Below are 288358 nucleotides of genomic sequence, written 5' to 3'. Positions count from 1 at the left end.
TTGAGGCGGAAAGGGGGTTTGTGTTTTTTCCAACACGATGGCGCCCCACCTCATTACAGTAACATTGTGCGTGCGGCGCTTTCCACGAAGGTAGGTAGGCAGGGCTGGCCCAACACCTTGGCCACCACGAAGCCCAGACTTAACCCCACTGGACTTTTTCTTTTGGGGTCACATAAAAAATGTTGTGCACAGTGAAAAGATCAGAGACATCAATCATTTACGGGAAAGAATCGTCGCACCGTCGCGGCGTTTGGGACAGATACACCTGAAATGTGGTGAATACCTGGCGAGAAGTGGAATACCGTCTCGACGTGTGCAGGGCAACAAATGGATCCCACGTTGACGTCTACAAACATTAAACAAAACTCGAAGGTATTCTCATTCATGATATGTACACATTGATGTAATTGTTAATTAATTTCTGCATTTAATTTATACTTAAATCTAGGGAGTTCTTTTTCAAACACCCTGTATATAGAGGTTCAGTGCTACACGTCGCACTTTTTTTATGTGTGGTCTATTGTAAACGTAGATGCTACAAAAGTTACAAAATTTTCGTCTTCACTGTAACCAAGCAAAATCTGTTCTTATTGAAACTTGTACCCAGTCACTTGTGACAAATTACGCTAGTTTTTGTTGTACTGCACTTCGCTACAAACCTGCGGGGACGGCGAGACCGCTAAATGAATTAATAAATATTACCTCGAAGGAAACACATAATTGCCTAACCAAGTGAAAAAAATACTTCCTGCCATAAGCAAAATTCGAACCAGAGCCTCATACTTTGTAGTGGTGAACGTATGCCAGGGACCACACAGTCGTGAGCACTTGACCTGGGCCGGCCAGTGTGGCCGAGCGGTTCTAGGCGCTACAGTCTGGAACCGCGCGACCGCTACGGTCGCAGGTTCGAATCCTGCCTCGGGCATGGAAGTCTGTGATGTCCTTAGGTTAGTTAGGTTTAAGTAGTTCTGAGTTCTAGGGGACTGACGATCTCCGCAGTTAAGTCCCATAGTGCTCGGAGCCATTTGAACCATTTTTGAACTTGATCTGGAGCGCTGAGCAGCACTGCGGCGGTCAGTGCTGCCACCAGCACTGCCCGTGTAGTGACGTCACGCTTCCCGCGGGATGAGCTTCTATGCGCGACTCTGCCGAGCCCGTAGCACAGCGGCGCTTTCGTGCGGCGCTACTCAGCCAGTGGCGTGACGTCACGGGCTCCATTGGCCCGGGGCTGTCGTACTCCATTGCGGCCATGTGGTTGACTCTATACTTCGTTCATCACAAGAATAAAACTGATGTCCATAAACCCAATCGCGATGATTGGTCAGCAGCCGAAGCCCTCGTACATTGGTGTTGTTCCGTCCTTGGAAGTTGGTCCAACTTACGCATTCGATAGCTCTGAGCACTATGGGACTTAACATCTGAGGTCATCAGTCCTCTAGAAATTAGAACTACTTAAACCTAACTAACCTAAGGACATTACACACATCCATGCCCGAGGCAGGATTCGAACCTGCGGACCGTAGCGGTCGCGCGGTTCCAGACTGAAGCGCCTAGAACCGCTCGGCCACAACGGCCGGCTTTACGCATTAGATATCTTAGTTCTCAGTCACTGTAAAAGAACCTTTGAAACATAATGATGTATTAACAGCCGTCAATGTTTTTCTTAATCGTAATTTAGCTATGTAACTTTTACTTAAAAATCATGTGTAGTCACAGTCTCTGTAAGCGCTCCTTGTGCTCTGATTGTCTCTCTGTTGATACATATCGTGAAAAAGGATGACACTGCTTCCTGCTTCGTTGTGAAACACGCAGGCGGGACACCTTTAATGATGAGAAACAATTTGTTGTCAATGTTATTCAGAAGACTGCAGAGAAAATCAGCTCTGATGTTTCTCGAGAAAAGCTATATAATAAAAACAAAAAAAAGTGCTGCAGTTATACGCCTGGCGTAAACGGTAGCATCGTAGAATGCTGATCGTGTGTGTTGGCTGCAGCGGTTCGAAACTCGTTCAGCACTACAATTTTTTTGTTCGGTTTGAATACCTAAATCATTTAAATACAAAATTCATCAAATACGTGTTACATAGCTCTTACCTAACCACCATTTATCAACAAAAATGCACGTAATCTATTTTCGAATAGCATATGGTAAGAAAACTTCTGGTTTTCATTGCAAATATACATTCTTAATTATCGATATTTTATAAAGATTCTTAAAGCTTGTTGAAGTTAAGGAAACATTATACCATTAAACTTTTTGGCGAAAAATGACAATTCAGATACTCTTGATCTGAATATGCTCATTGTTTTGTAGGCTAGATGTTGTCTCGCACGAGCCAGAGTGATAAGCATCGTACAAAATTAAAAACAATAATTTTACCGCACTGTAGAAATATTGCATTTTTACACTTGTCACCGTTAACACTGCAATCTGAACACAATACATGGTATCTGGAGCCCAGTTAAGGAATTTGTCGCGATAAATAACACGCTACCAAACGTACTGAACTAATGCAGGAAGCTGTGTGATACGTCACCGCCGAACGATGTCGAAATGCAAAACACCACGTCGTAAAAGAGGATGAGGAAAAGTGGATTTTCTGGTGGCTTGGGATTCTGTTGCTGATGGGCTCGTTATCAACGTAGCAGTACTGAAATGTACCGTATTCCTCGCAGTCCGATATGGAAGGAGTTCAGACATTACCAGATAATTGACTGCAATACCTTCAGTGGTTCCAATATTTAACAACAATGGAAATAAGCAGTGCGCTTGTACGTCACACGTAACCCATGCAGATAAATCACCCTTGTCAAAGACTCTCATCATTCTTGTCTTTAATTAGAATACTATGTTAGCTAACATCGAGAGCACGTTATGCTTGCCATCCGGTTACCTAAGAAGCGTATCACCTGAGTTTTGCCATATATTATTTTCTTCTGTTTAAAAATTAAATGGCATTTAAAGCTGTATTGTTTCTCTGGTCGTCTCTTTCTACGTCTTGACTGCAACTGCTCACATCACTGCAAGTTACTTGGATCACTTGCCTAGCCACTGCTGTCCAGCGTACATGCACCGGTAAAGCTGTTGCCCTGTATTATCTCTGAGTCGATGTACGCGTAACGCACAGGACAATATGTATCCTCATTACCCTGCTTGACTGTACTCGAGACAGCTTGATTTCCGCTCCACGTGAAACGAAATCCAATGAGGTTCCAGCAAACGCGAAAAAATACATAGTATAATGTTTACATGTGGACGATTCCTATGATGAACGGAGTATAGTTGTTGCGGCCATGTCCTCTAGCCAAGGCAGCAGGACACAGACCTAGGTTCACCCCAGAGTACGGCCTGCTACCACACAGTGTAAGGTGTCAGGCAAATCCAACACCTTCCATGAAAACCCTGACATGATAAGCAAATCCAGTAGTATGTCACATAGCTCCGAATAAATCGTAACATTAAATTAACCAAAGTAATACGAGTAACGAGTGAGCAAATGGAATACCACAGACTAACACAAGAATGCCTAAATGCATGTCATACCTTCCCACCGTGAGACAGACGCAGTTCCGAGGGGAGAAACGAGAACAGAAGCCGAGAGCAGAACCGTGTTAAGCGAGAAGGCCCTACGATAAGGGACGGACACCCACGTCGCCAGCTAACCGCTACGACCACACCACCCGCAAATTTTTAGCGTGAGACTTTTTCGCGTCTCTGTTACGTTAGGAGCACTCCCCAGCCCATGTTAAAAGCTAGAGCCCTCCAGAAGAACAGTATAGATCTTACGATAACGCTAAAAGGACCACACCAGCTGCAAGTTTTAGCGTGAGACTGTTTCGCGTCTCTGTTACGTTGCAAACTTTAAAAACATTGCCCCACCACGAAAAGTACAACGTTTCTCATTGGATAGACAGAATTTTTGTAGGCGGAGCTTAAGGTTAACATTGAGACCCTGAATGGTCTGATGAAAACACAGCCAGATAGTTTTTTTTTAAACCAACTACGGTAAATTGTAGTAAGGAGAAGTTAGGGAGAGTTGCTTCCGAAAGGGCGAGCTGGACGGAGCTGCGCCGGCCGCCGCCCTCTGACGAACACCGACAAGGTAATGAATGCATGCGATGCCATATTTTTGAGCGCATAAGGCTTCACTCATAACTGCAGAAGTCTCATCTGTTACATCCCCTTTACGTAATACTAGTGTCGATTGTCAATTAAAGCTCATTGTGTTCACATTTGCCACTTGAAGTAAAAATCTGAAACTCGATGATTTTTCTGTTATATAGTTATTGAGAAGCCACATCAGCCACTGTAATTTACGACAAGTTAGATAAGAAATTAAAGATAATTGAGGGTCACTGTAGACCATTTTGATAGTTTTCTCTCTTGTGAAACTTAATTTAAACCTAGATTATAGATGTGATATGGCATAGCTCATCCTTCGATCCATTGTAGAACTCGGAAATCCATTCAGGGAATATTCGTTCACATATTTGTTGAACGCAATTGGTTTTTACCATCCTGTATTAAAACATTTCCTTTTATCAATAGGGCAATTTATAAACAATGTTTTGTGAGTAGAATAAAATTTCCAATGGTATACTTAACTGCTTTTTCGACGTTATTTTACCAGCTAACTAAAAATAGGAAAGCCTTGAACCCCTTCCACTAAATTTAGTTAGTATTAAGATTCTTTTACAGGGAGTGCAGTGGAGCTGACGCTGAAATCCTTAAGTATTTTGTTATATCATCGCTAGTGTCACTGAACTCTTCTGAATTCTACATGTCATGTGTGGTCTGGCGTCTCCTTACCAGTAACAGGTCCCAGGTTCAAACTAATCAATTCCCTAAAAAACACGCGCAGAGCGTCGTTGAGCGAAAGTGGTAGGGAGACACGATATAGAACAAACAGACACCACGCAGAATGTTTAGAACAGGCAGAGGGAAGCGGCGAGTCCGGTGTAGGCATAGGCAAGCTCCTCAAAGTAAACGTGGGTTGTTTGGGGGAGAAGACCAGACAGCGAGATCATCGGTCTCATCGGAGTAGGGAAGGACGGGGAAGGAAGTCGGCCGTGCCCTTTGAAAGTAACCATCCCGGCATTTACCTGTAGCGATTTAGGGAAATCACGGAAAACCGAAATCAGGATGGCCGGACGTGGGATTGAACCGTTGTCGTCCCGAATGCGACTCCAGTGTGCTAGCCACTGCGCCACCTCGCTCGGTAGAGTAAACATGGCGCCATGAGTACGGAGCGGGCGGTTCTCCACGGCTAGCAAGGTCTGACCGCGATCTAGAATTACTCCTGCCCACACATTCAAGCCCAACAAACAGACGTCTAGTGTGAGCTCCACGCACGCGCTTAACCCTTAAGCAGTCGAGCCTCTTTCTGTTCCTTTATTGCTCGCTTGGTGTATTTGTGTACACCAGCCTAATGATTCACAGTTTAGCGTCTAAAATTATGTTGTTGCGGCTCTTGGTAGTTATTGTAGAGTAGTTATTCTAGGCATAGAGTGAGTTAAGTCTGTAAAAAAAGGTTCAGTAAAAATAGTTCAGTAAATAAAAGCAATAAAAAGCAATAAATGTAAATAGAAACTTTTATTTTCAACTCGGAACAAAAGAGTGCATTTAAAGAGTTTATTAAAGTTATTGCCTTTTTGGGATTTAAAATAGGTATTGTATTGAAGTGTGTTGTCCTCTTTGCAAGTTATTTTATCACACGAAATATATGAAATAGCTATTACTCTGTTTCACGAAGGTAGGACCGTCTTATGACTTTTTGTCGTGTTTCTTCAATGGGCATCTCATTTCCTTTGTATCCGAAGCTATTCAGCGGTTCCTTTATGCTTCCAGGTAAAGGCATAATTTTGTCTCTTGAGGTTAGCTGGTTCTTCATTAATCTCAAACGCAAGGTTTTCAAAAACTCTCTCCTAGTTATGAATGTATATGGAAAATTGTGTACGATCTTGGCATTGGTTCCTGCTGTGTTCAGTACGTGAAAACAAAGCATAGGGGCTATCTTCTGGTTCTTATGGAAACTGAATAATTGCTGGCTTCCTTGTCACTGTATCCACACCAGTTTTGGCTGGATTATAAAAGGTGATTATGTCCGGTTTGTGTGTTACGGGATCCAAAGCTACATACTGTGCATTGTGGATAGCATAGCAGATTTCCCCCTATTTGTTACATGGGATTCAAGATTAATATCCATTTGAAATGCAAAAGTTGAAGCAGGCAGTTCTTTTGTTATCGACAATAGATTCTTGAGATGTTTCCTTTTTTTTCTTCTTCAGTCTCCCTGCACTTCAGCAAAGAATCAGTTAGCCGTGTGCTGGAGTATCAATTATCACAAGTGAGACTTCTGTTCCCTTCTTTCACATCTTATAAGAATCGATGTACAATTTCTGTGGTATCCTGCCCACTCGAGTAATATAGGGTGCCTGGGGTGCTGCTTTCTCGGATAGCTAAAGAACAATTCAAGGAAATCATATTAATGGTTTTTAATACAACAAAGTAGATTGACAATACTTAATTTGGCGTCTTTACAAAGATTGGTCGCAAGCCATTGGCGATATGCAAATAATCAATGTCCTTCAATGTATACAGTTTCCATGCAAATAAAGGATACTGTTCACAAGTCACGGCTCGTCTTCCAGGGCGGCTCTTCGAGTGTGGCTTTTATACTGTGGCCGAGGCTGGGTGGTGCATCACTTTTATTCTCTTCGTGTAGAGGCCGCTCCTGTCGTGGTGACGTCCTAGTGAGCGTGCTATTGGCTGGCGTCACATCACAGCCATCCCTGCTCTTGCATTCTTTATCTTCGTGCCGGAGTTTGTCGTTACGCCGAAACATTCGCCCCCCCACCCCCCAAAGAGTCGGACCGTCGTCGTGTAGAGAGCGCGACAACGGGGGGGGGGGGGGGGGGGGCAAGCAGAGGTTTGATAACATGATAACAGCACTGGACCGGAAGCTGTGAATGCAGGGGACGGCAAGCTTTCAGTCGTACCCCGCCATCTGGCCTGCGCTCTGGCGGAAACGCCTCCCGCAAACGACCAGAAGGGTACGCGTCCACCTCCTGATGCCATGAACCAGATGAAGAAGGCGGCGACTGCTGCGATGTGAGCGGGTCGAGCAGAGGAGGCGAACGCTCCATGGGGTCGTCCCGCGATGTCGGTTGTTGCGGCACTGTCCCCTGGATCCGTGAATCTAGGGGAAAAGACACAGAGGGATCACCGTGCACATGGCAGTGGCGAAGTTGATTCTGATGGCGGCGCTGCAAGCCATTTGGACCTGAAATAAGATACATGCAAGTGCCAAGTCGACGGACGATCTCGCCTCGCGCCTTCCGTCTGCTGCCTCTAGAAACCCTGTAAAAGACAATATAAAGCTACGCGAAGCGATACTTACGGCCTGCCTTCGGCGCTGGATTCTGAAGAGGGTGGAGCAGGTGGAGCAGCGTCCGATGGCGGCGGCCGTGAAGCAGTTCCGCCGGCGATGATCCATCTCGTGGGTGCGAATGATAGGAGGCGAGAAACAGTTGCAATGCTTGATCCCTGGTGTGCGCGGAGCGACGTTTGCCCATCTGCTGCTTGAAGGTTCTGACAAAACGTTCCGCTTTGCCGTTTGACTGTCGATGGAACGGTGCACTTGTTAGATGCTGTATGCCATTGCGGTCACAGAATGATTGAAATTCGTGTGACGTGAACTGGGGTCCGTTGTCTAACACTGTTACGTCAGGTAAACATTCTAGGCAAAAAATCGAGGACAACACCTGAATTGTGCTACGTGCCGTTGTCGACTTCATTGGCACAGCGAAAGGAAGCTTACTATACAAGTCAATCACAATCAACCAACAAGAGTTCCGGAAAGGTCCCGTCAAGTCTACGTGCTGACTGATTTTCCGCTCATGCATGACACTGTGACGTCATCTGTTCTTTTTTGGGTGTCATGCCGGGATGGTTCCTTTGAAAGGGCACGGCCGACTTCCTTCCCAGTCCTTCCCTAATCCGATGAGACCGATGATCTCGCTGTCTGGTCTCCTTCCCAAACAACCCAACCCACTTTTTAGGGTGTCCATACCCTGCCAAGTACAGTGTCGACGCGCTAACAGTTTCGTATGAACAATCCCCCAGTGTCCTTGGTGAACTAACTGCAACACTTCTCTTTGCAAAGCTTTAGGAATCAACACACGTGACTGTCCAGTGTTATTTTGAACAAGAATCACACCTTTCTGTAAAGCGAGGCTATGCCGACGTGCAAAGTATCGGCGCACTACAGAGTTCTTGATGCTGTGCAGGGAAAGAGACCAAGATTTGCGTATGTACAGGGTGTTTCAAAAATGACCGGTATATTTGAAACGGTAATAAAAACTAAACGAGCAGCGATAGAAATACACCGTTTGTTGCAATATGCTTGGGACAACAGTACATTTTCAGGCAGACAAACTTTCGAAATTACAGTAGTTACAATTGTCAACAACAGATGGCGCTGCGGTCTGGGAACCTCTACAGTACGATATTTTCCACATATCCATCATGCGTAGCAATAATATGGCGTAGTCTCTGAATGAAATTACCCGAAACCTTTGACAACGTGTCTGGCGGAATGGCTTCACATGCAGATGAGATGTACTGCTTCAGCTGTTCCATTGTTTCTGGATTCTGGCGGTACACCTGGTCTTTCAAGTGTCCCCACAGAAAGAAGTCACAGGGGTTCATGTCTGGCGAATAGGGAGGCCAATCCACGCCGCCTCCTGTATGTTTCGGATAGCCCAAAGCAATCACACGATCATCGAAATATTCATTCAGGAAATTAAAGACGTCGGCCGTGCGATGAGGCCGGGCACCATCTTGCATAAACCACGAGGTGTTCGCAGTGTCGTCTAAGGCAATTTGTACCGCCACAAATTCACGAAGAATGTCCAGATAGCGTGATGCAGTAATCGTTTCGGATCTGAAAAATGGGCCAATGATTCCTTTGGAAGAAATGGCGGCCCAGACCAGTACTTTTTGAGGATGCAGGGACGATGGGACTGCAACATCGGGCTTTTCGGTTCCCCATATGCGCCAGTTCTGTTTATTGACGAAGCCGTCCAGGTAAAAATAAGCTTCGTCAGTAAACCAAATGCTGCCCACATGCATATCGCCGTCATCAATCCTGTGCACTATATCGTTAGCGAATGTCTCTCGTGCAGCAATGGTAGTGGTGCTGAGGGGTTGCCGTGTTTGAATTTTGTATGGATAGAGGTGTAAACTCTGGCGCATGAGACGATACGTGGACGTTGGCGTCATTTGGACCACAGCTGCAACACGGCGAACGGAAACCCGAGGCCACTGTTGGATCACCTGCCGCACTAGCTGCGCGTTGCCTTCTGTGGTTGCCGTACGCGGTCGCCCTACCTTTCCAGCACGTTCATCCGTCACGTTCCCAGTCCGTTGAAATTTTTCAAACAGATCCTTTATTGTATCGCTTTTCGGTCCTTTGGTTACATTAAACCTCCGTTGGAAACTTCGTCTTGTTGCAACAACACTGTGTTCTAGGTGGTGGAATTCCAACACCAGAAAAATCCTCTGTTCTAAGGAATAAACCATGTTGTCCACAGCACACTTGCACGTTGTGAACAGCACATGCTTACAGCAGAAAGACGACGTACAGAATGGAGCACCCACAGACTGCGTTGTCTTCTATATCTTTCACATCAGTTGCAGCGCCATCTGTTGTTAAAAATTGTAACTACTGTAATTTCGAAAGTTTGTCCGCCTGAAAATGTACTGTTGTCCCAAGCATATTGCAACAAACGGTGTATTTCTATCGCTGCTCGTTTAGTTTTTATTGCCGTTTCAAATATACCGGTCATTTTTGAAACACCCTGTATGTTAGTAAAATGTTCAAATCTGAATCAGCTTCCGTGGCCTATGCAATTTTCCTGTAGTTTAACAGAAAAGACTGAAGCAATTCACAATACTGAGCATCGATGTGACAACGAAATACAGCAGAGGCATCAAAGTTGTTATTAGGGCCAATCGGAAAACGTGAAAGTGCGTCCATATTACCATGTTGAGCTGTCGGACGATACACAATCTCATACTGGTATTGAGACAACACCAGATCCCATCTTTGCAACTTTTGGGTAGTTCACAAAGGAACCGGTTTCGTCGGATGAAACAAGGAATACAAAAGCTTGTGATCCATTACTAAGTAGAATTTTCTGCCATAAAATATCGATATCGAAAGGGCCATATCGAGAGTGTTGGGACAATGGGATCACTAGCGCAAAGTACTGTTACCCAAGGTGGTGGCGATGACATCATCAACTGACGACAGCTGATGATGTCATCCAATATGGCGGTCGTGACGTCAATTGACGACTTCATCCAAGATGGCAGCTGTGATGTCAGCTGATAATGCAAGTACCGTTATCCAAGATGGTGGGAAAGTGCCATGCCCCCCTGGTGGGAAATTTGAATTTTGGAGGGAAGACAGGTCAATTGGGCTAAATCTACTAACCTAAGAAAATGGCGGGAAGATAGGTCACTTGGGCTACGTCCACTCACTTAAATCATCTGACCACCACCTCTTCCTATGGACTGGCTGGGAGAGAACTCAACCTGTGCTGGACATAAGTCTTCATTTTGCATGCACTATTTATTTAAACAATTTGATGCAGTACAGCCATCCAGTGTGTTCACCACAAGCTCCAGAGTCCAACTGACCTAGTACACAGTACTGACACCAGAGGGCACTGTCATTCATTCTGTGATGTAATCTAAGATGGCGTCATGACATCAGCTGATGACACAAGTACCATTATCCAAGATGGTGGGAAACAGTGTGTTCGTCACGAGGTCCGGGTCTAGTTCACAGTACCATCACCAGAGAGCATTGTCGCACGTTCTGTGACGTAATCCAAGATGGTGGGGGAAAATAGTGGGAACCAATAAGAGCCTTTAATCCAGTCACGTGTTAGATTTCAGCCAGTAGGCTGGCAGTATCTGATGACGTCATTGGAGGGGGCATAGGGGAGGTTCAGCAGCTCCGAGACCTCAGTCTTGCTCAGTCAGCAGCATCAGAAGAAGAAAAACCATGAAGTGTCAAAATCAGTCGCAATCCAGCATGGCCATGCATAACAGGAGGAAATGGAAAAGTAAGTACCCCATATCACATCTTTCTCTGTGGTTAGCATTATTATTATTATACATTGTTTCCATGTATTGGTCCATGTCTAATGCTTCCTCGGTTTTGTTCAGCAGTAGCCCTCGACACGTACAAGCCAGCAGGGTCGAGCACCAACATGTCAACCTCTGCCATGTCTGGACCTGTAGCGACCTGGACTGCTATCCTGTGAGACCGGCAGCTGCCTCTAGACCTGTGGCAGCTACAACCCCCAGCAAGTATGAACTAGTAGCAGCCACATGGGATCCTGTAGCACACATAGCCCACTTGCAGGAGCAGGACAAGGAGCTGCTGTTGGCCATCCCACTCATCGATTTGTGTGATGAGGACACGTGATCTGCCCCCGACACATCGAAAGCTACTGGTGGCCCTAAACAACATCAAGATGGAAGACAGTACTGGTCACCAACATATGACCCACCCAGCAAAACATCCCTGTGATAGTGCAACCACAGAGTGCAGATGCTGTGGATAAGACGGCATCGAGTGTACCCATGCTTTTCACTTCCACGTATAATTTACCTCCCAGTGGAGCGAAACGTGCAAACGTTAGTACAGAAGTACATCATGTCTGAGAGAATGGAAATTGAAAATGTGTTGAGGGGTGTTAAAGTGACAATTCCCGAGTTCGACTGGGACGAAATATGTCGTGCAGAGCGCTACATCAATCAGCAGATGACTACAGAGTATTATCCAACTCGTTCTCCCCCAGACATTTGCCTTACTGATGTGACACTTTCTATTACAACAGTGTATTATGACTGGGCATTATGTGTGAAATCGGGTTACAACTGTGTTTATCTAAGACACGCCTCAGTTACGAAGTTATATGATCTGGACACTGCGCTACGTCCTGCAGTGGAGAGACTGAACCGTTGGTTGCCTAGCATGCACTCTGCATACATCGATTTTGTAAGCTCCCTACGTGTGCGTAGTGTACATGTTGAAGATTTGAAGCACCTTTCTTGCACATGAACGCTGAGCCTAAAGAGAAACAGATTAAATGTGTGTGTGAAAAACCTGAGTACCGTGAGGCATCTATTGGCTTGAGGGAGATACGCGCGGAATTTATTGCACATCAAAAAGCTTTGTTTGGGAAATACTGTACAGGTGCGAAGAAGAAGATACATAAAGAGTGTAATGATTTTCCTGAAATACTACATCTCATGTATGATATTCAAATAAATAAATAATTTATGTGTATATATAATGTCAAACCGTTTTGTGTTTTATTTCATACCTGTCTCATTATAGTCAAAGTATTACAATTATTAATATTTTTTCAATGCTATATCAGTTATACACATAATGATTGATCAAGTTGCTCTTCATGGGTAAAATATATATAGCTGTTTTCTCTGTGTAGTCAATATAGCTCAGTCGGTTAGGCGGTGGAGCTACAGTGACTACACATAATACTACTATCCCTTCAAGTGTATCTTTCTATATATGCCAACTACTTGTCAGTACTTCGATTCCACACCACGAAAAAAACTGTCCATAAACGATCAGAGGTTTCTGTTTAAAGAACGACGATTTTTCCGTCCTTCACAACGCACTAAGCGTTCTCGACATTTTTGAAGTATACCTAATACATATTTACTACGCCAGAGGCGTAACTGGAAGATGTGGAATTCACTCTAATTCCTGTTTCATTACGTTACACTTAGAATTGATATGTTAACTTTTTCTACATCTCTAAATAATGTGTACAAGACCAACACCAACGTAATACAACAAAACATCTGTTAAATCTTCGGAGAGTAGTCATAAAGTTTTAATTAACACCTCGAGAAAGTTTGTTTGTTTGCAGTTACATGTCAGACGTCATGGTAGACACTGATATTGTAGCGGCCCAGTACCGTAGCCAAAAGGCTAGCTGTATTAGTACACCCCGAGGAAAATGAGGTGGAACGTTTCATAAGCAGATTTCTACAAATAAAGCTTCCGACAAGTCATCCCTTTGTTGGATAAATGTGTCCCAAAGAAGTAGTGACACCATCACTCACTTTCATGGTCTTAGCATGATCTGTTTGGAGGTGATAGTTAAAACTTACCACTTGCCCTCGTACGCCTCTTATAACGCCTGGATAAAACATTTAAAGTTCCATAGATCATTTGAACGATGCTTTCATCGAAATGAAGCAGAACGAATCAGTTCACAGGATACGTATACATGATTCAAAAAAATGTTCAAATGTGTGTGAAATCTTATGGGACTTAACTGCTAAGGACATGAGTCCCTAAGCTTACACACTACTTAACCTAAATTACCCTAAGGACAAACACACACACCCATACCCGAGGGAGGACTCGAACCTCCGCCGGGACCAGCCGCACAGTCCATGACTGCAGCGCCTTAGACCGCTCGGCTTATACATGATTAATATCAACATTATTGAACACGTTACTATTTTAGTCGTACTGATGCAACTACATCCAGAAACAAATTTTTCTTTGTTTTTACTGGCTGCCACTTTTCAAGTACAAATTAGTCAGTGGAATATAAGTTGTCCAGGAGAAACGATTTTAAGTTAGGTTTACGACTTGTTCTACTACCTGTCAGACATTTTATGTTATTCGGCAAATGTTCTATGATTTTTCTTGCTGCGTATTGAACTCTTTTTGTGAGTCAGTGACAGCTTTAATATGGATAATAACGGTTTCACCCGCTAGTGATGTAGGTATTAACATCGTTGTTCTTCTCAAATTTGTGAAGAATTTCATTAGAGAATATATGTGTTGTGATGCTGCCGGCCGCGGTGGTCTAGCGGTTCAGGCGCTCAGTCCGGAACCGCGCGACCGCTACGGTCGCAGGTTCGAATCCTGCCTCGGGCATGGATGTGTGTGATGTCCTTAGGTTAGTTAGGTTTAAGTAGTTCTAAGTTCTAGGGGCCTGATGACCACAGATGTTAAGTCCCATAGTGCTCTGAGCTATTTGTTGTGATGCTGCAGTTAAAGCGCCTAGTTCCTTGAAGAGATACCTACATGGCTTGCGTGGGTGAACACCACATCTTATTGTTACGGCTCACTTTCATGCAATCAGTACTTTCTTTCTAAGTGATATGTTATGCCATAAAATTACTTTGTGTGACATTACTGAGTAGAAAAATGCAAAATACGTCACTAGGTTGATTCTTTAGTTTCTAAGACAAGCAATTACATGAAGAGTTGCTGAACTTAATTTTTTGAGAAGCTTACTTCACGTTTTCATCAATACATAGACCCAACAAGCTGGAGCATTCTATCTCATCGACTGACTCTTGCTCATGTGCTACATCAATTGTTAATATGACTATTTGTTGTACAGAACTGAATATAGTGTGTGTGTGTGTGTTTTCAAAATTTAGAGAGAGTCCATTTTCAGGGAACCACTTAACAGTTCTTTGGAGAGATCCAAACTTCAACCCTGTGGCACTCCCTTTGTTATTTTTTTTTTCCCCGAGTCATTAAAATTTTCAGCCGTTCCTATGTTGTTTGAATTATTCAGCACAACCTTTTGTATTCTGTTTGTTAAGTATGAATAAAACCGGCTGTGCGTGAAGCCATTAACTCCGTAAAACTTAAGCTTTTCTAACGGAGTAACATGGATCTACACAGTGAAACGCCTGGAAAAGATGACAATAAAACGATTAATAGACGTATTTTGTACAAACTTAATTCTTTTTCAGTTAAGAAAGAACGCTAATTTAAAAGTCAGAGAGTGAACAATCATCGCTCGTACGTACCGTCGCCGTGATAGGGCTTACAGATCGTGGTGGGCAAGTTCGCGTTGCACTCTGGTGCAGGCGGCACGTGCTTTTGCTACTGCTGCAGCGCGCCCTTGTGTCACCGGACACCGCCTGTGTGTGCCTTCAGTATGCGAAGCACCGCTCCAGCCGCTGCGGCCAACGGCCTCCCACCGGCCGTGACCCGGGGTTCGAGTTTCCACTCCACAGTTCTACTGCCTGCCTCTCGCGGACAACCTCGCAAAATTGCAGACTGGAAGCATATCTGATTACGTGTCCGCTGACGTCGAGGTAAGCCACTGTGCGGCAGTCGCCGTCCAAACAAAAGTTTCAGTGCCGTTCTAAAACTGCCAAACAATACAAAGACATATCCTCTGGTAAACCTTCCGGGATTCGAAATTATAAGCAACCAATTAATAAACGTGAATAATAAACAACATAACATAATAATGCACCAAAGTTTTAGACGGATAAAAGTTTGCCAAATAGAAAACGTCAAAAGAAAATGAAGTATAAGAAAATACAAAAATGGAATTGGCGTGGAAAATAAAAATATTTACAATAATAAATGCACATCATTGCTATAAATATTTGTGTAATAACTCCACATAGCACCTCCATAGCCCAGTGGTTCGATTCCCAGTGTCTCGTCGGATTTTTTTCACAAGTATAGGTTGCTGATAGCGGTTCCACTGAAGAGCTACTTGAAAAAAGAAGCAGAGACGTCGTCTGGACTCAACTATCGGCATCAATAACCACTGGAGTGTTTGCCGACGTGCTGAACACGTGTCCCACGATCGTAGATCGCTCCTCGGACTGCCATGTAGCCAGCAATCGGTCAGTCGGAACAGGGCTAAGACTTAATCCGTGAGAGGTGTTTACATTAATTAGTGCACGTCAAGAAACGTAGGAACGATGCATTACAACACAGTCGTGAAGTTAGGTTCCTTCTACGCAAGTCTATGTCTGTCATTGAATTGCAAATTAGACTCGCTAGAAACATTAGAGAGAAAATATAAGACCAATAAGAAGCAACGAAGTCTGGAAATTAAAAATAAAGGGTGAAATGTACTAATCTATTGGGAAAATAAAATATGTATTCAGGAAAAGTATATTGCTTCTCCTGTGACATATACTGACAAATCAGACCTTTAGGTATTTCTGGGAAGGTAAACAAGCTGGATCTGAGAGATTAAAAAAATTAGACATATGCAACACAAAGTAGCAGAAGCCTTAGAAAGAGGTATTCTCAGTACAAAACTGTTAAATTTAGAATGATTCCAAGGCAGAAGCAGTTAAGTAATAGATGTGAAGTAGTATGAAGAAACAAAAGAGAGATATGCTGAAAATGTGAAGGAAACTGATATTGACACGTGGCCTATGAATACCCAAAAAGAAAGAAAATAAAAAAGTCACTCATCGAGAACCACACCACTCCAGACGTCATCACCAAAAGATTGAGGTTATATCTTACACAAGAGAATAAAATAGGAGTCCTCTACTAGGAGCCATTAGGAAGTCCTCACTATTACTACATTCTGACGAGTCGTCAGCTTACAGGCGTTACTGGCTATTTCATATGACCACAGAGTCTAAAGTGGTTTAGCCTGTAAGCAAAATAAACTTTGTGTGAGCTTTTGCTTTATACTCAAATTCAACGATCTGAAGGCAAATATCAGTAAATTGAGCCACATGGCTCGCATACAATGCTATACTCTTTTGAGACGTGCTTGAAGCAGGAGTTGGTAGTGAAACACGATTGAATTTCACATAAAGCTCAGGCGACGAACAGTGAAGGAAGGCGTGTGCAGTCATTTTCGCTACTACAGCCGTCTTTCAAGATCTGCAGCAGGGAGCCCTAATTGTGTTATTCGCGTACAGATACACAGGAGGATGGCTGCGGGGCAGAGGGGCCACTTACTTCCATCCCCCCCCGGAGTATGGAGTACAGAGTTTTTATTCATTACAGATTTCTCTCACGCTTCTAGAAGCAGTTTCTGTGAGTCTACATCTACATCTACACTTCTCATTCAGCCAGCTATAGCATTAAGTGGCTGATCGCAGTGAGATAATCGTATGGTAGTCATGATCAGATGTTTAGAAAATGTTACACCAGACATTCGCAGCGATTCCTATAGCGTTGTTCGGTTTCACCAAAAAGTCACGTACGGAATCATGTACACACAACTATGCCTTAAGATTTATTTTCTGCATCATTACTTTTGAGGGAAATTCATCAACGGCATTTTATAACTGGTTATTCTTATTTGTGATCACCAATATACTCATTTAAGATTATTTCCTATTTCAGACAATACGCATGCGGTATCAATTTATCGTTGCTGGTATACGAATAAAACATATTTTCTGAATATTTTACTGCTTTATTTCCTACAGTATTGATCATTCAGTTGGGTACATGTCAAATTTAATCGTGAAAGAATATAAGTTTAGGTCGTAACCATCAGAAGTGCGTCACATGCATAGTTATTTTAGTAATACAAAAAGGTTTACTTGAAGATAATTATGAATCACGCAACCGTTTCAGGTATCACAGTAATCTGCCCACAACGATGTATAAATATGAAGTGGACGACCGTCAGTCCTCTGGAATTTATTAAAGTTTTCGTGTCATCCATAAAATTCAGTTCTTGTGGTATGACACTCTCAAATCTGATGAAGTAACTTATGTCAAAAATGATAATTTTTGAGTCTTGCTTGGTCCCCCCTCCCCCCCCTTCCAGAACGCCTATGTTTAGACATAGGTTCTACACTTTTTATGAGCTTTGTCACATGTGTTCCCTTACTCATCCGCAAAAAATTACCAACTTAGCAACACATATTTTATTTATACGTCAATTTCTAGAGCGAATGACTCAGGTCGTAGAAGTATCGCGTTTCCAAATTCAAAGTTCTCTCACGGTGCTAGTGAACCACAATAAAATATTAACATAAACATTTGATTTTTGTCTCAAGCACATCTTAATAAATTTCTTGAGGCCTTCTACCAAAACGCTACAAGTTTTTTTGGACCAAGAGACATATAATTGAGAAACGCTCTTCAGATACGTTCATCAAACTTCTGTATGAATAGCCAGTACTTGTGTGGTAACAGGTATACAGCGTCTCATATTTGGAATAGTATTACCAACTGTCGGTCTAAATGCTTTTACAATGTATTCAGAATCGCGTTCCGAGATTATGACGAAATTTTGCATTAGGTGTGTACCGAGAACCACTTCATGATATAGTTTTTCGGAAGCAGATCGCCGACTTTAAAAAAGAACTCATGAAAAAACCGGATTTTAATTTTTCTCGAGAACTTTCTTTTCTTTTTGTAACTCAGAAGGAAAGCTGCAACACACCCACCGCAACCCGCTTTCGTCCATCTCGAGGCTGTACTGCGGCCCATGTAAAAACATGTGACCTGCGAAAACGTCACAGACAACAGTGACCTGCAATGTTGCCAAACTTTTGGATGCGATTGATGTGGCCGCACAAAATTACCTGGACACACTGCACTCAGGTCTCGTTGTTGTTACTCCCTGCGATAGCAGTGAGACAAGCTGCCAACAAGTGACACTTCTGAATAGAATATCGGATGAGGGCGAATACTATCGTTTATATTGATTTTCGACGAAGTCTGTACAGCAGTGAGCGTATGTTACGCAAAAAAAAAAAAAAAATAGACAGTAACTAAAAAATAAGACCGCATTTGTGATTCCTTAGTTTTTCTAAGGACCCTGGAAGTTACGAAACGATACATTACAGGACAACTAATTTACGATTCTCTTGTGATTTACGGAAGTATGTCCATTTCACTTAACAACAAAAAAATTATTATTAAACGCCGAAAGATCTGATATTTTGCAGAAAGAAATCTTGTATCTACTGTTCATTCTATTCAGCAGGTCCTGCAGTTATTCTTCACTTTCACTGATGATAGCAAACTCATCAGAGAATCTTATTACTGACATACTTTCACTGTGAATATTAATGCCCTCTCCTGGGCGTTTCTGTTATTTCCGTCATTGCTTCTTCTGTGTACGGGCTGAACAGTAAGGGAGAAAGACTGCACCTGTGCCGAACACCCTTTAGTCACATAGATACTACAAAATGGTTCAAATGGCTCTGAGCACTATGGGACTTAACATCTGTGGTCATCGGTCCCCTAGAACTTAGAACTACTTAAACCTAACTAACCTAAGGACATCACACACATCCATGCCCGAGGCAGGATTCGAACCTGTGACCGTAGCAGTCGCGCGGTTCCGGACTGAGCGCCTAGAACCGCATAGATACTACAAACTAACTTGAACTATAAACATAGAAAGCAGGGACACTCGATGGACAATGATGCTACAGTCTCTTTCTGGAAAGCGGTTGCAAAATAATACCATATGTATTTTTTTGTTTGTATCAGTTTCACTTTTAAGTGGTAAAAACCGTACCATAAAAGGTAATTTGGCATATTAAGTTTGGATGGAATATCTTCAAAACGGTGACATATAAAGCATGTTTCTCATATAAAAGTTTATATGTAATTCACTGAAAACTGTACAACAGAATTTTCTAATAATTTGAAGTTTTACAAGTACCTCACCATTATTAATTAATTTTGATAAATAAAAACTTTAGTTACTGCATAAAATAACGAAAGTTTCAAGCTATATACATATACGTGTAAGAAAGCTGGTTTTCAGAATACTATTTTTTGAAAACAAGTTGTGCGCAATGTTCTTTTGGAGTATTTTAAATATACCTAATTATGATATCTAAACATTCGTTATTAGTATAGTTACTTATTTTACTCATATTTGTTTTGTGTTTTAAACTGTTACTTTATGTTTTACACTCCTTTTTTCTTGTTTGTTTATTTGGTTTAACATTTCACATGAATGTATTTTGTTAATTGAAAATAATAAGTAATTCATTATTGTGTCACCAAATCGTTACAATAATGGCCATCTTTAAATAAATGCTTAAAACATAACGTTTTGTTACACTATGCACATAAAATGAACGAAATTTCTTCACATAATATGCATACAGAGAATGCAGTGCAGGACAAAAATCAGCAGAATTTCAATTTGTCATAGATGATAGTCTAAATATCCTGATTTGTATCAGACGTGTTTCAGTACATTGATAACTCATTCTGAAAGCAATTTATCAAGTGGAGATTGAAATCAACTTAAACAGAAGTAGATCTGAAATTCTTCTCACAAGGTTCTTCCAGCATCGAAAGCCACATATGTGCCATGTCTGTACCTGTGCTGTTGAGTTCTCTTGTCCTCGTGTATGATGGTCAGAGCGGTTTCTTTCGCACTGAACACCGGAATTTTAATAGTTTTAAATCAAACTAATGTTACATTTGGACCAAGAACTCAAGAAACTCTTTTTGAAGCCCCAAGTGTCCTTTTCACAGCATCGAAATCTGTAAACAAATGTCCGACCAGGTCAAAAGAAAATTGTTTTCTTTCCCCGTGATGGAGAAAAATCTGTATTGTTTTAGCTTCTTTGGGTTGTCAATAAAAAAGGACTGTAGAGGGCATACCACTTGAGGACAAGAACCTTGTCAAACTGGTGATCCCAAAGGGCTCGACAGGACAGGTAGAATCGTGAGAGGTATACAGCTTTCGATGTTGGAAGAACTTTGTTAGAAGATTTTCAGACCTAGTTCTGTTGAATCATTTTGATGTCAACCTCCACTTGAGAAACAATACAATTAAGCTACAGTCACTAGTACACAATCAATTATTTTTACTAAGGTTTACAAATGCACTGTAATATGCCTAATACAAGTAAGGATTTTTAGAGGATCACCTGAGAAAATTTGAAACCCTGCTGAATTTCATTAATTATTGTGTTCTCCATCGTGTCTATTATGTGCATGGTGTAAGAAAACTTTATGTTTTAAGCAATTTATTTACAGATTATCATTATTGTAATGCTTTGTACCAAAATAATAAGTTACTTATATTTTCAATAAAAAATACATATATCTGATTATAAAAAATGTATGTAAAATGAATAACTAGACTAATAATGAATGTTTAGATATTTTAATTAGGTATGTTGAAAATACTCTGACAGCATACTGTGTAGACCTAGTTTTCCAAAATTGTTATTTCAGAAACCAGCTTTATCACAAATGGAGGTACATAGCTTGTAAACTTCTTTAATTTATATTGTAACAAAAGTTTTCATTTCTTAAAATTAATTAATGGCGGTGGGATATTTATCAAAATTTCAAATTATTGTAAGATTCGATTTATAGTTTTCGAGAACATTAATTACATATCAACTTTAATGTGAGAAACATTTTTATATGTCATCGTTTTGAAAATGTTCCCTCCAAACCTAAAATGCCAAATTATCTTTTGGGGTGTGTTTTACGCCTTAAACGTGAAACTGGGACAAACAAAAAAAATATAGATTGCATTATTTTGCCCCCTCGACAAACACCTGCCAAGTTTCATCAGAATCGTATACTGACTCTTGGGAATGTTCCTTTGTTGGACTCACACTCTTAACCGCTTTCCATAAGGCGACTATAGTACCATTGTCATTCGAGTGTCCCTGCTTTCTGTGTTCATAGTTCAAGTTATTTTGTGGAATCTATGTGACTGGACACTCCATTACACCTTTGAAAGGATATTATGCACATAGTCCGTAAGATAGTATTGGCAGACAAAAGCATGGACTGTAGCAGAATCAACTTGAGAGTCACTGCATTCAGATTTCTGAACAGAATAGTATACAGAAGACTGGAAAAGAAATCTGTGAAGCTATTAGAGGGTGATCAGTTTGCTTTTAGAAATGGTAAACTCATCAGAGTGGCAACTCTGACGTTGCGCATGGTCAGGGATGGAAGACTTAAGAAAAGTCACGACATCTCCATAGGAGTTGTTGACCTGGAAAAAGACTTCGACAGTGTAAAATGGTGCAATATGTTTGAAATTTTCAGAAAAATATCGTATGAATGCTATAGGGAAAGAAAAGAACCGAGAGACAACCTTAAGAGTGGAAGACTGAGAGAAGTGCACTGATTAAAAGGGTGTTCGGCACAGGTGCAGTCTTTCTCCCTTACTGTTCAGCCTGTACATAGAAGAAGCAAAGACGGAAATAACAGAAATATTCAGAAGAAAATATCAATATTTAGGATGAAAGGAAGTCAGTGATAAGATTATCTGAAGAGTTTACTATCGTCAGCGAAAGTGAGGAATAACTGCAAGACCTTCTGAACACAATAAACAGTCTAATGCGCACAGAATGCGGGATGAGACTGACCCAAAGGACGATGAAAGTAATGAGGAGGAGCTTAAGGTTAAGTGTAAATTTAACATCAAAATCTGGGACCACACAGTAGAAGAGGTGATATACTTATATTCCGGTGGGAGCGAATTCTGCTACAGTAGAAGCAAAATAACTCACGAAGCAAGGATAATGCATTAGATAGTGTGGCACATATAAAGAGCGCATTTATCACTCGGTAAAGTCAATTATATCATAGACCTTAATTTGTGCTAATAATTTCTGAGAATGTATGTCCGAATCACAACATTGTATGTTAGTGACTCACAGACTGGGGTAACTGGAAAGGAAGAGAAACGAAGCTTTTGAATAGGGTGGTACATACGGAAATTGAATATAGTGAGCTGACAAACTAAGAAAAAACGTATGGAAAAATCTGACTAGAAGGAGAGATAGGGTGATAGGGCATGTTAAGACACCATAGCGTAACCTCCATGGCACTACATGTAACTGTAGAGGGAAACAGAGAATGGGATGTATACAGCAGATAGTCGAGGACATTAGGTATATGTGCTCTCTGAGTCGAACATGTTGACACAGAAGAGGAAGTCGTGTATGACAGCATCAACCAGTCGGAACAACGATGAGAAAAGAAACCACTTTTGATTTTCAGTGCTACAAGGTAGGCAGAATTAGACTGGTCCAGCAAATGCTTCATCTTAACGGGAGTTGGAACGCCCTATCCCGACAATACTAAATTTAGTGGCTTGGCTTCCCTGTATTTCAGGAATCTCTGTAGCCATTGACATGAAACTTTTGCAGGACATTAAACTGTATGTTTTGAATCTACTAAACTACGATAATTGCATTTCAACCACTGCTTTCGGAAATACAATTTTTAACTACATGGTTAAAATTTTAATTACTTTTTTGTACGTTATGCTAAATAATTTTAATTATACATATCATTATGTTCTTCTTTTAGTTCAGTAAACTCAGAATATGTATGTTATTACTCCTTGAAAATTTGAATGTTCTAATCGAAGTGGTTTCTGTGATTTAGGGAAAAAGGCAGTAAAAGAAGTAAATTTTCTGGAACGGCTTCTAAAGTTTCAAAAGACTGTAACTCACTTAATACATGCTGCACATATTGTATACCATCCTCTAGATCTTTTTTCAAGTTTTTTCTTCTTTTCTTCGTTCTGGACTCCTTAGTGGCCAACTGCGCTGCATACTCTGCTTTATCAATGCGAATCTTGTCCATCCGTGCAAGTTCTCGAATGCAGTTTGCTCCGGAATTAATTCACATACGCTATAGCACTTTCAACCTACCAATGTTGCCATCATTAAAAGCTATAACGGCATCACTGACCCCCCACTTTAGTGTCTTCATTTTTTGGTAAGCGAGTCCATATGAGATTATTGAAAGACTCATTGGGATTTTGAGTCTGATCACGCAGACACTTCTTCAGTAATTCAGGATTTGCCAGGTCTCTGCAAATAGGTTTTATGATATCCATGACTGCTGCTGGGATGGAATGTTTAAGGCTGTATGAACTGTTTGAGTACTGGGCATTTCGATAGTTGCACCATGAATTAGGTCCAGGAGGACAAAGGTTGTGTACTGGTTTGTCATCAGTTGACAGTCTGTGGAAGGAGGTAGCCCATACTACCAGCTTCATTTTCAACAAATCCTCACTATTATTTCTAATAGCCATCCCATAATACTGCTGTAGTTCATCAGTCATTTTGTCTGTCAGCTTGCCTCTTATTGTTTTACCATCAGAAAGTTTCTTGTCTCTCAAATTTTGTTTCATCTTCCTCAACGTGGTGTCTTCGGGACATGACTTTTATAACACAGCAATCCACAGCCTTCTATATAAAAATTACTGATTTTTTTAGCTCTTGAAGTAATGGGCGTAAAAATTTTAACATTTTCAACCGTTGTAGATTCTATTTTTTTAAAAAAATAAAATACTTCCAATGTGACTTTATAAGTGATATATGTATGTCATTTTATTCGGAAAATTGTAAATTTTATAATAAGATAAAAATGTGAAAATGTGAAAAAAAAATTTCCGCTCTTACTCCCCTTAAGGCAGGCAACCAAAATTACTCCTTAAGGCAAGCAATCAGAATTACATCACCTGCACCAAGGGAGGACGATGTAACGTGGGATGCATACCTTTAGATGCCTTAAGTATTTGCTGGACAAGTCTGACATTGCCCCTCCGGTGTTTACTTACACACTGCTATGGAAGTAACATTTCGCTATAAGCTTCTCATGTGAATTGTTTGTTTGGATGCGTCAACGTTTTTTTGATATACAGTACCAAGCGTCCTAGAGCCCTAAGACAAAGGAGTCCAACTAATTATTTAAGACACAGTCTGCAAAAATGTTAACTTTGCGAAACTGTATGAGCCACAATTTTTTACAGATTGTGATCAGGTTATCTACAGTCACCGTGTTCCTCGAAGTACGGGAAGAAAGTATCTCAGAACCTCATTATCACGGGATTATTCTCTGCCGGTGTATTCTTACATCTCACTCAATTTTGTTGGTTGGGGTATGGCCCGTGACCCGGTCAACAGATGCACGGAACCTCGAGTACGGTCAATTTATGTCTGTCTTTTATATTAGGAAAAATCCTGTAAACGAAATTTTTCATAAGCCTAACCCAATAGAACCACCATTTTCTAATAACCACATTGAGAGGCATCTCCCGTTAGATACGTGAGTTCTTGTAATCTCATATATCCGACTGTAGTATTGACCTGTAATGTAACACGCAATCCAGCAGACATTATCCGAGGATCAGCAGTAAGTCCTCAACCGGTGTGATGGGGTAGTCACCGATAAGCCTCAGGTGACCAGTTCATCGTCCTGCCTCGCTCCAGACGAATACGATGCTTCTAGAGGATCGAAACAAAATCCACTTAGCACTGGAGATGGTTTCATGATGGCAACATAAATTCTCTTCAGGAATCAACATGGACTCCGCTAAACGAGCTGCTGTCAAACTCAGCTGGCAGCGTTCGTTCACCAGAACCAGAGCGCGGTCTGACAGTCTTCGTTGATGTAATATTCCTCGATATCCTTAACAACCACCAGGTATTCCAAAAATGTTGATCACATGAAACTCAACTCGAGGCATGGATCAAAGCAATCAGGTAGAAGCAGTATTTCTCGATTTCCAAAAATCGTTTGACTGAGTATTACTGCAATGCTTATATCTAAAGTACGGTCATATGGGGGATATCAGGCGACATTTTGGACTATATTCAGGATTTCTTGGTAGGGATAATGTTGCATGTTATCTCGGATGGAGAGTCATCGACAGACGTTAAAGTAACTTGCGGTGTCCCCTGGAAAGTTTGCTGTTCAAGTTGTACATTAATGACCTTGCTGTCGGTATTAATAGTGAACTACAACTTTTAGGAGTGATGCATTTATTTATATTGAAGTACTGCATGAGAAAAACTGCACGATCATTAAAGCAAAAGCGATTTTCGTTGAGACAGGATCTCCTCATGAAATTTCAGTCACCAGCTTTGTTCTCAGATTGAGAAAATATTTTGTGGGCGCCGACCCACACAGGGAGAAATTATCATCATAATAAAATAATAGAAATCAGAGCTCACAAGGAAAGATTTAAATGTAGGTTTTCCCCGCGCGCTGTGAAAGGATAGAGAAATAGCTTGAAGGTGGTTCGATGAATCCTCCGCCAGACACTTAATTGTGAATAGAAGAGTAATCATGTAGTTGTCGTTGTAGGTGTATAGGCAGACAATACTCATTAGGATCACGTTTGGATACTTGCTTTAAATATTCAGACTTGTGAAACTGCGCACTTCTCAAAACCAAAAAATAACGTTGTGTCGTATGACTACAAAATCAACGAGACAGAATTGGATCCGGTCAACTCATACAAATACCTGGATGTAAGTGTTGTGCCGTTATGTGATCAAAAGCATCCGGATACCCCCAAAAAGTACGTTTTTCATATTAGGTGAATTGTGCTGCCACCTACTGCCAGATACTCCATATCAGCGACCTCAGTAGTCATTATTCATCGTGAAAGAGCAGAAGGGGCACTCCGCGGAACTTGCGGACTTGGAACGTGGTCAGGTGATTGTGTGTCACTTGTGTCATACGTCTGTACGGGAGATTTCCACACTCCTGAACATCCCTAGGTCCACTGTTTCCAATGTGATAGTGAAGTGAAAACGTTGAGGGACACGTACAGCACAAAAGCGTACAGGCCGACCTCGTCTGTTGACTGATAGAGACCGCCAACAGTTGAAGAGGGTCGTAATGTGTAATAGGCAGACATCCATCCAGACCATGGCACAGGGATTCCAAACTGCACCAGGATCCTCTGCAAGTACTATGACAGTTAGGCGGGAGGTGAGAAAACAGGGATTTCATATTCGAGAGGCTGCTCATAAGCCACACATCACGCTGGTAAATGGCAAACGACGCCTCGCTTAGTGTAAGGAGCGTAATATCTGGACGATTGAACAGTGGCGAAACGTTGTGTGGAGTGACGAATCACGGTACACAATGTGGCGATCCGATGGCAGCTTGTGGGTGTGGCGAATGCCCGGTGAAAGTCAACTGCCAGCGTGTGTAGTGCCAACAGTAAAATTCGGAGGCGGTGGTTTTATGGTGTGGTCGTGATTTTCATGGAGGGTGCTTGCACCCCTTGTTGTTTTGGGTGGCACTAACATAACACAAGTCCTACATTGGTGTTTTAAGCACCTTCTTGCTTCCCACTGACGAAGAGCAGTTCGGGGATGGTGGCTGCATCTTTGAACAAGATCGAGCACCTGTTCATAATGCTCGGCCTGTGGCGGAGTGGTTACACGACAATAACATCCCTGTAATGATCTGGTCTGCTCAGAGTCCTGACCTGTATCCCATAGAACACCTTTGGGATGTTGTGGAACGGTGACTTCGTGCCAGGCCTTACCGAAAAACATAGATACCTCTCCTCAGTGCAGCACTCCGTGAAGAATGGGCTGACATTGCCCAAGAAACCTTACAGCACCTGATTGAACGTATGCCTGCGAGAGTGGGATCTGTCATCAAGGTTAATGGTGGGCCAACACCATACTGAATTCCAGCATTACCGATGGATGGCGCCACGAACTTGTAAATCATTTTCAGCCAGGTGTCCAGATACTTTTGATCACATACTGTATATGCCGACTCGTAGGTAAGGCAGATGGCAAATTTTGGTTCTTTAGTAGAATACTAGGGAAATGCAATAAGTTTACGAAAGAGACTACTTGCGAAACACTCATGTGACTCATCCTGGAATGTTTTTCAAGAGTGTGGGACTCGTATCGAATAAAACGAATAAGTATATTGAACGTATACGAGAATGGCAGCAAAAATGGCTATAGCTTTGTTTGACCCCTGGGAAAGTGTCACGGAGATGCTTAAGAAATTTGGAGTGGTAGACGCTTGAAGATGGATGGAAAGAATCCCGGGAAAACGTACTTACAAAGGACCAGCTTTAGACGACGTATCTGGTAATAAACTACAATCACGACATATGGCCCCTGTATGCACCGCGAGAACAAGATTAGGCTCGTCACAGCGGGTTCCATAGGTGAATGAGAAGGGAAGAAGACGTAATAACTGATATACTGGGAAGTACCCGACGCCATGCACTTCACAATGATTTGCAGAGCAGGTGCAGACTGTCGGGAGACGTTGATTCTTAAACATTTAAAAGCTGAGCGTCTCAAATCTTAGCAATAGAGAGACGCGTGTTGGGAATTAGCAGAAGACCAAATAAATGGATCAGGATTATAGTAGATTGGAGTAGAAGACGTGACTATGGCTGTGTTGAAAATAGTATGCAGGTGGGAGAGACTTGAAGCTAGACGAGTGGGTGGTAGGTCGACCAAGGAAGTTCTCTGCTGAAATACAAGGTATGAGAGATGGCAGGCTTGACTACCTAATGGAAATTGTTAGATGGCTTCAGAAAGCATGCAGGAACAACATCGTCTATTTGTTATTTGTCATGTCGAAACTAAACAAGCCGTCTCACTATAAAAGGCTCACCGGTGTGCGTTCCACAGAGTAGTAGATAGTGATCGTTTGAAAATGAAACATCTTATTTAAAAATTAGTTTCAGTAAAGCAAACAATAAATAGCTAGTTAGCACAGGAACAACTATTGCAGATTCACCCATAAGCAGCTACCTCACTATTTTTGTTTCCCCCAAAATAAATAAATAGAGTAAAAATGAATATTACTTCAAGATTGCTATTACGAAAAACCGAACGTTATTCTACGGTTTTGAATGTGTTGAGCACCAACAGCTTTAAATTACACCATGTGTTGGTACCAGTGGCGGCTCACGTACAAGCACTGTGGAACTGCAGCACTACCTATTTCCACGTGGTATTATCGATTACATTTAATATTATGGGTCCTTTTCCTCCTTTATTCTTTTTTTATTCTTGTCTTATTCACAATCCTTAAGCATAGTGTTAGTAGCCATCTCTCATTGTTTGAATCAGGTACAAAAAGATTTGTATGGAACTGTGCGCGTCATAGTTCCAGCGGTGTAGTGTTTGTAGTGCGCATACCCACGTAGGAAACAACATGCGAGGCTGTGAGAGAGAGAGAGGACACTGTAGCTCCGACAATGCCGACCCTCGCTGGTGGAAGGGAGGTTTTCTTAGTACGTTGCGCTTGAAAACTGTGTAGCATATGCTTGTACATGATAAATTGTAGAATTACATTATTACCCTGTTTCCAGCTCTTCTGTTTGATTCCTTTTTTCGATTCTTTTACTTTACAGAAAACGTTACCTTATTTTACAGGCTATTAGACGCTACGGACTATAAGTCTCACCATAATTTTTAAGTATTTTTAAAGGAATATTTTTACTGTTTTTATCATTAGATTGCAAAGCCAGACTAAAAAAATAATACTTAGTTTATAAAACCGAACTGACCTTCAAAAGTCCCTGAAAATCGCCATCTGAACTTTCTTCTTCTCCTTCTTCTTCTTCTTCTTCTTCGTCATCGTTGTCCTCTTCATATAGAAGATGGTCTTCGCTGCCACCGAGAGCGTACAGCGCACTTCTTCAACGATTTAAACAATAATGTCTTCTCTCACTCTAGATCCTGCCTGTTTTATCCACTGACACATTTATTTGACTGTAGGTTCATCCATCAACCATTTGTTTCGTTGCTCTCTCATATACACTTTAAATGGTTTATTTATCCAAACATTAAAATGTTGCCATTGTGAAGTAAGTCCTCCCTGAATAATTGCGAGCTCTGTATTCCCCTGTCTGTGTTTCTCCTCCACAGATTTTTTCTCATGTTTGTCGCATCGGTGCACTGCTGCTGCCATTTGAATCCAATGTTGCTAGACAGAGATAGGTCTCCAGCGGCATCGAATATATGGCCATTTTTAAGACTGGAGAGGATTTTAGACCAAACACTGGACCTTTTTAAATTAATTTTGGGTATAAGACGCACCTGAATTTCAGAGGCAATTTTTCGAAGAAAATATTGCATCTTATAGTCGATAAAATACGGTAACCATTCACTAGCATCCCAAAGAAATAAGTTATGTGACTGTCAGTGAACATCTTAAGCTTTCGCAGCTGTCTTTCCATTAGGCCGTTCAGCACTTGATATTTTAGTATCGCTGCCCAGCATAAGCAACAGCAATATTCGTCGTTCTAATTCTGACTGCTACCAACAGAAGGCAACAGATTTGCGGCTGTGAAGTAAGAAATGCACCGTTTTGCTTTCCGTCTTTGCTGTTTCGGGGCGATTTAACGTGGATAACGATGATTTTAGAAATATGTATAAGCATGAGGAATCAAAGAAAGGCATTGATAACGTAGTTTCATTGTTACTGCCACTAACTGCAATTATTAAGGATAAATTTAGTAAGGCATTGAGGCTTTCAATAAATTAGCATCATACAAAGGCTATACGCGTTTGTTTCCTTTTACACGATTTTAAAACAAGGCTAGAAATGTTATGGAACAGCAGCTCCACTTATTTTCTGCTACAAGTCGCCACTGGTCGGTAGACTTCTGCATTCCCGTAGCCACAGTGTATGTTCAGATTATTGTCTTCTCAGCCACTGGAAGACATGTATAGACTCTAAACTGTAGATCAGAAAATTGCTATTGGTCCTTTCAGCGACGTACCATGTCCAGACTAAGGGATACACGCAAGGCAGAGTCAACATTTCGTTTGCTCTGCGGCGCTGGATAAACATAAAGCAATTTCCTGCAGTGAATTATTGACTTTTGCCGCCAGGGACTGCGCTCCCATCTTCTGATGGCTTAGCTGCTCCTATAACGCAGAGCAGTTCACTACTGGACGATTCTTTTGCATGTCGACACGTGCGAGATTCTGGTGGCGTCGATGACGTTATCTGTGCCCTTCAAGTGAATATCACGGTACTCGGCAAGGTTCGACTGGATGCAGTAACACGATCATCGGAGCAGCAGTCGTAATGTCCGCTGAAGAGGTTTGTGTTCTGAGTGAGTGGAATATCAATAAATAATGTCACTTTAGTCTTAGTATTAGCAACCAACTTGTTTCAATAACGTTTAAGTGAAATACTGTAACTCACATTCTATAAAGCTTTTAGTAACTACACCACTGTAGTCCATATAAATTTTCCAGTTTTTATGAAACTTTCTCCGTAACCTTTTATTCTTGTTTTAGAGTCTCATGCCTCGCATTAATATAAAAATGATCTGGAGATGAATAAACAGCTAACATAGTCATCGACTGCTCAGTCACTATTGCTAGTCCCGATAGATATGCATGCATGCGATATATGCACTGCTGCCTTCAAAAGTATCACATGTCGGAGACAGCTTGCAACAATCCTGGAACTGGCATCAGGTGTTCTATATGCTTCGGCACGCAAATGTCTAGCGTTCCATTGCAACCACACAATGCAGGTACGAATAATGTCACCTACTTTTTGCGTATAAGAAAGATTACGCAATCTTTCTCTCATTCGGAAACCGCATGTGAATGCTGGTTATTTGTGGCAGGATCGTATGCGGTAGAGTAACATTACTGTGAATACCGCTTATGTTCGACGTGACCGTGCAATAACCACTCACTGACGGGTGGTTGCAGCACTAGCACTGGAGGGTATATAAAGCGTGCCGGGGGATGTGGAAAACAGTACAGCCGTTTGTAAACTGTTGGCGTGCCGCCGTGGTTAAACAATACCGTGCATGGCAAAATTGTGCTATCTAAAAGCGGCACCGAGGAAACTGTGGTGCAGCACGGGCCTTTAGATCTTAGGGTGAACAACAACTGCGAAGATGTTACCGTCAAATAGACATGCAACTGATGAGCAAGTGAATGCTCAGATGAACTAAGGGGCTAACAACAGTGTCTGTACCGAGCGAGGTGGCGCAGTAGTTAGCACACTGGACTCGCATTCGGGAGGACGACGGTTCAATCCCGCGTCCAGCCATCCTGGTTTAGGTTTTCCGTAAGTTCCCTAAATAGCTCCAGGCAAATGCCGGGATGGTTTCTTTGAAAGGACACGGCCGATTTCCTTGCCCGTCCTTCCCTAATCCGATGATACCGATGACCTCGTTGTTTGGTCTCTTCCCCCAAACAACCCAACCCCAACAACAGTGTCTCTTCAACGACCGTTCAACGAACGTTTCTGCGTATCGGCCTCTGCAGCAGGCGCCTGATTCAAGCGCTCGTTCTGAAAGCTGTTGATCGGTGACGAGGGCTGAAATTTGCACGCCAGTAGCTCATCTGGATGTCCATTGAGTGGCCTTTTCAGATGACAGATGGCCGTTGGCGAGTGCGGTTTGAAACGTCTGAAAGCAAACACCCTGCAATAATCGTCGGAAGGGTCCAAGACGGAGGAAAGTACGTTGTGGTCTTGGAAATGTTTTCATGGCATACCCTGGCTGATGTCGTCATTCTGGAAGGCGCAGTGTCTCAATAAACTGTGTGTAACTATCACTTGGGACCCTGTTCGCACCTGCATGCAGTTTGTTTCTCCTCAGTACTATGGGGTCTACCAGAAGGACATGCAACGTGTCAAACAGCTTGCAGAATACGCGAGTGGTTCAAAGAGCACTAGGATGAGTGTATGATACCGCCCCAGCCATCAAATTCTCCGGATTAAAGTCCAGGCAAGAATCTGTGGGATCACTTCGATCGGGCTAACTTCGGCATTGACCCTCAACCGAGAAAGCTGACCACGACACTGGAATTGTCATGGCTCCACATCCCTACGTCTAGCAGCAACCCAACCTGTTTTTGTAAGGTGGTCACATTGAAGTGACTGCACAGTGCATCATACCTCGTGTATGAAAGAAAAATTTTTGCCAGCACGTGTCGTAATTCGGTTGAGGGATGATTGTGACTTACAGAGACTGCGATTTATTGACAGCGATACTGCTGCTCGCTTAAGTTGGGATCAAAGTGGATTCGACGGGTTCAAGAGGACCGTACGCAACGCCATGCACGATCTGAACAACCCCATACGAAGAGCACCCGAGAGGATAAAATGCTGTTCGTTCAGCCGTGTGCGATCGTACAGTCGTGTACCTCGAGTCAACAAATGGGTTTGTTTGCAGCGAGACAAGTATGAACACAGAGAGTACGACCACGCTAAGAACGGACTGCTGCATGGAACAATCGTCGCGGCTTCCCAAGAAGCGACTGAAGAAAATGAAGAAAGAGGAGTGCCCACAATGATCTACAATCCACATCAACAGATCTACACTACAGACCGCTTCACGGCTCATGGCACAACGGACGTGGTATCAATATTATCGCTTCCCTATTCTAGTCACTCTTTTACACTATTTATAAATAATTTGTGCTCGAAATAGTAGATTGGTTTGGTTTTAGGATGCATGTAATATGTTTCATTCTCTTTGTAGATTTCAATCTGCAAATGAATAGTTGCGAAAATTGACTCCTAATTCGCACGTGTAGAGGGACAATGGCTCCAGCTTACAACAATAGTTAGTTCGCCAATCACTGGATAGATATTAATCCGATAGGAGAGTAGATGTCTTTTTAGCATAGGGCCACTATTAGAGGCGGTCCTGTAACATTTTTTTCATTTTCTCAATCTATTCATCAAACATGAAAAATAGTAAAGCGGGTTATAAATTTCGTTTCCTTTTTTTAATTTAAATGTTATCTTTCATTGTCACAATTACACGATATGCAGCACCAGCGCCAACTGACTTCAATGAACTTAAATCAAATGTACCGGTCTGTAATGTAGAAACAGAGATAACATACATGGTTGATCGCATCTGTTATTGTACGTCCGTACCGGACTAGTTTCGCTGTTCCAATTAAGCAGAGGCGTATCTTCATTTTCTACGTTCAAAAATTATATGTTATCTACTAAAGTAAGTGTGTAAGTCTGGCAGGAACCGCAATCCTCTCTCTCTCTCTCTCTCTGTCTGTCTCTCTCTCTCTCTCTCTCTCTCTCTCTCTCTCTCTGTCTCGCTTATTATTGTATAATTAGAGATGGCATCTATTTCTTCATGTCTCGTTAACACTCTGTAAATTAATTGTGTTCTAATAATCAAATGTTGACAGTTCATTAATTACAAGAGAAGTACTTTTAATAAGGTTGAGGTAAAAGTTTGATTGGGTACTGTTTAATGTTTCAGAGTTCGTAAATGTGCTGAATAATTTCTGTATATAAAGACTTAAATCAGTTTTCTCTTCTTTTTAATTGAAGGTGAGTTAGGGCCATTAATTTCCTAATTCCATCTGTGACAGTATTATGAGGGTTATATGGCTATCCGGTAGACACTGGACTCGCTGAGTGTCAGTAAGATTTTTAAAAGTTTATGTGCCGTCTGTTCTTATATTTTCTTTCATTTCTTGTAGTGTCACTATCGATATACACCGAAGAGCCAAAGAAACTGGTACACCTGCCTAATATCTTGTAGGGCCCCCGCGAGCACGCAGAAGTGCCGCAACACGTCGTGGCGTGGACTCGACTAATGTCTGAAGTAGTGCTGAAGGGAACTGACACCATGAATCCTACAGGGCTGTGCATAGATCCGTAAGAGTACGAGTGGGTGGAGATCTCTTCTGAACAGCACATTGCAAGGCATCTCAGATATGCTCAATAATGTTCATTTCTAGGGAGTTTGGTGGCCAGTGGAAGTGTTTAAACCCAGAAGAGTATTCGGGGAGCTACTCTGTAGCAATTCAGGACGTGTGGGGTGTCACATTGCCCTACTGGAATTGTCCAAGTCTGTCAGAATGCACGATGGACATGAATTGATGAAGGTGATCAGACAGGATGCTTATGTACGTGTCACCTGTCAGAGTCCATCTAGACGTACCAGGGGTCCCATATCACTGCAACTACACACTCCCCACACCATTACATGGCTTCCACCAGCTTGAACGTGCAAGGTCCTTGGATTCATAAGGTTGTCTCCATACCCGTACACGTCCGTCCGCCCGACACAATTTGAGACGAGACTCGTCCGACCAGGCAACATGTTTCCAGTCATCAAAAGTCCAATGTCGGTGCTGACGGGCTCAGGCGAGGCGGAAAGCTTTCTGTCATCTACATCTACATGGATACTCTGCATATCACATTTAAGTGCCTGGCAGTGGGTTCATCTAAACACTTTCACAATTCTCTATTATTCCAATCTCGTATAGCGCGTAGAAAGAACGAACATCTATATCTTTCAGTACGAGCTCTGATTTCCCTTGTGTTATCGTGGTGATCGTTTCTCTCTATGTAGGTCGGTGTCAACAAAATATTTTCACATTCGGAGGAGAAAGTTGGTGATTGGAATTTCGTCAGAAGATTCCGTCGCAACGAAAAACGCCTTTCTTCTAATGATGTCCAGCCCAAATCCTGTATCATTTCTGTGACACTCTCTCCCATATTTCGCGATAATACAAAATGTGCTGCCCTTCTTTGAACTTTTTCGATGTACTCCGTCAGTCATATCTGGTAAGGATCCCACACCGCGCAGCAGTATTCTAAAAGAGGACGGACAACCGTAGATTAGGCAGTCTCCTTAGTAGATCTGTTACATTTTGTAAGTGTCCTGCCAATAAAACGCAGTCTTCGGTTAGCCTTCCCCCACAACATTTTCTATGTGTTCCTTCCAATTTAAGTTGTTCGTAATTGTAATACCTAGGTATTTAGATTAGACGGATTTATCGTGTAACCGAAGTTTAATTAATTCCTTTTAGAAGTCATGTAGATGACCTCACACTTTTCGTTATTTAGCGTCAACTGACAATTTTTGCACCATTCAGATATATTTTCTACATCGTTTTGCTTTTTGTTTTGATCTTCTGAAGACTTTATTAGTCGATAAACGAAAGTGCCATCAGAAAACAACCTAAGACTGCTGCTCAGATTGTCTCCCAAATCGTTTATATAGATAAGGAACAGCAAAGGGCCTATAACACTATCTTGGGGAACGCCAGAAATCACTTCCGTTTTACTCGATGTCTTTCCGTCAATTACTACGAACTGTGACCTCTCTGACAGAAATCACAAATCCAGTCACATAACTGAGACGACATTCCTTAAGAACGCAATTTCACTGCAAGCCGTTTGTGTAGTACAGTGTCAAAAGCTTTTCGGAAATCCATAAATACGGAATCTACCTGAAATCCCTTGTCTATAGCACTCAACACTTCATATGAATACAGAGCTAGTTGTGTTTCATAGGAACGATTTTTTCTAAACCCACGTTGCCTGTGTGTCAATAGACAGTTTTGTTCGAGGTAATTCATAATGTTTGAACACAATATATGTTCCAAAATCCTGCTGCATATCTACGTTAACGATATGGGCCTGTAATTTAGTGGGTTACTCCTACTACCTTTCTTTAATATTGGTGTGACCTGTGCAACTTTCCAGTCTCTGGATACGGATCTTTGGTGGAGCGAACGGTTGTATATGATTGTTAAGTATGGAGCTAATGCATCAGCATACTCCGAAAGGAACCTAATTGGTATACAGTTTGGACCAGAAGACTTGCTTTTATTAAGTGATTTAAGTTGCTTCATTACTCCGAGGATATTTACTTCTACATTACTCATGTTGGCAGCTGTTCTCGGTTCGAATTCTGGAATATTTACTTCGTCTTCTTTTATAAAGGTATTGTGGAAGGCTGTGTTTAGTAACTCTGCTTTGGCAGCACTGTCTTCGATAGTATCTCCATTGCTATCGCCCAGAGAAGGCATTGATTGTTTCTTGCCGCTAACATACTTCACATACGTCCAGAATCTCTTTGGATTTTCTGCCGGGTTTCGAAACAAAGTTTCATTGTGTTATAAGCATCTCGCATTGAAGTCCACGCTAAATTTCGAGCTTCTGCAAAAAATCGCCAATCATGAGGATTTTGCGTCTGTTTAAATTTGGCGTGTTTGTTTCGTTATTTCTGCAACAGTGTTCTAACCCGTATTGTGTACCAAGGAGGACCAGCTCCGATGTTTGTTAATTTATTTGGCATAAATCTCTCAATTGCTGCCGATACTATTTCTTTGAATTCAAACCACCTCTGGTCTGCACTTATATTATTAATTTCGAATGAATGGAGATTGTCTCTCAGGAAAGCATCAAGTGAACTTTTATCTGATTTTATGAATAGGTATATTTTTCGCTAATTTTGGACGGTTTGGGGATTACAATATTCAATCTCGCTACGACTGCCCTGTGTTCACTAATTCCTGAATCGGTTTTGATGCTCGTTATTAATCAGTAATCAAAGGTGCACAAGTGGACCTTCGGCTCCGAAAGCCCATACCGATGATGTTTCGTTGTTCGCACGCTGACACTTGTTGATGGCCTAGCAATGAAATCTGCAGCAATTTGCGGAAGGATTGCACTTCTGTCAAGTTGAACAGTTCTCTTCAGTCGTCGTTGGTCCCGTTCTAGCAGAATCTTTTTCCGGTCGCAGCGATGTCGGAGATTTGATGTTTTACCGGATTCCTGATATTCACGGCACACTTGTGAAATCGTCGTACGGGAAAATCCCCACTTCATCGCTACCTCGGAGATGCTGTGTCCCATCGCTCGTGCGCAGACATAACACCACGTTCAAACTCACTTAAATCTTGATAACCTGCCATTGTAGTAGCAGTAACCAATCTAAGAACAGCGCTAGACACTTGTTGTCTTATATAGGTGTTGCCGACCGCAGCGCCGTGTTCTGTATTTGAATACGCATACACATACCAGTTTCTTTGGCCCTTCAGTGTATTTTGAATACCAGAATTACAAACTGCAGGTCGCGACATTGCTGCTCGCGTTGGTCCAGATCCAATGACTGTTAGCAGAATATGGAATCAGTGGGTAATACGGAACGCCGTGCAGGATCCCAACGGCCTCGTATCACTAGCAATCGAGACGACAGGCAACTTATCCGCATGGCTGTAACGGATCGTGCAGCCACGTCTCGATCCCTGAGTCAACAGATGGGGACGTTTGCAAGACAAGAACCATCTGCACGAACAGTTCGTCGACGATTGCAGCAGCATGGACTATCAGCTTGGATACCATGGCTGCGGTTACCCTTGACACTGCATCACAGACAGGAGCGCCTGCGATGGTGTACTCAACGACGAACCTGGGTGCACGAATGGCAAAACGTCGTTTTTCCAGATGAATCCAGGTTCTGTTTACAGCATCATGATGGTCGCATCCGTGTTTGGCGACATCGCGGTGAACGCACATTGGAAGCGTGTATTCGTCATCACCATACTGGCGTATCACCCGGCGTGATTGCATGGGGTGCCATCGGTTACACGTCTCGGTCACCTCTTGTTCGCATTGACGGCACTCTGAACAGTGGATGGTACATTTCAGATGTGTTTGGACCCGTGGCTCTACCCTTCATTCGACCTCTGTGAAACCCTACATTTCAGCAGGATAATGCACGACCGCATGTTGCAGGTGCTGTACGGGCCTTTCTGGATACAGAAAATGTTCGAGTGCTGCTCTGGCCAGCACATTCTCCAGATCTCTCACCAATTGAAAACGTCTGGTCAATGATGGCCGAGCAACTGGCTCGTCACAATACGCCAGTCACTACTCTTGATGAACTGTGGTATCGTGTTGAAGCTGCATGGGCAGCTGTACCTGTACACGCCATCCAAGTTCTGTTTGACTCAATGCTCAGCGCAGGCGTATCAAGGCCGTTATTATGGCCAGAGTTGGTTGTTCTGGGTACTGATTTCGCAGGATCTATGCACCCAAATTGCGTGAAAATGTAATCACATGTCAGTTCTAGTATAATATATTTATCCAATGAATACCCGTTTATCATCTGCATTTCTTCTTAGTGTAGCAATTTTAATGGCCAGTAGTGTAGCTATGATGTGGAACGTGAGAGTTAAGGTACCAACTAATAAGAAAATCTGACTTCAGAACTGCATTCCGAGTGACTTAGGGCTGATTGTTTAAAGTAGTATATCTTAGATCAGTACAAAAACTGAACTCTGAAATGTGTGCTGTGTAAACGTTAACACAAATTATTACACTATTTCGCCATGAACTCTGACTAGAAAATTTTCGCCGATCAAATCTAGTTCGCTTGCAGTAATCAGCTCAAATATGCTGGCACAATAAAAGACCTAAAACAGCTGGCATAATCAGAACTTGCGAAAAATTAAGTAATAAAGAAGTTGTCGTAACTCTCCCTCTGTGCTGAAGTTAGAAATAATTTTTTTGAGCTGTAGCGTTAAGTTAAGAGAATATCAGCCATATAGGTAATGGCTGCAGATAAAACGAGGGCGTGGTGAAAAGTAACGCCTCCGAATATTTTATGAGGAAACTCGTAAAGCTTTTTAAATAAAACAAACATTCTGCGTCATTATTCTTCATGTCTACAAATCTGCAGGCCTCAGCCACTAGAAAGCTCCGAACTGTAGCGTGTAACATGGCGATGCGTAATGTAACTGTGTCAGTGAGTGAGAAACAGCGTTCTGTAATCGAGTTTCGAATTTAAAGAGTTCGTCGGTACATGGAACTCCCTCTCCTACAGCATGACAATGCCAGACCCCACAAGAGCGCTGTCACATCTGCGACAATCCGATGCCTTGGGTTCGTTGTAATCGAACATCCTCCGCACAGTCCCGACTTGGTCCCATCCGATTCTCATCTATTAGCAAACCTTAAAGAACACCTTCGAGGACTTCACTTTGTCAGTAATGTTGTGGTGCCAGCAGCAGCGAGGATGTGGCTCCGTCAGCAAAGTCAAACATTCTACAAAGTGGTCTCTCCTTGAGAGAAATCTGTTCGTCACCAGGATCACTATGTTGAGAAATGAACATGCAGATATGGAGAATAAAGATGTAGACTGTTACTAACGTTTGTTTTACTTAATATACTATAGCGGCACCACCGTTTAGGATAGGGAAAGTTAGTTTTGTGCGATATTCTGAGCACAAGTTACAGCCAGGTGCAGGCTCGATTGCAGTGAGTTACACATACCAACAGTTGCGAAGTAGAATAGAAGCCACAGGGCTGTCAAATTGCTGAAAGAGTGGACGTAGCTGTTTTGCATGTCACAAGTCACAGGCTGAAGGGGCCCACTGGACAACCTAACGTGTTATGAGCATGTGACGCGAAGCAGCGCGCTTGGCACAACAGAGGCGCACAGCCGAGTACAAAAAGGTGTTGTTTTCTAACGAGATTGCTTCAAGAGTGGCAGCTCTCCTGGATGGCAGGGCGTGTCACATCACCGGCTACACACAGCAGCAGATGGGGAGCCAGTGTTCCAGTCCACAGCACGTCGTTGGTTAGACCCACCGAGGCCGACGCGGGGTCTGTAGCTAGCCAGCCAGTGGCGGGCCGCTCCACGGCTCGCTACTGCGGGCAGTCTTCCTGGCTTCCAACACACACCGGCAGTCTCAGCCACGCAGGTGAGAAGAAGCAGCAGCTGGCCACCAGTGGCTCACTCTGAGCAGTGCTGAGTCAGCAGGGATGCAGACTGCTGAGCCAACTGTCGGCGCATCCTGACACTGTCACAATTGCGCAGCTGTCCAAGGCTGGCACAGCACTGTGTTGCACGGGCCGCTGGGGTACTTCCTCAGTATTGCAGGGCCCTGTGATACAGACCAAGACCACTACATTTGGTCATCCTGATACATTCGGTGGCGGAAGCTACCACCACAATACTTAATAATTTTCAGGTAAAAAATTCGGAGGTATTACTTTTCAGCAAGCTCTTGTAATTATTGTGAAAAAAGCCAAAGGTATGTCACACACATTTAGCAACAGACGAAGAAAGGTAAATTCTAACTATTTTCAGAGAACAGTAAGTATATGTAGTTTGGCAGCAGTCAGAAAAGATCTCTAGGCATGAGTAGCAGGAACTACAGTACATAATACGTATTAAATGTTAACTACCCAAAATGTACTTAAATTTCTATGACATGAGAATGCCCATTGATGAGTAGGAATGCAAGTGAATGAACAAAGTCATTTTTGTTGACTCGTACGCAACTGAAAGTTAGTATTGGTAGCTTGGTGGCAACGTGCATGATTATTGTAACTCTTCAGGCTTTCCCGGCGATCTAATGACATCTTGGGTTGTCGGGTGTTCTGCCGGATATCAGCGTCGTACCTGCACGATATTTCGGTCACGTAGCTCGAGACCTTCATCAGGTGCGACCTGAGACTGGATTATTGTTGCAAGGATCTCTAGTTCGATTCCAGGATAGTCAGTCTCATGCATCGTGCTTTCAGATGTTCATCCGAGTTATTTCCAGTTCATGAGCAATATTTCAACGACTTGAGAGATCACTCCAGGCTACGGTTTTTTAATTTCCTTTTTATTTTTGCGTTTATCGCCTCTTTCGCTTGTTGCAACGTTTGTTAATGTGCTGAATGCTGATTTTCATCATGGTTTGGAGTCATGTTAAACTATAGGCCCACATATATCTGGATAGGCAAGTCTGTTCAAAGGTGTAAGAAAGTTAAGTGTACTTCACATCCAGACGTACCATGTCCAGCAAATCACTTTGATGGTGAAATCAACCTTGCGGTTGGCGACGGCCTTACCTAAGCAGAAATCAACCACTCTCTGCATCGATAGTTTTTTTTTAGCGTTGAATGATAATGGCTTTAAAACCTACAAATCATCGAAATTTTCGCCCACTCAGAGAGCCATCTAAGTCCAAGGCCAGCGATCCGTAATACGTACATTTCCATCCTGCTTAGCTAACTTCTGAAATTCTGATATGACGCCACTGTCGCCTGCAGTTTGTGTTCGAAGTCAAATCGGACGCGCCACCTAACGACCTACGCTAGGTGGCCGTGAGTTAACACCTGGACAACGATTTATTCTCTACTGCTGTATTTATAAGGATAAATACGACAACCGTTTTTTGGAACCACGCTGTCTGCATACAGCATATGTTGTTTTCCTAGGGTTGTGGGTGGCTCTGGTGGGCAGCTTTCTGTGTTCAAAAGCGTTAATTAAGCACTGAAGACTATATTGTTTCTTTTCATTAGTTTCTCTATGTTCATATCCTCGACAATATTTCTAAAATACTGAAACCATTTTTTTTTTGTCTGTCGTAGTATGTAAGAATCATTTATTTACAGGTGCCCTTTATTTCTTCATTTATCACTTTACCGGCCAATTCGACCTGTGGCTAGTTGAGTCGGTGAAATGTATGTCATATTTGAAAAATGTTCAGTGCTGCGTGATAACAAAAACCTGTCCTTCACTCCCCAACCCCCCCCCCCCCCCCCCCGCCCACCAACTACAGGACACACGTCGAAAATCTGGATATATGTCTTGATCATCACACACTGCTTACAGGTTACAGGAACGCATTGTGTAACAAGTCATATAACTGTAATGCTGACCTCGTTTAATATACACTCCTGGAAATGGAAAAAAGAACACATTGACACCGGTGTGTCAGACCCACCATACTTGCTCCGGACACTGCGAGAGGGCTGTACAAGCAATGATCACACGCACGGCACAGCGGACACACCAGGAACCGCGGTGTTGGCCGTCGAATGGCGCTAGCTGCGCAGCATTTGTGCACCGCCGCCGTCAGTGTCAGTCAGTTTGCCGCGGCATACGGAGCTCCATCGCAGTCTTTAACACTGGTAGCATGCCGCGACAGCGTGGACGTGAACCATATGTGCAGTTGACGGACTTTGAGCGAGGGCGTATAGTGGGCATGCGGGAGGCCGGGTGGACGTACCGCCGAATTGCTCAACACGTGGGGCGTGAGGTGTCCACAGTACATCGATGTTGTCGCCAGTGGTCGGCGGAAGGTGCACGTGCCCGTCGACCTGGGACCGGACCGCAGCGACGCACCGATGCACGCCAAGACCGTAGGATCCTACGCAGTGCCATAGGGAACCGCACCGCCACTTCCCAGCAAATTAGGGACACTGTTGCTCCTGGGGTATCGGCGAGGACCTTTCGCAACCGTCTCCATGAAGCTGGGCTACGGTCCCGCACACCGTTAGGCCGTCTTCCGCTCACGCACCAACATCGTGCAGCCCGCCTCCAGTGGTGTCGCGACAGGCGTGAATGGAGGGACGAATGGAGACGTGTCGTCTTCAGCGATGAGAGTCGCTTCTGCCTTGGTGCCAATGATGGTCGTATGCGTGTTTGGCGCCGTGCAGGTGAGCGCCACAATCAGGACTGCATACGACCGAGGCACCCAGGGCCAACACCCGGCATCATGGTGTGGGGAGCGATCTCCTACACTGGCCGTACACCACTGGTGATCGTCGAGGGGACACTGAATAGTGCACGGTACATCCAAACCGTCATCAAACCCATCGTTCTACCATTCCTAGACCGGCAAGGGATCTTGCTGTTCCAACAGGACAATGCACGTCCGCATGTATCCCGTGCCACCCAACGTGCTCTAGAAGGTGTAAGTCAACTACCCTGGCCAGCAAGATCTCCGGATCTGTCCCCCATTGAGCATGTTTGGGACTGGATGAAGCGTCGTCTCACGCGGTCTGCACGTCCAGCACGAATGCTGGTCCAACTGAGGCGCCAGGTGGAAATGGCATGGCAAGCCGTTCCACAGGACTACATCCAGCATCTCTACGATCGTCTCCATGGGAGAATAGCAGCCTGCATTGCTGCGAAAGGTGGATATACACTGTACTAGTGCCGACATTGTGCATGCTCTGTTGCCTGTGTCTATGTGCCTGTGGTTCTGTCAGTGTGATCATGTGATGTATCTGACCCCAGGAATGTGTCAATAAAGTTTCCCCTTCCTGGGACAATAATTTCACGGTGTTCTTATTTCAATTTCCAGGAGTGTATTTAACAGCACAACGCATCCTCAGACATTCACAAGCAAGCCCACAGGAGCCAACAGAATCCGTGATAAATCACATAAAGTACATGCAGTTGAGACTGTACGTGTTTCACCCGTAACACACCATAAATCCCCCTCTGCTATACACATGTCTATGGTTTGCGCATTGTAGATGAAGACGTCGAAACATTGATAATCACAAAAAAATAATATTGTTGCGGTGGATATCTTTATACATTGTATTAGTTGGAAATTATAAGGTTTTAGGACCAGAAACGTTGCAGTTGTAGTTTCTCCCGCTATTATGCTATGCTAAAATAAATTTTGATAAAATCGTTTCACTACTCCTTATATTAAGGGCACACTTTGATTAACAGTGACCAACCACGAGGCAGGATCTCGATGAGCCAGGAGCCCTATACATGTACCCACAGTTTTCACTCTATTTGGGCCTTTAAATTAATAATTTAGTCTCACATGAACCTAACTTTTCATTATGCATGCAACATGGGTGTTTAGCACTGGAGTGTCACAACCTTGCTCTGATGTCACACATCAGCGGCAACCCAAGACGGCGCCGCTGTCACTTTATTTTACTCTTAGACAAACGGTACGAAATTTCCCTAACATTCGCTATCAGTTCCCCATAGTCACAGTCAAAAGTCAATAATATTTCTCATAAGGTCTTTAGGCTACCTGCCTGATTGAATTTCCGCTGGTTATGGTGGCAGTATGTGTGAGAAAGCCTCCCCAGCTCATGCACATATTATTCAGCAAGATTTCCGGACGGACGGTACACTGAGATATGAACCACTTCAAACCCATTATTACTCATTACCTCAATCCACAGTTTTGACACAAATTGTGCCCCATTATCGGATAGAATATATTTCATTTTTTCTATATGCACAAAATAATCATTAGCTAGTTTATAATAAACTGCCTTTGTAGTCACTTTCCATATTGGATACTGATTACTAAGCTTTGAAAATGTCTCAAGGACTGCCAACATGTAAACAAAATTGCCTGTAACTTTCGGTAATACGCTGTAAAGATAAACAGCTAGTTATTTATTTCTTTTAGTTATGTCATGTTCCGCTGACCATTTTTCCGATTATTTTATCGATATGATGTGGAACTAGTCAGACTAGACGATATAGATATACAACACACATGAATAGTGCTAATATTAATATTACTGAAATTTTTAGTTCTATACATGCAACTCCATTTAGAGGTATAATATTTTTTTACCATTTCTGAAACAGAAATTACACTCCTGGAAATGGAAAAAAGAACACATTGACACCGGTGTGTCAGACCCACCATACTTGCTCCGGACACTGCGAGAGGGCTGTACAAGCAATGATCACACGCACGGCACAGCGGACACACCATGAACCGCGGTGTTGGCCGTCGAATGGCGCTAGCTGCGCAGCATTTGTGCACCGCCGCCGTCAGTGTCAGCCAGTTTGCCGTGGCATACGGAGCTCCATCGCAGTCTTTAACACTGGTAGCATGCCGCGACAGCGTGGACGTGAACCGTATGTGAAGTTGACGGACTTTGAGCGAGGGCGTACAGTGGGCATGCGGGAGGCCGGGTGGACGTACCGCCGAATTGCTCAACACGTGGGGCGTGAGGTGTCCACAGTACATCGATGTTGTCGCCAGTGGTCGGCGGAAGGTGCACGTGCCCGTCGACCTGGGACCGGACCGCAGCGACGCACGGATGCACGCCAAGACCGTAGGATCCTACGCAGTGCCGTAGGGAACCGCACCGCCACTTCCCAGCAAATTAGGGACGCTGTTGCTCCTGGGGTATCGGCAAGGACCTTTCGCAACCGTCTCCATGAAGCTGGGCTACGGTCCCGCACACCGTTAGGCCGTCTTCCGCTCACGTCCCAACATCGTGCAGCCCGCCTCCAGTGGTGTCGCGACAGACGTGAATGGAGGGACGAATGGAGACGTGTCGTCTTCAGCGATGAGAGTCGCTTCTGCCTTGGTGCCAAGGATGGTCGTATGCGTGTTTGGCGCCGTGCAGGTGAGCGCCACAATCAGGACTGCATACGACCGAGGCACCCAGGGCCAACACCCGACATCATGGTGTGGGGAGCGATCTCCTACACTGGCCGTACACCACTGGTGATCGTCGAGGGGACACTGAATAGTGCACGGTACATCCAAACCGTCATCGAACCCATCGTTCTACCATTCCTAGACCGGCAAGGGAACTTGCTGTTCCAACAGGACAATGCACGTCCGCATGTATCCCGTGCCACCCAACGTGCTCTAGAAGGTGTAAGTCAACTACCCTGGCCAGCAAGATCTCCGGATCTGTCCTCCATTGAGCATGTTTGGGACTGGATGAAGCGTCGTCTCACGCGGTCTGCACGTCCAGCACGAACGCTGGTCCAACTGAGGCGCCAGGTGGAAATGGCATGGCAAGCCGTTCCACAGGACTACATCCAGCATCTCTACGATCGTCTCCATGGGAGAATAGCAGCCTGCATTGCTGCGAAAGGTGGATATACACTGTACTAGTGCCGACATTGTGCATGCTCTGTTGCCTGTGTCTATGTGCCTGTGGTTCTGTCAGTGTGATCATGTGATGTATCTGACCCCAGGAATGTGTCAATAAAGTTTCCCCTTCCTGGGACAATAAATTCACGGTGTTCTTATTTCAATTTCCAGGAGTGTATTTAACGGCACAACGCATCCTCAGACATTCACAAGCAAGCCCACAGGAGCCAACAGAATCCGTGATAAATCACATAAAGTACATGCAGTTGAGACTGTACGTGTTTCACCCGTAATACACCATAAATCCCCCTCTGCTATACACATGTCCATGGTTGGCGCATTGTAGATGAAGACGTCGAAACATTGATAATCCCAAAAAAATAATATTGTTGCGGTGGACATCTTTATACATTGTATTAGTCGGAAATTATAAGGTTTTAGGACCAGAAATGTTGCAGTTGTAGTTTCTCCCGCTATTATGCTATGCTAAAATAAATTTTGATAAAATCGTTTCACTACTCCTTATATTAAGGGCACACTTTGATTAACAGTGACCAACCACGAGGCAAGATCTCGATGAGCCTGGAGCCCTATACATGTACCCACAGTTTTCACTCTATTTGGGCCTTTAAATTAATAATTTAGTCTCACATGAACCTAACTTTTCATTATGCATGCAACATGGGTGTTTAGCACTGGAGTGTCACAACCTTGCTCTGATGTCACACATCAGCGGCAACCCAAGACGGCGCCGCTGTCACTTTATTTTACTCTTAGACAAACGGTACGAAATTTCCCTAACATTCGCTATCAGTTCCACATAGTCACAGTCAAAAGTCAATAATATTTCTCCTAAGGTCTTTAGGCTACCTGCCTGATTGAATTTCCGCTGGTTATGGTGGCAGTATGTGTGAGAAAGCCTCCCCAGCTCATGCACATATTATTCAGCAAGATTTCCGGACGGACGGTACACTGAGGTATGAACCACTTCAAACCCATTATTACTCATTACCTCAATCCACAGTTTTGACACAAATTGTGCCCCATTATCGGATAGAATATATTTCATTTTTTCTATATGCACAAAATAATCATTAGCTAGTTTATAATAAACTGCCTTTGTAGTCACTTTCCATATTGGATACTGATTACTAAGCTTTGAAAATGTCTCAAGGACTGCCAACATGTAAACAAAATTGCCTGTAACTTTCGGTAATACGCTGTAAAGATAAACAGCTAGTTATTTATTTCTTTTAGTTATGTCATGTTCCGCTGACCATTTTTCCGATTATTTTATCGATATGATGTGGAACTAGTCAGACTAGACGATATAGATATACAACACACATGAATAGTGCTAATATTAATATTACTGAAATTTTTAGTTCTATACATGCAACTGCATTTAGAGGTACAATATTTTTTTACCATTTCTGAAACAGAAATTACACTCCTGGAAATGGAAAAAAGAACACATTGACACCGGTGTGTCAGACCCACCATACTTGCTCCGGACACTGCGAGAGGGCTGTACAAGCAATGATCACACGCACGGCACAGCGGACACACCAGGAACCGCGGTGTTGGCCGTCGAATGGCGCTAGCTGCGCAGCATTTGTGCACCGCCGCCGTCAGTGTCAGCCAGTTTGCCGTGGCATACGGAGCTCCATCGCAGTCTTTAACACCGGTAGCATGCCGCGACAGCGTGGACGTGAACCGTATGTGCAGTTGACGGACTTTGAGCGAGGGCGTATAGTGGGCATGCGGGAGGCTGGGTGGACGTACCGCCGAATTGCTCAACACGTGGGGCGTGAGGTCTCCACAGTACATCGATGTTGTCGCCAGTGGTCGGCGGAAGGTGCACGTGCCCGTCGACCTGGGACCGGACCGCAGCGACGCACGGATGCACGCCAAGACCGTAGGATCCTACGCAGTGCCGTAGGGGACCGCACCGCCACTTCCCAGCAAATTAGGGACACTGTTGCTCCTGGGGTATCGGCGAGGACCATTCGCAACCGTCTCCGTGAACCTGGGCTACGGTCCCGCACACCGTTAGGCCATCTTCCGCTCACGCCCCAACATCGTGCAGCCCGCCTCCAGTGGTGTCGCGACAGGCGTGAATGGAGGGACGAATGGAGACGTGTCGTCTTCAGCGATGAGAGTCGCTTCTGCCTTGGTGCCAATGATGGTCGTATGCGTGTTTGGCGCCGTGCAGGTGAGCGCCACAATCAGGACTGCATACGACCGAGGCACACAGGGCCAACACCCGGCATCATGGTGTGGGGAGCGATCTCCTACACTGGCCGTACACCACTGGTGATCGTCGAGGGGACACTGAATAGTGCATGGTACATCCAAACCGTCATCGAACCCATCGTTCTACCATTCCTAGACCGGCAAGGGAACTTGCTGTTCCAACACGACAATGCACGTCCGCATGTATCCCGTGCCACCCAACGTGCTCTGGAAGGTGTAAGTCAACTACCCTGGCCAGCAAGATCTCCGGATCTGTCCCCCATTGAGCATGTTTGGGACTGGATGAAGCGTCGTCTCACGCGGTCTGCACGTCCAGCATGAACGCTGGTCCAACTGAGGCGCCAGGTGGAAATGGCATGGCAAGCCGTTCCACAGGACTACATCCAGCATCTCTACGATCGTCTCCATGGGAGAATAGCAGCCTGCATTGCTGCGAAAGGTGGATATACACTGTACTAGTGCCGACATTGTGCATGCTCTGTTGCCTGTGTCTATGTGCCTGTGGTTCTGTCAGTGTGATCATGTGATGTATCTGACCCCAGGAATGTGTCAATAAAGTTTCCCCTTCCTAGGACAATGAATTCACGGTGTTCTTATTTCAATTTCCAGGAGTGTATTCCATGGAGAAGAAGGAGATGTCCAAAAAGAAATGATTTTAAGCTAGATTTAAAACTTGATATGCTGCCTGCCAGACACTTTATGTTGTTGGGCAAATGATCAAAGATTATTGTTGCTGAATAGTGTACTCATCTCTGAGCAACTGACAGCTTCAATGACGGATACGAAAGGTCATTTTTCCCTCTACTGTTGTACGTATGAACATCACTGTTCTTCGCGAACTGAGATGGATTATTTGTAACGAATTTCATTAGCGCATATATGTACTCTGATGGTGCAGTTAAAATACCTAACTCCTTGGAAAGGTGCCTACATGATGTCCTTGGGTGAACACTACTAATTATTCTCACTGCCAACAATTCTAAGATACCCGTAAGCCTCATATTACGCATAGGACGGCAAAACTGTTCATAATCTTCGTCTTTTGACTCTGATCACAAGTCTTTTATTCTTTCTGTGACTTTATATAACATACTATTAAATGTCATGGCTTCTGATATATTTTCTATTCGCTTCTTAGATGTGCAATGACCGCATACAAGATGATAATGATGTGTCAGCCCCATGATATTCGTTGCTGGCCAACATGTACAACAATCATCAATATATTCCCCTTTATCTAAATCTAATGTTCCATTATAAATTTTATAATACTTCCTCAGTTTTTCTTCAGTTCTGTTTCTGTTTTCTTATTTGATTTTTACCATTTCTAATCTCTCTTGCGTAAAATATTCTGGAGGTAAAATAGTCCCCCATTCGGATCTCCAGGTGGGGACTACTCAGGGGGACGTCGTTATCAGGACAAAGAAAACTGGCGGGGGCTACTCAGGAGGACGTCGTTATCAGGACAAAGAAAACTGGCGCTCTACGGATCGGAACGTGTAATGTCAGATCCGTTAATACGGCAGGTAGGTTAGAAAATTTAAAAATGGAAATGGATAGGTTAAAGTTAGATTTAGTGGGAATTAGAGAAGTTCGGTAGCAGGAGGAACGAGACTTCTGGTCAGGTGAGTACAGGGTTATAAATACAAAATCGGATAGGGGTAATGCAGGAGTAAGTTTAATAATGAATAAAAAAGTAGGAGTGCGTGTAAGCTACTATAAACAGCATAGTGAACGCATTATTGCGGCCAAGATAGACACGAAGCCCACGCCTACTACAGTAGTACAAGTTTATATGCCAACTAGCTCCGCAGATGACGAAGAGATTGATGAAATGTATGATGAGATGAAAGAAATTATTCAGATAGTGAGGTGAGACGAAAATTTAATAGTCATGGGTGACTGGAATTCGATAGCAGGAAAAGGAAGAGAAGGACACGTAGTAGGTGAATATGGAATGGGAGTAATAAATGAAAGAGGAAGCCGCCTGGTAGAATTTTGCACAGAGCATAACTTAATCATAGCTAACACTTGGTTCAAGAATCATAAAAGAAGGTTGTATACATGGAAGAAGCCTGGAGATACTGGAAGGTCTCAGATTTTATAATGGTAAGACAGAGATTCAGGAACCAGGTTTTAAATTGTACGACATTTCCAGGGGCAGATGTGGACTCTGACCACAATCTATTGGTTATGAACTGTAGATTAAAAGTGAAGAAACTGAAAAAAGGTGTGATTTAAGGAAATGGGACCTGGATAAACTGAAAGAACCAGAGGTTGTAGAGAGTTTCAGGGAGAGCATTAGGGAACGATTGACAGTAATGGGGGGAACAAATAGAGTAGAAGAAGAATGGATAGCTTTGATGGATGAAATAGTAAAGGCAGCAGACAATCAAGTAGGTAAAAAGACGAGGGCTAGTAGAAATATTTGGGGAAAAAGAAGATATATTCAATTTAATTGATGAAAGGAGAAAATATAATAATGCAGTAAATGAAGCAGGTAAGCAAAATGGCTAAGCAAGGGTTACTAGAGGACAAATGTAAGGATTTAGAGGCACATCTCACTAGGGGTAAGATAGAAACTGCCTACAGGAAAATTAAAGAGACCTTTGAAGAAAAGAGAACCACTTGTATGAATATCAAGAGCTCAGATGGAAACCCTAAGCAAAGAAGGGAAAGCAGAAAGGTGGAAGGAGTATACAGAGGGTCTATACAAGAGCGATGTACTTGAGGACAATATTATGGAAATGGAAGATGATGTAGGTGAAGATGAAATGGGAGATATGGTACTGCGTGAAGAGTTTGACAGACCACTGAAAGACCTAAGTCGAAGCAAGGCCCCAGGAGTAGACAACACTCCATTAGAACTACTGACAACCTTGGGAGAGCCAGCCCTGACAAAGCTCTACCACCTGGTGCACAAGATGTATGAAACTGGTGATATACCCTCAGACTTCATGGAGAATATAATAATTCCCATCCCAAAGAAAGCAGGTGTTGACAGACGTGAAAATTACCGACTATCAGTTTAATAAGTCACGGTTGCAAAATACTAAGAAGAATTCTTTACAGACGAATGGAAAAAATGGTAGAAGCCGACCTCGGGGAAGATCAGTTTTGATTCCGTAGAAATGTTGGAACACGTGAGGCAATACTGACCCTACGACTTATCTTACCATGGACTGTGCGGCTGGTCCCGTCGGAGATTCGAGTCCTCCCCCAGGCATGGATGTGTGTGTTTGTCCTTAGGATAATTTAGGTTAAATAGTGTGTAAGCTTCGGGACTGATGACCTTAGCACTTAAGTCCCATAAGATTTCACACACATTTCAACATTTGTTTCTTACTTATCTTAGAAGATAGATTAAGGAAAGGCAACCCTACATTTCTAGCATTTGTAGACTTAGAGAAAGTTTTTGACAATGTTGACTAGAATACCCTCTTTCAAATTCTGAAGGTTGCTGGAGTAAAATACAGGGAGCGAAAGGCTATTAACAATTTGTACAGAAACCAGATGGCAGTTATAAGAATCGAAGGACACGAAAGGGAAACAGTGGTTGAGAAGGGAATGAGACAGGGTTGTAGCCTATCTCCGATGTTATTCAATCTATATATTGAGCAAGCAGTAAAGGAAACAAAAGAAAAATTTGGAGTAGGAATTAAAATCCATGGAGAAGAAATAAAAACTTTGAGATTCGACGATGACATTGCAATTCTGTCAGAGACAGCAAATGACCTTTAAGAGCATTTGAACGGAATGGACAGTGTCTTGAAAGGAGGATATAAGATGAACATCAACAAAAGTAAGATGAGGATAATGGAATGTAGGCGAATTAAGTCGGGTGATGCTGAAGCAATTAGATTAGGAAATAAGACACTTAAAGTAGTAGATAAGTTTTGCTATTTGGGGAACAAAATAACTGATGATGGTCGAAGTAGAGAGGATATAAAATGTAGACTGGCAATGGCAAGGAAATCGTTTCTGAAGAAGAGAAATTTGTTAACATCAAGTATAGATTTAAGTGTCAGGAAGTCATTTCTGGAAGTATTTGTATGGAGTGTTGCCTTGTATGAAAGTGAAACATGAACAATAAATAGTTTGGACAGGAAGAGAATAGAAGCTTTCGAAATGTGGTGCTACAGAAGAATGCTGAAGATTAGATGGAAAGATCACATAAGTAATGAGGAGGTATTGCATAGAATTGGGGAGAAGAGAAATTTGTGGCACAAATTGACTGGAAGAAGGGATCGGTTCGCAGTACATGTTCTGAGGCATCAACGGATCGCCAATCTAGTATTGGAGGAAAGCGTGGAGGGTAAAAATCGTAGAGGGAGACCAAGAGATGAATACACTAAGCAGATTCAGAAGGATGTAGGTTGCAGTAGGCACTGAGAGATTAAGAGGCTTGCACAGGATAGAGCAGCATGAAGAGCTGTATCAAACCAGTCTCTGCACTGAAGACCAGAACAACAACAACAAGCACTCATCTTCATTTTGATGGTGGCGTATGTGTTTACAATTATTTTCATTTTTTCATCGCCCACCTACTTCTTTAAAATACATAACTTCTATATTCCTTTGGCCTCACCCTCAAAGATTGTTTCTCGGATTATGGTAAATGTGACAATGTGTATGCTGTACAATTGTCCGTTTCCTTCAAATAACGTATTTCGTATTTAAATTGTTGCACGAATAACAATGACCTGGTCCGTCTTCCAGGCGACAGACCACAGTTTTTGAGAAAAGTGAGTGCTTTATAGTCCCGATGCAACCTTTAAATTTCTTGGAATCCCATAAGTTTTCCATAGCCTCCTTCTCTGTAGTCATATAGTTTCGTTCGCATTTGGAGAGTGTCCTCCTCGCATCTGCAACAGTTCAGCGATCTTTCTTTTCTGCTTCTCCTGTTTCTTGAAATCTCTACTCCCGACCCATAAAATAACGAGTCTGTCCCCATATGAAATGGTAACGAAAGGTCGGGATGATACAGGATATGACCCTGCAACAAATCACTCTTTGGTTTCTCAAAGCCCGCCTAATATTCTTCAGCCCACATGAAAACCATGTTTTTCTTTAACAAGTTGTTCAGGTTCAGATCGTTAAATGGCTACTCCTGCACAATTGTGCCAGAAAATCCAGTTCATCAAAGGAAACCTTTAACATGCTTTCTATTTTTTGGTGGTGGTCAATCCCGAGTCGCTTCCTGCGTTTGCATGTTCTTAGTAATTCCAGATGTCGTAACCACATGACCAAGAATGTTAAACTCTTGTTTGACAAACTCACACTTATTAAGTTTCAGTACCATTCCGCCCTTTCGTAGTACACTGAATACTTCATCTAATATCTCACAATGGTCTTGTCATGATTTGTTGACAATAACAAGTCATTAACATAAATTGTAAGTTTGGAGATTACTACATTCTGGTAAAGGCCGATACACCGATACAGGAATATTCAGTTCAGATGGCACTACCTTGTACTGCTAACTACTATGTAAAGGAAGACGGTATACTTCCGCGATTCCAGTGCAAGTGATACCTGCCAGTAATAGCCTCTCATAACATTAAGACTTGTCAAATACTGGATGCTGTGAAATCTTTGTAATGCTTTGTTCATGCTCTCTGCCGATCAGTCTCACGTTAATAAAGTTATTAAATGTGCTGGCATCAATAATTAACCTGATTTCATCTTCTTTCTTTCCTGTTACTAACAGTGGGTTGTTGCAGGAACCAGTGTTTCTTTTTATGACACCCCATTCCAACATTCCATCTATTTCCTGTTGTATGGCCTCCCTCTTGGACAGTGGCACTGTACAGGCTCATACAAACAATAATTAATGTAGTGTTTCACCTAAATGACATTCATAATCATGAGCAAGTCCCAGCTTGTCTGAAAAAAGTCATTGCATTCACACTAACGTAGTACAGAACTTCCTTTTGCTCAGACGTAATAACTGGTACTTCATCCACAATGCTTTAAGACTCATTTTCTAAGTCGCTGTAAGTGTTTAGAGTTGGAATACTATAGTATTCCATGTCTTTGTCTAATCCTGTATGGCATGGTTGTTGCAGGAACCAGTGTTTCTTTTTATGACACCCCATTCCAACATTCCATCTATTTCCTGTTGTATGGCCTCCCTCTTGGACAGTGGCACTGTACAGGCTCATACAAACAATAATTAATGTAGTGTTTCACCTAAATGACATTCATAATCATGAGCAAGTCCCAGCTTGTCTGAAAAAAGTCATTGCATTCACACTAACGTAGTACAGAACTTCCTTTTGCTCAGACGTAATAACTGGTACTTCATCCACAATGCTTTAAGACTCATTTTCGAAGTCGCTGTCAGTGTTTAGAGTTGGAATACTATAGTATTCCATGTCTTTGTCTAATCCTGTATGGCATAGTAATATGAAGTTGCTGATTCTGACCATCCACATTGGAAGTTAGCCTATAGTGGATCCTATGTAAGGCTGACTGATTTACATTCGCCAACTGATACTGTCGCGCAAAGGTTACCGAACGCTAATTTACTTTTTCCTCGTACATATACTAATGAGGTGGTTAATTTTTCATAAATACAATTGCTACAGAATTTATGTGATAACCCCTCCAAAATAGTGACCTCGGGAGAGGAAGTTATGATCACAAACCAAGATGACAACTTACAGAGCTATAACTAATAGATTTATTGGCAAAAGGTCAAAATTAAAACTTGGATCTTGACACAGAATATTAGAGTGTCAGCGAGAACATGACCAAGAATTGCTGCTGGTTTGCTAATAATACACACCTGTATTCCTAGTTTGACTACAGCAAAGCCGCAAGGAGTGGCCATGTGGTTTCAGGCGCCATGTTACGGATTGCGTGGCCCTCCCGCCGGAGGTTCGAGTCCTCTCTCGGGCATGGGAGCGTGTATTGTTCTTAGCGTAAGTTGTTTTAAGTAGCGTGCAAGTCTAGGGACCGATCACCTCAGCAGTTTGGCCCCTTAGGAATTTTAAACACTACAGCAAAAGTGCTGTTGACTGTGAGTGGAGGGCCTTTAATGCTAACGTAGGATTTGCTTAACTCAAAGTGGTAATTGACAACATATAGAAAAGAGGTGGCTTTTTATGGAGACATAGAGGAGCTGACTGCGGCTTCTGCAGATGGCAACAAGGTAGCGAGTGGTGACAGTGTAACTCCGTTCTCCCTGTCTGCCAGTGCTACGACACTTCACCAATACGACAGATGTATGACGAAGCAAACGAGTGTATGGTGTCGTTGTCAAAACTGCAAAGTCATCAGTTTCCCAGCGTCCTGTCTGCCATACTCCAGGGTGGAGTACTATTAACTGCAGCTGCGCGATAAATTAATTTTCGACCGGGTGTATGGACACAACAACTCAATGCGAATATCTCCTTAGACACGGAATAAATTAAGTGACTACTCCATAACCGTCCAGAAGTGAGTCATAAGTTTCAGTCTCTTGTTCCACCTTACAGGCACCCATCCCGCTGCTCTCAAAAGTTGTCAGTCCAGGCATGGCTACGAAAACAGCACCAATAACGGCCCCAAAACAGACGCTCTCTGCTCCCAATATAAAAACAGAGAAACGCCTTGCGACCGTCTAAGGCGTCCCACCAACACCAAAAGGCGACTTAGGACGTTGGCAGACGTCACAGTCCGCTCACCAATCACAGGCCCCGCCAAGTCCACGTGCGGGATAGCTCAAGCATTGGTCAAATGACAAAGCTTGTAGTTTTGCTGGCCTTCGTGTGGTGCCTCTCTGGTGGGCGTCCCGCAAAGTCAGAAGGCAATTTTTGCGAATTCTAACACACCAAGCAGGGCAGGCATTGCAGCCCAGCACTCTGCTGTGTGGCAACAAAACAAGGCTTCTAGCAACACAGGGATTTACGATTTACGGTTTGGCTGGCGCCGAGTCGGGGCAACGTGGCAGCTGCTTAAAAGATGGTCTGTGACTGTGAGGCCCTTCGCCGCATTCGCGTATTGTCCTCGCTTCCTTCCGGGAAGGTCCCTGACTCGAAAAATAGTTCAAATGGCTCTGAGCACTATGGGACTTCTGAGGCCATCACTCCCCTAAACTTAGAACTACTTAAACCTAACCAACCTAAGGACATCACACACAGCCATGCCCGAGGCAGGATTCGCGGTTCCAGACTGAAGTGCGTAGAACCGCTCGGCCACACTGGCCGGCGGTCCCTGACTCGTTGCATTCATGTGACCACCACGTCTCGGCCGAATGCAGTCGCTGCTTGCAAGGTATGAGATATAGTATTACGGAAATAAATCCGTTCTCTTACCGCAACATGCAAATTAGGGCCTATTTGCACGTTGAATTACTAAAAGAAAAAAGGTAAATGAATGGTGAAGGACCTGAAGGGCCTTCCAGCGATAGTGGACGAGCGAGAAGAGCCTGTCACCTTTCACTACTCCGTCATTCACAACAGATATTCGCATCAGCCCTGTTTCACTTAGAAAGAATGGGAGTGATTCACAACAAGAGGCAAGTGTCTGCCAAGTAAATTGTAGGACAACTATCCGTGAAAGTACTGGGAGGTAATGAGGGGGTGTGAGTATTGTTAACTTACCATCACTAATAAGAATAGCATCGCATGTAGCACAGATCCATCCACGACGATGTTCACACATGCTCTCTCACAATTACTCGGAATTTGGGTATTGGTCTGAAGGCCATGTTTGGTGTTCTGGATCACATGGTCCCAGAAACATCCATTCTGAAATAGTGAACACTATAAACCTATGTCGCATCTAGCCCAAACACATTGACTCACTGAGAAAAGCGGGAAAATCCTTGTACAGGAAATTCCTCCTAGCGTGAGTTGTCAACACAGACATACCAGTTCGCTGAACAAAGGGAAAGAAACAGAAGTGATAATGTGACTTAGTGTTCATTCAGCTTCGTTCTGACTTGTAGGAAGTAGTGTCAGGCACGCACCTTCACCATTCATTCATACTCATGTGTAGCTCGACACACTAAAAAACTGTTTTGTAGTATTGCAGCAAATAACAATTATTGAGATATTGCCTAACACGGGTACAAATCATTCATGCTTTGTGTACTACACATATAGAAACTACACATTAGAATTAATAGTGCATGCAATTTTTCTTATGTATTAACGCAACTAAGGGTCTAAGGAAACAGCATATCAGTGCCTGATGGTCTCTGACAACATGAGTTTACTCATACAAAGTACAGAAGCTAACACAACCAGTAGGTGTGGTACACACTAAAGATGATATGACGCAGGGGCGGTGGCAAGATGGGGGGAGGGGGCATGGGGGCTAATATGGAGTATCATATTACACTGGCTGAAATGACTTCAGAAATCAGCGAATATATTACTTCAACAGCTTGTATCATTTTTTTATAACTATGTAGCAATATAGGTTGCAATGTATTTCAAACACATTTTAACAAAAGAATAACAGCGGCAAATAGCTTACTATCTAAACCAATAAATATATTTAACTTAAAATGGGCGTCTTATTATTTATTAATACACATTTTTAGCCTAAACTCCAAAACAGTTACCAAAAGCTACTTTAAGCAACACAAAATTTGTCGTTGGAAGACCCCATTTCTCCTTTTGTTAAGCGATATTCCATTCCCCAAAACGCCTCCCCCCCCCCCCCCCATTAGCCCCCCCCCCTCCCCTTGACCGACTTCTAGAATCGCCCCTGATATTACGTGTTGTACGTCGAGTTGTTAATTGAAAAGAAACTCATGTTCCATCATTAATTAAAATGCAAAGAAACTTGTAAGACCAATCGTTACCTAATAAGAGTTCTTGCAAACATAATGATAAAAAACTATGAAAACATGTCAATTGATACACTCTAGTACCAGCGGTTGAAAACACAAATGAGGCAGTAAGTCACATACTTATGAAAATTGTGTCTGTGAAGCTGACTGGTATTTGGACGAAGGCCCCAGAACAAGTGTTCATTTGGCTCATAAGAGTGGTGTAACACAACCAGGGAAAAATGCTGTGAGAAACTATGACTACCTAGAAATAATATGACACATATAATACAATGTTGATTTCACATTTAGATATTTATAACTTGAGGATTACCGAAATGTGTGACTAAGCTTGTAGAGTGTTAATCTGTCTGAACCCTATCATAAAGAAGGTGGAAAATTGGTTCTCCACTCACAACACAATACGCAACACAGGCACATTACACACACATTGTCTCCTCTCTTTTAATATGTTCAAGGGTTGCGTTGCTGTGGAGCTGTGTATGTAGGCACCAGGTGTAGGCGCTCCTTCAGACAATGCCCTCTCGTGGACCTAAAGGAGTGCCAGTTGATGCCCTGGCTACGTACATCAGGATGTACTTTCGCAAGGCCTGGTGGACCCACTGTCGGGTCAGGTGGGTCATCTCATAACATTGTGTGGCAACGATGGCTGGTGCAGACTGCAGGTAGTCACGCAGACCATGCCTGTATATGGACAAAGTGGATGTGTTGCACCTGCAGACACGAGTGCATGACACCACACATACTTCTAGTAGGTTGGCTTACCTACGAACGAATCAGGTGGCATGTTTCGTTGCTTGCAATGAGCATCTCAGGATGGGCCGAGGTAGCTGTTCATGTGGCATGGTGCGTAGGGTGCGGAAAAACTTGTGACGGCGCACATGCATGATTTCAACATCTGCCAAGCCGGCTAGCTGTCTGGCGGTCCAGTATTTGTCAACAAGCAGCCAGTGGATGTGTGATGGCCACGCACCCTCAGTGGAGAGAGTGCGTTTCCCTCAGCAGTGGTCTGCCTACTCTTCTGGGGAACCCTGAGCCAGGATTGCGAGACTGTAAGCTGCTGAGGAATTTACCGCGCCGCTACGCTGCCCTGCTGGTAGAGATACGACGCCAATCCCTTCTCCAGCTTGGACTCTTGCCTGTGCCCGTGCCTGTGCCTGTGCCTCCTGCTTTTGGCTCCACGAACAACGCCAGTATAGTCCTCATATCCAATCGGTACGTCGACGATGCATGACTTTCACAAAATGCAAAACATATTGACAAGAAGGGGGTCGGTTATCGAGTGAGAAAATCTAACACTCACAAAAATAGAAATTTACATTTGTAGTCAGATTTGCATACTGATACGCTTTGATCATTTCTTTAAATCAGCTATTATGTGAATGTTCTTACGAATTTAAGATTACATGAAGGAAAAATATATGGAACTTAGTGCCTGAGATGAACAATTACATGGAATTGTCCTAGTGTCTTCACCTCGGCAATGGTACTATTAATCAACTACCTTATTTTTATTGGCATGCCCTTGTACTATGCGTGTCCTTAGAACTGGCCTCCCGCAGTCACACACCAACTGACGTGGCGCAGTGGACAGCACACTGGACTCGCATTCGGGAGGACGACTGTTCAAACCCGCATCTGGCCACCCTGATTTAGATTTTCCGTGATTCCCTTAATCGCTTCAGTCAAATGCCAGGATGGTTCCTTTGAAAGGGAACGGCCGACTTCCTTCCCCATCCATCCTTAATCCGATGGGACCAATGATGTCTCTGTTTGGTCCCCTCGCCAAAACTCAACCAATCAACCGCAATCATTCCTTAAAGTTATTATTATATCCTTATATGTAAAGAACTAATGTAAAGAAGAAAGTATGACTAAACGTAACATGGAACTTACTGCACTGCCCACCATGGTTCCACCGTGTGGTGTACCTGGAAATGAACTTGACGACATGGACAGAAATACCATAGATATACCAGGCCTGATTTACTGATCTGAGCAGATTTATACTATTATCACTGACGTAACAAAAAGTTTAAATGTTGACTTACCGATGGAAAAATTCATGCTGCAAGTATATAGTCCAGTCAAATAGTAGATATACCTTGCAAAAAGTGGGGTAGAAGAGTTTATTTTTTCAACTCGTTCATATGGTTGGAAAGATTAGAAAACCGAGTTTTGCCAACAAAATTTCGCTTGGGAAAACTTTCTGCAGTCAAAAAACTTCGAAAATTTCGGACGTTTTTCAGTTTTTTCAAAATATCTCAGTTTCATTTGCTCCTATCGCTTTAACGTCTATTTTCTTTCTTAAAGAGCACAAAATTCTCTACAAATTTGATTCTTGCCATTTTTTTTCTACTCCCAATATCTAAGGCGCTACAGCGCCTCAAAAAATACCAATTTTTCAAATTTTGTGCATAGTGGCAAGATACCTTATTTTTGAACACTATTTTTTCAGTTTCTGTTTGTGTAGTAAAAATGCATTATACATCATGTTATAAGTTGGAATTTACCACCTCACTTCCCGGTATTCAATTTCTCTGTATGAAACATGAGGATCGCTGGGCACCCAACTATTGTGATTCTTATATCACTACCTGAAGTTCACTATGGGCCATCTCAGCCCTGGTATTTGTAAAACTATAAATATAAAAATACATCATTAAGAGACATACACACACACACACACACACACACACACACACAAACACACACACACAAACACACACACACGCACACAAAATAAATTGTCTCAGGAAACTGAACTATTATTAGCTGCAATAGGCAACTTAATTAGGTAGGTAATTATTCTTGTGTATAAAAGCCACAGCTGACATTAAAAATAAGTAGCTTTATTACAATTAAAATGCATTGTCAGTTACTAAAAAATGTTGACAGTTCCAGGTGTGTAATACTTGTAATATTGCACTTAAGCGCACTTGAGACAGATATGAGCATCACCTCCAACGTTTTGATGGGCCAGGTTCCTCAGTGTCACCAGAAATACCTTGAGTTACGGATTCAGGGTCTGTACGTAGAGTTGATCCCAGATTGACCTCTTCTTTAAACAGCGAGTCAGCCTCAGCAAGTTCGTTGGTTTCGTCAGCGGTTTCCTCAACATCCTCCATAACATTTTCTTGTCTTCATATAAAAATTTTGGCACGTTTTCACAGTTGACCCCAATACATTTCTTACAGATTGAAGAACATTTCAAACCCGCTTTTCTGCAGGAGCACGCTCCGCCACAGTTCAGCTTGCATCAGCATGAAACAATGTGAAGAAGTGCTTCAGGTGCTGGATCTTGGCTCATTATAACGGGTATTGCACCGTGGTCACTGTGATTCCAGCCCCATTTCTCAGGAGGTTCCCAGTTTCCCATCCAACTTTGGACTTGTTGGTAAGTCCGCAACTAATGATGTTGTGCAGCATCTTGTGTAGGTGGCAACCGTGCAAGATTCAGTTTGCTTTTTGTGGCAGACTTGGCGAATAGCTGGTACCGCAAACGGTCTAGTGTGTGGGAACTGCTGACACCTCCACTATACAATGCGATAGTAACCTGTTCTCCTGCAGTTATTTCTTCACGGGTAGCATGTGGTTTATTGAGCGTGCAAAGCGCTGAGGTTAGGTGTTCATTTTTCGCAACAATATTGCAGCACTTAATTTTTCCTTGACCACAAAAAGCAGATGTTGTATCACATCCGCTAAAGGCGTGAGTGAACAGAATATATTCACTGTCAAACTTGTAAGATGCAGTGGAAAACCACTTGTCTTCTGCATTTCCTCTTCCTGGCTTTAATAAAAATAAGTTTTCAATGCCTTGCCCCAAGCCGGTCATGAACACAAGCAGGTCAACATCTTCTCCTACAATGACAACACTTCCAAAATCTTTGGTTCTTGAAATGGAAGATGTTACAATTATAACGTCAGCATCTTCTTGCGCCTGGTGCACTTCAATGCTACACTCCAGAAATTTCATTTTAGGAAGTGTGATGAAACGCACCTTGTTTCGTTCGTTGTACAAGAACTTGTCCTGAGGACTTGGTTCACCATCTCTGATTCAACCACAACGTCAACCGAAGAATGTTGTTTGGACCTACGAATCCTCTCAGCACTCTTTGTGCTACATTTGTCTCCCTCACATGAATACCCATCAAATACAATAGCAAATTGACATTCAAAATGACGTTGCAGGTAAGAAACATAGCTTTGGGCTATTGACTTGAAGCAAACATTTCGAGTCCAAGTCACTTTGTGGATAAGGTACCCTCCATCAATGACAAAAAATTTACTCGGTCCACCTGACTTCACATCTTCCATTGGAACGAAGGCATTGTAGAATGAAGATTTTGTTCCTTTTCGCATGCCTTTTTCTGAGAATAGGGTCATTGGGTAAGGAGCAAGTTTATACCTCAGAAAGGCTTTTAACTCTTCTTCACTTTGTTTCATTAAACAAATCCTTTGGAACAGAATTAAAGGATCAACAGGAGTAATTTTAGTGCTTCCAGCTTTTACAGAATTGAACGCAGGAAGGAGAGTCACAACTTTATCTTTTCTACGGAACTTTACATCGTGGAAATTGTCACCAACTAATCTTTGCTCGAAATTTGAAAAATTGGTATTTTTGACGCGCTGTAGCGCCTTAGATACTGGGAGTAGAAAAAAATGGTAAGAATCAAATTTGTAGAGAATTTTGTGTTCTTTAAAAAAGAAAATAGAGGTCAAAGCGGTAGGAGCAAATGAAACTGAGATATTTTGAAAAAACTGAAAAAAGTACGAAATTTTCGAAGTTTTTTGACTGCATTAAGTTTTCCCAAGATAAATTTTGTTGGCAAAACTTGGTTTTCTAACCTTTCCAACAATATGAACGAGTTAAAAAAATAAAATCTTCTACCCCACCTTTTGCAAGGTACAGGCTTTTTTTCTGACAGTTTCACTGGGCTAATAATGAAAGTGTGATACTTGATACTACAGTAACCATCGGCGCTGCTGATCTCAGAATGAATACCCAACATTCCTCGGCGAGAAGTTGTGGTGTGCCATTGTTGTGTACCAATTCTCGTCGAATGGTGGATTGAGGTAAGACCCTCCTACAAGTCCATTGACCAAACACAGACATGATTCTGAGATTTGTCCACGTAAAACGCCCATTGCGCTCTATGTTTGCACGGAGAAAGATTACAAAACCCAAGGTTCAACATTATAAAAAGACAACCGGAACGCATTGCGTAGAACTATGGCAGTGGAGAACTAGAAAATGAGTATGCCACACTGATCTCACCCGGACCCGCATCATCCTTTTGTTGTGGATATGCTGTTTACTGCTCCTCATGATCTCTATTCGATGCCCAGGCCGCATACCTGCGTGTGTGATGACCTGGTGGGGACACCGACCTCTCATTACAGCAGTAGATGACTCAACACACAGCGGCGTCACAAAGGCCACTTTAGCGTCTTCCACAGTTATAAAACAGTGCAAGCGTCCGGACTTGACTATATGTAATAAAAAGCTCCAGAAGGGGAATGACACAACCCTCAAGGGCGTGCCCATATGTACCCGTAACAACACGGGAGACTGATGCGACACAACAAGAACGTGGCCAGCTACTTTAACACTCTCCTAGGACTACGGCAGGCACACCACGGTTGTTGCAGAAGCACAAGCGCAGTCCATTTCATGCACACAACAAAAAGACTACTTCCTCAGGGAAAGGAGGGCAGCCTCACCCCTGTGGAAGTCTTAACGTTGGGAGTTTGATACGCAAGTCAGTTGGATTCTGGCCTTGTGAAGTTGTGTCAACATCGACCACTCGTTATCTCACAGAATGAACTTGCGTGAAACGAAGAAAAAAAGCCATCATGATGGCAAGATAACATACCCTAACTACCATGACGTACCAAAATAAAGATGTATGAGAAAACACAAAAAAGATAAATTCTAATCTAAAAAATCTCATATGGCCGCAGGAGTATTGCTTTTAAATGTTGCGTCTCCTATCGTCTAGGCGCAAATCCTCCCTTGTGGACTCTGTTTTTCTTTTCTTCAGTTGAGATGTCCCTTATGTCCTCGTGTGCAAACAAGTGTACGCGGCTCTTTCCCACATGCTAAACGGGAGTAAATCGAACTTCTCGTGTTCTCATTTGGTGTCAATTCCGGGCAGGATCGTGATCACTTTGGCCATGAGACGGATTCGGTGAACCGACTTCAATGACTTTGCCTCCCTGCTGGTTTCTGTCTGGCCTGCAGCAACCGCCAGCGCGTACTTAATGTATCCCTGCACACGCCAGTTGCCGTCACACCGCCATGCATTGTCACTTCTGTAAACCAGGTTACTAGAATTTCTGCGGTCGTGTTGAGGTGTTCTCCCCTCTTCCCTGTCCCGTTGTTCATTTCGGTCATTCTGCCTAGCATTATTGTTAAGGGGCTGCTTACAGCAGGTGAAACGCAGTATTAAGAAAAGAAATACATCCCTCCTGATACCACGGCTCAAGCTACCGATAACATTCATTCTTCTTCTCTCTCTTTGCCTATACCCCCATCGACGCCCAACCTCTTTCTACAGATACTATCCAACAGCTTACAAACTTATACCCACCATCAGCCAAACATTTAATCTCTCCTACAGCTCATCCATCCGGCGCAGGTCGTTAGTCTCTTCAGTGAAAGTGCAGTGCTTCATTTCAAGGAACGTAGCCGTTCCATTTTCATTTTAAAGTTTTAAAAGTCCTTTTTTGTCTTTTTATCTTTACCTGTCGGTCTTGTTATTTTCTTTTTCAATTTTTAAACGGAGAGAAGCCCTTTGTACATTAGTAATCACATTTGTATTTTAAAATCTTTTAAATTTTTCGTACGTTTTGTCATTTCTTCACTAATTTTTGTAAATGCCCTAGGCTGAAGAGCGAGATGTTGTACATGTGGCAGCAAAAAGGAAAAATGTACCGTCACGCGGCAACAGGTATAACAGTATCGGTTACAATTACTCCTGTTATGTATAAAAGCAAGTATATACGTTCCTTTAATACTACAAGAACAAATCGCCGATAATTTTACTCCTGTGAAAGGAATTTTATTTGACCGTGTCTGTGTACTAATGAATAAGGAATCAGACTGTTTCATCTGATTACGTTTTGACAGAGAAAAGTAATTGTACGAGCAGGATTCAAACTAAGGTTACGATAGTTCTAAAGTAAACAGTAATGACGTAAAAAAAGCTCTCGCCAGCCTAATTAGGCAAAGTGGTACCAAGCTATTATACTGTCCATTAAGAAAATTAACTACCATACATGACTTCACTCAGTACTCAAATCTGTTTTACAAATAGAACACGAAACAGCAGCATAATCTAGCAAGCCTAGGAACTTCAGTTTTTCGTGAGCAGTGGAGATTGCATCTTAAAATTTTCATGAGTGTATCTCACTAACATATACATTCTACATTCAACACAGGAAAGCTGAAGTTCATTATACACAATCAGTTACTGAGGGAGGAACACAACTATTATGGACATGAGGAGTTTTCACTAATTAGCCGGCCGCAGTGGCCGAGCGGTTCTAGGTGCTTCAGTCTGGAACCAAGCGACCGCTACGGTCGCTGGGTCGAATCCTGCCTCGGGTATGGATGTGTGTGATGTCCTCAGGTTAGTTAGGTTTAAGTACACTACTGGCCATTAAAATTGCTACACCACGAAGATGACGTGCTACAGACGCGAAATTTAACCGACAGGAAGAAGATGCTGTGATATACAAATGATTAGCATTTCAGAGCATTCACACAAGGTTGGCGTCGGTGGCGACGTGCTGTCATGAGGAAAGTTTCCATCCGATTTCTCATACACAAACACAGTTGACCGGCGTTGCCTGGTGAAACGTTGTTGTGATGCCTCGTGTAAGGAGGAGAAATGCGTACCATCACGTCTTTGATAAAGGTCGGATTGTAGCCAATCGCGATTCCAATTTATCGTATCCCGACACTGCTGCTCGCGTTTGTCCAGATCCAATGACTGTTAGCAGAATATAGAATCGGTGGGTTTAGGAGGGTAATACGGAACGCCGTGCTGGATCCCAACGGCCTCGTATCACTAGCAATCGAGACGACAGGCATCTTATCTTCATTTCTGTAGCGGATCGTGCAGCCACGTCTTGATTCCTGAGTCAACAGATGGGGATGTTTGCAAAACAACAACCATCTGCACTAACAGTTCGACGACGTTTGCAGCAGCATGGACTATCAGCTCGGAAACTATGGCTGCGGTTACCCTTGACGCTGCGTCACAGACAGGAGCGCCTGCGATGGTGTACTCAACGACGAACCTGGGTGCACGAATGGCAAAACGTCATTTTTTCAGATGAATCCACGTTCTGTTTACAGCATCATATTTCAGACGTGTTACGACCCGTGGCTCTACCCTTCATTCGATCCCTGCGAAACCCTACATTTAAGCAGGATAATCCACGACCGCATGTTGCAGGCCCTGTACGGGCCTTTCTGTACACAGAAAATGTTCGACTGCTTCCATGGCCAGCACATTCTCCAGATCTCTCACCAATTGAAAACGTCTGGTCAATGATGGCCGAGCAACTGGCTCGTCACAATATGCCAGTCACTACTCTTGATGAACTGTGCTATCGTATTCAAGCTGCATGGGCGGCTGTACCTGTACACGCCATCCAAGCTCTGTTTGACTCAATGCCCATCCGTATGAAGGCCGTTATTACGGCCAGAGGTGGTTGTTCTGGGTACTGATTTCTCAGGATCTATGCACCCAAACTGCGTGAAAATGTAATCACATGTCACTTCTAGTATAATATATTTGTCCAAGGAATACCCGTTTATCATCTGCATTTCTTTTTGGCGTAGCAATATTAATGGCCAGTAGTGTAGTTCTAAGTTATAGGGGACTGATGACCACAGATGTTAAGTCCCATAGTGCTCAGAGCCATTTGAACCTTTTTTTTCTAATTAACTATTGAAAAACTGACAAAGGATTCTTTTTTATACGGTAATACTAACTCATATTTTTGATGACAGAACGAAAACTATTCAAATTATTGCTGCTGTTCATAAGTACTCTTACTGTAATTATGTTTGCAATGTGATTCTTGAGTTTCTCCCGGCGTATTTGATAATCAAAATATCCACGGGTGTGCTGCCGGTCTATAGTGTCCAACGGGCACAATATTTCAGCGAACATACATGTCGCCATCATCAGGTGAACTGACGGACTGAGCTCCTGTGAACGTGCCGGCACGGAGATCCGTACGCTATGGCTGCTCAGAGGGAACTGGTGGCCGAGCAACTGGCTCGTCACAATATGCCAGTCACTACTCTTGATGAACTGTGCTATCGTGTTGAAGCTGCATGGGCGGCTGTACCTGTACACGCCATCCAAGCTCTGTTTGACTCAATGCCCATCCGTATGAAGGACTGTATGAAGGACTGTAGTTCCCTCTGAGCAGCCATAGCGTACGGATCTCCGTGCCGGCACGTTCACAGGAGCTCAGTCTGTCAGTTCACCTGATGATGGCGACATGTATGTTCGCCGAAATATTGTGCCCGTTGGACACTATAGACCGGCAGCACACCCGTGGATATTTCGATTATGTTTGTAATATTTATTCATCATTTACCATGAGGAACCGGAAATTATACTGTCATTTGACTGAGAACAGAAGTGAACATTTCAGGTAAGCGCAGACAGAATCAACTTTCAAACACAAATACATGACTATAAACACTTTAATAAACCTGTGAAGCAGGTATTCGTTAAGTTGGCCCTTAAACCGCAATCCCAAATAATCACTTATTACGTTCATTGTTCTATTCATTTATTCTTAATCTGACTGCAGACTTTAGTAAGAACAGCTTTTAAGTAAAGTAATTAGTCATTTTCCTCGTATCTACGTTTATATACAACTGTAGCTCTTCACTCGTGAATATTTGCTTGGAATTTTATAGAAAAAAAACTAACTGAACTCTTAAGAAATTTATTACTCTATAAAAGTTAAGGTCACTTAAACAGCTACTGTCCTGTTCAATTAAATAGGACATTCGGATATGTGGCATCACTATAGAAAGTTACCTGCCTAGGTAAATGACTAAGGAGTGATTCAAGGCTGTCAGCACGTAGTAGAACTAAAAACAATTATTATCTGAAATTAGAGCAAATAACTGCTCTACGTGAGTTAATACAGTTGCAAACTATTACCTGAGACACAGGTGGTGGCGGTGGAGATCTTCTGTGGCTAAAGAAAAGGCGAAAAACGTAGCCATGGCTCTTGACGTATAAATGTTCTCGAAATTATCTTCGTGGCGCCGGATTTTTGTAATTCAGAGTCAACCATTAAATGCCATGAATAGCCAGCCAGTAATCTTCCATATCCAAGACATTATTACTCTGTCTTGCTGCTTACCTTGCCTCCTTCAGTATACGAGATACGAACAGTTTGCATGCTAACCACCGACTGGCTGCTCCACGAAGACTTCTTGCGGTTCTATCGCCAAATCCACCTTTTCTGTTCCCTCCCTGTGGGTTTCGTAGAGGAGGTGCTTCTCTCCAGGTTTTACACCATTACAAACCTACGTGCCCCATACATGAAACAGTTCTACATACCCTATTTTCAGGAAACAGAATTTCAGTAGAACATAGATTTGAGAACTACAAGCACAGATTAATTTCAGTGAGATAAAATGCCAGAAAATATGAATAAAAACTAAGATAGATGCTTAACCAAACAAAATGGCAACGTTTACGTCCCATTGGAATAAGAAGAAAAAGAAATTAAATGATATGAATACAGTCGATATTGGACAAAAGTGTTACATGCTACACCGAAATATCGAGTCATCTTTATGTAAGATACGGCAGCAAAAGTGAGCAGCCTATTACAGCAAACTAAACTTACGAAAAATAAAAAATGCTGAACCTTGTTCTTGGGACGGGCAGCGATTTGTGGACGGATGTCACCGCAGAGGAGAACTTCCAGGAAGATAGTTGCCCGTGGTGTCGATTTTAGATGCATATTTCAGTTTGATGAGTCCTGTCGGATATATCAGTTGTATTTGTTGACATTCATTCCATGAAATCAGTGGCAATAACACCTTTTTCGCCCAAGAAAGCGATAACCAAAATTTTTCGATTCGACAAAAGAGACTGCATTGATTATCGTTTTCATTTTGCGTTGGTGTAGGATATCCAATGCTCATCTCCAGAAACAATATTCGAGAGAAAATCATCTCAAGATTGGCGACAGCGGTTGTAAAACTTTCGTCCGCTAGACACGCTTTCCTCTTTGTGTTGTTTGCACACAATATACGATAAGCGGAGTTTTTGTGACTGTCGTGTAAATAGTGAAGCGTCCAACAAAAAAATCCATCGTCGCTAAAATCTCAGTTTTTCGTCCACCTGATGAACGATTCTTCGATGTGGATACAGGACCTGGTAACAGTGCTCTTCATCATGGACGTTTGTGCGGGAGCTTTGAATGCCCTGACACCACGCGCGAGCTTTCTTTCACTCGTTACCGTACTGATAAATTACACGCAACTCCTAATGTATGCGACAGCTTCAAATCCTTTTTCACATAAAAATATAGTTACGTCACGCACTGACCGAGGCAGCCATTCGCAAAGCCACTGTTATTTTCTTTGATCCACAGTCAAAAAATATCGAATCAAATTATGAGTTTGGCGAATTCGTATACAATCAGTGCATGCATTCGTACGACTTCATTCTTACCTGCGAAGATTTAAGTACGAGGAGTAGGCATAAAGTTTTAAGCTGTTATAGTTGTGTTCTTCAGCCGAAGACTGGTTTGATGCAGTTCTTCATGCTACTCTATCCTGTGCAAGCCTCTTCATCTCCGAGTAACTACTGCAAACCTACATCTTTCTGAAGCTGCTTACTGTATTCGTCTCTTGCTCTCCCTATACATCTAGCCACCCCTCCCCCCCCCCCCCTCCCCACGCTTCCCTCCAGTACTAAACTAATGATCCCTTGATTTCTTTTCTCCCCAGTTATATTCAGTATTCCATCATTAGTTATGTGATTTACCCGTCTAATCGTCGGCATTCTCCTGCAGCATCACATTTCAAAAGCTTCTATTCTTTTCTTGTCTATGGTGTTTATCGTCCTTGTTTCATTTCCATACATGGCTACAGTCCATACAAATATTTTCAGAAAATAATTCCCTCGGCATCACCTGATTTAGTTACACTACATCCCATTATCCTCGTTTGCTTTTTTTGATGTTCATATATACTCCTTTCAGGACACCGTCGATTTCGTTCAATTGCTCTTCCAAGTCCTTTACTATCTCTGCCACAATTACAATGTCATCGGCAAAAAAAAATTATTTCTTATCCCTGGACTTTAATTCCTGTTTCATATTTTTCTTTTATTTCCTTTACTGCCTGCTCAATGTACAGATTGAATAACATCGGGACGGGCTACAGCCCTATGTAGTCCCTTCTTAGCCACTGCTTCCCTTTCATGCTCCTCTATTCTTATAGCTGCCATCTTGTTTCTTAACAAGTTGCAAATAGCCTTTTACTCCCTGTTTCTACCCCTACTACCCTCATAATTTCAAACAGAGTATTCCAGTCGACAATGTCAAAAGCTTTCTCCAATTTTACAAATGCTGTAAACGTAGGTTTGTGTTTCCTTAACAAATCTTCTAAGATAAGTCGCAGAGTCTCTTTTGTCTAGCGTGTTCCTACATTTCTGCGGAATCCAAACTGATCTCCCCCGAGGTTGCTTCTACTAGGTTCTCCATTCTTCTGTAAGCAATTCGTGTCAGTAGTTTGCAACCGTGACTTATTAAGCTGATAGTTTGTTAATTTTCACATCTGGCGACACCTGCTTTCTGTGGAATTGGTATTGTTAAATGGTTCAAATGGCTCTGTGCACTATGGGACTTAACATCTGTGGTCATCAGTCCCCTAGAACTTAGAACCACTTAAACCTAACTAACCTAAGGACATCACACACATCCATGCCCGAGGCAGGATTCGAACCTGCGACCGTAGCGGTCACGCGGTTCCAGACTGAAGCGCCTAGAACCGCACGGCCACAACGGCCGGCTTTGGAATTGTTATTCTCTTCTTGAAATCTGACGGTATTTCGCCTACCCATACATCTTGCTCACCAGATGGAAGAGTTTTATCATGATTGGCTCTCGCAAGGCTATCTGTAGTTCTGACGGAGTGTTGTCTACTGCCCGGGGCCTAGTTTAGACTTAGGTCTTGCAATGCTCTGTCAAATTCTTCATACAGTATCTTATCTCCTACCTTATCTTCATCTACACCCCGTTCCATGTCTATAATATTGCTTTCAAGTACACCCCCCTTGTACAGACCATCTTCCACCTTTCACATCTCTCTTCTACGCTTAGGACTGGTTTTTCATTTGAGTTCTTGATATTCGTGCATTTGTTTCAAATTATCGCCTCGATAATATAAAATTACTTAATTAACTTTTTTATTTGTTAGCAGGTACGTGTCTGCAGTCCTGATACACACCGACATCTCTGTGCTACAGTACCACAGCTCGCCGCTAGATAAAACGTTGTTGTTGTTGGTATGTTGTTGTTGTTGACTCCTAGCCTGGTTTACCGCAGCTTTTCACACTAGTCTTTCCTGTTCAAACTTCTTACTGTTTGAATAACTGCATCAATCTTCATTCACTTGATCTAACTAAGTGTATTCATGTGTAGGTCTTCCTCTACAATTTTTACCCTCCACATATCCTCGTTTCCAGGTTGACGGTTCATTAATGCCTTAGGATGTCCCGTATCAAATGATCCTTTTTTCTTATTATTTTTGGTCAAGTTGCGCCTAGAATTTCTTTTTTCCCCAATTCTATTGAATACCTCTTCATTAGTTATTACATCTACGCAGCACTGCAACACCCTTATGTACACTCATGATCATAAATTAAGGATAATGCTGATACATGGTGAAATAACGCTCTGGTGGGCGGTTTGCGAGTTTAAATCACCTCGGGGTATTGCCATGCTGTGTGCATTAGACCTGCAGTCGTCGTCCGGTGGCGCTGGCAGCAGTCCACATACGCAGAGATGTGTTGGTGCATCTCAGAGTATGGTGCAGCGAGTAAGTGTGCAGACGTTTTCAGACGTGCTAATGGTGACTATGTTGAAAATGGCTCAAAGAACACATATTGATGACGTTATGAGAGGTAGAATACTAGGGCGACTGGAGGCTGGTCAAACACAGCAGGTCGTATCACGGGCCCTCTATGTGCCACAAAGTGTGATCTGAAGATTATGGCAACGATTCCAGCAGACAGGAAACATGTCCAGGCGCTACAGTACGGACACAGTGTACAACACCACAAGAAGACCGATATCTCACCATCAGTGCCCGAGACGGCCACGGAGTACTGCAGATAGCCTTCCTCGGGAACTTACCACAGCCACTGGAACAGTTATCTCCAGACACACAGTCTACAGACGACTGAACAGACATGGTTTATTCGCCCGGAGACCTGCAAGGTGCATTCAACTGGCCCCTGGTCACAGGAGAGCCTGTGAAGCCTGGTGTAAAGAACACAGTACATGGTCATTGCAACAGTGGTCCCAGGTTACGTTCACGGATGAGTCGAGGTGTAGTCTGATCTGTGATTCTCGCCGGGTTTTCATCTGGCGTGAACGAAGGACCAGATTCCAACCCCTTACTGCCCGTGAAAGGGACATGTATGGAGGTCGTGGTTTGATGGTGTGGGGTGGGATTATGATTGGTGAACGTGCACTCCTGCATGTCTTTGACAGAGGAACTCTAACGGTCAGGTGTATTGGGACGTCATTTTGCGCATGTCCGCCTTTTTAGTGGGTCCCACCTCCCTCCTGATGGATGATAGCGCAAGGCCCCACCAAGCTGCCATCGTGGAGGAGTACCTTGAAACAGAAGATATCAGGCGAATGCTCTCGGTCGATGTATCGCTAACGTCTTAAAATCCCTACGTCACTTCTGGAGCTCCGACAGGCACTGGTGCAAGAATGGGAGGCTATACCCCAGCAGCTGCTCGACCACCTGATCCAGAGTATGCCAACCCGTTGTGCGGCCTGTGTACGTGTGCTTGATGATCATATCCCATATTGATGTCGGGGTACATGCGCAGGAAAGAGTGGCGTTTTGTAGCACATGTGTTTCGGGACAGTTTTCTCATCACTAATACCGCGTTTCGTGTGTGTTCCCTATGTGCCTATGCTGTTAGCGCCAGTTTTGTGTAGTACCACGTTGTGTGGCACCACATTCTGCAATTACCCTTAATTTATGAGCGTGAGTATATTTCGAAAGCTACTCTCTTCTTGCTACAACTACTTATCTTCGATATTTCACATTATAGAACGCTACATTCTAGACGCTTATCGTCGTAAAACATTTCCTAGTACTGAAATTTAAATTCTGCTTGCTGCGTCCTCCGACAGATACGGCACACAGCCATGCATAGAAGAGCGCCGGAGTGCCTAGTACTGCGTCAAGGCTAGCCACCAACAAAGAGCCCAATAAGCAGGATCTTTTTATGACTTCCACTTGTGTCACACGTATAGTTCCAAAGCGTGCCATGTCCATTAAATGCGGATATAAGAGGACATACGGCTACACACACCAGTTAGTATCAGCAACAGGACGAATACCAGCAGTACCTCAAGACAGCATCTGGACCGTGTCTACAGTCGCCGTGAGGATGAGCCGAAATGGACAGTCTACAAGTTGTGGGAAGTGGGATACCGGCGGTACGATAGCGGAATAGTGCCACAGGATAGAGATAGTACCTCCACACTATTTATAGAATTGTATAGTATTGAACTGAGGACCTAGAAACGACGGAGAGGCTTCGTCCCCGCCATAGCCTCAGTGGTTCACAACCCCACAACAGGCTACAGCAGTCCACTCACCCCACCGCCGCCCCACACCGAACCCAGGGTTATTGCGCTGTTCGGCCCGAGTGGACTTCCCCCTCACCCCCCCCCCCCCCCTCGCGGGACTCACACCAGACGAGTGTAGAGTAATTATGGTGTACGCGTACGTGAAACAGTGTTTGCGCAGCTATCACCGACATAGTATAACTGAGACGGAGTAAGGGGAATCAGCCCGCATTCGCCGAGGCAGATGGAAAAACGCCTAAAAAACCATCCACAGACTGGCCGGCACACCGGACCTCGACACTAATCTGCTGGGGACCGGCACGCCTTCCCACCCGGACAGCAGTATGTCAGATCGCACGGCTAACCGGGCGGGCACACTATTTATTACTAAGCACATATGCATAACACGTGTAAGCGTTACGAGCGCACACAGCATGCCTCACCAGGAACCAATCCTCATTTACAGAGTCAGAGATGTTACGCCGCTCACTGGGTTCAGGAATGGAACAGAGTTAAAGACTGACCACGATCAATTTAACGTTGAATAACAAGTACACTGTTTTTATTCTATTGGTTTTTTTTTTTTTTTTTTTTTTTTGCTTCAAACTAGTTTTCAGCTTATTAGGCCATTTTCAAGAAACAGCTGACTAGCGTCTGAAAGGGGCACTAGTTCTTAGGTAAACGATAGTTATAGGGTATAAAAGACCTCAATGAAACCACCCATTTCTTTGGGACGGTGTTTTACACACAATTTGCGGTCGAAAACGACAGTTCGCAATGCGATGACCAACAGGAAGACGTTATTGGCAACATTTGGCACTATTGACACCTCCTTGGCAATTCAACCCTTTTCGACAGACATCGCAGGGCTGCAACCCTATTTAAAATGATCTCACCCCTTTCGACTGCAGTTCTGCTGCAATTTTTGGTCTGGCGTACAGAGTGGAACTATACCGGTGACCAAAATTGAAGCAACAAACCACTATATCTCTTTCTTGTGTCTAATTCACGATATAATCATACAAACTGTCAACCGGATATCCATACGATCGTGTTATGCATGGAAGATAGCATTCCAATCAACGAACAACCATGCCAACGATGACTTCAGGGTACCTATGAAACAAGGTACTGTTTGCCGTGTAGCCCCACATCCTCAATCGCGATCTATACAGTCACAGACGGTGCAGTACGGCACAGAGAAGATACCTACCAGACTCTCTGCGGTAGAGGGCCACAGAAAAAAAGGAAGCAGACCAGTCGCAAACTAATTTGGCCCGATGACCTACAGTGGATCGTTCTGTTGTTTCTCGGATGTAGCGACGGTTTATAGAGAGCAAAACTGTATCCCGAAAACAAGGGCAGGGCCGACCACGTGTGAATTCAGAAGAGAGAACCGTTATTTGGCTGTAAGCGCACGTCAGATCAGCTTTAGTGCTGCAAGGCAACTGGCATCTGACCTCGCAGCATCCACTGGAAGTGTTGTACCGAGGCGAACGTTGTGCAGAAGGCTTCCACAGAGCAGCCTTCTTTGCAGAAATATACTGTATGTCTACCCCTGATGCGTTTTCACAGAATCGGACGTCTAGAGTGGAGTCATCAACATGCCACCTGGACTGTCGAATAGTGGGGCAATGGATGAGACGCGATTTAGTATGGAGCTGGAGAGTGATTATCGATGGATTCGCATCTGGAGGGAACGTGGAACACGGTTTCCGGACCCAAACATAGTGGAAAGAGATCGATATCGAGGAGGATCCCTAATGGTGTATGCAGGGATTTAGTCTGGAGCTGGGGGGTGATTATCGATGGATTCGCATCTGGAGGAAACGTGGAACACGGTTTCCGGACCCAAACATTGTGGAAAGAGATCGATATCGAGGAGGATCCCTAATGGTGTATGCAGGGATTTAGTCTGGAGCTGGGGAGTGATTATCGATGGATTCGCATCTGGAGGGAACGTGGAACACGGTTTCCGGACCCAAACGTAGTGGAAAGAGATCGATATCGAGGAGGATCCCTAATGGTGTATGCAGGGATTTAGTCTGGAGCTGGGGAGTGATTATCGATGGATTCGCATCTGGAGGAAACGTGGAACACGGTTTCCGGACCCAAACATTGTGGAAAGAGATCGATATCGAGGAGGATCCCTAATGGTGTATGCAGGGATTTAGTCTGGAGCTGGGGGGGGGGTGATTATCGATGGATTCGCATCTGGAGGAAACGTGGAACACGGTTTCCGGACCCAAACATTGTGGAAAGAGATCGATATCGAGGAGGATCCCTAATGGTGTATGCAGGGATTTAGTCTGGAGCTGGGGGGTGATTATCGATGGATTCGCATCTGGAGGGAACGTGGAACACGGTTTCCGGATCCAAACATTGTGGAAAGAGATCGATATCGAGGAGGATCCCTAATGGTGTATGCAGGGATTTGGTCTAGAGCTGGGGGGTGATTATCGATGGATTCGCATCTGGAGGGAACGTGGAACACGGATTCCGGACCCAAACATTGTGGAAAGAGATCGATATCGAGGAGGATCCCTAAAGGTGTATGCAGGGATTTAGTCTGGAGCTGGGGGGGGGGGGGGGTTATCGATGGATTCGCATCTGGAGGGAACGTGGAACACGGTTTCCGGACCCAAACATTGTGGAAAGAGATCGATATCGAGGAGGATCCCTAATGGTGTATGCAGGGATTTAGTCTGGAGCTGGGGGGTGATTATCGATGGATTCGCATCTGGAGGGAACATTGAACATGGTTTCCGGACCCAAACATTGTGGAAAGAGATCGATATCGAGGAGGATCCCTAATGGTGTATGCAGGGATTTAGTCTGGAGCTGGGGGGTGATTATCGATGGATTCGCATCTGGAGGGAACGTGGAACACGGTTTCCGGACCCAAACATTGTGGAAAGAGAACGATATCGAGGAGGATCCCTAATGGTGTATGCAGGGATTTAGTCTGGAGCTGGGGGGTGATTATCGATGGATTCGCATCTGGAGGGAACGTGGAACACGGTTTCCGGACCCAAACATTGTGGAAAGAGATCGATATCGGCGAGGATCCCTAATGGTGTATGCAGGGATTTAGTCTGGAGCTGGGGGGTGATTATCGATGGATTCGCATCTGGAGGAAACGTGGAACACGGTTTCCGGACCCAAACATTGTGGAAAGAGAACGATATCGAGGAGGATCCCTAATGGTGTATGCAGGGATTTAGTCTGGAGCTGGGGGGTGATTATCGATGGATTCGCATCTGGAGGGAACGTGGAAAACGGTTTCCGGATCCAAACATTGTGGAAAGAGATCGATATCGAGGAGGATCCCTAATGGTGTATGCAGGGATTTAGTCTAGAGCTAGGTGGTGATTATCGATGGATTCGCATCTGGAGGGAACGTGGAACACGGTTTCCGGACCCAAACATTGTGGAAAGAGATCGATATCGAGGAGGATCCCTAAAGGTGTATGCAGGGATTTAGTCTGGAGCTGGGGGGGGGTTATCGATGGATTCGCATCTGGAGGGAACATTGAACATGGTTTCCGGACCCAAACATTGTGGAAAGAGATCGATATCGAGGAGGATCCCTAATGGTGTATGCAGGGATTTAGTCTGGAGCTGGGGGGTGATTATCGATGGATTCGCATCTGGTGGGAACGTGGAACACGGTTTCCGGACCCAAACATTGTGGAAAGAGAACGATATCGAGGAGGATCCCTAATGGTGTATGCAGGGATTTAGTCTGGAGCTGGGGGGTGATTATCGATGGATTCGCAACTGGAGGGAACGTGGAACACGGTTTCCGGACCCAAACATTGTGGAAAGAGATCGATATCGGCGAGGATCCCTAATGGTGTAGGCAGGGATTTAGTCTGGAGCTGGGGGGTGATTATCGATGGATTCGCATCTGGAGGGAACGTGGAACACGGTTTCCGGACCCAAACATTGTGGAAAGAGAACGATATCGAGGAGGATTCCTAATGGTGTATGCAGGGATTTAGTCTAGAGCTGGGGGGTGATTATCGATGGATTCGCATCTGGAGGGAACGTGGAACACGGTTTCCGGAGCCAAACATTGTGGAAAGAGATCGATATCGAGGAGGATCCCTAATTTTGTATGCAGGGATTTAGTCTGGAGCTGGGGGGGGTGATTATCGATGGATTCGCATCTGGAGGAAACGTGGAACACGGTTTCCGGACCCAAACATTGTGGAAAGAGATCGATATCGAGGAGGATCCCTAATGGTGTATGCAGGGATTTAGTCTGGAGCTGGGGGGTGATTATCGATGGATTCGCATCTGGTGGGAACGTGGAACACGGTTTCCGGACCCAAACATTGTGGAAAGAGAACGATATCGAGGAGGATCCCTAATGGTGTATGCAGGGATTTAGTCTGGAGCTGGGGGGTGATTATCGATGGATTCGCATCTGGAGGGAACGTGGAACACGGTTTCCGGACCCAAACATTGTGGAAAGAGATCGATATCGGCGAGGATCCCTAATGGTGTATGCAGGGATTTAGTCTGGAGCTGGGGGGTGATTATCGATGGATTCGCATCTGGAGGGAACGTGGAACACGGTTTCCGGACCCAAACATTGTGGAAAGAGAACGATATCGAGGAGGATTCCTAATGGTGTATGCAGGGATTTAGTCTAGAGCTGGGGGGTGATTATCGATGGATTCGCATCTGGAGGGAACGTGGAACACGGTTTCCGGAGCCAAACATTGTGGAAAGAGATCGATATCGAGGAGGATCCCTAATTTTGTATGCAGGGATTTAGTCTGGAGCTGGGGGGGGTGATTATCGATGGATTCGCATCTGGAGGAAACGTGGAACACGGTTTCCGGACCCAAACATTGTGGAAAGAGATCGATATCGAGGAGGATCCCTAATGGTGTATGCAGGGATTTAGTCTGGAGCTGGGGGGTGATTATCGATGGATTCGCATCTGGAGGGAACGTGGAACACGGTTTCCGGACCCAAACATTGTGGAAAGAGAACGATATCGAGGAGGATCCCTAATGGTGTATGCAGGGATTTAGTCTGGAGCTGGGGGGTGATTATCGATGGATTCGCATCTGGAGGGAACGTGGAACACGGTTTCCGGACCCAAACATTGTGGAAAGAGATCGATATCGGCGAGGATCCCTAATGGTGTATGCAGGGATTTAGTCTGGAGCTGGGGGGTGATTATCGATGGATTCGCATCTGGAGGGAACGTGGAACACGGTTTCCGGACCCAAACATTGTGGAAAGAGAACGATATCGAGGAGGATTCCTAATGGTGTATGCAGGGATTTAGTCTAGAGCTGGGGGGTGATTATCGATGGATTCGCATCTGGAGGGAACGTGGATCACGGTTTCCGGACCCAAACATTGTGGAAAGAGATCGATATCGAGGAGGATCCCTAATGGTGTATGCAGGGATTTAGTCTGGAGCTGGGGGGTGATTATCGATGGATTCGCATCTGGAGGGAACGTGGAACACTGTTTCCGGACCCAAACATTGTGGAAAGAGATCGATATCGAGGAGGATCCCTAATGGTGTATGCAGGGATATAGTCTGGAGCTGGGGGGTGATTATCGATGGATTCGCATCTGGAGGGAACGTGAAACACGGTTTCCGGACCCAAACATTGTGGAAAGAGATCGATATCGAGGAGGATCCCTAATGGTGTATGCAGGGATTTAGTCTGGAGCTGGGGGGTGATTATCGATGGATTCGCATCTGGAGGGAACGTGGAACACGGTTTCCAGACCCAAACATTGTGGAAAGAGATCGATATCGAGGAGGATCCCTAATGGTGTATGCAGGGATTATGTTTACCACTCGAACCCCTCTTCATGGAACTGTACGAGTGAATCTGCAAAATTTAACTGTTGTCAGGTATCGTGACGAAGTCTTGGGATCGATGCCTTGGGACCTCATGTACAGTTGTTGCGAGGTGCTGTGCGCCCAGAGTTCATACTGATGGACGATAATGCTCGACCTCACAGAGCATGGGTGGTTGATGTTTTCTTGGAAACGGATGATATTGCACACATGGTATGGGCTGCTCGCTCTACCGAAATGAATCCAATAGAGCATGTCTGGGATGCACTGGGGAGACAGCTTGCAACACGTCAGCAGCCACCAACCACTATCCAAGACTGGGAGTAGCTCTGCAGGAAGAATGGACGTTACTGCCTAAACATGAGACTGATACGCCACTGACTGGATGCCCCGTCGTTGTCAGGCCTGTTTTGCTGCCAGAGGTGGTCACACGCCAGATTGAGAACATTAACCAGTTGTCGCAATGTGTGTGCAAATCCGTTAACTTGGAAAAAAACGAACAGCATCTTTGTCTGCCGTCATGCTTGTTGCTGTCATTTGTGTTCTGTATTCTTCATATTGTTTATACTTTACTATCACCTTTTTACACTATTTTGGGGCAAAATTAACGCAACCCTGTAAAATTTCCATTTTTTGCTTCAATTTTAGACACCAGTGTGCTAGGGACCGTCCAGAACCAATCGTCGAAATTTAAACATGAGGCAAAGCGACGAATGGCGCTTATGCTTCTTCAGTGCTCTTTATTCATGCCCTCATGTGGAGTGACCATGGAGGGGACCACTATTGACACATGCATGAATAACAGACTGTAAGACCGCCCAGTTCGGCAAAATCCTTGTTGGCACTCGCCCACGGTTATTGAGAATTTTAAAATTATAAGTTTACAGAGAAAACCTCCAATGCAGCCCTAGGTGCCTGTAGATGGGCAGAGAAAAAACCTGCGAAGCAGCCCCAGGCGCCTGTAGGCGGGCAATCACTTTAAACACCTCTGAAGCCAGTTGCCTCCCTGCAGGTGCCTCGAGCTACTGCTACGATCTGGTGCTAACAGGTTGTGTTCATGTAGGGCAAACCGTTTCAGAAGCATAGTAAAGGAATCTCCTGGCTGGTCACAGGATGCCGTACAGAAGACATGTGACAGCTGTCTAAGGATCTAAGGGTGTGTTTCTGTTCCATGACAACACTCCATCTCATTATCTACAAGACGGCTCAAAATGGCTATGAGGACTATGGGACTTAACATCTGAGGTTATCAGTCCCCTGTCTACAAGACGCATTTGTACAAGTTGCTTCAGTCAAATTTTGCCTCGTCATCTGTATTCATCCATCTACTTCTACACAGATAATCCGCAAGCCACCGTAAGATGCGTGGCAGAGGGTACCCTGTACCACTACTTGTCATTTCCCCTCCTGTTCCATTCACAAGTAGAGCGAGGGAAAAACGACTGTCTGTATTCCTCCGTATGAGCCCTAATTTCTCCTATATTATTTTCGTGGTCCTTACGAGCGATGTATGCGGCTGGACCAGAATTGTTCGGCAGTCAGCTTCGAATGTCGGTTCTCTAAACTTTCTCGGCAGTGTTCCTCGGAAACAACGCCGCATTCCCTCCAGGGATTCCCATTTGAGTTCCCGAAGCATCTTCGTAACAATTAAGTCTTGCTCGAACCTACCTGTAACAAATCTAGCGGTCTTCCTATGAATTGCTTCGATGTCTTCCTTCAATCCCACCTGGTACGGATCCCAAACACTCGAGCAGTACTGAAAAATAGGACACACCAGCGACCTATATGCGTCTCCTTTACAGGTGAACCCCTTTTTCGTAAAATTCTCCCAATAAACCGAAGTCGACCATTCGCCTTCCCTACCACAGATTTCACGTGCTCGTTCCACCTCACATCGCTTTGCAACGTTACGCCCAGATATTTAAATTACTTGATTGTGTCAAGCTGGACACTAGTAAACTGAACTTAAATGAAACTCACTGACTTCTTCCCAACAAACTATTATGCTAAAATCGCTTCCTGATAATTTTGGAGGTGGATCATTTCCTGAGCAGCCAAACTGCAGTCTTCTACAAGCAAGTCTCACTGAAGGGTGAATATGTAGAGAAGACCTAATACAGTAACATAGTTTGATGGTTGTAGCGTGATTTCTCGAGGTGATGATTGAAGATCCTTATGACTGCCCCTCGTTCAAGCAAAAGGCTATCGCTTTTCACAAATGACTCCTACGTGTCCTTGGACTTTATTACTGCACTGCAGCTGCTGCGGTCGTGCGGTGGAAAATCACGACGCGCGTCGTTCGGCGAGGTTATCAGCTTTGGCGACGCTCCACCCACGCCACGAAACGACCTCTGCAAGGCGAGCTCGCTCTTTCTACTTCCTGCTGACGTCAGCGCGGGTGACAGGTCCCGGCTCCTCTGAGAATTGCGTTTCCCGTGACAGCTGGGGTCGTGACCACAAAACGAAAATAGAAGCGAGAGCACAGAATGGATGACTCCTGAGATTACAGCATCTTGTGCTACGAAGAGACAGAGGTGGCTGTGACGCAGTGCTGTTCCAAAAGGTGCATTAAAACATATATTCTCAAAAACGTATGGTAGAATTTAAATTATGAGGATAAAATTCAACTACCTTCAACTTTTTTTTAGAATTTCTGATATCGAATAATATTTTTCACAAACGTAGTAGCTAATTTTAACACTGTGCCTTGAAATGATGGTTAGCTTCATGTAGAAGAGGTTTGGGTGCGTAGCTTCTATAGAACACAGCTTTTATGTGGTTCTGAGAAGTCCCACCAGCCTCCGCACGATTTTCAGTTCCGCTGCATACAATGAAGGGGAATCAAAAGAGCGGCTGAACTCTCACTCCCGAATCATTCTTCCTTATCTGTCTATTACGCTTCGATGCATCATTAACGAATATTTAACATTAATGTTTTGATAGTCTTAAAGATACTTTTTTGTCTCTCGCATTGGAAATTCCGTCCAATGTAGTACTAGCATGCTGAGTTTGTAAACGTCTTGCAAGTATCAGCACCTAACGAGAGTTCCATGGGCATCTTGGATATTAATAACCGTTTCAGCTGTATTTAGTCCTTTATTACTGGATCTCTATCGGTTTCGTGGTACTGAAAGTCGCATCTTCAGGTGAACATACGACTAAAACATTAGAGCAGAAGAGTCATATGTTCACCTGAAGATGTGGCTTTCAGTTCCAGGCAACCGGCAGTGATCCAATAATATGAACTAAATACAGCTGAAGAAGTTATTAATATGCTGTTTCCCTGCCTACAAGGTTGTCTGCAGTCCCATGAGCGTTTATGTGAACACACGTCGTCATTTTCAGTTACTGATAAGTTCCTCGCTTGCTAACGGCGTTTGCGTGAAGCTGTGCATTATTTTAACGCTAGATTACTAAATCCCCTTAAAATTTACGTTTGCAGCAGAGTATAAACATGACATTTTGTACTTAATTTGGTATGTAACGTACCACTGGAGATATAATAATAGTAATTAACTAACGCATAACCTGTAAATTATGACTTCCTTTGAATAAAATGTGGGGTGGTACACTTTACGATGGTTTAGTAGCAATTTAACGTTTCCCAATCTTTAGTGTTGTAGGGTTAAACAATTTTCCTGGCATTAAATGAGTTGCATTTCGGCAGTTGTCGCAACACGTGCGTTAGACGTAATTTCCAAAACGTGTATTTTGAGACATTATTGAAGAGGATAAAAAATCGAGAGAACTCTCCGGGAAACAAAAGTTTGACCACACTTGTAACAGATTCGCTGTCTTGCACGGTATGCAAACCACATGCAGTGTCTCTTGTACCTAATTCGCAGGACGAGGAGTAGTCAACAGTTCATATTGCAGCACCACCAGTAACTTCTACAGCGCGTTGGAAAAAAAAAAAAAAAAAAAAAAAACCAGTCGCAGAGCAAATTAAAGAGAATTTGGTACTTTATTAAACAAGAAACAAACCAAAAAACAGCGAAAATTAAATTTAGTCTCCATAAACTAACCTAATGACACTTTCAGATCATTGTCCATAACATTCAATGATTACTCCTTTGCAACTGCACTCACAGACAAACAGTTAAAGAGAAGTACATTGTATTTAGCTCAATACACACTGCACGCACATTAGTTTGAAAAACGCAGCTCCTAAGGAATTTACAAAAATCGTCACGTCACTAAAAAGTAGTAATGCAATGCTGCTTCTAGCAGAGTCTTGAAATCTTACGCTGATTTTATAGGACTACCTTTTCTAATGCCTCGTTACAAATATGGTCTTTTTTTTAAACTAAAATTTATTCGAACTGGCCATGAACAATCCCCATATTTCGTATACAATCACGAATTTTCGGTTTAAAGCAGAAAAATTAAATAAAAGAATAATAAGAGCCCAGGGAATAGAACATTATACTCAAAGTAGCAAGGGGCTTTATTCAAAAATCTTCCCCGAATGTCCCTTGTGTTTCATAACTATTACGTAAACTCAACGCACGTATTGTTAATTTCTTTCGCTTCTGTTAGTCTCTAGCGGCTGTGAGGCTTTAGCTTCTGGGAGTCTTTGAGTTCGAGACTTTTAGTGTCCGAGCTTTTCTCGTTGCAGTTCTGAACATTCGCGACTCTTTAAGTTCATGCGCCACTGTGTGAAATAGTCAACCTCATTGGAAGCCGGGCTAAATTTCGTTGACTTTTGATGATGGACCTTGTTTGGACGTTTATTATCGCGCTTAACCATGAACATCTGTCGTAGTGGATCGTATCGAATAAACTGTGTTAAATGAACTCTGAGACTTAGAAAGGAGCCGGCCGGAGTGGCCGTGCGGTTCTAGGCGCTACAGTCTGGAACCGAGCGACCGCTACGGTCGCAGGTTCGAATCCTGCTTCGGGCATGGATGTGTGTGATGTCCATAGGTTAGTTAGGTTTAATTAGTTCTAAGTTCTAGGTGACTGATGACCCCAGAAGTTAAGTCGCGTAGTGCTCAGAGCCATTTTGAACTTTTGAAGGAATTAATTCGGTGTACATGTACTACGGAAAATCAAAGATATCGATACACTCTGAAACATGAATCGGCCGCCTAGTCACTGTTAATGAGCATCTTTGGCGGCAACCGCTAAACAACGCAGCCGGTAATAATTTGACCATCAAATACTGAATGCAGTAACAGACAGTGTTGTGTCGCCTCGCTTTCACATATCTTGACGAGGTGAATAACCCTGGCTCGGCATAGAAGAAGGACTTCACAGTTTCACAGATCACGGGAGTGCCAGTAGGCAGCAATAGGAGGCGTCACACTTTAAACTATCTTTGTAATTAGTTAATGAGGTATGTATCCTTTATCACCTTAGTCTTCGTCTTCTCTTCTTCTTCTCCTTCTTCTTCGTTGTGAAGAATGGACTCCTCGCCTGTTCTGATTTCAATCTAGGTTATATATTACGTGGTCCTCCAGTATCGCGTTTTTCTTGTTACTCGTAGGTCAGTATTTGTTTTGTTTTCTTTCTAGCAAGCTATCGATACGTTGTAACCGCTTTACTATCTTTCGTTTCATTAATTCGTTACAAAAGGCAGCTCAGCGATCAGGCCCTGAAGACAGTGCCATGTCGACCGGCTGCTGTGCCATCGCCTGCCATACGACGTCATTCGGATGTGCTACGGAGCGGCATGTTGTCAGGACCCAGTTATCCCGGCCGTCTGCCGACTTTACAAACCTGGGAGCCGCTACTTCTGGTGCAGGTAGCTCCGCAGCTGGCTTCGCGAGGCTCAGCGCACCGCCTTCCAGTCCTCCGGCCGAGAAAAATCACTGGTAGAGCCGGGAATGGAACCCGTGACCTCTGCATAGCAGTCAGCTAACACAGGACATTCAGAACTTAACTCTGCTGCTTTCGCTTCTTATCTGCTCCCTCAGACTGCAACCTTTCGCACACCCCACAAAGCCGGCCGGTGTGGCCGAGCGGTTCTAGGCGCCTCAGTCTGGAACCGCGCGACCGCTGCGGTCGCAGGTTCGAATCCTGCCTCGGTCATGGATATATGTGATGTCCTTAGGCTAGTTAGGTTTAAGTAGTTCTAAGTTCTAGGGGACTGATGACCTCAGATGTAAAGTCCCACAGTGCTCAGAGCAATTTGAATTTTGAACACCCCACAAACTCCATTTCAGTGATGCATCCACTCGTTTCGTCTTGCTTTCGTTTTGTCCACGATTCTGAGCTGTACGATAAACAAGTGTAGCTATTGCTTCATGAAATTTCCACTTAGTTGTCTATTGTTCTGTATATAGTCCCACAAGTCATCTGATATTTATTTAATTTGTTACACATGTCATTTTCGAGCTGGTAGCTTACATGCCAACCTAAGAAGTTAAAAAGAGAAAGTTGTTCTAAAACATGACCGTATAACACGCATTTTGATCGTACAGGTTCTTTTCTTTTATGAGCTATAATCTAAGTCTTCCTGTTGGAAATGCCACAATTTCACACCTAGTCTAGGCAATATAATATTTATATGAATGGGTGATGTCTGTTCTTTCTGACATCCCCGAAAGAGCAAACGCCACGCGGAATCCGCAGCTCCGATACATTATAAGTACACTGAAGCACCAAAGAAACTGTTACAGGTGTGCGTATTCAAATACAGAGATATGTAAACAGACAGAATACGGGACTGCGATCGGCAATGCCTATATAAGACAACGAGTGTCTGGCTCAGTTGTTAGATCGGTTTCTGCTGTTGTAGTGGCGGGTTATCAAGATTTAATTGAGTTTGAACGTGGTGTCATAGTTAGCGCACGAGCTATGGGACACAGAATCTCTGAGGTAGCGATGAAGTCGGGATTTTCCCGTACGATCATTTCACGAGTGTACCGTGAATATTAGGAATCCGGTAAAAAATCAAATCTCCATCATCGCTGCAGCCCGCAAACGGTCCTGGAAAAACGGGACCAACGACGACTGAAGAGAATCGCTCAACGTGGCAGAAGTGCAGCCCTTCCGAAACTTGCTGCAGATTTCAGTGCTGCGCCATCAATAAGAGTCAGCGTGCGAAACACTCAATGAAACATCATCGATGTGGGCTTTCGGAGCCGAAGGTCCACTCCTAGTGTACCCTTGATGACTGCACGACACGAAGCTTTATGCCTACCTGGCCTCGTCAACAGCGATATTGGACTGTTGACGACTGTTGCCTGGTCGGACGAGTCGCGTTTCAAATTTTATCGAGCGGATGGACGTGTACGGTATGGAGACAAACTCATGAATCCATAGATGCTGCATGTGAGCAGGGCACTGTTGAAGCTGGTGGAGCCTCTGTAATAGTGTGGGGCGTGTGCAGTAAACTACACCTTTCCATATTTCCTCATAAAGTTAAATTTACTGTAGTAACATTCATCAGTAAAATTGTATAAGCAAACCACTGCGAACTATATGCCCACTTTGCACCTTCCAACCTTTTCAAAAGTTTTTGAGAAAACGGGTTATGTATTGACTCGTTTTTCCTGGCGTAATTTGTTAACTGTCTTTCCGCTTAGCTTTCGTCTTTCGTGAACGATTGTCTACAGAGAAATCCATATCTACATCCATGTTTACATCTATGCTCTGGAAACTACTGCGAAGTGCATAGCAGAGGCTACCCCCAGTTGTATGAGTTATTAGGTCCTTTTCGTATCACATTAACGAATGGAGCACTGGAAAAATGGCTGATTAAATGTCTCTGTGCGCGCTGTATTTTGTCCTCACGATCCCTACAGGAGCGATACGTAGGTGGCTCTAGTGTCTTAGAGTCATCAATTAAAGGCGGTTTTTGAAACTTCTTTCTCGAGATGGTTTACGTCTGTCTTCAGTCAGGCAGTTCCTGGAAGAGATAAAGAAGAAATAATATCCTCTTCGTTCACTCTGTGACCTTACCAAAGCCTTTGACTGTCAAGACACAAAGGAATTAAAGACATTAGCTGCCAGTGGGAATGAATTTATGTCAATGGGGAAAACTGAAAATTTTTGCCAGGCTTGGATTCGAATCCACATCACCTGCATACTAAGGAGATGCTCTGACCACTATGCCATCTGGACACACTAGTCCCCACAACCGGAAGGACTACCCTAGCATCCCTCCCGTCAGACCCAAATTCTCAACCTATACCACACTGTACTGATGTAGTGCCCCTGCTGCCTTCTACTGTTTCCATAATAGTTTTCTACTTGGCAAATTAAAAGCTCATGGTATTAAAGACATCTGCCTGACATCGATGGAGTATTCTCTGTATAACAAAAACGGAGAGTCACTTTAACAGACTATGTCACAGTAATTAACCTAACCTCAGTAAGGGGGAACAAAACATGTGGAGGTCCACAACAGTCGGTACTGGGTCTAATCTTGTTCTTAAGCAGCAAAGTGATATTTCAGGGTCCTCTGTCGGATGAATCAATAATGGTTGGTGCAGTGGAAGCATAATAAGTATTTGGTGGGGTGTAGCCACGCTGGGGTTACAGTGTGTGCCTCTCGCTATTTGTGAACAATGACAAGTTGTATAAACGGATTTCCACAATATAGATAACTTTATTTTCGATTGATATCCTTGCCTCTTTGGGCACAGCTGATGATGCCGCAGGATCTTTCAATAACGATAAAGTGTAATTGAACAATAAATTCAGTACAGCACAGTCTGAGGAGTGATTTCAGTTATACAGCAAAAAATTGTGCCTGTTTATCCCTCAGAAGGATGAAAATGCTTAAAACATTACAGTGAGTAACATGCATGTCCTCAGCAAACTAGCTTACGGTATATGTTGAAGTGTACATCTTTCAGTTCCTCCATTACTCAACAGTTCTGGTCACCTACTGATCTGTCACACATTAGCATGTCATGTGCCATGCACATCATCTTAATAAAGAAATTATAATCGCAAGGGGCCTGATGTATTATAAACTGAGCTGAAGTGACTGATACTGGTCGAGTGCGGTAATTGAATCATGCTTCATTTGACGCAGAGGCTATGTGGACAACACTCTGATGGCTGGCTGGAGGGTGTGGCTTGCACACAGCTGAATTGTCAGATCCAAAAAAAAAATGGTTCTGAGCACTATGGGACTTAGCTTCTGAGGTCATCAGTCCCCTAGAACTTAGAACTACTTAAACCTAACTAACCTAAGGACGTCACACACATCCAACCCCGAGGCAGGATTCGAACCGGCGGCCATAGCGGTCGCTCGGCTCCAGAGTGTAGCGCCTAGAGCCGCACAGCCACTCCGGCTGGCCAAACCGAATAAGAGGTGAAATATTTTTGAGTGGTCACCATGCAAGAGTGGGCGTGAAGGTGCCCCGCATAATATATACAAAAAATTTGAGTGCAGACTTCAGTTTAGAATGGCACTTCCCCTCCAGCGTTCAGCATTTCCCCTACAGCGCCTTCCCACACCCCCACCACTACTGCTCTCCTCACGCATGCTCTGTCGTCTGCACATCTACCGGCCACTGTATTTCGTATGCACTGTACCTGTAAGCGTCATCATACCCACCTGTCATTGGTTGCAAGAGGGTGAATATCATTGTAAACATTTGCACACATACAACGAAAACTGTTGCAATTGGAATAAAGCACAATACCTATTTTAAACAGGAGGAAAGGACTGGCCAGTGTATTTATAAGTACGTTGATGAGCCAAAATATTATGACCACTGTCCCCCGCGAGGTTCATTGCTTTCTGGTGCTGTAGCTGATATTTGATGCAGTAAGGACAGAATGTAACTGGAAGAGAGACGACTGGGCAGTCATTATAGCGAAGAAACGGGCCGCAAATGCGGAAACCTATTGATCTAACTGGTTTTTGACAAAGGGCGCATTACTGTGAAAGCTGGTCGCCTCTAGGCGTACTACTGTCGTGAGCACATATAGAAAGAGGTTGAGGTATAATGAAATAACGAGTAGGCCGAATAGTATTGGACTACCACGTCTCAGCACAAAACATAGAGGTCGGAGGATCCCCCACTCTGCAATCCAGGATAGGCAGCGATCTGTGGCAGGTCTGACAACAGAGTGCAATGCTGGTGCAGGCGCATGTGTTTCGGAGCACACCGTTCAAGGGGCATTGTGGAACATGTAGCTCTACATCACACGACCATATGTGTTCCAGTTATGACTGCAGTGTATACAGCATCACTGAGTTTTCACAGTGGATGGATAGAAACGTGTCACCTGTTGAATGAATCGCATTTCTTGTTACACCAGGTCGATGACTGGGTGCTTACACGCCGTCATCCAGGTGAATGGCTGTACGAAACAGCCACCACACCACAGATGCCGGCCAGTGAGGGTACAATTATACTATGGGGTACATTGAGTTTCGCTTCCATAGTATCTGTGATGGCAGTCGAAGACATCTTGACGGCAATGAACTACATGAACATTTTTGTGGACCACCTGCATCGCTTCATGTTTGAAATCTCCCCACTATGGTGATGACATCTTCAAGCAGCATAATTGTCAGTGTTTCAAGGTCACAATCGTGCTACCATGGTACAAAAAAAAATTTCAAATGTGTGTGACATCTTATGGGACTTAACTGCTAAGGTCATCAGTCCCTAAGCTGACACACTAATTAACCTAAATTATCCTAAGGACAAACACACACACACCCATGCCCAATGGAGGATTCAAACCTCAGCCGGGACCAGCCTCATGTGGTTCACATGGCTCTGAGCACTATGGGACTTAACATCTGAGGTCATCAGTCCCTAGAAATAAGAACTACACTCCTGGAAATTGAAATAAGAACACCGTGAATTCATTGTCCCAGGAAGGGGAAACTTTATTGACACATTCCTGGGGTCAGATATATCACATGATCACACTGACAGAGCCACAGGCACATAGACACAGGCAACAGAGCATGCACAATGTCGGCACTAGTACAGTGTATATCCACCTTTCGCAGCAATGCAGGCTGCTATTCTCCCATGGAGACGATCGTAGAGATGCTGGATGTAGTCCTGTGGAACGGCTTGCCATGCCATTTCCACCTGGCGCCTCAGTTGGACCAGCGTTCGTGCTGGACGTGCAGACCGCGTGAGACGACGCTTCATCCAGTCCCAAACATGCTCAATGGGGGACAGATCCGGAGATCTTGCTGGCCAGGGTAGTTGACTTACACCTTCTAGAGCATATTGGGTGGCACGGGATACATGCGGACGTGCATTGTCCTGTTGGAACAGCAAGTTCCCTTGCCGGTCTAGGAATGGTAGAACGATGGGTTCGATGACGGTTTGGATGTACCGTGCACTATTCAGTGTCCCCTCGACGATCACCAGTGGTGTACGGCCAGTGTAGGAGATCGCCCCCCACACCATGATGCCGGGTGTTGGCCCTGTGTGCCTCGGTCGTATGCAGTCCTGATTGTGGCGCTCACCTGCACGGCGCCAAACACGCATACGACCATCATTGGCACCAAGGCAGAAGCGACTCTCATCGCTGAAGACGACACGTCTCCATTCGTCCCTCCATTCACGCCTGTCGCGACACCACTGGAGGCGGGCTGCACGATGTTGGAGCGTGAGCGGAAGACGGCCTGACGGTGTGCGGGACCGTAGCCCAGCTTCATAGAGACGGTTGCGAATGGTCCTCGCCGATACCCCAGGAGCAACAGTGTCCCTAATTTGCTGGGAAGTGGCGGTGCGCTCCCCTACGGCACTGCGTAGGATCCTACGGTCTTGGCGTGCATCCGTGCGTCGCTGCGGTCCGGTCCCAGGTCGACGGGCACGTGCACCTTCCGCCGACCACTGGCGACAACATCGATGTACTGTGGAGACCTCACGCCCCACGTGTTGAGCAATTCGGCGGTACGTCCACCCGGCCTCCCGCATGCCCACTATACGCCCTCGCTCAGTCCGTCAACTGCACATACGGTTCACGTCCACGCTGTCGCGGCATGCTACCAGTGTTAAAGACTGCGATGGAGCTCCGTATGCCACGGCAAACTGGCTGACACTGACGGCGGCGGTGCACAAATGCTGCGCAGCTAGCGCCATTCGACGGCCAACACCGCGGTTCCTGGTGTGTCCGCTGTGCCGTGCGTGTGATCATTGCTTGTACAGCCCTCTCGCAGTGTCCGGAGCAAGTATGGTGGGTCTGACACACCGGTGTCAATGTGTTCTTTTTTCCATTTCCAGGAGTGTATTTACACCTAACTAACCTAAGGACATCACACACACCCATTCCCGAGACAGGATTCGAACTTGCGTTGCCGGCCGGTGTGGCCGTGCAGTTCTAGGCGCTACAGTCTGTAATCGCGGGACCGCTACGGTCGCAGGTTCGAATCCTGCCTCGGGCATGGATGTGTGTGATGTCCTTAGGTTAGTTAGGTTTAAGTAGTTCTAAGTTCTAGGGTACTGATGACCACAGATGTTAAGTCCTATAGTGCTCAGAGCCATTTGAACCATTTTTGAACCTGCGGTCATAGCGGTCATGCAGTTCCAGACTGAAGCGCCTAGAACCGCTTTGCCACAGCGTGCTACAGTGATCTGAGGGGCATTAAGTGAACTCATATTGATGTCTTGGCCAGTAAATGTGGCTGATATGCACGCATTGGGACACATATCGAGCGCCAGCTGCGTGCCTGTAAACCACCATTCCGTAATTTTCAGGAATTGCTTCTTCTGTGCGTAGCCATCTAGTGGCACATACTTCTGCAATACTGTCAAGAACTTGTAGAATCCATGCCAAGCAAAATCTCTCTTGTATTGTGTTTAAAAAGTGGACCAACACGGTATTAAACATGTGGTCGTAATGTTTTGGCTCACCGATGTATACTGTGAAGGTGACATGTAAGAGAAGTTACGGCGCCGATAAACTTCCTTTAAACGGAAATTTAGCAGATAATTAATAACTATAGTAATTTTTTGTCTGCACAAATGTAACAGAATTATCAGTTAGTAGCACTCGTCGATATGCATCGACTTCGTTAGTTACATATTCTATTACTTAAGTAATTAACGTGTGAGAGATTTTAATTTGACACATGATTAAAATCAGCGTATCTTGAAGACCAACGCAGTTACACTACAAGCAAAGCAGTATGTGTCGGAAAATGTATCAACACGTTACCAGTAGCATTTAGTTTATAAGATTTATGTGTTTCATTATTACTTTAATTAATCGTGTCTTGTTTTACATAGATTTTCCCTTTACTTAAAAATGGTTACAGTTACATTAATTCTGATTGCAGGAGTGAAAATAACAGGTAAGTTATTGTGAAGAAGAGATGCCATATGTTTTTATACAATAATTATTAAAGGCACAGAGAGCATAAACTGAATTTCATCCTTACACTTAAAATAAGCATTTGTCTAACTTTAATTTGTGGACAAACTACTTGACATAGATTCATGTTTAATGAGTCATTTTATTCATATTTTCAACGCACATCTAATGGTGCATCCAGATTTAAGATTGCGGTGGTAAAGTATGAAGTATACAGAATTGTAAGTTGGCCATTGCTCTAAGTCATTAAGTGACGTAGGTTTCCACGGAAAAAGGTGCCAAGTTTACAAAAGGCGATGACCTTCTAGCCTAAAGAGTACAGGTTTAAGATTAAGGTGATAAAGTATAAACAACTGTAAGTTGGTCATTGCTCTACGTCATTAAGTGACGTGCCGGCCGGAGTGGCCGAGCGGTTCTAGGCGCTACAGTCTGGAACCGCGCGACCGCTATGGTCGCAGGTTCGAATCCTGCCTCGGGCATGGATGTGTGTGATGTCCTTAGGTCAGTTAGGTTTAAGTAGTTCTAAGTTCTAGGGGACTGATGACCTCAGAAGTTAAGTCCCATAGTGCTCAGAGCCATTTGAACCATTTGAACCATTAAGTGACGTAGATTTCCATGGAAAAAGGTGCCAAGTTTACAAAAGGCAACGATGTTCTAGCCTAAAGAGTTCAGATTTAAGATTAAGGTGATAAAGTATAAAGAACTGTAAGTTGGTCATTGCTCTAAGTCATTAAGTGAGGTAGATTTCCGTGGAAGAAGGTGCCAATCTTACAAAAGGCGATGCCCATCTTTCCCCAAGGGCACTTTCCTGGGTGGAGGTATACAGGCAATATCTATGTCGCTTTCGCCAGTGGTCTAAGCGCACACTTTTCGACTTAGAAGTTTTCTGTGATGATGGTCATCATACTTCTAACTATTCCGCAGTAGTTCAGTGGGAAGTTAGAGGTATCTGCATTGGTCAGGACTGGTTTATCCTACGAGTAGCTCAGTAGAAATCCTATGTTTCGTGAATTAAGCTGGACCAGAGTTATATGCACTGAGTCTAACTTGAACTATGTTTATTTCAACGTTGGTGGACACTTGGGATTGTTACATCATGTGTCAATCAGACTTGCATTTTATTGTGCTAGTGTTGACTCGAATTGACCAATTGGCGCTGTAAACACTTGCCGTGTTTTCCATTCATTTTAATATTATAGTGTGTTCGCTGACTACTGGATTGAGGGATCGAGTTATTTTTGATTCGTTCAATTTTGCAGTTGGATTTAATCACCAGTGTACATTCAGTATGTGTGAAAAAGGAGAATAAACTTTATTGCTTAACTTTAATAATTCGAAATCAGGGAACTTCATTTAGGTTGGTGCTCCTAGATTCAACGTAACATTATTTAAATCTGATTAATACATCAGAGACAATTTTGTTATTTTTGTTAATTGAGGTCACAGTAACTGTTTTCAGTTATCGTCACCTAGACAGTGAGACCAACATCGGTGTCGTGGTTTGGTATACATATGTGTTGCAGACATCAATCGAAATTTGTTACTGAATTGAATATTTCTTGTTGGGAAAACGTAGCATGTTATCTTGAATGAAGAGTCACCAACAGATGTAGAAGTAACCTAGATGTGACCCAGATACGTGTACAGGGGCGTTTCACGTTCATGTTGTGAATTAATGATCTGTCAGACGATATTAGTAGTAACCTAAGACTTTTTCACCCGATGTAATTAGGTATATTGAAGTAATATCTGAAAACGCTGGTAAATGTGTTCAGATAGATTTTGGTAAGATTTCAGACTGATGGAAATATTGACAGTTTGAATTAAGTTCAAATGGTTCTGAGCACTATGAGACTTAACTGCTGAAAAAATGGCTCTGAGCGCTATGGAATTTAACTTCTGAGGTCATCAATCCCCTTGAACTTAGAACTACTTAAACCTAACTAACCTAAGGACATCACACACATCCATGCCTGAGGCAAGATGCGAACCTGCGACCGTAGCGGTCAAGCGGTTCCAGACTGTAGCGCCTAGAACCGCTCGGTCACACCGGCTGGCATGAATTAAGTGCTCATGAATGTAATACTATACAAATATCTGCATATAATAATTTGTTTGGATATGAAACGGAATGATCACATAGGTTGAATAATAGGTAAAACAGGTAGCAGGCCTCTGTTCATAAGTAATACGAGGGTCACTAGGAAAGTAAAGAACTTTTTTCCACAGAATTTTTTGTTTGATACAGTTAAACAAAACAGTATTTTACATGCAATTTGATACTCAAGATACTTTTCTACGGCTCACCGCTCAAATTTAGGCAATTGTCGTACCGTTTTAGAAGCTTTTCCCTATGCCTTCTACATACTCAGCTGCTGCCAAGTTATCAGACAACTGATTAATGGTTTCTTCAAGTTCATTATCACTCCCGTAGCACTGTCCAGTCAAAAACTCTTTCAATTTCGGGAATAAGTGATAATCATTTGGTGATAAATCCAGATTGTATGGCGGATGTCGAAACATTTCCCACTGAAACCATTGACGCAAGTCCTGCGTCACACCCGCTGTATACGGACGTGCGTTAATTATCGTGAAGGAGGATGTGTCTACTGCTTAGCATTCCGCACCGCTTGTTCCTGGTGGCTCGGCGAAGTCACTGAAACGTGTGACAGGGGGTCGCTGCATTTATGGTCTCACCTCTAGGCATGCAGTGGATGAGCAGGGTACCCTTCCTATCTTTCCGGTGCTCAATTTTTGTTTTGCTTTCTTCGGTTTCGTTGGGGATTGAGAATAATGTCATTCCATTGATTGGCACTTTGTTTCTGGTGCGAAATGTGATATCCAAGTCTCATCATCACCAACCTTTACCTAGTGACTGAGGAATGTCAATGCAGCTGCCAGTCGTTTGATTTTGTGTTCTTCGGACAAAATTCGAGGAACCCATCTGGCACACACTTTTTTATAGCCCAGATCTTTACTAATGATCTCGTTCAACACAGTCCTTGAAATGCCTGGAAAGAAAGAGTGCATCAGTTACTTATGCAACGCCTGTCTTTTTGGATTTTTGTTTCAGTCCTTGTTTTAAGTCCGTTAGTCACCACTGAGGGCTAGCCCGAGCTATCTCCGTTGCGAACATTCTTCCCTCCTCCACTAAACATGATACACCACTTCCGAACTGACGTTCGTTCATCACATTACCGTAAACCTCTGTTATCTGTCTCTAAATTTCTATGGGTCGGCTTTTTGGTCGTTAAAAAAGCGAATAACAATGCGCACCTTGCCGGGATCGTCAATTTGTCACACATGTTAAAGTCGCGCAGGTAAGCAGTAATCAACCGTATTGGATCGACGTCAAACTGAAGCGGATGAGTACCAAGGTTAGTCGTCGGTTGACGGTGGTGGTGGTGGGGAAGGGGGTGGGGGAGGTTGGGGGGGGGGGGGAAGGTCACTTGTTAAAAGAAAATATTTTTTACTTTCCGATTGGTCCTTGTATATTTTGAAAATGCAATTGATAAATAAACAACACTGCTTACAAAACACTCATGTGATCCATCGTAGAACATTGCTCGGTTGTGTGTGAACCTCACCATATACAATTAACAGGGAATATCGAATTCATACAAAGAAAAGTATCACGAATGGTCACAGATTCGTTTCACCCTCGCGAGGCTATATAAAAGAACGAAGCCGCATAGTTATAGACCAATATCATTGAAGTCAGTTTGATGCAGAACTCTTGAGCAAATTCGACGTTCGAAAATAACAAATTTCATTGAGAAATAAAAGCTTCTGTTCGTAAATCAGTATGGATTAGAAAAAATTCCTCGTGCAAAATTTAGATCGTCCTTTCCTCGCTCGATCATGGATGAAGGTCAACAGGCAGATTCCATATCCTCATATTTCCGGAAATTGTTTAACACAGCACGGCACTGCAGTCTGGTAAGAAAGTCCTAATTTACGCAATAAATTCTCAGATTTGTGAGTGGCTCGAAGACGTCCCAGGTAACAGAACCCAGTTAAGTGTCACGGAAGGTGAGTGGGACGAGAGCGCGTCAAGGCGGTTCTAGGGAAAACAGAATTCTAGGAAAGTACAGCTCGTCTATAAAGGAGACCTGGTACAGAATACTTCTGCAACACATTCTTGAGAACTCCTCAAGTATTTGAGATCCTCACCAGACAGGGTTAAGGAAAGACGTCGAAGCATTTCAAAGGCATGTTGCTATATTTGTGGTAGGTTCGATGAACAAGTGAGTGTTACGCAAGTGCTTCGTGAGCTCAAATGAGGACTCTTGGAGGAATGGATATGTTCTTTTCATGAAACACTATTAATAAACTCTGGAGAACAGGCATTTGCGAAACACTGTAGAATGATTCTACTACCACCCCACACATATTTCTCGTGCGAACTACCAATACAAGATAAATCCTCCACTACGCACACTGTGGTGGTTTCTGAAGTATATATGTAGATGCAGATGCAGAAATGCTGAGAAATCTTAACTGCCCAATGCTAGAAGACAGAAGTGAAGTATTCGACGGAAACCTATTTACAAAACTTCGAGAACCGGTTTTAAACGAGGAATCTAGGAACAGATTAGCTACAGCGCACACAGAGGCATTTAAGCGGTCATCCTTATCGTGCTCCATACGCAGATTGTACGTGATGAATATGGTACAATGGGAAGTGCCCTTCGCCGTGAACTTCGCAATTCTTTATTAGGTATAAATGTAGCTGTGTTCTGTCAGCGCCTCCTAAAAACAGAAAGCCTGTGCAGGTACTGGGGCTCACGTCAAACAAGTCCCCCACCCCCACCCCCAGAAAAAAAACACGAACTTCTGACGTCACAGTAAGTCTTGCACCACATACATAGCAAACACACCGAGCGAGGTGGCGCAGTGGTTAGCACACTGGACTCGCATTCGGGAGGACGACGGTTCAATCCCGTCTCCGGATATCCTGATTTAGGTTTTCCGTGATTTCCCTAAATCGTTTCAGGCGAATGCCGGGATGGTTCCTTTGAAAGGGCACGGCCGATTTCCTTCCCAATCCTTCCCTAACCCGAGCTTGCGCTCCGTCTCTAATGGCCTCGTTGTCGACGGGACGTTAAACACTAACCACCAACACCATAACAAACACTCGGCTACCCAGGGCCAGCTGGGAAATCAATATGTCAATGAAAAGGTACTCACTAAAGTCCTTAATTTTCTCATGTGTTATCTAGGGCTTCAGTGTATTTAAACCGACAGCTCGGAGTATTAAATTGGTCTAAAATAGCAAACAGCTCCCCGCCAAAGCCAGTCGCTGCAACTCATAAGGCGTGTAGTGTCTTGTGACGTGCACTATATGGCCTGGCGCCACATGACGTCGTAGGGAGTCAACAGAAGCTTATAAACATTCGCACTGTACTCTGTTTACCGTAGTTCGGCTCGTTCGTGACTGTCATTATTACGTGACTGGACATGAACTGTTTTTGTTTGCTTTGCGTACACTAGACTGGAGTAGTGGCGTGTGTTCAGGCAACAAATAATCTTCTTTTCACTGATAAAATACCGTTCGTTCTTCTGTGCCGAATTGTAGAAGAAATTATGACAAAGGTTCAAGAGTTGGGAATGTTATCAAGAACTCACAGGAATAACATTATTCTTTTTTTAAGTTCAAGGGTGAATTTTTGTTTTGTTTAAGTTCTTAAAGGAGGATCATTTTAATGACGAAGGGTACAGTTTATAGTGATTCTTTTTCCTGACCTTACGACCCCCCCTACAATTTAAGTTGTTTTCACTATGTAAATTCGGTACTCTACAGGAACAAGCAGTACAAATTTGTATAAATATTATAACTGAATGTCGTGCTGAGGCTTCTTCAAGAACATTAACCTCCTTAGATTCACATGAGACTGTATTTCCTCTTTAATAATTTGTTGCTATTAATGCAAATCAGTTTCTGGTGAAGAGTGATATACACACAATAAAAGTCACTTCATCATGGACTGTCTGACTATTTAGTTCTGTTTTCTGCTGCAAACACTTCCTTTCAACTATTTGTTGCAAAACGACAAGAAGTTTCGTATAGGTCTACCCAGTAAATGAAAACTACAGTAAGAGTAGTTACCATTTTAACACATTTCCAATAAATGAAGTTATCAGCACCAATTTGATGTTCAAATTCTGTGTTAGTAATTATGGCCAAATCGCTCTGACTGAAAAACGCTTCTGATTCTTACAATGCACAGATAACTATTTTTCTTTAAAATGTGACAGATTTCCACAAACGAAAAAATAGTGAATGTAGCAAATGCAAATACAAGAACCTTTTCTACTTTCAATCGTTTATAATCCGTCAGCACACACAAATCCAAAAAATCTGTGACCACATGTGTAAAAAGTTACAAGTGTATCTTATCACTTATTTCTGCAAATTGTCCTAATTCCTGGTCCTGAATTTCAGATTCATGTAAGTGCCCTACACTTTCTTCATAAGTACACAATCAATTTTTTGCAAATGCATTGTTTCTGATAATATACGGTACGTAAGTGGCAATGTTATAGCTTTCTTAACTGTGAGTTTAAGATACTGAATACGAAATAATAGTTAAATCACAGAAATGCGAAAATATTTCACAGATATTGCACAAAAAACAATATCATTTAAAATAGTTGATAGTTAAACAAGAGGCACTAGCGTTTTTGATAGCTACATAAATCCACTACTTGTAGTAATGACCATTACTTTCTTTCACAAAGCTTCTATGGACAACTTCTGTCTGTGTGTACTATCAGAGCGCGCGTGTGTGTGTGTGTGTGTGTGTGTGTGTGTGTGTGTGTGTGTGTGTGTGTCAGAGACTCTCTCTTTCTCTCTCTCTCTCTAGTATTTTTTTTTTTTTTTTTTTTTTTTTTTTTTTTGTGTCAGAGACCCTCTCTCTCTCTCTCTCTCTCTCTCTCTCTTTCTCTACTGAATTTATAAAAATTTACTGGAGACAGATAGAGAGTCTGACACACACACATTTGTTTTATTGCCATTATTAAGATATAAGTTTGAACACTTTACAATAACTATTCAAAGCAGACTAGCACAGGCCAAGAGGCTACTCGTGGCCAAGCTAATTCTGCTAGTATCAAACGTTGGTCTTAATCAGAGAAAGAAATTCCTGAGAATATATGTTTGTAGTACAGCACTGTATGGTGATGAAAAAGGACTGTGGAAAAACTAGAACACAAGAAAATCGAAGCATTTGGGATGTGGTGCTAAAGAAGAATGTTGAAAATTAGGTGGACGGATAAGGTAAGACGTGAAGAGGAGCATATGGAAAACAGTGACAAGAAGAAGGGACATTATGATAGGACTTGCGTTAATACATCAAGAAATAACTTCACTGATACTAGAGGGAGCTGTAGAGTGTAAAGACTGTAAGGGAAGGAATAGATTAGAGGTTGGCACAGGAGAGGAATTCGTGGCGGGCCGTATCAGACAAGTCAGACGACGACTGATGACCAAAAATAAAAATTGGGAAAGCTTTTAACATGTTCATCGCAGTACACTCTTTGAAACTCTGAAGGTGACAGGGATGAAATACAGAGAGCGAATATGAACAGATTGTACAGAAACCAGTCTGCAGTTACAAAGAGTTGAAGAACATAAAGGAGAAGATGTAACTGAGAAGGGAGTGAGACAGCGTTGTTGCCTATCCCCGACGTTGTTCAATCTGTACTGAGCAGACTGTAAAGGAAACAAAAACAAATTTTGGAAAGGGAATGAAAGCTTTGAGGCTTGCCGATGACATGTTAATTCTATCAGAGATAATTAACGATTTGGAAGAACAGAAGTTATAAGACGAATATCTATTATATTAGGAAAACGCCACGGAATGTAGTCGCCATTGACTTCAGTATGAAATAATGTCTGAGTTATACAAAGTATTTGAAATGTAAGCTTTTCTATCAAGTCCCCATTTAATTGCTATTATTGCCGTGTATTTGCACTCTTGTCGGTTCTTGCCTTTAATTACGATACACCCTGCACAGACCTACTACTGTCACGGTAGAAAACCAAACGGTTTCTTACGTAAACTAAAAGAAGTAAACACGTAAAAAATTTTGCACTTCTGATTCTGGCGAACAACAAATAGTCTTTTGACCCAAGTGTGATCACAGTATTCTTCTACATAAAAACTATTTTGGCATAAAATACATATTTGTTATGTACTGAGTTGAATGTAGTGTAGATGGAACAAGGAAGTTCCTCGATGCGATCAAGGAAAAAAAAAGAAAACGGCAAAGCCAACATAACGGAAGTTGTCTGGATTACATCACAAGACATATAGCAGCGAAATGGGTGTGCGTAACTGAAGAAGGCATGCAGCATTTATCCAGCTGTGAACGTCAAATGGCTGGTGATCATCATAATCATCATCGTCATCACCACCATGATTTCCATTTTAGTGTCTGGGTAAAATGCATTCTCTCAGTCGCTTCTCAAAGGTTCCACTTAGCCGTGTAATCCGTGCCTTGGCAGTAGTCCACCATCAACAGAGTTAAAGAATAAATCCACATAGTACTGTTACAAGGATTTCGATTTGCTACACTAGGGCGGTCTGAGTGACAGTTCCGCCGTTAATATAACGAATCAGCTTTTTATTTTTGTTTCAGGAGGCTTAATGTCCTTCGCACCTCTGGAAAAATTCGAAACCATCTGTAGGAACTGAATCTGGGATCCCTACATCAAAAGCAAGAGACAACAATCACTAAACCCTAGAGATGAGAATTAGCGAGTCAATCCATTACGGTGGTGTCTCCAATCGCTTCAGTCTATAACTATGTCCACAGATCCAGATGATGTGCGATTATCGGACTGGAAACCATCAAGAATAAGAATGATAAATTGTCGAAACATGCGTGGGAATGTGCTTTCTTACGTATACTTATCTATGACACTGTCAATTTCGTATAGGGGCATAATTCAGCATCTCTGAGTACAAGCTAGTTTTGTCAGCCTTGTCGATCCGTCTGCGAGAGGCACAAAAGGTAAACAGCATGGGAGTGCCATCGCGTGGGCTTGGACACTGGACAACCGACCTACTTTCCTGAAATGTGTTGGCGTTGCCTGCACTTGAGGTCGCTACGAGAACTGGACTTTCGTAACACAGCGACCTCACACACAAAGAGGGAGTTGGGCACACCAGAAACTGGACTGCAATCTTCAGCCACATGCACTACTTCAGACATTAAAAAGCGAAAATCTGTTTAAGACGTTCTTTTTTTCTATGCGGCCCTACACGAATTCCTCTCCTGTGCTAACCTCTTGATCTCAGAGTAGCACTTGCAACCTACGTCCACAATTATTTTCTGGATGTATTCCAATCTCTGTCTCCCTCTACAGTTTTTGCCCTCTACAGCTCCCTGCAGTACCATGGGAGTCATTCCCTGATGTCTTAACAGATGTTCGATCATCCTGTCCCTTCTCTTTGTTAGTGTTTTCTACATATTCTTTTAATCTCCAATTCTGCGCAGAACCCCCCTTTTCTCACCTTATCGGTCCACCTAATTTTCAACATTCGTCTGTAGTACCACATCTCAAATTCTTCGATTCGCTTCTGATCCGTTTTTCCCACAGTCCATATTTCACTACCATACAATGCCGTGCTCAAAACGTACGTTCTCAGATATTTCTTCCTCAAATTAAGGCCGATATTTGATACTAGTAGACTTCTCTTGGCCAGGAATGCCCCTTTCGCCATTGCTAGTATGCTTTTGATGTCCTCTCCTTGCTCCGTCTGTCATTGGTTATTTTACTGCCTAGGCAGCAAAATTCCTTAACTTCATCTAATTCGTGACCATCAGTTCTAATGTTAAGTTTCTCGCTGTTGTCATTTCTGCTGCTTCTCATTACCTTCGTTTTTTCTTCGATTCTCTCTTAATCACTCTTCTGTACTCATTAGACTGTTCATTTCATTCAACAGATCATGTAATTGTTCTTCACTTTCAATCAGGATAGCAATGCCATCAGCAAATGGTATCATTGATATCCTTTCACTTTGAATTTTAATCTCACTCCTGAACCTTTCTTTTATTTTCATAATTGCTTCTTCGATGTTCAGATAGAACAGTATTGGCGGAAGACTACATCCGTGTCTTACACCATTTTTAATAGGAGCACTTCGTTCTTGGTCGTCCACTCTTGTTACTGCCTCTTGCCTCTTGTACATGTTGCATATTACCCGTCTCTCCCTGTAGCTTAGCCCTATTTTTCTCAGAATTTCGAACATGTTGCATCATTTTACAACTTCTAACCCTTTTTCCAGGTAGTAAGATCCTATGGAGGTATCTTGATTTCTCTTCAGTCTTTCTTCCATTACGAATGGCAACGTAAGAACCGCCTCTCTGGTACGTTTACCTTACCTAAAGATAACTGATCGTCATCTAACACATCCTCAATTTTCTTTTCCATTCTTCTTATACTATTCTTGTGAACAACTTGGTTACCTCAGCTATTCAGCTGGTTGTGTGGTAATACTCGCTCGTGTCAGCTCTTGCAGCCTTCGGAATTGCGTGGATGATATTTTTCCGAAAGTCATATAATATGTCGCCAAACTCTTACATTCTACATACCAACGTGATTAGTCGTTTTGTTGTCACTCTCCCCAATGATTTTAGAAATTCTGGTGGAATGCTATCGATCCCTTCTACCTCATTTGATCTTGAGTTCTCCAAACCTCTCTTAAGTTCTGATTCTAATACTGGATCCCCTATTTCTTCTAAATCGACTCCTCTTTCTTCTTCTATCAAATCAAACAAATATTCCCCCACATAGAGACCTTCAATGTACTTTTTCCACTTATCCACTTCCTTCTTTCAAATGGTTCAAATGGTTCTGAGCACTATGGGACTCAACTACTGAGGTCATTAGTCCCCTAGAACTTAGAACTAGTTAAACCTAACTAACCTAAGGACATCACAAACATCCATGCCCGAGGCAGGATTCGAACCTGCGACCGTAGCGGTCTTGCGGTTCCAGACTGCAGCGCCTTTAACCGCACGGCCACTTCGGCCGGCTTCCTTCTTTCCATTTGCATTGCACTCTTAATGTTACCACCCCTGCTTTTAACTTCACCGAAGCTTGTTTCGACTTTCCTCTATGCCGAGTCAGTCCTTCCGACAGTCGTTTCTTTTTCGATTTCTTCACGTTTGTTATGCTAACATTTCGTTTCGGCTTCCCTGAACTTCCTGTTTATTTCATTCCTCAGCGACTTGTATTTCCGTATTCCTGAATTTCCTGAACATTTTAGTACTTCGTTCTTTCATCGATCAATTGAAGTCTGTCTTCTCTTACCCATGGTTTCTTCGCAGTTACCTTTTTTGTACCTACGTTTTTCTTTCCAACTTGTGTGATTACCCCTTTTTAGAGATGGTTCATTCCTCCTCAACTGCACTGCCTACTGAGTTAATCCTTATTGCTATTTTTAAAGCCATAGAGAACTTCAAGCGTATCTCGTCATTTATTACTTTGTTATACTAAGAAGGAATCCGTGCTGGTGGAAATTACGTGAGTCCATTCCGTGTTGCTGACGCAGTTGTTCTGGTTTCCCCTACTGCAGATAATATTCAACAAACAAATAAAAGAACTTCGTGGAGAAACTTTGAAAGCAGCCCTAAAATCAATTACAATATGAGTAAAATAATTTAGAACGCGCTGGAAGGAAATAATTCAAATTAAAAATGAAGTCACAGAACCATAAAAGGCAGCAAACAAGAAGGCTGAGTTTTAACGTAGCGTCGATGACCATATTTTGAAAGACGAAGCAAAAGCTCAAATTGGGGAAGAAAATCCGCGGTGCTCTTTGAATGAATCCCCCTGGCATTCACCTTAATTGAACTGTTGCGTCAGGGGAAACCTAAATCTGGATGGTTGGATGGGGGTCTGAACCGCCACCATCCGGAATGCATGTCCAGCAAACGTAATACGACTGCAACACCTCGATTCGTCCAGAGAAACAGTTGCTGTGTTTTTGTATTTACAATAGTTTCAGACAATCATTGAATGGGCAGAAAAAGTAGCAGAGGCCAAAACTTGCCTAATATTCTTTTGGTAACTAAATGCGGTTTTCGAAAGGGAACCGTGTGCTTTTGCAGTGGACAGGCACGTGTAACGCTGAAAAAACTTTCAACCGCTGAAGTTTGTTGAGGGAACATTGGAGAGGGGGACGTTGAGTATTACCAGGAGAGACAAGAAAAGAGGCTAAAAAAACCAAGGAGCACACTGCAGTATCGTTAATATAACACATTTTTAAATCTGACTAAAAAGTATAAAATAATTTATCCTACCCTCATGGATGGAGAGATGGATGTTGAGTATTACCAGGAGAGACAGGAAAAGAAGCTAAAGAACCAAGGAACACACTGCAATATGGTTAATATAACACATTTTTAAACCGGACTAAAAAGTATAAAATAATTTATCGTATCCTCATACACAATCCTAACTCCATACAGACAGTTCCGAAAATTTGTGATTAGTAATTTTTGATAGCTATGAAAATGCTTGAAGTTTTATAATAAAAAGCGTGGAGCGCATGCAATACGTAATTGATGTATGGATAGTTCACCTCGTAAGTATTTCCTATTACATGCACTGACCGTTTTTCGTTATAAATGTTGCAACTATTTCCTCAGCTATTAAAAATTCACTATGCCAGATTTTCATAATTATCTGTGTAAATTTAGAAACCTGTGTGGGGCTAGGAGAAATTATCTTTATTCAAACATTACTTCCCGCTCATCAGTCTTGTGAGTGATCTAATTTCTAATTGGACTGGTGTATAATAACGATTCAAATGGCTCTGAGCACTATGGGACTCAACTGCTGAGGTCATTAGTCCCCTAGAACTTAGAACTAGTTAAACCTAACTAACCTAAGGACATCACAAACATCCATGCCCGAGGCAGGATTCGAACCTGCGACCGTAGCGGTCTTGCGGTTCCAGACGGCAGCGCCTTTAACCGCACGGCCACTTCGGCCGGCGTATAATAACGATATGAGAGCACAGCGAATACACAACTGAAACCAGAGCCATGACATGGCTGGCTTTATAGTGCAGCAGCGGGCGGTATTTGGTCAGCAAGGTGGGCGTGGCCCTATGCCACCATGAACCCACTGCTGGAGAGACAATAATAGCGCTCGTAGACGCAGCCCGATACCACTCGCACAAACCAGTCCCGCAGGGCAGCTGGGATATCAGGCATCACCAGCCCCTTTCACCTCCCCCTCCTCCTTGGTTTCCGATGTTGGTATAAATTTTCATCATCATCGTAGCGTAGAGGAAATTGAATATGCTGTATATAATTGCCAACTTGTAAGATATGTGCCGAGGTTCTCCAGAATTCCCACGAACTTGATCTGATGTGTCAGATCGCCTGAAAGAGGGAAGCGTGTTGAGCTGCAGTTAATTTATTTGCACAGTTGAGTAAAACGGAGACATCACCCAAGGTTAATGCAAGTGTCTGCAGCAACTGGTCAGTTCGGACCGGTCAGGCGAAGTTATGTTAGGTGCTACCTGCTAATATGCAAGTACTGTCTCAAATGCTTCAAGGTGGTCACCACACGCTATGGCCAACCAGAGGAACCAGAGGCATAATACCACTGATGAGCAGAAAGATGTAGCCACTGCAGCCTGGGTGACCTGATAGCTTCATGTCCGAGTCACGGTGCTGGTAAAGTTCACGTGATAGAAAGCGATGCTTTAGCGAAACAAGGATAGACAAAGCCCACATAAATACCAACTACTCAGACCGATAGCAGTCCATCAGCTGTATCTCCAGAGAGTGACCTAAGAAAATGTACACGTGTTCTAGTCTACGAGTGAACATGGATCAACAAGTCACCACCAGTGGACTCTACTGCTGCTAGCTGTAGTCCCACAGTTTGTAATCAGTCCAAAGCCGTGCACTCAGCGTCCTCAAACTGTTAGGCCGCTTGCGGGCCTAGCTCAACCACTGCTCGCCTCGTACCCTCATGGTCTGCGGTTCGTGCCTAGCGTTGTGCAGCTCCTCCGCCACCATCCCTTATGTAGCCTAACTCATTGCTGCCTGCCTCTGCTCTTCTTCGCAGACACTGCTGGTACCGTCCACGTTGGGCCCACGGCGTGATTCTGTGCCCGCCATGTCCTGTGCAGCTGGGCAGTCTCTATCTGCACTGTGAGCCGCCGCACACTTCTTTGTTTTCGGTGTCCCAGACGTATCGATGTTGTTATCACTCTATAAATCATAAGACGTCGCTGATGGCGGCCTTCCTGTTCGCAGACTGCATATAACTTGCTTCCTGGGGGCGCTTGGTCCTTCATGCATCGTCACGATTGTTGTAGTTTCCTGAACACTGATTGAATGTTTTAACAACGATCTTTAATGACGATACATTGGACGATTAACAGGCATCCATTCAGCACTCCACCTTAATTCCGTCACAGTAGAGATCACACCTCTAGGTTCTACCTTGCTGAAGAGTTACTGTCTCGATTTCGTAATAGGGGATGTGTGTGCTTGGAGGAGGGGGGGGGCAGAGGGGGAACGGAGAGGGGGGGTAGAGGGAGAGGTGAAGGTGTGGGTGAGATAGGAGTTTATCCCTCGACGCGCAAGTGCCCTTACTTGCAACATTCAGTATTTGAAAATGGGAACACTTGGAAATTAGTAATAAACTTTAAACATAATTTCAAACTTTTACGAAACTTTTTCTTGCTAACAACCTCCACAAAATGATGTAACGAAAAAAGTTTATCGCTTACTAGATTTTCGCTGCTCATGCTGCATGAAGCATGACGCTTTAAATTATTACTTTTCTACTACTGACTATACCAGCGACAAATTTTGCAGGCAGTATTCACATATACTGCTGAATGTACCAGAAAAATTATACCATTGGTCGACTCATAGTTCAGGAGATGTGACATGATAAACAGTGAGTTGCGTAAAGAACTGCCGCTTCGTGCAAGACGTTTAAAATGATTAATTCGTTGTTTCTAAGTCTATTGACAACACTTTTTGCAGGCAGCTAAATATACGTACAGAAATATATCATTGTACGATATATAGTTCAAGAGATATAAAGTCAAACACTGAGATGAGTGAAAACTGCCGCATCATGCATGACGTTTTAGTTTATTTCAGCTTCAAAAAAGTGGTTCAAATGGCTCTGAGCACTATGGGACTTAACATCTCAGGTCATCAGTCTCCTAGAACTTAGAACTACTTAAACCTAACTAACCTAAGGACATCACACACATCCACGCCCGACGCAGGATTCGAACCTGCAACCGTAGCGGTCGCGCGGTTCCAGACTGAAGCGCCTAGAAACGCTCGGCCACAACGGCCCACTATTTCAGCTTCGCTACAAACCCTATTCGTAACACATTTAGCAGACAATGTCCGTATATACCGCTGAATGGTCCGAGAAAAATACACTCCTGGAAATTGAAATAAGAACACCGTGAATTCATTGTCCCAGGAAGGGGAAACTTTATTGACACATTCCTGGGGTCAGATACATCACATGATGACACTGACAGAACCACAGGCACATAGACACAGGCAACAGAGCATGCACAATGTCGGCACTAGTACAGTGTATATCCACCTTTCGCAGCAATGCAGGCTGCTATTCTCCCATGGAGACGATCGTAGAGATGCTGGATGTAGTCCTGTGGAACGGCTTGCCATGCCATTTCCACCTGGCGCCTCAGTTGGACCAGCGTTCGTGCTGGACGTGCAGACCGCGTGAGACGACGCTTCATCCAGTCCCAAACATGCTCAATGGGGGACAGATCCGGAGATCTTGCTGGCCGGGGCAGTTGACTTACACCTTCTAGAGCACGTTGGGTGGCACGGGATACATGCGGACGTGCATTGTCCTGTTGGAACAGCAAGTTCCCTTGCCGGTCTAGGAATGGTAGAACGATGGGTTCGATGACGGTTTGGATGTACCGTGCACTATTCAGTGTACCCTCGACGATCACCAGTGGTGTACGGCCAGTGTAGGAGATCGCTCCCCACACCATGATGCCGGGTGTTGGCCCTGTGTGCCTCGGTCGTATGCAGTCCTGATTGTGGCGCTCACCTGCACGGCGCCAAACACGCATACGACCATCATTGGCACCAAGGCAGAAGCGACTCTCATCGCTGAAGACGACACGTCTCCATTCGTCCCTCCATTCACGCCTGTCGCGACACCACTGGAGGCGGGCTGCACGATGTTGGGGCGTGAGCGGAAGACGGCCTAACGGTGTGCGGGACCGTAGCCCAGCTTCATGGAGACGGTTGCGAATGGTCCTCGCCGATACCCCAGGAGCAACAGTGTCCCTAATTTGCTGGGAAGTGGCGGTGCGGTCCCCTACGGCACTGCGTAGGATCCTACGGTCTTGGCGTGCATCCGTGCGTCGCTGCGGTCCGGTCCCAGGTCGACGGGCACGTGCACCTTCCGCCGACCACTGGCGACAACATCGATGTACTGTGGAGACCTCACGCCCCACGTGTTGAGCAATTCGGCGGTACGTCCACCCGGCCTCCCGCATGCCCACTATACGCCCTCGCTCAAAGTCCGTCAACTGCACATACGGTTCACGTCCACGCTGTCGCGGCATGCTACCAGTGTTAAAGACTGCGATGGAGCTCCGTATGCCACGGCAAACTGGCTGACACTGACGGCGGCGGTGCACAAATGCTGCGCAGCTAGCGCCATTCGACGGCCAACACCGCGGTTCCTGGTGTGTCCGCTGTGCCGTGCGTGTGATCATTGCTTGTACAGCCCTCTCGCAGTGTCCGGAGCAAGTATGGTGGGTCTGACACACCGGTGTCAATGTGTTCTTTTTTCCATTTCCAGGAGTGTATATCATTTTACGACTTATAGTTCAGGAGGTAGGACCACATATGCCACTGGATATATCGGCAAAATTATATCTTCGTACAGCACATACTTCAGGTGACACGATTTCATAAATATTGAGCTGCGGGAAAATGAAACTGCAGGGCGAAATTCGCTAGAGCTGCAAGTAACGTGGTAACGTGTAGGAAGAAGGGGAGGTAGAAGAAGATGATCAGACAGTGGGGGTATGGAAGAGATGGACACAGGTAGGAGGCAGCAGGAGATGGAGAGAGTGGGTTGTGGGAAATGAGCAGAGAGACGGAGGAGGAGGAGATGAACAGAGAAAGGAGAGAGGAGAGGATGGACAGAGACAGGGGGAGGAAGAGACAGGCAGAGAGAGGGAGGAGCAAGAGGAGATAAAGAGAGAGAGAGAGTAGGAGGAGGAAATGAACAGAGAAAGGGAACAGGTGCAGATGGACAGGGAAAGGAGACGTATGAAATGGACAGACAGAGGAGAGGAGGAGATATCCGAATATCTGAATAAATGCATACCTGGGAAAAGCTGGATACTCAGATAGTTCTGTATACAAGCTAATGCTACACAGCGGATTTCTCATGCGGATATGACAACTGAATGTTTGTTCTTTGTGAGAGATTTGCGTTATGCTTCGTGCCTGTACCAGCACATGTCGGAAGTTAACAGCTGCAGGGTATTGTCTATCGAGATAACGGTTTATCGCTTCATAATATAAGTACCCGTGTTGCTTCGAATCCCTCGACTATAATGCGAATGTGGAATCTGTGGGTTCGGCAAGGCATTTCTCAACGCCATTCAGGATCTCAGTGCACCCACGCGTATAGTTTCCCCAAGAGAACAGGCGGAGGTTCGCGCGGATGTGCAGGAACATACAGCCACGTGACGTACCTTGAGTCACGAAGTGGCCTTGTTTGCAACAAGTGTGCACATGTGGCGGCGTGTGCAGCAGCTCCGTCTGTCAGCATTCCGACCATTGTCGGGACTTCCCTTGACGAGGTTCAAATGGCTCTAAGCACTATGGGACTTAACATCTGAGGTCATCAGTCCCCTAGACTTAGAAATACTTAAACCTAACTAACCTATGGACGTCACACACATCCATGCCCGAGTCAGGACCTGCGACAGTAGCAGCAGCGCGGTTCCGGACTGAAACGCCTAGAACCCCTCGGCCACAGTGGCCGGCGTTTTCGAATTCTAACTTCATTTGGTAGTTAGGGGTAGAAGACCTCGTTGGCGCAAATTAAATTTATTACTAGATAGTCGACGCAACCTGCCAGGGTAGCTGAGAGCCTAACACGCTGCTTCCTGGACTCGGATAGGCGCGCCGGCCCTGGGTCGAATCTGCCCGGCGGATTAACGACGAGGGCCGGTGTGCCGCACAGCCTGGATGTGGTTTTTAGGCGGTTTTCCGCATACTGCTGGGTGAATACCGGGCTGGTCCCCACATTCTGCCTCAGTTACATGGCTCGCAGACATCTGACCACAATCACACTATTCCATGGATTACACTAGATGCACAAAGTTGGGGTACACTAATTCCTTCCCGAGTTGTATGGGTTGGCGACAGGAAGGGCATCCGGCCACCCCTTACAATTAACATGCCACATCCGATGAACCAGCAGACCCTGCAAGTCGGGATAAATGCTTGGAAAGAGAGAGAGAGTCAATGCAAATCTCATGTCTCATTATGTCCATTGTTATCAAATAAATTAACCCATTGCACAAAATTCAATTAATTTACATGAGCCTATGAAAGATTAGTCACGTCTTTAACGACCGGCATCTAGTAGTGCCCTGTACCAAAATTATCAGATTTCTGTCCTATTCATTATCGTTCCCAGCAAGGGCAAACTGACTGTCTATACAACTCTATGTACACCCTAATCTCTCTCTTAATGGACTCACGACCCCTTAGACTTTGGAGGTAGTCGGACGCAAACAGTGTCCATCAAATACCTGTTCTCTAAATTTAGCCAGCAGGTTTCACAGGAACGACTTTATCTCTCTTCCAGAAATTCTTATTTACCTTCTCTTTATACTCTTTCGTATGGGCTGTACCGACCACTTACAACCCCAAAGAAACATTTCTGAAGTTTTCACAGTAGCAGCCTCCCTACAAATATAAATCTTCCACTCACCTCCCTACAAGTGATTTCAGATGTTCGTCGCGTTTCGTGTTACTGAATACACCGGTGAGCAGAACTTAAACGCCAAAGTAACTCTCCCATGATGTTCCACTACTAAGTAACATAGCTAGATGATGCTTAGACCATACCTAGAAAGAATTGTACAAGAAGTTTAATGAACGAGACTCAAGGACACGAACAGAAATAATACTTTTGTTCAAGGACAATAATTACAGTGAAGTCACCGCTATTCATGGTGATCCCTTGGAAATTATAAAAGGCAGGACATGGTTCTTACTAGGGTGTGTAACCACAGTGGAGGGCAGTGCAGACCCTGCAGCGTCCTCCCAAGCTTTCCACAAGGTTGGTAAGGACTTCTTGTGGCAGGGGGTTCCACGCCCCCACCAGTGCGGTTCACAAATGCTGGACGGTCACTAGGGACAGTGGACGTGCTGCAGTACGGCTCCCTAAAGTATCCCACACGTGCTCGGTGGGATTTAACTTCGGGTAACAGGCAAGTCAGTCCATTTGCCGAATATCCTCTCGTTCCAAGAGCTCCACCACCTGCACTATTCGATAAGATCGCGCACTGTCGTTCATAAAAAGGAAATCTGGGGCGAATGTACTCCTGAAAAGACACACCTGGGGAAGGAGTACAGTGCTACGATAGACTGATGAGTGTACCGTGTTCAAAGATTTGTAAGTCAGTAAGACATACAATATTATATCTTCTCATAGCATAACACCACGATCGCGAAAATGATCATGTGCAACAGTCCTGGACGTAGCTTCATATGGCGAGACGTGGTAACAAGTAATGCATCCACGACCGCTATCGAACATTCAGAACTTCGTTCAGATATTGCTAGGAGATTCTCGGTATTCATCATTAGAGTTTCATGGAAAATTGCTTTGGTGCAATCATTTCAAATTTCATTGATTACATTAATCTTTATTGGCTGCACTTCATCAATGTGTATACTCTTGGCTCTTGACATCGAGACACCTCAACAACAGGAAGTGCATTTCTTATCCCCAAACTGGAATATGCTTGGCAGTTTTGTCTGTCCCCATACCCTTCAATTTTTATTGCAGAAGCGGCAGCGCTTCGAGAGGCTCTCAAACTTGGTCGTCATGCGGAGCTCCAGAATCTGCTGAAGTGTCATTCAAAAAGGATACTGCGCAACATTGACAGCCCGATTGTAACAGCAAAATGAACATTCAGCAAATGGAAATTTTACGAGAATCATTGTTAAATAAACACAGAGGTGTGAAATACTCCGTTCTGTACACCCCAGTTTATGTTGGATTGGTTTACAATGACAAGATCGGCCAGATGCCAAAGGAGGCCTGTATTTCTGACTCTGCAATGAACGTCAGACTAGCATCTTCCGGTTTCAGGTTATGGATGCAGAAACTGACCAGTGAATAATGGGCAGATGATTGGCGCCTTTCAGTCTGCCATATACTAAAACATGGAAACACAAAAAGCAGAACACATTACCAGGCATAATACGGTGTAGGAATACTGTTGGTATTCAAGAAGGTTTCCAGTAGACTCGAAATGGATAAATGCAGGTATGGAATGGTTTTCGAGGGATTCTTATGCCATTCCTCCCACAAAATAGTGGCAAGTTAAGATAACGATGATGGTGGAGATAACGATCACACACTCTTCACTTCGAAGTAGACCACAAAGAGTAAATAATATTTAGATCTGGTAACTGTGGTGGCCAAGGAAGATCCTCCCGCCTGATGGGACTTTTGGGGGGAACAATTAATTCACGGACTGTTCCTTGGAAAACCCCACGAAATGCATTTTTCTACCATAATTTCGCAGTCACCAGGGGACCAAAACCCACCCGAAGATTCAAAGGCGGCTATGCACAGCAAATGGTTTGTAATTTTTACGATGTATCCCTAAGATGCGGATCTCGAAGAAAGTTTAAACTTCTCTTCATATCTTTAACTGTTTCCGAAAAAGAGAGGTCCGAAGTTACCTTACTTGTGCACGTGAAATACGCACGTAAAATCCGGCGTGAGGCTAAAGCGTAGATTGTAAAGTGACGGAGAAAATGCTGTAAAGTGTCCCCGTTATCATCTGGGAATCCCATGTCGTAGTATTGAAGCACATGCAAAATTCTTTTGCAAGTAAAATCCGTTCTGAGGTGTAAGCATTGTTTTGTGTTATTTCAGTTACACATGAGTAAATTATACAACTTTTATTGGGCAATGCATTTATTTTCATAAAGAGTTACATGGCCTGCTGCAGCAGGAAAATAAAGGGAACCAGCAGAAAAATGCCCTATCGGAGCACGAAAAAGGCGAATATGCTGCTGTTTATTAAAAGATTCTGACTGAAAACTGGGATACCAACTGCCTCATTCTAAGTCAGCACTTTTAAAAATCTTCCCAAAAATTATGGCATGCAAACACATTAGTGCATTTTTCACCCTGAGAGACAAGAAGGCAGTGGAAGTGGCAAAGAGACAGAGAAGAAATAAACATTGGAAGATACTAGACAGCGGTTGTGTTATAGAAAGAGAGAATGCGACAATGGCTGTTTGAAAGGAATAGACGGGCACATTGGCACGGGAACATAGTTGACAGTGACAGAACAGTGCTAGTATAACAGTAAAGGAGGCAGTGCCAGGGGAGTGGGGGAGGAATAAAGAGAAGAAACATGGAAATAAGGATTGGAGTCATTGGCCCGGAGGCCCCTCACGGGACAGGTCCGGCCGCCTTGGTGCGGGTCTTATTACATTCGACGCCAGATTGCGCGACCAGCGTGCCGGATGGGGATGAAATGATGACGAAGACAACACAACACCCAGTCCCTGAGCGGAGAAAATCCCCGACCCAGCCGGGAATCGAACCCGGGCTCCTGAGGACGGCACTACATCACGCTGACCATTCGGCTATCGGGGCGGACATAAATAGAAAGAAAAACTCTAAGTGAGTGAGAGCCAGTGATAATGAGAGACAGAGTATATGACAAAGACAACGAGGAAGAGAGAGATAGTCACAGTGTGAAGAGACAACAGCGGCAGGAAGGACGGAATGAGATAGTAGCAATAACAGAGAGCAAGGGGGAGACAGTGACAGTGAGAAGAGAGTGTACTAGTAGGACAGAAGGAAGGGGACTGTGGCTGTAACACAGAAGAGAATTACAGAGACACAAGGAGATAATGACAGTGAATTGGGCTGAATGAGTGATTGAGAAGGGCAAGTGGGAGCGGATGGGTGTGAGCGACTGACTAGTGTCGGTCTTTCAAACAGGAGCATATTCGCCGTTTTTTGTGCACCAGTAGGAGTATTTTTCGCTTTTAATATGTGGAACGAACTTGACTACCGACTGGTCGTGTGTTGTGTGACCACAACCGCACTGATAGAACATCTGTAGAGTGCAAGTCTATACTCGGTTAGATTACGAGTCTATTAATGTAACAGTCACATTTCTGTATGGAATGCTTTCGAAAATACAGAGCCCGTAACATGAATTAATCATTTCTAGTACCCCGTATATATGTTATATACACTGAAGAGCCAAGGAAATTGTTATAGGGATGCTCGTTCAAATACAGAGATATGCAAACTGGTAGATTACGGCGCTGCATTTGGCAACGCCTATATAAGACAATAAGTTTCTGGCGCAGTTATTAGATCGATTACTGCTGGTACAATGGCAGGTTATCAAGATTTAAGTGAGTTTTAACGTGGTGTTACAGACGGCGCACGAGCGATGGGAGACGGCATCTCCGAGATAGCGATAAAGTGGAGATTTTCCCATACGACCACTTCAAAATGTTCAAATGTGTGTGAGTTCTTAAGGGACCACCCGTCCCTAGGCTTACACACTACTTAAACTAAACTGTGCTAAGAAAAACACACACACCCATGCCCGAGGGAGGACTCGAACCTCCGGCGGCAGGAGCCGCGCAGTCAGTACAGGGCGCCTCTAACCGCTCGGCCACTCCGCGCGGGTACGACCACTTCACGATTGTGCCTTGAAATCAGGAATCCGGTAAAACACCAAATCTCCAACATCGCTGAGGCCGGAAGAAGATCCTGCAAGAACGGGACCAATGACGACTGACGAGAACCGTTCAACGTGACAGAAGTGCAACCCTTCCGCAAATTGCTGACTTCAATGCTGGGCCATCAACAAGTGTCAGCGTGCGAACCATTCAACGAAACATCATCGATATGGGCTTTCGGAGCCGAAGGCCCACTCGTGTACCCTAATGACTGCACGACACAAAACCTTACGCCTCATCTGGGCCTGTCAACACATTGTACTGTTGATGACTGGAGACATGTTGCGTTGTCGGACGAGTGTCGTCTCAAATCGTATCTACCGGATAGACGTGTATGTACATGGAGTCAACCTCATGAATCCATGAACTCTGCATGTCAGCAGGGGACAGTTCACGCTGGTGGAGGCTTTGTAACGGTGTGGAGTGTGTGCAGTTGGAACCCATGATACGTCTAGATACGACTCTGACAGGTGACACATACGTAAGCATTCTGTCTGACCATCTGCATCCATTCATGTCCATTGTGCAATTCAACGGACTTGGGCAATTTCAGCAGGACAATGTGACACCCTAAATGTCCAGAATTGCTACAGAGTGGCTCCAGGTACACTCTTCTCAGTTTAAACACTTCCGCTTGCCACCAAACTCCCCAGACATGAACATTATTGAGCATATCTGAGATGGCTTGCAGCGTGCTGTTCAGAATAGATCTCCACCGTTTCGTATTGTTACGGATTTATGGACAGCCCTGCAGGATTCATGGTGTCAGTTCCCTCCAGCACTACTTCAGACATTAGTCGAGTCCAAGCCAAGTCGTGTTGCGGCGCTTCCGCGTGCTCGCGGAGGCCCTACACGATATTGTGTGTCACTTCCTTTTGCTCTTCAGTCTGTTTGTACCAAGTTATTTTGACTATGGTTCAATAAACGAAACAAAATTTTAAAGAATAAGAAGAAAGCTTGTGATAGAGTGAGCAGCTATTTGCTGGTAGACAACATTTTTTTTGGAGAATCTGTCGTGAAGTGACAGGTGGCAGGTGACAGGGGGGCAGTGTTTTCCTGACCAGAGACGCGGGGCGCCCGTATTTGTCGCCGGCGGACCTGCAGCGGCCGCGAGGTCGCGCCCGCCGTCTGCCCGGCCTCCGACTGCTTCTCCCCTCCCCCCCCCCCAATCTCATCCCTCCCCCACACCGCCAGCCGGCTTTAAAGCTACGGCAACGTCCGCCACAGGCCACAGTAGCCATGAAGGGCCGCCGAGTGATGTACCTGGGAGCTGGCTGCGTGCTGCCGCTGTTTCTGCTCTTGGCGGTGGCGACGTCCGTCGGTGAGTTCACCACCCACACACACTTTGATCTCTGTGGCTGTGCTGTGACCAGCGTCGTATTTACCATCTACGTAAATTTGTTGAGCGGGTGCTCCGAAGGGAAATTTTGTGGTAAGTACTCCGCAAATAACTGCACTTTACGAGGGTCGTTCAATAAGCAACCCAACACTTTTTTTTCTGAAAGAAAGTTGGTTTTATTGCGGATTTCAATACACCAAATTTTTTCTTACTGTTTTGGCAACAAAACCCTACTTTTCAACACAATCTCCGTTCAATTCGACGGCCTCGCACCACCTTACTGGGAGGGCCTGTATGCCCGCGTAGTACCACTCTGCTGGTCGATGTCGGAGCCAACCTCGTCTTGCATCAGTAGTCTCCCAAACATCCAAGTACTGCCTCACGCCGCGTGCTTCCTTCACTGGGCCAAGCAGATGGAAGTCGGAAGGTGCGAGACTCGGGCTGTAGGGGGGATGAACAAGATCAGTCCAGCGAAGTTTTGTGAGATCCTCCTGGCTGCAGAGAGCTGCGTGAGGCATTGAGTTGTCATTGTAATTTCGTTTGCATTTTTGTGGCGACGAACAGGCTAAAGTCGTTTCCCTGACGGTAACACAATACACTTCAGCGTTGATCGTTGCACCATGACGGAAGACATCAATCAGAATAGCCCTTTCACCGTCCCAGGAGACCGACGCCACGACTTTATCGTCTGCGGGTGTGGCTTTGAACTTTTTCTTCGGAGGAGAGATATTGGGACGTCAGGCCATGGATTGTCGTGTTGTGTCCGATTCGAAATGATGAACTCATGTTTCATCGACTTTGACGGTGACCGACAAAAAGTTTTGACCATCGGGCTCGTTGCACCCAAATAAGTCCGCATAGACGGCCCTTCATTGATTTTATGGTCTTCTGTTACGTGGCAAGGAAACCGGCGGTAATATATCTTTGGGTACCCCAAATGGTGGACGAACGTGTCAGCACTACCAGCAGAGACGTCCACTTGTGCAGTGGGGTGTTGTATTATGATCCGTCGGTCTCCTCGAATGAGAGTGTCCGCACGTTCCAGCAGCATTGCAGGAGTCGCAACGGTGTGCGGCCGGCCAGCAGGCGGGAGACCGGACAGGTTTGCTCGACCTTGTTCCGATGATGATGGACTCCTTACCCAACGACTCACCGTGCTTTTCTCCACTCTCAGGTTTCCGTAGACATTCTGCAAGCTCCTATGAACACATCTGCGATGCTCTCATTTTCCATCAAAAGAAACTCAATGATAGCTCTCTGTTAGGAGCGCACCTCCGTTACAGACGTCATTTTGAAGTCTACATAAAGCCCCGCCAGATATCGTAACTTCATGAAACTATGCCCCACAGCAAATTCCGCATCTTTCAACCGAAATTGGCCGAGAAAAAAATGTGTTACATTACTTATTGAACGCACCTGATGGATGGAATTTTCTAATTAAAACGCAGCAGTTCAGATTCATTATTTAACTGGAAACGAAAAGTATAAAATTGTCGCTGTTCTACAGTATTAATTGATTTCGTTAAACAGTTTTGCTGATTATAAGACCTTCATCAAACTTCTACTGACTATCGTAGTCAAAAATGATACAGTACTGACGCCCAACGTGAGTAAATTTCATCTTTGACATTGTAACGCTACGTAATAGAAAATTTTAGGTTGTACAGTGAATAAAAGTATAGCGAACAATCCAAAAAAACATTAAGGCTACAAATCGAGAAACGGTATGAATGTGTGTGTGTGTGTGTGTGCGTGCGTGTGTGTGTGTGTGTGTGTGTGTGTGTGTGTGTATGTGTGTGTCTGTGTGTTTACTTTCTAAATGTATAAATTTTTATTATACAATTTATGGTTTAATGAACCAATGACATTAACAAGTGGACAGAACTGAAATCATTAAGATATTCAACACCAACAACTATCTTTAAAAAAATCAGAAGTTCTTGTCCACGTAAAATCAGTATTTTAATATTAAATCTAAGATATTGTAAGTATGAGCAAACATGATTGTTAGGTAAACAATAAATAACAAATCTAATGTAATAAAAAAACGTTTTACTTGTAAGAAATCAAATACAAACGCAATCAGCCTCTAAATGAAAATTTCGAGTAATATTACTGGCTAATTTGTCTGCGCCCACAATTCATTTTAACGATCCTTCAATATTTTGTTCACTTACTTCACTTGAAATATATTTCATTAGTGTGCGAAACTAAAATGCTGTACCTGTCTCGTAACAAGCAGGTTCAAAGTCAGTTTTGATAAACTCAGATTTTCAAAATGACGTTTCTCAACAACATTTTGTGACCATATGTATATGTATATTTATATAGCAACCTCGATATTAGGAAAACGAATCCCAGGGTCTTTCTTCAAAGAGGGGTTTATACACCTACCTCTTCAGACTAGTTTTCATGTTCCTCAACATCCGTTTCAAATTAGTTTGAACAAGCCTGGAACTATATCAGTTAATTTCCTAGTTGATCTCCTAATTCATTGCCATACATCTCAGCTACTTTTTAGCTGCTGCTACTACCTCTTCATTGGTTAGCGTACCCAACTTTCTGAGAAACCCAAAACGTGAATCCACTAATTTTTGTGCCTCAAGTATCTCCTGGTTGCAAATTTAAACTGATTTTTGGCAGGAAGGATGCTCCTGGTTCCTAGTTATTTCTAATGCGAAATATAATGGAAGGCCGCCATCAGTTGAGCACCAATGTCGAGAAGTATTTCTGTGGCACCGTACTAAATACGTTTCCTATGGTACTGTCTTAATTGTGAGTCTTTCAGGTACTCTTACCTTAATTTCATGTATAGTTTGCGCTTGTACATTCATGACATTTACGTTTCATTTAACAGATGTTCTAAGGATATACTACGACCGAAACGCGTCAGCGTAGATAATTTTTAACAACATGTGATCCTTTCACTATAGGGACCTAATAAAGCAGTGATAAAAGACGTTCTCAGAACTGACATAAATTTCTTACTGGCTATACCGGTTTCGACTGACCAGTCTATAGACCATAAACACTGTATCAGAGCATGCTAGGTCGCTCCAAGCAGAGATCTCTAGCCATTAGCCTATACGTCTTTATGGTCTGCTGACTGTACGTAATTACTCGAAACCGGTAGAGCCACTACACAGTTCATGTGAAATTAACTTTACTGTTGCAATTACTAGTTTGCGTCCAGGAATAAAACCAGAAGGAGGGCTACCGTGCAAAATACTTATGCTTTATCTTTTACCAACTGGAACTTTCACACCGCCAGCACCATAACTTATTTTTCAGGAGACCTTCCAAGAATGATTCTGGGTGACCCATGTTTTATCAAGGTAATGAACTGTTAAACTACCTTCGTTTCTTATTTCGTACATCTTTCTCAGGAATGTGTCCCATGCTGCAACTATTCTATGAAAAATATCCTTCGACCATTACTTCAAACATTTTAAAAACCAACGTCTTTTAAAATTGATGACATTGGGGAAAACTAACTTTGAATCCAGCCTTCTCAGGCGCCATTCTTACTAATTTATGTTCTGCTGAATACTCACCATTATGTACATCATATACCATAATACGACTGAATTCGTCGTCGAATGTTTACCGTCGCAGCATAGCTGCGGAAGGACCCGGCTTTGATTCCCAGCACCTTCTCGAATTAGTCTCTGGTCGAGGATGTCCGGAAAGAGGTCCACTGAGCCTCGCGAAGTCACATGAGGAACTTCTTCAATAAAGGCGCAGCGGCATCATCAGGATTCATGTAGCTGCTGTAATTTCTGGAGGGAGTGGCAAGGTACTGATCACATGCTCCTCGTACTGTTCACGTTTGCATACCATAATATACATTCCTAACACGCACTGCCTTAGAACATCCTTGTCAGAACCAACATGCAGTGCTGCAGGTTTCCTGCTATTTAGGGGCTTTCCCGGCAACACGAAACCACCTTTTTTCTAACGTTCCTACAGCTCTCTTTGATTGTAATACACTTTACAGTCTTCTTCTCGACTCCACCTACTTTTGATGTCCACTTTTGGGTTAACAACAGGTTTCTCACTTTCAGATTCGCTCTTGCAAAAGCCATCAATAGAGTAAATAATGCCCCCCCCCCCTCCCCCCTTGTGGAGAATTTCACCTTCACTGCAGGAACCTGAAATACCTATTGACAGATCGCATTATCACAGTTGCAGATAGCAAATTCACAGCTATACCGCTACCATAAAATACCAAGTACAGTTTAGTTGCAATGAATAATCCGGCCGCTTTATCAGTGAAATACTATCATCGCCAATTATGGCCACAGTGTAGTCCAAAGAACAGTAATTACACTAATGGCCATAAAAATTGCTACACCACGAAGATGACGTGCTATAGACGCGAAATTTAACCGACGGGAAGAAGATGTTGTGATATGCAAATGATTAGCTTTTCAGATCGTTCACACAAGGTTGGCGCCGGTGGCGACACCTACAACGTGCTGACATGAGGGAAGTTTCCAACCGATTTCTCATACACAAAAAGCACCTGACCGGCGTTTCCTGGTGAAACGTTGTTGTGATGCCTCGTGTAACTAGGAGAAATGCGTACCATCACGTTTCCGGCTTTGATAATGGGAAGATTGTAGCCTATCGCGATAACGGTTTATCGTATCGCGACATTGCTGCTCGCGTTGGTCGAGATCCAATGACTGTTACCAGAATATGGGATCGGGGGGTTCAGAAGGTTGATACGGAACCCCGTGCTGGATCCCAACGGCCTCGTATCACTAGCAGTCGAGATGACAGGCATCTTATCCGCATGGCTGTAACGGATCGTGCAGCCACGTCTCGATCCCTGAATCAACAGATGGGGACATTTGCAAGACAACAACCATCTGCATCAACAGTTCGACGACGTTTGCAGCAGCGTGGACTATCAGCTCGGAGGCCATGGCTGTGGTTATTCTTGACGCTGCGTCACCGACAGGAGCGCCTGCGATGGTGTACTCAACGACGAACCTGGGTGCACGAATGGCAACGTCATTTTTTCGGATGGACCCAGGTTCTGTTTACAGCATCATGATGGTCGCATCCGTGTTTGGCGACATCGAGGTGAACGCACATTGGAAGCGTGTATTCGTCATCGCCATACGGGGGGTATCACCCGGCGTGATGCTATGGGGTGCCATTGGTTACACGTCTCGGTCACCTCTTGTTCCCACTGACGGCACTTTGAACAGTGAACGTTACATTTCAGATGTGTTACGACCCGTGTTTCTACCCTTCGCTCGATCCCTGCGAAACCCTACATTTCAGCAGGATAATGCACGACCGCATGTTGAACGTCCTGTACGGGCCTTTCTGGATACAGAAAATGTTCGACTGCTGCCCTGGCCAGCACATTCTCCAGATCTCTCACCAATTGAAAACGTCTGGTCAATGGTGGCTGAGCAACTGGCTCGTCGCAATACGCCAGCCACTACTCTTGATGAACTGTGGTATCGTGTTGAAGCTGCATGGGCAGCTGTACCTGTACACGCCATCCAAGCTCTGTTTGACTGAATTCCCAGGCGTACCAAGACCGTTATTACGGCCAGATGTGGTTGTTCTGGGTACTGATTTCTCAGGATCTATGCACCCAAATTGCGTGAAAATGTAATCACATGTCAGTTCTGGTATAATATATTTGTCCAATGAATACCCGTTTATCATCTGCATTTCTTCTTCGTGTAGCAATTTTAATGGCCAGTAGTGTGTTACCATTGTCTAGCGGTAACTCCTGGCTAGGCGCTCGGAATAAATGTTACTGGCTGACTCCGACGTGCCTATAGTTTTTTCTACGTCTGTTTGTAGCATTAACAAACAACGCACAGTACGAATCCAGCAGATTGTGGTGACATATGATGCAATTTTTGACTAGTCGGCTCCGCTATAGCCAAACCACATTTCCATGTCGATATTTATAACGTGAACAGCCTGCGCAGGACAAGCCAGAAATATTTCAAGATTACACACTTATTCATGGCAATGAAAATATTTTTGAGGATTCCACCTCGAGCAAAAAGCTTCCTTTTTGTTCACTATTTCTCAAATATGTTTCCGTGGTGTTACCTCACCCTTAGAAAACTTCCTTTTTTTTCAATGCTTTTCGATCTACTAGGGACCACGGAGCTCGCCTTAACTCTCAGCTAGGATCTTCTGCTTTTTCTTGGCCCAGTATGCCTTCATCTTCTGGCTGTGAGCCTGCTTCCTCTCATCCGTCCACGTAGGTCTGGTGGTGCCTGTACACTTCTTGCCTGTGAGAGACAGTGGGGAGACTCCCTGCAGGATGACCTGTTGGTATTGAGTTCGGTTCTCGGTTGTCTTTAATGATATCTGCAGTTCCTCTAAGTCTGATTTAGCAGTGGTGATCCATTTGGCTTTGGACGCCTTTCCCCTGATTGTCACGGTGAGGATCCTGTTGGTGAGCCTGGAGTGATTCAGACGGGTCATGTGCCCATAGAAGGTCAGTCGCCTTTTCCTCATACAAGTGACTATGTCTTCCTTATGTTCGTAGAGCTCATTATTGTGCATGATTCTGTAGGTACCGTCTTCCTCTCTTATGAGTCCTAGTATTCTCCTCAGGATCTTCCTCTCTTTAAGTTCTAGTTTCCTGAGTGTGCCCTCTCGATTCATCAATAGGCACTTAAAGGCACAGAGTGCAGAGGGTTTTACTACTGAGTTGCAGTTCTTCAGCTATGTTCTTGGATAGGCACTTGGAGGTTTAGGTGTTCTAACAGGAATTATAGGCTCTCTCTGCACCAGACGTCTATGGTCAAGGTTTCACTCTCGTTTTCTGAGATCCATTCTCCCAAGTACCTGACTGCAGAGACTTTACAGATAGTATTGTTTTCTAGTGGGACTGTAGAAGAAGTCTGCTTGATATTGGTGATGAACTCAGTCGTCTGTATGTTGACCCTCAAACCGGTTTTTGCCACAATACTGTAGAGCCTCTGTAGTTGGTGAGTAGCCTCCTCCATGCTGTTGGCCAATAGGGTGAGATCATCAGTAAAGGCTAGACAGGGTACTTTGAGGTTATCTTTCTTGTACTCAAGCTTCAGTCTTGCTTCTGGTGACATTGTGGAAGTCCATTCTCTGACGATTTTCTCCAATACACAGTTGAAGAGGATGCAAGAGAAGTCATCCCCCTGCCTGACTCCTGTCTGGATGGGGTCTGGTTGGGAAAGCTCACGGAGATTTCACCCCTGAATTTGGAGGTGGTTTTCTTTAGGGTAGCTTGAACCAGTCTGGCAGTCTTCCTGTCTAGGCCTAGTTCCCACAGGGTAGAGAAGAGGGTCTGTCGATCTGTTGAGTCATATGCCTATTGGAAGTCTACCATAATGGCTACCCAGGGTTGTCCCTCTGAGCTCCTATATTAGAGATTGGTCTTGAGGTTTTGAATCTGTGCTGTGCAGGAGCTACTTGCACGGAAACCAGCCTGGTATTTACCTAGTTCGGAGTCTAGCTGTTTGGTGACTATGCAGCAAGGCTTCAGAGAAGATCTTGTAGGATCATGGCTGAGGTCCATCCCTCTGGCAAGACCACTGTCCTCCAAATGTCCTGAATGATCTGGGTGATACTCTGAAGGGACTGGTCATCTATGTGCTTCCATATTTCTTCACCTGGAGCCTTGTTGTTCTTGAGGTCTTTGATGATCTCTATTTCTTCCCTTTTGGGTGGTATAGAGTCCTGGTTCCTGACAGTGGGTTCGGCGAAAGCAAGACTCTCTTTCGGTTGTTCTGCATTGAGGAGTTTCTGGAAATATTCTCCAAATGTTTTCGTGCAGTCCCTGTTATTCATTTGGAGTTTCCCATCTGGCCCTCTGAGATACAGGGTTGGGGCTGTGTATGAAGTAGTCTGTTTCTTGAGCCGCTCGTAGAGATTTCTTGAATTCTTTTTCTTGGAGTCTTCTTCTGCCTGTAGTATTTTGTGACCTGTTGTAATTCCTCTTGGTTTTGTGGTTGATGCTCGCTGTTGTTTTTCTTTGCGCCATGAAAGCCTGATGGTTGGGCTCATCTTTGCTCTGATTCCACTTGATCCAGGCTCTACGCCTTTCCTCTATAGCTTGATCACATTCTGTGGCCCACCAGGGATGCTTGCCTTTGTTTGACGAAGCAGATATAGTTTCTTAAGCGTCATCCAGTAGAGCCTTTTGAAGAGTAGGCCACCCTTGTTCCTGTGTGTTCTTCTCAAGGGTGATCTGGAAGTCGCAACCATTATCGCTCAGTCAGTTGATGTTAAACCTTAGTATTCTCTAAACCTTTAGGGTATTGTGAGCTCTTCTCAAATGTTGTAGGTTGGTCTTAACTAGGGAGAGATAGTGGTCAGAGTCGAGGTTTGTTCCCCTCAATACCTTGATGTTTTGTATTTCCTTGTGGCATCTCCTGTCAATAGCCACATGGTCCATCTGAAATTCACCCAGCATGTGATCTGGATTCCTCCAGGTCATGGCCTTCCTTGGTAGTCACTTGAACGCAATTGATTTTAGGACCAGGTTGTAGTTGTGGCAAAGGTCTATGAGGCGCCTGCCATTTCTGTTGGTCCTGTTGTGGGCCAGATAACCACCTACTATCCTAAAGTACTTCTTTTCCTTGCCAACTAGTGCGTTGAAGTCACCAATGAGTATGATGATGTGGTGGTTAGGCATCTTGTCTAGGGTCTCTTCAAGGGTGTTCCAGTAGTATTCCACTGATTCCAGATCTTTCCTGTTGGTGTCATTTGTAGGTGCATGGAAGTTAACTCTTATGTATGCTCTATTGCGGGACCTCGAGGATAACGAGGAGCTTCTGCCATTTGGGGATGTGAATTCTAAAACATGGTCGACCATTCAATGACGTACAGCAAAGCCAGTACCAAGGTGTGGAACTGTCTTCATCACTCTTTCATCTGGTTTTCCTTTATAGATCCGGTATCCTTGGGATTCCATTGCATCCTCATCTGGGAACCAAGCCGCTTGTAATGCCACTATCTTGATGTTACACTTCTCCATCACATCAATGGTGTGTTTGAGTTTACCAACCTTTATCAGAGAGTTCATGTTCACTGTAGCTATGTAAGTGATGTTTCTTTTCTTTTTTCTGTTCTCGTTTATGTGAGGTCAGTTGTGAGGGAGTACATGAAAGTGCAGGCTCCCCAGAATCCGATGACCTGCTTGCCTCATCATGATTGAGGGTGGATTGTTTACCACCTGGGGTATTATTTCTGTTGATATTTCTCTTCATGTTGAGTCCAACGAGTTTGTGAGTGGGTGACGACGTTAACTCACAAGGTTGTTAGCCCTGAGGTATATTTTATCAGCCGCCACTAACATGTGGAACAGACACTGTTGGGGTACCGCCACTGACATGTGGAACCGCCGTGCCCTTGGAACTAGTTTTGGTCCACTCAGGGTATTTTATTTCCCCGTACCCACAATATCTGGTGAGCATCTCCCTATCCGCCACCTGGGGTAGGAGATTAGCAACTCTTCCGAGAAATTTTCCATTTATTTTACTGCAAAATACAAGTAATGGGCGTGAAACGAAATTCATACATTTTTAAGCTAAACGACACTGTGTTATCACTTCTTGTTTCCAGGGACTATTTGGTAACTTGCAAGTAGAGGTTTTTAGCTTATTATAAGGTCGACTTACTTATACGTAACCCTCTTCAGATCCATCACTACAACAGCGATATTCAAGAACCATGCAGTATGCTTGTTGACACAGCAGGCCATGCAACATGCTTATTAATACTGCTGTTGATACGGAAGGTTTCAAGATGGTTGTATAAACAACTCAAATAAATAGCCAGCAAAATTATACTTCAGACCTTATACATAACAAAAATTCTGTTAACAGAGATACATGTGAGATTACGGTCATTAGCTTCATTTGCAGATTTTACAAAAGATGTACCTTGGCAGCCACATCTATTTGCTAGTGTTGGCCTCTACTTTCTTTACTGCAAGTGACACTTGAACTTGGTCAGTCATCTCCAAACGATAATGAGTCTTTTATAATTTGGGCATACTTGCACTGAAAGGGAAAAGTTAGTCAAAAAAGTAGAATTACTGGTACTGAGCTACACTTTGACGGGGACCTTTTTTTTGTGAGGGGAGGGCGGGTGGGCGGGGGGGGGGGGTTCATCTGTCTTCTGACTGGTTTAATGCGACCCACCACGAATTCCTCTCCTGTGCAAACCTCTTCACCCCAGAGTAGCAGCTCCAACCTATGTCCTCAATTATATGCTGGTTGTATTCAAGTCTCTGTCTTCCTCTAAAGTTTTTGCTCTCTACATCTCGATCTAGCGCCATGGAAGTCGTTTCCTCATGTCGTAACAGATGTTCTATCCTGTCCCTTCTCCTTGTCAGTGTTTTCCACATATTCCTTTCCTCTCCGATTCTGTACAGAACTTCCTTATTCCTTACCTTGTCGTCAAGCTTATTTTCAATATTCGCCTGTAGCACCACGTATCAAATGCTTCGGTTCTCATCTCTTTTTCCACAGTCCATGTTTTACTACCATACAATGCTGTACTCCAGACGTACATTCTCAGAAATTTCTTCCTCAAATTAAGGCGTATGTTTGATAGTAGTAGATTTCTCTTGGTCAGGAACGCCCTATTTGCCATTGCTAGTCTGCCTCTTGCTCCATTCGTCATTGGTTATTTTACTGCATAGGAACCAGAACTCCTTAACTTCATCTACTTCGTGGCCATCAAGTTTCTCGCTGTATTTCTGCTAGTTCTGATTACTTTCGTCTTTCTTCGATTTACTCTCAGTCCATTAGATTGTTCATTCCATTCAGCAGGTCAGGTAATTCTTCTTCACTTTCACTCCGGACAGCAATGTCATCAGCCAGTCTTATCACTGACATCCTTTCACCTTGAATTTTAATTCCACTCCTGAACCTTTCTTTTATTTCGGCCATTGCTACTTCGACGTATAGGTTGACCAGTAGGTGCGAAAGACTACATCCTTTTCAATCCGAGCACTTCGTTCTTAGTCGTCCACTCTCTTCATTCCCTCTTGGCTCTTGTACATATTGTATATTACCCGTCTCTCCCTATAACTTACCCCTATTTTTCTCAGAATTTCGAACATCTTGCACAATTTTACATTGTCGAACGGCTTTTCCAGGTCGACAAATCGTATGAACGTGTCTTTATTTTTCTTTAGTCTTGCTTCCATTATCAACTGCAATGTCAGAACTGCCTCTCTGGTGCCTTTACCTTTTCTAAAGCCAAAGTGATAGTCATCTAACACATCATATATTTTCTTTTCCATTCTTCTGTATACTATTCTTGTCAGCAACTTTGATTCATGAGCTGTTAAGCTGATTGTGCTATAATTCTCGCACTTGTCAGCTCGTGCAGTCTTTGGAATTGTGTGAATGATATTTTTCCGAAAGTTAGACGGTATGTCGCCAGACTCAAACATTCTACACACCAGCGTGAATAGTCGTTTTGTTCCCATTTCCCCCAGTTATTTTAGAAATTCTGATGGAATGTTATCTAATCCTTCTGCCTTATTTGATCTTAAGTCCTCTAAAGCTCTTTTGAATTATGATTCTAATACTGGATCCCCTATCTCTTCTAAATCGACTCCTCCTTCTTCTTTTGTCACATCAGACAAATCTTGCACTTCATAGAGTCTTTCATTATATGCTTTCCACCCATCCGCTCTCTCCTCTGCATTTAGCAGTGGAATGCTCGTTAACCTCTTAAAGTTACCACCCATGCTTTTAATGTCAACGAAGGCTGTTTTGAAATTCCTATATGCTGAGTCTGTCCTTCCGTCAATCATTTCTTTTTCGGTTTCTTCACATTTTCCATGCAATCATTTCGTCTTAGCCTCCTTTCACTTCCTATTTATTTCATTTCCGCCGCGCGGGGTAGTCCCGCGGTCTGAAGAGCCCTGTTGTCACGGTCTGTGCGGCTCTCACCGTCGGAGGTTCGAGACCTCCCTCGGGCATGGGTGTGTGTTGTCCATAGCGTAAGTTAGTGTAAGTTAAATTAAGTAGTGTGTAGGCTCAGAGATCGATGACCTAAGTAGTTTGGTCCCATAAGACATTACCACAAATTTCCAAAAAAAAAACATTTCTCAGAGACCTGTATTTCTGTATTTCTCTTTACATGTTTGTACTTGCTTTTCCACCGGTCAACTGAAGTATTTCATCTGTTACTCATAGTTTCTTTGCAGTTACCTTCTTTGTACCTATGTTTTTCTTTCCACCTTCTGTGATTGCCCTTTTTCGATTACTCCTCAAATGTACTGCCTGCTGAGCTATTTGTTATTGTTGTATCTGTAGCCTAGCCGTATCTCATCATTCCTTAGTACTTCCGTATCCCGCTTCTTTGCCTATTGATTCTTCCTGACTAACATATTAAACTTCAATCTACTCTTCATCACTAATACATTGTGATCTGAGTCTATATATGCTCCTGGGTACGCCTTACAATCCAGTATCTGATTTAGGAATTTTTGTCTGACCATGATGTAATCTAACTGAAATCTTTTCCAAATGTACCTCTTCCCCTTGTGATTCTTGAACAGAGTATTCACTATTACTAGCTCAAATTTATTACAGAACTGAACAGAACTAAATTAGTCTTTCTCCTCTCTTATTCCTTGTCTCAAGTCCCTGTTCTCCTGTAACCTTTTCTTCTGCTCCTTCCTCTACAATTGCAGTCCAGTCCCAATGACTATTAGATTTTCATCTCCCTTTACGTACTATATTACCCTTTCAATATTCTCGTGTACTTTCTGTATCTCTTCATCTTCAGCTTGCTATGTCGGCGCGTATACCTGAACAACCGTTGTCGGTGTTGGTTTGCTGCCGATTCTGACAACAAAACCACTGTCACTGAACTGTTAACAGTAACACACTCTCTGCTCTACCTTCCAATTGATAAGGAGTCCTACTCCCGTTATAACTGTTTCTGCTGCTGTTGATATTACCCTATTCATCTGACCAGATAACCTTGTCCTCTTTCCATTTCACTCCACTGAGCCCTACTATATCTAGGTTGACCCTGTGTGTTTCCCTTTTCAGATTTTCTAGTTTCGTTACCACGTTCAAGATTCTGACATTCCACGCCCCGACTCGTAGAACATTATCCTTTCGTTGATTATTCAATCTTTTTCTCATGGTCACCTCCCCCTTTTCAGTCCCCTGCCGGAGATCCGAATTGGGGACTATTCCGGAATCTTTTGGCGATGGAGTGATCATCATGGCACATTTCCAGTTACAGGCCACATTTCCTGTGGATATACGTTATGTGTCTTTATTGCATTCGTTTCCATTGACTTATGCATCCTCATGGCGTTGATCATAGTTGATTCTTCCGTCTTTAGGGGCAGTTTCCCACCCCAAGGGCAAGAGAGTGCCCTGAACCTCCTTCCGTTCCTCCGCTCTCTTTGGCAAGGCCGTTGGCACTATGAGGGTTACTTCATATGTGGGAAATCTTCGGCCACCAAATGCTGATTATTAATCAAAATTTAAGCAGAGGTGGGATTCAAATCCGGGAGCGTGTATTACTAATCAAAGACGCTCCGCGAGATCACGGGTGTTCCTTATGCTGTTATAATGTCATTGACTTCTTCTGTGGTTTTCATAAAAGTATAGGTGTATGTATTAGAAAGTACACTATCGGAACAAAAGTCTCCTGACACGTATTAGTGGACATTAATATGGGGTGAGTCCATCCTTCGCCTTTACGGCGAATTGAACTCCGATGGGGACTCTTTCAGTGAGGCTTCTTGATGCCCATGGCGCAATGGTAGCTGGGTATTCCTCAAAAGCCGAAATCAGAGAAGACAGTGATAATGGACGCTGATATGGAGCGAAATCGACGTTCTGGCTCGTCTTAGAGGAGTTGCATTGGGTTCAAGTGAGGACTCTAGGCAAGCCAGTCCATTTCAGGAAAGTCACCGTCCACAAACCGTAGCTTCACCTATGCTGATTTATGACAGGGTGCATTGTCTCTTTGAATTGTACCTCTACTAACGCAGTAAACAATTTTGTAATATGTGTTCTTCCGAATTAAGCGTTTTCTTAAGTACAATAAAGAGATCACACCCCGAGCACGAAAAATACCCCCATGGCGTAACATTACCTTCTCCTTACTTCAGTGTTGGCACAATACGTGAGGTGAGATAACGTTCTCCAGGAACTCACCAAACACTAAACCCGTCCATCGGATTGCCAAAGGGTATAACGCGATTCATCACTCCATATCACTTGTTTCCAGTCATCCACCGTCCAGTGGCGTCGCTGTTTTGTCCAGCTCATGTGTCGCCTAACACTAGCTGGACTCCTGGTACGACTTTGAAATACACGACTGATTTCTTCTGCTCATTTGGTGCGATTTTGTGCAAACACTCTCCACGGTGCTCTACGTTCGGTGTCCGTCAGTACATAAGGTCTGCCTGCTCTCAGTTTAGGTCTGCTTGTTCCTTCGCGTTTCCACTTCAAAGTCATCTCCAACTGTCTACTTGGGCAGCTTTAGAAGGGTTGAAATGTCCCTGACGCATCTGTTATCATGTCACATCCAGTGACTAGTCCACATTCGAAGTCACTCAGTTCTGACCGATCCATTCTACTGTTACTGCTGCCCTGCTAACAACACAATACTTCCTCCCTCCTCGCACACTGATGCGTCCGCCTCTAGTCACATCTTGTGATCAGTTCCGCATTACATAGTGGTGTCCAGATACTTTTGATCACACAGTGTACATTACCCGTGTTTCAGCCTGTCACATTTGTGATATGAGAACAACGTGATTAATTCTACACCTACGGACCTATTCCGCAAGCCACAGTACGGTGCGTGGCGAAGGGTACTTCACACCAGTGTTAATCACATTCTGTCCTGTTCCAATCGCGTGTTGAGCGAGGGATACTGGTTTTTCGTATCGGTGTTTCGTTGCCATGAACTCCTCTTTCAGCACTAGCGTGGATTTATGGTGGCAGTAAGATATTTTTACACATGGAAAATACTGTCGAAATAAATTCCCTAGCAAATGGATTATTATTTAGGTTAGTGCTGTTACTTCCAAAACCTGCTGAAGACTCCCACCTTCGTATGGGATATCCGCTCCAATTTTCCCCCTCTAGACTCAACAAACACGCGCAGTGAAGGCAAACACATAATGTCGCTCTCAACGACCTTGCTACAGCTCATCTTGAGGCTTCCCTTATTTCAATTATTCAGTCAAGGACAACTGCTCGACTCGTGCAATTTCCAATTCGTTCTTCTCCTCCTCCATCCGCTCTGTCATCGCGTATTCATAAAATCTAATATCCACAATGAAAAAAAACTTACCATAGATCCTCCGTTTTTTCGGCTCATGAGTATACCACAGGCCTTTGCATGAGAAATGTTTCACGTTACTGTAAAAATAAATAAATAATGCTTACATACACATCTGTCTTACTGTAAAACATATTCATTCCGTACGTTTCTGGTCCTATCTGCTCTTAATACAATGGACAACTGCGTTTTTAGACTTTTCCCTGTAGCTTTTATCTGGTGCTGTTGTTTTGACATAAAGCTCCTATGTAGAAAATTATTGAATAAAAATTCTTCACAAATACGCAACAATTTTCTTTTTGGCTAGTTTGCAGATGACACACTGTCCAAAAAACGGCGAAAACGAGCACTAAAACCGGTGTATAATAATGCAGTTCGGTTAGCGATGTAATTTTAAGGATAGCGTCTAAACAAAAGAAAGGAAACTGCACATATTGTAATTCTTAGGCCTACAGCAGTTAAATTATTATGAATTTGGTATTGTACTTTACAGAAATGAAAATTTGACCCACAAAAGATGACACATAGGTGTCTAAATATGTCTAGGTAAATATAAAAATAAACTAATTGTGTTTGCATAAGGCTTATTTTCAAAACAACCCAACTTTTAAATCCCAAACACGTAAGAACATCAATAGGAGCTTCAAACCTTAGTAAAATGACTGTCAAAGTCTGTTCAACGTGGTGCGTGTTCTGTCACTTGTCTGGACACGCTGAACCACGTCTGTCTTGAAGAAATTAAAAACTGAACATCCACATTTACCTACACCACTTCATTCAGAAACCATCGGCAGAAATGAAAAGGTGCAGATTGATATAGACCCTTAAACTAGTGCACCACGTACTATATTAAGCAAGTAACGATAAAGAAGCCGGTTCTTTTAGATATTTTTTTTACAAGATCATCCTTCCATTTCCAGTTGCACAGCTGACCGACATTGCCATTTTTTGGTCTTTCCGTAGCCTGTTTTTCATTTTAGCATTTTTTCCTGATGTTCAAACGAGTTTCCCGTAGTCTTCTAGTGAAGGCGTTGCAATTAATGTCATGTTGTCACTAAATTCCGAGAACATATTTAGAGTCTGTGTTATTCTGGTTACTTGCATTTAGAGATACTGACAATTATAACTAATTATTCACGGTTTTCGCAATCTTGTAAGTACTTTCTCGTTTTTAACTACCCACATGCTGAAAAATGCTGAAACATGAATCGTTGCTGTCATTCGTTACTCAATTATTTGGCTCTTGTGACTCATTTCCGTCAGATTTCGTTGGAGATGCTTGCCTGCCGGCGTTGTCTTCTTAGGCCTTCTTGCGATATTCCGAGCTTTTTCTTCCAAATGCAGTTTAATTTTATGGACATTTCAATGGGGCCCAGAGCAGAGTTTTGCCATATACTTCCTGTCATTTGTCGTCTTCGTTGAAGGCCTTTGGACAGCATTATATAAACTATCATCGTTGAACAGATATATATGTGCTGCTTCTGAAACCTGCACAGAATGACTGCCTGCAATGCATACATCGCACGGAGAGCTCAAAAGTAACTGTTCCTGGACGTTTTTCTTTTGTCTGGAGACGTTAAGTCTGCTTGGCTCACTGCTGCATTGAAAAATGAGTGATCTAAACTGCAAAGTAAAAGGGTGTCTCCAATTGTGAAGGAGACAACGCCGCATGTGTGCGTTGTTCAGACTGTCAACTGTTAACCGAGGGGTCGTTACAAGCTTAGCAAACGGTTGTGCTGAAGAATTTAAACAATGTCGGAAGGGGAGAAAATTTTAGTGACTGGAGAGAAATCACAAAAGGAGTGTCACAGGGTTCAATTTTGCATTCAGTTCTAGTCCTTACATAGGTGAGTGACCTTCAACTTAACATTCAACAAGCAGAATTGGGACTTCTTGCAGACGATACCAGCATTATAATAAATCCTATTAGAGAGGAAGCAGCAGAAGAGATGGAAATGATTTTTCTCAAAGAATTATAAGGTGGTTCTCAGAAGATGGACTCTCCCTAAATTTTCATAAAAACACATTATATTCATTTCCGTACAAAAATTGGTCATAGAGGCAACTGAAGTAGCACATGAGCAAGAGCCTGTAAACAGAGTAGAATGCTTCAAATTTTTGGTGTATATATTGATCAAAACTTGAACTGGAAGAAGCATGTTACTGAGGTCCTCAAATATTAAGTTCTGCTGCTTTTGCTCCTCGCATTGTTCCTAATCTTGGAAACAAAGGAATCGACCTCCTGACATATTTTGAATGTTTACATTCAACAATGTCTTATAGATTAATTTTATGGGGTGACTCATCGTAAGGAAAGTACTGATTGCACAAATCGAGCAGTAAGAATAATATGTGGCGTTCACCTCCTTACTTCATGCAGGTCCCTCTCAAGGAGTTAGGCATTTTAACTGTGCTATGACAATACATATACTCTATAATGAAATTCGTCGTAAATAATACGTCACAATTTGGCAAGTGATGTTCATACCTACAACACTAGAGGGATAAATGACCTTTATTGGCCATTACTAAAGCTGTCGATGGCTCAGAAAGAAGTTCAATATGCAGCCACAAACAAATCTTTGATTATTGTCCCAATAACATAAAATTTCTCACAGGCAGCGAGAAAAGTTTTAAATCTTACTTAAACTCATTGCTCCCGAACCAATCCTTCTATTCCACCGACGACTTTCTACATGAAAACTGCTATCCTGTAAAAAAAAAAAAAAATCTTGTTTCTAAGTGTAGTTGCATGAGTAGGATTAAAGTAATAATGTAATAATTAAACTGACTCCTTCCTTAACATTTTGATAAAGCAATACTTCAGATGATGTATGGAACACGTAACTAACTAACTAACTAATTATGCTCTCATTGTAACTAAGGGCGAGATATTTAACAATGAAATCCGCCAACAGCCGTGCAGTTGAGACATTATTTTATTTTATTTTTACTACCAGTTTCAGCTTCCATTATACCACCTTAAGGCCGCATATGCATCTCTAAAAAATAAACGATATTGGCATACTGAGCCATATGTTCCTTGACACAATCTGGTCTTCGAAGGAAGCACATGGGATACGGTTTAGAATTTACGACATCCAGGAACATACGCTTCAGTGTGCCAATATCGTTTATTTTTTAGAGATGTGTATGTGTCCTGAAGATGGCTTAATGGAATGCCGAAACTGTTAGTAATAATAAAACCAAATAACGTCTTAACTGCACGGCTGTTGGCGAATTTCGTTGGTAAATATTTGACCAGCCGCTGCCCCACGTCCACAATGGATTAGCAGAGACAAAAGGGCGAGTCAGATTTCCAGCACGGGAAGTTTCTTGCAACACTTCACCTTCATTCGAGCTACCGTGAGACAGAAGACATTGAAGACGCGTCTCATAGTAGACGGCAGCGGTCAAGAACACGAGCTGGCCACCGCCACCTGCTACTTACTATGGCACGTACATACCTCAAGGAGGATGCAGCAGAAGTGTGTGGTGACTTTTTTGGAGGCAACTGCGAGGGATGTGTAGAGGCAGCTAGTACACAGACCTCGCCACAACATCAGTTGGCTCTGCAGGCGTCCAGTGCGAACACCAGTAGTAACTGCAGGCATCTCCGTCGAGGGCAGCAGCAGCGCCGCGCAAAAGTCACAACTACGCGAGAGAGAGATGGCACCTGCAAATCTAAAATTTTAGAAAGCATTCTTAACTGGAGCACAGTGATTGGTATAAAATGTTAAAAATCAATAAAAACTGTCTCGATAGCGTTTTCAGATTTTTTATTTCTTGGCAGTCGGTTTCGACCCCATTCCTCAGGCCATCTTCAGGCATACACCAGCGTTATGCCTGCCGGTGGCGGCAGACGGAGCGAGATCCATAGAAGTGACAACCGTACTCCTACGGATCTCGCACCGTCTGCCGCCACCGGCAGTGATAATGGTGGTGTAAGCCTGAAGTGGTCTGAGGAAAGGCCCGAAACCGACTGCCAAGAAATTAAAAAAAATGAAAACACTATCGAGACTGCTTATTTGAGTTCTAAGTTATAAATCTCCCGCCAGCAGACTGCCGGCCGAGCATCGCTCTTCCATCGCTCGCAGTTCTGCGTCAGGTGGCACCCCGCAAATGCACCGCCAGAGGACGCTGAATTGATGCGACCTCACTGCCCGCGATTCTCATTGGCCGGCGCGTCTTTTTAAGCAGTCGCACTCAGAGCTTCGCCTTGAGATTCAGTCTACCTATAGACTTATGAACATCGGTATCGAAGACTGCAGTGAGGATATTACACTGACGTAACACGATGCTACTAAGCATTACTAACATTCAGGGACTTACATAACTATATCAGAAGACTACTAACCACAATTAGAACTATACTCTCATTGTGTATAGCTCAGCCCCTCCCCACGAGCCATGGACCTCGCCGTCAGTGGGGTGGCTTGCGTGCCTAAACGATAAATGTCAACTACAACGGAGTGGTGTTTGTAAAGAGGCCAGACAAAAGTGTGGTTCCTGAAGATGGGCAGCAGCCTTTTCAGTAGCTGAATGGGCGATAATCTGGATGATTGACCGATCTGGCCTTCTAACATCAACCAAAACGGCCTTGCTGTGCTGGTACTGCAAGGGGAAACTACAGCCGTAATTTTTCCCGCAGACATGTAGCTCTACTCTACCGTTAAATAATGATGGCGTCCTCTTGAGTCAAATATTCAAGACGTAAAATAGTCATCCAGACAGCATTTGCTCAGTAGTCTGCCGTCATCAGGAGAAACAAAAGTGATGTTCTACGGATTCGAGTGAGGAATGTTAGATCCCGTAATCGCGCATGTAGCTTAGAAAATTTAAAAAGAGAAATGAGTGGATTGAAGTTAGGTATAGTGGGAATTATAAAAGTTCGGTGGCAGCAAGAACAGGATTTTGTCAGGTGAATACACGGTTATAAATATAAAATAAACTAGAGATAATGCAGGAGTAGGTTTAATGACGAATAAGAAAATAGGAACACGGGTAAGCTACTATGAACAGCGAGGTGAACACATTATCGTAGCCAAGATAGTCACGAAGCCCACATCCACCACAAAATAGTACATGTTTATATGCCAAGTATCTCCGCAGGTGATGAAGACACTGAAGGAATGTCTGAGGAGATAATAGAAATTGATTTTGGTAATTAAGGGAAACGAAAATTTGATTGTGATGAGGGACTGGAATTCGATAACAGGAAAAGGAAGAGGATTGTAGGAGAAATTGGACTGGAGGAAAGGAATGAAAGAGGTAGAATTTTTCACAGGGCATGATTTAATCATCGCTTTCACTTGGTTTAATAATCAGGGAGGAAGGCTGTATACGTGAAGAGACCTGGAGACACCGAAAGGTTTCGAATTCTTTATAGAATGATAAGATAGAGATTCCGGAACCATATTTGTAATTGTTAGATACTTCCATGGGATAACGTGGACTCTGACCACAATTTATTCGTTATGAACTGTAGATTAAAACTGAAGAAATTGGTAAAAAAGTAGGAAATTAAGAAAATGGATAAATTGAAAAAACAACAGGTTGTTGTGATTTTCAGATGGAGTGTTAGGCAACGATTATCTGCAACACAGGAAAGGAAACAGAAAACGAGTGGGTAGCTTTCAGAGACGAAATAGTGAAGATAGCTGAGAATCAAATATGTAAACAGACAAACCTACAATAAATCCTTGGACAGCACAGGAAAAACTCAATTTAATAAATGAAAGAAAACATAAAAATGCTGTAAATAAAGCAGGCGAAACGGAGTACAAACGTCTAAAAAATGAATGAAGTGCAACATGTCAATGCAGGAATGGGTATAGGGCAAATGTAAAAATTTAGAAGCATATTTCACTAGGTGAAAGGTAGATACCAACTACTGGAAAATTACAGGCCTTTGGGGAAAAGAGTAGCAGCTATATGAATTTCAAGAGCTCAGATGGAAAACCAGTCCTAAGCAAAAAAGAGAAAGCTGAAAGGTGCAAGATATATGAGACAGGCGAAATACCTTCACACTTTGAGAAGACTGTAGTAATTATAAATTCCAAAGAACGCAGGTGCTGTCAGATGCGAATATTACGGAACTATAAATTACTAAGTTATGGTTCTAAATACTGACACCAATTCTGTATAGAAGAATGGAAGAACTAGTGGAAGCCGGCCTCGGGGAAGATCAGTTTGGATTCCAGAGAAATGTAGGCACTGGCGACGTAATAATGACCTGACGACTTACCATAGAAAATAGATTAAGGTTGGTCAAACCTACGTTTATAGTATTTGTAGACTTAGATAAAGCTTTCGACAATGTTGACTCGAGTACTCTCTTTCAAATTCTGAAGGTTTCAGGCTAAAACACAGGAAGCAAAGGCTATTTACAGTTTGTACAGGAACCAGGCGACAATTATAAGACCCGAGCAGCATGAAAGGGTCGCAGTGGTTGAGGATAAAGTGAGACACGTTTGTAGGCGATCCCCTCTGTTATTCAATCTGTACATTGAGGAAGCAGTAAAGGAAACCAAAGGAAAATTTGGTGAAGGAGTTAAAGTGCAGTGAGAAGAAATAAAAACGTAGAGGTTCCTCGATGACATTGTAATTCTGGACTTGGAAGAGCAATTGAACGTAATGCACAGTTAATTGAAAGGTGGATATAAGATGGACAGAATCAGGTGATACTGTAGGAATTAGATTAGTAAACGAAACACTTAAAGTAATAGAAGATTTTTTTTCTATTTGTGCAGTAAAATAATACGATGAAGAATTTGAGAGGATATAAAAAGTAGACGGGCAAAGACAAGAAAAGCGTTTCTAAAGAAGAGAAATTTGTTGAAATCGGACACAGATTTGGGTGTTAGGAAGTCTTTTCAGAAGGTGTTCGTCTAGAGTGTACTGATGTATGGAAGTGAAACAAGGACGATAAACAGTTTAGACAAGAAGAGAATAGAAGCTTTCAAAATGTGGTGCTACAGAAGAATGCTGAAGATTAGATGGGTACATCACGTAAGGTACTAAATAAAATCGAGGAGAAAAGAAATATGTGGCACAATCTGAATAGTCTGAACAGAAGAAGGGATCGATTGATAAGACACATTCTGAGCCATCAAGGGACCACCAATGTAGAACCGGAGGGAAATATGGGGGGGGGGGGGGGGGTTAAAAACAGTAGAGGTAGACAAAGAGAAGAGGGAATGTAATGGTCTGGGGAATGTTTCGGTGGCAATCCCTGGGTGATCTCGCCATTCCGAAAGGCACAATGGATCAGCAGAAGGATGCATCTGTCCTTATGGACCATGTCCACCGTTACATGCAGTCGGCAGAGTGGCATCTACCAGTAGGACAGTGTAGCGTGTCACACAGCTCGCAGAGTACGCGCGTGGTTCAAACATCCCCAGGTCGTGTTTACCGTGCTGTCCTGGTCACCAGACTTCCCGGATTTAAACCCAACAGAGGATCTGTTGGACCACTTCGATCGGGCTGTTCGGACCACGGATCCTCAACGAAAGACCCGGGGCAGCTGCCCTCGTCACTGGAGTCGGCATGGCTCCACATCCCTGTCGGTACCTTCCAGAACATCACTGATTCTTCCTGTATGTCTCACTTCGGTCCGCTCTGCAAAAGGCAGTTATTTACGTTTTAACTATTCTTTTTCCAGGTACGTCCCTACATTCGTACTCGGTCTGTGTGGATGATACGTACAGTACGGTCTGGCTCCCAATACGCTTTAATTCCCGAAAAATACCCACGTCCCAGGTCGAGAAGCGTATCAACGTCACATTAGCTTCGGTTACGACACAGCTTCCGCCTCCTTACTCTCACGCTGTCACGATGTATGTACAAGTCCCTGCACTGATAACTCAAATCTAGGCCCTCGTGCGTGGGGCAGCTCTTGTGACGCCGAGCTGCGTTCACTTTCACCTTCTGCTGTTCCCAGAACACACTCTCCCTCGGGATGGAGCCCCGATCTTGTAAACACTCGTCGGAGCGCAGCTTTCTCTGCGCCGACACACGAGGCTTTAAACCAAACACTTGAAGTCTACCTGCACCCACACTTGCTAAGAGCTGCTCCGCCGAAACGTCTCCAGGTTTGAATTTCGCCAGTTTCCGCCAGCGCCGGCCGGGGTGGTCGAGCGGTTCTAGGCGCTGCAGTCCGGAACCGCGCGACCGCTACGGTCGCAGGTTCGAATCCTGCTTCGGGTATGAATGTGTGTGATGTCCTTAGGTTAGTTGGGTTTAAGTAATTCTAAGTTCTAGGGGACTGATGACCTCAGAAGTTAAATTCCATAGCGCTCAGAGCCATTTGAACCATTTTTTCCGCCAGCCGCACCACACCCTTTCAGGAAGTACTGAAGAACATGACATAATATGCTTTACTTCCACAATTGACGCCGTTTCTTCTTCGGAAGCACGTAAGCAGATAGTGAACTATGACGTCATACAATCATATTTCATTTTAACTTTCAAAGAATGGGGACTGCGGCAGTTTCGTCAATACCGCATTCAAACACATTAAAAACTTGAAAATATCGGACCACGCTGGCAAAATATGAGTTTTCGGCGGAGACGTAAACATACAGTAATTCACAAGGTGTGACATGGTCGTGAATGGAAGAGTAACACAAAAATGTTGAATATATTTCTTTTATTTCCCGTCTATGGTCACAAACTTGTAAGTCCTCAGACTACCGGTTTCGGTCAGCAATGAACATCTTCAGATCTGCAGTAAAATATGGGAAAAAATACAAATACAACTAGTGGATTGTCTACAGCTTAAAAGAATAAAATAGGATATGATGAAAAGCATACATGTGAAAATTGTGCGCTTTAAATGTGACGAGGCATACCTGGTTTTTATAAGACATGTCCTATTGTGCTGAAGCCATAGTGACATAGTCAAATGCTAAACACAAAATCATTGCCGGCATCGTCACACATATATAAATTGTAATATATACGACAGTCATCTTGTCAGCAGCGCTACTGTTCAAAACAAACTGCTGTACGGTAGCTTTGTGTCGCAAGCACGCCACGCATATTCTTGATTGATATTTGTTCGAAGTAAAATAAAAAGAGGGATGCAGTCGATAAAGTCTATACTGGGCTTATAAGGAGTAAAAGTCATTACAGTAATAAAACGCAATAAGTTAAAACCCGACAAAAATTAGGGTGTTAAAAAGAAAAGTGGCAGTAATTCAGATACGCTCAAGTCGCAATATTTTAGATAATGACATAAATAATAAACAGCTTTCGGAGTATACAGAATAATATAAAAAATTACAAAATAAATATCTAAAGAAGCACCGTGAAAGAAAACAGACTTCCGCACATAATCAGGTCCTCTGTTGGTGCTACCTCCAAAACGCCGCATACATAGGCGAGAATTGGTTACAGGACCCCTGGTACCCCGCGGCACGCCATTCCAAGAAATGAATGATAAAACACCATATTAGGGCATGATCAAGATTATCTAATTAATGAAGTATATTATATAAACAAAGAAGGGACAAGAAAACACTAGAGCTATATGCACAACGTAAGAAAACGAAGTGAATATGTAGTGCACTACATAATAGGTGAAACCATAAGCAAGATATATACGACAGAGGGGTTTAGCTTTTAAACGAAAACGTTGTTAAAGCGGTAGGAAATATGCTAGTGGTATTTGTGTTTTTCCTGTCTTTTTCTGTGTGTCTGAATGTAGTTTTAGTACCTGGAAGTTTGTGACCATATAGGTGAAATAAAAGAAATTTATTTTATTCAGTAATTGATGAAGAATATCTGGACACATATTAGTGAATAGTAATATGAGGTGTGTCCATCCTTCTGTTTTACAACGGCTTCAACTTTGCTGAGAACAATTTTATTGATGTAACTAATGCCTGTGGAGGAATGGCACCCATTCTTCTTCAGCAGCTGAAACCAGAGAAGGTTGGACGCTGGTGTCTGAACTCATTCCAGACATGTTCAGTTGAGTTCGAGTTGGGGCTCTACACAGAGCACTCTGTTTCAGAAATGCTGCAGTCCACAAAACCATTGCCACACAGATGCCGCTTTACGGGACGATCATCCTCATGCTGATACATTCATCACCTGCCAACTGTTCCTGTACGCTACGCATTACGCGAAGCTGTAAAATTTAGTGTTTTCTTAACCGCAATAGGGGTACCGTACCCTAACCACGAAAAACAACCCCATACCCTAACACTACACCCTCTGCACTTCACTGTTGTTTCTGTACATCATGGTAGGGAAAGTTCTCCGGACCCAATCCCTTCCATCGGATTGCCACAGGGTACAGCGTGGTTCATTGCTACAAAGCACTCATTTCCAGTCATCCACTGCTCTGTCCATGGCGTCGCTCTTTACACCATCCACGCGTTGCTTAGCGTTGACTCTAGAAACGTGTGGCTTACGGGAATCTGCTCGTCCTTCGTACCACATTCTTTTTAATTCCCTACGGCCACTCATTGTGCCAGCTGGACTTCTGGTAACACTTCGGAACTAACGAGTGATTCCTTCTGCTGGTTCCGTGAGGTTTTCTACAACCACCATCTGCAATGTCAACTGGGCGTGTCTCCCAGCACGTGATGTCAGCCTGCTCTGGGTGAACCTGGATTTGGCGTTCCTCCCACTTCACTCACATCACCAACAATCGACCTGAGCAGCTTTAGAAGGGCTGATGGATTTGTAGTTCATGTGACATTCAGTGATCCGTCCACTCCAAAGTCCTGACCGTCCAGTTCTGCTGTCACTACTTCTTTATTGGCAAAAAAAATAGCACCCTCCTCCTTTTGTACAGCCGATTCCGCCTTCCGTGACATGCAGTGGTCAGTTCCGTGTTCGTAGGAGCGTCCGAATACCTTTGATCAGGCAGTGTAACTACGGAATGCGCAATTTAAAAAATTGTTATGATATATTCATTGACTTCACGAACTCACAACCAGACTATCGCCTTCGAACCTCACCTAAGTCTGGGACTACGCAACATGTCAGTCTGTATATATACAAGTCCATTTTCTTAAAAACAAATTGTGCTCACTGTACGTCACCGGCCAAAGCAAGATGTCAGTATGGCGAACGTCGAAATCTAGCGCCGTCACACAGCCTATTCCTCTCGAGTATGACCAAGGGGACCACAGGGCTTAACGTCCCCATCCGACAGATGGATCACCCGAAAGCCTGTCACACGCCATCACTCCACGAGACACTGCGGAGAGGTACGGAACTGAACATAGGACAATGGCGCCAAGTCTGGTGATCAGGAACTGTACGCCATGTTGTTACCTCCTGTTCATTGACAAATACTGGTGCTGAAAATTTCTTCCACGAATGGGATTCGAAACGTCAACCTCAGGTTCGAGCGCTACTGCAGAGGCGGACATTAGCGATCACGGCTAAGAGGGTGGCTACTACAACCCAATTCACACATTATATATACATATTTTATCGTTACGTGCTGCCTGTGATTGTTGCTCCTACGTTAGATATTTGGCAATAACAACCGACCGCCTTCAGACTCTATTGATGTCTAACGGTTTTTCGAGCTAAACCTTCATTTTCAGGAACAAACTTGAGCTGCATCTGCTTTCATTACTCACCTGCACTTAGTCAAACAATACATACTTTCTTGGTCGTTGAAAACTTACGTTATGACTCACACTGCACAAAACTTGTTAATAAAAATGACAGATTGTACTTCTTTGCAAGCATGGACAATTTTTGGCAATGCAGACGGCGCACCTTTATTTCACTGTAGTGGACTGATGTCGAAACATCTCCCTGCACTTTTAGCGTGGATCTTCAGGCAACGAAATGTATGAAATTTACATCTCCTCCGGGAACATGCCACCTGGACCGCGTAATACCGAACCGATGTTTTCATCATTCTATACCTATGGGGCCGCTTTGTGGCAGTACTGGATGGTTAACGTGGCTATGACAACGCTCTCTGCCTTTAACGCAGCCTTCCAAATTCGGAGCCAATGCTTCTCCTCTAAGTAGCCTCCCATTAGACGAAGACAGTCACGTGACGTCAATCACTTTTTCAAGAGTGCAGATTCGTGATAACACAAGAAAACTTATCTTCTAATCATAAAACTGCAGTAATCATATCCCCCAACAGAGCATAAAACGTACTGTAACATAAGTCATACAACAAAGAAACGAACTTAATAATACGCTATTACAAGATTAGTGTTAAATGTCGAAAGAAGTGGTATGAAACGGGAGGAACACGTGCAATCATAAGCATAGAGGACGAAGAGAAGACTAGAAACTGATGACAGCAAACATCGAATTCAAAGGTGAGCTTCATTACCTTTAGTAAGATAAATGTTTACTTGTGTTACATCCACAACTGTTCTGCAACATGTTCACAGTAAACAAATCCGCCACAGTTGTAAAATACTTTATTGACCGGTCTTGCACGTCGGAAGTCACTACACGCTACCGCGGTTTCGGAGTCTTAGCCACATCTTCAGATGTATCTGAAATCCAGCAGTAGTAGGGCACCAAGTCGATGCACTTACAACTGATAGGCAAACATCTACCGTAGGTGGAACGTCAAACAACATCCCAAATTGTGACTGCAGCCCTTAGTAAGACACGTGTTTTGTGTTGCAGGTCGTTTGTGGCTTTTCTTTTATTCATTCATCAGTCTTCTGACTGGTTTGATGCGGCCTACCACGAATTACTTTCCTGTGCCAACCTCTTTATCTCAGAATAGCACTTGTAACCTAAGTTCTCAATTATTTACTGGATGTATCACAGTCTCTGTCTTCCGCTATAATTTGTACTCTGTACAGCTCCCTCTAGTATTATGTAAGTTATTCGCTCGTGTCTTCACAGATGTCCTATCATACTATCCCTTCTTCTTGTCAGTGTTTTCCGCGTATTGCTTTCCTCTCGATTCCCTTCTGTTCCGGTTTTCCAACTGTCCATTGTTCATTACCATACAATGATGTGCTCGAAATGTACATTCTCAGAAATTTCTTCGTCAAATTTAAATCTACTCTTCATCATCACTATATTGTGATTTTAGTCTATGTCCGCACGGGGTACGTACCTGTATTACAATACGGTATCTAATTTCGCAATCTCTGTCGATAATGACGTAATCCAGTTATATTACAAGTATGTTTCCTCATCTTAAGGTTCTTGGAAAGGGAATTCGCTATTACTATCGGAGATTTATTGCAGAACTCAATAAGACTTTGTCAATTAGACTTTCTCAATTAGACTTTCTCCTCTCTCATTCTTACTGCCAATCCCATGTACTCCCGTAACTCTTTCCTCTTATTCCTTCCGCAACAACCAAATCTAAATCCCCCATGATTGTTAGATTTTCATCTCCATTCACATACTGACTTACCCTTTCAGTATCCTCATTTACTTTCTCTATCTCTTCATCTGATGTCGGCCTGTATACCTGAATTATTGTTGTCGGCGTTAGTTTGCTGTCGAATCTGATGAGAACAACTTCATCAAAAAATGTTCATAGTACTGACTCTCTGTCCTACCTACCAACTCATAACGGATCCAACTCCCGTTACATCACTTTCTTCTGCTGCTGGTATTATCTATATTCATGTGATCAGGAATCTTTGTCTTCTTTCCATTTCACCTCACTGACCCTCACTGCATCTAGACTAAGCCTTTCCTTTTCCCTTTCCTAGCTTTCCTACTACGTTCAAACTTCCGACATCCTCTGACTCACAAAATGTTGTCCTGTCATTGGTTATTCCATCTTTTTCTCATGGTCATCTTCCGCATGGTACTCCTCTCACGAAAATCCGATTAGGAGACTAATCCAGAATCTTTTTCCAATGGGGAGATCATCATGACACTTTTTAAAATTACGGGCAACATATGCTGTGAACACACATTATGCGTTTATAATCTAATGATTTCATTGCCTTCTGCATTCCCTTGCCATTGATCACTGCTGATTCTTTCGCCTTTTAGGGACTGTTTCGCACACCAAGGACACCTGACCCCCTCCCCCCCCAGCCCACAACTCTCTTTGACAAGGCCTTTGACAGAACGACTGGGACTTCTTACGCCAGGGCTTAACAACTGGCCGGTTTTGAGCGCGAGTACTCGCGTCTGCTCAGGCAGGTGCTCGCGAGTTGCAAAATGTTTAGTATGTCACAAAACGCTGAATTCTTTTAGGAAATTTAATTTGCAGCGACATTATATGTCGTCCACGCGAAAGACTACGGAAGTGGAAAATGTGATGGACCAGATCGTGCACAGGAGGTTATTAAACTTAAAAGGAAGCTATCCGAAGAAGATCTGGACGACGAAGAAAAATGAACTGAGGCAGCTCTCAGAGTGAGTTACAAAATTGCTTTGCTTTTAGCAAAATCCCTGCGCCCCTTCACTGATGGCGATTTAATAAAAGAATGTTTGGTAGCTGCAGCGGAGCACTTGCGTCCATCTCAAGTTGAACAGTTTCTGATTGTGCCATTATCTGACATGACCATTATGCGTCGCACACAGGACATGGCAGACGACGTCCAGAGCCAGCTTGCAAATATCTGTAAAGATTTTATGGCGTATTCTCTAGCTCTGGACGAAAGTGTTGATATCACTGGAACAGACAACTTGCCATATTTATTAGAGGTGTTAATAGAGACCTTCAGGTGAGGGAGGAGCTCCTCGATGTAGTAGTCATGAAGAACACTGCAATTGGAGGTGATATTTTAAGTAGTGTTTAAGAAAGTGTTGAAAATATAGGATTGTCGTGGAATTCTTTAGTTTCAGTGTCTACAGACGGTGCACCAGCGATGACAGGGAAAAAATCAGGTTTCGTTGCGCTGTTGAAGGAGAAAATGCAAAAACTGACAGTGCCGAATGAAATAAGGGGCGTTCACTGTGTGATCCACCAGGAAAACTTATGTGCAAAGAGTATCACTCTAAAAAATGTGATGAGTGTTGTTGTTCGTACAACCAATTATATAAGGAAGCATGGGCTACAACACAGACAGTTTAAAAGCTTTCTTGAGGATGTAGAAAACCAGTATGGTAGCCTGCCTTATTACAGCGATGTCCGCTGGCTTAGTCGTGGCGAATTATTAAATCGATTTTTTTGCCTATTAGATGAGATAAATATGTTCATGGAAATAAATAACATGTGTGTTCCTGAATTGAAAGAGCCTTCATGGAAATGTGATCTCGCGTTCTTAGCAGATTTAACTAGCCATCTGAATGCTTTGAACATTTCACTACAAGGTAAAGATCTGCTAATTACTCATTTCATAAATCGAATACGAGCTTTTAAAATGAAATTGACACTTTGGGTGAGTCAGCTGGAAACAGGAAATCTAACTCATTTTCCTAAATTACCATCCATGCAAGATGCTCACAAAAACTGTGAACGTTATGCACATAGTTTAGTTGCCCTTAAGGAAGAATTTGATCAACACTTTCAAGATCTGACAGCACTAGACAGTGATTTTGATCTGTTCTCCTCTCAATATTCAGCGAATATTGAAGAGATTCGTCCTGAGCTGCAACTAGAAATTATTGACCTGCAGTGTGACAGAGAATACGGAGACAAATTTCATAACAAAGAAAACATTTTGGAATTCTACAGACACTTCTCTCAGCATAGATTTCCTCGTTTGCACAAACTGGCGGCTACAATAATATCAATGTTCGGTTCCACGTATGTTTGTGAGCAACTGTTCTCTGCAATGAAATGTAACAAGGCACGCCTGAGAAACGCATTTTCTGATCGAAATTTAAACTACACGCTGCGCCTACAATGCACAAGACCAATTACTCCGAACATAAACGCAATTGTAAAGGGCAAAAAGTACAAGATAACCGAGAATCCCACACTTCAGTGACACCTTTTATTGTGTAACAGTTCACTAAGCTAATAAAATTATCTGGCACGTGTGCATTCTCCTTTATTTGTTTACATTTGTCGCAGTATAATTCGTGAGTGATATCCCTGCAGGTGGCCGCGGATTTACATTGACTGGCGGCAGCTGTTGTGTGCCTCACATGACTCTCCCCACTCTCTGCTCTGGTCCGGTAGTGGAGGTAGCGTGCTCGCGCTGCTCCATGCTCGCGCAAAACTGCTCACAGCTTGCTTCGCGAGCACGTATGTTGTGAAGCCCTGTCTTACGCTGAAAGTCTTCCCCGCCACTATCGCTGGTGATTTTTGTTCAGAATTTAAGCATAAGCAGCTTTCGAACCCAGTACCCAGAAAGATCTGATTAGCAGTGAAACACCACAAATAAACACTAATGTGCTGCAGTGAAATAAATTAAAACTCTTTAACCGTAAAGAACCAGGGGTGAAATATGCTTTGATTAGAAGAAGAGAGTAGTGTGGTTTTGCAAACGGGGGGCTTGATCAAAAATATCTGTCCCTGTCTTTCTTGGACCTAAAAATGTTGATGAAATCATTTTGGTTGCGAAAATAGTTGCCTGCTTAATGTAACAGTTTGCTTTCCAACAAGTATTTTAAATAATCACACTTTTCTTTTGTACTGGGTTTTCCCATTAAGTGAACTTCCACTGCAGCACGCAAATACTTCCATTGTTTGCTCAAGCGATCGGTTCAGAACCTCAGCATGTAGATTTCACGTCCGAAGAAAATTGCAGAGAAACAATACAGTACTGCAGTGTGAACTCGGGTGTGACAGCTTCGGCCCTCACCAGAGGCTTAAGCCCTTTCATTAAGACGACAGTCCTCTGAACTTATTCCGCGTCCAGAAATGCGTCCCAATCTCGAGATAATAACGGTATCAGTGTTGTGCAAGAGGGTCGCTCGTTAAGAGTGGCAACTAGATATCTGGCACTACTGCACAGACGAGTTCACTGGAATGATATTTTGTCTGCAGACTGGTGCCCCAGTAGCGAGCGCAACTCTCTTGATAACGCTAGGAGACAATGAAAAATTAATACCTCTGTAGAAGTGATGTAATCATAAAAAAAATGGCTCTGAGCACTATGGGACTCAACTGCTGAGGTCATTAGTCCCCTAGAACTTAGAACTAGTTAAACCTAACTAACCTAAGGACATCACAAACATCCATGCCCGAGGCAGGATTCGAACCTGCGACCGTAGCGGTCTTGCGGTTCCAGACTGCAGCGCCTTTAACCGCACGGCCACTTCGGCCGGCTTGATGTAATCATAGTCGTAAGGTTCCTGTCTTGGCAGTAACTTCCTATGCTTTTCGCTTTCACAAGCGATAGCCTCCTGCTTCAGCTCAAATGCCGCCATTGATCAGGTCGTTCAGGACCATAATCTTCTTCGGTCCTGGGCTCATCTTCCGGTTCTCATATTCTTCTGAAACCGTTTTTTGTAACTGTGCACGTCCTCTGTACACATCTATAAGTTTCTCCTTCTTACGCTCAGTTACCTCCAGTAATTGCTTTTCTTCTCACACTCACTTCAGCATATCTTCGACTAACGAAAAACTGTTCCAGATTATTAATTAAACAAATAGTTGCGGAATCAGGACATGGAGAAACTAATAATATCATTCACTGCCACTCTACCTACAGATCTCCCCTTTGTCTATATTTCAAAGGTCTCCAAGCACTTGCCGTCTCCGCACTTCGTGGTAAGTTTCGGCACCGTACAGTGGGACACTCCAGACAAAACACTTCATCAACCTTCTCCTTAATCTCATTTTCGTAGCACTACAGAACATGCTCCTCTCCTTATAATATGCAGATTTTTCCATTGCTACTCTAGACTTCCAGAATGAGATTTGCACTCTGCAGCGGAGTGTGCGCTGATATGAAACTTCCTGGCAGATTAAAACTGTGTGCCCGACCGAGACTCGAACTCGGGACCTTTGTCTTTCGTGGGAAAGTGCTCTACATCTGAGCTACCGAAGCACGACTCACGCCCGGTCCTCACAGCTTTACTTCTGCCAGTACTCTAGACTCGTTTGTTCAGCACCTCTAGTTACATTTTATTCTAATTCCTAGGTACTTAATCTCTTCCACATACTGATCTTTCCATTGAAAATTATTCTCACTTTATCATCTCCTCCCATTGTCGTTTTCTTTACTTTTATTTTAATTCCATAATCTTTTCCAACAGTTTATTTCCCCTCTTCCGTTTCTTGGAGATCGTTTGTACTTGACTAGAAGAACCAGAGCTTCTCAAACTCAAATACAATAATCTTCAGGCACCGACTTTTACCTCCTCGTACATTATGGAACAATGACCACCCCTAACTTGACCGAACAGAATATTAGATTCCATTAAAAAAAAAAATAAGCGCACTGGTCGTTCTGGAACACATCAGGTGGTGTAGAACTAACTATGAGGAGGTCACTTGACCCTCCACTGCTGGCGTAATTCACGGTAATGAAGTTGTGCGTTTGTGCCAGTCGCTTGTTACGAATCACCTCTTTAGATGGATTTGCTTGTAGATGTGACAGGACGGAGGAAACAGAGCTATAGTTTCTGGACGTTGTCATGAGCTCACCGTGAATGAAGATACTAATTTTTTGATGTATAAACGCAGACTGTCCAGCGTTTCTACAAGGAATGATGTTGTTCTACTGATTTGACTACGGCAGGTCACCGTAGGAACAGTGGTCGTACAAACAGCCTAACCGACAGTTAATGGAGTTAAGTGTCGAGCTCTTTCAATGAGAGTCCGATTTAAACCCGTCACGAATTGCTGCTGTTAGTGAATGCAGCTACATCTCAACCAGTTTCCGGGCGACCTTTCTACAGGGAACTGCATGCAACGGAGTCGAGAACCAGGCAAAAGGTCATTGCTCACAGATTCACATGAAGCTGCAGGTCTTCAGTGAGCACAGAAACGCGACAGCAGCTGATTGTAGATGTGTAGTGTGGCCCGACGAGTTATTTCTTATCAAATCAAGGCGTCCTGTGCAGAACGGGCCAATGAGGCATTCAAACCGGAGTGTGTGGTTGGTGTAGTAGAAGACTGGGGTCGTCCTGTGATGTCTTGGTCCCTTTTTTCGTTCCATAACTTGGACTTGCTCATTCAGGTTAGCTGGATGTTTATTTGGACATCCTCGGTGATCAAATATTGCCCTCTCTTTCACACGTTCATGTTCAGAATGCTGTGGACACATCCGACTTCCAAGATGACAATAACCGTGTTCGTAATACGAGGGGCGTTCGCTAAATAATGTAAAATATTTATTTTGACCAATTTCAGTTGAAAAATTGCGGAATTTGCTGTGCGATGTCGCGGAATATTCCCGCTTCTGCCCCTAAAGTTTCATGAAATTGCGATAGGTGGCGGCACCATACATAACCTTCAAAATGTCGCCTGTAACGGAGGTGCATTCCAAGCATAGAGTTTCTTTTGGTCAAAACTGGAGCATTACAGATATTCACAGACACTAACAGAATGTCTACGGTGACCTGGCAGTGAACAAAATCACGCTGAGTCGTTGGCCTAGGAGTCTGTCATCATCGCAGCAGGATCGCCCCAGACTTGTCCGATTTCCCGCGTGCCTGTCGGCCGCACACTGTTGTAACTCCTGCACTGTTGCAACGTGCGTACACTCTCATTCAAGGATCGACTTATCACAGACACACACTTCGCTGCACAGCTGGACACCTCTGACTCACTCGTGCACCAGTTGGGGTATTCAGAGGTGTGGCCATTAGGTTCCTCGCCGCCTAACAAAAGGCCATAAAGAGCAACAACGAAAGACCAGCTGTGCAGAGTTGGTTGGGCGTTACGAGGCTGATGGTGACAATTTTCGGCCAAACATCTTCGCAGGCGATGAAACATAGGTTCATCACTTCGAACGCCGGCCGGAGTGGCCGAGCGGTTCTAGGCGCTACAGTCTGGAATCGCGCGACCGCTACGGTCGCAGGTTCGAATCCTGCCTCGGGCATGGATGTGTGTGATGTCCTTAGGTTAGCTAGGTTTAAGTAGTTCTAAGTTCTAGGGGACTGATGACCTCAGCAGTTAAGTCCCATAGTGCTCAGAGCCATTCATCACTTCGAACCAGAAAAAAAACGGAAATCAACCACTTCTCCGTCGAAGAAAAAGTTCAAAGCCGCCTCTTCAGTCGGTAAAGCCATGGCGACATCCTTCCTATGCCCTGAATAGGTTATTCCGTTTGATGTCCTTCCTCATGGTGCAACAATTAACTCTGAAGTCCATTTTGCTATCCTCAGGAAATTGAAGAAACGACTTCAGCGTGTTCATCGCCACAAAACTGCAGACGAACTTCTCCTTCTCCCTGACAACGCAAATCCTCACACAAGACCGCGTAATAGAGAGGAGCTCACAAAACTTCAGTGGAGTGTTACTGTCCTCCCGCACCCACCCTACAGCCCAGATCTCGCACCATCCCCGACTTCCATCTGTTTGGCCCAATGAAGGAAGCACTCTGCAGGTAGCAGTACCTGGATAAATGGAAGGTTACTGATGCAGCTCGACGTTGGTTCCGACGTTGACCAATAGAGTGGTACCACACGGTTATACATTCCTCCAAGTAACATGCCATGAGAGCGTCGGATTGAACGGCGATTATGTTGAAAAATAGGGCTTTGTAGCTAAAAGAATGGGGAATAATGTTGTGTATTGTAATCCTGAACTAAACTAAACTACCGTAAGAAAAAAATGTGTTGCATTATTTACTGGACACCCCTCGTATTATGCGATATATGTTCCAATTTTGACGTAGTCTTTGACATCCTATCGTCTGGTCCGCTAAATCACCCGACCTTATTAATACCACTGAAAACCTTTGGTACTGCTTGGTACAGCAGATGGAACACAGCAATCAACAACCCCGAAATTGGTGACTCAGCAGGATCTGCCCATTTGAGTGGCTTCAGGTAGCGCTAAAGAAACCAGTGAACACTCTTCCTCGCCAAACTTAGGCCATTATCGAGTTAGAGCTGTGTTACTCTGCGGGAGTCACTCTTTTCTTGTCCGGTATTCATGTTGAAGAGCGCAACGTGACATAGCAGCGTCATACTTACTGGGCGTGTCGTCAGAAGGTCTGACTCGGTGGTTCAGTGAAAAGACACAATCCCCACTAGGTGCTAGGCATTCTTTTCCATTATCTCTTAACTGTCTCCTAGAAATCATTTGTATGTGTGAAGAATGTCAATTTGTGACATAGTTCGAGTACTTATTGTAATACAAGACCCTCCTTCACACCACCGCCATTTATACGAGGGACTTCGAATAAGTAATGCAACGCTTTTTCTCTGAAAGGAGGTTGGTTTTATTCAGAATTCCAATACACAATATTATGCCCCACTGTTTGGCTACAAAACCCAGTTTATCGACATAATCGCCGTTCAATGCGACTGCTTCAACCCACCTTACTGGGAGGGCCTTTTGCCCGCCTAGTAACACTCTACTGGTCGACTTCGGAAATAAGAGCTTGCTGCATCAATAACGAACTGCTTCCTGCGGAGAGCATCCTTCATTGGGCCAAACTGATGGAAGGCGCGAGATTCGGGCTGTAGGGTAAATGAGGAAGAGCAGTCGGATGAGGTTTTGTGAGTTCCTCTCGGGTGTGCAAACTTGTGCGAGGCCTTGCGTTGTCATGGAGAAGGAGAAGATCGTTTGCGTTTTTGTAGCGACGCTGGTTTCTTCAGTTTCCTGATGGTAGCACAATACACTACAGAGTTGACCGTTGCACCACGAGCGAGAACAACATACAAAATAATGATGTTATCTGTTGATGGTGTGGCTTTGAACTTTTTGTTCGGAGGAGAACTGATGTGGCAAGTTCTGCCACAAATTCCTCTTCTCCCCAATTCTATTCAGTACCTCCTCATTAGTTACGTGCTCTGGGTAATCTTCAGCATTCTTATGTAGCACCTAATTTCGAAAGCTTCTATTCTCTTTTTGTCTAAACTCTTTATCGTCCACGTTTCGCTTCCATACATGGCTACACTCCATACAAATACTTTCAGAAAAGCCTTTCTGACACTTTAATCTATAGTGGATGTTAACAAATTTCTCTTCTTCAGAAACGCTTTCCTTGCCAAAGCCAGTCTACATTTTATATGCTCTCTACTTGTACCTTCATCAGTTTTTTCCCACATTTTTCTCCCCAAATAGCAAAACTCATCTCCTACTTTAAGCGTCTCATTTCCGAATCTGATTTCCTCAGCATCACGTGATTTAATTCGACTAAATTCCGCCGGCCGGTGTGGCCGTGCGGTTAAAGGCGCTTCAGTCTGGAACCGCGTGACCGCTACGGTCGCAGGTTCGAATTCTGCCTCGGGCATGGATGTGTGTGATGTCCTTAGGTTAGTTAGGTTTAAGTAGTTCTAAGTTCTAGGGGACTGATGACCACAGAAGTTAAGTCCCATAGTCCTCAGAGCCATTTGAACCATTTTTAACTAAATTCAATTATCTTCGTTTTTGTTTATGTTCATCTTATATCCTTCTTTCAATATACTGTCCATTCCGTTCAACTGTTCTTCCAAGTCCTTCGTTGTCTCTGACTGAATTACAATGTCATCGACAAACCTCAAAGTTTTTATTTCTTCTCCGTGGATTTTAAGTCGTACTCCGAATTTTTCTTTTGTTTCCTTTACTGCTTCCCTTTCATGCCCCTCGCCTCTTACAACTGCCATCTGGTTTCTGTACAAATTGTAAATAGCCTTTCGCTCCCTGTGTTTGACAAAGCCAGAGAAAGGTGATTAATATGCAGGATTTAACTGTAAAATACGTCATATTAAGTACAAAAATATCAAAGTATGAAATATGTATGAATGTATTTCCCGTAATGTCAAAATATTCAAATATGCACGAGATAATCCTGGGGCTTGCAATGACCTGGCACGAATGGTAATAATTTGTTTAAAATAACTGAAATTTATTCGACCCCCTTCGATAGCCTTTCCTGTTAGTGCACCGCTTCCGGAATTCGGGGAGGCGATAGTGAACCTTATATTAGAAGACTGAGCTGTGTTTCTATGGTAAAGAGGCAATACATTCATTATATTAAAGTTATAATTCTTTTAGTAAAAGAGTAAAGCTATCATATTGCCAAATAAAGAAGCATTTAAGAGTGCATTTAGGTATTTATTGCATGCTTTTGAGAGTATATATTACACATTTTTAAGGAAATCTTTTCTTCTTTAATTTTATAGAGCAGACACCATTTGTATGAAGGCCGCCCAAAAGGAATTTATGTACATAAAATTTAAAAATAAACAAATATGTTTTCAGAATCAATGAAAAACTTCAGGCTTTGTTAGGCCCTCTTTAATAAATCCTATCTGCCCCTCCCTTTCCCCTTTGACAAAATTTTGGCTATGTCCTTGTTGAAGTGAATCTACTTGAAGGTGTTTACCCTTGTTCTTATTATCATGTACAACGCGTATTATTATCTGGTTCGTTTCGGTTCTTTAGTATTGCGACGGACTTGCTCGGTTATTCTTTCTTTCCATTCCCTCTCCATTTTGTTGCTCTCCGTCGGTGGCATTTGGAAAACAGGCAAACATTTCGCTGGGAATTATGACGAACAAAATTCATTGTTTCTCATCTTCCTATCGCAGTAAGAAGCATATTATACATCGCAAGTAACTGATCGGGCACATCAGGCTTAAAAGCAAACTAAAAGCTATTCCGAGAAATAGCTCCCATCCGTAGAATAAAAGAAAGAGAGAGAGAGGATTCCCTGACATTCTCGCCCTGCCAGAAGGCCACTCCCAGCTGTTGGCAAAGCGAGCTCCTCGTTGGGAGACGCAGTGCAGGCCAACAACAGGCCAGTTACGTCTTGACCTTCACAGCAAATCAGCTGCTCACCTCCACCGCCAGATAAGAGGTCAGCCAGTGTCTTCAGGCTTCTGCTCAAGCAAGCCCGGCAGAACTGAAGACATTGAGTTAGGTGCTTCTAGGATGCGATGCCTTGTGCTGCCGCCGGCCGGAGTGGCCGAGCGGTTCTAGGAGCTACAGTCTGGAACAGCGAGACCGCTACGGCAGCAGGTTCGAATCCTGCCTCGGGCATGGATGTGTGTGATGTCCTTAGGTTAGTTAGGATGAAGTAGTTCTAAGTTGTAGGGGGCTGATGACCTCAGATGTTAAGTCCCATAGTGCTCAGAGCCATTTGAACCATCTTGTGCTGCCGTCACTGTTTACAGGAGATGTCTGAAGTGCTATAGTTCGAATATAAAAAAAATTCTTGAGACCGAGAAGCTTATGTCCACGAATCAGCACCCAATTAGATAGCATCACTCGTGCAGAAGTCAGCTTGCCCTTTTCTCATACGATATACTGCCAACTATACAGGGTAGTCCATTGGTCGTGACCGGGCCTAATATCTCACGAAATAAACGTCAAACGAAAAAACTACAAAGAACGAAACTTGTTTAGCTTGAAGGGGGAAAGCACATGGCGCTATGGTTGGCCCGCTAAATGGCACTGCCATAAGTCAAACGGATATCAACTGCGTTTTTTAAAAATAGGAACCCCCATTTTTTATTACATATTAGTGTAATACGTAAAGAAATATGAATGTTTTAGTTGGACCACTTTTTTCACTTTGCGATAGATGGCGCTGTAATAGTCACAAACCTATGGCTCACAATTTTAGACGAACAGTTGGTAACAGGTATATTTTTTAAATTAAAATACAGAACGTAGGTACGTTTGAACATTTCGATTGTTCCAATGTGATACATGTACCTTTGTGAGCTTATCGTTCCTGATAACGCATGCTGTTACAGCGTGATTACCTGTAAATACCACATTAATTCAATAAATGCTCAAAATTATGTCCGTCAACCTCAGTGCATTTGGCAATACGTGTATCGACATTCCTCTCACCAGCTAGTAGTTCGCCTTCCGTAGTGTACGCACATGCACTGACAATACCCTGACGCATGTTACCAGGCGTTGTCGGTGCATCCTGATAGCAAATATCCTTCAGCTTTCCCCACAGAAAGAATCCGGGGACGCCAGATCCGGTGAACGTGCGGACCATGGTACGGTGCTTCGACGACCAATCCACCTGTCATGAAATATACTATTCAATACCGCTTCAACCGCACGCGAGCTATGTGCCGCACATCCCTCATGTTGGAAGTACATCGCCATTTTGTCATGCAGTGCAACATCTTGTAGTAACATCGGTTGGAAATACGCATACATTGCACCATTTAGATTGCTGTTGATAAAATGGGGGCCAATTATCCTTCCTCCCATGATGTCACACCATACATTAACCCGCCAAATTCACTGATGTTCCACTTGTCGCATCCATCGTCGATTTTCCGAGGCCCAATAGTGCATATTATGCCGGTTTACGTTACTACTGTTGGTGAACGACGCTTCGTCGCTAAATAGAACGCGTGCAAAAAATCTGTCATCGTCCAGTAATTTCTCTTGTGCCCAGTGGCAGAACTGTACACGACGTTCAAGTCGTCGCCATGCAATTCCTGGTGCATAGAAATATGGTACGGGTGCAATCGATGTTGACGTAGCGCTCTAAACACCGACGTTTTTGAGATTCCCGATTCTCGCGCAATTTGTCTGCTACTGATGTGAGGATTAGCCGCGACAACAGCTAAAACACCTACTTGGGCATCATCATTTGTTACAGGTCGTGGTTGACGATTCACATTAAGTAACGTAACTATTCGGCGAACGGTCCGGACACTTGGATGATGACATCCAGGATACCGAGCAGCATGCATAGAACACGCCCGTTGGCCATTTTGATCACAGTAGCTATACATCACCACGATATCGACGTTTTCCGCAATTGATAAACGGTCCATTTTAACACGGGTAATGTATCACGAAGCAAATACCGTTCGTTTGTGACTATTACATCGCCATCTATCACAAAGCGAAAAAAGTGGTCCAACTAAAACATTCATATTTCTTTACGTACTACACCAATATGTTATAAAAATGGTGGTTCCTATTTTTTAAAAACGCAGTTGATATCCGTTTGACCTATGGCAGTGCCATCTAGCGGGCCAACCATAGCCCACCTGGTTTCCCCCTTTAAGCTAGACGAATTTCGTTCTTTGTAGTTTTTTCGTTTGACGCTTATTTCGTGAGATATTTGATCCGGTCACTGTCAATGGACCACCCTGTAGATGAAGTGCAACTGGAAAATTCCATGTTTCTAGATGTCCGAAAAGCATTCGACACGGTGCCCAACTGTAGACTGTTAACGAAGGTACGAACATAAGGGATAGTTTCCCAGATGCGCGAATGACTCGTTCTTATTTGAATGTAGGGTGTCTGTTCCTTCTAAAGACCAGTAATAGAACCCTGTATGTTGTCCTAGACGACGAGTATTCTTCAGAGATAAGGGTATGGTCAGGTGCGCTCCAGGGAAGTGTGATAGGACCGTTATTTTTTTCTGCATACATAAATGATCTTGCAAACAGGGTGGACAGCAATCTGAGGTTGTTCGCTGATGATACTGTGGTATACAGGAAGGTGTCGAAGTTGAGCGAGTGTAGGAGGATACAAGATAACTTATGACAAAATTTATATAGTTGGTGTGATGAATGGCAGCTAGTTCTAAACACAAAAAAATGTAAGTTAATGCGAATGAGTAGGAAAAACAAACTCGTAATGTTCGGATACAGCTTTATTAGTGCCCTGCTTGACAGAGTCATATTGTTTAAGTATTTGAGCTTAACGTTGCAAAGAGATATGAAATGGAACAAGTGTGTGAGGATTGTGGTACGGAAGGCGAATGGTCGATTCGGTTTATTCGGAGAATTTTAGGAAAGTGTGGTTCATCTATAAAGGAGACCGCATGTAGGACGCTAGTGCGACGTGTTCTTGAGTACCACTCGAGTATTTGGGATCCACACCAGGTCGTATTAAAGGAAGACACCGAAGTAATTTAGAGGCGGGCTGCTATATTTGTTACCAATAGGTTCGAACAACGCGCAAGTGTTACAGAGGTGCTTCGGGAACTCACATGAGAACTTCTTGTTTTCAAGGAACACTACTGAAAAAATTTAGAGGCCGGCTACAGGACGCTTCTGCTGCGGCCATCATACATTTCGCGTAGGGACCACGAAGATGAGATACGATAAACTGGGGCTCGTACGGTGGTTTATAGACAGGCTTTTATCCCTCACTCTATTTCCGAGTGGAACCGGAAAGGAAATGACTGGTCGTGGTGGTCCTCCACAGACCCTACGGCGGCTTGGGAAGTATGTATGTAGACGTAGATGAACCGCAAAGAGCACTCCTGCAGAGGTTTACGGAAGCCATTTATTCGAGGAAAGAAAAAAAGCAACGGAGAAGCGATTATGACGAAGCTTGCGTATGACAAATCGTAACAAGGCTTCGCAAGGCTTGTCAGGGCTTGTCAGTCCTAAGCACACTTCCTTACCAGTGATCTTCGAGTCACCCACCATCTACAGTGTATCGTTACACCCCGCACAAGGTTGTTTCCGTCTGTGCGTCAGTGCTAAAATGATCGTCTCGCCGTCACTTCAAAAATGCGTCAGCAAAGGAAAATGAAACATTAGTTTTGGCCGCACTGCGGATACTTGCAACGGAACGTTTATAGTTAGTTAAATCTGTTGAAAGAGCTTTGTTCAAATCATAAAGATACGTTCCAGAATTACTCACATATGGATTAACATATCTAAATGCTAAGCCTGTGAAATGTGCGGCCTGTTAATATAGAAATGAAATACAAAATAAGGAAAACCCTTCAGGTACGTGCTACATTCCCCTTTTTGGCTGCAGAATGCAGTTAACGAAGACCTCAAATATTCTTATGCTGTCTGTCTCTTGAGGAGTGGATAACGGTGTGTTGGGGGAGGGTTGGGGGGTCGGGAGGGGGGGGGGAGCTAGATTCACCTCATTAACACTTCTCCGTAACGCCGCTATGGCGTACACACGCCCATTTTCGACCCTAGGGGACGTCTATGGGCTTTAGTAGTCGTATCGAGTGTGAACGCAATGAGCGTCCCGTGGAAGGGACAGATATCAATGCGATGAGCGTCCGGCCTCAAGATTTCGCTTTTGAGTTGGCACCATCATGATACTGATACATGCCACCACATAGAGAACGTTTCGCTAATAGTAGTTTACCGATCTTGCTTTTATCAATGCCAGATTACTTCGATGTGTGGATAACAAGGCTAAAAAAATGGCTCTGAGTACTATGGAAATTAACTGCTGAGGTCATCAATCCCCTAGAACTTAGAGCTACTTAAACCTAACTAGCCTAAGGACATCACACACATCCATGCCCGAGGCAGGCTTCGAACCTGCGACCTTAGCGGCCGCGCGGTTCCAGACTGAAGCGCCTAGAACCGCTCGGTCACACCGGCCGGCCTAGTTAATTATACGAAGTATGATGTACCTTGCACACCAGGGTAATGATTGTAGTTTACCATTACACTCTCCCGAAACTGTAAAAATATTATAAATTGGGAGTATCTTTATGACTTTGGTAGCCATTCTTGCTCATGAATTAAAGCGGCAATTTATATCTCCAGCTGGTACCTTCATTCCAATTTTGGAAACTGTTGCTGTCTTTTCTTTCTTCGAAACTGAAAATCTGCCAATTTCATACTCGTTATTTACATAATTATGTATTACGAAAAGTACTTAACAATAAGCTTTCCCAATGGTAAAAGCTATAGCTATAGTTTATTTTTTGTCCTTAGGTATATATTTTTCAATGATATGGACATGTCATATTGCCAGTTTGATACATAACAAACAAACTTCTTCCAATACGTGCTGATTGTGTGAAGTATATTATATTTTGTGCGAGAAATTACAGCCCACTGCACAAAAAACGACCGTTTTGTTTTGCTCTTGACAGAAACAGAAGCAACAAAGAGAAATAACAGCAAGTACACTCGTGCACCAGCAGCAGAACACATTTCGTCCAAATATGAATAAAATTTTCTTGCTTGAAAAATAAGTCCCCTAAATGACTAGCTTGTAAATTTGTTTTTATACTTTATAGATAGATGAGACTAAGTTACCTTTAATTCTTTCTCAGGTGTATCAGTTTTCTCTATGCTTTTTATTTTGAGTGGTACTTGGTTTGCAATACTAAATGATCAAAGTAATTTGAACATTTACTACCATTTTCGCGTTTCGTAATCAATTTGTAATTTATTGACAATGACAGCGCACTCCTGGAAGAGCGCTCATATATGTAACTAGCAGTGAGTATTACAGAACATACTTTCCTTAAATTAATGAAGTCCCAGAATCCTTTACAAAACCGAAGGAAAAAAATATCAGAAGTAGCAGGACGGAAACCAATGTCCTGGTTGTCTCCACCCAACCTTCTGTCTGTTACGTTACTGTGGACATTACGTACATGCGTCTCATGTTTCATGTATAGAGACCCGTAAACCTTACAATTACGTTACGTTTTTACCGAATATTTAATTACAACAAATCGCACCAACGATGACACGTTTTCAAGAGTTACTTAATATCTATTCCTATATTCATAGGACATACGTTGTACTTTCAAACCTATCACATATGGCTTCTCCTATGTCCTACTTCTCAGACTTCGATACGACCGCGAAAGTCGATATACGCACCGACGGTCGTAACTGTGCATGTACACGTCATAGTGACGTCACGGAGAAGTGTTCCCGACGTGAGTCTAGGGTCTCTCATATTGGGACTGGCACATGGAGTGCAGGCGAACGATTCAGCATAGGCTGACTAATACTACCCGTCATTCGCACAATGCTTCCATAACTGCTTCTGACGTTTTCTTGTATCGTAGTTTGCGGCTTTCTTTCAAGATCATTTACCCTTTGTTTTATCAGCACACAAAGTGTTGTTAACCTTTTTAAATTTGGCAAACACTACTGAGGCTGGAATGAGATTTTCACTCTGCAGCGGAGTGTGCGCTGATATGAAACTTCCTGTCAGATTGGAACAATGGGCCGGACCGAGACTCGAACTCGGGACCTTTGCCTTTCGAAGGCAAGTGCCGCACATCCAGTCATCCACTGAATATCTGTAGCTTTTCTTAAGCAATACACGATCATTGTTGCCGACTTATTCGAAAACTGTTCGTACTTTTTTTTGCTATGCTGCGGATGATGTTCCATGTACGTAATTATGTTTTATACCAGCTCCTTGAACAACGACTGTCCTTTACCACATTTTATTGGAGACAGGATTTGCAGCTCCTTGTCTAACAAGAATGATGAACTACATAGCGCGACACCTTTTTCAGTATCACTTTACCTTGTTGAGCACGTATCGTCATCATTGCATTCCTCGTGTACATTGTCCGCACAGTTGAACGTACACATCACACGTTCCAATGACTCATCTTGCAGAAACGCTAAAATTTCATCCGCCACTTCCTCCTCACTCTGCGAAATTCCTTGGGTTCCTTTTTGATGAAATGTTAACTCCGGCATGTGTTGTTGTATATACACTGAAGAACCAAGGAAACTGGTACACCTGTCTGATATCGTGTAGGGCCACCGAGAGCAAGCAGAAGTGCCGCAGCATGACGTGGCAAGGACTAGACTAATGTCTCCAGTAGTGCTGGGGGGAATTGACAGCATCAATCCTGCAAGGCTGTCCATACATCCGCAAGAGTGCGAGGGGGTGGAGATCTCTTCTGAACAGCACGTTGCAAGGCATCCCAGATATTCTCAGGTATGCTCAATAATGTTCATGTATGGGGAGTTTGGCGGGCAACGGAAGTGTTTAAACTCAGAAGAGTGTTCCTGTAGCAATTCTGGACATGTGGTGTGTCGCATCGTCCTGCTGGAATTTTCCAAGAGCGTTGGAATGTACTATGGACATGAATGTAAATTTGTGGTAAGCTTCTATGGGACCAAACTGCTGGGGTCATCAGTCCCTAGACTTACACACCACTTAATCTAAATTAAACTAACTTACGCTAAGAACAACATGCACGCCCCTGCCCGAGGGAGGACTCGAACCTCCAACGGGGGGAGCCGCGCGAACCGTGACGGGACGCCCTTAGACCGTGCAGCTACGCTGAGCGGTGGACATGAATGGATGCAGGTGAACAGACAGGTTGTTTACGTAAGTGTCACCTGTCAGAATCGTATCTAGACGTATCAGTGGTCCCATATCACTCCAGCAGTACACGGCCACACTATTATAGAGTCTCTACCAGCTTGAACTGTCCCGTGCTGACATGCAGGGTCCATGGATTCACGAGGTTGTCTCCATACCCGTGTACGTCCATCCGCTCGATACAATTTGAAACAAGACTCGTCCGACCAGGCAACATATTTCCAGTCGTCAACAGTCTAATGGTGGTGTTAACGGGCCCAGGGGAGGCGTAAAGCTTTGTGTCGTGGAGTCACCAAAAGTACATGAGTGGGTCTTCGGCTCCGAAAGCCCCTACCGATGATGTTTCATGGAATGATTCGTACTCTGACGCTTGTTGATGGTCCGGCATTGACATCTGCATCAGTTTGCGGAATGATTGCACTTCTGTCACGTTGAACGTTTCTCTTCAGCCGTCATTGGTCTCGTTCCTGCAGGATCTCTTTCCAGCCGCAGCAATGTCGGAATTCTGAAGTTTTACCAGATTCCTGATATTCACGGTGCACCTGTCAAATGGTCGTACGGGAAGATCCCCATTTCATCGCTACCTCGGAGATGCTGTATCCCATCGCTCGTGCGCCGACTATAACAGACTTAAATCTTAATAATCTGCCATTGTAGCAGCAGTAACCGATCTAACAACCGCTCCAGACGTACGAGTACGAAGGATGGAGATCTCTTCTGAACAGCACGTTGCAAGGCAGCCCAGATACGCTCTATAATGTTCGTGTCTGTGGATATTGGTGGCCAGCGGAAGTGTTTAAACTCAGATTAGTGTTCCTGCAGAAACTCTGTAGCAATTCTGGACGTGTGGGGTGTCGCATTGCCCTACTGGAATTGCCCAAGTCCGTCGGAATGTACAATGGACATGAATGGATGCAGGTGATCAGACAGGATGCTTACGTACGTGTCACCTGCCAGAGTTTCAGGGGTCCCATATCACTCCAACTGCTCACGCCCCACACAATTATAAAGACTACACCAGCTTGAACAGTCCCCTGCTGACATGCAGGGTCCTTGGATTCATGGGGTTGTCTCCATACCCGTACACGTCCATCCGTTCGATGCAATTTGAAACAAGACTTGTCCGACCAGGCAACATGTTTCCAGTCATCAACAGTCCAATGGTGGTGTTGACGGGAACAGGCGAGGCATATGGCTTCGTGTCGTGCAGTCATCAAGGGCACACGCGTGGACCTTCGGCTCCGAAAGCCCATATCAATGATGTTTCGTCGAATGTTTCGCACGCTGACATTTGTTGATGGTTCAGCAGTGAAATCTGCAGCAATTTGGGGAAGGGATGCAATTCTGTCACGTTGAACGATTCTCTTCAGTCGTCGTTAGTGCCATTCTTGCAGGATCTTTTCTCAGCAACAGTGATTTCTGAGATTTGACGTTTTACCGTATTCTTGATATTCACGGTACACTCTTAGATGGTCGGACGAGAAAATTTCCAATTCTTCGCTACCTGGGAGATTCTGTGTCCCATCTCTCGTGCGCCAACTATAACACTACGTTGAAACTCATTAAATCTTGATAACCTGCCATTGTAACGGCAGTAACCTATCTAACAACTGCACCAGACGCTATTTGTCTTATATAGGCGTTGCCGACCGCAGCACCTTATTCTGCCTGTTTACGTATCTCTGTATTTGTATACGCTTGCCTATACCAGTTTCTTTGGCGCTACAGTGTAAATGCAATATTTGCTTTGTTTATTGCTGTCATTGCTCTGCTTTGTATCAACACCACAACCACTGTAGCACTGTTGTGAGTTACTCAGCAACTAAGCTGTTCAATACGCTCTGCATCCTCAAGCTGTGCCAAAGAACAGCTGTCCACTGCAGTGAACACTAAGCGCCACAGGGTCAAGGTGACCCACACCCACGCTTGACCCCCAGGGCCTCCGGATGCGCTCCAAGGCCAGACCTGACTCACGACGTGTGCGAGACCTTTTCGTTGTCGCCGGGCGTCCATGAGGAATACGTAAAAGCCGCCGCTTGCCTCACACAGTCTCCCACCGCAGTCACATGCTGTATACGGTGCACCCAAGGCTGCCGAACCAAGACAATGAAAACATCCAAACAGCTTTATTACACGAAGAGCAGCCATCTAGTTTAAAATATCACCTCGAAAAATATAAACTCAAGAACTTTTTGTTTCTCTGCAAGTACATGTTGGTGGTCACGATTCACACTGCAGCCCCCACGCCGCGGTATTGTGGCACACCGCCAGGGTAGCCGAAACAAAACAGGGCGACCCACTGATAAGGGGTACTATCGGGCGGTAATTCGTTTTCTCCGTTTGAAGGGGGAATTCGGTGCAACATTCCACGCTGCATTTGCACCGATGTTAAAAAGGCCTTACTGCCAGACAGGTCAATCTATCAGTGGACCGTACAAGTGGTTTGTGTGCAGTCTCTTTCATACACAAATTGCAGTTTTCCACTATCACAGGCTGGGATCTAGAGGCTGGAGGCGAGGGGGGGGGGGGGGGGGGGGAGTGCGGGGCAAACCAGGGTATCTGCCCCGGGCGGCAGTTCCAGGTGGCACCAAATTCATGTGTTCTTGAAACAAAAAAACTTTTTTCACAAAGCGCTTAGTATTCAGGGGACGCTGGCCTCTACGATTTTGAAACGCATACCAGTTTGTTTTTGGACATTTTAAAACACATTCTACTTTCAATTCTAAACAAATCATAAGTTGATTTTTGAATATGTGCGTATTGTACGTGATGTCTCTGCCAGGGGAATCCCCGTTGCGTCTAGAAATAAAAAAAACTTTCCCCGCAGACAAAAGGGACCGGGACTATACGAGCTGAGCCGAATAAACCCGAACGGGTGAATGCCAGTCGCTGTATGTGTGGTAACTAGGGTGTGCGAATGATCACTGTTACTATAATTTGTAGCTAAATCCATTTATTCAGACCACCAGAGTGGAAATAAACGACTAACGAGAGTAAAGGGTAAAAAAGATTACATGTCATCTTCTCGGTGTATCCGAGCGGGGAACTATCGAGTTTTTGCCCCGGTTCGGAAATAACGTGGATCTGGGGTTGCACTAATATACCAGTGAATCACAGCTGGCCGTTTGCTTTACCTTCATCTCATTTCGCTCCATCTCATACCTCTCCACAGTGCTGCTCTCAAATATTTTACAGAATCACAAGGTCTGCGAAGTGAGAATCTGTATGCTCAGAACACATTTTTCGTCGACAACGTACACAGCGTCCAAAGTCAAGTGACTATCAAGTGGTGTAAGTTCTGCCCAGAACCGCTCTGCAGAATTCGAATATCGTTATGGCGCCAGAACAGACAGATCCAGTTCAAACTCCCGTGCGTTTTGTACACGCTAGTCGTAGACAACTTCATAATTTGTATCCGATGTCTGGACTGAACTTGGCTTAAAGCTTAGAAGAGATAGATGCAACGACATCTCGCTTGGTTGCGACAAGTAGCATAGAATAGATGTCGCAATTTTTTTTGTTAGAGCAAAAGAAAAAAGTTTGTATACATGGAAGAGACCTGGAGAGACCGGAAGGCTTCAGATTGATGATATAATGCTAAGAACGACATTTAGGAACCAGGTCTTAAATTGTAAGACATATCCAGCGGCAGATATTGGCTCCGACCACAATTTATTGATTATGAATTGTAGATTAAAATTGATGAAACTGCAGAAATGTAGGAATTTAAGGAGATGAGACGTGGATAAACTGAAAGGACTAAAGATTGTAGAGAATTTCAGAGGGAGCATTAGGGAACGACAGACAGGAACAGGGTTGGTTGGTTGGTTGGTTTGGGGAAGACCAGACAGCTTGGTCATCGGTCTCATCGGATTAGGGAAGGATGGGGAAGGAAGTCGGCCGTGCCCTTTCAGAGGAACCATCCCGGCATTTGCCTGGAGTGATTTAGGGAAATCACACAGGAACAGGGGAAAGGACTACAGTAGAAGAAGAATGGGTTGCTTTGAGGGATGAAATAGTGAAGGCAGCAAAGGTTCAAGTAGGTAAAAAGACTAGGGCTAATATAAATCCTTAGGTAACACAAAAGATACTGAATTTAATTGATGAAATGAGAAAATATAAAAAATGCAGTAAATGAAGCAGGCGAAAAGGAATGAAAACGTCTCAAAAATGAGATCGACAGGAAGTGCAAAAAGGCTAAGCGAGAATGGCTAGAGGACAAATGTAAGGATATAGAAGCATATATCACTAAGGGTTAGATAGATGCCGCTTACAGAAAAATTGAAGAGACCTTTGGAGTAAATAGAACCACCTGTATAAAGCCGAAAGGTGGAAGGAGTATATAGAGAGTCTGTACAAAGGAGATGCACTTGAGGTCAATATTATGGAAATGGAAAAGGACATAGACGAAGATGAGAGGGGAGATATGATATAGCGTGAAGAATTTGACAGAGCACTGAAAGACCTAAATAGAAACAAGGCCCTGGGAGTAGGCAACATTCCGTTAGAACTGCTGATTGCCTTCTGGTGAGTAAGATGTATGAGACAGGCGAAGTACCCTCACACTTCAAGAAGAATATAATAATCCCGATTCCAAAGGAAGCAGTTCCTGACAGATGTGAAAATTACCGAACTATAAGTTTAATAAGTTACGGTTGCAAAATACTAATACTAGTTCTTTACAGACGAATGGAAAAACTGGTAGAAACCTACCTCAGGGAAGATCAGTTTGGATTCCATCAGAATATAGGAACACGCGAGGCAATACTGAACCTACGACTTATCTTAGAAGCTAGGTTAAAGAAAAGCAAACCCATGTTTATATCATTTGTAGACTTATGTTAGGCTTTTGACAATGTTGACTGGAATACTCTCTTTCAAATTCTGAAGGTGGCAGGGGCCAAATACAGAGAGAGAAATTTGTACAGTCGAGGACAACGAAATGGAACCAATGGTTGAGAAAGGAGTGAGACAGGGATGTAGCCTGTCCACGGTGTTATTCAGTATGTACACTGTGCAAGCAGTAATGGATACAAAAGAAATATTTGGAGTAGGAATTAAAGTCCAAGGAGAAGAACTAAAAACCTCGAGGTTTACCGATGACAGTGTAATTCTGTCAGAGACAGCAAAGGACTTGGAAGAAAAGTGGAACGGAATGGACAGCGTCTTGAGAAGAGGATAATGGAATGTAGTCGAATTAAATCAGGTGGGAATTAGATTAGGAAATGAGACACTTAAAGTTGTAGATGAGTTTTGCTATTTGGGAAGCAAAAAAACAGATGATGGTCGAAGCAGGGAGGATATAAAATATAGACTGGCAATGGCAAAAAAAGGGTTTCTGAAGAAGAGAAATTGTTAACATCGAGTATGATGATGGTCGAAGCAGGGAGGATATAAAATGTAGACTGGCAGTGGCAAAAAAAAGCGTTTGTGAAGAAGAGAAATTGTTAACATCGAGTATAGATTTAAGTGTCAGGAAATCGTTTCTAAAAGTATTCGTATGGAGTGTAGCCAAGTATGGAAGTGAAACACGGACGATAAACAGTTTAGACAAGAAGAGAAATAAGCTTTTGAGATGTTATGCCACAGAAGAATGTGAAGGTTGGATGGGGAGATCACGTAACTAATGAGGAAGCTCTGAAAAAAATGGGGAGAAGAGCAATTTGTTTTACAAGATAACTAAAAGAGGGGATCGGTTGGTAGGACACATTCTGAGGCATCAAGGGATCATCAATTTAGTACTGGAGGGAAGCGTGGGGGTTAAAAATCGTAGAGGGAGACCAAAAGATGAATACAATAAGTAGATTCAGAGGGATGTAGGCTGCAGTAGTTACTCGGAGATGAAGAAGCTTGCACAGGATAGGGCAGCGTGGAGGGCTGCGCCAAACCAGTCTTTGGACTGAAGACCACAACAACAACAACAACAACAACAACAAAAGAAAGGAATGCCATCGCAATAATTTAAGTTTTGCACTGCACTTAATCGGATTGTTGTGTCACCGTTTCAGTAAATTATGATTGGGAAGGAGCGCGAAACTGTATTTGGAGTTATGGCATGAAGCAAATTTGCGAGTTTTCACACACTGTGATATTTTTAGGGACGAAATTCGTCCGTTTTTACTTTCATATGTCATGTGTTTAATCTTCATTCATTTACAAGGAAACTAGAGTATTAAACATACATACTGATTTTCCTTCTCATACGTATTAGTAAAACAGTAATCTGTTTTGACTACATTAAAATTTGGAGAACTGTAAAACAGGGCGAAATGACTATAATTTTCTATATACATATATTTTATCTTGAGGACGAAAACTATTTTGAAAATTTATAGATCAATCGACTGATTGGCAACTCAAGGCCACAACACCAGATTCATCTCTTCTTTGTTGCTACGCCCTTGTCTGCAAACTAGTTTCATGCAGCTCTTCAAGCTACTCTATCCTGTGCAAGCCTCATCTCCAAACAACTACTGCAGCCTGCATGCATTTAAACTTGCTTACTGTATTCAAACCTTTCTCCCTCTTTAAAACAATAACCTTCCTTTACCAAATTTACGATTCTTCCATGCCACAGAATGTGTCCTGTCAACCGATTCCTTCTTTTAGTCAAGCTGTGCCGCAACTTGCTTTTCTCCACAATTCGATTCAGTACCTTCTCATTTGTTATTCGATCTACCCATCAAATCTCCAGCACTCTTCTATAACACCACATTTCAAAAGCTTATTCTCTCTTCTCGTCTGAAATGCTTATCGCCCGAGTTTCGCTTCCGTACGAGACTACACTCCAGAAAAATACCTTCAGAAAAACACTTACATTTGTGTTAGATTTTAAAAATTCCTCTACATTTTATGTTCTCTCTATTTTGCCCCTCATCAGTTCCTTTTTTGCCCACATAACAAAACTCATCTACTACTTTTAGTTTCTCATTTTTTAAACGATTTCCCTCAACATAGGCTGTATTTGATTGACTACGTTCGATAACCCTTGTTTTGTTTCTTTTTATGTTTATTTTATCACTTCTTGTAAAGACATTCCACGCAGTTTCACTGCTGTTCGAAGTTCTTTGCTGCCTTTTACAAAATTACAATGTCGTCGCCAAACCGCAAGGTCTCTATTTCATATACCTTTCCAGATTTCTCCTGTGTTTCCTTTTCTGCTTGTTCACTATACAGGCCGAATAACATCGGGCAGAGGTTGTAAGGTTACAGATACAACTACTATTTGAATACCGACATACAGGGTGAAAATTATTGAACTATAAGAGAAAATACGTAAATTAGTTACAAACTACGGCGTGCAAACACTTTTTTCAACAACCAAACGTGACTAAAGATATTCGGATTTAGGTTATGACATGTTAGATTGTCTGCTATCGTTGGCGATGATGGGGCACAAGCGAATAGCGAAATTCTGCATGACCCACTGAAGTTTCGGATCATCGAATCGATGCTGTCGATGACCTCCTGAATGGCTGTTTTCAGCTCAGCAATGGTTTTGCGGTTATTGTTGTACACCTTGTTTTTAATATAGCCCCACAAAAAGAAACCGCATGTGTTCATATTTGGATCATATGGCCGCCAATCGAGGCCCATGACAGTGGCCTGTGGGTACCCCAGAGACAGAATACTAAGTGCCCCTCCATGACATCAAACACTCTCCTGCTTCGATGGGGTCGAGCTCTGTCTTGCATGAACCACATCTTGTCGAAATCAGGGTCACTTTGGATAATGGGGATGAAATTCTCTTCCAAAACCTTCACGCACCGTTCAGTAGTTACCGTGCCATCAAGGAATATCGCACCGATTGTTTCGTGACTGGACATTGCACACCACAAAGTCACCCGTAGAGGGTGAAGAGACTTCTCGATTGCGAAGTGCGGACTCTCAGTCCCCCCAAATGAGCCAGTTTTGCTTATTGACGAGCCCATCCAAATGAAAATCGTCTTCGACGCTAAACCAAACCATACAGCGCATACTAATTTCCATTATGCCCCATGGTCAACCGCGCAGTTTGAGCGTCGTAACGCGGACCGTTCAGACGTTATGACGATTTTATTTCATGTAGTTCAGTAACAGTCACACAGTATGTACCTCACACGAAGCGGCCAGGGGAACCCACACAGATCGAGAAGCTAGGTTTGTGCCAACCGTTACGGGCGGCGCGGAAGGCGTGGAAGTAGGGGGGAGTCGTGGTTGCATGTCAGACGTTGGACCATACATGGCCGCGTTCCGTGAGTAGTTCGACAAATCCACTAACTGTTGCATTGTTCATTGACGGGATTGACAACTCATCAATATCAGAAGCGAGACGTTCGCAGAGATCAGTAGACGCATTGGTTACCCCAAAAAAGTAATAACAAGCCGCAATAGAAGTGAACGTGTGCGCAGAAACGTTAGGAACATGTACCGTGACTTGAACCAGAGACAATAAAACTTTCAGTTCTATCAAGCCAGTGTCTCCGTTCGAATCTTTTCATATCTATCAGAGCTAACTGAGAGCGAAGATTTTTAATGGCAAGTGTGATTATTTTTAAAGGGTATGTACCGATAGGCACACGGTCTCACTTTTAATCTTTAGGTGCACATTCCTTGGGAGTAGGATGCAGCATAAACATTGGTCCGATTGCGGTGGATATATCAACGTAACTGGTTTTAGAAACTTGGCCGTGGTAGATACCAATAAACGAGAATACGTCTTACAAGGTTACAACATTGTCTCACCCCGTTGTCGACTACTGCTTCGCTTTCATGTCGTTCGAATCTTATAATTACAATCTGATTTCTGATCAGATTCCACCCTCTGTATTTTATCCTTCTTACCAGCAGAATTTGAAAGGGCGTATTTCATCCAACATTGTCAAAAGGTTCCTCTCAATCTACAAATGTTATAAATGTAAGTTTATCCTTTCTCTAACTTATCTTCTACAATAAACCGTCGGATCAGTTTCTACATTTCTTCGAAACCCAAACTGAACTTCTCTGAGGTCGGCTTCTACCGGTTTCTCCATTTTCCATTCGTACCAGTATCTTACAACTATGATTTATTAAACTGATACTTTGGTAATATTCACATCTGTCACCACCTACCTTCTTTGGAATTTGAATTATTACATTCATTTTTAATTGTGAGGATATTTCGCCTGTCTCGTATGTTTTACATATTACTCATGGCTGTCTCTCCCAGAAAGAATGTCGTCTACCCCAGGTGTCTTACATCTACTTAGATCTTCCACTGCTCTGTCAAAGTCTTCTTGCAGTGTCATACTTCCCATCTCATCTTCACCTGCTTCCTTTTCTTTTCCACAGTATAGTCCTCAAGTTCCTTTGTCTTGTATAGAACCTCTACATATTCCTTGCACCTTTCACCACTCCCTCCTTCGCTTATACTGGTTTGACATCTGAGCTCTTGGTTTCCACACGGCTGTTTTTCTTTTCACCAAATGTTTCTTTCATTTTCCAATAGGCGGCGTCACTCTTTCCCCTTGATATTCATGCCTCTACATCCTTGCATTTCTCGTCTAGATATTCCCATTCTGATATTTCGTATTTGCTCTCAGTTACATTTTTTAAACGTCTGTAGTCCCTTTCGCCTGCTTCATTTGTTGCATTTTTGTATTTCTTTTTTTCGTTTCACTAGTTAGATTCAGTAGCTCGCGCATTATCCGAGGATTTGTGCTTGACTTTTGCGTAAACTTTGGTGACACTCCGAAGGGAGAATCTGAACAAAATAGTCTTGTCTTTAACGGGTACTAAATTACAGACAGATAAAATACACTAGTGAGATTAAGTAGATAAGTGAAACAACTGTGATAACAAAAATTGAAATTTTTTTAACAGGACAATAGAAATATAGTAGCTGAAAAACGAAAAAGTGGGCCAAGTGAGTAAGAAGGGTAATTTACAGAATGATCTGGATGTAGTGTACTTATGAGTAGTAACTGCAGTTATATGTGGTAAATAAGAGAACCGTGTCTGGTCATTGAGTACTAAGCTTGGGCAGATGGACATACGTTTATTAATTCCTAATATTTCAGTATAGTCCATCTTCCTTCATTTATGGATATGATGTAATACATCATGCTGCACTTTGTAACGATGGTTTCTTTAAGCAGATGATCTGCCAAATTAGTTTCCTTTTTTAATTCAGTTGTTTTTATGAACAAATTAAGACATGCGAAGTCCTCCTAGTGCCAAGCTAGTTTTTTTTAATGTCAGCAAGTTGTTCACCAGTGTTCCTGTTCAGGAAAGCCTACACATTCTCACAGACTGAACAGATGAATTAGGAGTTAACCTAGTTCTTACATGTGAGATAAAATTAGCTACATAAACTTACATAACACAAAATTATTTCAATTTCAATGACAGGTTATTCAAACAACTGGCTGATCTAGTTATGGGACACCCCCTCAGTCCAGTCATTGTTGAAATCTATAAGGAAAATTCTGAAAAACAGTTTTTGGAAAACAACCCACTTTCTTCCAAGGATGGATACTACTTCAGATAAGTTGATGATGTGTTGTGCTTATGGACGAGTACTACGAGACAACTTCAGAAATTCCTTAAGCAACTAACTTCCAAACACAGCGGTGTAGAATTCGCAGCGGAGTTCGGCGGTAACTGCATAAAATATTTCGATCTAACCATAGACATCAGTGATCATATTCATACTTCCAAGATTTATAGGAAAGCTACCACCAAAGATACTGTAATACTTGCCAGTTCTCAACACCCAGTGATCCATATAAACTCTGCCTTTCGCCGCACGGGATTAGCCGAGCGGTCTAGGCGCTGCAGTCATGGACTGTGCGGCTGGTTCCGGCGGAGGTTTGAGTCCTCCCTCGGGCATGGGTGTGTGTGTGTTTGTCCTTAGGATAATTTAGGTTAAGTAGTGTGTCAGCTTAGGGACTGATGACCTTAGCAGTTACGTCCCATACGATTTCACACACATTCATTCAATGGTACATAGCCTAATATCCATCCTCATGAGTGAAGACAACTTCCAAATGGAATTAACTAAAATCAAACAAACTGCATCAGACAATGGCTACTCCCCCCACCCCTCTCCCAACGTTAGTGGACAGCATCACGCACAAAAAGCAGAAATACAAGGCGTGCTCTGTTCCTTGCCCAGTTCTCGAACAGTCACCTCAAGAACGCGATAAGTGGTACACAATCCCATATTTAGAAGAATTCTCACTGAATGTATGCAGAAAACGTAAATCCAGGAACTGTAAAACATCTTTTTAAGTGCACAACAGTTCATTAGTTGATGTGTTACATATTTTATCTTAGTTAAATTATCTTACAACCCCTTTCTACTCACACAATTTCTAAATCTAACACGAACATTTTTCATCTTTGGAAACGGAGGTACTCCGTATATACACTAGTTTAAAACCTTTGAACCTACAAATATTACACTGTACTACATATTTATCTTTGTATCTGATGATAGCGTAACAGCCGAAAACCGGTCTGTGAAATATACAATAAATGTTGTGGAATATTACACCAGTGTCGCGTGTGCTTTCATTCACAATGTATTTCGATGTGCGTTCGTAGAAGCAACAGTTTTTCAGCAATTTTTTTCTGAGAAATAAATGTGTAAAATCTTGGAATATAATTGTAGTGATAATGTTTTAGTCTTAGTAAAAATTCGTAAGTCACATAACAGACCCAGTCTGGTGCTGCTGATACGCGCGGCACGCTGTGCTCAATACATTGAAGTTCTTACTCCTTGAAAAATTTATATTACATTACACACACCTTAATTCTGCATTCGAGGTACACCACGCTTTTACGTTTCTTCAAATGCACAATTTCAAATTTTTTTACATCACGAGCACGTATCCAGGCTATCTATCAGTTTGTTATTTTGTAGATATCTAGTTGCAAGTGCTACGATTTTTAGCGCATAGATTTCTCTCATAGATGGTTCAAATGGCTCTGAGCACTATGGGACTTAACATCTGTGGTCATCAGTCCCCTACAACTTAGAACTACTTAAACCTAACTAACCTAAGGACATCACACACATCCATGCCCGAGGCAGGATTCGAACCTGCGACCGTAGCAGTCGCGCGGTTCCGGACTGCGCGCCTAGAACCGCGAGACCACCGCGGCCGGCCCTCTCTCATAGATAAGTTCATCTTCAGAAAGCATGCAATTGTTTTCAGAATCATCAGCTAAGTCAAGAATGTGTAACACGAACTGCAACGGTACCATTGCCCTCATCTTGCGGCACAACAGACATTGCTTCATTGTTTGTAGATCACAATCCATGCACGATAACGTGTTGCGACCTGTCTGTCGCACGAGAATGCTTCTAGTGATTCTATTATTAATATTACCGTTACTTACTGAATCAGATGCTCTTAGAATGTTTATAAGCAAAGGATCAACCTGGTTTCCTCTACCTGTGACATTGAGGGTATCGTGTGTAAAGAGCACGAGTTGATTTTTTGTTGTAGGTAAACCCAGAATACGGGTTGCGACTCCGCCTGGGTGATATAAGAACCATTATCTAAAAAAAACTGTTCGGTCTTCTGAATACTGAGCTAACAATGTGTTTGAAAATAAAACTACGCTAACGAGTCTCACAAACGCATACTATAACGCAAAAATACTTAGCATACGGTAGCATTAAAGCATTCTTGCCACTTGCTTTCGCAATATATGCAGTTTATGAGGTTTGCGTGTATGATGAGAAGTATATCGCTCCTCTTACAGATTCCGAGTCTTCGCCGTGCAGAGTTCAAGACTGTCCCAACTTCCGGGCCATCCGGTTCTACGAGGAGCTGGGCTGTGTACGCAGTGACGGCCCCAGCGAATGCTGCCCTACACGCTACAACTGCAGTGAGTACCTGAAACATTTTCAACGCCAAAAGTTCCATTCCTATTGTGAGTAGTGTTTATATCATTCGGGGCTACTGAACAGTGTCATCAGACCTTTACTGAATCGGTTTTGTCCTGTTCCATATCGTAAATTAGACATTAATTTAAAGAATATTTTAACGACTCAAACGACAATCATACTAAACAAAACGCCAATCTCGTGCCTGGATATTTATCTGCATTCCAAAAGCTCGCATTCTCTTCCATGTGGAACTGATCTGAGCTAACCTGCCTTGCAAAAATTCATATGTCCCTTATTCTCTGTACATCTTTCGAATGTATCCCATTACAGAAAGTCAGTTTCGCATTTGTGTACAATACATATAACAGCTTACCACTACGCCATCTGCACATCAACACAGCATATGTCTGCAGCGTAACTATGAGGTTCGTCATTCGTGAATACATCTAGCGTTTGCTCCTGTCTGTTACCTTACCACCCAGTGCCTCCCTCTTCAAAGTCTTAAACCGCCACAACATCCACGAAAGTGCCAGTCTCGGGGTCAGACTCCCTCACAACACAAAAACACACATTTAGCTGTATCTCCCGCAAAACGAAGTCTCCACACTTAACATGCCGTGATCCGCCGAACGTCCTATGACAATTACCATTGCAAATAATGTAGACATCCGTAATATTTCACACACGTTCCGACATCTGAAATAATTTTATTGATAGCTGGTTGTTGCTAAGTGGTTGATGGTGGTAATTAGTTTATTCACCCAGGAGCTTAACGAAGTATCTTTTATTTACGTAGAATGTCGTATTTGTAATAACAGGTTTGTCCCAAACTTTGTCAATAAATTAGAGGCACGCAATGTTAAACTAATGATGACGACCCACTTCGTGATATGATTCTCTTGCATTCTCGGCTCTTTGTGTTAGTCAAGTTCGCAGCTAGCACAAGATCGACGGCTAATCCAATGACTTTGACGAAACCTATTTGTTCATCATAATCTAAATTTTTACACAGCAAAATTTGGTTTTCGTGTTACATTCGGCCCAAACCTGAATTAGCTTGAAACTTTATGTCTCTTTCCATACCTGCTGTATTCGCGTGATTTTAGTTTTCGTGGTTGGTTTCCTTTTAGAAAGTATGCCTAACATTTATTAGAAGTCAGAACGATATGATATTCATAGTGAAACACTATGAATATGAGATCTCATATTCATAGTGTTTCACTATGAATATCATATCGTTCTGACTTCTAAACACTAAGTTTAGTAGAAGGTCGCTCCGGTGAGGCAATCCCACCAAGCCTAACACTAGATCATCGCTCAACGCATTAGTTGCTTTTTGAAAGAAAGCCTTCTGAACGACTGAACTATCTCAATCGCAGTAGAATATCAAAATAGCTTGATTCAGACAATTAGTTTCACGTAAAAGACTATGTTTAAATTAATGTTAGTTATTTAGATGGAGTTATCAAAAAACTGGTTCAAATGGCTTAACATCTGTGGTCATCAGTCCCCTAGAACTTAGAACTAATTAGACCTAACTAAACTAAGGACATCATACACATCCATGCCCGAGGCAGGATTCGAACCTGCGACCGTAGCGGACACGCAGTTCCAGACTGTAGCGCCTAGAACCGCACGCCCAATGGAGTTATCCCTGACTCCCACAAACGATGTATCCGTAAGACAGCCATCGTGTAAAATAAGCATCAGTTTCTGAGAAAACAAAATTGTACATTTAGGTTACTATCACTAGAATGATTTTATACGAAACTGAAATCTTGTTGCTACAAATTACAGAATACGCTTATTATTGTAGAGTTCTGCTGTGAACAGTATTGTTTGCTAACTGAGACTGGAACCCAGTGTGAAGCAAGAGAGTATCGGTCAAATAGAACCATCTGCATCCGCAAATACCGCAAGTGCCAAGTTATACTCCGCGTAAATCACACATTTTTAATTTAGAAATAATCACCACAATCATATTTCACACTTGTGGTACTGAAAATGTAGTGTAATTCCGTGATCAGTTTTATAAAAATAATGGGAAGATAACATTGGACACGCTGGAAGAAATAGAAAACATAGAATATATGATTTACTCTACTGTCCAGACAGTAATAATGCACACTGCAATGTAATTTTCAAATTGTATATTTACGTATACACCCTAGAAACAACGTTAAGTTAAAAGATTTTTGTCTATGATCCTAATTAAATACTGAAATAACACGGAAAGTGGGGTGGGGGCTTTATCGACAGTATTCGCTTGTCGTCATTGAGTCCTTTCTTCATTTAGAATGCGCTCCTTCTTCGCAGTTACTTTAAGGCTCATTTCTGCCATCTAGAGTCGCCTGGGATTACATTCGTATCCGCCTTCGCCACTTCATAACCCTGCGTGCCCATCAGAATTAATCAGGTTCATGCAACAGAACTGGCCCATTAATTAAAGTGGCTTTATGTTTAAAATACGCAACGGATAAGTAGGATGGAACATACACTGCCGGAAAAAAATTTTTTCACCGTTTTAGAGGTTTCCCATCAACCCAAAATTTATTGTTGTAACAGTGCATATGGAGTACATGAAGTAATTACATTTACAGATCAGTAGGTCCGCAGCACGTGGTCCAGTGGGTAGCGTTGCTACCTCTGGATCACAGGGTCCCGGGTTCGATTCCCGGCCGGGTCGGGGATTTTCTCTCTGCCCAGGGACTGGGTGTTTGTCTTGTCCTCATCATTTCATCATCATCATTCGTGACAATGGCAAAATTGGACTATGAAAAAATTAGGACTTTGTATGGGCGCTGATAACCGCGCACTTGAGCGCCCCACAAACCGAACATAATCGAACTAAACAGATCAAGAGCACAAGCAGTTCTGAGGTACCAGGTATCGACCCGTGATGAACCACCCGCATCAGAACGTAGTGTAACCTCCACGGGCGGCAATGCAGACACTGATTCTGGCATCCAGACAACCGTAAAGATGGCGAATACTGTCCTGGTATACGTTATGCCACGGAGTTTCGCGGGCAGTGTATGAGCGACCCTTTCCTGTTGGAACAATCCATTATCTTCCCGTTGCAAGAACGGTAAAACAACGTGTCTAATTGCATTGTCCAGGTACCGAGTGCTGGTTAGGGTCCCCTCCAGAAACATTGAAGTTTAACGACAGTTACCTTATTGCAACCCGGGCCATAAGACTTGGGGTGGGGTCACTGAATCTCAGATGAATACACTCTACGCGACAGGGCTTGTCAGGTCTACAATGCGCATGCAAACGACCATCACTTTCGTGCAGGCAGAATCTGCTTTTACCGTTGAAGACCACGAAGAGTCATTCCTTTCTCCCAGATGGTTCTCTGACGGTATCAGTCCAGCCGTGCACGTTGATGCTGTGGCGTGAGTGGAAGACGGGATAGAGGTGTGTGTGCCCATAGTCCTACTGCTACTAACCGCTTCGCAATAGTTCGTGTTGAAACGTCTGAGCTCACGAGCCCTGTTATCTTTGTTGTGGTAGCTGTACGATCTACCGCCATTGCCCTTCCAATACGATGATCCTGGCGGGCGTCCGTGCTACGTGGACTTCCAAAACCTCGTCTACAGGTGTGAGAATGTTCACGTTGCACAAACGACGCAGCACGTCCAGCTTGCATGGCAAATCTCCAAGAGGACCATCTCACCACTCGGAAGTCCTCAGTCTGACCCCATTAAAACTCACTCAGTTGGCTGTAGTAAGCACGAGTGAGTCTGCTTGCTTGCTTCACACATTTGCACCACACTGAGCCTTCTGGCTATAAGCATTCCCTATTGAAGGGTAGACACAGATGGCGCTCTGGTAGCTATGACACTAGGCTAATTGTTAGCGTACTATCCTATAGGTGGAATACGCCGCCATCGGATCGAAATCGACGTCGTATTTCCAGGTGTACATTTTTTTCCGGCAGTGTACGTAATTTGCAATAGGCATGTGAGGGGGAAGAAGGCTGACGTACAAACGGTACATGGTTTTCAGATATAATAAAAAGCTTTCTAATTATCTGCCCTGTCGCTATTTCGGAAACTCATTTAAGCTCAAAATTTTGAGGCATCGTAGAAATCGATCTAGGGACTGAGGTTATGGAACTTAGGGTGCGTTCTGAATAGCGCAAGGTTTAAGAAGCATAATATGAATAATTAAACTTGGAAACAAGAGTACACCTGTCAACATACAAGGTTGTCATAATTTAAGTTTCGCTACTTCAGCCAGCGTAGTACCCAACTTTATAGGAATGATGTACAGACTGTGCACTGCAGGATTTCCGTTGTTAGTACTGCTAGTGTCATGACTTGCCGTTAGGCGCCGATACTGTTACGATAACGTAGGGTTTTTCTTTGAGGATGGTACACGAGAAAGGCGTACTTGAATTTAACTGTTTGGATACACCATGGAGTTCCACCTCACATTTCTCGTGAAGACACCTGTCTAAATCGTAACACATTTGAGAAAACCGAATCATTGGCCGGTCGTTCCAATCTGTGTGGCCACCAAAATAACCAGATTTGAACCCGTGCGATTTCTGGGTGTGGAGTTACGTGAAGGTCAGGGCTTATCAATGGGACACTAATACCCATTTGAGGTCGAAGATGAGCGTAGCGAGAAAGGTAGCCAACGTCCCGCCTGAGATGTTTCGGACAGCAATAGAGTAGTCTTTAGTGCGGTCCCAGGCTATCGTTGGTACAGATGGTTGTCACATTGAGCAACGTTCATAACACTGAACGTAAAAACAGTGCGCAACTAACAAATGTTACCCTCTGACGTGGGAATTAAAATGCGTTTCTTTCAACGTTTTCTTCGTTATTTCTTTTCCGCATGTCCTTACAAACGTTTCTGCAAAGTTTCATTGTTTTGCAACCACATGTTTATCATGGACGACCCCCTCAAGTAGCGAAAATTTAATTATAACCTCCCCGTATTAACATTCTACACTCGTGGTGCTCAAACGAGACATTATTAAACAGATAACTGGAAGCTGTAGTTGAACTGTTCGTAAATGGTTCCTTAAATAAATACCTGTATAAAATAAAATCGGTAAAAAGAATGAGAGCAAGTAGAATATCACAGCCCGGCTGTAGGAAGTGGGCAGCAACGAGTATATACAAGGACACCAGGGGGCACTCAAAAAAATGGTTCAAATGGCTCTGAGCGCTATGGGACTTAAGATCTGAGGTCATCAGTCCCTTAGAACTTAGAACTACTTAAACCTAACTAACCTAAGGACATCACACACATCCATGCCTGAGGCAGGATTCGAATCTGCGATCGTAGCAGTCGCGCGGTTTCGGACTGAAGCGCCTAGAACCGCTCGGCCATCGCGGCCGGCGGGGCACTCAGATCATTTATACATGAATACATGCAACAACCCCGCATCATTTGACTTACAATTTATTATTATTCAAGTAACCAAACAGCAATTGAGAGTGGCAGTTACGTACATCGGGCCTGGTGAGGTGTCTCCACAGTCAACACTCAAAAGGGAATAAATACTTTGAAATGAAACCTCAGAACTCGAGACATGAAAGAAGCCATATGTTTGAGTATTTCTGGTATCTCAACTGCAGATTTTTCAGCGCTCGTTTAACTTTAGGACTCTGCATCTCAAAATGAACAAAAATGGACTTGTGGCACTATTAAAAAAAGCCCTTAATATGTATATACACTGAATTCTGCACTTAGTGATCTAGAGTTTAAACTACCTGACTGTAGTACCTTCTCAGGGATCATGAAGTTGGCAGGTGGAACGCATTTACACTATGTCAAATAAACTGAAAAATAGGGAAACAGAAAAATCCAACGGTTTCATAACGGTGCACACAAGGTGACATAAGGCCGATTTCACTCTATCTCCAACAAGTTTCAGAAATCGGAAACGAAGTAAATTTAAATCATGTATAAATATTCACGCGACTCTAGACTTTATGAACTGCAGTTTGAGCTGCACGGCTTGTCTATAGTAACCAACATTCTAATATGTGGAGAAGTTGACAGTCATGTGCTGCCTTGACTACACGGAGACAAACTCGTTAGGACAGCCGAAAATTATGGGTCACAAATAAATACACAGATTATCAGTAACTGAGATAACTTGGTCATCCAAAACGTTAATAAACTTTAACATTCTGTTGTAAAAAAGAAAACATCTAGTGACACTAACATCAGAAAAAAGAGCATCATTCCAGACAAACCCTCGAGTTCAAGTGAAAGAATTTAAATCAAAATAATAAAAATGGATCGTGGAAATAAAATAAATTAAATGCCATATAAAATCAGCTTACGTAGCGCTAATTCCTTTGTCCACTTACCAGTGGATCACTAACACTAACGCACAACACACATTCACAGCGCTAGCAAAATTATGTCCAGAGGGGCACTTGTCCATACCATTCAACCTGTCACTAGTGGTGGGTGAATTACCGTTAGCCCAATGGGAGAATACCAACCACCTTCCTGTTGTGTGCTGACCTAACTCCCACCCAGTCATCGATAGAAAAACTCGATGATTTCTACATTTTCCACTTACGAAGTTAGGTTGGCAATGCAAACCCTTGACTCTTCGAACTCTTCCATATTGTGGGCGTCATAAAAATATTCTCATACGCATACTCATTCACGTACACATTTATGCAGTGAAAAGTGGGAATAATGTGGGATGTGCACGAAAAAAAAAAAGCAGAAGTAGCTCCTCCCTTTCCCAGAGGCTAAGAGTAGTGGAGGCAGAGTGAAATGTCAAATGAATGGAGCACTAACAGCGTTTGAAACGTCCAATACTCTTAACATTCACGAATCGCTTTCAACTGACCCATTTCATTACACTCCACCTCGGGAGAAGAAAAAATCCGAGACTATTATTCAAATGAAAGGGCAGACTCAGACTTTTTTTAAACACGTGTATCTTTTTATGGAGGGGAGAATCCTAGAACTTCATTCATTCTATGTTATCATAGCAACAAATGCACAAATGGCATGAAATCATTACAGAGAAATGCCCAAATGCGACACACAAACATAAAAATGGGGAACTTGGGTTCCTATTAAGAAAAGCATTTTACATTCATAGAAAACCAAGAAAATATAAGGTAATAATATATAATAATGATTCTGTTTGATGTCTGTGTGTCATCATATTATTAAACATATTCAAAAAAGTTATTAAATCACATTGCTACACAAAGTCTGTTGGCACATGCAATTGTTAATATCGAGATTATAAAGGTTTTATGTCATCAAACCAACACAAAAACATGACTCCCACGTAAGAAAAAAAGGACAAGAGTACTACACACTCTAATCTCTATAGAAGTGCAGCCGTGAAATATCGAAGCATCTATCGATTCATGGTCCCCCACTGAAATCCAAAATTTCTGAAGCGAACTCCAGTTCAATTAACGTAAAGATACACTCCTGGAAATGGAAAAAAGAACACATTGACACCGGTGTGTCAGATCCACCATACTTGCTCCGGACACTGCGAGAGGGCTGTACAAGCAATGATCACACGCACGGCACAGCGGACACACCAGGAACCGCGGTGTTGGCCGTCGAATGGCGCTAGCTGCGCAGCATTTGTGCACCGCCGCCGTCAGTGTCAGCCAGTTTGCCGTGGCATACGGAGCTCCATCGCAGTCTTTAACACTGGTAGCATGCCGCGACAGCGTGGACGTGAACCGTATGTGCAGTTGCCGGACTTTGAGCGAGGGCGTATAGTGGGCATGCGGGAGGCCGGGTGGACGTACCGCCGAATTGCTCAACACGTGGGGCGTGAGGTCTCCACAGTACATCGATGTTGTCGCCAGTGGTCGGCGGAAGGTGCACATGCCCGTCGACCTGGGACCGGACCGCAGCGACGCACGGATGCACGCCAAGACCGTAGGATCCTACGCAGTGCCGTAGGGGACCGCACCGCCACTTCCCAGCAAATTAGGGACACTGTTGCTCCTGGGGTATCGGCGAGGACCATTCGCAACCGTCTCCATGAAGCTGGGCTACGGTCCCGCACACCGTTAGGCCGTCTTCCGCTCACGCCCCAACATCGTGCAGCCCGCCTCCAGTGGTGTCGCGACAGGCGTGAATGGAGGGACGAATGGAGACGTGTCGTCTTCAGCGATGAGAGTCGCTTCTGCCTTGGTGCCAATGATGGTCGTATGCGTGTTTGGCGCCGTGCAGGTGAGCGCCACAATCAGGACTGCATACGACCGAGGCACACAGGGCCAACACCCGGCATCATGGTGTGGGGAGCGATCTCCTACACTGACCGTACACCACTGGTGATCGTCGAGGGGACACTGAATAGTGCACGGTACATTCAAACCGTCATCGAACCCATCGTTCTACCATTCCTAGACCGGCAAGGGAACTTGCTGTTCCAACAGGACAATGCACGTCCGCATGTATCCCGTGCCACCCAACGTGCTCTAGAAGGTGTAAGTCAACTACCCTGGCCAGCAAGATCTCCGGATCTGTCCCCCATTGAGCATGTTTGGGACTGGATGAAGCGTCGTCTCACGCGATCTGCACGTCCAGCACGAACGCTGGTCCAACTGAGGCGCCAGGTGGAAATGGCATGGCAAGCCGTTCCACAGGACTACATCCAGCATCTCTACGATCGTCTCCATGGGAGAATAGCAGCCTGCATTGCTGCGAAAGGTGGATATACACTGTACTAGTGCCGACATTGTGCATGCTCTGTTGCCTGTGTCTATGTGCCTGTGGTTCTGTCAGTGTGATCATGTGATGTATCTGACCCCAGGAATGTGTCAATAAAGTTTGCCCTTCCTGGGACAATGAATTCACGGTGTTCTTATTTCAATTTCCAGGAGTGTAGATTACAATTACTACAAAAACCCCACATCAGTACGATGTCCAGCAGTTGTCATGGGGTATTTCTTTGGGCAGAAGGCATTACCCATCCATCATTATGTAAATAAGTATGTTAATCACTACACAAACAAATGAAAATAAAAAATACATAGAATAAAGTCATTAATGTAACTGCACAAATCGTGAAAATTTTGTTCACCTTGAAATAAAACACTTACACTCGAATATAAATCAAACAGGGAACACATCAGATACACTTGCTTGATAGTTGAAGATTAATTGCACACATCCCATAGAAGTGTATTTAAAAATTCAGATACTTTTAAGCATACAGGAACATGTCATGAACAAAAAAATCATAAGTACAATGACAAGAAAATGGGATGGGACTACGATGCACATGCGCCAGTCTTTCAAAATCACTTTTAACTCTAGACAAGAACATAAAAGACCTTTCGTTGCACAGTGTTATCTGTATGAAAAACCTTTCACATGATTTATCACTAATCTCATAGCACTGGAACGCTAGAGGCATTATCATATCGGGTGTATCCGTCTGAGGGAGACGAAACACTGCATGTGAAGTTCTCATAGCTGAGTCCATGTCCTTCAAGTGGCAGCATCGATTGCCTCTGTCTCTTGCATCAGGTTTCGAGTGGTATCTTTAGTACTTGGTTATCGTCATGTGGTGTCTTTAGCAGGTTGGATTGACTTCACCTGCCATAAGCGTCACCCTGTGGACCATGACTTATATCGAGGCCTCTCATGGTCGTTCTGCAGTATATGGTCAACATACTTGGGCTTCATGACGTTCTTAACACACTGAATTAGTCACAGCTGAACTGATTCATCCTAGGAACAGGCATCGGTTGGCACTGCTCGTCCTCATATACATGGTAATGAGTATTAATGAGCTTCCCATGGACTCATTCAGGTTCATGGTAGCTGAGCTTGTGGACCTCACAGCATCTTGGATGGTTATGATGCCAAACAAGCTTAGTAGCAATTCCTCTTCTTCTACCGTGCATTGCCACAGAGCAGACAGCCCTTCTTCCTGTACTGGTGCATTACTGCTACGTTCCTTCACGCATGCTGTGTTGCGTAGCATGCATGAGAATTGAATTTGCGTACATTATGCATGACAGTGCATGCAGTGCTGCATGCTTCTATGTTGCCCTAAGATATTTTGGAACAACAAAGGGGTCTGTCCCTGCCACTGACCACACAACTAGGTCAACAACCCTCATGACCCATGACGTCAGTCCAGCTCGGGCAGCCGTTCACCTCCTGCCACGACAAGTGCTGCTAACCTGACGGTCAGTACGATGGCAGCATGCGCACCTCCGAACGTAGTCATACTATCCTTCACCTGCAATGAGGACTGGGCTCCACACACAAAAGGGTGGCTTAGTTTAGGCCAGCGAAACTGCATTCCTTGACAATTATCTGCCTGCAACATATCTCTTTTATAATCGGCGTTAGCTATACTATCTCATAATTTAACCCACTTACATTATGTTATCTTGTCACTTATATTATACTCCCTTTTCTTTGCCAGTTCCGAGATTCGCTTGTTGGACACTCTTATGCGGCATTATCTTCGTACAAGGTGGGCGTTGTCACCAACATCCACACATAATCTCCCCTCATTGCTACCAGTCAGTGCTCATTTTGGACCTGCGGTTTTATGGCACGAAAATAAACACAGAAAGAACTGCTATTCAGTAATACAAAATACATAGCTTTACCCTGAGTACTCCCTTCATTCAGCTTTTAAAGGTGTACTTGCAGTGTTAACCATGCTTCAAAATACTTTACCTTCATATCTGACTTCCTCAGAGCACACAAAAATTACGATAAGCATAGTGCTTCCCTAATAACTGGAAAAATCAACAAAAAAAACTCTCACCTTCCTGTGTACTTCAACGTGGGCACAGCACTTCCTGTAGCCAGCACATTCTCATCACCATAGCCACAACGTACCTATATGTGGGAACTTCAGAGTCTCCTCTTCTTCTTACTTCTCCATATCGTATCCTGAATTACTAAGAACTCTCAACGTTCTGTAAAATGTTACAGTTCATCAGGTACTCAGAAGACTGAACAGCATCCCAAAGTTCTGCTTATAAGACTGATAACTCTCACTCCCCCTGGGGCAGAGGGTTTTCCCACACAATCAGTAACCACATCAATCTACAAGTGTCATCATCACCTATCACAATTCCAGGATCCACCAATAACATAGCCAACAAGTATATTGACTTACTGTTAGTGAGAACCAATTAATTGTGACTATACATGAACTAGGTGTAATCTAACTCCTAATTGTTGTCATGCATATTGTAGAGATGTTACGTAATTACGATTCTAATATGTATTGCTTATTTACTCTTCAACACTTTTCTATTCAAAATGTGGTGCATGCCTCTAGACCTATTTGTTTGAAGGGTATGTAATCCAACAGCATTCTGATGCAGCATCCTCTATACTCACAAAAGTCCACAAAAAACTTTAAAGAATTTATCACAAAGAAACTGCTACTTCTTAGATGTAATCAGTACACTTTTACCGACACCATCTGCTGTTCAAATGGTTCAAATGGCTCTGAGCACCATGGGACTTAACATCTAAGGTCATCAGTCCCCTATAACTTAGAACTACTTAAACCTAACTAACCTAAGGACATCACACACATCCATGCCCGACGCAGGATTCGCACGGTTCCAGATTGAAGCGCCTAGAACAACTTGGCCACACCGGCCAGCCCTTCTGCTGTATACACTGCTATTTCTCGCACAGTGTCCCTTTCCACTTGTGTCTCCTGTTCTCAATATACTTTCAGACGTTTTTCAGGAGAGTCTAGGGAATCCTTTTTTTGTCTCCTAGTGTCTCCTTCTTCCGGCAAGGGGAAAGTTCAGCATATCATGGTTTCTATCAGGAGGTGACTTATTCTCTTTTTACACGAGGAGATGAGTCAAACCCATAGATCTATGTGGTAGTCCATTCATGCTGCTTTGGACTCTTCCAAAAACATATCCCATGTTGCATGCTGCTTAGAGCATTATATGCTGCACAACTTCCCTACCTCTTTCATGACCCTGTTGGATGGATTGGAAGTATGTGAAGCTTACACCAGTGTTATGTTCTGTCTCGCAAGGGCCTTTCACCACCATCAGAAATGGAATTCCAGTCCACGTCTAAGATGACCTTATCCACTTGGTCTACGTCTCGCAGGAAATGATCTTGTAGGTTGTTCAACTCCATCCAAGCAGTTGCGCTTCACAGTGGAGTGAGAGTTACAAATTTCGATATTATCGCAACAAACACAAAAAAATACTGAAAACTCCTTGTCGTTTGGGTAAAGGGACTGACAAGGCTGTAACAGACTGCTCAGACCTCATTTCTACAGTCACACCATGTGAGGAAAATGCACAAACATTCTGACGTCTTAAATGGACACTTCCCTTGCCATGACTTTTGTACATCCAGTTTATATATTAGATGTAATTAAATGCGGATGATACCCTCTGGTTCGTGCTTGGGATAAATCTGCGTGACCCCATTACCAGCGTGTTGCATCACGTCAAGTGATAGGAAGTGATCAGTGTTTTAACTTGTGGATCAGTTATGTTTTATTAGAAATATAGTCTTTTTAAAAAAAATGCAACACTTAAATTTAAAATAACGTAAATATCTCTTAGATAACTATAGTTTTTATTACAGACCTAGCCAAAAAATACATAACTTCCAGACTTTCATAATTTCTTCAGAAATACAATTAGCTAACAAAGTTCAGTCAACATCATGATGCAAAACTCACCTTAACGCTAATATCATTAAAATAATGCAATTGTGTGAGTATTATGGACTAAAGTTCAGGTCACATGAATGATACTAGTATCGATTGATTATCACTTTATAAACAATATTGTACGATAATTTTAGGTTCACTTCTGTCGCTGGAGAAGACGAAGTGCCACTACAGAGGTAAAGCGTATGACCCAGGCACACAAATTCAGCAAGAAATCAAATCCATATGCACGCCCAGCTGTGCATGTCTCGGTGATCTGGACGGCATTTTCAGGTTAGTACTGTTGCTGTTTTGATTCATAATATTTTGTATATTTGGTAAGTGAGAAAATACGCAGCTTCAAGGCTTAACTTTTACGTCACGTTTCTGCTCATTAACCTATGACGAAACTGAGTAACGACAAACTGAGTAAACAACTGTGAGTGAAATTCGACTTCCTGCAGTACCTCATAGCAGAGAGGTTAGACAAAGTAAATGAAGAAACATAGTTGCAACCAATGTGTTTCCAGTATGTGGTACAGACTGAACGAGGAGACTGTCATAAAAGAAACGTTACAAGATAATGCATAAGACTATTATTATCGACGGACTTCTGGCTGCATGGTCATTATAGGGTGACTATCTTTATCTAAGCCAGTAACAAGCAGGAAAGGACTGAAAGAAACTCGGAAGCTGTGTGTACTACCTTGTACCAACATAGCATGTCGAGTCTTAAAACATTTAAGAGGCAATGAAGATGATATTGTACCTATATTCAGAATATACTGCACTTTAATATGAATTTAAATTGTGGAAATATTCTTTCGTAGATTGTAAGTGACGGCAGATATTTGCGCAGGAGTAAGATATCCAATAAAAAAACTAAGTTTGGCTATACTTTAGTTACACTAAACGGATACACTTTTTAGACAGGGAATACTATAACAGATCCAATTGATGCAATAGAACAGAATTCTTCTGTGCATGCTGTACTCAACTAATAACAGTAGCGAAATCCATGCACTGTGTAACAGAAGTAAATGTATGTGTGTGTGTGAAGATGATATATCTACCTGAAATCGGTTATGGACAAAACAAAACAGTCTGTTAATGACCATTAGCAGTGCATCATGTTACAAGATAAAATGTTCATTTACAACCTTAAAATAATTTTTTGTGTGTGTTACTCTCAACATTACAACACGAGAAATTTCATGAAAAACTGATGTTATGTAACATTAAAAGAATTTATATTCTGTATACAGTGATAACTGATAATAAGTTTTTTTGTAATGAATATTTATTTCCGAACAACTTGCTTCGGGAAAGTCACGGAATAATGCTACATTATGTTTAAGAAAGTTGCCTTGGCGTCTGATACAGAACTGTCTTTCAGTTGCAGCTTCTAAGACATATATGTGCGATATTCGAAAGGCTGGTCATTGTAATAGTCCACCAAACTGTCAAAGATAATGGTACGACTTTGGCGAGACAGTATACGTAACAGTTTAATATACTTTCGATTGTTGCACTTGATTTCGGCTGAGAAATGTGTAAGGTAAAAGACGCAGATGTGGGGTGGTCAGAAGTAGTCTAAAAAGCTTGTAAAGGTGGTGCAGCGTCGGTTGTGCTGAGAAATAATTGTTGAGAAAAAATTCTCTACGTTGTGCGTCCGCAGCTCGTGGTCTAGTGGCTAGCGTTGCTGCCTCTGCACTATGGGGTCCCGGGTTCGATTCCCGGCCGGGTTGGGGATTTTTTTTCTGCCGGGGGACTAGGTGTTCGTGTTTGTCCTCATCATTTCATCCAGTCATCATCGTTCGTGACAGTGGCTCAATTGCACCGTGTAAAAAACTGGACTGTGAAAAAATTGGGACTTTGTACGGGCGCTGATGACCGTGCAGTTGAGCGCCCCACAAACCAAACATCATCATCATCATCTACGTTGTGCCACTTCCAAGTTAATTAACATTGAAGTTAGGCACTCAGGCTGTTGCACACGCAAATCCAAGCGGCTCGCCAGATACAATTAGTGTCAGTTGTTTTCATAACGTAGATGATAGCGCACTAGAATGTTCAGCCAGTAGCTCGGGTTCGATTCTTACTGTCATCCCACGTTCAGTTTTTGTATCACTCTCTTATTCAGTTTTAGGAAACAATCGAAGGACACGTTTGGCGGCAACGTTTCTGGCCGACCGATTGAATTTGAACGCACAACGGCGTGATTGCCAACTTCAGTGATAATTAACTCAAAAACGGCGCAATGTAGCGGATTTTTTTCTTAACAATTTTTTGTCAGCGCACCCTACCCTGCAAGATTTTCAGACTGGTTCTGACCACTTGTGTGAACTGAGCGAAACTAGTTGTCTGTGAATAAATTATTATTATTATTGTTTACGTTTGGGACCAATAGGACCACGCGAGGTACAATCAGTCAATGTCGCTTTTGATGGTTGGCCTTCCTTTGTGTCCAAATTTGTTTCATCCTTTCAGAATGAAGTCTCCATCTTTCATCAGATCACGGTGTTCCAGTACGTTTTCTAATTGGCCTCTGACCAAATTCCCAGTCAAATATCTTTTGTCTGAATGTTTTTCTATCTGCCTGAGTTACACCGGCTACTCTAGGATCTTCCTTAATCGCTACGATTCATTTAATTGGCTCAGATTTGGCCTTACTTCTGTTTTCGTATAATTCTACTGTTTGTATTGTCAGCCTCGTGGGTGCCGTTCTTTTAATGGTCCCATAAAATTTAAGTCTACATTTTCTTATGTCACCTTGTATGTCTGTGTATTCTTCTTTTTCCTTATTTATTCTCAGCCTATAAGTTTCTCCATCGGTGATTTTAGGGCCTAATATTTTCTTTCTTTTGAATTTCTTCAGTATCCATCTTTCTATTTAAAATTAAAGTATTTGTTCCATAAAAATATTCAGGTTTCATTGCAGTGAGAAAGTGATTTTTTATTATAAACATTTTGTGTTAATCTAAATGCAGTTGCCATTTTTTGACATACAACTTCGTTTGCAGCTGTTTTCTTGTATGATTTTCCCCAAGTATTTAAACTGAGAAACCGTTTTTATTTTTCCATGTTTCGTATTCAAAAATTTCTATACTTATTTGTTGCATGTCATATATTCCGTTTTTCCAAATGATATTTGTATTCCTACTTTTTCCACAACTTCTTTAAGAATTTTTATTTCTTTTGAGCTGTGGTAGTAACCCTAGTTAAATAAATAATCATTAAAACAGTTTTAATGGGTCCACAATGTCATTGTTGAAAATAAAAGGTATTAATTTACGACTGTATTTTGTTTACCATCTTCAAGACATCATCTGGTATATTTGTGGATCGTAAGGGCTTTATTTCTCGTTATTTCTTTCAAATAAGCTCTATTACCATTTGCATTACATTATATTAATCATATTTCATGGATCCCATGGAGAAAAACCTCTGTAATATGGGAAGAAGTCAAGAACGTACTTTCTATTATAGTGTAATACAAACAAATGACTTAACGAATATCATGACACAATTGAAAGAAAATCAGCCCCCTGTCACTATTTTTAACAAATTAACCTGGTTTCGACACTGCTAGGAGAGTCTTCCTCAGAATTTAAATCAAAGAATGGTCTATATTCTATAACATGCTCACAGAATTATGACTCTAAACAGTTTTCTTTATCTTTAATATTTTTGTGACTAATACCCTTTTGGCATATTTATTATTTTATAAATGACATATAAGTACTGCCAGTCTGTCATGACAATTCCGTACTTATACTCTATTACACGTTTTTAGTCTTAATTCTGTGACCATGTTATAGAATACAGACCATTCTTTGTTTAAATTCAGAGTAAGACACTCCTAGCAACAAGATGGCTTCCATCAACTCCTCCTCCCGGATGATGCCCTCTCTCCCTCCATTTATCCCTCCTATCAACTCTGATCCTCACTCCCCCTCCTTTCCTCTGTTCTTTTCCCGGGCTCCCTCTCCCCCCCCCTTCCATCCTCTTTTTTCCCCACCTCCCCTCTCTCTGCCCCCTTCTCTCCCCTGAGTCCTTTTGCATTTCACTCCACTGCCTTTTCTCATTCACTCTCACGTCTACCCTGCCCCTCTCCCCCCTTATGAGTCCTCTCCCTCCTTGGTTCCCCTCCCCCCTTTCGTTTTTTCCACTCCTCCCTCCTTGTTTTTCCCCCTCCTCCAGGTCCCCCCCCCCCCATCTGCCTTTGGCTCGGGAGTGTCATCTTTGTGCCGCCATTTTTGTGCAGTGTTTTACAGTGAGTTTTCCATGTTGTGTCTTTTGGGAAGTGTTGCGAACGGCCATCATATTGTCGCTGGGTGCGATTTTTTTATCTCTTGCGATCAGAAACCAGAATGTCGCCATGTTTTTTTTTAATTGTGTGTCTACTATGTTACTTGTCTGATTCCTGTGTATTTTATTAACATTGCCAACCCATTTGCTTTCTGTTTTAACTTTCCGCATTTTTCCGCCATTTTACACTTTAAGTCACCGTTTTATCTCCTGTTTTTCTTGTTTCTTTTCTTCTTCCGTTTTTAAAAAAGTCTGTAGGCTGTAGAGCATCGTACTAAGCTGCTGCCAGCGCGCCCCCTTTGGGGGGAATTGAAAATCAATAAAGAAAAAAAAACTCCTAGCAATGTCAAAACCAGATTAATTTGTTAAAAATAGTGACCGAGGGCTGATTTTCTTCCACTTGTAACTATTCACGGTATCTGAACGTGCAGCCATGTACAAGATTTTGGAATATCATGATATTACAATGTTATTACATTTGAATCCAATACATTAATTCTGAGACTCCACGTGGAGGTAATTTTCTTTAGACTGGAAGTACTTTAAATCACTCTGGAACTCGACTACGTTATCCACTACTTCTAAAGTTCACTGTCAGATTGTTGAGTAACCATGTATCCATTCAATTTCCCAAATTGTACGCATTTTAAGCTCCGTGCAGCCTCTAAAACAACTTCCTACTTGTTCTCAACAACAGCAATCCACCTGAAAACAATTTTTGTAAGTATTTTATTGCAACTTTGCCTTTTGGTGATTAAAAAATAGGAAATGCTCAGAATGTAACTGCATGTGCAAATTAACTTGCGATGTGAATTTGCAATGACTCGTTCCACATCCATACGATCTATCGCGCAAAATGATCCATGGAACATGTTACTAATTAAATACACCTTTGGAGTTTTCTAAGTGTCTTATCAGGAATGCTTCTGTGAAATTTAGACTACTATCTTAACAATAAAATTTCATACCTGAAACCTGAGCAAAGAATGTGGTTTTGCAAATGTAATGCAGATACGGTAACCCATAATTTTTACGTTTTCACAGTGGAGAAGCTACGTTCCACTGTGCGCACATAGACTGCCCGGAATACTTCGGCTCTGATCCAGTGCATCCTGGCTGCTTTAGGACGTATAGCGTAGACCAGTGCTGCTCCACTGGCCAATACTGTGGTGAGTGCAAACAGCAAAACTGAAACAAAATTTTCATTTTACATTTATTGCTTGTAATAACCAATCTGTTGTTGAATATATTAGAATTCATTAACAATATTGTGGCTCAGTTGAGCAATTTTTCAAAGATTTATTTATTACAGGAACAGTTCACAGCAGCCTGAGTTTTCAGTCGGAGTGCTCTACTCGTCTATCACATCTCTTTAGGAAAGCAGCAGGCTCCCAGTTATCCAAGTTAATGAGGATGCATGTCTGCACTGGCAACTCAAACACGACTATTCCAAAACACACACTTTTTTTACTGGGAACTGCTGTTTACTTATTTACAAAACACGCCATATGTCACAGTTGAAATACCACTACCTTACTTACGCGTTACTTACCGTAAACCGACAACGTGTATTCAGAATTACCCTTAAAATAAACTGTATTTCGCATTACTTTCTTTCCATTCACTTTTGAGAAATAATCGTCATATTTCTAACAGGGTTCTCGGGCATAGCGTCGGATAGCATTGTCAGCACTGCACGATACAGGATATCCATAAATGTTTATCCTGGTAACAAAACACTGTAACTCTTTACTGTATACAGTAAATGAAACAGATGTTGCATCAAATACGCCTGTACTCATTAAGTTTTGAACTAAGCATCTAATACAGATAATGCATTTGAACATTCAGGTCACTTCAACGTGTGTACACCTGATAACACACAAACAAGCCAGTATTCAGTCTCTTGCCACAGGTTCTGCAACATGTCTGGTGTTACTGTGCCCAGGGCATCTCTCATGCATTGTTGCAATGTCCGAATACCAGGAACTGCCGTTCTTACAGCCAAAGAAAAAAATCTGAGAGGGTAACGTCAGGTGATGCGGCGGCATGGAATTGGGCCCTCTCCGGCCCTCTCCGCCAATCCACCTGTTGGGGAAGTCTCGAACGACTTGGGGATTTCCTGATCACCAGATCAGGACATTACTAAGCCACAAACACGAAAGATAATCTCTTCGGACAACCACACGCCCTTCAAGAAATCATTGCTCTCATTCAAACATTCAGTATGTCCATTACAAGTTGTTCACTCTTCGCGCGATCATCTGGCTGTGACAGCTACTGTGCGCATAAAAGGTCCAAATTACTCACTTTCAAATTCTGAAAGTGGCAGTGGTAAAATACAAAGAGCGAAAGCCTATTTACAATTTGTACAGAAACCAGATGGCAGTTATAAGAGTCGAGGGGCATGAAAGGGGAGCTGTCGTTGAGGAGGAAGAGAGACAGGGTTGTAGCCTATCCCCGAACTTATTCAATTGAGCAAGCAGTAAGGGAAGCAAAAGAAAAAAAATTGGAGTGGGAATTAATATCTATGGAACGGAAATAAAAACTCTGAGGTTATCCGACGACATTGTAATTCTGTCAGAGACAGCAAAGGACCTGGAAGAGTAGCTGAACGGAATGGACAGTGTCTTGAAAGGAGGATATAACATGAACATCAACAAAAGCAAAACGAGGATAATGGAATGTAGTCGAATTCAATCAGGTGATGCTGAGCGAATTAGATTAGGAAATGAGACCCTTAAAGTAGTAAATGATTTTGCTATTTGGGGAGCAAAATAACTGATGATGTTCGAAGTAGAGAGGATATAAAATGTAGACTGGCTACGGCAAGGAAAGCGATTCTGAAGAAGAGAAATTTACTAACATCGATTATAGATTTAACTGTCAGGAAGTGGTTTCTGAAACTATTTGTTTCTAGTGCAGCCACGTATGGAAGTGAAACATGGACGATAAATAGTTTGGACAAGAAGATAAAATAAGCTTTCGAAATGTGGTGCTACAGAAGAATGTTGAGGATTAGATGGGTAGATCACATAACTAATGAGGACGTACAGAATAGAACTGGGGAGAAGAGGAAGTTATGGCACAACTTGACTAGAAGAAGGGATCCGTTCGTAGGACACATTCTGAGGCATCAAGGGATTACCAATTTAGTACTAGAGGGAAGCGTGGAGGGAGACCAAGAGATGAATACGCTAAGCAGATTCAGATGAATGTAAGTTGCAGTAGTTATTCCGAGATGAAGAGACATGCACAGGATGGAGTAGCATGGAGAGCTGAATCAAAAGTCTCTGGACTGAAGACAACAACAACAACATGCACATATTTTAAGACATTCGTGAACCTCTTTGTGCAATGCACTCTTTGTCCCTCGAAGCTCCGGTGAAGCTTGTCTAATCGATTTCTGCGGCTATCTCGTGAATGTGGTTTGAACAGCACGCACAGTCTCCTCCGAAACAGATGGTCTGCTGCTGCTTGCCCGTTACAGAAACGACCCCGTTCGGGAAAAACAGTTTCCAGCCATCTACTGATTATATTAGCAACAAGTGTTTTCTTTCCATAGTGGGACACAAATTTCCGCTTCACAGTGATCGGTGATTTGATTTGTGGTAGCTGAGCTTCCTCCTGGACGGGAAGCCACTTTTATGATACAGCTCAAAAAGCCCTCCTTGTGGCGAAAGTGTTGAATGACACACAGCTGTACAGAAACTTCATGGGTTCCCTAGTAGACAAGTAACAAAAAACGAACGTTACCATCAAAAGTATAATTAATATTTAATCCTGAAATGTGGAAATATTGTGCAGCTTGGGCAATACAATCCGACGTTATGCCCGTTTTACGTTGGAAAAGCCCCAAGCAGAAAATGTGTCAATTTTTTAATCCAGGTTCACAGTGATCACTGTTTAGACACTCACACATACTTTCGTCATATACATCTCCACAATCAGAAATTTATATTCTTTGTTGTTGAGGTCTTCAGTCCGAGGACTCGTGTGTCAACTCACCATGCTACTCTGTCCTTTGCAAATTTATATTGTAAAAGATAATTTTCGTTCCAATTATGATTTTCATTTTTTGAACTATCGCTAGACTATGCACAGGTAATCGGGAGTTTGCTGTACTCTCACTTTCCATCTAATGATAAGTGCCGAGAGTGTATGCTGTAATCCCAGTTATCTGCTGACCTTAGTACATAAAATACTGACTGTATATACAAGGTTGATAACTGACTTTAAAATACTTGACGTCGTCATATTAGTGGATTACACGATCTTAGTTTCCTACATAAAATATTTTTTGTACTGATTGCAAATCAGTATAGGAATGGCAGTTTCGACTCATCAGACAACCGTGTTCATATCGTTAATAAAACTTCTTTACAATGAATAACTAAGGAAATAAAGTATAAGAAAATATCACGATACCAGAAATGCTGTTCATTTTATGATACTATTTTTAGGGAAGTATCAAATTTTTAAAAAGGAGCATCATAGAATGCACAGCACTTTTGATGACATAATATTTTCACATACTATGTTTTGTAAGCTACTCTCTGTAAAGAGGTTTTCATTACAGGACGATGACTGCCTGCTCAATCGAAACAGATGATCCTTCTAAAATTTTCCGATCAGGACAAAGTAAATTTTATGTTGATAAATCACCCTGCAGGACTAGAATCTCTTTAGTTCGTAACCGACATTTACTCGTACAGAATTTTTCATGGTGATACATATACAGGGGGAAGAAAAAAATGCGCCACTTGGAGATAGACATGCGATTCCTCATACGGATTCAACACAAAAGCTTGTCTAGCAAAATCAGCTCGGGTGCATTTTGAAAACAAATGTATGAAAACGAGGAGTTGACAGCACTGTCACAAAGTGCAAGCAAATCGGAGTGTATAGAGGATTGCGTATCACTCGTTACTACCATATAAGCCGCCGTAGTTCACTGTGTATACTGCTGCACATCAAACCCACATCCACCATGAAGCTATGGTTAGAATCTTCATGCGGTTTCTACTTTATGCCTTAGACGTCCGTGCCCTAGTTATTGTCATTTATAAGCAGGACATCATTTTGTCGTGGAGGTCCAATATTCTGGCCTCCATCTCCCCTGGGATTTTATTCACTAGATTTTTATATCTGGGGACTCTTAAAGGAACAAGTTTATAGTACTCCAGCCATGGCTGTACACGACCTAACAGCTTGCTTGCATACCGTTTCAGGAATGGTGGAGGCAGGTGTGTTGCGTAGGTCCAACAAAGTATGATCCAGCGAGTGGCGTAATGTTTGCCAGTGCAAGGCGGTTGCTTTGAATACCTGCTATAAAGCGAACGTTGCTCGTACGTGTACATTCTAGCTAGATGAGCTTAAGCCTGGATGTCAGATGTAAAGAATGGAATTACAGCACACAGAATAACGTGCAATCTAGTGTAACCTACCTATTGGGTTTTTTGTGCCTCGCTGGATACAGACAATGTTATTGTACCCGCTGATATTTTCTATTCGAATTATTCATGTCATGAACGAAACAAAGTGGTCGTTTACATATGTAAGAAGTACAAGTTATGTCTTCATGTTTGAATAAAAGTAACAGTAACAGAAATAAATACTCAGATACCGCACTGTGGATGTGTAAATTGGATACAATTTGATACTTTAACTGAAAATAACGTTTCACGCGAACACGATTTGAACATCGGTTAGTCTGCTTGTCCGTTCCCCATGGCATTCCCGTCTCTCACTGAGCTAATGGAACAGCTGTGGCACACTGCAGAGTTCATTCTACCTCTTGTTGGCCACGCTGTACGCAATTACAGCTTTCCAGAGCCACGTTTGTAAATCGCATTTCTATTAAACATGTTGAAGGCACTAGGTTTTGCTGGATACACTTTATCTTGAAATGGAATAAGGAATCGCTTGCCGACCGCCAAGGCTAGCATTTTTCCTTCCCCATGTATAGTTTTCTTAGCTTCTCAATGTCTGTCACAAGACTAATAGCGTTTACAAATATATTACTACATTTACCCACTTATATTGATAATTATATACCCTATAGCACTAGTCCATACAAGGAGATGTCCTTAACTATTTTTTTAATTTTGCCATCAACAGTATTTCACGTAATAATTTTCTTTTTATTCCCTTACACGACATCACATTATATTTAAACTTTCAGCAAATTATGCACAGAAAATACAACTCTCTTATTACTAAAAGTACCCAAGAACAATCTGTTAAAAAGCTTAATCTATACACAGGTAAACACTCTCTATTTCAAAGCTCTACTTCAGCTAATCCTACGTGAGTAAAAGCAGCTTCATTATTACCTCGCATCAGCAAGAATTCTTAAAATTATAATATAACTGCAGTGCATTACTGACTTCCTTTCTACCAATCTTACCGAAAATGTTGTTAGCTCTTGCTAAATCAAATCGGGACACAACCTTCTGGCAAAACTCTTTATTTTTCTCCGTAACTAGTTAGACAATGTACCTCTCTCAAATGTGTATACAGAAATAGCTATTTTTTGTATTCAGCAACTACTTTCCTTAAAACAAATCTTCTTACCGTAATACTGTGCAGAAGATAACTAATGCTATCTCCATGTTTGGCATATAATACAATTAGGAACACTGATTTCACTACACCGATATAAACAATTAAGCATGCATCTGTTGCTCAGTGCCATCTCTATACACTGATTAAAATTAACTTAATGTTAAAGAGTTATGTGGCTTCCACAATTCGCTTTACTTTATTTAGCATTATGATATTCTGGGTGTCATACATATCCTCCCAGATCTCTATCTCCATGTAATATTATTAACTGCAGACTTCTTTTAATAGACACAGTCAAAAGTAGCTATGACATCTATGGATGTGCCTACATACTTACATAACAAATAAAACATAAATTGCATGTGTTCTAACTGTTTTTATCATTGCCACTACCATCCCACAACGAGGCCATTACAGAGATAGCAAGAGAATGCTCAGGGACTCACCAATGTGTTAAAACCCTCACGAATTTTAATACTATATCTCTGCCCATCCTTAATACCTCCAATGCTGGTCGCACCTGAACCAATGCTATTAAACCCTGTAACTTATCTACATAGTCCATCCTGGTAGTGCCTCCTTAAGTAGTCAATAATATTTACTGATTCAACATTGTGTGTCACATGCTTTGAATGCATTTAACATCTTACTGGCAACTTAATACTCATAAGATTTCACACTCTCAGTTTAAATTTTCGTATACTACTGTCACATTTGCTGGGTCACCACATGAGCGGCACTCGTTCTGAGAATGATAAGCATTGTTATTTTTCAGCATTCCCTGTCACACAGTCCTATAATGTTCCTACTTTCTTCTTCACAGGAAGCGATTGGAACCACTTCACTGGTTTATGCCTTTTCTCTACTTGAACACGCTTACAACGTTTTGCACTTGTCATCTGATTGAGTTTGTATGACTTAACATGCTTGTTAGCACGCTGTGTCCTTAACTGTTCTCTCCCAGTCCCATTTTACTTTGACTGAACCCTCTTCTGTATTTTCACTCTGAGGTTTTCCTTGTCATATCCAAATAATCTCATATTTAACCATGATAAAATATTTAGTGCACCTCTGCCATATATTATATTTTCTAATGTTTTTAAATCCATCATCTTAGAGACCTTTCCCACTTGCAACAGTCTGCATTTCTGGATATTCTGGATACTGTAAAGACCTTTGTATCCCTTTAACCATATCTGATTAGTTTTATACTAATTCCATTTCCCAAAAATCTGCCCAGTACCTCTTCCAACATCTCTTCATGCTCGTCCTATGCTCTACCAATAGTCATAACATCACCTACATACATGAGGAGCTGTTGCAACAAATGTCAGGCCAAAGTATGGTCCAGAGCCCCCATAAACACACTTACTGACACATTCAGACTGAATGGTACAATGATAAACAGATGCAATCAGCTGGTGATGGTAAAAGCTGTAGCAGGTCTAGGCCCTGAATGTAATGGAACTTGCCAATAGACAGCAGTCAGGTCCATTCAGCTTATGTATTTCATTCCTTCTAATAATCAGAACTGATCTACCTCTTTCCACTTCTATATACTGGTTAACTGTGGGTCCACCAAGGTCAGCTGTGCTTTGCAAGGTTTTTTTCACCACTAGGAGAGGATTGTTGTAGGAACTACCAAGAATTCGTTTACTCCTTGTACTAACATCTCACTAATATCCTTGTTAGTGGGTTATTTTAGCCCAGTGGGCATTGTGTAAGGCTTCACAAAGAAATGGTTTGCCTCTTTAAGTTTTAATTGATACTCATAATCCTGGATAGTCTCAGTTTGATCTGAGAGTACTCTCTTATGTCACTCATGTTATGTCCAATAACTCCTCCATTTTTTACTATGTATGAATTCACTGTGGGTTGAACATTCTCAGCTAATTCCAGTCAAGTTCATTACCGTCTATCTCTATACCCTTATGTGCTGAAGTTCTTCCTGCCACTTCATAGGTGTTTGAGAAAATCACCAACTAGTTTTTTCCCAGTTCTACACTCATCCTACTTCCAGTGAATGGAATTTCAATTACCTGACCTGGATTTGGCAGAATAAACTTTTTATGGGCAAAATCCAATACTGCCCTGTATTTTTCTGACCAATCCACCCCTTTTAGCAATGGTATGTTTAAGTTAAGAGTTACTAAGAATCTCTGATCACACTTCAATGGTACAACTAGGATGGATAATAATACCTCATCACTTATAGGTTTTCCCTGAACACCAGTGATTCCAACAACATTTACTCCCTTCTATGGTGTGTTGGATGCTTCCCTCTAATCTTCAGTTTCTCAAAAACACTCCTTACTTACAACACTAATAGCACCACCTCAGTCTAAAAAATTTTTCACAGTCTGTTAACCCACTTTTCTATTATTATTGGCATCATAGTTTCATTTACTGGACAAACTTCTCCTTCTAATAATTCCTCTCTTGATTGCCATTCTTGATCTAAAGTCTGGATTCCAAACATTTTGGGCCTATAGTTCATAACTCTTGGTCCCACATAATGATATCTCCAAAAGGACCTTCTTCGTTTGCCTCATCTTCAGTTATTGGAGTCACAATTTGGTGCTAATTGTAGGACAGATTACGAGGGTTCTGACCTTGAGATTAGTCTGGCACCTCGTTTCTGCCTCGCTTTTTGAATTTCCCCAGTAATCTGAAAACCTATTTCGATTTCGCTGGCCCATCTTCTTCTTCCTTCTCATAGAAGGTGTCTAACTTCCCTAAATAATACAACTGTGCATTCATTTCAGTGCATCTGTTCGCAAGTACCTAGGAGTGTGTGGAGACAGCCAGGTGACAAGTCAATATGCGAATCAGCTGTTCTTCATCTGCCAGTTTATATTGGAATTTCACCCTATCTATACGCAACTTGAAGTAACGTTTGTATCCTCTCCATTTTCTCTCGTCGGGTTTAGGATCTGAAAGTTCCAGAGCAGTTTCTCCTGGTCTCCTGTATTTCAATACTCCACTTTGAACAATCTGAAATATTCTCTCAAGTCAGTAAAATCCTTCATATTCAGTATTTCCCATACTGTGCACCATCTTTAAATTTATCCATCTAAAACTCAATCTTTTTATGAACGCTGCATGAAGACGATAATACCCTTCAAATGACTTTAAAAAAACTGGATTTACTCCATTATTGTACCCCTTCAAATGACTTTAAAAAAGAACTGGATTTACTCCATTACCTGGTTTAAAGGACAGAATCTTTTCCAACCATCCTTTCCCACTCTCAAATCTTCACTGTTCCAAGAATTCAGCGATTGAACTGGGGATTGTGTCTTCTCTTCTGTCATCTCTTTTACCTGAAACTTTTCATTAGTGCTATCCATGCTACAATGGGGGCTGCTACCATGATTGCCCTCTGGCCCCTTCATGGGCATGCTCTCTACAGATGACTAGTCTGTCTTTCCCAATATTCCTTTTCTAAAAATATAGCTTTTCAATTGGCTATATCCTTTCCTGTGCTCCTGTGAAAACTATGGACTCTTAACATAAAACACATAGTTTCTAGATCACTCCTATCGCTTTCCTGTTATAATTTTATAATATCTGCTTTCCGCAGTAAGTCATCTAGGGTATCCCTTAGTCATTCAATGCTTTCCTCTTGTAGTTGAACATGATCAGCCTTAAAATAGTCCAATGATGCATTGATCTCTTCCCTAAGATTCTGGAACTTATCATCCACACATTGTTGGGTCTCCTTAAGCTTCTCTTCAAGATTTGCACTAGACTTAATCTGTAAAGCTAGGAGAAGTTTTCAAGGGACTTCTGCAACCGATGTTAATGTATGTTTGGCAGGGAAGGGGGAAGAAGGCTGTTATATATGCCTCGTGGCGGCAGTGTACAGAAGGTCGAGCTGTCAGGATTTGATAGTGGGCATCCAGGGCTGCCGTTAAATGACAAAACAGGAAATTAAGTAACATGAACAGGATATATTTCAATATACGGAGTACAAAGAGCGCGCCTGGGGTCGGAAGTTATCAGGTTTAGGCCAGTGTATGAGGTCGAATAATTAATTAAAATGGGCAACGGAAGGGGGAGCGGTTCATGTTAACTTACGTCGGTGGCCGTTCGCGAAAGGCAGAGCCAGAGGCTCCGCTTTCCAAGAAGACGTCTGTTCTCCTCGAGGTCTGGATTACAAGAGAGAGGAGCAAGTGTGTTCTGCTCCGCAGGACGCTCCGGCGTCCACACACGTGATTGGTATCCTGCTCACGCTATTGGCTAAAATCGATGGCGTGAATTCGCTAGCAATTGCAGCAGAGGGCTCAGGACGTCTCCTGTCAGCAGCTTGAACTTGACAGAGCCGCCTCGGTTTTGAAAGGCAAGCAGCTTGGGTCACGTAGACATGGCGTGAATTACTCTGGGAGAAAACATGTAAAGATTCCACTGGGCCTTTGAAATAAATTTCTTAAACCAATTCCCTAAAATATTCCTTGACTGGCTGCCACCCTGTACAAATCTTAAAATTACTAAGCTCTTCAGCTAATTTATTTATTATCTTATTCACTACATCCTTTTCTTGTTTATTTTCATTAATATGAGTGTCCAATCTTGAGATGTTGTTATCTATTTTTCTCACATGCTCACTTCTAAATTTTTCTATTTACATTTTAATAGGTTACTTCTCTAACTGCAGTTCATTAATATGAAGGTTTAATTGTTCACTTACATTCGATATTTCTTTTATAAACTCGTTCCTAATATTGTGCCCAATATTTTCTAATTTTTCTCCCATTCCTCTTATTTATCATTTATAATCGTCATAATTTATTTTCAGTATGTGTCGTAGCTACCTCTGCACAGTTGAATGCTATACTCCCTGATATGTACGAGATTCGTCTCACTTTTGGGTTTATGAAACGAAAAACTGAATGTAATCTAATCTAATCTAATATCTACTTTTCAGATTATATGCTAATTGGCCTTGAAATTAAGCACACTGAAATTTTTAAGCATTTGTTTCGCATATGATTTGCCCCTCTGTAATTGGCTTGTTCAAGTGTAAGTTATGAAGTAAGCTCTGATTATACATTCAAATTTTTTGTGCTGATGACATAGAACGAATATTAGGTGCAGGGCACACATATAAAATATTTAAAAAATTAAATATATACAAAAACCAATGAAAACTATGATGCATTTCTGTCTTACAGAAAACTCTATTGGCAGATACAACAAGATAAATAAATACAAAACGAATAAAATATTGCTCATTTGTAAATAACGTTGGACATTTAAATTACAGGTAGTGGTACTGAGGGTCGCCAAGATGTTGCAGAGTGTGTGTTCAATGGGAAGACATACTTAGAAGGCCAGCACATGGAAGTACCAGAGTCTGATTGCTTATCGTGTGTCTGTCAACAGGGATTTAATGGTAAGTAGCAAAATAACATCTGTCTCATAAAGAAATTACTTCCATTAGCTAATTCTGAAAAATGAAATGAAAATTTCAGCCCTAAACATGAACATTCGATATAACACAATATGAATAATGTGTTGTGCTACTTAATCCCATCTCTTTCCGCCTGTTGTGGTATATGTACTGCATACAGATTTCTTTGCCTAATTTTTCTACTCTAGCACATACGTATTGTGTGTGTGTGTGTGTGTGTGTGTGTGTGTGGTTGTGTGTGGATGGGTGGGTGGGTGGGAGGGTGTGTGGGTGTGTGGGTGTATGTGTGTTTATGTTTGGGCGCTCAGTGGCGAAGATAATGAGCACCCTTAAAAAATCAGTAGAAACAAATGTTGTTGAAAAATATCAAATGTTATAAACAAGGAAGAGTGAAGTAAATCGTATATAAAATTGCATTCATTATCTCTCTGCCTCACTCACAGTCGCTTGAGGAGCCACACCATCTCACAACCTTTGTTATACTATAAATATGGTCAGACATCCTAAAAACGTCAAATGAAACAAATGTAATACAAGGGAAAAAATAAAATAATGACATATGGATGAGCCATCCACTCTGATAACACATTAACAACTTCTCCCTAAACTTTTAGGGAAGAAGTCGGACATTTCACAAAACCTTAAAAGTTATATCACATCCGTGTGATTGTCAGCTGAAATAGTGGTCAAATCCGTTGGTAAATTAGCTGCTGCCATCTCGTCTGAATTTCGCGGCCGTTAGCCACTAGTCACTTGAATCGGCAGTTGTCTTGTGACAGCCAGAGCGACAGCACCAGCAGCAGCGAGTACTGTTTGTATAAAGCGTTTATTTTGCATTTTGTTTACGACCTTCCACTAAGGAAGGGATTCTATTTGTGTTTATCTGCTCTGCATAGTAACTAACAGTTCTTGATAAAACTTTACGTAGTTTTCGTGTTAGATTTCTTAGTGTTTTCTTGATCGTTTAGAACAGAAAGCGCCCTAAAACCGTCTTTTGTTTGTTTCGCGGCCGTTAGCCACTAGTCACTTGAATCGGCAGTTGTCTTGTGACAGCCAGAGCGACAGCACCAGCAGCAGCGAGTACTGTTTGTATAAAGCGTTTATTTTGCATTTTGTTTACGACCTTCCACTAAGGAAGGGGTTCTATTTGTGTTTATCTGCTCTGCATAGTAACTAACAGTTCTTGATAAAACTTTACGTAGTTTTCGTGTTAGATTTCTTAGTGTTTTCTTGATCGTTTAGAACAGAAAGCGCCCTAAAACCGTCTTTTGTTTGTTTCGCGGCCGTTAGCCACTAGTCACTTGAATCAGCAATTGTCTTGTGACAGCCAGAGCGACAGCACCAGCAGCAGCGAGTACTGTTTGTATAAAGCGTTTTTGTACTTATTTGCTGCGCTTAGCTTTTAAATAGTTTTTCTGGGAAAACCTAGCGTAGTTTTCGCGTCTCGTATTTCAGTGAGTGTTTCTTGATTATCAGAGTAGCTCATCAGAAGATTATCTTGGGAATTTGTCACCGTATAGAGTAGGGTAAACATAGTCATGTGTAGGGGCTGTGGTTGTTGTAAGCGGACGCAAGGAGAATTGGCCACTCTTCGGGGGCAGGTGGAGGCTTTGTCTGTTAGGCTCATCGAGCTCGAGGCGCAGGCGTCGGCTCGTAGTGGCGTTGGGGCAACTGTGGTGAGACCTATGCCTACTTCGGTGGCCTTGGAATCACATGGAACCCCTGATGTCGCTGCGTCTTCCGGCAGTGAGCATCTTACCGGTCAGCCATCACTCCAGGGTGAATGGCGGACAGTGGTGGGCTCGCGCGTGCCTGGCCGAAAGGCGAAGGTGGGATCTGGCCGCGTGGCAGCTGCCTTACCCCTTTCCAACAGGTACGGGGTGCTTCCTAGTGGTGATGACATCGTTTCCGAGCCACCACAGGGTGCCTCGCCTGTTGGGCCAGTGGCCGATTCTCCGGCAAGGTCCCGACAGTCACAGAGGGCGGGCCTATTAGTTATAGGGAGCTCCAACGTTAGGCGGGTTATGGAGCCCCTCAGGAAAATAGCGGGTAGGTCGGGGAAGAATGCCAGTGTGCACTCGGTGTGCTTGCCGGGGGGTCTCGTCCGTAATGTGGAGGAGGCCCTTCCGGCAGCTATTGAACGCACTGGGTGTGACCGGCTGCATATAGTAGCACATGTCGGAACGAATGACGCCTGCCGCTTGGGTTCTGAGGCCATCCTTGGTTCCTTCCGGCGGCTGGCTGATTTGGTGAAGACAACCAGCATCGCACGCGGAGTGCAAGCTGAGCTTAATATCTGCAGCATAGTGCCCAGAGTCGATCGCGGTCCTCTGGTTTGGAGCCGTGTGGAGGGTCTAAACCAGAGGCTCAGACGACTCTGCGACTATAATGGTTGCAAATTCATCGACCTCCGTTATTGGGTGGAGAACTGTAGGGCCCCCCTAGACAGGTCAGGCGTGCACTACACACCGGAAGCAGCTACTAGGGTAGCAGAGTACGTGTGGCGTGCACACGGGGGTTTTTTAGGTTAGAGGGACCCCCCCTTGGGCGAAACGATAAAATACCTGACGGCTTACCAGAGAGGACATTATCATCGTTGATAAAGAATGTCCGTCCTCAGAGACCAAAAACAGGAAAAGTTAACGTAATATTGGTAAACTGCAGGAGTATCCAGGGCAAGGTTCCTGAATTAGTATCTCTTATTGAAGGAAATAGTGCGCATATAGTATTAGGAACGGAAAGTTGGTTAAAACCGGAAGTGAACAGTAACGAAATCCTAGACACAGAATGGAATATATACCGCAAGGATAGGATAAACGCCAATGGTGGAGGAGTATTTATAGCAGTAAAGAATTCAATAATATCCAGTGAAGTTATTAGCGAATGCGAATGTGAAATAATCTGGGTTAAGTTAAGTATCAAAGGTGGGTCAGATATGATAGTCGGATGCTTCTATAGACCACCTGCATCAGCAACCGTAGTAGTTGAGCGCCTCAGAGAGAACCTGCAGAACGTCGTGAAGAAGTTTCGTGATCATACTATTGTAATAGGGGGAGACTTCAATCTACCAGGTATAGAATGGGATAGTCACACAATCAGAACTGGAGCCAGGGACAGAGACTCTTGTGACATTATCCTGACTGCCTTGTCCGAGAATTACTTCGAGCAGATAGTTAGAGAACCAACTCGTGAAGCTAACGTTTTAGACCTCATAGCAACAAATAGACCGGAACTTTTCGACTCCGTGAATGTAGAAGAGGGTATCAGTGATCATAAGTCAGTGGTTGCATCAATGACTACAAGTGTAATAAGAATTGCCAAGAAAGGAAGGAAAATATATTTGCTTAACAAGAGTGATAGGGCACAAATCGCAGAATATCTGAGTGACCACCATCAAACGTTCATTTCTGAGGAAGAGGATGTGGAACAAAAATGGAAAAAATTCAGAAACATCGTCCAGTACGCCTTAGATAAGTTCGTACCGACTAAGGTCCAAAGCGAGGGGAAAGATCCACCGTGGTATAACAATCATGTACGAAAGGTACTACGGAAACAAAGAAAGCTTCATCATAGGTTTAAGAGTAGTCGAATCATAGCTGATAAGGAAAAGCTGAACGAAGCGAAAAAGAGCGTAAAGAGAGCAATGAGAGAAGCATTCAACGAATTCGAACATAAAACATTGGCAAACAATCTAAACAAGAACCCTAAAAAGTTTTGGTCATATGTAAAATCGGTAAGCGGATCTAAATCCCCTATTCAGTCACTCGTTGACCACGATGGAACCGAAACAGAGGACGACCGAAGAAAGGCAGAAATACTGAATTCAGTGTTCCGAAACTGTTTCACTGCGGAAAATCGTAACACGGTCCCTGACTTCAGCCGTCGCACGGACGCCAAAATGGAAAATATTGAAATAAACGATATCGGAATTGAAAAACAACTGCTATCACTTAGTAGCGGAAAAGCATCCGGACCAGACGAGATACCCTTAAGATTCTACAGTGATTATGCTAAAGAACTTGCCCCCTTTCTATCAGCAATTTATCGTAGATCGCTGGAAGAACGTAAAGTACCTAGCGACTGGAAGAAAGCGCAGGTCGTTCCCATTTTCAAGAAGGGTCATAAATCAGATGCGAATAATTATAGGCCTATTTCGCTTACGTCAATCTGTTGTAGAATAATGGAACATGTTTTATGTTCTCGTATTATGACGTTCTTAGATAATACAAATCTCCTTCATCATAACCAACATGGATTCCGCAAACAGAGATCATGTGAAACTCAGCTCGCCCTATTTGCCCAAGAAATTCACAGTGCCGTAGACACTGGCGAGCAGATTGATGCCGTATTCCTGGACTTCAGGAAGGCATTTGATACGGTTCCGCATTTACGTTTAGTGAAAAAAATACGAGCTTACGGAATATCGGACCAGGTTTGTGATTGGATTCAGGATTTCCTAGAAGAAAGAACACAACATGTCATTCTTAACGGTTCAAAATCTGCAGATGTAGAGGTAATTTCGGGAGTACCGCAGGGAAGCGTGATAGGACCTTTATTGTTTACAATATACATAAATGACTTAGTTGACAACATCGGTAGCTCCGTGAGGCTATTTGCAGATGACACGGTTGTCTACAAGAAAGTAGCAACATCAGAAGACTCGTACGTACTCCAGGAGGACCTGCAGAGGATTAATGCATGGTGCGACAGCTGGCAGCTTTCCCTAAACGTAGATAAATGTAATATAATGCGCATACATAGGGGCAGAAATCCATTCCAGTACGATTATGCCATAGGTGGTAAATCATTGGAAGCGGTAACGACCGTAAAATACTTAGGAGTTACTATCCGGAGCGATCTGAAGTGGAATGATCACATAAAACAAATAGTGGGAAAAGCAGGCGCCAGGTTGAGATTCATAGGAAGAATTCTAAGAAAATGTGACTCATCGACGAAAGAAGTAGCTTACAAAACGCTTGTTCGTCCGATTCTTGAGTATTGCTCATCAGTATGGGACCCTTACCAGGTTGGATTAATAGAAGAGATAGACATGATCCAGCGAAAAGCAGCGCGATTCGTCATGGGGACATTTAGTCAGCGCGAGAGCGTTACGGAGATGCTGAACAAGCTCCAGTGGCGGACACTTCAAGAAAGGCGTTACGCAATACGGAGAGGTTTATTATCGAAATTACGAGAGAGCACATTCCGGGAAGAGATGGGCAACATATTACTACCGCCCACATATATCTCGCGTAATGATCACAACGAAAAGATCCGAGAAATTAGAGCAAATACGGAGACTTACAAGCAGTCGTTCTTCCCACGCACAATTCGTGAATGGAACAGGGAAGGGGGGATCAGATAGTGGTACAATAAGTACCCTCCGCCACACACCGTAAGGTGGCTCGCGGAGTATAGATGTAGATGTAGATGAAAACACAGTCTACTAAAATGCGGCGCACTGTGATTCTCATGCCACAAGCATCACACACTTGACGGCCCTCCCGCCAGAACAAGAAGCCATGCATCAAACGGCTGGTGTCCTTTATGAAGACGAATAAGGAGAACCTCATCACTTCTCCACAGCCTTCTTCCCACGTACACACGCAACGCTTTATAGTTCAACAGTGAGGTGATAGCATGCAGAAGGTTGGCACACTGAACCACCTGCTTATTCGTGATACACCTGTTTGGCTGCTAAATCTGCCATTTCGTATGCGTCAGTGTACATGTGCCGTGGTACCCAGTCGAAGGACATCTACTTCCTCAGCCTTTGTTGGTGGAGAAGGGCGTCATAGATATTTGGACTACTTTATGTGGTAAAAGTACTGTAGAGAGTTAAGGACACTCAGACTATGGTAACAGACGAAGAATTTAGCAGTCGCAACACATCTTCTCAGCCCCAGTGCCCTGAAGATCGCGTATAATTAGGCGTAGAATACAGTGAATTCTTTTAGCAACCGAGTCTTCAGGACCCGGTCAGGAAAACCAACAGAGTAGGCAAGTAAGTCCCTCAGCTAAGACTCACCCACGGACTAAATTATGTAAAATATTCTATTAAAAACAGATGCAGGTGTGCATTCTGTTCTATATTGCACTAAATCCAAAATTACTCTTAACCTCTGCAGTTACCTTGGTGTAAGTCGATTCTAACCTTGGATTTGGGCCTATACTTGCCCCACACCACGGTGCCCCAGCACAAGCTCAAGCGGATCCCAAACGGCCCTGTTGCTCGTGAACGATTGGAGAAAAGATGTTCACAGCTGGAAGGCAGCTATGTGTATACTGGTGATTTTGGAGCAGTGAGGATCTTATATGCTTGAGGTACCATGAGGAGCTGCCGATGGATGGTTCCCCAGTCTCAGCATAGCGACTGGGTTTGGGACTGGTCCTCCAAGCATCTCCCCTCACGGCAGCTAGCGTCATTGATTTTTTGGTTAAGCAGGTCTCAATGATCCTTATACCGTGCACTCATAATCTAGCTATGATGTCACAGAAACCATATACAACTGGTGCAGACGCACCCTGTCCACTCCCCAAGACATGTGGGTAACGTACCTTCAGATACTGAGTACTTTCTGGGATGTTGCCTTCAGGTCCTTTTAGGTGTAGTAACCACAACTTCGAATCAAAAATGAAGCTCAGAAACCTCACGAGTCTATAAAATGTGGATTGTTGTCCCTGCTATCCAAGTCAGGCAAATTACAAATGCGAAAAACACAATTACATTTAAAGCACACACACACACACTTACCCAGAAAACCCTCTTTGACAGCGCACTCCTACCACCTCTTCACTGCAAGTTGTAACTGACAGATTGCTGTTGATGTGTTGGAGGAGGAACAGAATACTGCAACATCATCCACAAATAAGGGACATTGCACAGGACTCCTAACTTCGACATTATACTTGGAGAACGGCAATTGGTGGGGTGGATGTAAGTTAGCTGTTACTTCTGTCTCGGTACAAAGTTCACCATTTCAACTGCAGACGGATCGTGGAATACGTGCTTCACAAGGTTCTCCAGGAGAAAAGCTCGTAACATGACTGGGCATCGTTAGATTCTATATGACCTGCGTATTGTCTGCTAAGCAACACGGAGCTTAATCGTTCATGATGGAAAAGATCTAAATCCATGCCATATCAGAGAGACCTGCCTATATTGTACCAGCTCCAAATTAGTACCACTACTGTAAAATTCGTACCTCTTGTACAAACCGACATTTAGTGAGGTCAAGATTAACTACATAGTTCAAAGAGTCTTATTGTCAGCTATGAGTTCTGCGTGTTGAGGAACAAATCATGTAAAGGCAACATTGACTTTGCTGTAGTTTTCAAATAACTTTTTGTGCATGGGGAAAGAGAATCACTGTTTTAAGGTAATTGGCAACATAATGTTTTATTTATGGGTGAATGTACATGAATTATCCTTTGTTTTCCGACAGTCATGAACCTATGTCGTTTGTACGAAACTGGCAAAGAGAAAATGGCGACGTGGCCCATAATATACCGCTATAATTTTCCTGTGTTGTAACGGTGTAGTTTAAGATATTTGCTCGTATAATGACCTTCAAAACAAGCATTTAGAATGTTGTTTAGAACTGATGTGGTGAATTTTCAGGTGTGTTTTTTGACTTCAGTAATTAATGAAATCATTATTTTGTATTTGATTGCGGTAAGAGAAAGGCGTTATGGGAAGTGGGTCACTGATAAATTGCATTTACCTGCAACAGTACATCTAAACGAGGATAATCGATTAAATGAATGTGGACGTACACTGGTGTCCAAAATTAAACCAATAACGGAAATTTTGCAGCGTTGCGTTTATTTCGCCACAAAACAGTGTAAACAAGCGACAGTAAAGTAGAAACAATGTAAAGAGCACAGAACGTAAACAACTACAACACGCATAACGATAGACAAAAATCTGCTTCGTTTTTTCCAACTTAACGGATTTGCACCTATATTCCGACAACTGGTTAATGTGCTCAGCATTGGGTGTGACCACCTCTGGCACCAATACAGGCCTGACAACGACGGGGAATGCTGTGAGTGACGTCATCAATCTCATGTTCAGGCAGTACGCCCATTCTTCCTGAAGAACTACTCGTAAGTTTTGGAGAGTGGTTGGTGGATACTGACGTCATGCGACCTGTCTCCCCAGCGCATCCCAGACTTTCTCTATGGGATTCAAATCGGGAGAGCGAAAAGGCCACGCCACGCATGCAGTTTCTTCCGTTTCCAAGAAAATATCAACCACCCGTGCTCTATGAGGTCGAAATTTATCGTCCATCAGTACGAAGTGTGGGCCTACGTCACCTCGCAACAACCGCACATGAGGTCCCAAGATTTCGTCTCGATACCTGACAGCACTTAAACCTTGCCGATTCAGCCGTACAGTTTCATGAAGAGGCATTCGAGTGGTCAACATAATCCCTGCCCATACCATAGGGATCCTCCTTGATATCGGTCTCTTCCCACATTTGTATTTCTAAATCGTGTTCCACGTTCCCTCCAGATACGAATGCGTCGAGAATCACTCTCCAGACTAAATCGGGACTTATCTGCGAGAAGAGCATTGGCTCACTGTTCGACCGTCCAGGTGGCATGTTGACGACTCTTCTCTAGACATTCCCTTCTGTGAAGACGCATCATCAGAGGTACCCATACAACAATAAAGGACACTCTGCCGAAGCCTTCTGCACACCGCTTGCCTCGATACAACACGCACAGTGGATACTGCGAGGTCAGATGCCAGTTGTTGTGCACCACTAAGGCACTACCGTCATGCCTTGACGGCCAAATAACGGTCCACCCTTTCTGATGTCACAAGTGGTCGGCCCTGCCCTGGTCTTCGGGAATACTGTTTCGGTCCCCATAAAGTGTCGGCACGTCAGAGAAACAACACAACGATTCACCTCAAGCCATCGGGCCACGGCAGTTTGCTTCTATTCTTCTTATGGTCCTCCACCGCAGGGTGTCTGGTAGGCGACTTCTCTGTGGCAGACTGCACAGTCTGTGATTGTGTACACAGCGATTGTGGATGTGAGACTACACGGCAAACACTATCCCGTTTGATAGGTGCCCTGACATCATCGTTGACGTAGTTGTCCACTGAAAGGAATGCCATCTTCCGTGCAGATCACGATTGTACGAACATCTGTTGACATTTTGTGTGAGTATACCGTGAATTAGACACAACACAGGGAAACAGCGGTTCTGTTGCTTTAATTTTGGACCCCAATGTATATGAAACATGCCTAAGTCAAAAAGCAAGAGGCATAGTGAAGACAGAAGCAAAAATGAAAGCCGGGATTTACAAATTTTTGGCCGCAGTAAAGCGTTTTCCAGTGCAGTTGAAAACGAATTAGAAATCCACAATCTTACATTTGAATAGACAATGTTCGGTTTAAGCCTGTGGGATGTAATGAAACACGAAACGGACTGCCTAATAAATTTCAACGCAGAATATGCCTTAACCAGGCAAAAAGTGCCCTGAAGCTGTACATCCAAGAAATATCGCCAAATCCTGGGGGAAAGGTGAAAGCTACAAGCCAAAAAAAGAAATTAAAAGATCCAATCGAAGCAAAGGAAAATAAATCTAGAACTACAGCTCCACTTGTAGAAATACAGTGTTTCGGAGGCTCATTAACAGAACAGAAGAATGGTATAGCGAGTTGTGTGAGGAAGAGCAAATGGAAGAACTGATCAAATGTATGAAGTGCAAAATGTGGATTCATGCGACGGCTGCAGGGGTGCGAAAAGGGGTGGTAAATTCCTATTGGTACGCATGCAAATAATATTAAAGCACTACAACATGGAACATGTACTTACAAGTAGTCTAGTAGATATTTTCAAGCTCGGGGACGTAGTTTATAAGTGTGGTATGAGTTATGAACGCACTGGTACACGCAAAATCTGCAACAGGTTTCCTGATTTGTACCAGACACAGGCGTTTAGAAAGTGAATCGTCGAATGTTTATTTTTCACAGAATTTCCATTCCTTACATCATATACTAAGAACAACAACCTGCAGTTGAAACTGGCATTGTTTAAAAAAGTTTCTAACGCACAGTTTGCTTTAACATAAATTAAATCTCAAAAATAGTACAGTTTCAATAACTCTCCCCTAACGGAGCCAATTATAGGGCAAAAACTGAGTTAGTTTTCGGAAACTTTTTATAATTTATTGAATCATAATCAGTCTCCAATACAACAGGAAACATATTTCATAAATGTTTCGTAGTTTTCTTTTTGACAAAGCGCTTCATAATTGAGTCACTTCTCTACATCTGTACGACTAAGTTCATTTTATGGTATTTTACGTGTAGTAATTTTACATTTGTATTCAAACGATTATTCTACAATGTACACTAAAGCGCTTTGAAGTGGGTTCAAGACACAACTTTCAAACTATATTTCTAGCCTTCCACTCTCAAATAACGTATAAGACAAATGAACACTTAACTCTTTCCTACATCATTCTGATTTCTCTTGTTCTATCGCGACGGTTTTTGCTACCAGCGTAGCCTAAGTTGGAGGAAATAAAATATTTTGCAACTCTGAGGAGAGTAGGAGGTGGCGAGATAAATTTCTACAGATTTTAATTTACATTGACATAGTGTTTAATTTCTAGTAGCCTGGAGTAACAATTAATAACTGTAAAGGCAGATGGAGTAATATACACCTTGAATTCACCCTCCATCCTTTGACCAACATACAAATTACACACGAAAAACTGAGCAGAAGATCAAGCAGGAATACTACTTTTTTGCTATGAGCCTCCTTACTGGTTTCATTAGCTTCACATTAAGTTGCTCTCCCGTGCCAGTCTCATCTCAGTGTAGCACCCAACACCCAACAACCTCAATAATTTGCTGAGTATATAGTAATCTCTGTCTTCATCTGCGTTTCTTGATCTCTACGACCCCCCATAGTACTACAGAAGTTGTTTTCTTGTGTCTTAACACACCCACTATCATCATGACCATTCTTCTAGTCAGTACTTTGCACATGCTTGTTTCATCGACGATTCTGTAGAGAACCTCTTTATTACTTATGTCAACAGCCCACTTAAGTTTCAACACCCTTCTGCAACATCATATCTGAAGTGTTTCGATTCACTTCTTTCCGGTTTTCTTGTAGTCTATGTCTCCTTCCCATATAATGCTGTGCTCTTGACATATTTCAACTTTTTCAGGAACTCTGGATGGACCGTGGTGCCGGAAGTTCAGCTGTGACTTCACTTTGGGACACAGGCCCTCAGAACTGGCGTCATGTGCGCCAGTCTTCTGGAGAACCAGCAAGTGCTGTCCCATCAGCTGGCACTGCCGTAAGTGCTGCTATCATGGGTGACATTTTTACAACTGATAATCCAAAGCTAGAATACTTGTACAACAGTATTTTCGAGACATTATCATAAGGAATCAAATTCTTGAAACAACCCACTGTATGATAGTGTTAATATACAGGGTGTCAATTTTAAGTTCACAAACCAGAATAACTCGAAAAATAAGCTTTACACGAAAAAATATGTAGAATCCAAAGTTGATAATTTTCAAGAGGGACATATGCTGGTGCTAAAATTAGCCCGCCAGCCCAGCCCCCTGGGGTGGGGCGGGAGGCAACTTTAAAATTTCAAATGGGAACCCCCATTTTTTTATTTCAGAATCAGATTCTACATAAAAAACTACGTACATTTTGTCTTAAACATTTGTTTTGATTCTTGGTATTTGGCGCTGTAATTCAAGAAAATCCATGTTCTCATTTTTGCGTGGAAAATGGTTGCCGATAAATAAAAAGTCCTTATTTACTTCGTAAATTTGATTCTCTAAAACTAAAACTCTCCCTCTCTCCCCATAGGGTGGGGTTTGAGAGAGAGGTATTAGAGTTTTACAAATGTTGACCTGAATCTGCGGAAAAAATTAATACAGTATTACATGAGCCAGATTATAAACAGCAATAATATAAAAAATACCAAATTATAAATTTACTGCCGCCTGTTATTGTAGTGGATTTACTACTGTATTAAATTTTATTTCTGTTATTTTCTTTTATAGCTTCTGCTAACGACACTTTGGTCAGGGGCTCTGAATCTCCAACTGAAAATGGTCAGTATTTCCTTAATTAGATATAATGCTTTCTGACTAACGCTTTTTTAAGCTGTTAAGGAGCTATTTATCTATCATGATGAATGAAACTGAGTATTTTACATTTCACAGTTCCCTAACTGCTCCTTAACTAGCTTGTGTTTTGTTTATTTTAAAACTTTATTTGGCATACCACGACATTCACATAAGTAATGTTGACAGATTTTAAAACATCTCTGTTTAAATTTAGTATACAAGTAAAATTATTTTTCTGTTAATTCCTATTGAATTTTGCTGTTTCTGTTGTCAGTCATTATATGCTGAAACGCATGTTTACATCGCGTTTGCCACTGTTTGAGTACTCTTGTACAGGGCAATAAACAGTTCAGTGCAGACACACCGAAATTCAGGTGTGATACAAAGAGTAAAGGGATTCCAAATATCTAGTCAATATGAATAGATTCTTTTACCCATAAACCGTGACTTAATGCTGTACAGCGTGATAAATACAATAAATTTTCCCTGGAAGTTCCAGCGAAGTGGTTCACACTTGCAAAGTTTTTAAGCAATTTTAAGCAGTTGGGTACATGATAACTTCGTTTCTTAAAAAACCAAATGGCTACAGTAAACAGAATGCACTCCTAGTTGCCATTGTTGCTATTTTTCTATTGCATCAATAGTAAAAGGCTGACAACTAGTGCGTTTTTACTTCCAGTAGCTGAAGTGCCTATGCAAGTAGAGTTGTAAGTCTTTCTTTCTAGTGCCCGTCTCTTTGGTCACTTTGTAATCTGTACATTCCATCTTGACAAAAAAATTTCATATTGTTTTCTGCGCCTGATTCAAGGGCGTCCATACGATAGGGGAGGAGGGGGGGGGGGGGGGTATGCACTGTTTATAATACGAGGGTTGGAACTTGAATAGTGGCAACTATTTATTCACAACCGATACAAAACTGTTACATGTTTGCACCTGTTACTGCCCTTCAAAGTAGTCACCAGCGTTGTGTAGAACCCGTTTCCAGCGATGTGGAAGGCGTAGTATACCGTTAGCAGAGCCTATTCTGTTGATGGTGCGAATGGAGCGGTCTACTGCCTGTCGAATGTCTGGAACAGTTCTGAAGCGAGTGCCACGAAGTGGTCCCTTCATCTTCGGAATCAAATCAAAGTCACAAGGACTTAAGTCCGGGTAGTATGGTGGATGGTACAGTACTTCCCATCCCATCGACCGAACAGAGCAGCCACAGCTTGCGTTGTATGCGCCCGCGCATTGTCGTGCAAAATGATGGGTGGGTTGCGCAGAAAGTGTCACCGCTTCTTTCGCAAAGGTGTTCGCAGGTGATGCTCCAAAAACGAACAGTAAGACTGTGCACTGACGGTCTGCCGTGGAGGAACATAATGCGTTAGGATAACACCATCACAAACGTACACGAGAATCACCATAACTTAAGACCGCTCCATTCGCACCATCAACTGAACAAGCTCTGCTAAAGTGAATAAATAGTTTCCACTATTTAAGTTCCAACCCTCGTATTTTAGAAGACGTATGGTGACTCGTAAGTAGCCACAAAAAAGTTCCAGTTCCGACCCGATAAAAATCCTGCGTAGTGCCGACTTTTGCATCATTTTCTTGAAGTAAAAACACCTGACTAGACTTTATATTTTATCCTTCTCAAAGACCAAAAGGGGGAGGGTGTCCCCCTCCCCTGTTTCCAGAGTATGGGTGCCCTTGATCTGATGAGGTACTTTTCCGGCCTCGCACTTATACCATGTCAGTTTCAACGAAATACCGCTTGTTTGGTGTCCCATAACATAATACGTAGTGGAGAACCTGTTTGTTTTTCTTAAAGACATTCGATGTGGACGATGGCCAGAGCTGCGTTACCTAAGTATTACTCAAGTTAAACCATGTTATACACACTTCACTGAGAAATTAATACCACAGCAACCGAGAAGAACAGCAACCAGACTTCGAGACAGCCGCCCATTATTCGGTCAACTGTACCTACAGGGCAGAAGTTTTTCTGTACACTCCATGAATAACGACGAAGGCTGATAACTGAGTCACTTTTCCACGCACCACCTGATCGCAGGGGTACCGCTAAAACACACATGGCACTGCAAATATGAGTGATATCGGTATTGTGAAACAGCGGACATGGCTAAAATTGAAAAACGCTCCAAAGTACGATAGAAACCATGTCAGATTTTATAGAGAACTGGAAGCTATGTTCGCTCCCATTTTAACCATAATTCACTGTATGTGCCTCGAACAAAAAATTGCGTCCAGTGGTTCGAAAGCCTCTTTTTTACATCGCGCTTCTAAACAACATAGGCACTCCAATATCGTATTTACCTGCCAACACTGAGCAAGCGACTTTTAATTAAAATGTCTTCCGTGTACGGGAATGTAGATAATGAATGTACGAGTGCAGGTTGTAGAGATGTGGTAGGCAACATATGGAAGTCTGGTGTGACTTTGTGTCATGCTCGGATAGCCAAACGGTAAGGTGACTGCTTGCGATAATCTGGAAATCTGGGTTCGAGGCCCGGTCTGGCACAAGTTTCCAACGTCGTCGTTCCATTATACATGTGATGGTTGTCCATATTCGCAAATGGGAATACATTTCATGTATTTCTTAACGGCTCTAGTCGCGTGCATTCGTGTCCGAAGAAACTTTGTATTGTACTTCTGAAGAACACAGGCACTGCAGTATCGTACATAAATTTTTAGTTGGTGTGATGAATAGCAGCTGGCTCTAAATGTAAGCCAATGTAGACGAGTAGGAAAAACAAACCCGTAATGTTCGGGTACAACATTAATAGTGTGCTTCTTGACACAGTCACGTCTATTAAATCGTACATAAATTTTTAGTTGGTGTAATGAATAGCAGCTGGCTCTAAATGTAAGCCAATGTAGACGAGTAGGAAAAACAAACCCGTGATGTTCGAATACAACATTAATAGTGTGCTTCTTGGCACAGTCACGTCTATTAAATCGTACATAAATTTTTAGTTGGTGTAATGAATAGCAGCTGGCTCTAAATGTAAGCCAATGTAGACGAGTAGGAAAAACAAACCCGTAATGTTCGAATACAACATTAATAGTGTGCTTCTTGACACAGTCACGTCTATTAAATCGTACATAAATTTTTAGTTGGTGTAATGAATAGCAGCTGGCTCTAAATGTAAGCCAATGTAGACGAGTAGGAAAAACAAACCCGTAATGTTCGAATACAACATTAATAGTGTGCTCCTTGACACAGTCACGTCTATTAAATAACGAAGTGTACCGTCGGAAAGCGATATGGGATGGAAGGAGCATCTAAGGATTGTAGTAGGGAAAGCGAATGGCGCACTTTGGCTTATTCCGAGAATTTTAGGACCGTGTGAATCATCTGTAAAGGAGACCGTATATGGGACCCATTATTGAGTACTGCTCGAGTGTTTGGGATCCGCACAAGTTTGGATTAAAGGAAGACATCGCCGTACTTCATAGGAGCGCTGCTAAATTTTTTACTGATAGGTTCGAAGAATACGCATATGCAATGAAGCGCCAAAGAAATGTATAGGCGTGCCTATTCAAATACAGAGATATGTAAACAGGTAGAATATGGCTCTGCGGTCGGCATCGCCTATATAAGAGAACAAGTGCCTGGCGCAATTGTTAGGTCGGTTACTGCTGCTAGAATGGCAGGTTATCAAGATTCAAGTGAGTTTGAACGTGGTACTATAGTCGGCGCACGAGCGATGGGACACAGCATCTCCGAGGTAGCGATGAAGTAGGGTTTTCCCTTACGACTATTTCACGAGCGTACCGTGAACATCAGGAATACGGTAAAACATTAAATCTCCGACATCGCTGCCGCCGGAAAAAGATCCTGCAAGAACGTGACCAACGACAACAGAAGAGAATCGTTCATCGTCACAAAAGTGCAAAACTTCCGCAAATTGCTGCAGAGTTCAGTACTGGGCCATCAACAAGTGTCAGCGTGCGAAACATTTTACGAAACATCATCGATATGGGCTTTCGGAGCAGAAGCCCCACTCGTGTACCCTTGATGACTGGATGACACAAAGCTTTACACCTCACCCGGGCCCGTCAATACCGACATTGGACTGTTGATGACCGGAAACATGTTGCCTGGTCGGACGAGTCTCGTTTCAAATTGTATCGAGTGGACGGACGTGTACGGGGGTGGAGACAACCTCATGAATCTCTGAATCCTGCATGTCAGCAGGGGACTGTTCAGGCTGATGGAGGCTCTGTAATGGTGTGCGGCGCGTGCACGTGGATTTATATGGGACCCCTGATACTCCTGTGTACGAGTCTGACGGGTGACACGTATGTAAGCCTCCTGTCTGATCATCTGCATCGATTCATATCCTTTGTGCATTCCGACGGACTTGGTCAATTCCAGCAGGACAATGCGACACACCACACGTCAGAGTGGCTCCAGGAACAATCATGTGACTTTAAACACTTCCGCTCGTTACGAAACTCCCCAGACATGAATATTATTGAGAATATCTGCAATGCCTTGCAACGTGCTGTTCAGAAGAGATATCCACCCTCTCGTACTCTTACAGATTTATGGACAGCCCTGCACGATTCATGATGTCAACTTCCCCCCCCCCCCTCCCCCCAACACTACTTCAGACATTAGTCGAATCCATGCCACGTCGTATTGCGGCATTTCTGCTCGCTCGCGAGGGCCCTACACGATATTAGTCACGTGTACCAGTTTCTTTGGCTCTTCAGTGTATTAGGGAGATGCTTTGGGAACCCAAAAGGGAGTCCCTAAGGGAAGTGACGTTATTTTTGGGGAACGCTCTTGAGAAAATTTAGAGGCTGAGATTTGAACCTCATTGCGGAACGATTGTATTTCCGCCAACGTACATTTCGTGTAATTACCAAGAAGATAAGATAAATAAGGGCTCACACGGAGACATATAGATATTAGTTATTCCCTCGCTCTATCTGCGAATGCGACAGGGAAGGCAGTGACTAATAGTGTTACAGGGTACCCTCCGCCACGCACCATAAAGTTGCTTGCGGTGTATCTATATAGATGTAGATTACTGTTGTCAACAGCAGATACCGTGACTGAATGGAACAAGTCTGTTTCCAAACAAGACACGCGACATTTGCAGTTTGTGCAGATATTTTCAGTGAAATACAGATAAGTACGAATGCAATAGAGAGATTGAATTAAATACTCAAATCAGCCATTCCTAGGACTTAGGCAGGTAGACGCGAGGATAGCTGCAGGAGGAACTTGCTCGCCCAGTCTGAATCCAACATTTTACTGACATAAAAAATGATAGAGTCAGTTAATACGCACAACAGAGAGCCTATTTTGCTCTGCTACTTCGAACTTCGACCCGTGCACCGCCATCTTTGTTTTCTTAGTTTGTTCTACGTACCTCAGAGCTGCCACTGGCTCTGTTAGTTCGACCTGTGACTCTCTGCTGCACTATTTTTGTTCTCATTGTTCGATCTATGTAGCCCACTTGGTGCTAAAGTCAAAGATCCAGAATGAGTTTTTCACTCTGCAGCGGAGTGTGCGCTGATATGAAACTTCCTGGCAGATTAAAACTGTGTGCCCGACCGAGACTCGAACTCGGGACTTTTGCCTTTCGCGGGCAAGTGCTCTACCATCTGAGCTACCGAAGCACGACTCACGCCCGGTACTCACAGCTTTACTTCCGCCAGTATCTCGTCTCCTACCTTCCAAACTTTACAGAAGCTCTCCTGCGAACCTTGCAGAACTAGCACTCCTGAAAGAAAGGATATAGCGGAGACATGGCTTAGCCACAGCCTGGGGGATGTTTCCAGAATGAGTTTTTCACTCTGCAGCGGAGTGTGCTCTACCATCTGAGCTACCGAAGCACGACTCACGCCCGGTACTCACAGCTTTACTTCTGCCAGTTGGTAGAGCACTTGCCCGCGAAAGGCAAAGGTCCCGAGTTCGAGTCTCGGTCGAGCACACAGTTTTAATCTGCCAGGAAGTTTCAACGTCAAAGATGTTTGAACTATGAACCACTGGCTCTCCTTTTTTCTCCCTGACAGCAAAGATATGACAAAGTAGTTCGATCTCTGATTACCTGCTCCTGTTCTCATAGTTCATTCTGTGTATAGAATGAGTTTATAGTGTATGAATTGATGAGTGGCTGTCGTCTAGCTTTTGAGACACATACGGGCTTACAATCCCATACTACAGTGCTCTCTTTATCGAGTAAGAAGCTTTTATCGCATTTTACAGGTAATGCCAGTTTACATTGCTTTACATTGGAAACTGTATGCAGTTGGCATGAAATTAAGCAAAAAAACAGTTGATTTGCAGGCATCGCAAACAGATAATAGCTTTTTTCGTATTTTAACATTTTGCGAGAAAAAAAAAGCTGTAGTTGCATCCATTGACACACTAAAATCAATCATTTACACTGGTGTGGGAACATCAACCAGAAAACTTTTCCATTACGGGTTGGTTCCTGGCAAAGTAGTTCGCTGAAACTTGGACCATACTTAGAAAGAACTGTAACAGTTTCCAGCTGAAAGAGATACGCAGTGACACGAACAGAAATTACACTTTTATCAAAGACAGTAATTACGCTGAAGTCACCGTAATTGTTGATGATCCGCAAGATATTAAAAAATGCAGGACATGGTTCTAAATAGGGTGTCTGACTACCAAGTCCGCTGTGGTCAGTGCGGCGGTCTGCCACGCCAAGGGGCCCGGGATCGATTCCCGGCTGGTTCGAAGATTTTCTCCACTCAGGAACTAGGTGTTGTGTTGTCCTCATTATTATTCCATCATCATCAGTGGAAGGTAACGGGAAACCTCCACTGCAACCACTTCCCTAGACGCCCATGCGGTGGACCTCTCTGACGAGCTTGCCCCATGACAAGACCTGCAGTAAGGCAGAACACAAAGTTAAGTTGACTACCGTGGACAGCAATACATGCTCTGCACAGCGCTCGGCATCACAAGGTTGGTATGGAGCTCTAATGGTAGGGCATTACACTCCCCAGCAGCGTGGCTGACAACTGCTGGGTCGTCGTTGGTGCACGTGAACGTGCTGCAGTATACCTCTCCAACGCATCCCAAGCGTATTAGATGGCATTTAATTCGGAGGAACTGGCATTGCAGTCCATTCGCTGAATAACCTCTTGCTTCAAGAGCTCGCGCACCTGTGCTGTTCAATGGGGTCGCGCATTGTCATCCGTAAAATGAAGTCAGGTCCTACTGCACCCCCGAAACGACGCACAGAGTCACAATAACGTTGCCCAGTGAGTGTACCGTGATCAAAGATTTGGAGGCCAGGTTGCCCATGGAGCATTATACTTCCATCACCAGGACCACCAAAACGAACATGTTTGACAAGGTTCCTAGGTGCGTTAAGTGCTCCTACCTCTCGCCTTATGACGGTACACCCAGAATCACTCAGACTGAATCTGCTCTCATCCGAGAAGAGCGTGCAGACCTACTCCTCGTTGGACCAGTACCTGTACCCTTGGCACCATCACAGACAGCGCCGGCCGGAGTGGCCGAGCGGTTAAAGGCGCTACAGTCTGGAACCGCACGACCGCTACGGTCGCAGGTTCGAATCCTGCCTCCGGCATGGATGTGTGTGATGTCCTTAGGTTAGTTAGGTTTAAGTAGTTCTAAGTTCTAGGGGACTGATGACCACAGCAGTTAAGTCCCATAGTGCTCAGAGCCAACCAGCAGACAGCGCCGCCGACGTGCGAGTGTCAACAGAATACAGCGTATTCGTCATCGAGCAGAGAGAACACCCCGTGCCACTGTAGGGCATGAGATTCCATGCCTGGTAGTCCTGCTAAATGTAGTTGCAGTTGCACCCGTTATTTGTCGCGGGTCCTTTCTTGCTTGTTGCGCAATGTACCAAACATTTGCTGCTATAGTAGATCGTGGTAGACCGCCTCTTCTTTGGGTAGCTCAGGCTGTGCTTTGGAACGCTTCTCATGCACGTGAAACAATGCTGTGAGCAATACCAAACTCCTGGGCTCCACTCGTCACAATTCGTTATTCTTCCAATTTCCTTTTGTGTCTTCCCAGTGTGACATCATCCAAATGTTGTTGCTGGGCCTTGTTATAATGCCGAACACCATCAATGTGCCCCGCAAATGCTCGCTGACTGAGCATGCTATCGTTACACGTACGTTAAACTGATTCGTGTTGCGGGGCCAGACCCATTTCGAGCTACTGTCACGCTGACTTCACACTATGTAACGTCCAACTTTCTGTGGACGACAGGCAGATCTCTGACAACATGCTCCCGCACTTCCATTCATTCCCACCATACAGCTAATATGTTATTTTATGTAACTCGTCCTTAAGTTTTTCAGAGCAGTGTATTTTGTTTTGCTACATGTGAAAGTATTTACTAGCACAATGTAAAGCGTTTTCTTTACTTAGGAGGTCTACTCTAAAAATTCTGGAACTTTCTCCATAAAATTTTTCTAAGCTTACCTTTCACTTATTGTGCATGGTCTCCTTCGAAATACTCTCCTCCACAATTGATACACCGCTCCCTTTCCACTTCCGGAAGCAGTCTTGGTACGCCTCTTAGGGGATCGCGCGAAGCGCCGTCAGCGAATTTTCTTTTATCTCGTGTGTTGTTGCAAACCTTTGTCTTTTCTACGGGGCTTTCAACTTTGGAAATAAAAAAAATTCGCCCGGGCAAGGTCTGAATAGTACGGAGGATGAGGCAGCACACTTCGTTTTCTGTGCAATAGTGACCCACCAACAGGGATGAATGTGCTGGTGTGTTATAGCGACGAAAAGCTATGAATTGTCAGGCTGTTTCCTTCTCAAATTTTCTCGCAGGCTTCACAAAACGTCCCGATAGTACCATCGATTAACATTTTGTCCCTGCAGCACGAATTCATGATGAACTAATCCTTCAAAGTCAAAGAAAACTATCGACATGGCTTTGACATTTGTCCTGACCTGACGAGCTTTGTATGGTCTTGGAGAACCTTTCCCGACCCATTATGAAGACTGAATCTTGGTCCCAACACTATAACCGTAAACCCACGTCTCATCACCAGTTACGATTCTCTTAAGCAACATCTCGGTCTCATTTGCACGATCCAATAGCCCTTCGCAGATTCCGCAGCGAAGGACTGTCTCGTTTTCACTCATGAGCCATGAGAAGAACTTGGCCGCAACGCGATGCATTCCAAGATACCGTGTCAGGATTTCATGACATGATCCAACTGAAATGTTACGTTCTTCTGCAATCTCTCGGACAGTTAGTCTTCGATTGGCACGCACAATTTCGTTAACGTTCCTGACATGAGCGTCGTCGGCAGACGTCGAGGGTCATTTTTAACTTCAGTCCGTCCATTTTTAAACCATGTGAACCATTCGTAACACCGAATCGGCTTAATCACTCATCACCGTAGGCTTCCTACACCATTTTGTGCGTCTCTCTAAAGGTTTTCTTGAGTTTCACGTAAAATTTAATGCAGAAGCATTGCTCTTCTATCTTTGCCATCTCTAAATTCGCGAACTGCGCGACACAGCGTTTTACTCAATACAGCACTGAACAGTAACTAACAGACATACAACAATGAAACTTCCGGCAGTTACACATTAAACACAGGCGTGGGCAGAGATGCCAACCGCATTTCGCTCCAGCACACCATTGGCGCGAAATTACGAATGTTCCGGAGTTTTTTGAACATACCTCGTACTGTGTAACACAGTACGACAGTTATTGCCAATTACGTTCAATGGAAGGAGGCTACAGTAAGTGAAGTTTCGCCCCCTGACGCGTTTAGAAGCTTTTCCGTAATCCTTCACCTTATCAAGCACCATGTTAAGAAGGAAGATGATAGTGCATCGTGTTCTACTTAAGAAATATATAGTTGTCATTATTGACTGGCTAATATAGCTTTTTATAATTTTCGATTGTAGGCCTACTTGACATTACGTTCCACTGGTGGTACAATAAAAGAACTATCATCACTTAACGTTTTTTGAAATTTTCAATTCTGGCTCACCTCACCAAGCACCTTTTTAGGGGGCAAGAAGATAATGCATCCTGCTTGCTGTACTTTACAAATGTTTCGACGTTGTTTTATGTCTGAATAGGCGCGGATTGTGATTGGCATACTGGGGAAGTTTGCAACATATACCGATCAGAACTATGGAACCAGGGCTGTGCAAGAAGTTTACAGAGTGTATCTCCTTTAATTTTTGTAATCAGTTATTAAATAATACTAAAATATAACTTTAAGATTAGATATATGGCATGTTTAGCCGCCAATATCACATTTCCTGACACTTTAGCACAACAAATCATACAAAAAGTGGCGCTTTTTGGGGAGGTCTTTAATGCGATGTATCACCTGAATTGCATATTTTTGTAAACGCAAGTATAACTACGAAAAGCACCAAACAAAACATGTTGTCTTCGTAAACACTTTGATCAACATAGCGGCTGCTCGTTTCGCTTCTGTCAACCAATCATATAACAGGATCTGTGACGACACGAATACGTCACTGTTTTGGCGACACGGACTCTTTCCCATACACTGGCGGAATTTGCGTGAAGAACTGCAAGTTCTCCACTTTACCAAACGAATGGTCGTCAAATGTAGTTATTCAATCAGCTTTTAACTCTTCAAGTGGTTCTGCTGTCTCTAGATGCATAATGTTCAAATCATGTGCTTTTAGATAAAATATAACCACTGTTTCTAAGTAGATCCAAATGGGAACGGAGGTTTATAAACAGATCTTTTCGTATATATTCTAATGTAGTAAACGTCCTAGCATCCATCATTATCTGCGAGTACAACACCATGTGGCGACTTTCCGTTGGCATTTCCAGTAAATACTGATGTATTCTCTACATTTTTCTACATATTGTGTACAAAGAACTTTGTGAGCCTTGCTTGCGCATCTACAATAGCATGTTCTTTTTCCAATTGGAGTTTCTTTTGTGTGTGTATAACATGTCAACTGAAAGGAGTAATATCCTTTATAGGGAATTGCTTAAGCCTGTTCGATACATTGCTTCCTTTTCTTAAGACCTGCAGAATAACATTATTTGTGTAAACAGTCTAAATTCAGCACTATCTATATCTGACAGTATTGTGGAGAACAGTGTTCTGGACTGAGAAAAATGTTTTTTTCAGGTTTTACATAACACTTACGTATAATACTTTTGTTGTCCCAGTTGTAGTCTGTGTTAAAAATTTCCACTTATTTTACAGGTAAATAACTAAAACTTGGTGGCAGATTTAACATTGTTTATAATCTTTTCTCAGTCTTGATTGTCTGCAACGTTTGCTTGTACACCAGTCAGTTTCTGTGTACTCTTATTGCCCCAGTAGAAAAAAAGGTAAAACTCTATTAAACGCAACACAACAACTGTCTTGTAGGTTGTTCGCTAGATTACACCACACACAAGTGAATGGCGCAAAGTACAGAGGAGCACGTTGTGATACTATTTGTTGGTGTTTAATGCGCTTAGACAGACTTACACAGGATTAAACGCACCTTCCACTCCGTGGTTTGAAATTGTACGTTCCAAGGAACACGTAAAACGTCTTGTAGACGCACATTATTGCACTTTATGAAGTCAATACGATAGTTACTGATATCTTTGTTCACTCTTGTGCTTCTGATCTGATATACAAATTTGTTGAATATCTTTGTTCCACAGCTGGAACTAATCCATGATAAACTGTTTATTCTAACTGTCTCATCCTTGTTCACAATCACACTGCTGTTCCCTGATAGTCTTCTCGCACACAGAAGCCATGGTTTGATATTAGGTAATCACACATCACCACTTGATTAAAAATCTCAGCAAGATCTTGCGTTATATCCAGGTGAAAAAGGCAACAGTCTACACGAAACTATCACATTATCAGAGACAGCTCATCTAAGAGTACAGCCATTTTAAGGTCAGCTAATTCCACTTAATATGTTACAGCCACAGGATTTTTATATGTCTTGTAAATGGTTTCAGTAATCATGTTGCTGTCTCATTGAAGTTCCCGTATAGGATAAATCGTAGTTTCGCCTCGACACCATGCCTCACACAAATGTACTTAGAGAAACTATCACAGAGATAACTGTTAAATATCCAACACATTTCCTTCTTCAGCATTATAGACTGCTCCTGACAGTCCACTAGCACACAACTGCTCCTGTCGGGCAGCAACTTGACACATGTGCATCCCCATCTCTGAAATAGCAGTAATAAGACATGTGCGAGTTTGAACACATCAACAAGTCTCATCTTGTCTGATACCTTGCTGACTAAGCACTAGTACACGTCTTACTATCGTCCCTGTGGCGAAACTTTATTCACAGCCGTGGAGAATTACCAAAGACAGATGTGGCTTCTTGCCAAGATTTATGGGTTGTGAATTGTAGATTGAAACTAAATAAATTTCAGAAACATGGGAAATTAAGGACACGGAACATGAATAAATTGAAAAAGCCAGAATCTGCTGAGAGTAGCAGAGGGAGCATTAAGCAATGAATACAATAGAAGTGAATTGCTAGTTTTGACAGATGAAAAAGTGAAGGCAGCAGAGCACAAACCGGATAAAACAACAAGGCCTGTTAGAAATTCCTGGAAGACACAAGAAATATTGAAATTATTGGACTAAAGGAGAAACTATAAAAATACTGAACGTCAAAGAGAATACTAAAGTGTCGTAACCCAACTTGGGCCACAACATACTTCTGAAATCTATTCACAACTGTGAAATCTTTCTGACTTTAGCTGCATTAGGTATGAAGACGTTAGTGGGACTTGAAAATTTGTGATGTACCATGATAAGAACCCAGATTTTCTGCTTGCCCGTGAGTGGTCACCCTATCCACTTTAGCTATCTGAGCATGCTTCCAGGACTGACCTAAACGTCCATATGTCATATGGTATACGATCACGGCGGTCGCAACTATTTGAGGCAGACAAACGTATTCAACGTTTGTTACATATTTTTAACAATGTCTGTAGAAACAGACATTGGTGACGATCGTACAGCTGTACTAAATTTATGAAATTTATTGACAATTGCGGAATCTCTGCGCTGGGTACGAAGATATTACCTGTTGGTGACACATGTTGTCTGTCTCCTCAGACACTGTTAAAAATAAGTATCACAAACCTCGACGAGCAAAATTACGATCTTAATACTAACAATGAATACGTTTGTGTCCCTGAAACCCTCCGGTGGGAACGCATATAAAGTTGGGAGCGATAGGGTTATAAACAGTATGACATATGGAAGTCTGGGTTGCTCTTCGAAGTGTGCTCAGATAGCCAAATTTGTTAAGGCACCCACATGCGAAAGGTGGGAAATCCAGGTTCGGGTCCCAGTCGGGCACACACTTTCTTGTGTCACCAACAGGCAATATCTTCATACCTAACGCAGCTAATGTCAGAAAGATTCTGCAACTGTAAACAAAATTTTATAAATTTAGTGCATCTGCAAGATCGTCACCAATGTATGTTTCTTCAAACACCATTAAAAATGTGTACAAAATACTTAGTTTAAACTTCATTTGGATTGGAGATGCGTTGGAATTTAAGGTTATCCATCTGAAGCACGTGAGCAGCTACATGCAAGGGGTGAGATAACAACTGTAGTTGGAGACACCACAAAATGACTCGGACGTCAGGCAAAGGAGGCAGCCATAGTGTTATTAAGGGAATAAGGCACTGGATTAGTTTATGTTCTGCTTTTAATTCTTCTTCATGTGTTTACATGAACATGCTGAAGAGCAGAGACACTGGGTTATTACTTGAGTCCTAAGACCTACTTAAAGAACGTGAAAAACACAGATGGGGCTTGGAACCCCACATTATTGTTAGATTATTCAATCGATCACCAGAACAAACGGCCACACTGGCCGAACACTGTATTAGGAATAAGGTACACACAGTAAAGTCTAACAATGACAGTGCACAAAGCGTATCATTAAGGAGAGCCAATATCTACTGCTCTAATCAAACCCTAAGCCAGTTTCTATTGCTCTAATCAAACCCTTAGGTACAAATGCACATCACATTAGAAGTGATAACCAGATAATGGAACATGCAGGCAAATGCACAAAGGAAACCACTAGGCACAGTTTGGAGGTACATAAAGGCATCTTTTTACAAGTCCTATTTTGCGTACAAGCGTAATTGTGTACAATTCTCAGTCACATACTTTCTGCTATCAGCTATTGATCATCCAAGGCGCTGAAGGGGTCGAACTTTACTGTTAGCAGGAATTTTGTCCTGTTTGATGTTTGGTGGCTTCTATGTACTGCATTTCACATGTTTGCTTACAGATAGTGCATGACTGCATCTCCTATTGAGTCTAATTCGCAACCAGAGAGTGTGGAATCAGTGGTTTCTTAATGTGTCTTACCCCATATTGAGCCAGCAAATGCGATTGGCACTGTATATCTCCATTTTATATACCAAGTTATTTCTTAGATGATATTTCTTTTTTTTCTGACACAGCCCTTGATGATTTGGTCATTACATCACACACCCCGAGAGAAGATTTGTCCTCAGATCTTAGGAACTAATTTTATAACTCTTTCTCATGCAAGTTACATCGATGTGTACCTATACATACATAAATACAAAGGTTTTTCAGTATAAATATACATAACAGATTTTTCGTTAGTATAATTAATATATCCCTAAAGCACAAATATATATACAATATGTAATCACGTCTTTTCCATCCTTCATCTGCAAACCTGTGCATACAGTGATGAATCACTGTGGTTAGCGTGAATTTCACTTGAGGGGGAGGGGGGGGGGGGAGGGGGTGCATTGCTTCTGAAATCTACCCATGGGCCGCATTACAGCTCACATGCAAATGGTCATAACATTTCTCTTCTTTCAGCTTGGTACACTGGATGCTGCATTTAATATAACTAATAATAATTTCTCTGGTTGCAAGGGAGGTGGTGGTTACTAACACATAGATGGAAATGCGTGTTCTATAACTGGATCTGTAGCTCTAGTTCGAACGTTTGCTGATGCTGGCAGTGTTAGGCTAATAGAGGCTAATGACCTATGTCTGAGGACCGATCACAATGTCTCCTCACCTATACCCTTAGTATTCTAATATGTCAAATCGGCTTTAATCGTTTATAAGATAGAATTTAGTATGTTCTTTCACTACTATTTCGGAACTTTTCAACCTGATTTTATCACAGCCGAAAGATATCCTTGAATCCCCAACTATTTTATATTCCGGGCAACCGCAGCTGTTGAAAGGCATGATGTTAGCAATCTATTTGCATGCACTGCTATGAACTTCTTATTCGTTAACTGGGACACTACATTTGCTCCTCGAGTCCTCACAACAGCGAAAGGCCGTGTCCTTGGGCTTGTTAAGTTCTTTGATGTTCTACTCTCATACTTCCGTCATGTAATAACACTATGTCTCCTGTCTTAAATTCTTTGGAGATTTTCGTGCGATAATAAGATCCCTTATTCTTTTCCTTACATTCCTGAATAAAACTCCATGGCAATTGATACATTTGGTACATCCTGTCCTGTAGTCACGTTATGTAATCATCATAGTTGTATTGTACTTTGGCCGGATCCCATTGTAGTATCCCATGAATATTGCATACTCTTCAGAAAAATAGCTCGAATGGGGTGAAACCAGTCCATGAATGTGGTATAAAAGTGGCAAAATGCAACCATTCATTCCATTTTCCTGCTTAATTCCCACATAATGATTTAGATATTCCGCTAAAATTTATGAGGTCTTTCGAGTGCTGTGTTGGTTGGGTAATGGTAAACACAAGATTCAATCTTATCAGTCTTCAGTAAATGAAAAACTCTCTTTAGTGTGTCGCTTCGGAATTTCGTTATCTGATCGCTCAATAATACCGGCAGTATTCCTGGCCGGCCGAGGTGGCCGAACAGTTCTAGGCGCTACAGTCTCGAATCCTGCCTCGGGAATGGATGTGTGTGATGTCCTTAGGTTAGTTAGGTTTAAGTAGTTCTAAGTTCTAGGGGACTGATGACCTGAGAAGTTAAGTCCCATAGTGCTCAGAGCCATTTGAACAGTACTCCTGCAATTGCAAATTATTTACTGTACTAAGTCTCACATTATTTTGGCGGCATCCTGTTTTGATAAAAGCTCTGCAACTATATTTCCCATGTGATTCAACCTATAAATTAAGCAAACAGTAAATGAAAACAAGAAGAAAATTTGTAACGGAATGAAAGTTCAGGGTGGAGAAGTAACAACCATTTAGTCTGCCAATGAAACTGTAATTCTGTAAGAGACAGCAAAGGACTTAGAAAAGCAGTTGAACAGCATGGATAGTATCTTGAAGAGAGATTATAAGGTGAACATCACCTAAAGTAAAACAAAGGTAGTGGAATTAATTCAGTCGCTGCTGAGGAAATAAGATTAGGAAATGAGACATTAAAAGTAGTAGATGACTTTGTGTATTTGCATCAAACCAGTCTTTGGACTGAAGACCACAGCAGCAGCACCAAAAACAACAACAAAAACAAAATCATTCGGAATCCTTATTTTACTTTGTTGATGTTAATCTTACAGCATATTTTCAAGGACTATCCATTCTGTTCATCTGGTCTTCCTCGTCCATTGCCATTTGTCACACAATTGCCATGCCACTGGAAAACTTTCAAATTTTTATTTCGTTCCTCTGAACTTCTGTCTCCATTTCGAAGTTTCCTTTAATACTTACTTAATGCACAAACTGTATAACACGAAGTGATACACTGCAACCCTGTCTCACTGCCTGCTCAACTGCTGCCTATCTTTCATGTCCTTCTGCTCCTACAACTGCAGCTCAGGCGCTGTACAAGTTGGAGAGATACTGTATGTGTTGTACTGTATCCCTCATAATTTAAGAATTTCAAAGAGTGTGTTATAGTCAACATCGTCGAAAGCTTTTTCTAAATCTACAAATTCTATAAATGCAGGTTTGCCTTTTTCAGTTAGTCTTGTAAGATAAATGGAGGGTCATTATTGTTTTGGATGTCTCTACACTTCTTCCGAACTCAAACAATTCTCCCAGGCTTCTGTCTCGGATTCTTCGACTGACGTTCGTTTGATGATTTTTCTGTTGTTCCGCCAGCGCGAGTGCTTGGTATTGCGAAAGTTGGGGGAGGGAGACCAGACAGCGAGGTCATCGGTCTCATCGGATTAGGGAAGGATGGGGAAGGAAGTCGGCCGTGCCCTTTCAAAGGAACCATCCCGGCATTTGCCTGGAGCGATTTAGGGAAATCACGTAAAACCTAAATCAGGATGGCCGGACGCGGGATTGAACCGTCGTCCTCCCGAATGCGAATCCAGTGTCTAACCACTGCGCCACCTCGCTCGGTGGGTATTGCAAAAGCTTCAGCCTCCGTTGCTGGTGATAGACTGGAATCGAGCTCGTGGCCGCAGATTATATGTACCCGGCCCGCCGACGTCCAAGGGATTTTTCCATGTCATTTCCGGTGCAGTTCTACTCTTGCTACCTGTAGTGGTCGTTCGCTGCAGCACAGGAATGCAGGATCCGTTTATCATGAAGTTTCCTTCTTTCTTGTTGAAGCTTTTCTAATGTTGGTTTCTCTGAACAAGTGGGAATGATAGCTCTTCTCTAAGACCAGAACTACCGTGTCGGCGAATTTCACTACGTAGTCGGCCTCACACAGCGCTTTCTCTGCTGTGGCCGATTTCTCCACCTGCCTCAGCCTGCAATGTTGCTTATATTCTGTGATCCTGGTGTTGATTGATCGTCCAGTCATTCTAACATAAACTTTTCCCCATGTCCATGGTGCGACTCGTAATTCTTCCAGCGTCGGTTTCCAGCACTCTTTCTGTTTTTCATAGATAAATCGTGTCAATATTTTGCAAACGTGACTTACGGAATGGGATTCTCATATTTACTTTTTGTTTTATTTATTTAGTTATTTAACCAGATCTGATCAGAGTCATCTGGCCCTGTCTCACATCAGACCTGAGCTGCACACATATAGTACCATTTTTACACCATATTTGCCTAAGAAATAACATTTTTAATATGACAAATAATATTAAAATGCTTCTAAATGTCTGAAGTGGCAATGTGACTAAATTATACCTACTATGAATTAATAAAGTTAATACTGGAAGTTCTTGTACTACTGTAGCTGCTACCACTAATAGTACTAGAAATATAACAACAATAAAAATAATAATGACAATAAGAATAACAGTGGTAGTGGCAGATATAAAAAGAATTTACAGGTGTACAAAATACACGTTTTCTGATAAAGCGAGTTCTGAGAAAAGGAAACTTAAGGAGACTGTATCTGCTAAGAATACCATAGGTGAAGTAAAAATTATGAAATCAGTTTCTACCATAGATTTTCGTTCAGTGAGTTACAGATTCGTTGGCTGGGGTAGCCTAATTTATAGGGATAACATTTATCAGAATATGGAAGTATGGTACTAAATATGAGTTACATCATTGCTAATCCTTGAAAACTCTGCAGAGACAATTCATGAACATTAGTTTGACAACTGTTTCATAACACATACATTCATTAATACCCTTGATTGTTATGAGCACTATTAAAACATTGTGACTGAAGACAATCTCTCAAAAGCTCCAATGGCTTGATCCTAATATTGACAGAATTACATATTTGAGTACACATCTATGTTCGTTCTCTTCAGGGTATATATTACAAATTTTAGTAGTCTTGATCGCAATGTGATTTAATTACAACTACATAATAACCTATATAGTTCGACTATCCTTCACACTATAATGGGTACCGAAGCATTTTGTTAACTACAACATTGCTCCAAGCATAACTTGTCAATATTAAAAGATTAGACAAAACATGACTGTTAAGATATCTCTAACTGGTTTTATATGCTAACAGTCATGCTTTGACCAGTCTTTTAATAATGGCATATGGAGACAACAAATCAATTATAGAATTCTGTGATGAGCACTTCTTCCTACTCTACTGAAGCGCATCCTCAGAGATATTTTTAAATTAATCATGTCATTGTTGTGGGGTCTTCAGTCTGAAGAGTATGTTCATGAAGCTTTGTACATAATTCATATTGCTTCCCAGTAGTTTTATAATAGTGTTCAACTCATTTTTTTCAGATTACACTTAAATATTGTTTTCTACATTTGACATAAGCCCTGTTTAGGTCAATGCATTTGACACCAGCAAATCGCATAATATGATTCTACAAGGTTTGCAATACATTCGTAAATACGTCACTAGATTCAAAATATTTTCCATAGTATATATCCCTGAATGACAGGAAAGGTAGAAATTAAACGGTTCCCATTCTGGTGAACAGCGTAAATGTTCCATTTTATTTTTCATTTTATTTATCACACAATTCATACTTCAGATTCCTCAGCCGTCTCAGTACCAAAGCAGCTGTTATTATCCCAATGAAAGATGAAGGGCAATTCTCAAGTATTTCTTCTACCAGTTGGCAGACAACATTTGTGTAGAATTTACCATTTTTCCTTTAGGAATATCTTTTGCATCCCAGAAAACATTGATTCTAACATATCCAGCAACAGACCTCGACTTTTTGGCACACATAAACCAACTGATTGCTGTTTCTCATATATTGTACTGTGGTGGACACCTGCCTTAGCAATAGTAACAAAGCTTCCGCAAAATCAGTTGGGTTTTTGTAAGCGATCATAGCATTGCTAATGGACTTGTTATTGCACTTGTTCTGCATTGAGCAGATGTGGCACCTTTCGTCAACATATTTCTCATAAATAAGTATTTATATTGAATGTATCACGTCCTGCCTTGTGATACAATTATGATGGCAGTGATTTAATGTATCTTTAATTTATGAGCATCTGATTCGATCTGTGCGCTTCCTCAGTATTTTCACTGGTGATTCAGATATAGGAATGCCTTCAGCTATGAATATGGTCACATTGGAATCCCATTTGTAACATTGGAACATGTGGAAGAGCCTTTAAACATCTTTAGACGAACATCCATTACAAATTATACCAATTAACAAAGAATATTATAATTCTACAGTATTCCTGATTTTCCAGTTGAAGGATACATACACAAAGTGTGTACTTTATAAAAACCACAGAGGTAAAGCTATTTCACAAACCAGGCTGACATGTAACTAAAAAATTGCTCAAAATGTGCCAACATACAAAAAACAAAATTTAATTTATAACAATGCAATACTTGTACTAGGATGAGGGCTTACCATTTTGCCTTCGTTTTCTGATATTTGATAAGATGTTTTATGTTGACCTATACAAAATGAACACAAAACTTCGGATTTTGTTCAGAGATGTTTCCAGAGTAATAGTGAAATTATGATTAGTTCAGTTTGTTTGCCTCGTTAGCTTTATTTCTGTTAAAAATACCTTCATGATAGTGAAAAAGTCTGTAATTCACAGCCACTAAAATGTGCAACACAACACACGGGGTATTGCAGCAACCCTGAGACGAAAGATGTACATTTTTATCACACCGTCTTTCTGCTGCTCTTCCACTGCATTCAGTGAACCTGGACATGAGGTCTATATTGACTAACTCTTCTCCGTTAAACCTATCCATACAGCTTGCTGTTTCTCACTGTTAACGTACAACTAACAACCTATTATGGACAAACTGTTTCATAAAAACATTAATGCTTACAATCTATAAAGGCTTATCTTTTGTCACATTGTAATATAAATTACATCTTCAACATATAAATGTGTAACGTAAAAGAATGTAGTGCTTAGCACAGTTTACATGTTGACGATTTAATTTATATTCTTATGTGACAAAAGGTACCTGTGTACAAATGCAAAGTATTTGTATTTTTACGATAAGGTTTATTCATAATGGGCTACATAACTGTGTATCTCATCTTTCATTTTCATTGACAAATTCATGGTTTTGTTATCAGATGTCAATGATTTTAGATTAGCCTAATATGGTGCTGTAAATGATTTTAAGTGAGAATGTGACATTTTATTAGCGTATATTGCCATTAACAATTACATCATTTAGCAGACAGTAACTCATGTATTATTTCAATCTCTGTGTGTGTTAACATGGAATGTCCTAACTGACTGACTCATCATCACCCATCCCAAACTGCTAAGCTTAGAAACTTGAAATTTTGAGAATGGTTTGATCTTGTACTGTAGGCGCCATTGAAGAAATGCACTTTCTAAATATCTTCTCTAAGGGTAACATAGGGTTGAAAGGTGTTTTCAAGATACGTTGCTATTAAGGCAGTTTTGAAGCTTGAACTACGAAAACTGATATTTGGTTTCTCAGTGAGAAATAAAGAAATACGTCTTTCAGCATTTTTGGAAATTTAACTCCTCTGGGGGTGAAATGGTGAGTGAAAGTTTTTTTTAAATAAGTCATTATTAAATAACTAATAAAGCGATTCTAAAACTGTGTGTATGAAAACAGGTATTTAACTTCTCAGTTAAAAGTAAAAAAATACATGATTAGTGTTTTTGTAACTTCAACCCCTAAAGGAGGAAATACTTCATTACAAAGCATTTTGAAATCTCTGAAAATCTCTGAAAATTTGTATTTGGTTCCTTGGTTACAAATAAAAAATACATGTTTCAGTGTTCTTTTGGCAATTCAACACATAAGCAGATGAAATAAGGAATGAAAATTGTTACAAAAATATTTCATTACATAAAAACATATTTGAAGCTAAATTTATGAAAACTGGTATTTGACTTCAAAAGAGATATGTGTTAGGGTATGAAAGTTTCTATGTTAACATCACCACAACAACTCAAAAGGTATGAATAACGAAGACCACTGACTCTGGCTATCAGAATCGCTTTTGGTAAGAAGTACAGTCAGGAAAGACTGTTCTTATATGGTCATAATTAGTGTGAATGGCTTTTGTGAATGACATAAAATCGGTTGAAGAAAAACCAAAAAATTCTATGCAGTCAATAGAGTCTACACAAGCAAAGAATCAGACACTTTGCTAGTTCGGTATACATGAACGTGATGATGGTCAGTCAACCAAAATTGGTAGTTTAAACAAAAATTTTAACATTAGCTCAAGGCAGTAATCACATCATTTTTCAAATATCTGCGAGCCATAGGGCATCTCCGTCTGAAAATAATGCACCAAACAAGTTTATTTCCAATTAAACACACACAGTATAATGCCTACTTTTACACTGCTATCCAGATCTTTTCTTTGCTTGTGTGTATGGGGCTCATACCAAAATGGTATAACAGGGAATATTTAATGTATAAAAGGAAGTCTGTATAAATGGTCACATTTTTGTATAATTCGTGGCTATTGTCACTGAGACGCTGAAATCCTGAACAGACAGAAGCTTGAAGAAAGATGGCAACCATCCCTAATTGCAGGTTTCAAGAGCAAGTATTAAGGCAGGAATTTAGCGATACATTACAGCCCCACATGGATGCAGAGATACGATTATGCTAATTATAAGACGCACAACGGAATTTGTATACTCATTCTTTCTGCACTGCACACAGAAATAGAGCAGGAAGAAACTCTAATACAGTGTACATTGGAAAGGACCCACGTCATGTATGATATAGTCAAATAGAAAACCTAAATAAACCTAGATGGAATGATTCATTAAATAACTGATAACACCAAGGCAATATTAAGATGCACTTAAATAAAATAAAGGTCTCACATCCCAGAAATCTGTCCATAGAATGCATGAAAAACGATTAAAGTAATACTATAAAGATTTTACAGTAGCTTGTGATTCAGCCACAAAATATTTATTTCTGTTGCCATTGTAACAGTACTAGAATCAAACTTTAGTCTTTTCCTTATTCATATGTTGCACAAATGATTACCTAGTAACCAATTCAATACAGTTCTTTTGCACTAGCATAATTAAGTGCTCATCATATTTTTTATGTACCTTTGTGTTTAAGTCACTACTTCAAAAATGTTGCAGGTGAACAATGCACTTTTGGAGAACACAGACTGAACATCGGTGATGAGCTTCGAGCAGACAGCAGTCCTTGTGTCAAATGCAAATGTGATATACCACCATTCATAACCTGCACACAGCTGGAGGATTCAGAATGTGAGACACAAACTGAATGAAAATAATTACCCAAAATTATTTATTGCATATGTAATTAATATGTAATTAATGATATGTAATTAATAAATTTATTTGGACAGTATATTTTTTGAAAATAAAGTCAAGATTATTCTGACCTTTATGTGCTCGATGTCTCTCTCAAAAGTTTTTCTTTTGTATCAAGTTTCCCTTAACTTAAAGTTTGAAATCTTAAAAATCTTACTTGCATAGGATATGAAACAAACCAAAAAATTACATAGAAGTGTAATAACATGTATTATTATTAAATGAGAAATTTTTAAAGTAACATTAACTATAAATTCAAACCCAGAAGTCGAGTACTTACAACAAATGAGAATTTGGAAACAGATCAGCTTTCAGTTAAATATATAAATTAGTGTTAGATGAGCTTTTAAGTATGTTAAGAATGTTAACTTAAAAAGTACACACTCAGCAGTCAACATCTTCACAGTGGAATGTTAGCATGGCACCTATTAATAAAGCAGTACTTTGGTTTGTTATTGTGAGATGATACTAAGTAAGCAAATAACTGCCACAGAGGAAAAGTCTGGGCAGACTATAAACAAATAACTACTGAAAGATGTGTGAAATATATATTTCCTACTTCGCTTATGATTTAACACAGTTACAATATCAATACACACTAAATCATAAATACGATTTTCATGTGTAAGCTGATTTTGTGTACTGAATATACAAATACTACGTGGATTTACAAAAAAGTGAACCAAATTTCTTCATCAGTGTCTGGATCTCAAAAAATGGATACTAATTAATTCTATCACACTCTTTCATCCATTTTACTTGTAGCATTCATGAGTTGGAAATGAGTATACAACTCAGTTAAGTGTGGACAGCAGAAGTCCTGTAAGACTTCAATTCAGAATAATACAGCCGTTACAAAACAAATTATACATCATAAAGCTACATTTATCAAAAAGAGTGCACTTTAGTTCTCTATTTTTCCGAATTGGTAATTTTGTGTAGTTCTTATATCTTATTGGTTCATACAAGAACTAACTTCCTAGAAACAAAAAATTTAACATTTTTTGTTTGGTCTTGACAGATTCGTGTAAGATAATATTAAACAGTTGTACATTGTATTACGTAAATTCTCACTATTAAATTTACATTTCAATCTTTCATTTTCATATTTCCTATCTACATTATACTTCATATTGTTTTAGGTACTTCTGATGTCCATTCTTTTTCGAGTTCACAAAACTGTAAATAAAATTATTGCACATAAACTGGGAGAGTGAATCATCAAATCTTCAACTAAGTCTTGAAGATGAGATTATTTACACATGACTGCCTCAGTCAAATGGTCTTCTATTCCCCTTAATAGTTTTGTGTTGTGAACTAGATTTTTCATCAAATAGCTGGAAAAAATCGTATCATACAACACAATGTCTGCAAACTAGTTTGCATACTCGGCTGAAGAATCAGAATTCAGTTCTGTTCTACCACAAAAAAATTGAAGTACACATTTAACAGAGATTTTCCCTGTAAAGACGAATAAAAAAGTTCCGTGTTGTTAGTGTATAAAATCCATGTATATTTCTTATGTGACATTGAAAGTAATATCCACGTTTAGTGGCCTTTATTATGATAACACGTAGTTACACCAGTCAATCTAGCTGTGATATCAACTATAGTCTAATATTATGCAACCAGGAAGTTTAACCATTGCAAGATGAATCAATAGCACAAAGCTAAATTTTTCACTCACTTACACATATCATAATCTATTCGGTATGCAGTGAACTATGTTAGGCACATTACATACCATTTTGAATTAATTGTAGTGCAGAGACGTTTCTGAGATTAAACCTAAACACAGTTGAAAGCTGATGCACTGAGTTTCATGCAGTTTTAGTACTTTACAGTTTTGGAAGTTTTGTTATCGAACATAGGCCTTGTTGAGAATGCCTCATTCTATAGAAACAACCCTCTCCACTAAATCTTATTATTATGACCAGCACTCAGGAAAGCTGATTTAATGTTCTAACTAATAAATTTATATAAAATATTCATATAATAGTCTATTGATTAATCAATTCAGAACCATATTCAGATCTTAGACATGGAAAAAACAATGGGAACATAGATTTCATAATGAATGGTGCCCTGATAATGTTATGAAACATACTGCAATAATATGGATATAAGATATACCATACAACTAGCCATGGGCTTGGGGTGTTCCCTCTCCTAACACCACACTGAACAACAGTAATATTTAAGATTTTGCATCTACAGGAGTGGTTTACTGTACTGTAAATCACAGTGTCCAGTAGGGTTTATGATAAGGTCACCCAAAGGTCAACAAGAGTTTGGGCTCCAATCCATTGTTTACGAAAGGACATAAAGAAATACCATTAAATTTCTGTCCAGTTTCATTTTTTCCGGCATTCCCAAAAACTTTGGGAAAGGTAATATACAGTGAGATTCTTAACCACCTAACAACAAATAATATATTGTTCTAGTCTAGTTTTGGATTTCTAAATGGTTCTGACATTCAGAAGGCTACTTACACATACAGTGAAAATGAACTTAATTCTTTAGAAATAAATTACAGGCAACTGGTATATTTTCTGATCTGTGAGAGGCATTTGAGCACAATGTCCTTTTAAGTAAATTAGGAAATTATGGTGTAACAGGAAATGTTACCCAATGTGTCAGTTGCTATATCTCTGGTAGGAAACAAAGGGTATCATCAGGAAAGAGGCATGAATTATGCAGTCAGGCATTACCCAACTGGAAACTACGTGTGGTATCTCACAGGTTTACATCTTAAGGCTCTAAGATAAAAGAAGTGGATGTTGTCAGAAAAGGGGATGCAAAATTAAAAAGTTCACATACTATGCTTACTTTTATTCCAGAATGTCACATGGGATTATTTTTTGGGGCAACTCGTGAAGCCAAGCTGAAGTTTTCTGGGTTCAAAAACGTGTTATAAGTATTATTTGCGGTGTGAGCTCAAAAACATCTTGTAGAGGCCTGTTTAGGGAACAAGGGATATTAACTACTGCTTACCAATATAGTTTTTCCTTAACAAATTTTGTGGTTGAAATATATCTCTTTTTTAAAACCAACAGCTCAGATCATGGTATCAATACTAGAAATAAGAATAATCTTCACAAAGATTTAAAGTGACTAACTTCGGTCCAAAAAGGTGTTCATTATATATTAAAGCAGAATTTCAGTAACTTGATAGCAGCCATAAATCGTTTAACAACCAATAAAGTTGCTTAAGAGGAGCCTAAAGCATTTATTGGTGGTTAACTCCTTCTTCACTGTTGACTAATTTCTTAGTAGAAGCAACTAATGTTTGTGTGTTCATGTGTGTTTGTGGGTGGGTGAGTGGGTGTGTGTTTTGCTAATAATATACAATAATGCAAATATTAGTACAATCTCACATCTGTACATATTCAGTACAGTCATACCATCATTGTAAATAACTGTTGTAAAACGATTCTTCTGTTCAGTGTACATTACTTCATAACTGAAAATATGTTTAAAATTTTTTTGCTGCATTCCACTTCCATGACGATCATTTCACTTGGAATCTGTGGAAGGTACTTTAGCCTTGTATTTGTTTTTTTGCTGTAAGTTTTTATTTTGTGTTCTTCTGTTCTAGTCCTGGTCAATCTCCTCACTGTGTATTAACTGGAATGGAAAGTATGTCTGTCTATCTCTCTATCTATACTTGAATCTAGTTTTCTACGAATGTGCAATCGAAAATAAGTATGAGCACTGAACTATTCATTCTACAGGGATGATATGCTTTCTTCCAGACACCTGTATTTTTGGGCATTATCATTCACCACATGTGTACCCCATCCACTTGAGACACCTCTTTAAAGAAGCTCATACTGGTGCAGGTCTGTGGTCCAGATATGTCAAATTACCCCTACGAAAGACGTGCTGTGACTGTGCTGTGGTGTATGAGTTTTGCTGATTAGAAACCGTTAAGTGCTAAAGTTAGTCTTATGTTTCAAGGATCATGCTGAATGATTAATCCTAATGATGTAGAACAAGTCATTTTAAATTCACATTGCAAATTAGTTGTGAATATGGCTACAAGCTGAACATTTATAGGTTTATTTATTATACAGATGTAAGTTTGTAATTCCTACCCAACACCTTCTACACATTACAGTAATAGAAATTCTTCTACGAAATAGAAGGATTTCTCAAGGAAAAACTTTTTTTGTTTTGTTTTAAAATTTTACTTTCCTGTATGCCAGACATTTTATATCACTGCGTAAGTGATTGAACATTTTAATTGTAGCATTGTGCACTCCTTTTTGTGCTAAAGACAACGTTAATATGGAGTAATGAAGGCCATTTTTCTTTTTGGTATTGGAATTATGTGTATCATTGTTCCTTTTCAGCTGCAGTGGATTATTTACAACAAACGTCATGAGGAAATAAATACACTGTGAAGCAGTAATCAGAATGCCCAATTCCTTAAACAGATGTGTACAAGCTGATTGTGGATGAGCACTACATATTATTCTTACAGCACATTTACGAGCAATGAAGTATTGCTTTCTTACAGATGAATTACTGCTAAATGTTATTCCATATGAGATTATTGAATGAAAATGTGCAAAATATGTCGACTTGCTGGTCTGTCTCTCCACAAATTTTGCTATGATCCCAAGCACAAATGAGGCTGAACTAAGTTGTTTTAGGAGTTCCAAAATGTGCTTTTTCCAGATTAAATTCTGATCAATATGAACACAAAGAACTTTGAGCTCTCCACCCTATTTATTATGTCCTCAACCTTGTTTTACACTTCATTGTTGTAGTACCCCTAGACATGTAAACTGGATATGTTGTGTCTTTTTCAAATTGAGGGTGAGACCATTCACAGAAAATCAGTCAATGATACTTTTATGAACATTGTTTGTCATTTCTTCTGTTTCTGTAGATCTGGTTGGACTGATTACAATACGAGTGTCACCTACAAAAATAACTTATTGTGCTTCTTGTATATTAGACAGTATATCGTTTAAAAATATGAGATCAATAGTGGACCTACTAAGCCTTGGGGAACCTCATACATGACTTCTCTCCAGTCAGAATTACATATCTAAACTATGTTGGTTAACTTACTAAGTACAACTTTCTGTCTTCTTTTAGTTAGATATGATTTTATCCATTGGTTAGTTATACCATCAGTCACATAAAACTTCAACTTAATCAGGAGAATATTATGATTCATAGAATCATATGCCTTTGATAGATTCCAGAAAATACCAGCCAGCGCAATTTCATTATTTAATGCTTCTAAAATTTTGTGAGTGAACATGTACATGAATGGCATTCTCAGTAGAGCAACTCTTCTGGAACACAAACTGGGTTTTTTTTAAAGATATTATTGCTCATAAGGTGAGATACTATTCTAGAATAAATCACCTTCTCGAACATTTTGGAAAACGATAGTAGCAGTGAAACAAGTGGCTGGTTATTGACATCTCCCGTATCACCTTTCTTAAAGAAAGATTTAACAGCACCACGTTTCAGTTCCTCTGTAAAAATCCCTTGAATCAGTTATGCATTAGATGTTTAAGATAAGACTTTGCTTATTATATGGTAACAGATCTTTATTACACTATTGGAAACACCATCAAAACCAGATGAGCTTTTATTTTTGAGAGAATGAATAATAGTGACTGTGGCATTGGGTTACAGCACGTGGTCGATATTACCAATACTGCCATTGAATCTTTTCTACCCCCTGCCATATTCCCCATCGCTGAAAAATTGTACTACAGATGACTTTCAGTTACTGGGATATCTTGCACTAACTATGGCTGATACCTAATTTTCTACTAATGTGGCATCTAGATGTGCATTCTATGCTTTTCTGCTTCCTTGTGATTATACTGTATATATATTTTTGACTCTTCAATCTTCCGACTGGTTTGATGTGGCCCGTCACAAATTTCCTCTCCTGTCTCAACCTCTTCATCTCAGAGTAGCACTTGCAACATACGTACTCAATTATTTGCTGAATGTATTCCAATCTCTGTCTTCCACTGCAGTTTTTGGCCTCTGCAGCTCCCCCTAATACCATGGAAGTCATTCCATCATGTCTTACCAGATGACCTTTCATCCTGTCCCTTCTCCTTATCAGTGTTTCCCACATATTTCTTTCCCCTCCGATTCTGTGCAGAACCTCCTCGCTCCTTATCAGTCAACCTAATTTTCTACATTCGTCTGTAGCACCACGTCTCAAATGCTTCGATTCTCTTCTGTTCCAGTTTTCCCACAGTCTATGTTTCACTACCATAGAATGCTGTACTCTAGACGTACATTCTCAGAAATTTCTTCCTCTAATTAAGGCCGATATTTGATATTAGTAGACTTCTCTTGGCCAGGAATGCTCTTTTGCTAGTGCTAGTTTGCTTTTGATGTCCTCCTCGCTCCGTCCCTCATTGGTTATTTTGCTGCCTACTCGGCTTCATGACCATCACTCCTAACGTTAAATTTCTCGCTGTTCAAGTTTCTGCTGCTTCTCGTTGCTTTCGTCTTTCCTCGATTTACTCTCAGTCCTTATTCTGTACTCATTAGACTTTTCATTCCATTCACCATGTGTTGTAATTCTTCTTCACTTTCACTCAGGATAGGAATGTCATCAGCGAATCGTATCACTGATTCCCTTTCACCCTGAATTTTAATCCCACTGCTGAACCCTTCTTTTATTTCCATCACTGCTTCTTCGATGTACAGATTGAACAACATGGGTGAAAGACTACATCTGTGTCTTTCACCATTCTTAATCCCAGCCCTTCGTTCTGGTCGTCCACTCTTATCATTCTCTCTTGGCTCTTGTACATATTGTATTTTAACCGTCTCTCCCTGTAGTTTACCCCTATTTTTCTCAGAATTTCGAACATCTTGCACCATTTTACATTGTCGATCGCATTTTTCAGGTCGACAAATCATATGAACTACTCTTGATTTTTCTTTAGCCTTGCTTTTATTATCAACCGCAACGTTAGAATCGCCTCTGTGGTGCCTTTATCTTTCTTGAAGCCAAATTGATTGTCATCTAACACATCCACACTTTTCTTTTCCCTTCTTCTGTATATTATTCTTGTCACAACTTGGATGCGTGAGCTGTTAAGCTGATTGAGCAATAATTCTCGCACTTGTCAGCTCTTGCAGTCTTCGGAACTGTCTGGATGACATTTCTCCGAAAGTCAGATAGTATGTCACCAAACTCATACATTCTGCACACTAACATGAGTTGTTGTTACGTTCCCATTTCGCCCAGTGATTTTAGAAATTGTGGTGGAATGTTATCTATGCCTTTTGCCTTATTTGATCTTATGTCCTAATACTGGATCCCCTATCTCTTCTAAATCGACTCCAGTTTCTTCTTCTATCACATCAGACGCATCTTCCCCCTCATAGAGGCCTTCAATGTACTCTTTCCACCTATCCGCTCTCTTCTCTGCATTTAACAGTGAAATTCCCGTTGCACTCTTAATGTTACCACCCTGCCTTTCGATGTCACTGAAGGTTATTTTGATTTTCCTGTATGCTGAGTCAGTCCTCCCGACAGATATATCTTTCTCGATTCCTTCACATTTTTCATGCAGTCATTTTCTCTTATCTTTCCTGCACTTGGCATTTATTTCATTCCTCAGCGACTTGGATTTCTGTATTCCTGAATTTCCCTGAACGTTTTTGTATTTTCTTCTTTCATCGATCAACTGCAGTATTTCTTCTGTTACCCATTTTTCTTCGCAGCTGCCTTCTTTGTACCTACGTCTTTCTTTCCAGATTCTGTGATTGCCCTTTTTAGAGATGTCCATTTCTGTTGAACCATACTACGTACTGAGCTATTCCTTATTGCTGTATCTATAGTCTTAGAGAACTTCAAGCGTATCTCGTCATTTCTTAGTAATCCCGTATCCCACTTCTTTGCATACTGATTCTTCCTGACTAATCTCCTAAACTTCAACCTACTCTTCATCAGTATTACATTGTGGTCTAAGTCTTCATCTGCTCCTGGATATGCCTTACAATCCAGTATCTCATTTCGGTATCTCTATCTGACCGTGACGTATTCTAACTGAAATCTTTCCATATCACCCGGCCTTTTCCAAGCATACCTCCTCCTCTTGTGATTCTTTAACAGAGTATTCGCTATTACTAGCTGAAATTTGTTACAGAATTCAATTAGCCTTTCTTCTCTCTCATTTCTTGTCCCAATCCGTATTCTCCTGTAACCTTCCCCTCCCTTCCGATACAACTGCATTCCAGTCCCCCATGACTATTAGATTTTCATCTCCCTTTACATATTGTATGACCCTTTCAATATCTCATATACTTCCTCCATCTCTTCATCTTCAGGATGAAATGTCGTAATGTAAACCCGAGCTATCGTTTTCGGTGTTGGTTTACTGTAGATTCTGATAAGAGCAACCCTCTCTGCACCACATTCCTATTCATAACGAATCCTTCTCCCGTTATACCATTTTCTACTGCTGCTGATATTACCCTATACTCATCTGACCAGAAATCCTTGTCTAGTCTCAATTTGACTTCACTGATCCCCACTGTATCTAAACTGAGTCTTTGCATTTCACTTTTCAGATTTTCTAGCTTCCCTACGACGTTCACGCTTCTGACATTCCACGTCCCGATTCGTAGAATGTTTCCTTTCGTTGGTTATTCAATCTTTTTCTCATGGTCACCTCCCCTTTGGCAGTCTCCTCAAGGTGATCCGAACAGAGGACTATTCAGGAATGTTTTGCCAATGGATAGATCATCATGACACTTTTTCAATTACAGGCGACAGGCCCCGTGGATACAGGTTATGTGTCTTTAATGCAGTGGTTTCCAGTGACTTCTGCATCCCAGTGCCGTTGATCATTGCTTATTCTTCCGCCTTTAGGGGCAGTTTCCCACTCCAAGGACAAGAGAGTGCCCTGAACCTCTGTCCGCTCCTCTTCCCTCTTTGACAAGGCCGCTGACAGAATGACGGTGACTTCTTATGCCGGAAGTTTCGGTCACCAATGCTGACTTTTAATCAAAATTTAAGCGGTGGCGGGTTTAGAACCCACGGCCGAGGACGTTTTGATTATTAATCCAAGACGCTATGCCCTCTTTCTTTTCTTTTTCTATCTCATTTTATTCATTATTGTTCATTGTATTTGTTTAGGGCGGACGTCCCATGATACACGTTCAAGTTCAACGTTAATCCATTCACTCAGTTTTTTTATTTTCTTTTTTAATTATAGAGGACAGCTGACCCTCTGAACGAACACGCTGAGCTATCATGCCGACAAACGTCTAGACCACGGCTAGTGCTTAATAGTGTGAACCAAACATGTTGCGAGGCCCAGTACACCAAAGCTTCTGTATTGCTCCACACAGTTAAGTCTCCTGGGTGTCATCATGCTTCTTCGTGGATCTTGAAAATCCCTTAATTTATGGGTAAACTGCTCGAAGAAAGGTAAAGCTGTGTTCAGTGGCAAAGTTGAATTGAACACCGAATTACTCTGCTAGGTGTCGTCCTTCTGGTGGTTGCATTGTGTAATCTTCCTCCTACGTTTGATGTCATTCACCTAGCCACATGGGGACCTACATTTCTACATTGACTCCCAACCATGTTGCAAATTTTCAGGCTTTTCGTACAGTATTCCTATCAGTTCACTAAAAGGGTAGAATTACCAGTGTCCAAATTTTTTGTTTTAATATTTGGCGAAAACTAAACTGAGGGCTTACAGAGGTGGTGAAATTCAATAAAGGCCTACAATGCTTCTCCACATTAATTAACACATTGATGGTAACTGTATTATGCAAAACGAATATCGAATACATGAAATTTTATCCGAGTTTCTTTGCCACCGCTATTCCCATCTCATAACTATACCACTCAGCACCTATCGTCTGTTGAATTCTTGGGGTTAGGACTGAGCATCAAATGCGGTATAATTGACAGCATCCAGTAAACAGCCTTTCTCAAGCGATATGACACATCTAGGCGACGTCCCTAGCCCAGTTCCACTTCACTTTTTAATAATCTCTGGGAATAGTGACCAGTTATTCTCCAGGCATCACTAATACACTTTCGCTGAGTTTATCTGCCGTATGGTTAACCAACAAGCCCGAGCATCATAAGAACCGATTAAAAACAGGTCTCCATTCTTTCTGGCTTATGGAAATCAACAAGAGGTTCACTCTCAGACCGAAGCCAAGTGACCAGAGCTTCTTCCATGCGAACTGACCCAACATGAGTTTTCTGGCATGGCTAGAAATTTCCCGAGGAAGAGGTTGGGTGGCTGTCTGCTTCCACGCCACAACGAAAACAAGCTTGTATGCGTTCCTGTGAGGATCACAGGAATCCTAAGGAAATGCAATCCGAAAACAAAGGAAGTAAGTTACAGTACGCTAGTTCACCCACTGCTCGAACACCACTCAGCAGTGTGGGATCCGTACCAGATATGGTTGATAGAAGAGATAGATAAGATCCAACGGAGAGCAGCGCGCTTCGTTACAGGATCATTTACTAATCGCGAAAGCGTTACGGAGTTGATAGATAAACTCCAGTGGAAGACTCTGCAGGAGAGACGCTCAGTAGCTCGGTACGGGCTTTTGTTGAAATTTCGAGAGCATACCTTCACCGAGGAGTCAAGCAGTATATTGCTCCCTCCTACATGCATCTCGCGAAGTGACCATGAGGATAAAATCAGAGATATTAGAGCCCACACAGAGGCATACCGACAATCCTTCCTTCCACGAACAATACGAAACTGGAATAGAAGAGAGAACCGATAGAGATACTCAAGGTACGCTCCGCCACACACCGTCAGGTGGCTTGCGGAGTTTGAATGTAGATGTAGATCACATGCCTGATGTTGTTCATCGGCATGGCTTCTGAAGGGCATAAAAGTTTAATCATTTAATACCCGTTATTCAACAAACATCTCCTCAGAGTTTGGTAAACGCCTGACTGGTGCTTCTCATTGTAAAACATTTTATTCGACTTCCGTCGGTGTATTAATTCCTCTCTTGTTCGTGTTAAGGCTTACACAGTGTTAAAATGTAGACACAACACTTATCTTAACAACCACAACCTTGAATTCATCGTGGATGAAATCAGTGGTGACACATTTCCACTTCTCGTCGGAGTCAACTCCAATAAATACGGAGAACTGGGAAACATGCAGCTTCCACAGTGATTGAAGACTGTGGGATCACCAGCTGCTAAGAACTTGGCAGTGGAAAGTAAACACTTTTCTTAACATATTTATCCATTCAATTCATTGTATTGTATTCCAGTTTAAATACTATAGATTTCGAAACAATGTACCATCTTCAAGCACAAGACATGGGAACCGATGCAATCCGTAGCGTGTATCATCTGATGGAAATGATGACGCACCAAATATTCACTGAAAAGTTTGATCCATTCATGATCTCAGCACAATCTGACATGATCTTAGTTCATCAATTTGACGCAATATAGAGAAAATGATTGTCAAAGAAACCGTGTTTATGAGCTGTACTGTACTGTAAATGATTGAATTTTATTCAAGATAAGTCTACAATACCAAAAAAGAATATCGTTTACTCGCACTGTCAGAAATCTTATTCAGAACCGAGCCACTTTTATGGTGTACGCAGCCCAGAAAAGCATGTCGAGAAAACAGAAAATAGCACTCCCCAAGGAATGAGATTACCGCCTTCTTTGCTTAACATTTCTTCGTGAATGGGCCCGAAGTTTCATATACCATGTTGTCATTGCATTATGCAAGAGCTTACGCTGGACTTAGTCTCGTCTCTTACAGCACTGCCTGAACTCCAAGTCGAAAATGGCTGCCAGAACAAACGGACAGGTACAACCTGGTGAGTATAACTAGAAAATGTGAGATAGTCTGCAATGACTTCGTTCTACTCTACAGTTGAATATACATCATATGTACGGCACAGATCGTCCCATGTCAAAGCAATGGACGTGCCTATCAAAGAGACATGTCGCATCATTACAGGTTGTCAATGGCCCAACAGTCGTAGAAACTACGCTAGTGTGCGAAACCTACGGCGGAAAATAACTTTCCCATGATGTGTCACTATCAAGTAGCATCGCTAAATGAAACTGACAAAATAAAAGTCAAATTTCTGTTCGCCTCATTGCGTATTTCTTTCATCTACGTCTACATCTACATATTCAGGGTGGTCCATTGATAGTCACTGGGCCAAATATCTCACGAAATAAGCATCAAACGATAAAACTACAAAGAACGAAACTCGTCTAGCTTGAAGGGGGAAACCAGATGGCGTTATGATTGGCCCGCTAGATGGCGCTGCCATAGGTCAAACAGATATCAACTGCCTTTTTTTAAATAGAAACCCCCATTTTTATTACATATTCGTGTAGTACGTAAATAAACATGAATGTTTTAGTTGGACTACTTTTCTCGCTTTGTGATAGATGGTGCTGTAGTAGTCACAAACCTATAAGTACGTGGTATCACGTAACATTCCGCCGGTGCGAATGGTATTTGCCGGCCGCAGTGGCCGAGCGGTTCTAGGCGCTACAGTCCGGAACCGCGCGACCGCTACGGTCGCAGGTTCGAATCCTGCCTCGGGCATGGATGTATGTGATGTCCTTAGGTTAGTTACGTTTAAGTAGTTCTAAGTTCTACGAGACTGATGACCTCAGCAGTTAAGTCCCATAGTGCTCAGAGCCAATTGAAACATTTTTTTTTTTTTTTTTTTTGAACGGTATTTGCTTCGTGATGCATTACCCGTGTTAAAATGGACCGTTTACCAATGGCGGAAAAGGTCGATATCGCGTTGATGTATGGCTGTTGTGATCAAAATGCCCAACGGGCGTGTGATATGTATGCTGATCGGTATCCTGGATGACATCATCCAAGTGTCGGGACCGTTCGCCGGATAGTTACGTTATTTAAGGGAACAGGAAGCGCTCAGCCACATGCGAAACGTCAACCACGACGTGCAACAAATGATGATGCCCAAGTAGGTGTTTTAGCTGCTGTCGCGGCTAATCCGCACATCACTAGCAGACAAATTGCGCGAGAATCGGGAATCTCAAAAACGTCGGTGTTGAGAATGCTACATCAACATCGACTGCACCCGTACCATATTTCTATGCACCAGGAATTGCATGGCGACGACTTTGAACGCCGTGTACAGTTCTGCCACAGGGCACAAGAGAAATTACGGGGCGATGACAGATTTTTTGCACGCGTTCTATTTAGCGACGAAGCGTCATTCACCAACAGCGGTAACGTAAACCGGCATAATATGCACTATTGGGCAACGGAAAATCCACGATGGGTGCGACAACTGGAACATCAGCGACCTTGCCGGGTTAATGTGTTGCAGTGATGCATCACTCTAGTATTAAGATGTGACATAGGTATTAGACATGGCCATTTTTAGTATACTATTTTTTCTGCTTGAGCTTTGTCATGTTTAGGTATAAGTTATTTCATTTTCTGCTGCTGGTTGCCAGGCATAGTGCTACTGAATTTTAATTTGTGTTACTCTGCTAAGCCAGATTCATTCTGAGAGGAAGGATAATTGGCCCCATTTTATCGATGGCAGTCTAAATGGTGCAATGTATGCCGATTTCCTACGTAATGTTCTACCGATGTTACTACAAGATGTTTCACTGCATGACAGAATGGCGACGTACTTCCAACATGATGGATGTCCGGCACATAGGTAGCATGGGGTTGAAGGGGTATTGAATAGGTTCAAATGGTTCAAATGGCTCTGAGCACTATGGGACTCAACTTCTGAGGTCATTAGTCCCCTAGAACTTAGAACTAGTTAAACCTAACTAACCTAAGGACATCACACACATCCATGCCCGAGGCAGGATTTGAACCTGCGACCGTAGCGGTCTCGCGGTTCCAGACTGCAGCGCCTAGAACCGCACGGCCACTTTGGCCGGCTATTAAATAGGATATTTCATGATAGGTGGATTGGTCGTGGCCCGCACGTTCGTCGAATCTGACGTCCCCGGATTTCTTTCTGTGGGGAAAATTGAAGGATATTTGCTGTCGTGGTCCAGAGACAACGCCTGACAACATGCGTCAGCGCATTGTCAATGCATGTGCGAACATTACGGAAGGCGAACTACTCGCTGTTGATAGGAATGTCGTTACACGTATTGCCAAATGCATTGAGGTTGACGGACATCATTTTGAGCATTTATTGCATTAATGTGGTATTTACAGGTAATCACGCTGTAACAGCATGCGCTCTCAGAAATGATAAGTTCATAAAGGTACATGTATCACATTGGAACAACCGAGATAAAATGTTCAAATGTACCTACGTTCTGTATTTTAACTTTAAAAACCTACCTGTTACCAACTGTTCGTCCTAAATTGTGAGCCATACGTTTGTGACTATAACAGCACCATCTGTCACAAAGCGAAGAAAGTGGTCCAACTAAAACATTCATATTTCTTTACGTACTACACGAATATGTTATAAAAAATGGGGGTTCCTATTTTAAAAAACGCAGTTGATATCCGTTTGACCTATGGCAGCATCATCTAGCGGGCCCACCATAGCGCCATCTGGTTTCCCCCTTCAAGCTATACGAGTTTCGTTCTATGTAGTTTTTTAGTTTGACGCTTATTTCGTGAGATATTTGCCCGGACACGATCAATGGACCACCCTGTATACTCCGCAGCCCATCGTACTGTTCATAGTGAAGGATATCGTGTACCACTAATAGTCATTTCCTTTCCTGATCCACACACAAATAGAGCGACGGAGAAACGACTGTCTATAAGGCGCCGTAAGAACCCTAATTTCTTTCTTCTTACCTCAGTGGTTCTTACGCGAAATGTGCGCCGACGACAGCAGAATCGTTCTGCAGTCGGCCTCAAATGCCGGTTCTCTAAATTTCCGCAATAGTGTCTCGCAAAAAAAGCGTCGCCTCCCATCCAGTGATTGCCATTCTAGTTCCGGAAGCATTTCCGTAATATTTGTGTTTTGTTTGAACTTACCGCTAACTAATATATCAGGCCTCCTCTGAATTGCTTCGATGTCTTCCCCTACTCCGACCTGTTGCGATCCCAAACACTCGAACGGTACTCAACAGTGGGTCGCACTAGTATCCTTTATGTGGCCTCATTTACAAGTGAACCACATTTTCCTCAAATTCTTCCAATGATCGCAAGTCAGCAATTCGCCTTCTCTATTGCAGTCCTTACACGCTCATTCCATTTCATATTGCTTTACAACGTTACGCCTAGATATTCAATCGGCATGACTGTGTCAAGCAGCGTTTTACTAATACTATATTCGAACATTATAGAATTGTTTCTCCTACTCACCTCCATTAACTTCTAAATTTAGAGCTAGCCGTCATTCATCACGACAACCAAAAATTTCGTCTAAATCACCTTGTATTTGTATTCTCCTACAGTCACTCAACGACGACACCATTCCAAACACCACAGCATCACCAGCAAGCAAACGCAGATTGCTACCCACCCTGTCCGCTTGATCATTTATATGTTATAGTGGAAGTGGAAGTTTCAGGGAAAGTATACCATCACTGGTGATAGTGCACCTTCACTGGCCCATTTAGTGAAAGTGGATTGCTGACTCCAGTTCTGTCAAACAATACACATTACCTAGGGATAGTGCACGATCACTAGTGAATGTATACCTTCACTGCCAAGAGGTAATGAATGTGAACCATGGCTGTAATGACAAAACAGTAGTGCTACGAAAGTTGCATTTATTACCTATAGTTTGAAAACATAGCCATATTATGTAAAATTATTTTTTCGCAGCAAGGTCGTACACCATGGAGCTTTGAGTTGCACAACACGTTTTTGTTTTTGCAAAAGCACCTCAGAGTCTGATATATTTGCTGGTGGCTGCATTTGAAGAATCCCTGGCTGCTTCCCATCGAATGAGACGTCGCAACTACCCTCAGGGGACTGTTTTCTCTGCTGGAACTTCCTCCTCGAGATTTTTCTTCGAGGGCAAGTGCTGAACTGGGACCTCAAACAAAATGTATAATTCTTTAAAAACAAACAATTTATTACCGTGCATATGGTTTGCGCAGCACACTACCTCTTGTCCCGATTCAATAGAAGCCATCGGCAGTTGTCTCGAGAACGACACTCAAAATCGACCTAGCATCTTCTCTTCCTCTATCGAAGACGGGAAATACACTCCTGGAAATTGAAATAAGAACACCGTGAATTCATTGTCCCAGGAAGGGGAAACTTTATTGACACATTCCTGGGGTCAGATACATCACATGATCACACTGACAGAACCACAGGCACATAGACACAGGCAACATAGCATGCACAATGTCAGCACTAGTACAGTGTATATCCACCTTTCGCAGCAATGCAGGCTGCTATTCTCCCATGGAGACGATCGTAGAGATGCTGGATGTAGTCCTGTGGAACGGCTTGCCATGCCATTTCCACCTGGCGCCTCAGTTGGACCAGCGTTCGTGCTGGACGTGCAGACCGCGTGAGACGACGCTTCATCCAGTCCCAAACATGCTCAATGGGGGACAGATCCGGAGATCTTGCTGGCCAGGGTAGTTGACTTACACCTTCTAGAGCACGTTGGGTGGCACGGGATACATACGGACGTGCATTGTCCTGTTGGAACAGCAAGTTCCCTTGCCAGTCTAGGAATGGTAGAACGATGGGTTCGATGACGGTTTGGATGTACCGTGCACTATTCAGTGTCCCCTCGACGATCACCAGTGGTGTACGGTCAGTGTAGGAGATCGCTCCCCACACCCTGATGCCGGGTGTTGGCCCTGTGTGCCTCGGTCGTATGCAGTCCTGATTGTGGCGCTCACCTGCACGGCGCCAAACACGCATACGACCATCATTGGCACCAACTCAGAAGCGACTCTCATCGCTGAAGACGACACGTCTCCATTCGTCCCTCCATTCACGCCTGTCACGACACCACTGGAGGCGGGCTGCACGATGTTGGGGCGTGAGCGGAAGACGGCCTAACGGTGTGCGGGACCGTAGCCCAGCTTCATGGAGACGGTTGCGAATGGTCCTCGCCGATACCCCAGGAGCAACAGTGTCCCTAATTTGCTGGGAAGTGGCGGTGCGGTCCCCTACGGCACTGCGTAGGATCCTACGGCCTTGGCGTGCATCCGTGCGTCGCTGCGGTCCGGTCCCAGGTCGACGGGCACGTGCACCTTCCGCCGACCACTGGCGACAACATCGATGTACTGTGGAGACCTCACGCCCCACGTGTTGAGCAATTCGGCGGTACGTCCACCCGGCCTCCCGCATGCCCACTATACGCCCTCGCTCAAAGTCCGTCAACTGCACATACGGTTCACGTCCACGCTGTCGCGGCATGCTACCAGTGTTAAAGACTGCGATGGAGCTCCGAATGCCACGGCAAACTGGCTGACACTGACGGCGGCGGTGCACAAATGCTGCGCAGCTAGCGCCATTCGACGGCCAACACCGCGGTTCCCGGTGTGTCCGCTGTGCCGTGCGTGTGATCATTGCTTGTACAGCCCTCTCGCAGTGTCCGGAGCAAGTATGGTGGGTCTGACACACCAGTGTCAATGTGTTCTTTTTTCCATTTCCAGGAGTGTAGAACTCTCACAGTACAGCCCTTTTCCACAATTGGAAAACAGCGAACTGAAGACTGCCGCATCCTTTGCGCCACTTCATCTAAGCACTTGTACACTTCAGTTCTGTGTTTTTTAATAGCACACGTTAACCCATATAAATCAGTCAGGCAGTAGTCATTATTGTCAGGAATACTTTCTTTCTCTCTGTTCTCAACCTCTGTTACTGTTGGTGTGTTATCCTGTTGCTGTGGAGATTTATGTGACCATTATCCTGCAACATTACAGTCCCTGTCAGTAGTGCGACAAAGCTTGTGTCACCCCACTCTACATTGTTGCCAAATTTCTTCCAAGATGGCAGATCCAAGATGGTGGCAGTAGATACCGTAATGTCGCAGATGTCATGGTGGGAAGGTCAAATTTTGGCGGTTAAATAGGTCAACTGGGGTGCCACCACCAACCTAACAGGTAAAACCCGCTTTTCAAACTATCGTCAACTGTGATGTATCAATGAACTGTCCCCAACAAAGAGTCCAATGCACGCACACACCGACGACACCAGAGAGACGAATGCAGAGGGCGCAAGCCATTGGTCTCAGACCACTGCCGCCTACAGCCAGGAGGTGAAAGTTGCATCTGTTTTTGGGTATACAGTTAGAAATCTTCTAGTGTTATACTGATGTCACATATCTATGTATATGAGAGCCAAGTCACCTTCTGGATGCACATGTGTTCACCTAACCACAATGTCTCAGGCATACCTGCCGGTCCAGAGCCAAGAGAGATGTTTGCATAGTGGCTCACCCCTCACAGACGTAGCTAAAAGGTCCTCAATGTTATACTGAGACTACCAGTCGCACTATAGAAATGTGTTGCAATTTTTCCCATAATAGCACAGGGTGCATTCTCCCCAGTGGTCCTAACGGGACACATGAGCTGCTTCTAGCTCTGCGCACAATTACCTGCCCAACATGCCTGATGCACTGCTGTGAAATGTTCACGTAGAGACTCACCATCACAAGTGCATCTAAAAGGCTCTCAATGTTATACTGATGTCACATGGCTACGTAAATAAGAGCCAGCTCTACCTCTCGGGAATTGTAAAGTATCAAGAAGTAGTTAATAGTCGCTTTTGTAGTAGCTTTGGTGATGTCTCAGCTTGTCTGCATGGAAATTCTTGTCCTAACAGAACCTGTCTACGAAAATAGTCCAGAATAACACCGATAACATTCTTCCTCATGGTCCTAATGTGGCACCCCATCCATCATGTGTTACCCTTCCTGCTTTCAACAAACATCTCCAAAACGCAAACTTTCTCAATGCTCTGTAGAGGCTAGACATGTGGTCTAATGCACCACTTCCCAAGTGGGAAGGCATGCCACTCCCCAGCATGAAACCGCCTGTAGATTAGTGTCAAGGTCTGGTGTGCCAGCAAGCCTGTGGATGGTTTTTGAGGCAGTTTTCCATCTGCCTCCCCAAAAGCAGGCTTGTTCCCCTTATTCCACCTCAGTTACACAGTTGGCAATTGCTGTGCCAACACTGTCTCCACATATGCGTACACCATAATTACTCTGCTGTGCCAACATTGGGGTACACTCACCTGGAATGAAACGTTCCCAGGGGGAGTCCACTGGGGACCATACTGCACAATAACTCTAGGTTCAGTGTGGGGTGGTGGTGGGGTGAGGACCCTGCTGAAGCCTGCTATGGGGTTGTGTACCACTGTAGGTTATGGTGAGGACAAATTGTCTCAATCGTTTCTAGGTCCTCAGTTCAATACATACATACATACATACATGTAGAGGCTCCTACATCCCAGCACAAAAGGATATCTTGTGAGTGAATGGAGCATTATGGTTGGCTCTTACTGAATTTACTCACCAAATTACTGGTTCTGACAGTGTGGAAGTACTGTCCACCTTTTTCTTTCTCCAGATGAGACTTTCAGTGGCAAAACTATTTTGTACAAATAGCCATATTCCACTGACAGTTAAACCCTGCAAAGTGGCCTATAGATCGTCAAATATGGAAAGGCTCTTACTCAGTTACACTGCTCTGCCACTGAGGGCAGAAGCTTGAACATTAGAGCGTGAAACTGATCTCCAAACTGGCAATATAACACTGCATATACTGTCGATGTACCAAACGTACAGTTCATATCCTGTGCCACACAAAATCGCCCCTTTTACATCATTCATAAAGCTATCGACCGACAGACACTTGTATATATATTGTGAAGACAGACAGCATAAACATATACATCGTATGTACTCCTTGCAGCACTAGATATTTTCCCACAAGGTCAGGTGGTCATCCACCACAACCGATGGTCACAAGTCATTGACCCTCAATGTGTGACCAGAGCGTCCTCAGCAGACCCAAGTAACTCTCAGAACTGTTGTACAAAGATGGGCTCGTTTCCCTTAGGCACAAAGGTGTTACTGTTTCTGGCCCCAACCTGCATGCTTGCTTGCTTTCTACACCCATCTCCAGACTCTGGGATTACAAGAACATATGTAATTTCACGTGGTTTGCCAGAATATCATACAATTTACGCGATACTTCTCGATATCAAGCACAGAGCAATATCGCTTGCATAACAGTAGTATTGCTCACACAGTACTATTCCAGTAATATAGACTGGAAATTATTTCTCTGGAAACCCAAAACTTCAGTTATTTGTAGCGTGTTGTAAACCACTGAGTGATTAGAAACTTATCACATCTGCAAACACCTTTACATGAGAACTCGAAAAAAAATAGAGAAACTGATATTGCCACTCGTGAATACTGATGTCAGTGATGTAACAGATTCCAAATCATTCTTATAATTTGCAAGCATGTCTTTCACCTGCTAGATGCACACACCACAATCGATATCCGCTCAACTAAATAAAGGTGGGAAATGTGTAGAAGCAGTCAACCAGACAATTTACGTGGGAGGGAATAATGGTCCAGCGTAAACAGATGTCCATATAGAATCTTCTCAAACTTCTACGCGATCACAAAAACTGTCCAACACATATTATGTAGTAGTCCGCTATATGGCCGTCTAGAGGATGCCATGGTTAAGTTAGCTACATTCCTGCATCCTAAGAGGCCTCTCCATTCTGCTCCTACCGTTAGCTGGAGACATGAATCATTCCCAACACAGGCCACCAGCGCAGAAAGAATCGTCCTAGGAAACCGGTCACATGCATATTTTATCACACTGTACGTACAATTAAATATTACAATCGAGGTCTCAATTTGATGACATTCGACAATGAGCGAAGTATTGGAAATACACCCTGCTGACGGCTGTGGCTCTGGGAATAAAAATATCTGTACCATTCTTATGACTTGAGATACTTCCCCCTTTGCCATCACAGTATTCCACATCAAATCCTTACCTTCCTTACAACTGGACATAGTCAGTCCCTTTGCACACGTCGGAATAGACACACATGATTTATAAGGCTGATTCTCAAAGTGAACCTATCATACATCCCCTACTACTAAGTATAATACTCCACCAATAACTGATTGCAGGCGACACTAAATAATACTGACCGAAAATGAACGATGGGTGGACATGTCTCATAAGTTTTTCTTGTGAGTGAAACAATATTTAGAGAAAACTAGCGATGGGTGGACATGTCTCATAAGTTTTTCCTGCCAGTGTACAACTGTGTATTAGAAAGAGAGGCGTAATAGTCTTACAAACAGCTATATGTTAAAAAAACACGATCGCAACGACCATATTACTGTCACAAGCAGCCTTGGTTCTGCAGGTGCAGACAAGTATCCATGTTAAAAGCTGTACTGGCTTCATAAATCTATGTATAGCACTATCTCTGAATGAAGTGGTTTTTCCAGACAAATACCGTGACACTGAATATAGACGGTGATCGCCGGAGTGTATATTATCATACCAACAGTGCAGTTACACGTCGCCGACAGTGAAACCTCGTAATAAAATTACCGAATTTAGAAAGTGATTCGGCTAAGGAATATGGAATGAAACCAGTATTTGCAACTCCCTCATGCCACCGCTAGATATTTCTCTAGTATTTGTAATGCATTCTGTCTCAATGCCATGTCAGAGGTTCTGCGATATATCCACTGGCTTACAGGCGAAGGTTCATTAAGAACGATCACAAACAATAGATGATGTGCTGATTGAAGTCATAAGAAATGCACACTAGCTTTTCAGATATCTAGTGTTACGCTCTCCGGTAGAAAAGCTGTCTCGGATTTGTAATCACATCTTCCCATTCAATCACATAACTGCAGTGGATCCTATGGAGAAGCCCTCTAATGATTACAACCACTAGTGAATCATATATCTGGCACTCCCATATCCTGAAATGAGTCACCGTTTCTGAAACTATTTGCTACAGTAAAATTTCAGATAGTCCCTATATCTCCTGTAGCTGCTGTCATTTCTGGAACTTTGTGCATGTGATCATTCCAGTTTATGTCGGAACTGAGTAGAAGTCTGAGAGACCTACATCCACCTCCTTCTGCAACCCATGTAGTAACAGAGTGACCTTAGCTAGTGCGACAGGACCGTGTTTTTACCATTCGGTGGAAATGGAAACAAGTTGTCATAGCTACGCCAACAGTATATAATGTGTAAGGTCAGCGCCAAACGAAGCCTGCTCCTGCACCATAAGATAGTATAAAAGACAGTACAGGAACTGGGAGCAGAACGAGGATTTTACTACTGCATTGTGTTGCATTCCCAAACTACATACAGATACTGCAGTCTGAAGCAGATTCGCGTACCTCAGGGCCCATTCACGTCTATCACCTCAACATGCTATCATCATTATTCTGTACCATCCAACAGAGAAAATTACGAACTGTGAAAGCTCCATTAACTTCATCCGGTAGAGAAATGGATAAAATTTTACTGCATCTCTCTCCACCCGTATATCGAAAACAAATACCACATGTGTGGCAGCACCGAGCACACATGATCATCCAATTAAATATACAGGTATTGATTCACTGCACAGACCAGTTTAAAGTTTCATCACCTGTATTGTAGGATGATTACCATATCCCACAAGCTATACTGTACGTTGCAAGAGATGCTCCCTGTGACCCTATGTCGTTCTTTGAAACATTGCATTTTTTTCTGCTGTAACACTCTTTGTACACAGCCAAATATTTTGTTTTTCCGCCATGCCTTCGAGGTCTGTGTCAGATTCTAAACTGACATTAACACGTTTTGATCCATTGCTTCTCACAGAAAACTAAACATCACATGGTGTAAATCATCTTGTTACTGCTGCTACCATAATACACCACACTCACTGGATGATTTTAAATAAGACAGTTACAACATAAGGAAACTGGAAGGGTTTGGTGGCGTTGTGGAGCGTTTCCGAACTGCAGCCTGAAAGTGACTGATGACCTCTACATTTTAACTCATCTGTCACAGTGACAGAATATCTGATGGCTCTGAGTTCCATTTTGACTGATTCCTCATATTGCAGTCATGTACATGATCACTGTTTCGGTGCTAGCCATCCGCAGAAGGTGTTGCCCCTCAACCAAAACTCTTTCTCCATCTCATACAAACGATGTCAATCAATCATTATGTGGTGACCAACAGCGTACCAGTGGATGGATGGTATGGAAAAGACACCGTCGATGTACTGTAATAATAAGCATCACAGTTGATAGTGCAAAAAATTTTAAAAATTTTACAGTAATTTCAACATTGACCAATCATGGGACAGCTTGTTTCCCAATTTCAGTGTCATCACTAAACCGCCCGTACTCTATTTTGCGAGTATCATTGGGAATGTAGATAGATGTCTGTGCAGCACATCCATTCACTGTTAATTCTCAAACATACACATCATTAAAGCATACCAGACAGCACTCTACATATTTCTAGCACCTCAAGCATAGTGTAAAATTTATGATCTATCTCTATGCGGTTGGGAGTCACAGAGCATTCTCGCAGTCTTACGATAAAATTAGGGATAGAAAGACCCCCTCACACTGTCTTTGACCAACCCACCCTGCAGCACCGTTACCAATTTAGTGGCTCCCAGGACTCACAGTAGACCCAAGTTAGAGCTCGTGTGTGGGTCTGCCGTGTGCTATATCTGAAGCGATGTTGGGACATGGATCCACAATGTGATGACACGTCCAGGATAGGGTTTGAAGGTGGATCTGCCAGGCACAATGTACGGAGCAATGCTGGGATGCAGATCCACAATATACCACATCTGAGTTAGCGTTCGAGTGTGGATCTGCCACACACTATACATCCAGAATGATGTTAGGAGGTGGATCCACCACACGTCACATCTGGGAAAGGGCTCGCAGGTGGACCAACCATGTGTTACACCTGAAGATGTGTTCAGTGTTCGAAGTTGAGTCCAGCAGCAGGAGGACCTGGTCCTGGGATCCGTCCGCAACACATGCACATACACAGACACAGAGAAAACAGAGCAAACGCACTGCAAATGTGGAATATGTGGGTGGAGGCGACTGGATGCAATCGACTACAGTGTTATACTACCCCTCCCAATCAGAAAAATAGTGCATTTGCGCTAGGTATTGGTAGCTGCACTACATTTACGAACACTTTTAGAAAACATGATCGCATAGGTAGAAGTGATATTAAAAAAATCGATAGAATTGCGAAAAATGACGGAAAATACGTATAAATTGAGGGAAAATACACCGAAACGTGGGAAATTGAGGGAGCACTTGCGTGTCTTCTGGTTGCCGCAGAACAATTCGAGTACACGGGTACGAGTATGCAGTTGCAATAGGAATCCGAGAAAACGTCGACATGGAGGTGAAGAGAACCTGGAAAACAACCGCTTTTTTCCATCGAGGTAACAGTGATACACGCGAGTTGACTACTGTATTAGACGCTTTTCAGGAAAACAGAGAACCAACTGCCTCTAAACTTGCATGCATCTGCATTATAGTATAACAGAGAGTGGACAGGGTGATCGATTGAGATAGGACTGTAACGAGGTTTGATTTAATGACAAACTGATAATGCATCCTAGAGAGGGAGGTGTTGCTGCAGGTCATTTGACCATTTTTTCCGCTGTTCTGTCACGATGCAACGGTTGCATACAACCATGTCTCCTGTATGTGACTTAGAGCACTGTCTACTTGCAGTCGATAACAGCAAAACTCTCTGTCATCAGAGGACTTCCATCTCATGTGTGATGAAACGTGACCCTTCTGTTTCGACACATTCCTCTAAACGAATGAAGATTTATGCAATGTACTCCATTCCTCTGTCACATCTTGTGTATGAAATCGGGCCTTCAGTTTCGTAACTAAGGTGATTCTAAGTTAGCGATAGGTGTTTGTGAGGCATTCAATCCCCGTGTATATATCTGCTTGACAGATATACTGTTTACAGAGTTAGTGGTGGCATGACATGTAATTTCACATGTCGGACGCCGCTGTTCTATGCTTATCTGTTTCCTTGCAAGAGGATCGTTTTATATAGGACTGATTCGGGCATAGTATAATTTCTGAAAAATGATCGGATGTGATCAGTGGACACTATACATCTCTGGAAAGCTATATTGTGCATATATCGCACAAAGCTGCTGTATTAAGGAAGTAGTTTTCTCATTTTACAGTTTGTTACCATAGTTTGTCGCATGGAAACATGCAGAAGGATGTATGTCACGCCATGGAAATACATTTCTTACAGGGCTGCATTCCACACGACCAGTAGTTTGGAAACCAAAGCGATCTAACATTATGTAGCGATCTAACATTGTGTAGCTTTAGGAGTGCATGTGTTTATGTTCTCTCTTACCGTTACCCTCCTGGTACTGATTCCATACACTATAACAATATTTTAAAATTGATAGTGTAGTTTATTTGCGTAAAATGCTTAGAACTCCATCCATCTGGAGCTTCGTCATGCATCAAAACCACCCCTTGTTCTTCTTGATCGTCTGATATTACAACACTTTCAAATCTGTTACTATACACCGATAAGAAGTGCTAACCTCCTCCACATGGGAGCATCTGGAGAAATCTTCTGCACTTGGATGGGCGACAGCAAGGTCCATTCATTCACGAGACGTGGAACGTAGCGGTCTACATTTGGTCACCTGCAGATTAAATCGGTAATGGTGCTGCAGGGTGGGCTGGTAAAAGACAGTGTGAGGGGGACTTTCAGTCTCTAGTTTTATCCTAAGTCTATGAGAATGCTCTGTGACTCCCACACACAAAGAGATAGATCATAAATTATGCACTATGCTCGAGGTGTTAGAAATATGTAGAGCACTGTCTGGTATACTTTGATGATGTATATGTTCGAGAATTAAAAGTGAACGGACGTACTGCACAACCATCTATCTACATTCGCAATTGAAGGGATATCGATTGTGGTGTGTGCATCTAGCAGGAGAAAGATGGGTGGAAGACATGTTTGCTGGTTCTCTAGACATGAGAAGCAACTTAGTTGAATTTACAAATTATAAGAATGATTAGAAATCTGTTGTATCACCGACATCGGCATTCACGAGTGGCAATATCAGTTTCTCTATTTTTTTTCGAGTTCTCACGTAAAGGTGTTTGCAGATGTGATAAGTTTCTAATCACACAGTGGCTTACAGCATGCTACAAATAACTGAAGTTTTGGGTTTCCAGAGAAATAATTTCCAGTCTATATCATTGGAATTATACTGTGTGAGCAATATTACTGCTATGCAAGCGATATTGCTGCGTGCTTGATATCGAGAAGTATCGAGTAAATAGTATGATGTTCTGGCAAACCACGTGAAATTACATATGTTCTTGTAATCCCAGAGTCTGGAGATGGGTGTAGAAAGCAATCAAGCATGCAGGTTGGGGCCAGAAACAGTAACACCTTTGTGCCAAAGGGAAACGAGCCCCTCTTTGTACAACAATTCTGAGAGTTACTTCGGTCTGCTGGGGTGCTCTGGTCATGCATCAAGGGTGGATGACTTGTGACCATCGGTTGTGGTGGATGACCACCTGACCTTGCAGGAAAATATCTAGTGCTGCAAAGAGTATCCATGATGCATATGCTTATGCTGTCTGTCTTTGTAGAATATGTACGAGTGTCTGACAGTCAATAGCTATATGAATGATGTAAAAGGGCCGATTTTGTATGGCACATGATACGAATTGTATGTTAACTACATCAACATTGTACACTATGATATATTGCCGGATTGGGGATTGGCTTCATGCTCTAATATTCAAGCTTCCATCCTCAGTGGCAGAGCAGTGTAATTAAGTAAGAGTTTTTCCATATTTGACGATCTGTAGACCACTTTGAAGGTTTTAACTGTCAGTGCAATATGGCGATCTGTACAAAATAGTTTTGCCACTAAAAGTCTCGTTTCCAGAAACAAAAAGGTGGACAGTGCTTCCACACCAGCAGCACCGGTTATTTTTATATAATTTCAATAAAAGTAATTTAGTACGAGTAATTTCAGTAAGAGCCAATCATAATGCTCCATTCACTCACAAGACGTCCTTTTGGGCTGGGACATAGTAGAAGTGGTGCATTGGACTGCACGGCTAGCCTCTACATAGCGGTGAGAACATTTGTGTTTTGGAGATGTTTGTTGAAGCATAACACTTGGTGGATGGGATGCCACATTAGGACCATGAGGAAGAATACAGTCAGTGTTAGTCTGGGCAATTTTTGTAAACAGGTTTTGTTAGGACAAGAATTTCCATGCAGACAAGCTGAGACATCACCACAGCTCCTACAAAAGCGACCATTAACTATTTCTCTAACACTTTACAACTTTCGAGATGTAGACTTTTCTCTTATTTACATAGCCATGAGACATCAGTATAACATTGAGAGACTTTTAGATGCAATTGCGATGGTGAGTCACTACTCAAACGTTTCACAGCGATGCATCAGCCACCCTGGGCATGTAAACATGTGCATGACTAGATGCAGCTCGCATGTCCTGTTAGGATTGCTGGAGAGAATGCACCCTGTGCTATTCTGGGAACCATTGCAACACATTCCTACAGCGCAACCTGTGACATCAGTACAACACTGAGTACCTTTTAGCTGCATCTGTGAGGGGTGAGCTGCTAAGAAACATCTCTCTCAGCTCTGGACAAGCAGGTACACCTTAGCCATGGTGGTTAGGTGAACGTGTGCACATCCAGAGGGTGACTTGGCTCTCATTTACATACTGTAGATATGTGACGTCAGTATAACACTCGAAGACTTCTAACTGCATAGCCAAAAATAGACATGACTTTCACCTCTTGGCTGTAGGCAGAAGCAGCCTGCGTTCGTCTCTCCGGTGGTGGTGGCACGTGCCCATGTGGGAACCTTTGTTAGGGACAGTTCACTGGTACTTCACGGTTGACGATAGTTCGAAAAGTTGTTTTTACATGCAATGAGTGTTTTTGCACTTCTGTTTAGCGTTGTGAGCATGTTGGCAGAGCGTTATACAACATTATTTCGGTAAGTTACGAGTAGTTTGCAGGTCTGTATGCTGTGTACTGCATTATTTCCGTAATTAGCGAGTTGTTTGCCTGTCTGTACATCAGTGTACTGCATTATTTCGGTAATTTACGAGTTTTTTTTGTGTCTGTACATCAGTGTACTTCATTTTTAGATAATTTACGAGTAGTTTGCAGGTCTGTAGCCTGTGTATTGTGACACCAAGCACGTCAGAGCAAGTGTTTTGTATGTGTAATAAATGAACTACGTGAAATCCAACCCAAAATAAATTGTTCCAAAATAAATAAAGTAGATACCTTCCTCTCTCCAGCACCCCAGAATAGGCTGAGTCCTTTTCCCGCCATTTTTCCCCAGACCGCCATGTGACGATAGCGCCCTCTGGTGGCAGTACTGTGTACTAGTTCAGTTGGACTCCAGACCTCATGGTGGCGAAACTGGATGGAGCTACTGCCTCAAATTCTTTAAAGAAAGACTGCCTGCAAAATAAAGAATTATGTCCATCCTATTCAGCAGCCCAGCACATGCTGAATCCTTTCCCCACCATTTTTCAACCAGACTACCATATTGGATTCCATCACAGAGGGATGACAGAGCCCTGTGCTGGCAGTGCTGTGTATTAGCTCAGTTGGACTCCTGACCTCGAAGTGAACACACTGGATGGAAGTACTGCCTCCAGTTGTTTAAATAAAGACTGCCTACAAAAAAAAAGACTTATGTCCACCCACCAGTCCCAAGGAAGAGGTGACGGTCGGACGATTTAGGGCAGTGGAAGCAGCCCAAATGACCTATTTCCCCTCCATCCAAAGAAGAGCGGCGCGTTTCGTCACAGGGTTATTTGGTATGCGTGATAGCGTTACGGAGATGTTTAGCAAACTCAAGAGGCAGACTCTGCAAGAGAGGCGCTCTGCATCGTGTTGTAGCTTGCTGTCCAGGTTTCGAGAGGGTGCGTTTCTGGATGAGGTATCGAATATATTGCTCCCCCCTACTCATTTATACCTCCCGAGGAGATCACGAATGTAAAATTAGAGAGATTCGAGCGCGCACGGAGGCTTTCCGGCAGTCGATCTTCCCGCGAACCATACGCGACTAGAACAGGAAAGGGAGGTAATGACAGTGGCACGTAAAGTGCCCTCCGCCACACACCGTTGGGTGGCTTGCGGAGTATAAATGTAAATGTAGATGTAGATGTTATGGTGAGAGGTAGGAATTCGTATGCTCCAAGGAACATACTGTACCAGCTGCTTGTATGTATGGTCTAAGTTTCATCGAGCTATTCTATTTGGCAACGAATGTGAAAGTTACTTTCAAGCTTAAGTTTCGGGCACAAGTATATACTGCCTCGCTGGAATCGCTGCTCTTGACATTCGGCGACTAGTAGTAACGAGAAAAGAGAAGACCAAAGCAACAGCATCAAAAGCTCATCCCCTGTTTGGATACCAGTTAGACGTGCGCCACTGAAATCGAGGTCTGCCCTAAAAATCTGTGAGTAGCTCGTAGCATCACCGCAACAAACGATACTAAGACGTGACACCCTGGATCTAGGAAGATGTATTACGTCTTAAGAAGGACTTCATCTTCCTGGAGGCTGGTAGGAGAGTATGCTTTTTCATATCGCATAGTAGGCTTGCCGACTGGCCGACAAATCACGGCATTGGACAGGTCAGTTAAGGACTGCATGCGCCTCAAAGCGTTTGTGCTAATTGCAGTGCGGTGTACGGTGTCTTACGTTATCTGCTAAAATATTCTATATGGCACCCCGTCATTAAGCGTGGAAAATGGTGTACAATTTGTGCCACATATTGGCGAGTACTCAGTCACCCTTCAACCGTCACCAAATCAGGCCTGTTGTAATATCCAATAGCTCTCTGTACCATGACTCCAGGATTTGTAGAGGTACAGGTGTGCATCTCGAGAAAGGCTGCTTCTTGTGACCTTTCACCAGGCTGGCTACGAACACGTTGAGGCGTTCTGATGGCCACACACAGAAGCGAGGCTTATCACTGAATGGCACACAGTGTTCACAGCTGACTGTGCCACTACATCAACGCAAGTCTCTGTCGACTGTGTTATGGTGTCAGCCATAAATGACGCACAGCAAGTCGGTATTTCGAGCCACTTTCCTGTCATATGTTCCTGACGGTTTACAGAGACAATCCGCATGTGGCCTCTACCCTTATTTCAGGTGTTGTCATACACAAAGTTGTTAGAGCACGTTCATCAGTCCTACAACTTTCTCATGGTGCACTTCTTCTGGAAGGATCTGTGCCTATTGTTCTCGCCGCATTGTTTTGATCAGTGCATCTTGTCACCACTCGCTCTGCAGTTACTGGCCCACACCCAACTGTTTGCAAGATCTCTCGGGTTGGTGCTCCCATGAATGTCATGACAATGATTCGATATTTCTGAAAATCGGAAACATGAGTCTAGGCTGCACATCCTTTGGGCTTGCTGCATTGCGATCTCGAGACATCAAAAAGTCACCATTTGCACACAGCATTCTTCATCTGGAGTTATGTCTTTTTACTGTGCATACATACGATGTGTAAATCAAAACGCTGGAGTATCGGTTTACTAGTGTTCGGTCGAGATGTTCATGACAACACTTCGCGCGACCGCTGCGGTCGCAGGTTCGAATCCTGCCTCGGGCATGGATGTGTGTGATGTCCCTAGGTTACTTAGGTTTAAGTAGTTCTAAGTCCTAGGGGACTGATGACCTCAGAAGTTAAGTCCCATAGTGCTCAGAGCCACTAGAACCATTTTGAACTTAACACTTATTTCCATCAGTATAAAAACAATGGTGATTAGGGCGAATGGGACATAGGCTGCATATTTAGTACATCCATATAAAACTGATGGCAATTACACTGACGGAAAAAAGTTGCAACACCAAAAAAGAATTATTTAAACTAATGAAATTTCTAAAATACATTTGTCTAGGTGACATATTTAAGCGATTGCAAGGTCACAGTTAATGTAAGCGCGTCGTAAGCCATTCCAAATATGAACTGCTGGTACATTAATAATTGGTGAAAACACCAGAATGCTGAATGCAAGCAAGCATGCGTGCATACATTGGTTTGTACAGATGTCAGATGTCAGTTTTTGGGATGGAATTCCATGTCTGTTGTACTCTGTTGGTCAAAACATGGGAAGTTAATGCTGTTTGTGGATGATACGGAGCTATCGTCCGATGATGTCCCATATGCGCTCGATTGGAGGCAGATCTGGTGATCGAGCAGGCCAAGGCAAAATGTCGACACTCTCTAGAGCATGTTTGTTTACAACAGTGGTTCGTGGGCGAGCGTTATCCTGTTGCAAAACATGCTGTGGCATTATGTTCTCATGAATAGCAGCACAACACGTCGAATCACCAGACTGATGTACGATTTTCCAGTCTTCATGCTTGGGATAACCGCAAGGGTTCAAAAAAATGGCTCTGAGCACTATGGGACTTAACATCTATGGTCATCAGTCCCCTAGAACTTAGAACTACTTAAACCTAACTAACCTAAGGACATCACACAACACCCAGTCATCACGAGGCAACCGCAAGAGTGCTCCTGCTGTTACATAAAATTGTGCCCCTGACCATAGCTCCAGGTGTAGGTCCAGTGTGTCTAGTACGCAGACAGGTTAGTTGCAGACCCTCTTCTGGCCTCCATCTAGGCACCGAGGCAGGACCAGCTCTCACCAGAAAACACAATAGACCCCCACCTAGCCGTACAATGAGCACTCGTTGACTACACTTAACTTACAAATTTCAGATGTTTCGGATCAGTGGAATGCACGCTACAGGACATCCGGCTGGGAGGTGATCTTGAAGTAACCGATTTGTAACCTTCGTTGTGTCACTCTGGTGCCAACAGCTGCTGAAACTGCTGCTGCAGATGCAGTACGATGAGCCACGGCCATATGCCAAAGACGATGGTCTTCCCTATTGATAATCCCACATGGTCAATCTGAGTCCATTCTTCTTGCGACCGTACCTTCTCTTGACCACCGCTGTCAGCAATCATGTACAGTGACTTGCCATGTATTTCTGCAAATATCACAGAAGTCCACCTTCCCATAGTCCTATTACATCACCTCGTTCAAACTCAGGGAGATGTTTATAATGGCGTCTTTGTCGCCTTAGAGACATTCTTGACTAATATTAACTCACCACGCCCAGTCTCAAAAGTAACTAACGCTCACGACCGTAACAGCGTGTATTTAAAGGAAACCTGATTTGCATCCTCACAGTGGCACTATTGCATCGGAGAGTGACCATGTAGATGTTGTAGTGCCACATCTACATGGTCACTCTGCAATTCACACTTAAGTGCCTGGCAGAGGGTTCATCGAACCATTTTCATACTACTTCTCTACCATTCCACTCGTGGATGGCGCGTGGGAAAAAGGAACACCTAAATCTTTCCGTTCGAGCTCTGATTTCTCTTACTTTATTATGATGATCATTTCTCCCTACGTAGGTGGGTGTCAACAAAATATTTTCGCATTCGGAAGAGACTGAAATTTCGTAAATAGATCTCGCCGCAAAGAAAACCGCCTTTGTTTCAGTGACTGCCACCCCAATTCGCGTATCATATCAGTGACACTCTCACCCCAATGCGCGATAACACGAAACGAGCTGCCCTTCCTTGCACCTTTTCCATGTCCTCCATCAATCCTACCTGGTAAGGTAGAACTAGCGCCATATTTATGCGATTGACGCGACGTTTGAATAGACGTCATCTTTCAAATGTAGGAACACGTCTACCAACTTTTGTTTACGTCGCGCATCTCCTTCTTGGTGTCGTGATTTTTTTTTTCCGTCAGTGTAGTACCACAGTCTAACATAACAGTCGCGACACTTCACCTCGATTGTGTTGCCTACTGCGCCAGCAGCGCCCCAAGCGGCCAGTAGGTTAAACTGTGTGTTCGGCACTATTGCGAAAGCGAATAGTGGTTGTTTATTTTGGTTTCTACAATGGTTTTTACAAGCTGGGGCGTTTGTAGCGCAATAAATTGCAGCAACAACAGGAAGAAGACACCACAGCTGCCTTTTTCACGTTTCCTAAGGATCCTGAGAGATATATACCATCATGTTACTAAACTGTATTATCAGGATTCACTTGCAAACTACGTGCGTATTAATGATTAATGTTTCGTTTTAGGAGCAGAAAATGGTTAGTTAGTAGCAGACGAGAAGACCTTATGAAAAAAGACCCAGTTTACCTGTATAATAATATTAGGTTTTGTTCGCTACATTTCGAACAAAACCAGTTTATGAACGCAGACAATAATAAACTCGTGTAGAATGCAGTACCTACACTGTTTGACATCCCAAATAAGCCACCTCAACTGACGATGAAGAGGAAACTGCCATAAAGATTCGACAATCCATCTAAAGCTGTAAAACAGTCCTATGACACAGAAGCAGCCATTTCAACTCTCCATGTATCAGTGGCAAATTCATGTTAATCGTCAACCCAGACGTGCTTTGACGATGAAGTGGTTAGATTAAGTGGAGTTATTCCTGTCTTACAAAAGCTTTTGGTATGTATTTCATTCACTTCTGTTGTTAGTCACTTAATTTTCCTTGCTTCCTTCGTGTGATGACATTAGTTTGTTAGCACCTTGTTCACTACTGACAGACTGTTTGAAAATTACTCAAATATTTGGTTTTGCGTGAAATGTAATGTAATCAGCTCATTATAATGTTTTTAACATATTTCTCCCACTATTTGGCAGTTGCTTGTCCCACTTAGAATAATATAAAGATGAAGGTCGTACTTGTGGCAACAGGCGACAACAGTGACAAACACAGTAGGCCTACAGAACGATAAATGAGCTGTCGATCGCTTTCGCATGTAGAGGTATATGTCTGTGCATCTTACGTGTGAATCTGTGTGTTTATATTCTATTGATATAAACGTGGTAAACTGCAGTTCTATCCAATGTCACAAGTGTTTCTTCACGAATGTGTTCTAGCTTGCCACTCGATTCACGGTTTTTGTCCACACTTGCGCTTATTTTAGACTCATTTTTAGAAACATATATGCCTTCTGATACTACACAAACCCTTAGAGGAAAGAAAATAACTCCAATATTTCGTAAATTACGTAGGAAATGAATGCAAAACAAATATTATGGTTACGACACGTCTGACGTTCATCTTACTAGCCGCTTGGAGCGCTAGTGTCGCTCCATCTGTCAGACGGTAACAACTTTTACAGCAGTGAGTGTCGCGACTGTTATGTTAGACTGTATTAGTACCGTTGATAGGTATAGGTCTGAGTGTGGACGCTGCTCGTGCAGGCTGCATATGCAGACGACTGCGCCTAACACGCTTCAACATCTAACAAGCCGGCCCGTGCACAACGAGGTAAGTGGCTGCCGTTATCGCATCTGTGCCCATCCCGCCGCAAAGCGGCCGTTTCCTGTCCGCCGACGCCTTCGCGCCGCTATCTCTGCCGCTGACTCTGATGACCAGAGGAGCTCCGTGGTTCGGCTCGAGTATCAATTGTTTCGAGTGTGGCTGTCTTACGACACATTAGTCAGCGTAGCACCTTACTGTAGAAACACACATCAGAACATGTATCAGGCATACACATCGCACAGTATCAAAGATACCGATATGAACTTCTGTCAGTAACTCAGGGGGTATTTATGATAGGCTTAATTACTGTTTAGTAATAACCATCTATAAAACTGGTGATTAGTAAAACACCTCCAATTACAGACCTATTTCACTCCTTCCAAATTTTTCGATAGTTTTCGAGAAAGTACCTTATTTCACAACACTGATTCATTCTCCTGAGCAGAATTTATTAGTGACCTTCCTGTTTGGCTATCGCTAATGATTCTCAACAGAGAATGCCATATCAGAAGTCATTGTAAAACTAAACACAAAACCTATATTCTGCTGTCTTGCGCTAGACATTGATTATATTACCACAAAATTTCTCTTAACGAAGTATTACGAAATTAATAGTAACCTCTGTAACAGAAAGTAGAGGGTCGTAATAACAGACTGTATTGTAGGAATGAAATCAACCTCTGAAAGGGGAACATAACATATAGGGTCCCACATGGATCGCTAGTGGTTTTGAGCTTATTCTTAACGAACCTACATTACTTCCAATGGCTCTCAAAGACCATTCTAAAACCGTAATTCTAGCTGATGACAGAAATATCCAAACCAAGGGTCTAAGCTCAACCTTGCCAGACAGCTCAGATGATAGCTAAGCAATCCTTCTGTAAGCTGCCCATATGTTCCTAAACCTTCTACATCACTTCATATTTTGTTAACTGAAAAATAATTAAAACCTTTGCATAGATAACTTTTAGCAAAGTGTTGAATGCAGTGAAACAGTGTGGTGCAAATAATGGTAATCGTGTATGGTAACAGTTGCTGGCGTAAAACATTTGGATATAATAAGCGAGAAGTGAAAAGGAATAGTTGTATGTCTATTACTTAATCATTTACCTATGAATCATCATCAAGAAATGATTGATGCTTCAAGTGGAGCCCACCATCATCTCGAAGTTGACACAGGAAAGATTCAGCATATGCATATGCAGCAGAATACTTCTTCAACGTAAAGATACATCAGAACAAGGAGATAAGGAATTTAAATGATTAAGATCAAAGATTGCATTTCGCACATCCTACCACTAACGTTCTTGCAATCAGATGTCATCATATGACCGACCAGGTATAAAAACCTGTTGCACAAATAAACTTTTGAAAGTAAACACTTAAAAGCCCAAAACCAGTAATGACATAAGAGTAGACTTATACTTGGGTTCCAATGTCAGGATTTTAAAAGACAGAAACAATATAAAGTGTTACCATCAGTGATGGTTCATGCAAAATTTCACCATTACACCACAATGTGGTGGCCTATACCCTTTTGAAGTACAAGGATAGTAATCGTCAATAAATTGAATTTACTAATTTTACATACATAAATTGAATTGTTTAAGTGTATTTAAATTCTATAATTAGTCGTTTAACATTGTGGCGAATAAAAAATGAAGGGAAAACAAATTAATAAAATCATGGTAGTAGAGGGGAAACGAACCCAAGCAGACGAATTGCCACTTGAAAACAGGCAGCTGTATCCCTTCTCTGAGTTGATTGTGGTGAAACTACCATCATTTCAGCACACGACACTGCTTTCTAGTTATCGCAGAAAGTGTACTACAAAGCATGTTTTCGTCCATTTTATTAGCATACCAGCACGCATTCGAAGAGAAAATGCATAATTTTTTAGCGATTCCCGACTTGCATTCGAAGAGAAATGGTGTGATTTAAGTGAGATTTCTGGCTTGCATTCAAAGAGAAATGGCATAATTTTAGTGTGTTATTTACAATGCCCTGTAGCACATTAGCGCATGGAGAAAAGAGAACCACTTGTATGAATATCAAGAGCTCAGATGGAAACCAAGTTCTAAGCAAAGAAGGGAAAGTAGAAAGGTGGGAGGAGTACATAGAGGGTCTATACAGGGGCGATGTTCTTGAGGACAATATTATGGAAATGGAAGAGGATGTAGATGAAGATGAAATGGGAGATACGATACTGTTTGAAGAGTTCGAGAGAGCACTGAAAGACCTAAGTCGAAAAAAGGCCCCGCGAGTAGATAACATTCCATTAGAACTACTGACAGCCTTGGGAGAGCCAGTCCTGACAAACCTCTACCATCTGGCTAGCAAAATGTATGAGACAGGTGAAATACCCTCAGACTTAAAGAAGAATATAATTATTCCAATCCCAAAGAAAGCAGGTGTTGATAGATGCGAAAATTACGGAACAATCAGTTTAATAAGCCACAGCTGCAAAATACTAACGCGAATTCTTTACAGACGAATGGAAAAATTGATAGAAGTCGAACTCGAAGAAGATCAGTTTGGATTCCGTAGAAATGTTGGAACACGTGAGGCAATACTGGCCCTACAACTTATCTTAGAAGAAAGATTAAGGAAAGGCAAACCTACGTTTTTAGCATTTGTAGACTTAGAGAAACCCTTTGACAATGTTGACTGGAATACTCTCTTTCAAATTCTGAAGGTGGCAGGGGTAAAATACAGGTAGCGAAAGGCTATTTGCAATTTGTACAGAAAGCAGATGGCAGTTATAAGAGTCGAAGGGTATGAAAGGGAAGCAGTGATTGGGAAGGGAGTGAGACAGGGTTGTAGCCTCTCCCCAATGCTATTCAATCTGTATATTGAGCAAGCACTAAAGGAAACAAAAGAAAAGTTCGGAGTAGGTATTAAAATCCATGGAGAAGAAATAAAAACTTTGAGGTTCCCCGATGACATTGTAATTCTGTCAGAAACAGCAAAGGACTTGGAAGAGCAGTTGAACGGAATGGACAGTGTCTTGAAAGGAGGGTATAAGATGAACATCAACAAAAGCAAAACGAGGATAATGGAATGTAGTCGAATTAAGTCAGATGATGCTGAGGGAATTAGATTAGGAAATGAGACACTTAAAGTAGTAAAGGAGTTTTGCTATTTGTGGAGAAAAATAACTGATGATGGTCGAAGTAGAGAGGATATAAAATGTAGATTGGCATTGGCAGGGAAAGCGTTTCTGAAGAAGAGAAATTTGTTAACATCGAGTATAGATTTAAGTGTCAGGAAGTCGTTTCTGAAAGTATTTGTATGGAGTGTAGCCATGTATGGAAGTGAAACATGGACGATAAATAGTTTAGACAAGAAGAGAATAGAAGCTTTCGAAATTTGGTGCTACAGAAGAATGCTGAAGATTAGATGGGTAGATCACATAACTAATGAGGAGGTATTGAATAGAATTGGGGAGAAGAGGAGTTTGTGGCACAACTTGACTAGAAGAAGGGATCGGTTGGTAGGACATGTTCTGAGGCATCAAGGGATCACCAATTTAGTACTGGAGGGTAGGGTGGAGGGTAATAATCGTAGAGGGAGACCAAGAGATGAATACACTGAGCAGATTCGGAAGGATGTAGGATGCAGTAGGTACTGGGAGATGAAGAAGCTTGCACAGGATAGAGTAGCATGGAGAGCTGCATCAAACCAGTCTCAGGATTAGAGACCACAACAACAAGAAGCGAACACTCCTGGTTATCACGAAAATGGCACATTATACTACAAAAAGTTCTCAGCAAAGAACTTAAGTCCTAATCTCAGACAGACTTATATTATATCATATGATTTTCAGATAATGAAAAACAACCTTGCAGCACCAGAAGTAGACATTAAGGGTCGTAAACAAAACACTACGAACTCCGAATTTTGTAAGACTTCTTGGAGGTCCAGCTCGTTAAAAAAATAGAGTCAACACACAGATACACTAATCAAGAAACTGAGTTCAACATCTTTTCCTCTTAGAAGTATCTCTTGCTGTGCTAATCTACAGTGGCTTATTTCGAATATTCTGAGTTCCTACTGTCTTATGGCATTATCTTCTGGGTCAATAAACCTAAATTAACAAAATATTTATTCGGCAGACGTGAGCAGTAAGCATATTGTGCAAAACAGACAATCGGGCTACTTGCAGAAATCTCCTCGAAAATCCTGGAACAGTTCTATTCATTGTCCAGTACATCGACTTCTTAAATCTTCTTGTTGCTCACAATAAAAATCAGTTACAGTTACAGTTGCACAGTCAAAACAGAAAAATAATTTTCATGTAGGTTTTGCTTCTTCGTGTGCCGTAGGTGTATGGTGCTGCATGTTCCAAGCCAAAATTACTAAAGTCAGCGGATGGCCATACGTTCATTCCTGCTTGCTCGTCATCAAATGGCTAGTGAACAATACCTACCACTCCTATACTGTATCGTTACCGGTGACAATAAATTGTGTCTTTATGCTAACACAAGGAAAAGAAAAGAATGAATGAGCCAAAACAAAGCAGCAGCTCCCCATACAAAGACCTGCACGAATCCACAAAAGATAATGTTATGCATCTGGCGGGACGATGGTGTGGTGCACAACGAATTGCTTCCTGGAGGTGTAACGATCGCTCTGACATTTATTGTCAACAACTGAGACGTCTTGCAGACGCCATCCAAGAACAAGGCCCAGGAAGACTGCATGAAGTGATGCTACTCCACAACAGCGCCCGCTCACATTCTGCTAGACGGACAAAAACAGTGTACAGGAGGTGGGTTATTAAGTCATTCCACACCCACCTTATTCATCTGATCTTGCGGCCTCATATTTTCGCCTTTTTCTCTCTCTATCGAACAACCTTCAAGGAACTTCCTTTCCGAATGAAAGTGCGTTCCGAACATGGTTCGAAGAGTTCTTCGCCTCACAACCACGTGATTTCTACAGTCGCTGAATCGAAAAGTTACACCAGCGTTAGCAGACCGTTGCAAATGACGAAGCAGGATATATTACTGATGATTAAAGTCTCAGTTACAGCTGTCTTTTATGTTCATTAAACTTATGCAAAAACGCTACAAACTTATGCACCAGCAAAATATATTTACAAACGTTAAGATCTTTTACTTCAGGTTTTTCTACGTCCATTACTGTTCTGTCTTTTTGTGTAAGCCCCATTCTGTATACAAAGTGTCAGGAGGAAAGGTACATGTTATGAAGGGTGACTTTTGACAAAAAACTTCATATGCACACATGCTCTATTCTGAATAGTTTCTAGACAGAACACTTTTACTGTACATTGTTATTTATTTTCTGTATTATTCAGTACATTGTCATTGTTTACAGCCTACCACAGTAGCGTAGAGGAATTCGAGTCGAACAATTTGATATGTGACACTTGTGGTCTGTCAAGACGGGAAACTGACTGCCTCAAATAGACCTAGACAAACTACCTAAACTACTGCGCATCAAGCGGAATTTTCAATATTCTCTCGCTTCCTTCGAGAAAAATATCAGGCCTAGAGAAAAAACGAATAGGAATTTTCTTATACTGTGACATGTTTTCTCAAGAGGCCGTGATTTTCGAGTTATTAAAGAAAAACGAGCAAAACTCACATTAAAGGTGTTCTATCTCGGAATAGCGCATATGTTCATACAAAGCTTTTTGTTCAGAATCACCATTACTATATGCCCTCAAAGCACGTATCTTTCCTCCTGACTCATTTGTATTGTCTGTTCCAGAAAGAGCACAGAGGAATCATGTTGGGTTCATATTACTGTTTTAGAAGACCTATTGTCCTACACAAAATGTACATATTAACGTACAATACTGTTGCATATCTCTTTCTATCGTTGCTTCCATTTACTGTGCAATTCTTCTGTCTCCGTTACCTACCAATGAAAATTCTATGCAAAAGGATATTTGCATGTTTTATGATATGGCTGGAGGCAAGGGAAGATGGGACGCAGCCTGTTATAAAGTTGGAAAATTCATCGACATACTGAGATAGTTTTTTTTTTTTTTATCGACCATTATCTACCGTAGCTATCAAACAGTGCCGTATGTTGCAGCACTGCAGCTGCCAATGTTAAATAGCGTCTTTCATTTCACTGTGTTGTGTTTCGGTAATCTGTGCTTGAATGATCTATGAAACACTTCCTGTTCACAACGTCCTCTTCTCGGGCCACATCTGAAATGAGGATAGATGTTCTGTATGAAACAGAAGAGTTTGTGACACAGAAATGGAATGTGTTGACATTTCTGAGGAGCGCAAGACACTTCAGGTACTATTTTGCTTTCACATTTTTTGTCTTCGCCTACTCACAAATGTAGAAGCTACTAATAAGTCATGTAGGGCGTAGATTCCACTCTACATATGGGCTACACTTAATCGAGTGAGGGAAGCAGCTTGTGGTCGAAGAAATTAGCAAATATATTATCAAGAAATCTGAGAGAAGACACAGAGCAATAAAGAAAATAGCTACATCATAATATCTTCTCCATTCACCTACACAGCCATCATCTTCTTCTTATGTAGAAGTGGTGCACAGGCCATTAGCAGATAAGACTTGGATTCCAACAAGGTGGAAGAAGACTCCAGGCACCAACACAGAACATACTTTATGTACAGATTCTTACTGAACAAGAACGCGATATGTGATTAATAAAAATGCCCTTAGGAAATTTAGAACTTAACATAAAAATCAGCACCACTAAGCAAACTAATTACAGCAATAAAAGTTTCCTATCTGCCATCGAAATATTCATTCAATCACACGCAAAGTTTTAGATACAGAAATTTTCGTAAATACTGAACTACATTTTATAAGGTATTATTTTCATTACAATCACATTGATCAGCTGTCACTGGCTTCAGTCTATAATAGCCGACTTCAGACGTTACGGGCGGAATTTTGTGAACAAGTGTTCATGGATTGTTAACACTTGTTAACCACATGCTACGCACAACATCTGACGAATGCCATGATTGTATCATAAAAAAGTGATTGTATCAAATATAAAAAATTTCTAACATACTCTACAACATTTCAGGTGCTACTATATAAATACCACAAACAAATTAATAGTGAGTGACGAAAGAGATAGTAGTCTCAAACAGAAAAACGAGGAACACTCTTATTCCACTTCAACTGATACTTGCAAAACAGATAATAAAATAACGTCATTTCGTATTTTATGTGACCTTTCTAAGGCATTTCAATGTATGAAACACAGCATTCTTCTAGAAAAATTGAAGTTGTGTGGGATTGAGGGTGGGTAACCAACCAATGCATAATGTCATATCTAACCAAAAGAATCCAGGAAGTTGTACTTAGTAATTCGAAAAATGTAATCCAGGGACATTGTTCTGACTGGGGAGAAATCACATATAGGGTACCTCAAGGCTCATTTTTAGGTCCACTGTTTTTCCTCATATATGTAAACGATTTCCCATCTAACATACAACAAACATAATTAGTTGTTTTTGCAAATGATAATAGTATTGTAATCGATCTAATCATACAAACAGAATCAGAAGAAATAGTAAACATTATCAGTGACTGGTTTTCTGTGAATGGTTGCAACATCAGTTTTCAAAGCACACACCATATTCAGTTCTGAACATCTGGGGATACAGCACCAATGATAAGTGTAACACATGCTGAGGAAATAAGAAATTGTTAGGTGTCCATATTCATGAGAAACGGAAAAGGCACATTTTAGAATACCTAAAACAATTTTCAGCCACATTTGCACTTAGGTTCACTTCAAATCTTCAGAAGAGACAAATCAGTAAGTTGACATATTTTCGTTCAATAATGTCATATGGAATAATGTTCTGGGGCAACTCATCTTTAAATAAGAAAGTCAGAAATGTACTGTAAGAATAACATGCGGTGCCCACCCAGAATAATTTTATAGACATTTGTTTAATGAGTTGAGCAATCTGACTATTGCTGCAAAATATATTTCACCTGTCATGAAGTTTGTTGTAAATATTCCACAACATTTCAAGAGGAATGATGAACTATATAGTTAAATCACCAAAAGGAAAAGTAACAATCATTACTCCATATTAATGTTGTCTTTAGCACAAAAATGGGTCCACAGCAAAGCAAAATTTGAAAACAAACTGAAATAGTTTCTTCTTGACAACTCCTTCTATTCTGTAGAAGAATTTCTGTCGTTACAACTCAGATCTGTATTTAAAAAAAAAAAAATATCTCATAGATTTTTCAACATGTAGCTATGTTTAAAAATTAATTTGCAAATGTAAAATACTCCATATCATTATGATTAATCATGCAAAATGATCCATAGAACAGGAAACTAATTAACTAACTAATTTGTAATGTAATGACTCTTAACAAAATATCATCAGGAATTAATGGTATACCAAATATGTCATAAAACAATACATTACCAACATTTCAGTTCATCTTGCAATTGTAGTCAATTCAACTTTTCTGAAAGGAATATTTCCTGACTGTCGCTTTATTAAGAAAGAAGACAAATGTAATATAGGAAACTATAGACCATCACCTACTTGTCTGGTTTTAGTAAAATCATAAAAAGTATTATAACTGGTTAATGAAATTTTAGACAAAAACAAAATCTTCACTGATACTCAACACAGAATTAGGAAAAATATATCAACAACCAGTGCCATCTACGATTTTATACAAAATGACTTACGAACAGTGGACAAAAACAGTGCAATACAAATGAATGTTAGCCTTTTACATATGGTAAAAATTGTTTCATTTTCAGTTTTTTGTAAAATCTTAAGGGGATTATTATTAAATCATTGTTTCCAATCAGTAGCACAGTGTTTAGAACATCTGTTTTTCAAGGAGCACTTTGTGGGGTGGGGGACTGGCTATGTATGTAAAAAAGAGTATTCCATTTGAGTCCATAGTCATATCACAGCACTGCACTGAACAGATATTTGAATGTTGTACAGGGGCAGTTGAATTTAGTGAAACTAAACTTCTAAGTGTTGTTGTTTATAGGTCCCCTAACTCTGACTTCAGAGCATTTCTGCTCAAGCTAGAGAGGGTTCATGATTCACTTTGTAGTAAGTAACAGAAATTAGTTATATGTGGTGATGTCAATATAAATTTTGTATATGATGGTGCAAGAAAAAGAATGTTGGTAGATCTCATAAATTCATATGATCTGATGCAGACTGTGTTGATCCAACTAGGCTACAGGAGAGCAGTAGCACAGCCATTGACAATATTTTTATTCCTTCTTCAGTACTAGATAGGCATTCTGTTAGTAAAAGTGTGAATGGCCTTTCAGATCATGATGCACAAATTTTAACACTAAAAGGCTTTAGTACTCAAACAAATGTCACATTTAATTACAAACTATGTAGGAAAGTTAATCCAGCAGTAATAGAGAGTTTCTTTCAAAAAATTGTTCAAATGGCTCTGAGCACTATGGGACTTAACTTCTGAGGTCATCAGTCCCCTACACCTTAGAACTACTTAAACTTAACTAACCTAAGGACATCACACACATCCATGCCCGAGGCAGGATTCGAACCTGTGACCGTAGTGGTCACGCAGTTCCAGACTGCCACGCCTAGAACCGCTCAGCCACCCCAGCCGGCAGAGAGTTTCTTTAAACCCCATCAAGGATCAAGAGTGTCAGGATGTTTATAGTGCCTATAACATAGATGATAAATATAATGCTTTCCTTAAGACATTTCTCAAGCTCTTTTAGAGTTGCTTTCCATTAGAACTTTCTAAACGGGCCACTAGCAGCAATAGGCACCCCGGGTGCCTAACTAGTGGGATAAGGATATCATGTAGAACAAAGCGGAAATTATATCAAAGTTATTGAAGTTGTAAAAGCTGTGTATTTAAGGATAATTGATCATCTAATATCACATAATTTGCTATCAAATGTAGAGTTCGGCTTTCGAAGTCGTTTAACAGCTAAAAATGCTGCATTCTCTTTTCCCTTTGAGGTACTGGATGGGCTAAACAAAAGGTTTCGAATGCTAGACATATTTTTTGATTTAACTAAGACATTTGATTGTGTTGATCATGAAATATTGCTCCAGAAGTTGGACCATTACAGAATACAGGGAGTAGCTCACAATTGGTTCACCTGTTACTTTAGCAACAGATAGCAAAAGGTCATTATTCACAATATCAAGAATGGCTGTGATGTGAGTCTGAGTCAAGTCAAGTAGGGGGTGCCCCAGCGATCAGAGTCAGGGCCGCTCCTGTTCCTTATTTATATAAATGATATTCCCTCTAGTATTATGGGTAACTTTAAAATACTTCTGTTTGCTGATGACACTAGCTTGGTAGTAAAAGATGTTGTATGCAACATTCGCTCGGTTTCAAATAATGTAGTTCATGACCTAAGTTCATGGCTTGCATAAAATAAACTAACGCTAAATCACAGTTACAATCGGTTTTTACAGTTTCTGAAACGTAATTCAACAAAACCTGACGTTTTAATTTCACAGAATGGGGATATGATTAGTGAAACTGAACAGTTCAAATTTCTAGGTGTTCAGATAGATAGTAAACTGTCTTGGAAAGCCCATGTTCAGGATCTTGTTCAAAAACTTAACGCTGCCATTTTTACTATTACAACGGTATCTGACGTGAGTGATCGTTCGACACGAAAATTAGTCTACTTCGCTTATTTTCATTCGCTTATGTCATATGATATTATATTTTGGGGTAACTCTTCCTATTCTAAAAGAATATTTTTGGCTCAGAAACGGGCGGTTCGGACAATAAGTGGTGTGAGTTCAAGAACCACTTGTCGACCCCTGTTCATGAGTCAAGATATTTTGACATTGGCCTCTCAATACATACATTCCTTACTGTCATTTCATGTTAACAGTATTAGCTTATTCCCAAGAATAAGCAACTTTCACTCGACGAAAATCAAACCTGCATTTGGATCGGACTTCCGTAAGTCTTGTGCAAAAAGTGTGCAGTATACTGCTGCATCCATTTTCAATAAACTACCACGCGAATTCAAAAACCTTAGCAATAATCCACGTGCTTTCAAATCGAAACTGAAGAGTTTCCTCATGGGTCACTTCTATTCTGTCGAGGATTTCCTTTAGAAATTAAGGTGATTCTTGTTGTATTGTTGTTTGCGATTACTTAAACTTGTGGACTGACTTTTTTCTGGTTCATAAACATTTATTTTTATCTGTTTTTTACTTTTATGTTGTAATTTCATGTACTGAGCGCATTCCATGACCTTGGAGATTTGCTCCTCAATTTGCTCCAACGGAACTTGACGTATAAATAAAATAAAACAAACAAGAGACCTGAAACAAGTCAGTGCTGTTACTGCAAGTACTACAAGCTCTTTTCTTGATAAACACGAAATTCGCTTATTTTTGGAAATATTACTGATTCTGCAGATTTTGTAAAAGTAAGTGTGTCCATGATGAAAGAAAAGAAAAATTCGAAAGCCCTAACGCTTTGGAAACGACTTTAAACTAATTCCTGTTCCGTATGTTTACATGTTAGGAACGTTGCGTTTATCTAATAACACACAATCCTAAATCACAGTCTCACGTGCAAAATTAGTGATACTCATCATTATAATGCAATATGTAAAACGAACTTCTGTTTCAGATTGATTAAAATGGTGTTTTGTTGCGACAGAACATTGCGTCCTTGGTAAAATAAAAAGCTATCCAAGAAATTAAATAAGTAATTATTTAAAACGGATAAGAAGTATTACAAAGGCGCACTTAGCACGTCTGACTTCCTCAGAAATCAAAAAGTAAACATCTTCATGTTTCCAGAATGAGATTTTCACTCTGCAGCGGAGTGTGCGCTGATATGAAACTTCCTGACAGATTAAATCTGTGTGCCGAACCGAGACTCGAACTCGGGACCTTTGCCTTTCGTGGGCAAGCGCTCTACCACTTTTTTTTAATTTTTTTTATTTACCAAAAACAGTAACAAAAATGGCTACAATGAAATGACATAAATAATGTGACAGATAATTGCAGTCTTAATTACAGCATTCAAAAAATGAGTCTTTAGTAGTGGCACCTTCACTGTCACCTTCAACTGGTAGCAGTTCAGCAGAGCTACCCAAGCACGACTCAGGCCCCGTCCTGACAGTTTTACTTCTGCCACTGGTAGAGCGCTTGCCCGCGAAAGGCAAAGGTCCCCAGTTCGAGTCTCGGTCCGGCACACAGTTTTAATCTGACAAGAAGTTTCATCTTCATGTTTCTTAATAGGGAAAATTTAAAACATCTTTAATTGCAATATATAAAAATAACCAATCTAATCAATTAATTCTTTAGTTCGGTAACTTTCACCAGAACGACTTTCTAATAACTGTCTCAATGATTCGCCACAAAGAAGTACGCTCTTTTCTTAACAGAAATGAACGGTAAGTGACGCTTGATTCATCATGCGTTTTTCTCCAGGGGTATAAACGAAGTGCAACAGCTGTGTAGTTCACATTTATTGCTAACTGTACCGAAACTCATGTACAATTCACACTTCACGTACTGCTAACATTACATAAAGATTTATTTCACTAGTTGCAAGAGCTGTTCTACTGTTTCACTTGTAGCATTCTTACTTCAGCAGGTTTTCTTGGCGCAAAGTTCTAGCTTTGCGAGGAATTTACTAACGTATATGAAATTAGAATGAATTGGAATCAATATGCCAATCCTTCTGCAGAAAATTTTATTAATGTAGGTGCATTTTTCGTCATACTTTCCGTATATTAGTACGATTATCCAATCCTTCTATAGCAAAAAACGTTATAGAACTAAAATTAATTTACAAATTTACAACGATTCGGAAAACCAAATGTTTCACTAACGACATACCGTAAAACTGGTGAATCATTTTACTGGTTTTGGAATTCTGTTAAAGTAATATAGTCTATTTGCTATCATCTTCTTTCATTTGTTACTGGTATGAAATTAATCAAGAAAACACAGTCAGCATTCCTATTATGCTTAGAAGTAGTGCAAAATAATATATTTTCCACCATTCTGAATGAAAATCTCATGATTTACAGCGTTAAAATATCCATGGCTAAAATTTAAATTTCGTTAGGATAGTATCGTATCCACTCTCCTTTATATGACTCAGAAACGTAGGTCCCAGCATGGCAAATTAGACATCGTGCTCCGTGTTCGTTTTTTCCTGATTGAAACATTTTGATCTTGTTTGATAAAATATCACAGAATTTACCTTTCCTTTTAGGTATGCTTCGAAATGAGACGTCTCAGT

The 288358-nt window shown here is 42.5% G+C and overlaps 1 protein-coding gene and 1 non-coding gene across 2 annotated transcripts; both read left to right on the top strand.

The window, feature by feature from the left end:
• Positions 1 to 117253: 117253 nt before the first annotated feature.
• Positions 117254 to 240801, top strand: LOC126458206 (kielin/chordin-like protein). Its single transcript, XM_050095101.1, has 8 exons — positions 117254 to 117364; positions 176418 to 176543; positions 189343 to 189481; positions 194543 to 194667; positions 205332 to 205460; positions 216679 to 216810; positions 217538 to 217588; positions 240528 to 240801. Exons 1-8 carry the CDS (start codon positions 117283 to 117285, stop codon positions 240677 to 240679), a joined length of 936 nt encoding a protein of 311 aa, XP_049951058.1. The 5' UTR covers positions 117254 to 117282; the 3' UTR covers positions 240680 to 240801.
• Trnas-gga (transfer RNA serine (anticodon GGA)) lies at positions 225106 to 225189 on the top strand. Its single transcript is given in 2 exon segments — positions 225106 to 225145; positions 225155 to 225189. It is a non-coding gene; the product is annotated as a tRNA-Ser (tRNA).
• Positions 240802 to 288358: the final 47557 nt, after the last annotated feature.

Source organism: Schistocerca serialis, chromosome 2, assembly GCF_023864345.2.
Source record: "Schistocerca serialis cubense isolate TAMUIC-IGC-003099 chromosome 2, iqSchSeri2.2, whole genome shotgun sequence".
Taxonomy (NCBI): domain Eukaryota; kingdom Metazoa; phylum Arthropoda; class Insecta; order Orthoptera; family Acrididae; genus Schistocerca; species Schistocerca serialis.
The sequence above is the reverse complement of the archived record's forward strand: the minus strand, read 5'-3'. Positions and strand labels throughout refer to the sequence as shown.

What these genes read in the sequence shown, in the direction of transcription:
- LOC126458206 (XM_050095101.1), top strand. Translation starts at nt 117,283, where the DNA reads ATGAAGGGCCGCCGAGTGATGTACCTGGGAGCTGGCTGCGTGCTGCCG. An exon ending in CTCCACTGGCCAATACTGTG is followed by an intron (nt 194,668 to 205,331) that starts GTGAGTGCAAAC and finishes TTTAAATTACAG; the next exon opens with GTAGTGGTACTGAGGGTCGC. An exon ending in TGAATCTCCAACTGAAAATG is followed by an intron (nt 217,589 to 240,527) that starts GTCAGTATTTCC and finishes AAAATGTTGCAG; the next exon opens with GTGAACAATGCACTTTTGGA.